The sequence below is a fragment of the Pithys albifrons genome, chromosome 2 (assembly GCF_047495875.1).
Source record: "Pithys albifrons albifrons isolate INPA30051 chromosome 2, PitAlb_v1, whole genome shotgun sequence".
NCBI classification, from domain to species: Eukaryota; Metazoa; Chordata; class Aves; order Passeriformes; family Thamnophilidae; genus Pithys; species Pithys albifrons.
The window spans coordinates 15,552,222-15,840,579 of record NC_092459.1 but is presented as its reverse complement, the minus strand read 5'-3'; positions in this window follow the sequence as shown (position 1 = coordinate 15,840,579).

Genomic DNA, 288,358 nt, shown 5'->3' with positions numbered 1-288,358 from the left:
ACTTCCTATGGGCAGAGAGGTGATCAGCAATCCCTAGGAAAGCGGGGCTTCATCACATGTATTGGTGACTTGAGAAGCCAAATAACATCACCCCAAATGTGTTCCACTTCCTTTTTCTTGCTCAGCTTTATATGCTGAGCACGATGCCATACAGTCTGGGATATCTCTTGGGTCATTGGGGTCAGCTATCTCGGCTGTGTCCCTTTCCAGTTTCTCGTGCATCCACAGCCTTCTTGCTGGTGGAGTGGGGTGAGGAGAAGAAAAGGCCTCAACTCTGTGTGAGCACTGCTCAGCAATAACAAAAAACATTCCTGAATTATCAACACTGTTTTTGCAAAGCATAGCCCAATACTAGCTATTAATGAAGAAAATTAACATTCATCTAGCCACAATCAGTCATGCTTCAACAGTATCACATTCAAAAGTTGCACCTCTATGCTGCACTTTGCTCACCAGCCCATGCAGCACTACAGGCTGTGGGAAGAGCAGCTGGAAAGTGGCCCAGAGAAAAAGGATGTGAGAGTGTTGGTCGACAACAGGTGAACATAAACCAGCACTGTGCCCAGGTGGCCAAGAAGGCCCATGGCATCCTGGCCTGTATCAGGAATAGTGTTGTCAGCAGGACTAGGGAGGTTATTGCCCCTCTGTATCCAACCTAATCCTCCCCTAACATAAATTCAGACCATTCCCTTGAGTTCTGTCACGGGTGACCCCAGAGAAGAGATCAAGGCCTACCCTTCCTCTTCCCCTCACAAGGAAGTTGTAGACTGCAGTGAGGTTTCCCCTCGCTCTCCTCTTCTTCTCCAGGCTGAACAGACCAAGTGCCCTCAGCCTCTTCTCATGTGGCTTTTCCTCATGGCCCTTCACCATCTTCACTGCCTGTGGCAGTTTTAGCTAAGCCTTAAATTAGCAGGCTCAGAGAATCTACATAGATTAGGAGAGACAGGTGTCACCTCACTTAAGCAACCAAAGAAATATTTCATACCAGATGACGCAAACCTGAGATAGATAGGTGAAATTTCTCAGTTGCCATCATGTCTGCAGTGGAGGCAGGTATTTTTGTTTTAGTTTCAGGGAAGTAGAAACATTTTATTGTTATGCTCTCTCTTTTTCCTTGCTGAGTGTCTTTTAGAGTATTTTATGAATCTAGAGTAATGAAATCTGGTTTTGGTGGGAAGTAAAAAATTGTTGTATCTAACTTGTGTGAGTGTTATATTGCAATTTTCTCTTAATTTTCTCTTTTCTGTATAAATATATATATAGTTAGTTTTAAGTTTAACGTGTTTTAAGGTTTTTTTCCTTTCTCCCTTTTCTCAAAGAGCGGGAGAGGCTCTGACTCTGTGTTGGGCAGTTGGCATTTTGCCAGCTCAAACCAAGACACTGACCTCCTTTGGATGCTCTCTATGAGCTTAATATCTTTGTTACATTGTGGTGCCCAAAACTGCACACAATATTCAAGATGAGGCCACCCCAGTGCAAAGCAGAATGGGACAGTCCCCCCCTTTGACTGGCTGGAGATGCTTTGCCTGATGCCCCCTAGGACAGTGTTGGCCCCCCTGGCTGCCAGGGCACTGCTGACTCATATTCAACTTGCCATTTACCAGGACCCACAGCTCCCTTTCCACAGCACTGCTTTCCACCATCTCATTCCCCAGTCTGTATGAACAGCCTGGGTTGCTGCATGCCAGGTGCAGAATCCAGCACTTCCCCTTGTTTCTTTATATTGAAACTAAACATGTGCAAATGCTAGCTGTACAAATGTGTAGCTCCAAAGTCCTGGAATGACAGCTGCTTTTGGCAAAAGATGTGAATGTTACAGTATAAAAAGCTTGAATTCCAAAACAGAATGCACACAGACTGAGTTTCTAATGAAAACATAGAGAGCATCAGGAGGACAGATTAGTTTAAATGTCTTTGTAGTTTTTACTTTTAAAAACTTTCAGAAGGTACATTCAGTTCACAGCAATTGCTACATTTTAAGAAAATCTTGATGCTTTAAGAAGACCTTGATGAAGGAAAGACGAGAGGTTACCAGTGCACTTTTTTATTTAAATATATGCATATAAATATATAAAATTGGAAGGGTTTTAATTTAAATGTGTTATCCACTGCAGAGCTAATTATAATTGAAACTACTGAACTCTTTGATGTGCATGAATAGAATATGTACTTGGTATTTCAGGCATTTTTGTTCTTTTTTCAGGCAGCTTGTCTGTTTTAAGTGCTAGCTAGAATATTGCTTTGACCAATATTATTAAGTAACAATTACAAAATATTTTATTTTAATTTTCACTAATAGTACCTTTTGTTTCCTTAGTTCTATGCCAACGTGATTTCTTTCCTATATTATCTCTTGATGTCTCACTATAGCCCTGATGCCTATAACTGAGTTTCCCAAATTCACTGAGGTTGTTCCTCAGTTTGAAGCAGAACTTTTTACACAAGTGGAGTTGTTTGCAGAACTGTGAAGCTGATGTGGGGAGTGGGAGCAGTAGGTTTCCATGGTGGTGGGAGCCCAGCAAGGTGACAACAATATTCAGGAATGCATGAACACACCACTGGCTGTTAGGTTAGGAAGAGTCCTTTGAAAAAAAAATTAAAAAAATTTCTGCTTCTCAACTTTAATTTAAGACCATAATCTTACACCTGACATACTTTTGGAGGAAAAATGCTCTATAGTGTTATGTTTAATACCCACATGGTCTGTCACAAATGTGGGCAGTAGTACAGCTGCCAGTAGGTTTCTTGGACTGAGGACTGAACGATTTTCTACATTAGCAGACACTGAGCATTCGCACAACATTTGCACATAGTATCAGGCAAAATTTCAAATAACTTTTTCAAACCAGCAACAAAGTAAGAGACCTTTGGGAGTACTTTACACTTCTTTCTTTCTTTCTTTCTTTCTTTTCTTTCTTTCTTTCTTTCTTTCTTTCTTTCTTTCTTTCTTTCTTTCTTTCTTTCTTTCTTTCTTTCTTTCTTTCTTTCTTTCTTTCTTTCTTTCTTTCTTTCTTTCTTTCTTTCTTTCTTTCTTTCTTTCTTTCTTTCTTTCTTTCTTTCTTTCTTTCTTTCTTTCTTTCTTTCTTTCTTTCTTTCTTTCTTTCTTTCTTTCTTTCTTTCTTTCTTTCTTTCTTTCTTTCTTTCTTTCTTTCTTTCTTTCTTTCTTTCTTTCTTTCTTTCTTTCTTTCTTTCTTTCTTTCTTTCTTTCTTTCTTTCTTTCTTTCTTTCTTTCTTTCTTTCTTTCTTTCTTTCTTTCTTTCTTTCCTTCTTTCTTTTCTTTCTTTCTTTCTTTTCTTTCTTTCTTTCTTTCTTTCTTTCTTTCTTTCTTTCTTTCTTTCTTTCTTTCTTTCTTTCTTTCTTTCTTTCTTTCTTTCTTTCTTTTCTTTCTTTCTTTCTTTCTTTCTTTCTTTCTTTCTTTCTTTCTTTCTTTCTTTCTTTCTTTCTTTCTTTCTTTCTTTCTTTCTTTCTTTCTTTCTTTCTTTCTTTCTTTCTTTCTTTTCTTTTTTCTTTCTTCTGTTACATGTGTGGCAACATGGTTATACCAAATCACTCAGTTTTCTTCTATGTTAGGACACAGAGGTGGACCTACTACCCTCTGGTTTCATTGAGTATATATTGGGTCTGGCTGGGATGGAATTAACTTCGTAGCAGTCCATATGGTGCTCTGATTTGGACTGGTGTCTAAGACAGTGCCATTAACTCATCAGTGCTTTGCCTGTTGCTAAATAATGCTTGAACAAAGTGCTTGTTTCCTCACTACCACCTTCTCCCTTTTTCATCTCAGGAAGGGGTAGGCAAAATGTTGGGAGAGGGCAGCTGATCCATACTGACCCAAACAGTTAGTACCATAAGATCTTGTGTGAAAGGAGAAGAAAGGGGGAAAGTCTGTGACTATGACATTTGTGTTGCCAAGCAATTTTTATGTGCACTGAGGCTCTGCTTTCCAGAAAGGGGCTAACAGGAAATAATGAATAAATTCCTTTTACTGCTTTACTTGTACACACAGTTTTGTTTTCACTATCAAATTGTCATTATCACAATCTACAGGTCTTTCTACCTTATTTCTTTTTTTACCCCATCCTGTGTGAGAGCGGCATGAGTGAATGGTTGTGTTGATGTTTGGAAGTTTACCAAGATTAGTCCCCCCCAAGCTATGTGCTCAGCTTTGGTAATACAGCTTCAATGTCTGTGTGTACATATTTGACCCTGAGGAGAAACACAAGCCTTAGAACTGCTCTGTTCAGTCTTTAGTGGCCCTTGACAGAGGTATAGTCCATTGAAATAATAGCTTCATGATTTAGTTTCCATAAGGATGTGGAACAATGTAGCCTTCACTAAAAGTGATTATATTGGGATTTCGTTCACCCCAAGTCTCTCTTGCATGGCTAGACATCATCTGCAAGACTCACCAAATCTCATTTTGTAATCTGAGGGCATCCATGGATGCGGGTCTTGTTGATATATGATTATCTTTGGCTGTTAAGGTAAGAGAAGGAAACCACAGTGTAGTGTAATATATTTTTGTGGGGTTTTTTGCTGTTTTTTAAATTTTTTTAATTTTTTTTTTTTTATTTCTTTCTTCTTTACCACTACTCACATAGTGGTTATGGAGCTCTTCTATAAAAATACACTTACCCTATTTCCTATGTGTTTGAATAAACACAGAATATCACACACAAATACATATTACCTATCCCACACATATCACCTCTCACCCTTCCTTTGCACACAAATTTCTACAAAATAAGAACAAACTGCAAGGGGCAGTGTAAAGTCACAAGCTACACATGCAGGTGCAAGGCTGCTAACACCAAAAGGGTGAAGCATGCACTTGGATGTAAGATAGACATGTCTTCTCTTTTTTCAGCTTGCTTATTACTTCTGAAAAACTGAGGCACCAATTTATACCTTCTTAGGGCAGGGTATGCATTGCCACTTTATTCTATGAAATTACAAGTAGGTCTGTTTAGGCTCATGAAATGTTTTAAGGTTGGAATCCTATGGTAACATAATTAGTATTGATATTGCTCTTGCTGTTCAGCCTTATTCCGGGTAGTCTAAGAGCTATTTCCAAGAAAGCACTATTCCATTTCCACATTGGAGATATTTTGTATTTGTAAGCTACTCAAATTAGTTTTCAAAACTCTGCAGAAACAATGGAAAGAGACCAACATTTGCACAGATCAGAAAAGAAAAAACTGTTATCCTTAAATTTTTAAGAAATGTTTGGTCATTTGAGTTTCTCTGCTGTCTTGACAGTTTCAGTTTCAGTGAAAACAATCCTGCACTTGAAACTAGACCTTAGAAAAATTATTTATGATTTTTTCTGCATTTCTGCCTGGTTTAATCATAAATAATGAAATTCATCTTTGTTTTGACAGCCAGTGAAGGTCTATGCCTCACTTAAGTCTTGCAAACAGGATTTAGGTGGGAACTAAAAGTATCCAGTCTGGTCTGCCAGTAGCGTATTTGATCCTGCTCAAGTAAATCGAGCAGAAATACAAATCAGAGAGTCTCTTGTCTCCTTGTTTCCCTGCTCCAGGCTCATGTAGACTTTCTTAGAAACTCTGACTATTTTGATGAAAAAGAAGACTATAGTTTTGTTTAGACCTGAGACTTTTGATTACATTTCAAATTACATGTGTTCCTCTTGAATCCTCAGACTAACAGGTTTTGTTTAGCTCTGTGTCCCAGGTACTACACAAGATGATGCTGTACTGGAAAACAAGGATTCTTATGCTGCTGTCCTTAATCAGGCAGTGTTTTCAGTGTGCTTCAATTTCAAGGACAGATTCTTTGGGTTCTGTTCAATAACCTGTACAGATTGCCTGAGCATGTGTTTAAATTGTTTGCATAAGTTTCCCCAATATTTTCCTCACAGTATTGAAAAAAGCGTTTCTTCATATGTTTAATGTTTAAAGATACAAGTGGAAGAACATGCATTAAGTATTTGGGGTTTGTTTTTAGGGTTTTTTGTTTGGTTTTTTTCTCTTTGTTTTTCTCTCTTCTATGTGCATTTTTTTCATTGCTTTTTGAAGAGCATTCTTTAGGTAGATTGGTTTTATTTGGAGGTAAGAACCTCACAGAAGTTCAGTTGAAACCCATCCTTCCTGCCAACATTTAATATGTAAAATAATCCTTATTTACTAAAGAGATTTCATAGGCTATGAGAGTATTGCAGTTTAACTGGAGGCAAGAAAAAAAATGACATATAAGCAAAAGTTCTTTAGCTGAATCATAACAAATGGTAAGAAATTGTCAGCTTATTAAAAGGAAAATTCATTCTGGGGAATAGCTAACTTTATTTTAATAAATAATGAAATCAAATTCAGACAATTTTTTATAATGTATGGAAATTTATTTCTCCTTTTAAAAAGGAACAAAAGAGAGAAATGTAAATATCTACTAATTTCTTCTAAATAGGCAAAATTTTCTGAAAGAAAATGGAAGGTGAATATACTTTCAGCACAATAAGCATATCCTGTTCACTTAATCTAAATATTTCCTTATCTCTTAATCTTTGACTAGATTCTACTTTTTAAGAAATACAACCCCCAATTTATTTAGAAGTAAAGTCCTTAAGTAAATTCATAAAGAACTGACCTATACCCTGCTCAAATGCAGGTACAAATAGAAAAAATGCTGTGCAATATTCAGATGTGTTGTTTGGAAGATGAGTTTATAGACCTAGTACTCCACTGATATAACCAGCAATTAAGTGTTATGCATGTACTGCTAACATCAACACCACCCCTATTTCCCCTCTGAAATGTCAACATTTGAAAAGTTGAAAACTTGTAAATTATTAATAATAAAAAATGAACTATACATGAATATTAGGAAAGTAAAACTGTCTCTGAAATGAGCTGCCCCTCTACTTAGCCCTAGTGAGACCACATCAGAAGTGCTGCATCCAGGTCTGGGCTCCTCTGTACAAGAGAGACATTGAACTCCTGGAGCGGGTCCAGCGGAGGGCCACAAAGGTGATTAAGGAACTGGAGCATCTCTCTTATGAGGAAAGGTTGATGCAATTGGGTCTGTTCAGCCTCCAGAAGAGACAACTGAGAGGGAAACTTCATCAAACCCTATAAGAATTTGAAGGGAGGGTGCCAAGAGGATGGAGCCAGACTCTTCTCAGTGGAACCAAGGAATAGGACAAGAGCAAATGGGCAGAAATTGACAGAGGAAGTTCCACCTGAATATGAGGAAGAACTTCCTTACTGTGCAAGTCACTGTGCACTGGAACAGATTGTCCAGAGAGGTTGTGGATTCTCCCTCACTGGAGATATTCAAGAACCATCTAGACGCAATCCTGTGCAATGTGTTCTAGGATGACTCTGCTTGAGCAGGGAGGTTGGACCAGATGAGCAGGGAGGTTGGTCCCTTTCAACCTGACCTGTTTTGTGAAACTGTTCTGTAAAATCTGCACAATCACTTGCCTAATGTTCAAGCATCAATTTAGAAAAGAATAAAACATATGTTCACTATTGTCTAGCAGATGTTTTGCATTTTAATACTCATTAAATCATAAGACTGTATCATAAAACTATATACTGGAATACCAGAATCATCCTTATGTGATCATTCTAACTTCTGTCATTACTAGTCAACAGTAATTGGTTCACTCTCTTTCACCTTTATACACCTGTTTCTTTTGTATCATGCTGATTGTTCATCTTTTTACTGTAAAACTTAGCAAAAAATTACGTTTATTTTTTCTCAGGCTATTCTATTGACCTTCTTATTGCTCTGTCATGGGAATTTTGTCTAATGAATTATACATTAAAAAAGACAAGTTAAATTAAACAGATTTTGCTGAACAATCTAAGAACCAGTCCCCAAAGAATAACACTATTCTTTCCTTCCAAGAGGTGAGCTTTGGATTAAGTGCTTGCTTCCTGCAAAGGCTCTCTACCTCCTGTCTGGATACCAGTTTAGGTCCTTTCCAGAACTCTGAGAAGAAAGGCAATAATGGAAAACAATGAAAGTTACCATGCTAGAATTGGGGCAAAAAGTTTCAGCTTTGGAGCTGATTCTTCAAGTTTCAACTTATCCAAAGCCCTAGGAATTCAATTTTTGTATCCCAGTGAGGAAAAAAACCTCAAAATCTGCCTGGACTCAGATGAGTTATTTTTTATGAATGTATAAAGAATCCTCTTTATCTAAGGCAGCTCACCTATAGAGTTCAATGAAGGAAATACATAAAAAGAGAATAATGTTTTCCATTTTTAGAAACAATTTTATCTGTCCTAATTTTCAACAAGTTCTTAGTAGTACTGCAGAATGATCACTCTCAAAAGTAAGACTTTTAATAAAAACTAACACCAAAGATAGATGAGGAATTCTTCAGAATAAAATTATATATAAGTATATATTGATTATTTCTATTATTTAGACCTCTTAGTAGTCTGCTTATGTTGAACTGAATTCTCTAATCCAATTTTATTTTACACTTTTTAGTAGCCACTTTTTCCTGCTACTATGTGGAAAGATAATTCACTTTTTGTCTAGACCCAACTGGTTGTAACAGATCTTTGTCTTCATGTGAACAGGTATGGTGGTTTTTGTTTGTTTTTTGTCTTTTTTACAGTGCATAAATATGATTAAAATTTGTATTCAGAAAAGCTAGAACTCTGTACTGATGCATATACTATACTGTCCCAATAAAAATAGAGCAAAAAACCCACTCCAAATGGTTTTCATTTTGAAAACATTAGCACTAATGAGACAGTATCACATGTTTTGGGTTATATTTCTTCATCTGCCATTAAATATATTGAGTAGATTCTGGTTAAATGCAGCATTCTCTATGGTTCTATGCATTGGTAGGTATTCTGTTAGCTTTCTGATGCAAGATGACTCTCCTCTAACTAGTGCAAAATGTACATACAAAAGTATAAAGGTACCTTTATAAAAATATAAACGATTATATAACATGTACCTTCTGCTCTTAAAATCAGATCTATTGTATAAATTTAGAGTGGAAGAACTACAACACAAGGGAAAAAAATACATTGTTGCTGTATAATCCCATTAAGCTACTGTAGTTACAGTCCATGCAGATCATGCTTATGCTTTCCAAACACTATAAATATAAAAGAGAGATTTTTCTTGATTTTTGTTTTTGTAAAACCACTGTGTTTTGTTCAAATGGCCTTGTTGGGAAAAAAAAAAGAGAGTTCTACATGTGTTATGGTTGAAATGACACAAAAAATATCTTAAAATTCTGGTTTCCACTTCAGTGTCTACTGATGGACTTTGGTCATATTGACTCGATTGAGAAATGAAAGACAGACTCACAAATAATTTTGTGGGATATTTTAGCCACAGCAGCATCTTAAACCTGCTCAAACAGTTTCCAATATTTTCTTTAAACTGATTTTCAATTTTCTTTTCTATCTGAGTACACCTGCGCACACAGACATAAAATTCTTATATTTTCCTTTTCTGAAAACTGAAGGAACATCCAGTTGAAAATGTATGTTTTTCAGCTCTTATCACCCATCAGGGATTACTTAGCAGTATCTGGAGTAAGAAGGAGGAGGAAGAGCTTTTATGTATGTGTATATATATATATATATATATATTTGTATGTGTATGTGTATATGTGTGTGTGTATATATATATATTTATATATACAGTGTTGAATCCTGCCTGTATTATATTACTGTAACTGTGGCAAATGACACAAAACAAAACCTTCTAACCATGGGTGCCTAACAATGTATTTATGTGTAAGAGATGTACATCCTTGTGACTTTTCTTTCTCTTAAAGACAAAATAAAATTTCTGTTCACACACCCAGGTGGATACGATGTACTTCCGTAAAGGAATGCAAGACAAGATGAAAATTTCATTTTCTTCCTCTACCGCTCCACCAGAAATCAGACGTTTTGAAAGGAAGTACTGGGCCAGGGATTAATTTTAGGCATTTCCTCACTGGCAAGGGTCATGGTTTTGGAGAGTATCTAAATATCACTTTCTTACCTCCTACTCTCATGGCCTGGAAACATGTTTTTACAGGTAAGGATGTCTTAACCTTCACAGTCAAAGTCAACACTATGATGCTGTATCAAGGTACATTTTACCTCAACAAATCCTCCAGAGTCTCTCAAAACTTCTCTGCTTGTTCTTAATTTCCTCACTAAAACACCTGTCTACGCTCTTGGGGGAAGGATGGTAGCAGGGAAAATAACCATTTCACCAAACCTCTCCCCAAAATAAAATGGGTAGCTTGTACAAAAATATGAACTGAGACTGGTTTGAAATCAGGAAATAGAAGTAGCTAAACTAACTCAGTTAGATCTGTACTATGGATACATCATTATGTATTATATATGTTTGAACAAGTTTCACAGTTTTTCTCTGTCACTCAAAAGCCAAGACAAGCAAGTCTGATGTTGGCACAAACAGCAGTTGAGCTCTCCGGTGGTGCCCAAGTGGGTTTTCTGAACAGGGGAACCTCAGAGAGGGGAGCTGAGAGCCCACAGTTTAAGAGACTGGCTGGAACATGGGCATGGGAAGGATCAGGACCAATGGTGGCCAAGTCCCCACATATGTATAAAGAAGTCCCTGGAGAGTGCCATGAGCAGGGCAAGCAAACAGAGCATGATGTGGCAGTTTTCACAGGGGGTGGGCTCGACCAGAGAGCAATGGTATCCACCTGGCAGAAGGCCATGACCTCTGTCACCTTGGCATCCACCATGGCGGAGCTCTAGTGGGAACACACTGCCATGCCAGTACCACACTGCAGGGTATGCCTGGCTCTTGTGTCAGTACCAGCCCACAGAAGTGAGGAGCCCTGTGGGAGGTATGCCTGAGGAGAGGAATCACTCTGCTTAGTGACAGAGTTCTGGGAGATAACTAGATTGAGGAATATCGGGGAGTGGGATAGAAAGATACATTACTGGAACTGCACCCTCCCTTCTTTGAGACAGGCCCAACAGGCAGACAGGACACATGGTACAGAGGATTGCTTGTCCTCTCTCTGTCTGGCTGAATGTGGTGACTTAAGTGACAAGGGGCAATGGCAACACATTCCTGCCTATCCCAGCAGGTGCATATTCTCTGTGACTACCCCACCTTTCCAGATGCCCTGGCATAACAGGTATGATGCTCTGGAAGTGGAACCAAACAAGGACAAAGACAGTTCAACTAGCTTGGAGATGTCACCAGTGTAAAGTCAGCCTATACCCTGCACAAAAATAATTTCCATAAAGAAAAAAAGATAGATCATAGTTGTAGGAGAATCATCTGAGAGGAACAGAAAGACCAATATGCAGTCCAGACTCACTTTGGTAAGTCTCCTGCCTTCCAGGGCCTGGGACTGGGGATGTAAAGAGAAAGCTTCCTACCCTGGTATAGCCCTTGGATTATTACCTCTTATTGATTTTTCAGGTGAGCAGAGATGATTACACAAGAAGTCAGAGGGCAATCATGAGAAACCTCAGGACCTTGCGGTGACTGACCAAAGGATCAGGAGTACAAGTAGTGTCCTCTATTCTTCCAATTCTATGGAATGATGAGGGGAAAACCAGGAAGAGACAGTAGATCAACACCTGGCTCTGAGCCTGGTGTCACCAGAAAGTTTGGGGTTTTTTGATCATGGGTCTGTCTACAAGACATCAGGCCTGCTGGCAACAGATGGGTTACACCTGTCTCAAAGAGGGAAAAAGATCTTAGCACAGTATTCAGTAGGACTCATAGAAAGAGAATTAAACTTGATTTGGAGGGGGAAATGGAGAAAAACAAGTTCGCTAGAGATTAATCTGGGGTCAGCAGGCAAATGTTTGAGGGATGATGTACTAGTGAGGTCTTTTCAATCTGCCATCTCAGCAGAGGTAAGGCATGGAAATCCATGTAGCAGCAACAACACAAGGGTTATTGAAGTGACAAAAATAATGGAATTGCTGAGAATCCTCATGGCCAGAGTTATAAGATAATGTAAAGACACTTCATTAGACAGCAGAACTGGCTTCTCTACACAGGCACATTCTGAACTACAATAGTTTAGAAGTTAACTGAAACCCTGCAACACATATGTTAGTACCAATTCTAAAATGCTCTTTGCAATTAAAATAATAATTCCTGGATTTCTGATGCCTATATACATGCCTTGTTACGTACTGAACACTGTATAATTACACTCCCTAAAGTTTTTCTGTTGTAAAGAATTCATATCATAGTTACTACTATAAGAAAAAGTGTTTTTCATTTATGTTATTGTTTTCTTTTCTTCCATCTGCACTGAATGTTCCCTATTTCCTGTATTCTGAGACAAGGAGAACATAATCTTCCCTTCTGCCTCCTGCTCATTACTTTCCATACTTTTATCATGTCCCCAGTTTTAGAGTTTTTTTCCAGCACAGCTATACCAGTGAAAGTCATGTAAAATTACTGGCCAACCTCAGACATGTTAGGTCAAGTTTACTGCAGGCATAGCACTAACATAACATTTATGTGCTAGGAATATTAAACATTTAGAAGGATACTTGAGCATAATAGGTGCTGAAATAATGTCAACATTTTAGAGTATCACATGGGACATTTAGCTATTGTATTCTGTTTTGCAAGGTTATACTTTTATATCTTGAACTACTAGGTAATAAAGGAAAGTTAAGGAAAAGTCAATAGTAATGAAGGTTTTGACTTTGCAACTGTATCTGAAATGCAAACTAGCATATCTCTGGCTTCTTCAACAATTGACTAAGATGAAAGAAATAACATATTATTAATACTCCAGAAAGTATGAATATCACTTCTCTTAGAAAAGTGACTCCATGAACCAGCTGGTGTTTATGTTTAAGAACAAGCCAGGCAGAAAGGGACCTTGGAGTACTAATTGACAGGAAGCTCAACATGAGCCAACAGTGTGCCCAGGTGGCCAAGAAGGCCAATGGGATCCTGGCCTGTATCAAAAATAGCGTGGCCAGCAGGACCAGGGAAGTGATCCTTCCCCCGGACTCTGCGTTGGTGAGGCCCCACCTTGAGTACTGTGTTCAGTTCTGGGCCCCTCAGTTCAGAAAGGATATTGAGGTGCTGGAGCGAGTCCAGAGAAGAGCAACAAGGCTGGTGAAGTGACTGGAGCACAAGCCCTATGGGGAGAGGCTGAGTGAGCTGGGGTTGTTTAGCCTGGAGAAGAGGAGGCTCAGAGGTGACCTCATCACTGTCTAGAACTACCTGAAGGGAAGTTCTAGCCAGGTGGGGGCTGGTCTCTTCTCCCAGGCACTCAGCAATAGGACAAGGGGGCACGGGCTTAAGCTCTGCCAGGGGAAATTTAAGTTGGATATCAGAAAAACTTCTTTACAGAGAGAGTAATCAGGCATTGGAATGGGTTGCCCAGAGAGGTGGTGGATTCACCATCCCTAGAGATTTTTAAATGCAGATTGGACGTGGCACTGAGTGCCATGATCTAGTAAATGGACTGGAGTTGGACCAAGGGTTGGACTTGATAATCTTGGAGGTCTTTTCCAACTCAATTGATTCTATGATTCTATGATTCTATTCTATGAATGTCCTTTGGCTGGAACTTTCAGTTGCTAAGATGATGAAGATGATATCTATGTGCCATAAAAAATGTAAAGGCAGAACTATTTGTATTATATTTCATGAATCTCTAGTAATTTTGTACTCCTGTAGTGGGATTATAGAGGGAGAATGTGCTTCTGGCCTAAAGGGGTGGTCAGCCAAGTCTGATTAGAACAGAATGGTCTCAGCAGACACACTACGACGTGACTAGCCTCCACCCAGCTCCTATTCTGTCACCAGCACTAGCTCAAAGAAGACCATTATGGAAAATTATAAAAATGTAGCAGGAGTTTCTCATTATTTCCCAGGTACACTGTCTCAGCCTTCAACATTCGTGTCTTTGGGATATTCCAGCCACCAGTGATATCCATAATGGACTCTTCATCCATGAATTGGGCTAATTTATATACTGTCATCACAATGAATCCGAGTTGGGATATAAATAAATCATCACAACGAATCAGAGTTGGGATATTAAGCACACAAAGTAATATCTATTTTTGTTTGGGGATTTTGTCCTTGTTAATTTTTCGATTGTTAGTTTGTTGAGGTATATCTCAGTTCTAATTCAAACACTTAGTGCTCATTCTCCTTCTCCATGCTGCTCAGACTACATTTCATATCCTTTCAAGTGATTTTTTCCCTCTACTTACTGGGTCTGTATAGTTTTGGGTCTGTACTATTCCAGATTAAGATATTGAGAGAAAATGGAGCTGTGGCAGAAAGGCACAGCAGGGAAACTACTTTTGGAAAAAGTGAAAGTAGAATATTTTTCAACACATCAAAGGTTATATTGTTATTCTGAAACTCATCAGCTGACAGGTTGACACTGTTATGGGTTCACCTAGGTGGGCCTAGATTTGGGCTCTGAAGTTTGGACTAGGCCGAAGCTGTCAGCTGACTTGAGCTGGGCTGAGCTAACAGCTGACCTCTTCTAGCCAGTAATTTTGTATTCCATACCACATTATGACATCATCTCCAGGGAAGGAGGAACCAGTGTGGGAGTGGTTAAGGCAGTCACTTCTCAGCCCTCCTCTTGGGAGGACGCACGATGCTGTCCCAGGGGGGATGGAGAGGACCAGGCCCACCACTGGCTCACAGGGTACCTCAGGAAAGTAAAATGTGTTGTTCTGGGTCTCTCCTTTCTGCCTGAGTTTGTCTTTTCTTAAGTAATGTGTAGTTAAGACAGTAAAGTTTGTGTGTTCGTTAAGAAGTTGAGGTGGGGAACTTGTTGTTGTAGACTTGTGTGAGTGTATATTTGTACTCTCTTCTAATTGTCTCTTTCTTTCTGTGAAAAATATATGTAGTTTTAGTATAAAAGTGGTTTGAAATGTTTTTTTTTTCTTTCCCCTCTCTTTTCCTCCCTTTCCCAGGTGTTAGGAGGGAGGCTTTTCTCTCTGTGCTTGGGGGGGTTGGCAGTTGCTTATCTCAAACCAAGACAAAGGCCCAAAAACCTTCTTCCATGTGAAATAAAGCAAAAGAGCACAGTTCATGTTATGGTAGACAAAGACCACATAGAAATCCTCAGTTAACTTCAGTTTTAAAGTAGAACTCAAATATATTGTATTGTGTGAATATAAATAACAATACACAAACCCCAGTCCATTTATTAAAAAATCAAATAATTTTTCTGTCCTTTGTGTATCTGCCTGTAATATTTTGGTGCAGTGTTGCCCCAATGTGAAGATTTATAATGAAGGAAATTTAAAGTTTTGACAATTAATGGCATATTCCCTTCAAAATGTTGGATATCCAAAATATGACCCATTTTCTTCTTTATTATTCTTCAAGTATGTTTTCCTGTGTCATTGCAATTGTATTTTTAATAGGGATTTCTCCAAGATGTGGACTATTGTTTTAATGACTAGTCGAATACCAAATCATTCATTAATACTTATGTTAAACAGATAATGCATATACTTTAAAAGATTATTCAAATAGATGTAAAAATATCTCATAAATATTGTGAATTCATTATTTGTGTCAGATCACTTTATTTTCTTGTGGTCTTGCTTTTTTTTTTTTGATACATGCTTTTTTTTTTTTTTTTTACACAGCAGCCTATACCTGATTTCAGGACAATTTTGTTGTTAGAATCTATTACATGTTGTTTGATATTTCAACCATAAATCAATTTTCAGTTCATTAAAATTAGTGTTATCTTTTTATGTATCAGCAAATGATTTAGATACTCCAACTCAAAATATTTCCTGGTTTCAGTTCCAAATAAGGGTGTTTGTGAGCAGTAGTTCCCAAATAGAATGAGGAAACTATAAACTTCAACAAAACGGGCCAGGGTAAATTAAAAAAAAAAAATCAAGAGAAATTCCCAGTTGTTGTCATCCTTTCTAGTACATAAAAGTTGAGCAAGGCAAATACCTAGAAGAAATTATTTTGGCTGAATTTCAGGGAGAAGGGCGGTAAAGGAAAAGAAAGGAAAGAGCTTCTATGGGCTAGAACAAGGAAAGAGTGAACATTTTTGGTTAAGAAAAGCATTAGGAAATTAACATTGTGTTGAAAAAATGGGAAGAGAACAGTCACCCTGCAGCAGGCAAAAAGGGGTTAAGGGGTCATTCACAAGTTCATATTCTCACAATCAGTGGAAAGTAACTTCTTTCCTCCACTGAGGAGTGAGAACTGGGATAAGGTCTGTGAAGCCTCACAGGGCAGCTCATCCATCTTGTTTCTCAAACCAGCACAGGTCAAAGGCTGTTTACTTTAAAAGGGTTTTTGATGCTTTGGGAATAATGTGCTTTTCTGTACAGTCAGAATTGAAATCCCGTCACTAATGGGAATGAGGGGAAGCTGAGATAATATTGGGTACCATTGCTCTATGAATATGATTTCAGGGGGCAGTTTTCATGCATATTGCTTGCTAGCTGCTGGATAACTCAGCTTTGCTGACATAAAATAGGCCAACATACAGATAACCCTGCACAGAAATGATAAACAAATCTGAAATAGTATTTTAAAAAGAAAAGTAGCATCAAGAGACTTCTACTTGTACAATATAAAGGGATATTTTTAAAGTATTTTCACAAAACTCTGAAATATGAAAGCCAGACAGTATATCTATTAAATCTGTTTTCAAAAATGCTGGTAGAGGCAGTTTAAGTTTCTAGACAGATTTGCAAAAATGCTAGCGATTAGGTGAAATAATAGTCTGAAATTTTAAACATTCTTTATGCTTATCATAACTTCTTACAGAAAATTACACTTTTGGAAACTTTTGCAACTTATTTTTTTTTAAATCTGATAAATATTGAAGTCCAATTCATGGTATTGTCATATATTGTTAATCCATATTTGAAGTATTTGAGTTCTTTTCTCTTGTGTTTTATTTCTGGAATCTACTGTGATAGGATGACATAGATATCTTTACACTAACTTTCCTCACAGAACAACACATTAGCAAAATGTAATCTGAAATCTAAACAGCTCTAGTTATCAAATAGGAACTGTTAACTTGGTTAGGACTTCTCAGTTTTGCACTCCACTTTTTGAATGAGATGTATAAATTGGAACCATCACTAACTTTATAGTGCTTTTTGAATTAGCAGGTAGGTATTGTACGTAATATATTTCACTATATTTCTCTCTCTACATGTCTCCACAGTTTCAGACTTGATGGGAAAGCCTCTATGAATAACAGAATACAGGCTAGAAAGGGTCACAGTGGTCAGTGCTCACTATCAAGTTTGTGAAGTATCCTTCAAACCTTGCTTTCAACGGGTTTTTATGTCACTGAAATTTTGTACAGCAATCTACCTATTCCTATAAGAGCTGAGCAACTTTTGGAGAAATTTATCTGGTTACATTCCTATTGGCACAGATACGATGGAAGTTTCATGGCTTTGTGATGGAAACTGTGAACTGGGATATGGAGTAAAAGAGCAGCCAAGTTCTGGAAAACGGATGAAGAACTGGTGAACCACACTGGGGGGGATTTCAGGCAGTATCTGTCTCTGTTCAGTCCAAGGTGAGCCATAGAAAGCATAGAAAGTTAAAATAAGCTTTTTTGTGTACTGTAGACAGTGCACTGCTAAACCTATGGGTTGCTGCTCTTGCATTAGCTGAAACCTTTTTATGTGTGTGGCTTTATTCTTATGTAAGAGCTCCTGTACCCGAGTATTTAAGTGATGAATTTGTGGGGTCAAAGGGACCCAGTCAAAGCATGATAGGATGAGAAATAGTCCGCTGACCAAGAGAAACTCTCAAAGCATCTTTTCACTATTTGCTATTGTTCTTGATTCAGGTAATTTGTATTTAGAAGGTAGGTTATTTCTCTAATAATAGTCAACTGGTTCTGGTCACTCAATCTGAGATAAGCGATCAGTTTTCATAGTCAGAAGTTAGAGGGCTGAGATCAAATGAGGGCTTCCTCAGTGTAATACATCTTCTTCAGAGCTCCTGGAGAGCAGACATACAATATGCAGCTAGTGACAATTCTTATGTGTAGAACTGAGATGTAATAAACATTTATTCTTCTAGTCTCCAGAATGCACATGAATTTTCCTAGAAACCACAAAAGCAATAGTAAAAGTATAACAAATTACAACAATGCATGAGAAAGATAAAATTTGGATTCAGTCTTTCCTCATATTTTCACCCAAAGTGGTTTGGAAATGGAATCATGGAATCATTGGGGTTGGAAAAGACCTCCAAGATCATCAACGCTCTGACCTGACACCACTGTGTTCACCACTAAGCCATATCCTCAAGTGTCACATCTGCACACCTTTTGAATACTTCCAGGGATGGTGACTCTACTTCCCTGGGCAGCCTCTTCCAATGCTTAAGCACACTTAAGAAATTCTTTCTGATGCCAATCTGAGCCTCCACTGGTCCAGCTTAATGCCATTTCCTCCTTTCCTGTTGCGAGTTGCCTGGGAGAAGAGGCCAAGACCCACTTGGCTATAAGCTCTTACCAGGTCTCGTACAGAGCAATAAGGTCTCCCTTGAGCCTCTTTTTCTCCAAGTTAAACAACCCCAGCTTTCCCAGCCCTTTCTCATATGGCTTACTCTCTATACTCCTCACCAGCTTCATTGCTTTTCTCTGGACACACTCCAGCAATGCCCAAGTTCCCACTCAAAGATGACGTCCAGTCTTCCAAAGACTTCTTTAAACAAAAGATTAAAGCATGCCCTAGAATTTTGTCATCATTCTTACCAAATCTGGCCATCATAGAGAAGAGATTATAAAAATGGAGGTGACACCCCCTCTCACATCTATGTTTAAACCTCTCTCTGTAATGAAGTGGTGGAGGAATTCTGGCCTCTAGCTCAGTTCGTAAAGATGTTGATGTGTCTTAGCAGTGGCTGTTAAAAAATGTACAAGAAGTTTCTGAGAGAAGAGGTCACAATCCAGCATCTTTTTCTCCATCTTGGAAAATGAACAATTTCCTTCAATGACCTTCAAAGTTATGTTCTAGCAGAAGATATCAACAGACTTTCACAGCATAGTACAGCTACCATTTCAATAAAAAAAACATTACAGGAACTATTGATTTAAAAAAGAGTGATACTTTATTCCCCTTCATATTAATAATCATGATGTTATTCACAATGTTAAAAATTATGTTAATTCAGATTTTGTTACATTCCTTTTTGCTTTTACATGAAAGCAGTTTGATGTTCTTTGTTTCATCAGAATTGAAGTATAGAACCTGAATTCCTTTCAAAACTCAATATGCATTATAACATTGCTTTAGGAGAAAATTTGGGCTTTTTAAATATTCACATGTAGATATAAACTGCTTATTTTTTTACCAAGTTTCACATGAAATCCAACTGCACAGGTTAGATTTCTAGAGAATTGTGTTTCCATCTTATGACCCAACTGTTCAACCTCTGTATTTCTTCAGCTGAATAAAAACCTAAGAACTCTATTGTTATAACTGTGTGGCTGAATATAAATTGAGTCTGTCATAAATTGAGAGTAGTAGGTAGTCTGTTACAAGTTTTCTGATTTAAGATAATTTGTTTGAAGTTGATGACAACAATATACAAAATACAGCAATTTGTAGTAGCAAATATGTGACTATCACCATAACTATATTTACATAATTTCTATCTGTAGAAAAAATATCTTCACAGAAAAGGTATTGCTAGAAGTTACTGAGCCCTCTGTAACAGTGTTCTCTTTCAGGATAGTTAAGAATTCTTTCCTAACTAATCAGAAGTACAATATGAAATAAACACATATATATGAAACTAGTTAAAAATATTATGGGATAGGTAGATTGAGCAGAAATAAAGAAATAAAGAAATGTGTTGTAAAACTGCAGTCATATATAAAAGGAAACTTTATTTCCTTGATCAAATCCGTACTATTCAAATTCCCTTTAGTTTCTGGGCTCCAGTTATCCCATAAATATGGTAATTAGAAAACTATTGACTATTTTAATACCTTCCAGTTCTCAGCTGATCCAGATCCTGCTTTAAGGACAAACGAATCTTCAGTTGTGATGTGTGTGTGTCTTACACAGCAAGCAGTTTTCTGGCATATTTTCCTTCCAAAGAAATGTGCATTTTAAAAATATATTAGGAATCAACACTGATCTTCATTTTGTTCAAGTCAGTGGACAAGAATCTGGTAAGAGGACTGGTATATCCTTCCTTTATATTCTGACTCCTTCATCTTGGGTTGTGATGTTCAATGTTTTAATTATATTTTTTCTAAGGAAAAATATCTCAGTAAATTTGAAATATCAAAATATCTGCTGTATAGGACAATATACTTTGACCAGTCCTGTGCTGATCATTGTTCCTGCCCAGTTTTTGTTCAGCCTGACACTTGAGTCTGCAAGCCTTCAGTGTATCTAGATGAGGCAGCTCAACTAAATTGATTATACAAACCACAGTGATCAGTGGTGGTCTGCCTATGTTTTCGTATGCCTCCTCTGCTTTGTATTGATCTTCAAGGTCCAGATTCTGATGCACTGCAGTAGAGGCACTCTGCCTTGGGACTCCCTATATAGACCTGCAAAGACACAGAAATTTGCAGAAAATATCCCAACACAGATTTAAAAACAAGGCAATGAGGCCCTGCCACCCACAAATGTCCATTCCTGGCCAGTGACTACAGCACATTTAGAAACAGAAAGCTGAGTTTTAGAAGTTAATTTAGAGGTAATAAATACCATTTTTCTTGAAAAAAAATGTAAGAAAGTCACGTAAACTATTTCTACAACCAAGATTATAGCAGTTTAGAAAGAAATATCAAGGGCTCTCTTTGCAAATTGTATCCCGCTGTGACTAGGTGGCTCCCAGCATGGGAGCTTGAAGCATAGAGATTAAGTGTTGACACCAAACTCTTTCCTGTGTTTCTTACAGTTACAATGTATTTCATTGTTATTTATGTCACTTATGGTCTTATCTTATAAATACTTACAATGCTGCTTTATTATAGACATCAAAAAAATCTCCCATCCCATAGAGACAGGCATGAGAATATTTCACATTTGTGTTACTTATTCAAGAAACTAGATAGCCTTAGAAACTGAAGAAAACTCTGGACAGAAATGATTGTTTGTGAAAGAAGATTCCAGCAACTCCCTGAAAGAGATGCTGTGGCTCCCATTGAACTTGGTTGGGCAATAGGAAGTAAAAAGAGCAAATAAGCTTCCATCACTGGACAAAATATGAGAAACACCAATTCATTTCTGGGGAACTCCTGGGAAACAGGAAAGCCATCAGAATACATATAGGTGACACATAGGATGTGGTTCATCTTAGAGTAGTTACTCAGCAATTCTATTCTCATTTGACTCACCCCATTGTGTCTAGAGGGAAGTTGAACGGCAGAATATTTCAGTAGTTAAGGCCTGAGACAGGAAATGTGACTGTCACTTCTGCTCAGCTATAGTCTCTCCTGTAGCTGGTGAAGTCAGGAAAAAAATCACTAATGTCTGGATTCCTCTCATTAAATTTAGGCACTAAAGGAAGATTAGATTGTCAGTGGAGAAAAAACCCATAGTTCTACAGGGCCAGGGAAATTTAGAATGGGCTAAACCACTGCCTATTTATGGGGTGTGAACACTATTTATTGGGTCTTAACTCAAATGCCTCAACGTAGGTGTGATGAGTTTGGGCTTTGGAGACTTTGGCTCCTGTGCCTAATAAGAATGCTGTGAGAATAAATACTTTTAAAAGTTTTTGGCCATGTCATTATATATGATAACTGTACAATGACATAATATATGGAGATACTCTACCTTATAGTGACCAGTATGAAGACTCTAATTTTATCTGGGTCACCAGGCAATGAATAGAAGCTTTCTAATATTTCTTTCCTTCACATTTACTAAACTTTGTCTGCCACACACAGAGACACTTTTATTTGACCTTACATTGGAGGCCAACCTGTCTCTGAATATTTTGTCCTGTGGAACAGCCAGCATCTGTAGTCAGGGCCTTGTATAACCTTTAAGACCATGAATGTTTTTAGCTGGATAGGACTCAAAGTTTTCTGTTGCCAGCTTTTAAGGTTTTCTGCCCAAACATCTACTTTGTTTATGCATCAGTATCATCAGTAAGACTGACATGGCCCCGGAAATATGGTACCTAACTAACACAGGAGAGCTACTGAGGAGAGATAAAATAGTCATTGTGTGCTTCTGCAGAGCCCAGCTATTAAGAGTCTGATTGTATTTCTGTTTGCAAAATTGCAGATTGGGAGCAATTCCACTAAAATTAACAGTTATATAGAATACAAGTGGTGTCAAGTGAGAGAAGAAACAGGCTGCCCCTCTGGCCTTTCATAGTCTCATTATGACTTTAACATAGAGATTTAGGCTTAAAGCCATGAGGCTGCTGTTAGACCTAAGTGTCTCCTGTTAAAATCACAAGTGGTAGAATGTGTTTTTTTAAAAAAATCTGTGTCAAGTAAGTCAGCAAGTGAGAGCTTATCCCATCCTTAATTTTTTTTTGTTCTTCTTCTTGTCCTTGGTTAGCTTTTACAGAAGATGAACTGGCAGCAAACTTAAGGAAATAAGCTGAAACTATGTCTAAAGTTTTTGTTTAAATATTTAAGAAAAGTCACCAAGCAATCTGTATCAACAAAAAAAGAGCCACCCTTTCATATGCTCTAGCACAGACTGAGATTTTAAATTAAGTGCATATCTAATGCATATCTAATCCAATAAGTAAATGAACATTACCCAATAAAATTTGTTATATTAATCAGGCTGTTGATACGTCCTATGAATTAACATTCCTCTTAAATCTGAATTTAAACAAATAGCTAACATTTTAAAATCTCTATTGGAAATAAATGCAAAGTGTTCAGTGGTAGTCCACCATTCTCAAAACAGCAGTTAGAGCATGTAAGTTAACCCTTTAAACACCAAAAATGTCAGGACTGTAAGCAAACGTGATGTTCTAATTCTCTAGCCCTGTATTTTCTGATGAGATCTGGGCAAGTCAGATATGAGCTGATGGGTATCTCTGATCTGTTCCTTATGAAAAATAATTCTGTTTGAAAAGCCCAAAAACAACAAAACCAGACCTGAGACTCTGACAAAAAATTCTATATGACACTTTTTATATGATGATGCAGGTGGTTTGGGATCTTCCAAAAGTGTAACTAAATCGTCTCTGTCATTCTGTGGTAGATTAATTTAAGTATTTGACTTCCATTCGTATGAGAGGACCTGGTTTTTGGAAGAAGAAGATGCAATCATCTAGCCTTGTACATCTTTAAATACCTTTATAAATGCCCAAATACATACATGAGTATCTTTAAAATCAATTTCAAACATTGTTAAAATTATCCTGGACTTTATCTTAAATATAATTGATTTTTACCACTGTTAGTTGGATCCTCAGTATCCATTACTTATATCCACATCCTTGTTTTCCTTTAATGAGAACAAATTAGAGAAAAAACAATCAGGGCAGTATTCAGTTATAGGCTCCTCTTTCCAGGCCTTAACACGGACAATAAGGTTGTTCTGCTCATGGATGTCAGGAGCCCTCTATGCAAAGCATTGAGCTCACTATATGTGTCTTTCTGCTGATGTCTTCTCCATGCATGTGACACCTTTGGAGAAACTCTGCTGCACTCCCTCCACTATGTATCTCCGTCTGTCACCATGAAGGTACCACAAAGAATAGGAGTCTCAAAAATAGGTACACAGGATGCTAAGTAGTCAACTCTTTCCAATTCTGCAAGTAAATTAAGGGCATATTCAAACAGATGATTTGCTCTTGAACATAATAACACAAATGTAAATGCTCACTGATCTGAGAAAAAAATGTGAGGACTAAGAAAATGCCTCATGCAAAAAAAACCCCAACAAAACAAACCAGCAAAAACAACCACACAAAAAATCCCCACAGAAATCCCCCAAACCCCCAACCCAAGTAATTTTTTATCTTTTATTTTTATCTTATGAATATATGAATAGGGACAATTGAACAATGCATGAATATTCACTGAATTCATGAAGATTTTAGTTAAATGCTTTATATTCATTTTCAATACATTTAAAAAATAATCCAAAAGTGAATTTTATTTTTATGAACATGATTGAAAACTTAGCCCCAAAATCAATTCAAAATTCTAGTTTGATAGAGCTTGAGTTCTGCATTTTTTGTGTTTAAATTGCTTGTATTCAAATGACTATATATTATTTAAAATTTAGGAGTTTTGTGCTGACTAAATTTTTTTCTTAGCAGATAAATGTTTTTTAATGCTACAAAAGCTAGTCTGCTCTATTCAACTAGTCATACATCTCAATCTAATTTAACAGAGAATATGAAGAAATAATGATTAAATTTACGATACTAGACTATAAAAGTACCTCTCACATTTTTTCAACTGTAATAGAGGTTTAATTCAACAGTTTTTCTGAACATAACATTCTTTATCTCTCTAACTAGTTAGACACTTAAAAAAGTTGGTTATTTTATGATGTCACAGACCAAGGTCTTTTGAGGTTGGATTAGGAAAAAAGCACTGGGCATTGAGTGAACTGCAGTGCAGTACTCTTCCACTCTGAAACAGACTTTTTTTTTTCCCTCAGAAAATACAGAGTATCTATTTTTCAGGAGGAGAGAAACAACTATGACATTAAATTTATAGTCTTTGTATAGGAAATTGAGAGGAAGACTTTGGAATTTTTATACCAAAATTCTCCTTGTAATAATGGTATGAGTGGTTTCATAGTAGTTACTCCAACTGTTAGTTACATAATATCAAACCTTGTTTATCATCTTCCTGAATGTGTAATGAAGTTGTTTGTGTAGCCCACTGTAATCGTAATGTTTAAGAACAATTCCTGACAAATCTTTTAATAAAAGTAGAAAGCATTGATACACATTTTCCATGCCTGTACCTGATAGTGTAGTTTTATGGTGCAAGAATATAAATTTTGAAAAATCTTGCTCTGAACTGTACTTTGTTTCCTTAATTACTTAGAAGGAGAATATTTAAAATACTCTTTCTTTCCAAGCAGGGAACTTTCCCCCACTTCTTCAACAGTAAATTTGATTTTCTGTTATTTTGCTTGGACCTTTCATTAACACTGAACCTTGTCTAAGTTCCTGTTATACTGGGGAGAGCAAACACAACTTTGTGAAGGACTTTGTTGCTAGATGTTTATAGAAATATCTATTCAATAATATTAGTAGAACTTATTTACTACCTCCCTCAAAGAAAGTAGCATGTCAAAGCAACATTTCCATGTGAATCAGTAACTTTGATTATGTTCTGGTGTTTTCCCTTCATAAATGCAATTTGCAATAGGACCTTACCTACATCAAAGATGGTAGCCCATTGACGAGAAATCAGGTTACTACATCTGGGTGACTTCTGATAGGACCTGATCAAAGGGCCAAAAGCTCTCAACTCAGACAGGCACCTGTTTTCCTTTTGTCTGAGTCTGGAAATGAAATAGCTGATAGCTGCCTTTTGGTCCTAATCCACACCACTCTGTTTGACAGGAGATGAAAGGTGCACCAATTACAGCCGGTAATAGCTGACTATATATGCATTCACCACTGTGGTTATTATTACAAATTACATGATACTCTTTACCTGAAACAGGGAAATATTTCACTAGAGCAAAATATCTGTTAGAATTACCTCTTAGTCTTTTTGTACACCAAGAAGAGCCTAAATTAGAAAAACTTCCAAAGAGAAATCCAGCATAATACAATGACATGAGAGAATCCAAAGACTGACACAATGTTAACAGCTGGAAATTTGTTATAGTACATATTATGAAGACTATTTAACACACCCCCTCCTCCCTCCTACTTATTAAAACCATGAATATATGCCTCACAAATACAGATCTGCATGCACAAAGACAGCAAGAAAATGGAAAGATAATATATCAGTAACCATGAATTATAAGACTATAATCATATCAAGTTGTTCTGGAGGCAGGAAATCAGAAGCTTTTTTATTTCTACCACATTTACATGAGATAAAAACTTTTTAATAGTAACATGAGTCCAGTAATGCATAATTAGAAATGGGAAAAATTGTGTAGAGAAAGACTGAGATTCATTGTAGTCTACTAAGACTATCATTACACTCACAACAAACAGCAAGTAAATAAAGGATGTTGTAATATATCAAGAAGCTGAAGTACTGAGAAGAGTTTGGAGGTATAGAAGGAGGAGGAAAAGAGGCCAGTGCTTCTGTAAATGCACAAGTAATATCAAGAGACACATGAGACAGTTTTGAAATGTATCACTTATCAGTGGCACGTGACACATTCAATAATTAAATATGCTTCTTTGGCTAGCAAAGTTCAAAGGCAAGGCAAATTCTGATGTCATAACTCAATCACACACATATATATATATATATATATTTATATATACACACACATGTGCTTATGCTTATGTGTCTACATGATGTGCTTTTCCTTCAACCATACCTTCAATGCATTCTGACACTGAGTTTTTCCATATTATCAGGGAGGAACTTATGTGTCATTAGTGAAGTCAACCCCTATATTCATTCTTATTCCTATAAGAACTCATGCTATTGCCTTCAGTAACAATGCTTGTTCTTGAGTTCTTTACCATACGATAGTAAAGGGTCTACAGTAGTTTTCTTCCTAAAAAGATGACATTATATTTATTTCCAGAAGTAGAAAATCCTGACATTTTTGAAAGGCATAAATTAAAATTTGGAATAAATTTCTTCTTATGAGGTTTGTTAATGAGGATCAGACAGGTCACTTTAATGAGGATCTGACTATGAAATCAGTTTTACCTGGAATAATCCTAGGGTGGTTATGGGAAATAATCTGAATTCATTTGGAACTGTTTGGTATATACACAGATGACAGGAATGAAAGAATGAAAGTTATCCACATAAACATAAGCTCCTTTTACTCTTGCACACAGACACAGAGTTTCATTCACTTCATTAAGGTCGAGCAGGAATCCCAGAAAAAAAACTCCTGAGTTTACTAAGACTTCTGAATTCATTAAGACTCATGAATACAGAGTTCCTGTTTGTGAGGTTTCTGATCTTAGATGTGGTTCATGAGAGAGAAAGTTTCTCTTCAGTGTTCACAGTACATTGTTCAATCAATAAATCACAAAATTTCTGTTCTGAACTACTAGTACCAACTGTTATACATGAAGGAATTCAGCTTGATGTCTCTTCTTCAACTTAATCATGGTGAAATATGTTAAAACAAAGAGATGTAATGGTATTATTTACAAGAATTTTTATAGAATATGAAACCTTTAGTGCAGAGAATATTCAAGAAAGGCCCTTATGGTAAGACATAACAAAGAAAAAGCCTTTGTCTCATGTTCAATAGTTGGGTTTGACTACCTGGGAGTCTTCATAAAGTCTTGCGTTTAGTGTTGGTTTCATTTCATAATACTTTTTTCTGGTTTGAATCCAGAGGTCAATAGATCCAATTTCCATCAGCTGCCAATGTGACTTCTTACAGATGAAAAGTTTGAGTTTCTGCACTGACTTAAAGGCCTGTGTGTATTTTGTGGGCATTATGAGGCTTACTAGTGAATAACTGAAGTTATGAAACCTTTAATGACTTCCCTTTTTAGTGTTAATGTCTGTGCTTCTCTACCAGGGTATTGCATTGTACTTTTCTTCTATTTTATTTTTTTAATGTGAATTATGGAGAGAGAAAGTGACAGATTTTTGTGGTCTTACCTTTTTGTTTTCCTTGAGATCACAGCCTTTCTATGTGTGTTTGTCCATATTTAAAAGAAAAAGCCTGCTTTAAGAGGAAAGGAAAAGAGAGAAAGAAAAAATAATTCCTAAGCACTACTAGGTAATCCTTCAACCTCTTCAAACTAACAGTTAATATGTTAGAATGATTTTATAAGTGTATAACTACCACATGGTTTTTATATCAAGAATTTTGCTGTATTTTTAGCAATTTCAAAGACTTACTACAGAAAGAAATGTCTTTTTTATTTACTCATTGAAATCAATAAGAGCTATAATACATTCCTCAATGGTGTAAAATCAATACTCTAATTACAGCAGCATCAAGGATACATACCATATTGAGAAAGAAACCTTGACATATGGATGTAGCAATTGCAAAACTAGTTATGAAGCATATGTGACAGTTAAATGACTTTTGACAGGAACCCTATTTAATTTTGCTGTTGTACACAGTATCAGCAATTTGCTTAACAGGGCAGTGACAGACAGCCTGAAGTACTAGTACAATACACATAATAAAAACTCACTAATAATTATCCAGGTCCAGGTTAGGAAATAGTACCAAAGTTGTCCTATTTTGGTGAACTACAAAACTATCACATTATTGCACTAAATCACCACAGAAAAGCAAAGACTCATTTTTTCCTGATCTTACTTTACATCAGATCTTTGAAATATCAAAGAATCACAGAATATTCTGAGATGGAAGGGATCCACAAGATCATCAAGTCCAACTCCTGACCTTGCACAGGGCCATTCCCAAGACTCATACCATGTGTCTGAGAGCATTGTCCAAACATTTCTTGGACTCTGTCAGCCTTGGTGCTGTGACCACTTCCCTGGGGAGCCAGCAAACAGTCACCCTCTGGGGGAAGAACCTTATCCCTATATCCAACCTAAACCTTCCCTGACACAACTTCAGGTTATTCCCTTGTGTTCTGTCACTGGTGACCGCAGAGAAGAGATCAGTGCCTGCCCCTCCTCTTCCCCTCAGGAGGAAGTTGCAACTGCAATGAGGTTTCCCCTCAGTCTCCTCTTCTCCAGGCTGAACAGAGCAAATGACCTCAGCTGCTCCTCATACAGCTTCCCCCCAAGGCCCTTCACTGCCTTGGTTGCCCCCTTTTAGACACTCTCTAAATGCTTAATATCTTTCTTATATTGCGGTGCCCAAAACTGCACACAATATTCAAGGTGAGGCCACCCCAGTTCAGAGCAGAGTGGGACAATCCCCTCTCTCGCCTGACTGGAAATGTGCCTGATGCCCCTCAGAACAGGGCTGGCCCTCCTGGCTCTGTCAATGAGCCCTGCTGGGTCCTGCTCTGGCGTTTTCTTCTTGGATATAGGTGCATCCTATCAGGCATCAGGGTAGACCAGGTGTTGAGTAGATCATCCCATGAACAAAACCCCCCATATTTTTCCAATTACACCAGTCTCACAGCCACTCATTGACTTGATGGACCTACCTATTCTTATCAATATTATTCCTCGTTACCAAGAGAATTGGGGAAATCACTACCTGTGCTCCTGATCCCTCTACCAACTGTTCTTGGTCTCTGAAGTCTCTTTTGATTGCCCTTGGGCTTCTCTTTTTTATTTTGTTGCTTCCATTTTGAAAAACCAATAGTGGATAGTAATCAGAAGGCATTAGTAGACTGGAGAGCTTTCCAGTAATGTCCCTTATCCAAGCTTGTGGGAGGTGGCAGACTTCCCTGTGAGCTGGGTCTGGTCTGCATGTCAGGCCCTCTGTTCCCCTTACAAGGAACTACCCTACCTTTTCTTCTTAACAGAGGAGGTCTTATGCAGTGGACAGGTGATGTTGTTTTAGGAGGCCTCACTACACAGAAGGACCTTTGTGCACCATATCACTTGTCTGGTTTTCTGGTTCCATGGCCTCATACCTGTTGCAGAAAGTGCCAGTCCTAGCTGTCAGATTCTGAGGATAAACATTCCTTTTGGTACGTGCAGTGACCTGTTTTCAGCCTTCTTCTTTTACAGCCCCTTGAGTAACAGTCCTTTGAGTAATTATTTTACAGAGTTCTGAGTCCACCCACTACAATGGAGGTTTGAAACTGAAAAATCTTGAGACTGTAGAGCCTCTGAAAATTTTCAGTCTCTCTCTTGCTCATTTAGTCAAATACCACAAAGCCCGTTCACTTCTTCCTGTAGCTCCTTCACCTTGTGACACAGCTCTTCAACCATGACCACCTTCTGCAAAATAATTGTTTGTTGGCCCCAGCTTCACAAAGAGGCAACCTGTGACCTGGAGAGCTGTGTCTGCTATCAGCAGGTCTGGCTGGCTGGAGTCCTCTGACATTGCTGGCTCAGTGACTCCTGAAGCTCTAAGGAATCAAGCTCTACAGTGCATCAGGACCATAACTGAGGAAGCTTAAACTAATAACACTGCAGCTGAAAAGTATTTCTTTGTGCTTCCTTACCAGCTCCTGACTCTCTTAGCTGCCTCTGTTGGTTTCTCCTAGACAGCCAGAGAGGAGCCCTTCCTGCTCCCCCTGCCTGACTGAACTGCCCCAGGAACTGCCATGCAAGCTGCCCTGCCACATCCTCACTGCCCTGCCATGCCTTCACTGCCCCACCATGTCCTCACTGCCTTCCTACACCTTCACTGCAATGCCACACCCCTGTTCACTGTGCTCCATGTCTCTTGCACTCCCTGTAGCAGTTGAAAAGTCCCTTAGTCACTCCCAGCACTGCCTGCTCCTTGCCGAATGGCTGCCAAGGACTTCCAGGCCGTGGGGCTGCTACTTAAGACTCAGGAACCCCCTTGTACAGCCTGGTCTCACGTCCTGGACTTCCTCTCATTCAGGGCAGCTTGAGGCTTGGTGACGGTATACTATGTTTCTAGTGAAATGTATTAGTGTTATATATGATACAGTATTTCTAATTCTTCTTTCTTTCCATTACAGTAACTATGGTTTACATTTCTGATGACACTATAAATTCAATTATTTTTAAAAAAGAAGTTTGTATCTAGTTCCATGCAAAGTTTTACCTCAAATGCTAAACTCACTGTAATGAATTCTATTTCTGTCCACAGTCCTCATCATGTGGCTATTACACACACTAAGTGTGTCTGGCACTGTTCTCTTTGTGATTTGTGAAGAAGTTTTCTTGAAATGAGCTTTAGTCTGAGAAAAACAAACTTTGCTTTTACTGAATTTATAGTGACTACCTATTACATAAGAATTTAATGGTATTTTTTATGTATAAAGAATGGGATTTTCCAGAACAGGATTTTCCAGAAGCTGAAATATGGAGGATGGTGTACAGTCATCTTGATTTTTATTTGTTATTGGGCAGTCTGCTGATTTTTTTTTTCATTTCAGCGTTCTACTATATATTACTTTGGCATGGAACTCATAATTCCCTGTAGTCACAAAGATCTCAGATAAATGGTCGACTGACAACTTTTACTCATCCTGAAACTTTTTAATGTCCATCAGAATCATTAATTAATGAATTGTGGTCTAACAGTTTCTGAGAACACTACCAGTTATTATCATGTCAAATTTTTATTTTGCTAATTTTTACTCTTATAAGTTTTTTCCATTTTATATATGGAAATGTATGTGTACATACACAAACAAAACCATACATATGCATCTATATATATGGATATTATATATCCTAAAACTTTCACTGCTGGACAACTCCAGTTGTGTATTTATGAAGATGTTCTTGGGACTTGTGAGAAACTATTCTGATAAAGAAATCTGAAGCTGAGTAACTTTACCAGATAAGTGTAAATATAGATTGACTAATTCCATAAAAATTTAATCAGTTATGAACAAAAGATTGCATAAGGAATTAAAACCTACAAATAAGCATAAAGTAATTGTTATCAATAATATTTGCTCAGTAACAAGGTTTGCAAGCTACTGTGGTACTATCATCCTACACTCTGACGTGTATTTGAAGTACAGCATGAGACTTATTTTCCTTGTCAATAACGATTTATTCCTTGAGGCTATCTAGTGATGAATGCTGTTGTTTGTGCTGGCTCATTGACATTTTTACTTATGTAGATGCTTTCAAGCTACTGAAAGCTTCAGTCTCAGTGTCCCAAGTGGTTTTTTTTCTCTTTAAAATATGTGACACCTGCTCCATCAGGTTTAACTCAAACTACCCAAGCTGTCTATTCAGTCTTCATATACTCAGTAGGCAAAGGCTTCCACAAGGAATCAAAGTGACCTGAGAAACTGTATGAAGAAAAAGCCCCTATATAGAATAAGGAGTATAGAAAACATAAAAAGTGGAAGATATAGGTTTGAAATATTTCACCTTCCTCTGAGGACCTTCACCTATGAGCTTAAAAAGCTGCTCAACTTTACTTAAACTATTCAAGTTTACCTCTGTGACTCTTTTTTTTTTTTAATCAGAATACTGCTGAATATCATCAGAAGTAGTTGTAGGTGTTTTCCATTTTGAATCAGTTCTAAAAGCATTACTAAGGTAATATATACCAATTATAGGATCTGTCAGGGGAAATGTGATGCATAAAAGTAGGCAGCCTAGTTCATTTAGGTAGTTTGCTTGTTTGTTTTAAATCTATCTACTGTGTTGTGCTGTACTGGGTGAAAGGATTGTGTCATTACTCACGAGGTTCAAACTTGCAAAATGCTTATGCTGAACAAATGTGTCTTCTACCCTGGGCCATGAAGCCTTCAATCTCTTCTTAAAGGTTTTTCTTCACAGTGTGCAGTGTGTCACAGCTACGAGGAGAGGTTATAAAGGTGCCCCTAAAATCTGCTCAAGTGCTTCTTTCCATTTCAAAGTAGAAATTAAAATTAGCAGCTCTTCACATTTGAAATAGCCACTGGCTTCCTCTCTGTAAGTGTGAGGAAGCGCACCCACAGTCTGACATACCTTCTCAGCCAGCAGCAGAATTGACCAGAGCCTTCTACTCCACTCAGATCACTTGAGATGTCACAGAACAAAAACACTTGGAGGTGTTTTGTCTCTACTGGCTAGAGAAATCTATCTCACAAAAATAGAAGAGACAAATAAACACAGCTCTGTTGTTTGAGTTAATAAGGTGATGATGCTATTTCCAGCCAAGATCTGAGTTTGAGCGTAGATATGACAACAGTGAGTCAGTAGTTACCAGTAAAAGACTAGGGACAAATCGCAGCATAGCATGCCTTGTAAGCAAAGCCTTTGGCATTTGGAGTTGAAATTTATGAGGGCTAATCTGTATATTCTGTCCAGGTAGCTCTCAGTTAACATTCTGTCTAATATCTTGACAATATAGAGTGAATATTTCCAGTATGATTTGAAATACATTGCTGAGATGCAGTGTATTGTCTTCAGAGTTGCTAATATGGGTCTGTTTTTTGGATTTGGGATGGAAACTCTGTTAATATTATGCTGAGCAGTGTTTACACAGAGTCATGGGCTTTTCTGCTTCTCTCCCAGTCCCAGCAGTGAGGAGGCTGGGGTTCACAAAAACCTGGAAAATGGCAGGGCAGCTGACTCCAACTGACACCAGGGGTATACCACACCACTTGGTATCATGCTCAGCATAAAGAGCTGGTGGGGGAAAATTGGTGGGGGGACCCCTGCTCAGGGACTAATGGGGCATTGGTTGGTTGATGGTGGGCAGTGGTTTTCATTTGCATGATTTGCCTTTCTTGGGTTTCATTTTTCATTGCTATGTTCTATTTTCTTTTTAATTAAAATTTATTATAATTTTTTATTATTATGATCTTTATTATTACTTGAATTTTATTTCAATTATATTGTTTTTATTTCAACCCATAATTTTTTCACCTTTTGATTCTGATTCTTTCCCCCATCCCATCAGGTGGGGTGAATGAGGGCTGGGTGAAGTTTGTTTGCAGCTGGGGTTAAACCATGACACCAAACATGCTGAAGGATGCAAATACAAATAAATCCTTCCCATCCCAGATATTCCATCCTTGCTTCTTCCTCCACATTTTCTTCTATTTTCAGTTATTCCTTCTCATTAATAAGAAGAAATTCTCTCTCCTTGGTCAATTGCACTGAGTTTCCATGGGAAGGTTGTGATAAAAGGGTGGCTAAATGGGTGGTTTCTGTGAGAAGCTGCCAGAAGCTTCCCCCATGTCCAACAAAGACAATGCCGGCTGTCTCTAGGATGGACCTGCTGCTGGCCAAGTCAGAGCTCATCCACAGGGGTGGGTAGCACCTCTGGGATGACATAGTTAAAAATGGGAAAAAAAAATCCCTGCACAACAGCAACAGAGAGAAAAGTGAGAATGTGTAATAGAAAGAACCCTGCAGACACGAAGGTCAGTACAGAAGGAGGAAGTGCTTCAGATGCTGGAGCAGAGATTCCCCTGCAGCCCATGGTGCAGACCATGGTGAGGCAGCTGTGCCTCTGCAGCCCATGGAGGTCAATGGTGGAGCAGAGATCCACCTGCAGCCCACGAAGAACCCCATGTCAGAGCAGGTGGATGCCCACAGCAGGCTGTGACCCTGAGGGAAGTCCACACTGGAGCAGGTTTCTGGTAGGACCTGTGACCCTGTGGAGAGGGGAGCCCACACTGGAGCAGGTTTGTTGGCAGGACTTGTGACCCTGTGAGGGACCCTTGCTGGAGCAGTCTGTTCCTGAAAGACTACTCCCAGTGTGAAGGACCCACAATGAAGCAGGAAAAGAGTTTATGGTGTCCTCCTCCTGAGGAGGAAGGAGTGGTAGAGACATTGTGTAATGAACTGCCTATAAGATCCCTTTCCTCTCTCCCTGTGCTGCTGATGGTGAAGGGGGAAAAGGCAGAGAAAACAGGGAGTGAAGTTGAGCTGGAAAATAAGACAGGGGTAGGGCAAAGGTGTTTTAAGATTTTTTTTTTTTATTTCTCATTATCTTACTCTGATTTGGCTGAAAATTAGTTAAACTAACTTCCCCAATTGAAGTTTGTTTTGCCCATGATGGTAATTGGTGAGTGATCTCTCCCTGCCCTTATTTCAACCCACAAACCTCTTCCCTGCCCAGCTCAGGAGAGGAGTGACAGAGTGGTTTTGGTGGGCAGCTGGCATCCAGACAGGGTCTACCAACCGCAGAAGTGCACACAGAGAAAGTACTGGCTAAAATCACCAAAAGCTTGTCAGTGAATTTTGTGTCCAGTCTTGCTAAAGTACTCAGATTAAAATCACACATTTTCCATACATGCATCATTTCAGTAGCATTTTTGTCACACTTATCTGTGTGTTTATGCCAGCAGCTTTTGTGTTTGGTTGTAGATTGAAGTTAAATTCAGGAAAGAAGGTAGAAGCCTTAAATGAAGTAAATTCCAGCATTGGTGGGAAAGGTGGCCTGTAGAGTACAAGAAACAGGGCTTGAATTCATTTTTTATTGGTTATCAGAGAATCCACATGTGAGATTACTCTGAAATCCAAACTGTAATGAACAAATTAATTACACTGGTCACAGAACAATTTATATATAACCTGCTGCTAAGTAACCTACAAGGTTTTTAGAGAGAAATAAAATATCTTATTAGGCTAGCTGATACAGTTGTAAAAAGTGTACATGTCTCAGGCACATAAATAATCTTTTGTGTAGACATTCTAATCTTTTGTGTAGACATTCTTAAAGCAGATGGAGAAGGGGTGTATGTTTATTTAGCTTTGGCTGTTTTGACTGCTGTGATTTAAATAAACTGGCCTAAAAATTATTTAATGTGGTATTAGCTTAGATATGGAGAAGGCTTGAACAAAAGAAGTTAGCTATAGCTCTATGTAACTAAAGCCACTTCCATTTAAAATCCCCTAAGACCATCTGCAATCATAGCAGCACTCTTACAGAACTTTAAGAGATCTTGTAATTCCATCTTGTTTCTGACCGTCATGCTATCTTGAAATCAAATTATGATTTCTATAGGGTCTTACCAAACAAAATTGGAGAAGAACCAGATAAGGCTCTGGGGAAACCTCATTGCAGCCTTTCAGTACTTAAGTGGAGATTATAAAAAAGATGGAGAGTGACTTTTACACAGGCAATAAGTGATAGGACAAGTGGGAACAGTTTTAAACTAAAAGAGCGGAAATTTGTATTAGAGGAAGAAATTCTTTACTCAGAGGGTGCTAAGGCTCTGTAACAGGCTACTCAGAAAAGTTGTGGATGCCCCATCCCTGGAAGTGTTCAAGGACAGGTTGGATGGGGCCCTGAGCAACCTGGTCTAGTGGAAGGTGTCCCTGCCTATGGCAGGGGAGTGGAATGAGATAAGCTTTAGAGTCCCATCCAACCCAAACCATTCAGTGATTCCATGAGTCTGTGAGCCTATAACTACATTTGTTGCTATGTGTGGTGAGGCTTCCGGTTACAATAAGGGCACTGATGCACCAACTCACAAGAATATCTCATCCTTTTGCCATGCCCTGCAACACTGTGCTCTGTAATACTGCACTCTGCACTACCATAATCACCAAACTGCAGAATAATTTAGTTGGAGGGGTCCACTGTGTCTCGGTTTGAGATAAGCAACTGCCAACCCCCCCAAGCACAGAGAGAAAAGCCCCCCTCCCAACACCAGGGAAAGGGAGGAAAAGAGAGGGGAAAGGAAAAAAAAAACACTTCAATCTGCATTTATACTAAATCTACATATATTTTTCACAGAAAGAAAGAGACAATTAGAAGAGAGTACAAATATACACTCACACGAGTCTGCAACAACAAGTTCCCCACCTCAACCTCTCAACGAACACACAAATTCTACTGTCCTAACTACACATTACTTAAGAAGAAGCCCACTCCCCAGGGAGACAAACCCAAGCAGAAAGGAGAGACCCAGAACAACACATTTTACTTTCCTGAGGTACCCTGTGATCCAGTGGTGGGCCTGGTCCTCTCCATCCCCCCTGGGACAGCATCGTGTGTCCTTCCAAGAGGAGGGCTGAGAAGCGACTGACTTAACCACTCCCACACTGGTTCCTCCTTCCCTGGAGATGATGTCATAATGTGGTATGGAATACAAAATTACTGGCTAGAAGAGGTCAGCTGTTGGCTCAGCCCAGCTCAAGTCAGCTGACAGCTTCGGCCTAGTCCACACTTCAGAGCCCAAATCTAGGCCCACCTAGGTGAACCCATAACATTCTCCACCCCTTATTCCATACCATATTATGTCACTCATATCTTAGGTTCTCATGCTTAAACACTTATTTTTTTCAGGGCTGATTTCCACCCCTCCATAATGTGGCTAAGAGTCCATTAGGATGGGGTAGATATTTCAGATGGCAACAAAGCAGGTCAACTCAGGTTATCTTATCTGATGGTTCATGTCTTTCAGTAGGGTTACCATCCTCTCTTCAGGAGTCTCTAGTTTCCCACTGGGGTTAAAATAGTGTTCACAGTCAGATCCACCCCTTGGCCTCATCCACCTACAGGTGGTCTGAGGCATCATAGGCCCACTGAGCCAGGAACAACCCTCCCCCAGCCAGTCCAGGGTGTGATGTTCTTCACTGGCTCGGCTCTTGGGCACATCAACACTCACACGACGGGTTTTCAATGATTCAACTCAAACCGCAGTGTCCCACCACACACCAACAGCTTACGCAGGCTTCTCTTCATGTCTTTCTCCTCGGTCACACAGAAGTACTACAGTTCACCATGTGACCCATCCCCCTTAGCAGCAGTCCTAACAGCTTTGGCAGCCTCGGAAGCAGCCCCGACAGCAGCACAAGCAAGCAGCAGAGGCAGAAGCAGCCCCGGCGGCTCGCCAGCCCTGGCTCGCTCGCAGCCCTGGCTCGGCTCGCAGCCTCTCATGGCTCGCGGCCTCTCATGGCTCGCAGCCTCTCAGGGCTCACAGCCTCTCACAGCTCACAGCCTCTCACGGCTCACAGCCTCTCACGGCTCACAGCCTCTCACGGCTCGCAGCCTCCCCCGGCTCGCTCGCAGCCCTGGCGGCAGCCCCGCCAGCGACAGCTCTGGCTCCTGCGGGTCGCTCAGCACTGCGGGCGCTGGTTCCGGGCGCCGCATCTGTTGGGTTCTCTGCAGGGGGTTCCGCAGCTCCTCTTTTCCTCGTTCACTGGGGTCTCACAATGGCAAGCACGCTTCACAGCTGTGGATAACCTTAAGAATAGTGTTCACGGTTATATCCACCCCTCGACTTTATCCACCTACAGGTGGCCTGAGGCACCATGGGCCCATCGAGCCAGGAACACCTCCTCCCCATGCCAGTCCAGGTGAGATGCTCCTCATCAGCTCCTGGGCACATCAGCATTCACATGATGAGTCCTCAGGGGTTCAACTCAAACAGCCATGTCTTGCCACACACGAACAGCTTACATGGGCCTCTCTTTTCTGCAGTGGCTACAGTCACAGCAGGCACCAGTCGAGCTGTTTGAACTCACAAAGACAGTGAAACAGTGAAAACGAGCATTCAACAGCAAGGGAGAGTTGTTTACATTTTCTGTTCTGGATGTACTTAAACAAGGCACTTATCAATCTATGTTTCTACAACAATCCTCCCGGGAAGCCTGCCAAGATTCTGGGACACCCGCCAAGGTCCTCCGACGCTCCCGGGTTTCGGCACCATTAACTGTCTCGGTTTGAGATAAGCAACTGCCAACCCCCCCAAGCACAGAGAGAAAAGCCCCCCTCCCAACACCAGGGAAAGGGAGGAAAAGAGAGGGGAAAGGAAAAAAAAAACACTTCAATCTGCATTTATACTAAATCTACATATATTTTTCACAGAAAGAAAGAGACAATTAGAAGAGAGTACAAATATACACTCACACGAGTCTGCAACAACAAGTTCCCCACCTCAACCTCTCAACGAACACACAAATTCTACTGTCCTAACTACACATTACTTAAGAAGAAGCCCACTCCCCAGGGAGACAAACCCAAGCAGAAAGGATAGACCCAGAACAACACATTTTACTTTCCTGAGGTACCCTGTGATCTAGTGGTGGGCCTGGTCCTCTCCATCCCCCCTGGGACAGCATCGTGTGTCCTTCCAAGAGGAGGGCTGAGAAGCGACTGACTTAACCACTCCCACACTGGTTCCTCCTTCCCTGGAGATGATGTCATAATGTGGTATGGAATACAAAATTACTGGCTAGAAGAGGTCAGCTGTTGGCTCAGCCCAGCTCAAGTCAGCTGACAGCTTCGGCCTAGTCCACACTTCAGGGCCCAAATCTAGGCCCACCTAGGTGAACCCATAACACACTGGAGACCATGTAGTCCAAAGGTTTTCTTGTGTTTCTTGTGAATTTCTAATTTTTTACCCATTGCCTCTTGTCCTGTCACTGGGAGTCTGACTGTTCTTCATTCCCTTCCATCAGACATTGCTACACATTAGTAATATTGCCCCTGATCTTTATCTTCTCCTGACTGAAAAGCCCTAGCTCCTCTCACAAGATGCTCCAGTCACTTACTCCTTTGTGACCAACCCTGGACTCACTTCCAGATGTCCATACATTTCTTGGACTGCGAAGTCCAGAACTGGTTGCAGTTCTCCAGACATGACCTATTGAGTGAGAAGAAGGGATCATCTCCTTTGACCTACTGGCTAAAATTTTCATAATGTAACTCAGGATTGTGTTGGACTTGTTTGCTACAAGAACATATTGCTGGATCATGGTTGGCTTTCTGTCCACCAGGATCCTATGCAGAGCTGCTTACCAGAGAGTTGACCACTGGCATGTACAGGTTCCTGGGATTGCTCCTTCCCAGGTGCAGGACTTTGCATTTCTCCTTGATGAACTATGTGAGATTTCTCTTGGCCCAATTCTCCAGTCTGTCAGTCCCTCTGAATGGTGTCACAACCATGTGGTATATCAGTCACTCCTCTCAGTTCTGTATCATCTGTGAACATTCTCATGGTGTGCTCATGGTGTGCTCATGAGGTCCAGATTCTTAATGAAGATACTGAACAGCACTACCTGCAGCATCAGTGTCTGGAGTACACCATTACTGACTGGCCTTCAACTTCACTTTGTGATTCTGTGTTGTGTTTCAAGAGTGAAGACAGTAGATTTTCATATTTCTTCCAAATTATAGAAGAAAATTTAGTGCTTAATTGAAGTCTTCATATTTTAAATAAATTACATAATTAATCTTCCCTCCTTATTGTGTCCATCTTATCTGCCATACAAATCACTGCCAAGAAATTACAGTGATTATTTGTGATACATTGTTTAGGTAATTCACAATGTATAGGCCAGATTTGTTTTAAAAAAATTTTGCTCTCTATACCTGTTACAGATTTATGAAACTAATCCAATTCCTGATGAAATTCCATGACCAAAAATCCATGATGAAGAACAAAAGGCTTTTTCTTCATTTATTACTACTTTTACCCTTAGTTTTCAGCTGTGCATCTCTCCAGATTCAATGCAAAAAAACCCCACCAAAACCCAGCCTTTTGTTACCTTGGGAATACTTGCTGGTCTTTTCAAATTACAGAAAATAGCTGTGGCTAAGTTTTTTTGTCCTTGAACTAGAGGAGGTAACAGCTATTGCCAGGCAACTGTGACAGAACATTCATATCTATCCAGCTAAACTGTGCTTAGATACTGGAGGGTTTTTCTCCTTCAATTTTTTCTTTGTATTAAGGCCCGTAAATGTTGCTATCCAAGTGAGAATTTGATGTATTACTTTAAAATCTTTTATAGAGTGGAGTTATTTTGTAGTATGTGTCATTGTAATTATAATACTACATTTATGAAGTAAGTGGAAGGGAGACCTATAACTTTATTAACCAGCAATGATAAAAACATATTCCTATTTGTCCAGCTCTTGCCTTTACAACTGTTGTAAGGAATTGATTGTTGTATTCAGATGATGTTTAAATATAACTGGAAATAATACTAATATATGTCTGTAAGAAGGTTAGAACTTGATAAAATAAGGGGTTTTTATGACAGAAAGAGTAAGGACACACAATATTATTTGAATAAATAAATGATAGACACATTATGCTACTTCTTTTGCAGAGCAATTTATGCAAATACTATGTTTCTGAACTATTCTGGGGACACCCCCTTGTCACAGAGGAGAAGCTTGCGTGCCCTCATGAGGTTGAGAGCTATGCTGGAGGTGGTTTGTGCCGCCGGTAGGGTCTCCTGTGCCAGACAGGTCTCAGCTGAAGGGTCAGACAAAGTGTGTCCACGGGCAGGATGGGCTCACTAGCCGTTTGGCAACCATCCTAGGAGAAGGACAACTCCAACCGCAAACCCAGGCAGATGGAGCTTGCCTAGCCCGTAAGATTGACAAAGAGATAGACAAAAGGCTAGCAAAGGCATACAGAGCCTTTGGAAAACTCCATAAAAGAGTCTGGTCCAATTAAAACCTGAAGAAAAGTACAAAGATCAGTGTCTACAGAGACATTGTATGTCTACTCTTTTATATGGGTCTGAATCCTGGGTCATCTACCGCCACCACCTGCGGCTTCTCGAACGCTTCCATCAGCGCTGCCTCCGTTCAATCCTAAACATCCACTGGTCTGATTACATGACCAATGTGTCTGTTCTTGAACAGGCAGGGGTCACCAGTATCGAGGCCATGCTGATGAGAACGCAGCTGCCCTGGGCAGGGCACGTCTCCAGGATGGAGGATCACCACCTTCCGAAGATTGTGCTCTATGGTGAACTCGCCACCGGCTGCCGCAAGAGAGGAGCCCCGATGAAGAGATACAAGAACTCCCTGAAACAACACCTCAGCCTTGGCCATATTGACTGCCACCAATGATCCACTCTGGCCTCCAGTTGGGATTCATGGACACACCATTCATGACACTGCTGCTTCCTTTGAGAACACACGCAGAGTCAGTCTCGAGGAAAAAAGACAATGCAGAAAGAACCGTTCCTCACCTATATCACCTAAAGAGAAGTTCCGCTGTGCCTTTTGTGACTGGACCTGCCTATCCCGTATCAGCCTTTTTAGCCACCAGCACGCTTGCAGCAAGTGTGGGTAGTGCCCTTCCCAAATCTTCGTTCTCGAAGCCTAGCCACAATGATGATGATGATGATGATGATGATGATGATGATGATGATGATGATGATGATGATGATGTTTCTGAACAATTGATATTTTAATGCAACTTATCTTCTTGATAATTCCATGATGAAATAAAAATATCACAACAGCTTTTGTTCCTTGGAAAGTTTCTTTGGATGGTAGTATTTTAACTGCAATATGTGTAGGAGCCACTGATCTGAGATTAAAGATAGTAAGCAGTGTATCTACTATTCATTCTCAGAAACCAAGGATGGAATCCTGCCCTTACTTATCTCAATGCCAAAGTAACACCAAAGTAGATTGAGAAGTTAAAGGGTTAGTTTATGGTTTTCACAGATATTTTTTCACAGACTATTCTGAGTTGGAAGGGACCCACAAGGATCATCGAGTCCAACTCTTAAGTCAATGGCCCATACAGGGGATTGAACCCATGACCTTGGAATTATTACAGCCAAGTTTTAACCAACTGAGCTAATAAGTTGGTCTGCCTCAAATATGAGGATAGCATTCATCTTCTTTGCAAGTTTGAATTGGAAAATCTTTGCGTCAAAGGCATAATGAGGAGTCCAATTGCTTTCTTTCTTATAATCTCTCCACCTTTGTCAAAGTAGAGATATTTCAATTTCTTCTGTACTTACCATATTTTTGCCCTCAAAAATAAGTTGAAATGCATCTGATTGTAAATAATGACAACAACATCACATTGTCTTCCCACATTGACATAGGTCTGCCTAGAACATTAAAAATAGGTGGGTTTTTCCTCCATGTGTTGGCTCTCATTCTCATTCTGTGTTTCTTATCCTCTTTGCTACTAAACATAACAACAAACTATACCTTATACCACCTGTAAGCAAGCAATGGAAATCAGGCTGAAGCTAATCCTTACATCAAGACCCTGATTTTCTTGTTAGCTCCGTTAAGCATGGGTGTGACACAGAGTTTCGTCTTGTCTAGTGCTTCATTTCAGACAAAAAATGCTTTGGAACTTGTTATTTATAATTAGACCAGAAACATCAAAAAGTCCCCTAAATTATGTCTTCCTAGGCTCATTTTCATCTCCAAATGTAAGCTAGGAAAGATAGGAATAAAAGCTCTTTAACTGCATTCCTAACTCTGTACTACTTTATGCAGTGCCATGTAGAGACAGCTAAAAACTAGACAGGACACAGCAGGAGGCTCCTTCCAGTTCTATAGGAAGTGGACTTATAGCAAGCACTGGTACCTGCACAAAGATGCACCACAGCATGTAAACTCCCTCAGACTCAGTTCACTTTTCTAGTAAAAATAGCTCAACAACTAGTCAGAAATCTAGCAAATGTGAGCTTTCTCTGTTTCACAAGTTACAGTCTTTTAATGGAGATTTACATCCAAGAATGCTAGTAAGACTGAAAAAGTTTTTTGTTGAACCAAATCCAATTGAAAGCCTACATACTTTATTAACCATATGTACTCTATTGACCCTCCCCCCCAAAACCTCAATCACATTTATCTTGAGAGCAATTTTTATGCTTTGAAGATCACTGTCTATGTAGAAATCTCATTGTGCACTGTCTAGAAATGGTTATGACAAGTCTCTTTCATGTTCAAAGTTAGCAATATGTGAAAGAATTATGTCTTCAGCAAACATTCATGCCATTAAGCAATTAAGGTCTGTAATATATCTGACCTCAGTGTCTCAAAAGCAACAGAAATATGCAGGAGGCCAGTTCTGTGGCTAGTAAAGGACACTGAGAAAAAGAGATATCTCTTGGACATTTTCTCAGATGGAAATGTAATTCAGAATTTCCAGCATCTACTTCCTTACTGTTTTAGAAATTTTAATCCTATTGTGGCAATATTTCATATCTTAATTAAATTCTTTTATCAGAATTAGAGCACATACATATATTGTTTGAAAATAGAACTAGAGCTAATTCTCAGTCTAAGACCGAGGAAAAGACTGGAAACACAGCTATCCTGTATCCAGTATAAGCAGGTTTCACAGAGAAAGGAAGAAAATAAAGCAGCTGGAATCATACTCTTTAGAAAGAAATTCAGTAAGTACTAGGATGACAGTAAAATGTAGCAAATCGTGTTCTGAAAATTAAAACCAATGGGACATTTACCGAAACTAAAGAAGTAGGAAATTTAAGCTAATAAATGAAGGGGTTTTTTTGTTTTTTCTCTCTCTCTCTCTCTCTTTTTTTTTTTTTTGGTATAAGACATGTAATTAAATGGTGATTTCCCTGTTATAGAGAGTTTATTAGCAAGGATTTCAGATCTCCCCAAATTTGTCATGAGTCTGATCAACATTTGGTATGAATTATTAAATTTTTTGGGGGCTGTGGGTGTGTGTTTCAGCCTCTTGATTAATATCTAAGTCCAGAGAAACTGGAAATACATAATTTTGGAGTCTTTCTGTATCTCCCAAGTAGTACTTCTCTGGAGTATCCAGATTTGAACAGTGGAATAAGGATGCTGCACTTGTGACTGTGCTTCACCAGGTTTGCCCACACATACAAATGTCCTGGGTGGGGCTGGCAAAACGCCAACTGTCCAGGACAGAGTGAAGAGGGTTCCTCCTCCCCCCCAACCAGCCAAGGGAAAAAGAAGAGGGAGAGAGGGAGAAAACCACTCCAAACCAGGTTTATGCTGAAACTAGCTACATGTATTTAAACATGTAGCTAAACCACTACAACAAAGTAAAGAAGATTCACACAACTAGAAAAGAGATCAGAGAATGGGAGGAATTATAATTGCATTTGTCTACTACAGAGCAAACCCTTGAAGACAGAGGAATTCTCCTTTTAGTTCAGACATTAGGTTAAACCTTGAATAAACCTGAAATACATGTCAGCAACCCTGAAAAGTAATGAGCTTGAAGAAAAGACCTATTAAGTTCAACTCAAATTTGAAAAAAAAAAAAAAAGCTGTATTTGCAGTAGGTCAAATAATTTTTTTCCTGCCTTCAGTATATTTGCAACTACCCTTTAGATTTCTATAATTTTTCTGGTTCTATCAGAAGATATTTTAAGAATCATAACTATCTGTAAGACTTCATGGATGTCCTCTTATGATCCAAATACAAAGCTTTAACAGTCCTGCCGAAGACTGAAACTCTTCCTGACACAAAATAACATTGGCACCATCATTTTTTTTGCACAAAATTTGTACAGTTAGGATCTGACTTGTAAAGGTCCAAAAATCCCAGCTGCTAACGATTATTTGATACTAAATCAGTATCAAATAATTTCAATATCTTACAGACATCATCATCATGGCTAGGCTTTGCAAACAAAGGTTTGGGAAGGGTTCTACCCACGTGGGTGTGTCCTTCGAGCCTGCACAGTGGATTTTTAAGGTGAGGCGCAGTGTGTGCAGAACTGGCCCCACTGTTTTACTCCTGAGGTTCATCTGCCAAGGCCAAGCGAGTTGGGACGGTGACAGTGAAGTCCTCAGGAGCAGAACTTACAGCCCCCGGTATTCCCAGGAGATCCCCCATCCAAGTACTAACCAGGCCTGACCCTGCTTAGCTTCCAAGATCTGACGGGATTGAATGTCAGGGAGGCATTTAACTGCCTCCTTACTGACAACATTCACGAGGATACTTCTCACAGTGGTTCACAAATAGTGTCACTACTGTAACTACTGGCAAGAGGTCTTTTTCAATTGGTTTACATTTGGAGGCACAGGGCTTCACGTCTTTTCCTATATTTTTAATTTCTTTAGTTATAGTTCTGTATGATCATTAAGTGTGACAAATTCCTTTTCACTTCTGTTAAACTCTTAGATCCGATGAATTGCATGGTGTAATAATACCACGGACCAATCACATAGAGAGAAAGCTTTGCATTTTGTCACTTTTTTGTCTGTTCCATTCTGTATTTCTTATCAAATCCCTTTTCTATTTCTTCTATCTTGAGTCTGGGAAAAATTCTGGACCTACTCAAGCATTTTTAATAAGACAATATTAGTACATGACTGGACTTTTTGACTTCTTTCCTCTCTTTTCATGGAAATGTAGGAAGTTAAAGCCATTGGAGAATATGATTTTTATAATCTGCAGATTCAGTAAGAAAAAAATTATTTGCTGTTTTAGTTTCAATCATTCAAGACAGAGAAAACTACTGTGGCCTGGAATTATATATACTATGTACATATTTGGCATAAACATATTAGGTTTCAATACTGAATATTATGAAGATTTTAAATTATTTCATAAATTATTAAATATTTCATGTCACAGTATATGTTTTATATGTTGCTATATATTCAAAGAACTTTTAGAAGCATTATCTATTTATTTCAGTGGCTAGTAAAAATAATAATGCATAAAGATGTTTCTTGTCAACTTCCTTGCAATGATTTCACATTCAGCCAATATTGATAGAAGTATATGATAATAACAGTGGCATAAATGATATAAGAAAAATATTTTAAAATATATTTTCTTTAAAAACTTATTGTTATGGATGATTGTTCTTATTTAACTACATTTTTCACTGCAAGATATAATTTGAGATTTAACAACAGCCAGTGGTGCCAGGTTTGAGCTTTCACATGTGGTTGGCTTAGAATGGAGCACCATTCACAGTCATGCATTTCGGCCTTCTTAATGTTTATCAGTGTTATGCAGCTGTTACTTTTCCTCAAGAAAGTGCCAGCAAAACATAATGAGGTTACAGCAAACTGCATAAAGCAAAAAACTTTCAAAGCAAAATCACAGAGCATTACTGCTGAAACCTCAATCAGTTTATTGCTTATTTAAATAATATTACCCTAAAAGCTTTGTCTTAGGATTTTATTTTGAAACTTCTCCTCTCTGGGAGGCTTCACGATACTGTCTCTCTGTCTCCCGAATTCACACCACCCTGATAAGTCTTAAGAAAGCCAAAATATGGGCCTATAGATGCTATTTTTACCCTGGGCATAGCAATAAAGACAGCCTTGACTGGCAAGGATGTTCCTCCTTTCTTAGATAAGTAAGATATATTTTCTGGGTTATTACTTCTGCATTGAATGCATTGTTTAGCAGGTCTCTAACAACACTGAACCTGTTTTATTGAGGTTGGATCCTTACTTCTGAAAGAAATGATTTTTCAACAGCTAGTGTATACTGTTTGAATGAGGAGCAGTTGAGCTTGTTTATCTCTGGCTTCATGTTACCATACATTTGCAAATGGCTTGACTCTGCGTTTTTCACCTCAGGTACTGATCTCATGAGCATTTATGTACCTCATTGCTAGGAGTCGTGAAAGTTTGAAATCAGCAAGGATATGTCTCCAGCAGAATTCATGTCTGCATCTTATCTGAAGCAGCAGAAAATTCAGTGTTCCATTTTGCATAGCCATATCTGAATTGTTCAAGATAAAAATTATTTTTTTTATTCTAGGGGACTCCACCTGGATCCTGACAATGAGTCCAGAACAGTATAGAGGTTCCAACTCTTTTATCAATCACTTTTAATCATGCCTCTGTGTGTATATGTGTGTGTGTGTGTGTGTATTCCTGTACACAAATTTTTTGAATCTTCAAGATGGATGGCTGGAGTAAGGTAGAGATTTACTCTTGGATAGATTTAATCTTATTCTGACTCTAGTCTGTTTATACCACTGTAAAAAGAAATGTATTGTGTTATCCGACTTACAGTTCATTGTAAGGACATGAAATATTTAAGCAATAAAGACTGTGGTAAATACTCCTCCCTCTACTCAGATGCTTTTGATTGCATTTTTTCTCAGAAAGTATGTGTATTCCAGAACAGGGAGCATTTATCATGTATGATGCTGGAAATCAATGAATTACCTGCACTTTCATGCAATTCAGTCTCCGTCAGGAAACAGTTTCAATTTTATTTTTCTAGTTTATCTATCCTCATGTGCTCAGTTTGCCTTTCACTATCTTTTAAATACATCACTTTGCATAGCAAGACAGTAATTTTACTGGTTACCTTCATATTTTTTCCACTTAAACATGAGTATAACAGTCAGGTGTTTCGGTTTTGGTTGGGTTTTTTATTTTGCTTTGTTTTGTATTTTGCTATAAAATTTGCTTAATATCTTTTCCTGTAGAGGAGAGATTGCAGAAATGACATTTGGGAAAAGGGAACTGAGAAACTTTCTCAGACAAATTATTCTTTTATCCTTATCCAGTATTTCCTTGTTTGCATATATGTGCTGTAATCTCTAGTTTAGCTTTTATACTTCTCTGCATTGATGTTCAACTACTTTTTCATTAAATGTAGTTCACTTTTTAGTCTCTCTCACCTTTTTTGGGTTCCAGTAGAAAAAACAATTTTTCTACCATTTAATTTCCACCATCGCAATCCATCAAGAATAGGAATTCCAATAGCAATGAAAATATCACAATTCTTCTGTGTACTTCCAAATAAGAAACCATTAATGATCATTAGATGTAACTTTTCAGAATTTCTTAAATTAATTAATGCCCTTGTGATACCAAGGTCACCAGCAAAACAAACAAACAAAAATATTATGACTTGGTTTGTTAAATTCATATATCTTGAAAATGAAACTTGTTTCAAAAAAATAAAACATTTGACACTGGTATTTGACAGATACAATTCCTTATACTTCTTTTCATGTACTGTTACTGACACAGACATTAAAATAGAGTTCCCAAGAATAAGAAATGAGACAAAAGTTTGATTTTATTTCAATTCAACACAGTTTAAAACTATATTTCAATAATAACATAGTCCTCTAAAGCACAAAAGGACAAAGAATTTCTAATCTATATTTGTAATATATCATTCTATCAACCTGACTCTTTTGGGTTTCCTTAGAAAGAAAGGCCTTACGATTTAACAGTTATTTAACAGCTACTAACAGCAAACAGCTATTGGAGACCTGAACTAAACAGACTGAAAATTGATGCCTCAATTTATTTCTTACGGGACAGGGTAAAATTTCTGTTCCCACCGAAAACAGGACTTTGTTATCATATTTTCATTTTCAGATTTGGGTTTTTTTCAGTATTCAATATTCAGTGACACAAATAATCTGTTGTTCTGATTTAGTTTTTACTTCCAAGGTCATGTTGTTAATTTCTTTTTCCAATTCTCCTCCCTATTAACCATGTTGATTTTGTCATCCTTGCCTTCCTAAAACCTAAATTCAAATATCCATTTAGCTTCTGGTCTATATTTATTAAGTCTTAAATCTCAAATACATTTGCACTGCTTAATTGCTCTTTTTTAAAAATTTATGTTGCTAAATAAACTTTTATTACTTGTTTTCATTCTTTTTGTGAGGTCTAACTGAGCTTGACTTTGAAAATTCTCACTTTACCCATTCACTTTCTGGCCTCCCAAGATGTAGCTTTCTTTGCTAGTTACCTCCTTATCATTTCTCTTAGAATTTCCCCCTATTCTAAAAATATACTGGGAGTAGAAATTGCTTCATGTAGATCTGGATCTCTTCAGCAAAACTTTAATCATCACAGAAACTATGATTTTGGGATCATTTGCACACTGGGTTATGAGAGATATGTCTCCTTCCATTATCTTTATCTGTCTTCACTAACAAAATTCCTAGCTTCTTACTGATGTTCCAATAAATTTCCCCCTTCACACTGTGAAACTTTTTGTAGAACTAATTGTATTTATGCTACAATTGAAAGAATTGAATAATTTTATGATCCATTTGTCTAAAGACATTTACCTATTTGCTTTCTCCATTTGCGCTCAAAATAGAATCCACTCTTCTTGCTTTAAAAATCTTAGGTGCGGAAAGGCAGGAAAAGTTAGATGGGATTTTTTTCTAACTGGGCCAGATTTTGTGAGCTAATAACCAGTCTAAGCATCTTATTTTCCATTAATTGTATTTAAAAGGTAGAATTATTGAGAAAGTCTGATTCTTCCTACAATGAAATTCTGTTTTTCATGGCTTATAATTTCTCTGTTCAAACTGGAATGTGTACTTGAATTTTCCATACCAGGTGTCTGCCTCAGGCTAATCTTCCTCATAGTTATTAGCACTAGCAACAAATCCACATAAAAGAGTTAGGCAGCTTCCTATGGAGTGAAGTCTTGCCCATTTTGATTACAGAAATTTCCCTATGGCATAGGGACTGGATCTTTGGTGTTCCCTTGCAGAAAACTGGAGGTCAGAATTTTGAGAAATTTGGAAAAGGACCTGAAATTCCCAAGCCTCCTTCTCTTTGTCCACCAAATGCCCATTAAATCAACAGAAAAACTACGAGAGCCCTTTCATGATGATTTCTCTAGTATAGCCAGGTTAACAGGTCATTTAATTTCAGAAATTTACTGCTGCAGACTTTAATTTTTTCCAGCTTCTTGGTGATCACCCTGAGTGTCAGCAAGGTGCTGCATGCCATATTCTGCTGGTACTTTACATTGCAATAACCTTGTGTTTTATGTATACAGTTGTAAAGGGCAATCCACTCTATTCCTGATTTTTTGAGAGAATGCTACTTGCTATTATGTAGGTAATTGATTTAATAATTTTACATTTGGCATAAAACACAGGAAGAAGAGGTCACAAGCCAGCATTGCAGTAAAACCAAATATAAAATGTGTGCTTGTTAAGTGAGAATCCCCAGTCCAGTCTGCTGTTAGAGGCAATGATCCTTTGAGTAAAGTAATCTCTTGGTATATAATTCATGATTTGTATAAAAGGGGACTGAACTGAATTTGCACCAAATGTTTCTAATTTCCTGGTGTTTTTTTCTGTTTGATTTGTACCCTGAAGAACAGTATTAGCCAAGGGTTTTATTTTGTGTTTTTATTACTCCTGTTACTCTTTTTTTTTTTTTTAAATTCAGTTCCGTTTTCTTTACAAGCTGGAGAAGTAAATCCTTTTAGCTATTACTAATTGGATCCGGGTTTAGACTGCAAGTTTTAGGCATGAATGAACATTGTTTTACATATGTCTACTACTGGCAGGGTTACTGACCTGAAGGCACTCTTAAATTTGCACAGGTCACTGAAGTCACTAATTTGTAGGGTGAAGTCTTGCCTGTGAAGACTAGTGAAATAAATAGATTTTGCCTGTTACAAAAGTGGGGTTTGACTCATTATTCCCTGCAGCATTCCTTGCAATCTCATACAAATGGTGAAAATGCAAATCTTATCTACACTTGCATAAAAAGCACCTTACCAGTCAGAGGTACTCAATTTTTCTTGGAGGCCTGGGTGTGTATTGTATATGTCAAGAGAACAGCATCATTTTAGATGGTATCTCTGCACACCAATGTGAGGGAACAGTCTGCATCTTGGTAAGAAGAAGAAAACTAAGATTTTTAGATAAGGGAAAAGTAGTAGTTTTAGGTAAGTTGTGAATTTCATAGGGTTTTAGGTGATATTCATCTATTCATCCAGAATTCATGCAGGTTAAATTCATCTGTTTTCTTTGGCAGTGCATTCCAAGACTTTTAGAGCAAAGTTCAGAGAATCCTGAATGGGTGAGTTTCTGTCTGACTTAATCTGTGATTGACTTCTGTGTAAAGATGAATTGCAGTCATGATAGATGTGACTCATGGAGTTGATACTGATCTAGGACAAAAATTTTCTGAAAGGTTGCATTTACCTATTTGAGATGTTTTCTTTTCCCTTCATAGTGACCAGTGGCATTTGGGGCAACAGCAGCTTAGTCCAGATTAGGAGAATTATAAGAAATGTAGAGTTTATTCCCACACTGATCTTCCTGAAATCTATAGACCACCCTGAACTGAGGCATTTTATATCACAGAAATCTGAAAAAAACATGAAATATGTTAAACCACACACAAATGCTTTAAAAATATGTTTAAAAAATATTATTAGGTGTTACTCCATTGGAAGGTTTCAGCATTAACTTTATATATACTGGCTTTGTCTGATCTTGGTTATACTTTTTTAATAGGTTTTGACAGTTTAATTTCCTTTTTTCTTGTCAGATGCTAAGATTTTTTTTAATTTGGCTAAATGTAGGTGTTTTACTGTTTCCTAAAAATTTGTGCAGTTATAAGCGAGCTACAGGCCTGTTCTGTGCATTAGTGGGAATTTCTTGATGGACTCAAGACAAAGAATACACTTTAATCAGGCTTCAGAAACTGCTTGCTGTCTGTACAATGGAGCTGTTAAATTGCTGTCTCATTGGGAGTGCAGTGTCACTTCTACATCTACGGCACTTCATAAATTTTAAAACACAGCATTACCTAATGTGTAAATAAGCAGTTCTTAGCTATATGTATTAACACACTTTTGTCTGAAATGTAGGCAAGGTTTTCTGAATGGTCATTATTAACCTCCAGTTGCAGAGGTCAGTAGTTGACTAATTGTCTGAAAAAAAATCACAAATAAGTACTGAAAAGGGAACAAACTTAGACTCTGGGCAGCATCTGAAATGGTTAAAGAAATCCAAGAAATACGGAGGTGAAGAGATATCCAGCAGTCATTCTGTCTCAGAGCATGGGAATCAGCATTTTTTTTTTATTGTCCTTGATATGCATATCTTTTTAATTCCTCCAATGATTTGATCAATACCTTCAAATGTAACTTGTTCTGTTGCATAAAAGTTATTACAGAATTTTTTATACCTGAAGTTCAAATTTTCCTTGCTTGGAAATTATGTCTTGTCTCAGATTCAATATATATGAATAAGAGTGATTATTTGCCATTTTAATACTACATTCTGCCTCCAGTTCTTTCTTTTATGGACCCCTTTTTTTCAATCATTCTTCATAAGTCTTAGAATATCTTTGGACATTTTTTGTCTATGTCTGGAGTTCTCTTCTGCATCCTGATCTGTTGAATCCATCTTATACTAAGTTCACCAATACTAGATGTAGACTCCCTTTCAGCGTGCCATAACAGAATACAGTGACACTCAAGCCTTACAAGTCCCTATATATCATTAATGTTCATAGAAGTAACATCTTCCCCTTTTTTACACATCTCATCTTTCTGAAATATCTTTGCCCAAATAATTTTTTACCCTTTCCTTGTGCATTTGATTTCTCCTTTTCATATTTAGTCCTATGTGAGTTTCTGTATTCAGATCTATCTTTGTAACTTTTCCACTTTTGCAAGATCACCTTGCATTACATTTCTGCCGTTTGACACTAAATCCCTCACAAGTTGTTGTCATTCATGAACTTTCTACATACACATACATTATTGGCTAAAATATTGAAAAGTATCAGGTCAGTCTTGTGAAGGGCATTATGTAATATGTCCTCTCCATTCTCCAATAAGCTATTAACAAGTTTTCTGGACAAGATTTTACAGCAGCTTTACTCAGACCATATTTTCCTAGTTGGTTTATGACTGTCATGTGAATCTGACATCTATTACTTTCTCAGATCTTGTTATCCTGTCAAAGAAATTGAATTACATTGACATGAGTTATTCTTGACAAATTCATGTTGGTTGCGTTTTGTCTTTAGGTGAATACAAATTGATTGTTTAATAATTTGCTTGAGTTATCTTTCTATCAAAGAAAAGCTGACTCTTCTGTAGTTTCCTGTGTCCCTTTTAACCTCCTATGCTTGTTCTCTGACTTTCTAGAAGTGGATCACCTTCCAAAGAACTTTCTAATTTCTCCTGCACCTCCAATGAAAGGCACCAGATTGCTTTGACTAACTCTGTAAGTACTTTGGGTTGATGCTCGTCAGGTCCTAATGGCTTGAATATATTTAGCTTATTTAATTGATTGTTAAATTCTCAGGCTGGTGTTCTTAAATCCTCATTAAGAATAATTAAGTTAAGCATCTGGACACAGCCTTTCTGTGAAGACTGAACCAGAGAAAGCTTTAAACATTTCTCATGTTCTTTAGCAGTTTATTAGCTGATCAGTTTTCTCATTATATTTACTTCTATTTTTCACTTATACGTAATGTTTTTATAGAAGATTTTCCATGTATTTTATTGTTGTAATACATATGCCATGTTTTATTTTTTTATTTGTTCTCATATACTTTTCCTATTCATTAGTCTTTAGTTTTAGTAAAGTTTTTCATAATGTTTTTAATTTAGTAAGATTTTCCCTGGTTGTAATTGTTCTATGATTTGTATTTCATTATGTCATTATTAAAAACTTCTGATGCAGGCATATAAGTAGTTATTTACATTTCCTTCTGAGATATAAAAATTTTTCATTGAACCTTTCACACTGTCTCTTTCACAGAGACATATGACTCATAAAATCGGTGTTGAGAGATTCACATAGGAATCTTTTATTGCAGTGATGCTAGTCCAACTCTTCCTTTTGGTACCTGAAGAACAAACACGAGATGCTACTTTTGCTACAGGTCAAGCCTGTCTGCCCTCCTGCTGAGAATACCAGCTCCATGGAAGAGGCCAGAAGCTTTCCTAAAAGAATATGGCAGCAGAAGATGCAAAGTTTTTTCTGGTCTTAATGAAATTAGAAAAAAAATCTAATTGAACTTTGAAAGGAGTACTGGCCTGTGTGATTTGTAATATACTGCTGCTGGATAAAGAAAGATATCGTCAATTATAATCCCTGTTTTCCTTGCTTCAGCTGGCATCAAGGTCTTTCCTTCATGCTTTCAATTTGGCTCCTTAACTGTTGAATTCCTAACTGATGAGTATCCCTAAAATCAACCTTATCATTTTAGAAAATATTTCAAAGCACAATTTTGTTTTCATTGAGGAAGTTCTAGAACCACCCATACAGCAAACATTAAAGAGGGGGCAGTTTTGGAATTAGATATTTGATGATAATTACCTTTTCTGTTCTTTATATGGTTCAAGCTTTGTGGTACTGCCTGGAAATAGATATGATGGCTGTCAGTTATGGGTTTATTACTTACTACCAGTGATCTGTAGAAGTTCTATGTTTCACTTACATGTAGCATTGTTATTTTTATATTGCTTAGGCACGTTTGGTTTGTCCTGAGACTAATGAATTTGGTGCACAAATCGCTTAACTAGTTGTGCATTATTCCAGTCATTCCTAGTGAGAAGGTATTATTGAGGCTCTGTAGAGTCTGAAAAAAAATATAGATACGTATAAAAGTAACGAGCAACCTATCCGTGTGCACTTGTGAGTATCTTTTCCAAAGACTAAGGACTCTTCTTCAAAGGTAATCAGAAAATAAAGGTCTTCTACTTTTAATAAATGAATTATGTTCTATTCCTTTTTATGTTTTGTACAAGACTATTGGTTAGGTTGGAGTTACTGAAGATATAAATTTTTGGAAGTATAAGAATGTTTCAGTCTTTTCTCCTATCTTTCTCTAACATTTTAAAGCATTATCACTGTCCATATATTAACTGGTGGAGATTAACATGCCAGCATTTCTCCAAAACTTACAGTCTGCTTGTAGCACAAAGATTAATACTATCAGATTGTCTCAATTTGTTACTTATTATTTGCATTCCTGTCATCAGACTCACATGAGCAGTGGCACTATTTTAATTAAAACATTATGGTGTTTTTATTTTTACAGAAAAGAGCAGCATTTGTACTTGTTCAAAGCATAACTTTCAAGAGTTAAAAAATAAAAATAAACCCAAACCACTCAAAAGCCTAATATGAATAGTTTCCCTGGCTCTCAAAGTATCAGCCCATTTCCTTTTGCTTCCTTTCATATGAACAAGGTAGGTAAAATCTGAAAAAAATTACATTTTTAAACATTGCCTTTCCAAATAGCTGCTAGTCCAAATTTTCCACGGCTGCCCTTCTAATACTCACTGGGCCATTAGCCCACCTTTCTCCAGGCTAACTGCCAGCCTAGCCCACCTGGCTGTTTTTCAGCAGAACCACAAGTATTTGATTAACTGAAAGAACCCAACAGAAAAGAAAGGTAATGGTAGGGCACAAAAATTTTCTTTGCTCCTTAGGTAACATTACTTGTCAAATCATCTTGTTACACTGACAGGATTACTTTTAGAGGCTATGAACACAATATATACACTATATTTATATGTACTTGACTAAGTACATCAATAAAAGCCAAATAGAGCCTCTGTTTCAAAGTCTGCACTTTTTTTTCTTTTCGGTTAAAAATGTTTCCATGTTCCTTTCCCATGGAACATCCTGCAGCACTAACTTCTGGCACTGATGAGGCACTTGGTTGTTCAGTATTTGAAAAGGAATTTGGCACCAATATCCTGGCTAATATCTCAGCCTGGTAACCCCATTTTGTTCTGAGTATCCATAATGTGATATTTCTTTGATCAGAGTAATTTTGCCAAAAAGTTGTGTTTATAAGTCAAGCTCTGTATTTGGTCAGCACAGGCATAGAAATGCAAATTTATTTCTGAATAGCATATTTGGTCCAGGAACTTGACTGGTAAGAGTGTAAGGGGTGCCAGGCAGTCAGTGTACTGGGAATCACAGGCCACCCAAAGTGCTGTTGAAGAGATGCTTTCTTCCTGTAAAGGTAGAAGCCAATGGGTCTGAATCTGTTTACAGACAGAGAAGGGGTGATGGAAAATGTGGTGGTTCGAGGCTGTCTTGGGCATATTGACCATGAAATTACAGGGGTTTCAAATCTTTGTGGAAGAAGGTCAACAAAACCTCTAGCTTGGACTTCCTGAGGTCTGAATTTGGCCTATTCAGGACACTGGTTCAGAGAGTACCTGTGAAATAATCCTTAATAACAAAGGGGTCCAGGAAGGAGCAGGCAATCCCTATGTGTCAAAACATAAGTTTTTGGGGAACTAGACTGTCCTTGCTGAGCATGGAGCTTCTGCTAGAACTCAGGTAAAAGAAGATAGTTTATGACCTCTGGAACAAGGGGCAGGCAATAGTACAAGTATATTACAAGGGTTATGTAGAGAGAAAATTAGAAAGATGAAAACTCAGGTAGAATTCAATCTGGCCACTGCTGTGAAAGACAAAAGTCTTTTTGTAAAGACATCACCAACAAAAGAAAAGCTCAGGAACATCTCTGTCCTTTATTGGATGCATGAGAGAACACTGCAACAAAAGATGAGGAAAAGGCTGAGGTACTTAGTGGCTTCATTTCTTCAGTCTTTAACAGAAAAAATGATGATTCTCTGGGAAATCAGCTCTCTCATATGGTAGACTAGGAGGGGGAACAGAACAGACCCCCTGCAATCCAGGAGAAATTAGTTAATGACACCTGTTGAGCCATTTAGACACCCACAATGCTAAGGGGATTGCATGGGATTCACCCAAGGGTACAGAGTATCCTGGTGGAGAAGCTCGTCAGACCCCTGGCCATCATTTTTCACCAGTCCTGATTAAATGGGGAGGTCCCAGAGGACTGGAGGTGAGCCAGTGTGGCACCCATCTATGAAAAGTGTCAGAAGTAGGATCTGGGGAGCTATAGGCCTGTCAGCCTGACCTCTGTGCTGGGGAAGGTTATGGAACAGATCATCTTGAGTGTGATCACCAGTATGTACAGGGAAACAAGAGAATCAGGCATGGGTTCAGGAAAGACAAGTCCTGCTTGACCAACTTGATGGCTTTTTATGGCAGGGCGATCCCCCTGGTGGATGAAGGAAAAGCTGTGGATGTTGTCTTCCTGGACTTCAGTAAAGCCTGTGATATTGCCTCCTGCAGAGTTCTCCTGAAGAAGCTGGCAGCCCATGTCTTGGACAGGTGCACTGTTGTCTGAGTTAAAAACTGTCTCAATGGCTGGGCCCAGAGAGTGGTGGTGAGTGGTGCCACATCCAGCCGGCAGATGATTACAAGTGGTGTTCCTCAGGGCTCAGTATTGGGCCCAGTCCTGCTTAGTATTTTTATTGATGATCTGGACAAGGGGATCAAGTGCACTGTCAATCAATTTGCAGATGAGATCAAGTTTGGCAGGAATGTTGATCTCATTGAGGATAGGAAGTCTCTGCAGAGGGATCTGAACAGGATGGATCAATGGGTCAATGGCAACAATCATACTATTTCTTATTCAGTCATGCTTTTTGGTAAAATAATTGTATATTTTGGGTGGGAAATACTGCAAATATTTAGTATTTTAAATATTGGAATACTGTGTTTTTTAAAACAATACCACAACAGATTGACCGCTGTTTTAAATCCAGACTTTTCTTCTGCTTTTATGTATAATATTTAAATAAAGCATACTAATATTAAAATGATACTTTCAAACTTCAGTAAATACATATACATGTGATTTCCCAGTGTTATTAAAGACTGAATTCTCAGTTTCTGTATAATGACCATTACACATAATATCCTCCACCCCGGCCCTCCATTACTGACAAAGAACAGCACCGTTTTTTCCTCTCAGGAAAAAGCCTGGGGATCACTCCAGCATGTTGTACTTCAGCCTCTCACTTAACTGTTGACTGACCTGTTGAGGCACAAAAATACTTGAATGCACAGTTCCTGCTTGCAATCCTGAAGACTACAGTTCCTGTGTGTTGTCTAACCCCCAGCTTTGCCTGTCTCCTTTCCAGAGATAACGGAGCTAGGCTGTCTCCCAGTAAAGCTGCTGTGTGCAGTTTCACAAGGTAGTTAAGTTTTCTATCCAGTAATCATTATCTCTATCTTCTGAATGCAACTTGCTTTCTCAGCAGGGTGCCTAAAATCCTCATTTCCTTCCAGCTGTTCCTCACCACCTCTTCCCATTCTTTGGCTTTAACAAAGCCAAATGCTTCAGCATGAAGCAGGTGTGCTACACATGTGCCGTTGAACATCTGGCTAAGCCTCTATGGGGGCCAGAGAACTGTGCAAATCCTAGAATGGGCAACTCTCCAGGACAGCATAGGAATCACTTGCTCTCTAAGCAGACTATTTCTGGTCTCTGTTGAGATCCAGGCTTATGGTTCTCTCATTCTTCATTGACCCACGAATTAGGGGTTTGAACAGCCTAAGTTTACAGGCAGAGTATGCATAATATGATTTATTTTATATATGTTCTAGAAGAATATTAATTTATACATATGTTTTCACACCTTGAAACAATTATCGTCCCAAGAGCGGTGGGGTTGGTTATAAAGAAAATGAGTAAGAGGAAAAATGTCATTTTGGGTCTCAAATACCACTAAAAATTAATGATTTCCTTGAAAATGCAGCATATGTGCATTTGAATGGGTAGACTACTCTTTTGATCACACATATACTTGAAATACCAGTAACTGTTGCTTTCCATCATCATGCTTTCTGCTGCTTTCATCAAATCATATTTTTACAGACTACTATATGAATCATATCTTTACATTTTCATCCTGCTAGTCCCTTGAGGATTTCTTCCAGATCAGATATAAAACCAGAAGAATGTGCTTTCTGAATCTAATAATGCTGCAGCTCACGTTGGTGAAAGGTTCATCTGGAGAGCCGATCTCAAATGTCATGACGATAGAAATCAAATGGAGTTAATGCCATGGCATTTAAAATATTTTTGGCCAAACTCTCCCATAAGCAAGTGATGAGATTTTGATATCATCAAACTAGAACTTTTGCTCTGATTTGATCTTTAATCAAGAATGTCTAGTCTCAAAGTAACTTCCATTTAAATAGTATTTTTCTGACATATATGAATCATTTTGAAGATGTGGCCAGAAACTTAAAAAGAAGGTTGTGTTCCAAACAGAACTTTGATTTCACTCCATGCTCTTTCTAAATTTCTTAATGCATAAAGTGCATAAAATGTAATGAACAGTGTAAAAGTCAGCTTTTGTGGTTAAAGTCTGACTGAGATTCTACCTCAGAATGAAGAATTTCTGAGCAATTCTCTCCTTTGCTTGGACCCAGGGTAAGACTTAGTAAATATTGTCAAATCCTCAGAGAGGTAAACAAAGTATTTTTTATTTCTGGAAAATGCAGAGCACTTGGGAAACCTATTACATTTATACATCAATACAAATTTCTTCAAAATTACTAATGACAGCATTAAAAAATTCATCACATTAAATATGTATAGATATGTTCTTTAATTTTTAGTTATTTTTTCTTTCACAGATGAATTGTAAGATAAAATATTTTTAGTAGATTTTTAAAATGTAAATATAATCTTAAAATCTTAATTTTTAAATAAAATTTTTAATGGAGTTACAGAGATTGAAGCCTAATGTTTTCAGTAATTTATTACTTTTTCTTTCTTTTTATGAACTTGTGGTACTTGCAACAGACTGCAGAAAACTTTTTCCAACTTGATGCAACAAATCCAATGAAGACCTGCAAAACTGAGTTAGCAGATTTATGTGATATGTTTCACTGCCTCTTTCATAGGGGAATAGGCTAACAAGAATAGCAAAGATTGCATCATTATCTAAAAGAGTTATTTCTGCAACAAAGTTTGATGATGGCTTAATGGCTATACAAGTCTTGTATGGGAAAATCTTTGGGGCTTAAACCCAGTGGCCCAAATTCATCCTTTAATTAGTAAACTTGATGTGATGAATGTATTAACAGCAGAATGTCTGCCATTGGAGCCCATATATATATTATAGAGTATGTACTGAATACTTCAGAAGATGTTCAATTTTCCACCAGATTCTGTTCTTCAATCTTGGAATGGTAACTTTCACTATTGCACACCTCATCTCCATTTCTGATGTCCACCAGCAACAGGCAGCCCTTATCTCTTGCCTAGGCACCAGCATTTCACAGAATCTCTGCTTATGATGGACACAGATTTTCTTTTACTCAACTTTGCTACTTTGCATCCTGCTCCTGATGCTCCAGCCTCCTCTTGCCACCACCACTATTCTTCAGTGCCTTTCTTAAATTGTGGGGCTGAGCAAGGAATTACCCAGCAGACGGATAACTGTGGTGGCACAAACAGTTGTGGGCTTGTTGTCTAGGGAGATCACTCAAAGAACCAACTCCAGCTGCTGAATTCTTTGTAGTAAAAGACAAACCATTTTGAAAAGGTGAATTTGGGGGCAAATATGGCACAGCTGCAGTACTACAAACCTCTTTTCATGTGGCTTAGTGATATAGTGTCAGAGCAACACCAAAAGAACACTACATTACTTTTTAACACAATAACCTGCAGAGTGATAGACAGAATGTAAAAGATTTACTATAGAAAAAAAATATAGAGACTTTTCAGCAGGAACAAGCAGGAGATTGCTTGAGGATCACTGTTTCAATTGCTTGGATTTTCTTTGATCCATTTGCAGGATCTTGGAGACCTCTTAAAGATGTCTTTAATTCCCTTGAGAGGAATGTAAAGCATTATTACCAGGAACAGTATGTTTTATCAATTTTAGGGTTGTAAATACAAAAGGTGAAAAAAAAGCCTAGGCTACCATTCAGAAATGGAAAAACAGATGTCTGGAGGAAAACTATGCTCTTAAACCTAAAAGGATTTTAATGCCTTTTAAAGTAAAAAAAGGAAATTATGCAAATCTTAAATCAGGTTTCCTTGGGACGTATTACAGTTGATGAATTGTTAACTCAGACTCATTTGTTTCATACTGAAAGTGTTTTTATATTTATAACTATGATTAACAAATCAATAATGAGTTTGTATTAAGTAAACTATGAGGAGTTTGCTTCATGATGAAATCTTCAGTAAATATGTTAATATGTACATAGAGATATAATAAAAACAAAGAAAACCTTTGAAGAAAAAAATAAAAATATTTGTTAAAAATCCTTCAAATGGTCCTGTAGAGAAAGCTATTCCTGCTGAGCTTAATAGAAAGTTCTTTTCCTTTGCTAAAATAAATATAGAATCGTAGAATCGTAGAATCATAGACTCAATTGGGTTGGAAAAGACCTCTGAGATCATCGAGTCCAACCCTTGGTTGAACTCCAGTCCATTTACTAGATCATGGCACTCAGTGCCACGGCCAATCTCAGTTTAAAAATCTCCAGGGATGGTGAATCCGCCACCTCTCTGGGCAGCCCATTCCAATGCCTGATTACTCTCTCTGGAAAGAATTTTTTTCTGATATCCAACTTAAATTTCCCCTGGCAGAGCTTGAGTCCGTGCCCCCTTGTCCTATTGCTGAGTGCCTGGGAGAAGAGACCAACCCCCACCTGGCTAGAATTTCCCTTCAGGTAGTTCTAGACAGTGATGAGGTCACCTCTGAGCCTCCTCTTCTCCAGGCTAAACACCCCCACCTCCCTCAGCCTCTCCCCATAGGACTTGTGCTCCAGTCCCTTCACCAGCCTTGTTGCTCTTCTCTGGACTCGCTCCAGCACCTCAATATCCTTTTTGAACTGAGGGGCCCAGAACTGAACACAGTACTCAAGGTGTGGCCTCACCAATGCAGAGTACAGGGGAAGGATCACTTCCCTGGTCCTGCTGGCCACGCTATTTTTGATACAGGACAGGATCCCATTGGCCTTCTTGGCCACCTGGGCACACTGTTGGCTCATGTTGAGCTTCCTGTCAATTAGTACCCCAAGGTCCCTTTCTGCCTGGCTGCTCTCCAGCCACTCTGTGCCCAGCCTGTAGTGCTGCAGGGGGTTGTTGTGGCCAAAGTGCAGGACCTGGCACTCGGCCTTGTTGAACTTCATCCCATTGGAATCAGCCCATCTCTCAAGTCTATCCAGATCCCTCTGCAGAGCCCTCCTGCCTTCCAGCAGGTCGACACTTCCTCCCAACTTGGTGTCATCTGCAAATTTGCTGATGATGGACTCAATCCCCTCATATAAATCATCAATGAAGATGTTAAACAGGACTGGACCCAATACAGACCCCTGGGGAACACCACTAGTGACTGGCTGCCAGGTGGATGCAGCTCCATTCACCAGCACTCTCTGGGCCCAACCCTCCAGCCAGCTCTTAATCCAGGAGAGGGTACACTTGTCCAAGCCATGGGCTACAAGTTTTTCCAGGAGTATAGTATGGGAGACAGTGTCAAAGGCCTTGCTGAAGTCCAGATAGACCACATCCACAGCCTTCCCCTCATCCACCAGGTGGGTCACCTGATCGTAAAAAGAGATCAGGTTGGTCAGACAGGATCTGCCCCTCCTAAACCCATGCTGGCTGGGTCTAATCCCTTGTCCACCCTGAAGGGGCTGTGTGATTGCACTCAGGATGAACTGCTCCATAACCCTGCCAGGCACAGAGGTCAGGCTGACAGGCCTGGAGTTGCCAGGGTCCTGCTTGCAGCCCTTTTTGTGGATTGGGGTGACATTGGCCAACCTCCAATCATCTGGGACCTCCCCAGAGAGTCAGGACTGTTGGAAGATGATGGAGAGCGGTTTGGCAAGCTCTTCTGCCAGCTCCCTCATCACCCTGGGATGGATCCCGTCTGGTCCCATATATGCTAAAATAAAGCTTTTTTAATGTTGTCATGAAGTAGAACAACTACAAGGATATTTAATTCATGTGAAAACAAAATATATTTCTCATAGAATGATGTTAATTCTAACCTATTTTTTAAAAAAAATACCTCTGACCAAAAACTGTTATTACAATTTTTACATTTCAGTGTTCAGGGCAATTGGTGCGCCTTGTAAGATTGTGCTCTATACAAATCAATTCTGCTGTGCATGGGTTCTGTTAAAAACAAAACAAAATAAGCTTATTTTACCGGAATGACACCTCTAGAAATAGGGTTCTTTTTATTAGTAAGTTGCGATATGCTTTCAAAGAAAGGGAAAACTGTTTGCTTGGATAGATTTGTAAGATTACTTACTACCTTTTTTTTTTCTTTAATAAAAAGGAACTAATAGATTTTGAAAACAGATATGGACAACTCTGAACTCATATTAATTCTGTTTCATCTCACAGCATTTATTTGAGTCAAACAAATGAATTTTGCAATATTTAAACTTGAGAGCATATTGTTTTGCCAACTGAGTGCAATGAAATGAAGTCTGATAAATAAATGCAAAAAACCTCATTATAGTTTTCTGAAAAAAAATCCCAACCCCCCAAAAAACTCTGAAAACTAAAACCAGGGTGCATAAGGTTTTCAAGATGTTTTGAATGCATATTCTATTACAGTTTTCATAAACATACAATTATTTTTTGTCCCCCATTCTTCAATATCATTAAGTGGCATCTGCTAAGATCTCACAACTTTTGATCTCAGATGAAAAGCAGCATAGAAAAGATAAGAGAAGACATTAAGATGCATTTAAGGTATGTGAATTTTGCATATATTATACAATCAACCAGATTAAAAGAATATTACTGGGGTCAGTAAGTCAGATGCTTGAAATTTAAGAGATGACAGATTCATAGCCACACCAACCCTCCAAATTTCTACCCCTTTAGCAATACACTGAGAAAAAAATATTTTTAGTAATTTTGGATAGTCATCTCACAGTTTTGCATGCTCCAGGATGTTCATAGGAAAAAGTTAGAAGTGTTAGTAATATTGTTGCTACTGTATCAACATGTTGGCAATATTCACACCCTTGAATGACAGTTTAGTGAGTTTCTATGACAAGGTTTTGGTAGAAGATGGGGCAACAGGACTACAGCAGTGGCTTCTGGGAGAAACTGCCAGAAGCTTCCCCCATGTTCAACAGAGGCCATGTCAGATGGCTCCAGGACAAAAAGCCATGTCCAACAGAGCAAGTTTATGTTAGGGAAGAAATTTTTTATTCACAGGGTGTTGAGGCACTGGAACATGTTGCCCAAAGAAGTTATGGTTGACCCATCCCTGGAAGTGCTCAAGGATGATTTGGAAGGGGCTCTGAGCAAACTGGTCTAGTAGAAATTGTCCTTGCCTATGACAGTGGGGTCAGAACTAGGTGATCTTTAAGGTCCCTTCCAACCAAACCATTCTAAGACTCTATGATTCTTTAAACCAAGGAATCTTGAGGCATAGCCTCCTAGTGTGCTTTAAAGTTAACAGTGACTTTAGTTTATATTTTGCACAGACATAGTGGCTCAGGTCCCAACCTCCTCAATGGTTTTAAGCATTTATGCTTTGTCTGATCTTCTGCATAGTTCCAGATAACACACAGAAAAAAATACAATCAAAAAGAAACACCAAAAAGCAGTGTGGTCCCTGGATTGGGTGAGGTCAAACAGTCACATGTGAGATGGTTTCTTATTCTCATCTGCTCTCACCAGCCAAGAAACTGCCTTGCCATCTAGGAAGGTAAGCACAAGTAAAGGGAGGTGAAGTGCAGTGGTTCTGGGAGTTATGCTGTGACTGCTGACTACCCAAGCAATGTAGGTTGAAAGTCTTCTTTGGCAGAAACCATGCATTTAATATTTCCTTCTGCTGCAGGGTAAACACAGGATTAATTTGGGGGAAAGCTATACTTTGATTAAAGAAGATAATTCAGAAATTGCTCAGGTTGCTTAAAAAACAAATTAATTACACATGCATTTGATAAAAAGGGTTTGGTTGTCTGGGAACAGAGATATGGAGTAGAAAAACAAGGTGTGTTTGTAACTATATCATGGAGAAAAAACAGAATTGTAAAATCTGATAATGAAGGACAGTCAATAAAGAATGAAGAGATGGAGAAAGAATCACAGAGAAAGAAATTAAGCATGAGAATTAGTTGAATACCTGGATTATACGTATGGACTTAGGAAGCCTGTTCTTATCATTTTTTAATTTTTTTCCTCTTATATCTCTGTCAAAATGCAAGTGAAGAAGGTGTTCTATTTTACCTGCTTATCACATGTTATAGCTGAAATGTCAGAAAGAGCCCTGATTTCAGGCCATCCTTGACATTTCCTTCTTAGCTCTAACCTGGGTAAACCTATCCTTTTCAGTGAGGATCTGTAAACAGGAATGAAGAAAACATTCACCAAAACTATCCTTACCAACAGAATTCAGCTAAACTTTGACATGCTTGTCTTGCGCAGTTGAAGTCATAAACCCAGCTACATGTTTGCAGTCCCTGAGCAATGGATAGGATAGTAAGGTGCCAAGGAATTCAAATTGCAACAGCCAGCATTGAATGGGATATAACATTGAAACCAGGAACTGGTGAATTTTGAAGTGTTTCTGCAATCCATTTTTCTCCTGAGTTTTTTGCTCTTCACTGTGCCTGTAAAGCTGAAATTCACAGCCTAAATTTTTCACATAATTTAGGATCCCAAGCCATCTTATGGGGTAACTAATGCACTCTAAAATATAATGGTAGTAGTAGTGTCCAATGGTTGTAAACTTAGCAGTTTTTAATAGTCTTTTGGTTTGAATGCTTACCTGTGAAATGTACCCTGCAGAAGGAGATCAATTGCTCACTTCCAAGAAAAATGCCCTAGCTATGAGACAGAAGCAAGATTTGTGGCAGTCCTTGGTCCAGAGCACAGAATAAAAAACTCCCACGTCCAACATCTCTTCTGAGGGCTCTTAGGAGTATGCTTCTTGTATGAATTAGTAAATCACCAACCCCCCCCCCATAATTTTTATGTTCTTTTTGCAAGTGTCTAGCATGAATAGGAATGCTTGAGTATGTCCTCGTAGCTTGTTGTTTGTTTAGGTTATGTTCCTGGGCACTGGAAATGTTTGTTTGGGACTCTTTCTTTGGCCTCTCCTCACAATTTTAAATTATCTATGTACCTTTAAGATTTTCTAGACAGTTTGAAAGGAATTTTATCAAAACGCTTTTGCTTTATATTTTTATTAAGATACTCTTCACGTGAAGAGGTCATGTCAAGATTCAGAGTAATTACTTCTTCCCCCTCCAAAAATAAACCCTTTTAAGTTGATGTGCTTTGCGTTTCTATTTATCAAGAAGGCATTGCTTTCAGTTGTCATACAGCATCTGAAAACTGGTGCACTGTTATTCCTAAGAAATCATGTCTATTTAGATATAGGAGTGCCCTAAAAAGTATGTTTTTATTTCAGTTTTCTTAAATTCCTCTGTGCGTTAATGGAACTTAATAAGATGTATTAAATATGCCACATTAGGATTAAATGACCAAAGAGGCTCTCAGAATTAAAACTACAGACGTTCCAGGAAATTGTGGGACACAAATAGTTATTTAGAAAACAACTAGAGGGTTTTATTATAGCTTTTATCACAGAATCATACAATGCTTTGAATTGAAAGTGATCTTAAAGATCACCTAGTTCTGATCCTCCTACCGTGAGCATGGACACCTTGCACAAGACCACGTTGTTCAGGGCTCCATCTAACCTTGCCCTGAACACTTTCAGGAATGGGGTATTCACAAATTCTCTAAGCAATTGGTTTCAGCACCTCAACACTGTCTGAGTGTCTTAATTTAAATCCCTCCACTTTGAGTTTAAAACCATTTCCCCCTTGTCTTATCACTATCTATCCATGTCAAAAGTCATTCTCCATCTTTCTTCATTTAAGAAGATGCAATGAGTTCTCTCTGGAGCCTTCTCTTCTCCAGGCCGAACAATCCAAACTCTCTCAGCATGTCGTCACAGGAGAGGTGTTGGAACGCATCTGACCACCTCTCTGGCCTTCTCTGGACCCCCTTCAACAGGTTTTTCCTGTGCTGAGGACTTCAAATCTCAGCACTCCAGGTGGGGTATCATTAGGGCAGAGCAGAGAAAAGGAATCACCTCCCTCAGCCTGGTGGTCACATCTCTTTTGATGCTGTCCAGGGTGCAGTTGGCTTTCTGGACTGTGAGAGCACATGGTCGGCTCATCTCAAGTTTTTTGTCCACCAGAAACCAAGTCCTTCTCCGCAGGATTGCTCCCAGTGAGTTCTTTTCCCAGTCTGTACTCATGTTTGGAATTGTCCCAAGCCAGCTTGCACTTGGAGTTGTTGTACTTCATAGTATTCTCGTGGGCTCACTTCTCAAGTTTGTCCAGGTCCCTCTGGATGACATCCCATCTATTGGGTGTGTGACCTGCTCGGCTTCATGTAATTTGCAAACTCAGTCCCACTGTTTATGTCATTGATGAAGATCTTTAAGAGCTTCAGTCCCAAGATCTGAGGGATATTACTCTTCACTGGCTTCCACCTGGACATAGAGCCATTGACTCCAACTCTCTGGCTGCATCCATCCATTCAATTCCTTATCTATCAAACTTTCCACCCTTAAAATGCATATGTCTCCAATTTAGAGATAAGGGTGTTGTATGGGACTGTGTTGAAGTCCTTACAGAAGTCTAGGTATTGATTGACATTGGTCAGTCTTGTCTTAAGGTCAATGGCTCCACTTATCCACATAATAAATTGTAATTGCTTAACAGAGGATTTAGCTTCCTTTTTCAGACCTTTTCAAAAGTAAAGAAATGTAAATATAAAGGCATCTAGCTCTGAGGAGCTTAAGAGTGTCTGGTAGTACCTAATTTATCACTGAAGTATTAAGGAGTCTTTCTTGGTATATGTGTACCCTGGAAAATTGCACTAACACATAAGAAAAATACAAAGGTATTAGAGTGTCCAAAATATGGCAACAAATATGGTGAAGGTCCTTGAGGGGAAGCCGTGTGAGGAGCATCTGAGGGCACTTGGTCTATTCAACCTGGAGAAGAGGAAACTGAGGGGAGACCTCACTGCAGTTGCAACTTCCTTGTGAGAGGAAGAGAAGTGGGCACTGATCTCTTCTTTGTGGTGACCCGTGACAGTACCCAAGGGAATGTCCTGAAGTTGTGGCAGAGGAGGTTTAGGCTGGATATTGGAAAGAGGTTTTTCACCCAAAGAGTGGCTGGATACTGGAACAGGCTCCCCAGGGAAGTGGTCACAGCACCAAGCCTGACAGAGTTCAAGAAGCATTTGGACAATGCTCTCAGGTACACGGTGTGACTCCTGCTGATGGTCCTAAGCAGGGCTATGGGTTGGACTTGATAATCCTTGTGGGTCCCTTCCAACACAGCATGTTCTGTGATTCTGAGATTCTGTGAGCATATAGCTTAATAATTTGTTTCCTGCCTCTCAGATATAACCATAACTTCTTGACCTTCCAGAAAGGCATAAGACATTTCAAAGCAACCTTAACGAAGTAAATTGGGAAAAGCTGTACCATAACAGTGTATTTTAATATAACGGTTCACCTTTGGTCTCACAGCGTTTCTGTGGCACCAGTCCAACATAGGATTTAAATGTATGCAAATGATAAGCATGATCTACTGTTCAGAGGCATCCCTGGAAACCTTTCCAAAGGACTTTTAGATCAGGGCAGTCTAACAGGCCCTGCTGTTTTGTCTGTCAAGCCTTGAAGATCCCACTTTGAAAATATTCTCCTGAACCATATTTCAATAATCTTCAGTTTTCCCTGCAGCTATTTAATTCCTACTCATTTCTGTAGATTTTCTTCTTTGGTTGTTCTAAATATTCACATTATGCATGAGCCTGACCACAAAAGTTCTGCCAGCACAAATGTTAGATTTTTTTCTCCTTAAATGTTACTGAATGTTATTTTTACTCTTGTTGCTTATTTATAGAACAGTCCACTTTTACCTTAGTGGTAGCATTTTCCTTCTGCAGAATCCTTAATCCACCTGAATTTACTGGACCCTCACAGGATTGCCTTAACTTTTGGGTGATTCACCGCAGACTGTTTTGATATTGGCATACTTCCTCTCTTGCTGAGACAGATAAATGAAATCAGAATGAAATGTACCCACTGTGAACTCAAGATGTGTGTTGGGCAGAAGGGGAATGGGTATTCAAATTGGTAAGCTGTAGCAGAGCTGCTCATCATGTTGTTGTGATTAATTTGCACAGAGAGCATGAACTAGACAGTTTTTGCATCATGAAGAGGTAAACAAATAAGCAGTTGCAGTATTGGACAGAATATACTGGTGAACAGTTTTCCTGCAGATATGCAGACAGGCATAGCTTTTCTCAGTAGTCTACAGTGAACACATTATTCTGCTTCAAATATTCTTCAGACCTGTTTTGCATATGACTATCATTCCCACACATTACTAAGTCATGAAAAATACTAATTAAACAATCTCTATTTTTTTTTTAAGCAGAGCACAGCTACTTTAACTGGTTTGATTTCAAATCCAGAAACCACAATAAAGGCTGCTTTCCTTACATCAGATGTGGTGATTAATATGTGGTAGACTTGGGCTCCAGATTTTTACAGCTCTGTTAATTGATCATGAGCCAGAGCCTGGGGCTGCATAATTACGTTAGCTGGGAAATTAATGCAGGAAATGGCTTCTAGATTTGATTGGTTTAAAAATCTATGAATACACTTATTTAATCCTTTTGAATTAAACTTGGTGCCAAAAAAATTATGTTAACTATGTCTGCAATTTCTTAACTTCAGGGCAGTGTTCTTTTTCTGCCTTTGAAATCACTGGTGTTTGTACAAAATAGAGTCATCTTAGACAATCCACTAAAAGGTCTCTCTGTCACTGGTTAGAGATGCTGGATTTTCTATGCCTTTGGTCTGACACATGTAGGCATAGATATTAGACAAACTGGAATCTAGCGGCTGAATATCCTTACTTGCAGCTCAACAGTGGCTTTCTGTGCCTGTGCAAAAGCCCTCTGAGGTAAATCAAGCTTCATGTTGGTGCCTCTGACACCTGAAGATTGCAGGACAACAGGAACAGTGATTCTGTTCTGTTCATCTGAATCTTATATATTGTACCTTTAGTATGAGGAAGTATGTTTTCTCCCTTGTTTTCTGACATGCAATGAGGTTTCCAAACTGGATTAGAAATGCTGTATCAAAAACATTCTTGAAAAGAGGGTAAGAAGTGAATAAATGCTCTCTAGTTCTGAGCTCATGCACTGCCTTCCCATAACTTAGGAAAAAACACGGTTAGCAACTGTACTGAATTCATCGTAATTAAACTCAGTGCAGTTAGTCAGGGTTATACTGGAGATGAGCAGTCAAGTTTAGACTTAGTGAATAGGTGAAGATACCAAGTGTTTTGAAAAAAAAATGTTCTGTTTTTGTTTAAATCTGCAATTACCTATTGTGCATTAGTTGAAGTCCTATGCTATATCCATCTTATTCTGTCTTGGGTTGAGTTTGTCATTTGATGCCACATAAAATGACTGTTGCTCAGCCAGCTACAATAGATCTTCATAAGATTACTTTAGCACTGCTTTTCCTCATAGAAGTGAGGGAAAGGGGGAAGGGACATTATAAAACCAAGGGAGAAGAAAAACTGAATAAATAAAAGTGAAACAAGAAACAGCTCTCTCAGGATTTTGTTGCACTATAACTGTAGACTTATCATAGGAAAGAACCTTAATCAATGATTCTGTATGTGGGGTATTAAATATTTTCTTAGGAAAAAGGCAAGGCAAAATAAAAAGCCCAGTACCAAAAGTGCATCAGACATCAGTAATAAATAAACCCATACTGAACGTAATTGGGGTGAAAGGTTATGGTTGTATAATTAAAGTTGTTATCCTAAAGTGATGTCCTAACATTACTAGCACTGCCACAAGGCAAATCTCTTTTCAAACTTCTAAAAACAAGCTACTGTGAATGGAAATTCTTTCACTGCTTTATTTAATTTATTTGGGAGCTACCGAAACACTAGACCAGAACTGAGTTGTTTTACCTTCCTCAAATTTTTTTTTAATTTTATGGTGGAGCAAAATGAGACTTCAATATGTATATACGTGCATATCATCTTAAGCTGCAGATGATAGTCAAATTAGTAAAGGGAAATACTGTTGCTCTGGGAATGTTAACAGTTTTAATGCTGTCACTGAACATGAACTAAAAGCTTCCCCAATCTACAATTCCTAACTGGCATTTTAAGAGTGAGGCATGGTAAAAGAAACTTAATTAACTTTTTAAACAGAATAAACTGTTTCAAAAAGAGACCTTTTGTAATATTTTTTACAGCCTTGGTTTTGACTGCATGAGTTATCAATTCAAACCCTATTTTAGAGGTTCAACCAACAAAATCATTCCCAATTTTGAACTCCTATATTTGCATATTTAAAATAAATATAAGACTTATTCCAGATATACTTTTTCTGTAGTCAACAGGTTTAAAGAAAGAATCTTTAGAAAATAGAGGAATCTAGCCAGCATTTCAGAAATGACATTCAAAAGTTTTAAAGATGAATAATACTTAGGGAGGAGGTAGGAAGTTTTTAGAACAAAGCACTAGCAGAGTTTATTTTACTATCTTCTCATCTATTTTAGTCTCTTGCAAGTTCTGCTTTTGACTGATATTACTTTCTTTCTAGGAGGAAGTCAAGGTTTTGCTGTTTGGCATCACAAACACTGTTAATAATGAGCTAAACAATGGTAAGGATAAGGGTTTATTTTATTCCATTGGCATTGACTGAAAAAAAATCGTAACTAGGACAGTTACTTTTCCTTCCTATTTGACATGTTGTCATTTACACCTTTATGAAAAGCACAACTAGTGTCATTATGTTTAGTTAACATTTACCATGTACTTGGCTTTGTTGCTTTTTCTGTGAAATGTACTGCTCGTGAGAATCTGTACCAGAGCCTTATCCATAGGTGTATGATTTTAAGAGAATTAGCACTGTGAACACACTAGGACTTACACACAAAGGAACCCATACTATGGTTTTTATTCAGCCATAATTTCTATCCAGCTTGAAAATGCCTGTGTTAGCTCCAAAAATTCTACTTTCCATTTTGTGGCTGTGTTAGAAATGTCAACACTGGGGGCTTTGGATCAGCTCTTATTGTGTCCCACACAATTGCACATTATGTTGTCTATAGAGTAATTTTGGAGCTGCCTTTCTTCACAGTTGGAAATAAAATTGTATGTAAAATTCTGACGGGCAAATAAAAGTGAAATCTAAACTGTGATACTGATATTTATTAAGAGCATCATCCATTTAGATTTTCCCGAACATATCTCCTTTGTCTGTTCGAAACTTTTTTTTGGGCAAAAATTGAAAGATACAGATATTTCCGTGGGCAATGCAGTCTGGATCTAACACCTCTGCTGTGCCTGAGCTCACAGGTGTCCAGTGCATATATAGGAAATATCATATGCAAATGCAACACTCTGCACTGCACAGGGTTATATATTTCTGTGCAAAAAGTCCTGGCCAGAATATTTCCAGGACTTCTTGGCAGAAGTAGGGCAACAGCCTAAATGTTATCTGAATTTTGTGTTTTCTGTGTCTTTCGTAGGAGTACAGGGCTGTAGTTAAATTTGTATCTTATTCACCAAGTTGAATATTCAAAAAAACAATGATGGGATATATATCTACATAAATCTATAAATTTTCTAAGGTTACAGGGAAAAAACATTCTATGAATTACTAAGTATAGAGCAATAAAATGTAGGGGGTGGAGACTTTTTGCCTTTTCCACCAAACTGCACCCTTGGTAGGACAGATGCGTAGTTCTAAACCTCTGAGGTTACAGCTAATGACATTTCCGGACCCTTGGAGGCATTACTTTGGGTCCAGTGGGAGTGACTGTAACATTGCTCCATATCATATGAAGAAATCTCTGCAGGCAGGTGAAAGACAATGCAACAGCCAGTTTCCAGCTCCTCATTTGTACATGACACAGGGCAGAATTCAGAAGACGTTGTTTCTTGATAGTTTTGAAGGGGGATGAGAATGATGACAGTGAAATTCATCACCTATTAAAGGCAGAAGTGAAATTTGTCTACATTAGTGAGGATGAGTATCATAAAGGAGGTATAGTGTTGTTGGGCTGGCAATGCTAGAATTGAATAAAGGCAGTTAATAAAGTTGTAAGAAATATTTTGAGTAACTGATGGCGAGTATTTAATTGCAGTGCTGAACAGGAAAAACCCAAGACATTCCTGTAGGTGAGGTGAAAGATTGCCCTTCTGCTGTCTATCCTAACGTGTTTGTAATAACAACTCTAACGAGGTCTCTTCTACAACTTTTATACTCTGGAGAGTTAACAGAAATATTAATAACATGGATATCAAAGACTCATCCTACTGCCTCTGGTTCTGGTCACTGTTTCTTACAGAAATATTAATGACAGCACCACTTAAAAGCATAGAGCCCCAGTGATAAAGTTCCTGTTCAATTTGATGCATGAGAATTGTACTTTCTGCATTACTGCAGACAACGGAATCATTAACTCACTATCAATCATGCAGCTCATAGCACAGCCTGCACTCTAACAAGAAGCCATGGGGCATAAGTTATAAATAGCAGACATAAGTCAACCCCATTGACCAGTCATAATTGTGAAAGAGGGATTGTAACCTGTATTTGGGCTTCTGCCCTGACTTTCCAAAGCACACCAGTGTGTATATGGAAATACAGTCAGGGATGTTCTGTTTTGTTAGAAGGCTCTGTGGGATAGATCTAGAACCGGGTGCCTTCTTCTTTCCCAAGTAAACATTTCAGATGTCTTAAATATCTCTGGGCAGTTCAAGCCAGCTTTTTTCTTTTGTAACAAGACAGATTAAGTTATTTTGGCTTTTTGAAGTATCAGGAAGTCTGATTCCCTCGGCTCTTCCATTGTCTATGCTGGGAGCGCACCATGGAGAGTGAGTGTGTGTGGGTAGGGAATACTATACCAAGAACTGAGATGATAGGGCAGAAAATAAATTTACATTGTTGTAGATCCCAAGAGTATTAAAACTGGATAGGCCTTCACACATAGGGCTTTTAATTATTAGGGGTTTTTATTTCTACATTTGCAGTTCAGTTCCACAAGAGCTGTTAAATAGGTAAATTCATATAGTACTCTACTCACTTTACTGATTCTCTTCCATGGAAAGCAAATTAAAGCTAATTGCCTTTCTTAGAGGGAATGAGATCACAAACAAGCCGCAATCTCCTTTTATAGTTCTCTTTGTTACCTGGCATGAAGGGCTAATATAAGCTTTTAAAAGTAGGCTTTTCTGGCATAGAAGTGGGGTGGTCAAGGTCTGTGATTCTTCAATGACTTCCACTGACAGCTTTATCAAAATTAGATTGCCCACTCTTCTTTTCTATAGTAGAAATCCTGAGAGAAGACAGCAGTGAAATAGCTTACTGTTTTCAGCTGAAATGTACTCCATCCCTTATGCAAAGGGATTTGCTGTAGCAAAGGAGTGTAATTTACACTTTTTTTGTGACAGCCTTTGTGACTTTGACATGAAAAGTAGAAAAGAACCCAAGCATACTTACTGAAGGTTGCTATAAATAGATTTAAATGCAGAGGCTTATCTTAAGCTTAACAATAAGTTGTCTTTAAAGTGCTAACAAACTGGACCACACAGCTTTGTTTTGATTTTTACCTGAAGTATAGACCTGTGTGGTCTAGATGGATGATATCAATTGCATTTGAAAGCCTGATAAAATGGAATGCAGATGATTTATCTAGCTAATACCAACCTCCCGATAAAAGCCAGAGTCATTAGTAAACCTTGGCATACATATATCATTCTTATTCTTCTGAATTCATTGTAAATGTCTTCTGTAAATGCATGCATCTTCCTGACTTTCAGGAGATTTTCCCCAGTGGGTAAGAGCAGTGGATTATGGTGATTTTTCTGCAGTTTACTGAGACATTGTAACTGAAGCATGCTCTGCAGAAAGTGATGCATTAATCAGTGTTGCGTACTCACACACACACTCATACACACTTCTACATTCTGCTTCTGTCAATGGCTGAAAAATTCATTAGCTGAGAAAGTATTGTATTAAAATAAATGAAAAATATTTCTAAAATCTCTAGTGCCTTGAAAAAAGTACCTTCGAAGGTCTAAAACAACCCCAGAATTTCAGGTAATCATGCACTGCTTCTGCTGTTGTAAGACCATGCTACTATAAGTGAATAATTTAACACTTAAGATGCTACAGTAGATGACTTCTTTAAAATTGCTGTTCCCTAGATATATATTTTACAAGTATTATATTTTATGCGAAGAGTAGGCAGTATATGAAAATTCTTATCACTGAGTATGGTTTCTGCATGCTGCAGAAAACTATTTGAAACTGGCTGGAAAGGAAAGTTGAAGAATGAGAGTAGTGAGGGAAGTCCTAGGGACATTAATAGGCCTATGTTTAGTGAGAAATATTCTCTTAAAGTCCCCTGGTTGGCAACACGCACATGGACATATTCATAGGTATTTCTGAATAACAGACACAATGAAAAGTTTTCCAGCATTTTCCAAAGAAATACAGAATTCTGATGAAGGAAAAAACTGATAGAGAAAAAAAAAGTTGTTTATTTGTCCTAGGTGCCAGTTTGTGACAAACTGTGTTTTCCAAATATGTAATTGTGATGTTAAAATGTGGAATTACTCAATCTGACACTTTTGAACTTTCATGTAACACCTGTGATTTATTTATTTTGGCCCAAGTCAGAGCGGGAAGGGCAAGGAAAAGAAATTGTAATTTTGTAAGATATAGAAATTTAATTTTCTTGTGAGGTGTGTTGGTCAACCATTGTGAGAGGCAAGAAACATAAATTTCAGGAAAGAAACTTGGAAAAGGTTTCTGTCATTTATTGACAAGGAAATTTATTGTGTATAGGAGTAATTTTCAGCTGACATTGCTTAGCATTTCTGGTGCATCAGGCTGAAATTCCAAGTAAGTGTAGAACAGTAATATAATCATTTCAGAAAATCAAATATTAGAAGAAAAGTTGTTATAATTCATCTTTGCATTTAGTCTTGGGAACGTGAGCCTTAGTGTAGGTCAGAGTTTAAAGGTTTAAAAACACCATTGCATGAGATGCAAAAGCTCATCATAGCTATATATGAACTTTTAGTACATGTATCACTTGAATGTGTTAAAACCAGGTCACAGGGTAGTGAATTCATTACTGCTATATGTTGATTCTCTCATGACAAACTGAGAATACCGTGGAAGCATAACTTAAGCTTTGCTTGCTGAGATGATGTGATTCAAGGCATTGGCAGGAACAGAAGTAGATCTCATTCCTTAACTGCATGTGTTTCACAAGTTTTACAGAGTATAGCCACATCTTGCTATTATAGAAAGTCAGCAAGCATTATTTTGCTTATATTGCAATTAGATTGTTGATATTTCCAGTAGAGCAAGGGTCAAATTCTGTGTAATGTTTTGTGTGGTCAGAATAGGAAGATGACTAAACACTTTTAAAGTTTTCAGTTTCTGGACTTACTCAAAGGTCACTGTGACTTTTCTAACTGATAACATCCTCTTCTTCTGCTTACAGCAGTTTCCTCTCCACCGATTTCCTCTTCTGAGAATAAACTGCTTCTTTTAGGGTCTCTCCATTACAAAAGGGAGCTATTAAAAATAGAAGAACTATTCTCTTGTCTTTGGTCTATTACTGCATAATACAGATCAGAGTTTCTCTAGCTAACTGTAATTTTACTCTTGAGATTTATGCCCAGGATGAGCTCAAGACCAGACAAGTTGTGCTGTGGTTTGTCTAATACAAACAGCTGGAGAAGACCCAATAGAAAACAAAGGACTCCTTATATCTGAGCATGTCCAGTATCTGCACAGGCAATGGCAACAGCTCACACCAGTTTTTCACATTCAGACTTCAGGATCTCTGAGGGAAACTACATGAGATGAAGGCTGTCATAGTTTAGGAATGGTATTCCCCAATTTAATACTCCCACTAAAAAAGAAAAATTGGGAGCCACTCCCCTTCCCAAGTCTCCCCGCTGAGAGAGAAAAAAGGCAGAGGTTGTGGGTTGCGATAAGAACAATTTACCAGAAACAGCAACAAGATAAGAAAAAGGACAGTAACAGCAAAAATACTAATAACAACAGTGTTGAAAAGAGAGGGTGTTTTACATGAAAAATGCTCACCAAGCCTGGGACCATGGAAAACAATGGCAGGCAGACCTGCCACCCATGCTTTCCCCTGACTGCAAACCACGCCCACCTTCTTCTTGGAAACAAGAATCCCCTACTTGTACCCACATGGATTCAGGCTCCTCCCACTCATGGCTACTGTGAAAAAATTAACTCTGTCCAGGACAAGGCACACTGTATTTTGTGCCCATGACTGCTTTCTAAAACTGATGCAGATGTCTCTCTTCTTGTGGATGCATTATGTTAATGTCTTTTATCCTCATGACCACAGATTAATGATTTTACAAGGACATTAGTGGTTGTGCAAGCAGAAAATTATATGAGAGGTTGAAATATATCTCCTCTCCTAAGTAAGACACTTGCCTTACAATCAGGAAAGGTTTTTTACCCTGTTGAATTCCCACACTATTTTAAGGAAGAGTGAGCTGATAACTGTCTTTCAGTATTCTGCAATATTACATTGTTTAACTCTGGACATGCACTGTTCTTTTATAATGAAGTTCTTATAGCTCTTACTGTAGGCTGTTTATATTAGGCTCTGCAAAACCAAAGAGAAATACTGAGCCTGTGGTTTCAAATGATCTCCTGATATATTCCCTTCACCAAAGTGTCTAACACAAAGCCAGAGTGAAATCAAGAGTTAAGTAAAAAAACCCAAAGCAACAAAAAAAATGGCAGCGAACATATAATTTTCTTCTGCATATTGTTCTTGTGTAATTAGTAGATGAATGACCTTCAAGTGCCAAGACTTCCTGTCTACCACAGACTCAACTTGTTATATGAACATGGGTTATTCCTTTAATTTGAGCAGTAGATTTTATTAGATTGCTAGCAATGCTCAATGCAGTGATCAACAAGACTCAGCCAGCAGAGCTGCTGAGGTATCATTCTTTCCTTCCAGGTAGTAGGAGGAATTAAGCATCTTAAATTGACTTCTATACTATTTTAACATAGGAATAGGAATGAATATCGCCCACTGCTATCAGCCTAGGTGGAAAACCGAGAGGGAGACAAAACGAGTTTTAAGACAAATGTGTTTGCATGTGTTGATAAGGTCAAGACCTATTTTTGCCTGAGGGAAAACTAAAAGAAAGTCTGTTTTCTGAACCAGTATCTCTCAAATTCTGCTGAATGAGAAGCAGCTACACTGAAGTGGCTTTGACAAAACATAAGCTTGTTCTTTGCCAAAAGTATCTTGTTATGTAGGCCCTGATGATTTCCAGAATCTAGAGTTTTCATACACTTAGCACAAAGCGAGAATGAAAACAGCCCAATAATTGATTTTACTCAGTCATTAGGGAGATTTTTAAATAGCTCAATAATGTAAGGTGGATGCACTAAAGATTGCTTTTATAAAAGGCTTAAAAGTATAATCAAATTTTATTAGTACACCTGAGATCTTATTTAGGCTATCATGAATCATCCGTACAATGCAATTTTTATGTTTCAAAACTGAGACTAAAGTAAAAGATGAATTTTCTATCTTATTTTTGAAAAGGAATATTTTATATTGAAATTGCTTAAGAACCCCTTATGATTTAGTTGAGTTTAAGGGTCATGTAGATGACCTGGTTGTGATTGCATAAAAACATAACAATACATAGTAATACATACAGACATTTTAAACTTTTCAAGTCTTCAATAAAATAACGAAATGCATTTAGTAAAATTGTTGCATGATTTGAGTTCAAATTCAAATAAAAATATTGATTTTTGTCATAAATAAATTTGTTTATAACACAATATTGTGTCTGTGCATTTGAAATATGTACATTGTAGACAAGTATATCATCTAAGTGCATATATATGCACATATATAAATATAAACCACTTTCTGAATAGTAATAATATGCCACTTTTAGCATTATTAAATGTAGAAAAAATTCATTACTGGAAAGAACACAATTCAAAATACTTCTTTCATAGAGGCTGCTAAGAGATTGTAATCTTGTTCTTGAGCCTTGGGCACTCTAAGACATAATAAAATCCAAATAGAAATACAGTATTGTCTACTAATGCACAAATTCAGAGAGATAAAAAGAAAACAAGTTCCATCTGTTTTAGAAGCACCAAACATTTTGACAAGTAATGACAGTTAATTGTCATTTAATTAACTTTGACAAGTTGTTAAGCAAACTCCTAATTCACACTGGATAGGTGGACTCCTTTGTTCTTCAACTTAGATTCCTATATATTAACATCTCCTGAATCCTCTTATAACTGTCTTTTGTACTAAAACAGCTATGATTGATCTGGTTTCCAGGGAAGCCATGTAAAAGAAAAATTAGAATTTAAGATTTGTTTGGGAATTCTATGCACATATTTTGGATGCCATGAATGCAGCAATAAGTAAATAAACATGAAATAACATATTATTAAATTTTATAGAAATGAGTGGGCTGCTGAGTAGCAATAGAACAAAAGATTGTGAAAAGCAAAACAGAATAACATCAGTCTACTAAAGTTAATATCTTACAATGCCAGGTCATTATTTTTAGAGCAGAGTGACAGCTTATCCTGATGAAAATGAAATAAATTTGACTGTGGACATATGTTTATTTCAGTGACATTTTCTTTTGGGAAAAAGAACTAAAATGAACAATGGAATACTATGAAAATATTATTTTTGTTTGTTTGTGGTTTATTTATTCTTTTAAAAAGTGTCTCCAAATCCACTTTGGGATGTATCTTCTGTGAAGAAAACTATACTTGATTCATATTGCATCAGGATGCAAACAAAGTTGGAAACCACTCTATGTCCCATGAATTCTACTTGTAGCCCAAATCTATCAATTTTCATGTAAGTTGGAACTTCATCTTCAGGCAAACTCGAACATAGGAAGCACTCTCAGACACCCTACCTTCTCTCTGGATATTTTAAAACAGAAAAAAGTGTTTTGCCTGGTATTATATTGTGGCTTAGATGTGAAGCAGTAAAACATTTATCAGGTGGTCTATCTGAATGGCTTTCCTGGCTGTGTCTGTTTTGGAGTAAGTAAGCATTGTCAGTGCTGCTTTTATACTGGAAAGCCACATTATCCATTTCCTGTGGTGGAATAACTTTTTATATAAACAGCAGTGGATACTACGGAAACCCTAGAGGTTATTGCTTGGACTATAATTACTGCCTGGTCATTATTAATTATTTTATGAGATATTGCAGAGCATGTTCTTTGAGCTCAAGAAATAAAAATCAAAAAACCCACAAAACAACAGTGCCCAGCAACTGCAATAGTCTGCATCTTTTACTTTGGATTATTTGGTTGTCAACATATTGACCCCAAAGGTCTGACTCATCAAGCCCACTTCCTATTTAATTAATATATTAATATATATAATAGAACAACATATATAATATGACTAGAGATTTTTCCAAGGTTCCAATTTCTAACTTTGATTGCCCAGATTTCTTGCAATTAAAAAAATGTTTCCATTAGCAAAACCTCACTAAAACTCTTTTTTACATGAATATTATGACAATTTGCACTGTATATATGAAAGAAAATGTCTTTCTGCCTTGTCCTCCATGCATGTGATCTATTTGAAGCATCTGTTTTTCAAATAATTAGTGAATGTTAAAAATCATTATATTAAATTTATATAAATCCGTATTACTAATAAGGAAATGGGTTTGGCAAAACAATGAAAAAGGAATAAACTCTAACTTCCATGATTTTGGGGGTTATTTTAATCTAATCTCTCTGTGAAGTTACAAATGGTGAGTTCACCCAATTTCTTTTGTGAAGGTCATTGCAATCAACAGCTATCTTTCCACTGACTTAGATTCAGATTGATTCTGTGCCGTTCTGTATCCCTGGGATGCAGCCAAATAATTATAGGAAAGCCAAATGAAGCCATGAGATACAAAGTGCTGACTTCATATTGTTTTTGCATGCTTCATGTGTGTGGTACTGCAATAATATATAATTGGGATGATGTGCAAATATTACTCTTCAGAAAACCTCAAAGTGGATGCTATCAGCTATATGATACAATTGCATCTGTATGGGTTGTATGTGGCAAGGTTTTGGGGAGCATTTTGCAGGGATGGCTTCTGTGAGAGGAGACCAGAAATTTGCCCTATGTGGGATAGAGTCAGAGTCAGTGCCAGCTGGTTTCCAGATGGACTTGCCCTGGGTGCGTCTGGCCAAAGCTGAGCCAGTCAGAAACAGTGGGAGTGCCTCTGGCTAATACATTTGAGATAAGGTAAAATCCACTGCACAGCAGCAGCTGGGAGAGGAAGGGAGAATATGTGAGAGAAATAGCTCCACAGACACCAAGGCCAGTGACAGAGGGAGAGGAGGCACAGGAGCAGAGGTCCATGGAGGAGAAGAGACACACCTGCAGTCTGCATTTGTGAAAATACTCTTTGAAGTTCAAATTCATATTGAAAGCCTTCATGACTGCATGAATGGCAGGCATTGTAATTGTGTGGTTTTCCTTCTGAGGAGAATCTCCTTCTGAGCACCAGGGCCTCCATGTGGCCCTTAACTGGAGAGGAAATTCAGGAATGATCAATGTTGGAAGAATTTTGTCCTTTGAGGAGAAGAGGAAAGAACAAAAAGCTGTTGAAGAAAAATTGAGCCAGCAAGGACATGTGATCAAAGACATCCAGCCTGTGGTTATAGCCAGGTTAACTGAATGAAGAAAAATCATAAATTAGTAGAAATAGGATGTTGTGTTAAGTTGGCTTTTTAGGTTGTTGTTTTTTTCTTTTTTTAAATTATTATTATTCTTTTTTTGTTTTGTTTTAAGAAGACTTTTACATCTTTTTTGCACTTTTTCATCCTCCTAACCTTGACCTACTCTCCTGGGTTTAATTAAGCCTAAATTAAGGCTTTAGTTTTTAGAGCAGGCCTTGGATTATCAGCTGACTCGAGCTGAGTCAGGCCAGCTGACACTGAATTCTGCTGTCCAATGGTATGCCATACAATATTCTAACATCATCTCAAGTATAAAAAGAATGGGGAGGAGGAGCTTCTCTCTCTCCTGATCGTGGCTGGAGTAGAGACAGGACACTGCTGCTGCTCTGCTAGTTAGACCCCAGCACTGCCACTTGCCGCTATGGTATCTTAGGAAACTAAAATGTTTATTCTTAGTTTTCTCTCTGCTTGGGTCTGTCCCTCAGGAGGTTAAGTTCTCTTGGGTGATTATGAAGCCAAAATAGTGAGATTTTGTGTTCGGAAAGGTTCAGTTTTCTGTTGGGTGAGGAGGTGAAGAAATTACTTCTTATGTCTAACTAGTATGAGTGTGTGTTATATTGTAGTTTACTCATAATTTTCCCTTTTTTGGTGTAAATATATAATCCAGTTTTCTGTCTCAAGTTTTAAGTTTTAGTTTTTTTTTTTTCTTTCTTCCTTTTTCCTTTGAGGGTGATAGAGGGGGAAAACTATGACTCTGTGTTTGGGTACTTGGCCTTTTGCCAGTTCAACCAAACACACCTACTAAAGAAGCTATGAAGGAATATTTTTTAAGAGTGGGATTGGCTTCATTAAATAAATAAATAAATAGTCTTTTTTTTTTCCAATTCCAGATTAGATTCCTGTTTTGTCTACATGGTCTTTTAAAACTACTTGGAAATTTCACTTTTTGCATGCCATCTGTTTAAGTGTGGGAAGCTGTCCATGTTGCCTGTCATTTCATGTCTAGTCACTGTTATAAGGGACTGGGTTTTACTCTACTAATTACTCTGTTAAAAAAATTCAGATTATTTCTTCCTCTGTCAGTGAAATAGAGATACAATTTCAGTTCAGCAGAAAATCTTGATCTTTTCTCCCTCAAATGAGTTTTAAAGAAAGAAGACTGACTGTTCACGTGGCACAGTGGAAGAATTTAGTTATAGAAAAGTCTGGGGGAGTTATCTGTTTTAGGGTTAGATTTCTGGCTAGTGTAAGTCAAGACAGTTTTATTTAAGTTTATTTTTTTATTAAGATTCAAGGCACCTAATAACTGTTCATAAATCACTAGTGTGATTTTCTCTTCTGACTTTCTAATTAAAAAGCATTTATTTGGTCAGAAGATGGGACATGCAAACACAAATGGACTAAATCGCATAAATCACAGAATCACAGGATATGCTGAGTTGCCACATAAAAGACTAGCCAGTCCTAAACAAACCTAATAGGCTTTTGGGAATGAAGAAAGAGTGTATAATTTTGATGTTATACTAGCCATTTCATATTTCAGTATGAGCATGGCAAGACTTTAAATTGTTGTTCTTCCAAGAAAGACAATTTTAGGATACCACATAGTTATGCAATACATCCTCTATAATATTTGTATGTCAGTTGTATGGTTGTCTACATATCTGACTTATAAAACTATTATGCCAAATAATAGTTTTTGTATTATTTTATATATATTACTTTATTTTACTCCCTTTTCTTAGAATCTGCAGAACTTCCGTTAGCTTATGCTATTTGCTACCACTATTAGGCACCCTTTCTTTGGAATAATGGATTCGCCACTTTCAGGTCTGAGAAGTTTAGGTCTCTTCTGTAATGTGTCAACAAATAGTAAAGGTGTAATGCAGTGAGAGTTAACTAAAAAAATGTTCTTAGGCTTGAACAGAGTTATCTTGAGCTCCTGTAAAATGAAGGACAGATTCTGCAGGTATTGGTACCCATGGAGTAGCTTATTTTGATGCAGGACAGCTTTCTTACCTTGTGGACTTAGATATCCAAGAGCCATAGGAAGAGTCAAAATACAGGTTGTGTTGGGAATTAAAACTGTTGATATTTTGGTCTGTTTTTTTGCCAATGCCACCTGTGAAAAGATTTATCATTTTCCTGCCAAGTTCTAGGGAACAAATGCTGATAGAGTGAAGACTTCATCCTTGAAGACAGACTTTGCATAAACTAAAGTTACTTGAGCCTCTTCTATTGGTTGACAGTCTTTGGAGGAGAGATGAGGTGGGGAGAGCAAGAAGGAAGAGAGAGAGAGAGAGCAGCAGGGTCTGCAACCTCTTCCTGGGGGGTGATGGCCTCACCTCCCCAGGTAGATGTCTCCAGCAGGCTGAAAAAAATGTGAGAGGGCTCATGCTCTTTGCATTGGTGGTTCTTTCCCCCCCCCCCAAAGAAAGCAGGGATGACTGCTATCTGCCAGTGCTTAGAAGGTGTAGCCCCTGCCTTTGGGGGAGTGTTCTGAGTCAGTAAGACAACCTTATGTGAGTAACTCTTTGGTGGCTGGGGTGCTTAGACATTTGGGCTTAGTGCCTTAGTTTCCCTCCTTCTCTCTCTCCCTTCTCTTTGGGTTTCTGCTATTTGGTCACTCCTTTAATCAAGACACTATTTTCAGAACTCTCTACGGTTCTCAGCCTCACTTTTCCAGCAACTATAGAACCCACCCTGTTACAGAGGTTCAAAGGGTGAAAAGACGAAAGAATAAGTATTTGTGTTTAAAATTCTTATTGACTTGGAAATACAGTAAAAATAAAATTCGCAAATTAATTATGATAATTTATAGATGATCAAATGAATTCCCCAGAGAAGAATAATGAGAAGTGACTGCAGATGTTTAGTTAGCAGACCTAACTGCTTTTAAATGTCTACACAACTGAATTCCTTGAGGAAAGAGAGTGAGCTTTTTAGTCTACCACTAATGGTTGCAGTCATTTTTTTGTTTTCTCTTTCTGAAAAAAACCCAGAAACTGTTGGGTGTTTCTGTTCCTTGATCAGTGATTGCATGCAAGGAAGGAGAAATTTACAGGAAGTTCAAAAGGAGATAGAACTTCCATGTTTTGAAAAGTACTGATGTAAAATAACCTTATCTGTGCAAGTAAAAGTCATAGAACCTGTTTTTGTGGAAACATGCATACATGCTTCTGACCACATGCACAAATATGTGTGCATCATAGTAAACAGAGAGCTACAATACTTTCTGTATTTTATTAGAATTTCTTTGCAATGATGAGAAATAAGAGAATATCCAGAGTATAATAACCTCAGCAATATTAATTTCACTTTACTGACACTTTGATGTAATGTCTAGTCTTTTCTTAAATAATCATGTGTTATGCTTTCTTTCCTTCACAGGATGTCCACATTTCAGAACTTTTACCTATTATCTTTTATTCTTCCCCCCTTTAGGGAAAGTCCAAGGCTTTTGAGTTTCTTCAAAGGCTCCAGTCTGTTTCCTCGGTCCTCAGTTGAACATATATATGTTTCTTGCTATGGTAACCAATCCAAAACATAATAAAACATCTTGTGTTTTCACCTTAATGCTGGAAACTTCGGTACAAATTCATCCGTGAGTTTATGTTGGCATCCTGTGTGTTATAAATCAAGGCATAAAGTTTCAGTATTAGTGTGTGGTTAATGGCATGTATAGAATAAAGGTAGGACTCAGACGAATTTAAGAAATATAAATTACTGAATCAGAATTAGGATTCTGGTGGTCATTTTTACTTAGCATTACATGCAGTGAGGGTCCAGCCAGGACTTTCTCAATTTTTCAAATACCACTAGCCTTGTGTCCTAGGCAGATATGGTGAATATTCACAGAATGCAAATGGGACTGAAATCCTGCTTATTTTCTGTTTACCATAAACTGAGATTTAACACAGCTTCCTGTGTCTGATGCCTCCTCAAAATGTAAGGAGAAAACATGAGCAACCTCTCTATTTCTAGTAACACAATACCCTTCTAGCTGCCTATTTTCCTCTTACAAGCTTAAATTTCTTAATATTAATTGAGAACTGTCATGAAACAGCATAATTGAGGCAGTGTGGATAAAAAGGGTACATTTCAAACATTTTTATTGTCTTTTAAAATAACAGCACTTCAAAGAGATAAATTAAAATATATACATAATATTAAGACAGAACCAGTGACAGGCGGCCATAACTTGTCATTGTGTACTATTGTTGTAGTCAGTCCAAACAACCTCAAATTCAAATGTAGTGACAAGTTTGAAATCTCCAACTGTGAGACTAATATAGAAAAAGGACTTAGGCATGGAAATAATTCAAAACACTGAAGGAAAGAGTGTTTTCTTCCATGAAGCTAAATATAGTTTTGTTGCCTAATTAATTAATTTAGCTATAGACCAATGAGTAGGAGTACATCAAATCTTCCAACCAAACCCCTTTTTTATAGAAATTTAAATAAAAATTGATTTTTCCCCTAAATTTTACTAGCTGAGTTTTATTTGTGTTGTGAGCTGTGGAACAGAGCAGGATTATTATTCTTTTGTTCTTATATTCTAGAAGTTCTTATATTGCTAATCTCTGAGAATGACCCCATAGTGTTTAACATTGTCTACTTCTGTAAAAGACTGTTTTGGCTGTCTGTGACCAGAAGAGATACTGGACACATTTTCCTTCCACTCAGGATGCTTGACAAGGTTCTCCAGATCTGCTGCTGGTCGTAGGAAGGACTGATGCCTATTGATCAGCCTTGCTCCTTGAGGCCTCATTTGGTGGTGCCTTCTTTTGGAATAGTCTATGACTGGTCAACCCCAAGCCACCCACATCTATCACAGTTTTGAAACCTTCTGTTATAGCCTACTTAAAACTGTTTCTTATGCAAGGGGAAGAACCCTAAACTTACCCAACAGTTCCTTTCAGAGAAGCCATTCCTTGTGCTTGATCATCAGAGACAGCTAAACAGTCACAGATGATGCTATGCCATAGAAATTCAGTTGGAGGATGCAAGGTGGAAAAAGGCTTCAAGATTAAAAATATATATATATATTTCTTGATGGCAAGAAAATCATGCTAATACACAGTTATTTGGAGGAAGAGAATTAAGAAAACATAAATTATGACAAGGGAGCAGAAACAGTGTGAGAGAGGGCAGAAGACCAGCTCACAGGATTTGGTACAAAGTGAAATTGAGGTTAGAAGGCAGTGAAAGAAGAGGTGGAGAAAACAAGCAATAAGAGGTGGAGAAAACAAGCAATCAAGACAGAAGTCTTTCAAGAAACCCTGTGTTGAATATTCAAATGTTCCTGTTTTGATCACACTTGTGGCTACTCCTGTCCTTTGGAATAACTGTTTATTCATTACTGCATCTCTTTTCTCAGAATGACTATTCTTTTAAGACCACAATTATGTGCACTATGGTGTATTAAACCATAAAGGACACTGTGCACTCTAAGTTGAAAGAGATTTTCAAATGAAAAAGCAAAATCTCGAGTTTTATATTAGCACCCTTCTGTACACAAATTCAGTCAGACTCTGGAATTCTTTGTTTTTCTTTCTGCTCTAGTTATCAGGCATCTATTTGGTATTATTATTTATTCAGAGGAAATTGGCTGGTTAATATAATTATGGTCAAGTAGTAAAGATTTTTTTGAAGGAGAAGTCTTGCAGCTTTTCTTCAAGACATTCATATTCTATTCTAACTTGATCCCTAAAATCTCATTCCACTCCCTGTGAGGCCACCTTGCTACATTTGTGGTCACAGCACAAGAGATCTTCTATTGTAGGACCTGACCATATTTTTGTTAGTGAAAATGTTTTTCAAAATGTGATAAGCTGGGTAAAATATGAGGACTGTGATAAGTGTTAAAGAAGTCATGCTTTGGACCTGACAGTTTAAAAAGTCTGTAGAGTGTAGAGACAACAAATGCTACCACTATCTTGAAGCTAAATGGAGGGTCTAGAAATTCATCATTATGCAGATTATGTAAATTTTGGTTTCAACATACCAGAATGAGACAACATACAGATTGTTCAATACTGAACTGTCACACAATAGAGAAGTCAGAGAATATGTGAATACATTTAGAGAAGGTTTATTTGGTTTGTATAATAGGGAGTGTAAAACAGTAAGAGTTCAGTTGCCTAGCTGTCACCTGCCTCCAGGGTACAATCAAACACTGCCAGTGAATCAATAGCCTGGAAGATTTTTTTTATATAGCTAGAGTTTAACATGAATCTCTAAGTACCTCAGGTGGCAGAGTCATTTGTTCATTAGTGACTTTTCACAATAAACAATTGTAGTTCCATGACAGGACAACAGTAACTTACCAGGGTCCAATAAGAAAAGCAAAGACCCAAATCCACAACTCTGAAGAAGACCTCTGAGAAAGTTTTATAAATCCTAAGAAATTCCAGTTAGGAGTATAGCAACAGAAGCAATAGTGCAGTATAACCTATTATGTTATTCAGTTGCAGCCTAGCTGATCTACTTTATAAAGAATTTCCTCGGATTGCTTTTCATTAAAAACAGTCTTGTATCAATGCTCACATCACCCTGTGTGCTTCAGGCAGAGATTTAACTTTTACATTGTCTCTTTGTACTCCTTTTTTCCCTTCTCTTAATGCTAAGCCTATAGATGATCTGAAGGATAGATTCCAATGGGTACTGTGTTGCTAATTTATGAAATCTGTGCCTTTTAGAGATTACTTTGTTGAAATTAGTGTAAGCACTGGTGATGCAAGATAAGAAGAAAGAGCATTAAACTGCTTATGCATTTCTTCTGAAGTTTGAAAATCCCATTTAGAGGCCAACTTTAACACGATTTAAGACTTCCAGCAGTGTTCCTGGAAGCATAAATAAGCAAAGCTTGAAGTTGTCCGATTGGGTGCATCTCAGCTTCCTATTTCTTTTGGGGAGTGTGGAACGTAAGAAAGGAATTCAGATTTGACTGAATATAAGGCTCTGCTGATTGGCATTTACTGTCTGAGTGCCAGTAGCATGACCAAACTTTAAAAAGACAAACTAATAGAGAGGGAAGAAGAATCATTCAAACTGTGTTTGTTGTGGAGTTGAGATTGCCTCTTTAATAACCAATACATAATCATCCTCAGTTTTGCTGTTAAAATAAATATTTGTGTTATTTTTGTTATTTTTTTGGTAAAAATCACCAAACATCAGTGAAGCATTTTCTAAATTCTTTTATGTTCATCTAATGCAAATTATTCATTCTGCACAGCTTGCTCTGCCTGGTACCAACCCCCAGATAACTCTGAACAGAACTTTATGGACCAGGTACATTATACAAGTAGTAAGCAAATAGTAACTAGTGCTAAAAGGCTGGATACTAAATACTGATGTATAAGAAGCTTGACCTGCTCTTCTTTGATAATTCTGTTACTTGGGAAGGGTGAGAAAGAAAGCTGTTTTTCCTGCCTATCCAGCAGGTACCTTTTAGAAAAATCCATTTAAGAAATATTGAGAAAACCTGGCTGTTGAATGACTTACCAAAGTTTCATCATAAGTTAAATTTCAGAGTTTAGCCTGTGGCAAAATGCACATAATCACTGTACAAGTGTGTCCTATGTTCTGTTGTGTCTGTTCTTAGATTGTTCATTACAATGGTTTGTCTACCAATGGAAGTGGTTGAAGTTTAAATTGGACACACTTCAGGAAGATTTGAAGTGAATTTCCACTGAAATTTAAAATGCTCTATTCACTAAAACTTCAACTAGAAGAAGTGTCGGGGCATGTACAATGATGGTATTTTTGACCAGTTTAACCTTTCAGGAATTTCAGCAAGATTTTATCAGTTTCAGTTACAATGGAATTTCAGAAACAGGGAAGACTTTCATTTGTCACAGAACATAAAGCAATCCTTAGGCTAATGCATTTATCTTGAGGCATCACCACTTTAATGGGTATTATTGGTTGTTTGGAGCAAATAGCACTTCCTCTTTCAGCTAGGTATGTACTTAGAAAAGTCCTCAGTCTAATACAGAATATATCTTCAAATTCCCAAATTTCAGGGGTGTAGCAAGAGTATCTTGTTGAATTCTATTTGTGACATATAAGAGAAAATTAATAAAATGATCATTTGGTTTCCTAAAATTATGAATACAAGAATACAAGAAAAGATGCTTAGGTTCAGAGCAGACCATTTAGCCAGTATTCTGTCTTGAAGAGCAGGCATGTCCTTCAATGACAGTGGCAGGTACAGGACGTGGGACAAACATCCATAATTCATCCCTAATGATTTTCTGTTCTCCATGCATTTTCATCTCGAGGGATTTTTCTGAGCTTGTTGTTCAATTTTTAATAACTTCCATTACATATATTTTAATAGATTTGAAGAGTTAAAATTTTCACCTCTGTCTTGGGTTTAGTTGATAAAGTTTTAGTACCAGAGGAACTTCATGGATGGCTTCTGTGAGAGGAGATCAGGAACTGTTACCCATGTCACAGAAAGCCAGCTGGCTCCGAAACAGATCCACTGCTGCACAAATCTGAGCCCATCAGAGATGCTGATGGTGCCTCTGTCATTAACATATATATTTATAAAATTTGTTATGTTATTACTATTTAACATTTTAGACAGGGTAAAATCTGCTGTGCAGCAGTTGCAAGAGAGAGGATGATAATGGTTTTATCTGGGATAAAGTTAATTTCCTTTACAGTAGCTTGTATGGGTCTGGGCTTTGGCTTTGTGATGAAAGCAGTGTTAATAATATAGGGATGATTTTGTTCTTGCTGAGCCGGGCTTACACAACATCAAAGCCTTTTCTGCTCCTCACCCCACACAAGAAGTTGGAAAGGGACACAGCCAGGACAGTTGACACCAATTAATCCCGGAAATATCCCACACCATATGGTGTCGTGCTCAGCATATAAAGTTGAGAGAAGGAAAAGGAAGAGAGGGAATGTTTGGAGTGGTGGTGTTTTTCTTTCTAAGTTTGTCTTCCCATGTGCTCTCCTGGGGCATGCCTGCACATGGGAAATAATGAATGAATTCCTTGTTTTGCTTTGCTTGCATGACCAGGTTCTCTGCCCCATTGGAGGGGAAGGGTGTGCAAGCAGCTATGTGAGGCTGAACTGCTGCCTGGGGTTAAACCACAACAGAAAATAAGTGAGAAAAGTGGAGGAAAACAGCCTTTTAGACACCACAGTCCGTGGAGAAGGAGTGGGAAGAGGTACTCTAGACAATAAAATGGAGATTCCACATGGAAAAAGACCTCTGTTCCCTTGCAGCCCATGATAATCACGGCAGAACCGATATCTGCTCTGTCGTTTGTGGAGGACCACATGCTGCAGTGGAAGGATATGTCCTGAAGAACTGCAGCTTGTGAAAACAGTCCATGTCAGACTGACCCTACTCTTGAGCAGGAATAAAGTGTGATAAAGAAGGGGCAGAGAAAATGTATTATGTATTGACTGTAACTCACATTCCTTGTGCTCCCTGTGCTCGTTGGGAAAGAGAGGAAATAGGAGAGATGAAAGTGAGGGAGTGAAACTGGGTCTGGGAACAAGGGGAAGTGGGCGTCTTTACTACTGATTTGTTTCTCACTAATCTCTTCTATTTTTAATTGACAATAAATTAAATTTATCTTCCCCAAGTTTAGTCTATTTTGTCCCTGATGGCAATTGGTAAGTGATTTGCCTGTCCTTGTCTTGACCCAAGAACTTTTGGTTCCACTGTTCTGCTGAGAAAGTGGAATGAGGGAGCAGCTGGGTGGGCACTTGGTGGCCAGACAAGGTTGAGCCCCAACAATCTCACTCCTCTTTTCCTAGATTAAATAAGCTTACACCCATCATTATTTTATTGTGGGTTGTTATCAATGTTTTCTGACCTTTTCCTCTTTTTTGACTCCACACTAACTGATTCACAGTTTTCCTGAAGTGTCTTAACACAGCCTTTAACTCCAATTGAGTTTTCCTGTGCTAATGAACTTCTGGGGTTTCCACATTTATATTACTGATGCATCTGAGTATTAGATTTGCTCTATTCAGCACATTCTTACTTTTTATTTGTAGATTAACAGTAAAACTTCAGGTTCTTCTTTTCCCAGACAGTTGATATGTACCAGCTTAAGGTGTAGGGGTAAAAACACGATCTAAACCCTGAGAAATCTAGGTTGAATCTCAGTTTTACTACAAATCTTTGCTGTCTGAACTGGACAAGTGTTCTCATCTGGCTGACCTTTTGTGCTGGTTTGAAGGTGAACCAGCAAGGGAAAATGAACTCACCACGAGAGAGATTATAAGTCAGAACTAAAATTTAATAATAATATTACAATAACAACACTGATACACAAGGGAAATTGCTTTCAACTCACAATACCCCAGCAGTATAACCCAGTGTCCTGGGGCACAAACCCAAGGGGGGTTTGTTTGCCCTTGTGCTGAGACCCCTGTGGCTCCCCCAAGTCCAGAGCAAAAGGAAAAGAAAAACCTGTTGGTGCAGGCGAGGGCTGTGGTCTGGGCGAGAGTGGTGATCTCCTGCTGTCGAGGTCCTGCTGCTGCTCTGGATCCCACGAGAAGGTTCCCGAGGTCTTCTTACCCCCCACTCATGTACCCTCAGGGAGCACTCAGTCCCTCCTCCTGGGCGGGGACTCACACAATGGGTGATTAACTCTGGGAGCCAGGGGTTGTTGAGCTGTTGATGGCCCATTAGCAGCTCCGCCCCCCTCAGGCTGGGTGTGAAGGTGATAATGGCTCCCTGGGCAGCTGCTGCTAATGGCCCATTGTCCTTGGGGAATGAATAGAGGGGGTGGAATACACAGGTTTGATCACCACCACACAGGGTTAGCTGGTCCCTCCAGCTGAACTAGGACACCTTTCTGCCTCAGTTCCACTCCTACATCTCTCAATTTATTATGTTCAACTAGATTGCAAGCTTTTCAGGTTGGTACTGATTGCGTATATGCAATGTCTAGTACAGGGCTGTGATTTAAGTTGAGTTCAATACTACTAATAAAAATAAATCATGTCATATTTACTTTCTTGGTATTCAATGAAAAAGCTGGTGTTTCTGTGGTTGATGGCTAAGAATGGCAAATAAAGGGACATACAGCTATGAAATAATACCTTTTCACCATGCAAAAGTATAAAAATATTTTGCACTGTACTTGGGATGTGTATCTCTAGAACAAGAGCTAAAAAAAAAAGGGTAGCATAATGTTTTATATAGTTTAGTTAAGCCAGGGAGTAAATTAGAGATGATAGAGATAAATTGGGCTGGACAGGATGCTTCACATCTTCAAAGTGCTATGCCAGCTATAACTAATTAAACCTCTCAGTAGGCAAAATATTTTTTCTTGGAAGCAAACCAAAAGTATTTAGATATGAATTAGATAATAAGAAAAACAAATCACGATTCAGATAGTTCTAACAAATATCTCATTTTCTTCATCCAGTTTGGCTGTTTGACAAAAGCATTTCTTTTATAATGAATGAAAAAATATTTGTGTCTTTTTAACACTTTCTGAATCAAAATTGATTGAAAAGTCCTATTTTTCTCATGGCTAAAATAAACCCTGCAAAAACTCTATCCCATACATTCAAATTTTAAAAATAAAAAACACAATAGCGGGTGTCTTAACAGAGGTCTAAAGATTCATTATGCAAATGGTTCTTTTGGTAGCTAAGTCCATATCATGTTAGCTTGGTCAGTATGGACCTGAAAACCAAGTTCACATTGACTTTGTAAGAACTTAAGCAACAGCAAAATGAAAGATCTCACTTGCATTAGGAAAATGTGTAACTTTATTCATAGATTAGGGAAAAAGTAATTTCAGATTTAGATTTCATAAGAGCAAGAAAAGGACCAGAGGCAGCTGCACATTTAATAGACAGAGTTAGATTAGCACTGAACCTTTTGAAGATAATTTATGCTACTCTTTTAATCCATTACCTTAATGTCGAGCAACAACATGTTCTGGACAGTGCCAAGTTTTCAGGTGTATCTTATTTTCCTCGTATGACTATTCAAGGAAGTATAGAATTTTGGACAGTTTTTGCTAGAGTGACTTTGCAGTAAAAGTCATGCTAGGTCTAACTAAACAGAAAGGTTTGAGTCCTGAATATTTAAGTTCAATTTTTAAAAGTGTATTAAATATATTCCTCTTAACCTTTATTTCTTAATTTCTTGTGTAGAAAGATTTTATGCTATAGCCTATGAAGTTTTATTCTTGTGCAGCTTCCATTAGTCTCACTATTCTTTAAGGTATGAATCATTCATGTGTCTCACTACCTTACAAAAGAGGCCAGGATAGAGAAACATGAAAGAATAGTGTTTCATAATTGTGAATTGTTGTAGTTATGAATCTTATGAGAATGAAAAAAATGTGAGTATTCAAATCAACAAGATGAATTTTTGAAAATATTGATGTAATTTAAATTTTAAATATGGTGTAATCCACAACTGTAAAATTCTAATGACCCATTAGAATGGGTTGAAATTTATTTAAGATGGCCATTTATGGTAAAAATTAACATTTCTGAATCATCTTGTCATCTGAGAGATTTCATTGCTAATCAGAAACTTTTATTTGAATTTAAACACATCCCGAGTAACAGATCAACTTCCTGTGATTTATTCGGAGGCTTGAGACATTTCCTTGCTTGACAGAATTAATTTATGTCTCACTTAAACTGCGCTAATCTGATCAGGAATGTACAGTGACCCTTTCCTCCTATTTCCTAGTTATTCCTATTATGTTTCCAAATCTTGGGAGTTATTCTTTGTGAAAAGGAATATAAGACACATTGTCTGAATCAAAAGTTGTATTCTCCCCCAGCTTAGCATGAGTGTATATAGAATAAGCAGCACTGCATTCCAGCTTTTTCCTAGTTTTGAATATACTTCAAGCATCCAGGTGCTTGCTAATAGACTTAAAATATGTATAATGGTTCTCGTAACACTTAGAGATGCCTTTTTTTAATTCTAGAAACAAATTGAGTAGCATGCTTTTAAGTGTAACATTTTCAAATTATTTATTGATAGTTGTAAAAATTTAATAATAGAAGAAACTCAAACTGCCTTATATTATTTAGAGTATTCTGTAAAGTACAACCTGGCATATATTTTATTTTGCATTTTGAGGGTCCTTTGGATCATTAGGAGAAATGGTTATCTGCCTGTCTTTCGAGGGTTTCCCCTTGTGAATAGCTCATCAAAATGCAGCCTTTAGCTCAAGACCCCTTATTTTCAACCCCAAATAATTAGTTTCCATGACAAATAATTCTTTACTAATGTTGTCTTACATTCAACATTTCCCCAGCATTTCAAATGTCAGAGATATACTAGAAAACCAGAGTAGTTCTCCCATTGTGAAATACAGACAGTGACAACAGAGAATGCAGGATTCTCCTAAATAGGTAATTTTCAAAAAATAGTATTCTTTAAAAAGATCTTTCTTTACAGGAACTTGTCCAGAATGTTTCACTGGTGTGTTTTTTTTCTGTTTCATGAAGTACAGTAACCATATCTTAGAGATAAGAAATCTACTTGGCACAAATTTTAAAATATATTCTGAACAATCTATATAAGAAATGCAATAACAGATAGCTATGGACAGAAAAGGAAGGACATAAGATCAATCAGCTTAACAGGTTACATGTTCTCCACAACTCATGAAAAAGAGGAGATGGAAAGAAGATTTTTTTCAAAAGAGGGTAATGCGATATTGTAGATATTTATGGAGATTTCTCAATCACAAGGAGCAGAAACAGAAAAGATAGGAAAGTACTTGTTCAGACACTGAAAAAGAATCATATTATGCAGTCTAACACCTTTGGTTGCTAGCCACAAGACTCAAAATTTTGACACTGGACACAAAGGTAGAGTGATGGGATATTCATTCTGAAAAAAAATATTTTCCTGTATGTTTTTGCCTTTTTCCTTTTTTTTTTCTTTTTTTTTTCTTTTTGGGATATTAAAAAATAATATAAAGTTCATTTATGAAGCAACTTTCAGATATTCTATATGGCACATTTTCATTTCTGTGGAAAGTTAGCAGTGAAACACCTTCTGTGATATCTTTGGGTAATATTTATTGGATGGTACAAGAAAAAGAAGCAGCCTTGGAATGCAGGGAGGCTTACAACAAAATACTGAAATAAGCAGCTGCAAAGCAGTTCCAAGAAATTAAATTCTAAGACCTCTTAATTTTGCCAGCTGTGGGTAAATTAAATAAATAAATGAAAAGGATGTTGTATGTCTTAGAGAAGAAAAATGGTATGGAGCTCCTTACTCCTGAAATATTTCATGATATTTCCGCTATCCTCATATTTTTTGTGTTTAAAAATTCAGTAATTTCACATTTTCAAGTGGCATGGGAATAAATTCTTCCTGATGTAATTTGCCTGATTTGAGGTAAGTCTTTTTGTGACTCAATAGTTTCTTTTTAGCTTTTTTACTATATCTGAAGAGGAGGTGAAAATGAGGCCTGAAAGACTTTTTACTCTTTCTTAGAGTTTAATTTTTGGAAATTTCTCTAATATTTAGAGGATTCTCAGTCCAAGCAAATTTAGCTTTATCCTTTAGCAGTGATACCTCAATTTATTTGAATATAGAATACTTAAAAAAAATATAAGGTGGAGAAACTGATAAAACACTAATTTGAATATCCTAATTTCCTTACACTGAAATGCAAGGATCAGGCCTCTGCTATAATTTTACATTTCTGTATCTTGATTGGAACAAAAGATGAACTGCATTAATGCAGTCCAGTTTGACTGTTCCTATCTGTTAACACCCAAACTATTTCCATGCCACTTTAGGAACCTGTAGATTAATACTACATGTTTTATTGCATTGCAGGGCTAGTCAGTGCAGGTGAATTTATGCAAACTTATGTATAGGTATTCATCTTAGCTGAAGACAGTACTTTTGCAATGCAATCTATAATGGAATCAAATTTATAAGTACCATGAAATTAATCAGACCAGTGTAGATGGTGAAGCCATTTCTCCCAATAGCATAAGCTCCAAGGAAGTGAGAATGAAGAAAGCAATTTAAAACCTCAACTATCTAAAGATATGCTTGTTGTCTTGAACGGCTTCAATAGCCTTTTCTTCTCCTTGGCTTCCTCTTGAAACCCCTAGTCCAGTTCAAGTGAGTCAAATTAATGTAGCCTGATTATTATACACACCCCCAACATTTTGATTCATGTGACACTGTTCAAGTACTTTTCTCTACGTTACTGAAAAGCAATCTGTATCATATAATAAAATAATACAAGTAATTTTTCCGTTGACAGCAACTAATAAGTCTTTCATAATTTTTATTACTAGATCTTTAATGGAAAAAATAAGTTCTGAGCACTTAAGCACAATTTTACCTTATATTTTAATATTTGTTTTTTTAAGAAAATATAATGGTCCTTTCTAACATTTTTGTTGAGCTCATGGGAAGAGCTTCTGCCTGCCACCTCCTGAAAACCGACAAGTCTTTATTATAGGTTGAAAGTTGGAAAGGTAAGAGGGTATTTAACTGTAGCATTTTCAATTATTTTTGTTGTAGTTTGGGATTATTATGTAAATTCTCTCCCCTGCCACTTAACTGCCCAGGCCAGCGGTTGACAAAAGAAGTAGTTAACTGTGATCGCTGGGGTGGGGGCAGGTTTGTCTCTTTTGGTTTTTTTTGGATATTCTCCTCAGTCTTGGCTCGGCGGAACGGGGGAGTGGGGGCTCCAAGGAGGCAGGCTGCCCTGCTGGTTACTGCTGGGGTTTTCCCTGGCTGTCTTGCCGCTGCCTACTTCGGATTACTTTTTCCTGCCGTGCTGCTACCTGCCTTGGATTTGCTGCTGGGTGCTCGTACCTGTCTGCTTCTTGGACGGGGAACACAGGGGAAAGAGACTGAGTCCATCTGAAAGCCCACTGCTCGTCTGTTTCGCTGGAGAGGGACTGAAACTCACTCTGCAGCCAGCGGGCTGTGACAAGGACACTTAAGTATAACCTTTTCTCCCGGAGGAAAACCTGCTGGGTTTTGTTGTTGTTGTTTTTTTTTTCCTCTTATGGTGTTGGGGAAGTGGGTTGCACTAGTCTGTTTACATATATATATATATATATATATATATAGCAGTTATCCTTCTTGTATTAAAATTCCTTTTCTTAAATTTGATAAAGAGTGGTGTGATTATTGAGGAGGAGGCCCCTCCCCTGCTTGTGGGTAAAACATTTTGGTTTTTCCCCTCAAACCGAGACAATTTTCCACTGGAAGCTACTGAAATAAAGTATGCTTGTCCATGAAGAGAAGAAAATCATGTATTTTTGTCTTCCTTCACAAAAAAAAGACCCAGCAACATGAGTTCAACTTCAGTTACAAGGAGCAAAATGGTTAACACAGTAACAAATTCCAAATACAGGCTGAAGAAGTAGGTCACCAGGAATCCCATGAAGCTCCATAAGTGCAAAGTTCTGTACTTCTGGGGAAGAACAATTCTATACATTAATATATGCTGGGAGACAATATATGTTGGAAAGCAAGATTGGCTGAAAAGGACTTGGAGGCCCTGATGGACAACAAGTAGACTGTGAGCCAGGGATGTGCCCTTGCTGCAAAGGCCAATGGTATCCTGGGCTGCATTAGACAAAGTATTGCCAGCAGGTCGAGGAAGTGATCCTGCCCCTTTATTCTGCATTGGTGAGACTACACTTGTAGTACTGTATCCAGTGCTGGGCTCCTCAGTACAAGAGAGACATGGACGTACAGCGTGAAAGAAGGTGTCCAACAAAGGGACACAAGGATGCTTAAGGAACAGGAGCACCTCATAGGTCATGGAAGGCTGAGAGAGCTGGGACCATTCATCCTAGATAAGAGAAGGTTCAAGAGGGATCTTGTCAACATATATAAATATCTGAAGGAAGGATGCAAAGAACAGAGCCAGGATCTTCTCAGGGGTGCCCATTGAAAGGATCAATAGTCACAAACTGAAATGAAGGAGATGCTGTCTGAACATCAGGAAACACCTTTTTACTTTAAACATAATAGAATACTGGGGACAGTTTGCCAAGGCAGGTGTGGAGTTTTCATCCCTAGAGATATGAAAGATCTGGGCACCTGGCTTTAGGTGGTCCTGCTTGACTAGGAAGATTGGACCAAATGACCTTCAGAGAACATTTCCAATGTCAAACATTATGAGATTCTGCAATTTTGTATACACACACTACAATTTTTATCATGGTTATATGGCTCAGGATCACAGTTCCTATTAACTTATGCTTCAACTCCTAGAGATGCTTTGAAAAATCTCTCCCATCAGCATGTTAGATCAACACTGTTAGATCAACAGCTGTCTCCTTTAAACTGGCTCTGGAGCACGTACATACCACCCGTCACCCTCCTCGCAAGCTACACACTACCCAACTACCTAATACAAAATCAAGCTAAAGATGAGGTAAGTTGTAACAAGGTACAAATTATGCACCTAGGATTCTACAATTTCTTCTTTTTTCCATATGTCCTCTGCTTTTTGAATGTATTTGTTAATTTGTGGCACTATTCTATCATAAAATCACGTGTGAGTGTTTTCTTTTGTCCCAAGCCTCATCATTGCTGACATGAGAGCTCTACATGGATCCCAAATGATCCAAGAACAAAAGTAAACTCTTGCAAATGCTGTGATCTTTAGAGGCAGATTAGAGTCCTATTGATTTAGTGACAAGAATCTAATAGTAATAATGGCAATATAAAATCAATGACTAAGTAAGCATTCCTCTAATGATGTTAGGTACAACTAGATTAAGGATCAAGGATCTTTTGACTGTTACAACAGAAGAATTAGTTTGTAGAAATTTTTGAAGTGCCTTGAAGCAACAACAAAAAATCATTCTGCTTTGAATCATCCATCATATATTCTTACATTTTATTTATTTTTGGCAATGTTTATGCAGTGATTATGAAATACTGGTCCAGAAATATGTTTTGGTGAGATATGATGTGTCATGTCATGTGAGACTGACTTTTTCTTTTCAAATTAAATGATGACTCTTCCCATTGCTCTCTACATCTTCCTGAGGAAGGGAAGGAGAGAGGAAGGCACTGAGCTCTTCTGCCTGGTATCCAGTGACAGGACAGGTGGGACTGTTTCAAAGCTGTGCCAGTGAAGTTTAGATTAGAGTGCGTTTCTTTACAGCAAGAGTTGTCAAACACTGGAATAGACTTCCTAGAGAGGTAACCAATGCCCCAAACCTGTCAGGGTTTAAGAGGCATTTAGATAATGCCTCTAAAGGCATCTTTAACTATTGGTCAGCCCTGAAGTGGTTGGGCAGTTGGACAAGATGATTGTTGTAGCTTCCTTCTAACTGAAATATTCTATTCTATCCTACTCCAATTTTCTTTATTATTGTCTCACCTAATTCTACTACTTCTTTAGAAAAGTAGTTCCTAAAATAGCCAGTAAGATTGTTAAATAAAATAAAATGTAAATTGTGTGGTCATAATAGGGACAGAATACAGGTCTTCATACAATTCCTTTTGAGATGTATGGCAGTTTATGAAAAATTTCTTGGGAAATGATCCTGGCAATAATATTATGTTTTTATTGCATGATATAAAATATTGTTCAAGAGCTGGCTATATTTCATATGTTCCAGAAATAATCTTTATGTGTGCATAGGTCTTTATGTATCACAATTTTTAAGATCTTTCTAATACAAGGTAGATTCTTTACATGTATTTCACTACTGTTTTATCAGGTAGCAAATAAAAAGAGACACATCAGAAAAGAAAAATGTCATTTGGCTGAAACAGTCACCTGGGATTTGACACTTTGCTTGATTCCCTAAATTGCTGTGGTTTTTTTGCACAGGCTTGAGTAAGCCTGAGAGTATGAGGTTCTCTACTTAATTTAAGATATATACAATATAAATGCATTGTTCAAGCTCCTGAAAGTAATTTCATTCAAAGACAAATACTTCTGGATGTGCTTGTCTTTATTAACTATATTAAGAACAAATAAAATTAGCTTAGACTAGATATCTATTTTTTGAAAGGCAAACAATAGATGAAAGAAAGTGTACTACAGTTTCCCTGACTGGTAACAGCTTTAGCCATGGACACCAGAGAGCTAGATGTGAGCTAAAAATATTATATTATCCTTAACAGTCACTCTGATAGTGCAACTTTATTGAGCTGATTTTGATGTTTACCTCTGGGTGAGATGAACTATACTCATGATGTAAGTGACTAGATTTGTCATTTTACTATGAAGGAATTAGATAACATGTTACATGCATTGGTCTAAATGAGAGATAACTTGCTGAAATTGATTTCTCAGTTCTCCTATCTCTAAAATAATATTGAGAATATAATCTTTCTTATTGTCTTTATTATTTTATATTAGCTTTTTAGAAATTATCTGTTTTTCAGAGGGAGTCTTTTATTATGGCTTATTATGTTTTATTATCATTCACCTAAGAGGAATAATTTCATGTAATCACACAATCCAAGAATGAATATAATAAACTGTTTAAGTCTTCTACTTTAACAACTCCAGCTTCAAAATTTAAGAATTGAATTGGTAATAATTACTAAGAATATAACAATTAATTAAAAAAATTAAGAATTGTTGTTTAGTAATGAGCTATTTCAAGGTTATTTTGTTATACATCTGAGCCATGTTTCTCAGGCTTTATGAAGGTGATCTTGAGTTCTGCAGAAAAGATTCTTAGATTGAGAGAGCAAACCATAAACAAGCTCTGCAGTATTTCTTCATTTCCATTTTCCCTGTACACTGCATTCTACAAAGTAACATAAATGTGCAGACCCTACGTGCCAATATAAACTCACACTGATCGCTTTGCAGGCTTACAGCCAACATTTGTGTTATCAACAGTTAGTATCATGGAGAGGCTGTGTGCAGTCATACTTCAAATTAGATTAAGAAATTAATACTTAATATGTCATGATTTATAATAGTGTATTTTCTTGACAACAGTGTTAGGCTAATTGTTTCAATTAGGTTGGAATTCATTGCTTGTTACTGGGAATTCATATTGATTAAGAGATTAGATACCAGAAAGCATGCAACAATTTTATTGCTTCCCAGCAGTAAAATAGATGTGCCAATTTAAAGACTTTTCCAGTGCAATTCAGTATTTACAACACCTTTTCACAAAATCTTGCATGCTCAGGAATTTTATTTGTCTGTGCTTGTGGACTCTGACTAAACAATATATTATGTGGGATTCATAAAATATTAAGTTTGAAGATAGGGATTATAAAATCATATAATTAAGGACAACTTAATATAAAGTGTTTTGCTACTTTTAACTATGTCTCTCAAGGGTTTGTAAAAGATTTTTTATCCCTTAACCCAGTTACTAATTAATTTAAAGTATCATATAAAAAGCCAGCATATATAAGACCTTAGACAAACAGTTTCTTGAAGTGCTTTTTAATATCTCTTCCTCTGAGCATCTAACTAAGGCTATTTTGGTCTATCCTGCCTGTTGGAGGTATGCCTGTGACTCTAATGCTATTTCTGCTGGAGTCTAAGGAGTAAAGAATGGGCATTGTTTTTTTTGAATTTTTGATAATTTTGTAGTTGTTGCTGGGGATTTTGATTTGTAAGTGAAGAAAACCAGCTTGATTTAAGTTAGGTGCCATGATGGAGACTGGAAGTGCAAAATTTATCTTGTCTACTTGTGGGTTCTATTGCTGAAAAATGTTCTTTGAAATTTTGCTTTTTGAAACCAAAGCCAAAAACCTTCACTGCAGCAGAATGACTTAGAGCATCCCAGTCTCTGAGAAAAATATGCAAGTCTCTAATACCAGGGGAAATGTCATCTTCGTACTTTATAAAATGTCAAGTCACCACTTGACCTATTTCTCTTGGTACATATAAAATTCCCAATACTGTAGGGCAGCACACCTTGGGGATCCACATTTTGTGCACCATTTCCCTCTGGAAGGAGACATTCATACGACAGTTTTGGTGAGCCTTCTGCCAACTTGGAAGCACAGGTGTTCTGAGAGAAGACTGCCTTTGAAGGGCAAGTGTAACACTGTCCCCTTGGGAGAGGTAGAGCAAGAACCTGAACCAACTGTGAATTGTTGAATAACAGATTGGATCCTGTGAGAGGGCTTGTTTCAGCTTCTCCACTGCAATTACAAGAGCTTTTGGGGCAAAACCAATCAAAGCCTGTGTCTTGGCCTATGCCCTCTTAGAAGTTACAATACCTCCTAGGTGGTTGATTGGTGCCATGGCATTTCCTTCTCAGAGAAGGCATTCCCTGGACATTCCCTGGACACTACTGATGTCGGAGAATTCCTTGTAAGATGTCCAGAAACAGGAGAAGTGCAGCCACAGATGTTGCATAAGGAATGGGTCATAGTCTGGGAAATCATGTGAGGAGCTTCTTGAGCTGAATGAAAAGTATAAGATTTGACTGACCTGATTAAACCATTACCTTGTATCTTATAATAGGAGGATGAGAGCAGAATTTGTTCTTTCAATGAGGCATTTTTTATTCAAGGTTGAGGACAAGATGAAGAAACACTTATCTTTACACAATTTTTGTTAAACATATTATTATTTGTTCTTTAAAAATCAAATCAAAGTGAATACTGTTATAAACAGCTAGTGAGAGAAAATAGGAAATTCAGTTCAAACTATGTTTTTCCTCAGAGGATGCAGTGCTTGAAATGGTTACAGCTATGGACTCTTGATGACTTCCATGGGATATTGATTCAAATTGCCTTAAACATAGCAGGCAAAAAGTGATTACATTAAAGAAAATTAAATTTAAACACCATGACTCTTACTGCCAATGGGTGGAAGCTCTTATACAACAAAACAGAAAGTACATCATCCTCAGTTTCCAAATTTGTCAAGTGTAAAATTGACATTTGTGGCAGGTCTTGCATGCAGTGGCACAGTTCCTTGCAATAGTTTGCTGGATGTACTATAGTAAATCATGAAATTACACTTTGTAGAAGGTTTAATATCTTTGTTAGTGGGTAGCTGTTTACTACATAATTCAAATGTATGGTAAACATTGAAGGATTATAATGTCTTTCATTGAAATAGAACTCCACAATCTAAACAGGTGTTTTGCTTGCCTTTCCAGACTGGACAATTGGTGTTGCATAATTAATGCTCAACAGCTGGTGTTTCCTTTAATTCTGAGGAAATAATTTAAAGTGTGTGGGGTTTTTTAATAGGGGAATAAGCATTTTGGTGCTCTATTAAAAATTCTGAAAATTTTCACAGAATATAATGTCTTTCCACAGAATATGACTCTTATCTAAGAAGTTTTGGCTCCTATTTTAGAACCTGTCAATACATTAAGGTCAAACTGCGCTTAAATCACCAGAGGGAGACTTTTGTGTGATGCATGAGTTCCTCTATAAAGCTGCAGAAGCCAAAGCTGCCAGACACTGAGACTTCCCAGGAAAAAAAAATATATATGGAAGAGTTAAAGTGTTAGATAAATAAAAATGTTCAATGAAGAAAAGTCTTCAGAGAGAAGTTGGTCTCTAACTCATCAGAATGACTGGAAATATGTAAACTAACTTTGAACAACCTACATGCAATCTGCACGATAAACCTGACCTTGCTCTGTAGGTTGAGTCTATATGAAATGAATGCCTTGAAGATCAGTGTCTCCCTTCACATCAGTGCCTCCCAGCTATATTTTCCTTGTGGAAAAAAAGGAAAGAAAAAGGCTAAAGTCAGACTACATCATGACTAAAGGTTTTAGAAATACCCCAAGGATGCTTATACACTCAGTGAGATCCTTAGTGACTGGAGAGGTTCATAAAGGGTGTCTTTACCCAAGCTGTGGTTCATCCAGGTGAATCAGCGGTTCCAATGGATAGTGGTTAAGGTTAAAGACCTACCATATTTCTTAATAAAAACACAGAAGATACTGAAGATAAATTATAATATGGATAGACATAAAGAAATTTTCTCTCATCAGTGACTTCTGTCTGTTTTGAAATGTAGAAGCTAGCTTTTTTTTAGCTGACATCTTTTTGGAATCAACTTAATTTGACTTCAGCACTAAGTTATGCTTTGTTACCATACTTGTTTGGCTAACAAAGAACTGATTCACTTTTCAAGGTCAATGGATTGCTATCGAAGTGCCAGATGCCATGGCCACAAGGAAGTCCAGGAACAGGAAGAACTTTTCACCAGAGAGCTGCAATGTCTAGGTTGTCAGTTGATATCCTCGGTTTGGCAGAGGACTCACTCATGACAAACATTGACTACCATCTCTCTAGTAAGCCAAAGGAAATGAGAGGAAACAAGACTGGAAATTCCCTTTTGAACACTCTTAAAAGTTGTTTACCACCTCATAAAGAGCTATCATGAAGAGAGTGGATTGGCCAGTGACTGAAGGGTGTTTCACAGAGTCTACATAGATATTAGTAAAATTTAACTCAAGAATTTTTGCTATTTGATTGCTTGAAGGGTCTCAAGCTTGGTCCTGGCCCAGGATGACCAGGACAGTCTCAAACTAAAGCTGGGCACAGAACAGGACCTAGCACAGTCAGGGACAATCTCCAACAGACAGTTTTTCTGTTGATACCTGAAGGTTTGCATCTTTTTTCCCTTGGTTAATATTATCTTCCCTTCTTTAAATTGTTATCATGTTTCAAATGAGTATAGCAGCACAGTTTTTTTAGAGATTGTGTTTTTGAGCTTCTCTGGAAATATGGACCCTGAGCTAGGAGACCATATTTGCACCTAGAATAATTTTATGTATGAATATAAGACCATGGGTTAGATATTTCAGTGTCTAATACAGACAGTACACTGATCTCAACAAATTATTTCTGAAATTTGGCTAAGGGCTCCAGTCACGCAAGCAAACATAGGAGTTAATTTTTAATTTGGTATATTCTGTGGTAGTGTGAAAAAGACAGTCTGATTGAACACCCAGAGAAAGACACTAAAAAAATTTTAGATACTTTTGCAAACTAATTGAGTAACAAGATCCTCTCATACAGAACATATCACAAACATGAATGACTTCTAACTGTATTCAACTTCCTTCTTATGTTATTTAAAAATAATTATCTTTGCCCAGAGAACTCCGAGGACAGAAACAAGTGGAAATGTATGTTCTTTTAAAACTCTTATGTTGGCAGATACATTTATTTTAACTGCAACTACTTTGAGCCCTTATCAGCAGGTTTATATATTAAAGAAACAAACACAATTTTTCTGTGATCATAGTGCAAGCTCTTTCTTAACTCAGTGGGTGAGTACAAACTCGTTGGAAAGCTAAAAATGTTGCTCTAATTAATCCCTTAGAGAATAATTAGTAGAGCTGAAGACATAAAATTTAAACCTCCCAGGTGGGTTTTTGTATAGCAGTCTTGTAGAGCACTAATAAAAGTACTACACTTTTCCTAAGAGCTAATGCACTTGTAAAACGACCAGAGCATAAAATATTTGTGTAATAATCAGAAGAATGAAGCAAGAAGACTGTTTAAATAAATGCCACTTGTCAAGGAGGATAGATTCTTAGAATGGTTCTCTCCCTTTCTCCTCTGTTAACATTTCTAGTTGTTATGCTTTATGACTCTGCTTTACAAGGCATGATCATTCTTTATTGTTTGCTTGTTTGGTTTGGTTTTCATAGACAGAGAATTAAATTTGCATTTGGACAGATGTGTGTTCTGGATTTTAGTGAAGCTACTAACATGCTCAAAGTTAATCTGAGTGGTTTCAAAACTGAGGTCAAAAACGTTTAACTGACAAATTTAAAAAAAGTTTTTATTTGGTTGGTATTTTCAAAAAAGCTTTTTATTACATGGAAATTTCCAATAGAAAATACAAGATTAAAAAACCCCAACAAACCAAAACAACAAAAATCCCATCCACAACTATCAGTGATACTTCCCTTTGGATTTTGGAAACATCAGAAAAAAAAGAAAAATTATGAAAAAAAAATAAAAGCTCTTTTAGCTCTATTTGACTCAAAAATTTGCAAAGGCAACAAAAACATGCCTTTGCCATGGCCGAGCGAGCTTGGACAGTGATAGGGAAGTCCTCGGAACTGTCTACAGCACCCGGTACTAACCAGGGCTGACCCTGCTGAGCATCTGAGATCTGACGGGATGGGATGGCAGGGAGGCTTTAACTGCCAGGGGACAGTCCCCTACTGAGACTCGAACTCACGACCTTGGGATTCCGAGTCCAGAGTGCTCTCCATTACACCATGGGACTGCCCTACATAGATATACTTACCTGTTGAACTAAGAAAAAGATGTGTGAAACTTAAGTCTGGTGATGAAGATGAACATAAAAAGGGATGCTAATTTGCCTCTTGTGGCATTTTCTTGTCCCTCTGTTTAGCCAATGTAAGACTTCCTTCTCCCAGACTCATCCTGGCTGTTGGCCATCTTCCGCTGTGATGCTCTGCAGAATTCAAGTGCTTCTTAGACAGTGGCCACAGCCTCACAGGAGTTTCCATCACTCTGGGAGAATGTAAATACTCATTGACCTTCAGCTCTTTTTCCAGTCTTTCAAGTAGAATGCAGTGTAACCCAACATAAGTGACTGACAGGCTTTGGAAAATACATTCAACAACCTTATAACTTTCTTTTAGAGTATTCAAATAATTAATTGTTAAATGTTATCTGTTGAATGGCTCTCAGCTCTGACAGTATCTTCAAACGCCTCTTTTACTCTAGCATTCAGAAGGTCTCTTTTCTTAAACACCAAGAACAGACATTTGAAGACATCAGATGCTGTTGCTGTATATACCAGGCTGAGAAATGACCACAGAGTCCAGAAGCATCTTTGGAAATAAGTAAAGAAGGAAGAAGGCAATCTTAAACAGTACAGGAATTTAGAAGTTGGGATGTGCTATATACTTTCTTTCAGTCTCACAGACAGGTAACAGGTCATAAGTTGGCAGAAGTGGATGTGTGTGTGTTTTCACCCTCAAAACATCCAGTTGTGAAATTTATTTTATCCTAAATATCAGAGAAGCAGTGGTTCTTGTATTGCATGATATAATTAAAATTTGATGCTCCAAATTACCTTTGAAGAATAAAAGCTGACATTTTTACTAATTTATTTTCCATATTTTCAGTAAAGGATGGGCTATTCATACCAAGTTAGAGAATGGAATTTAAAGTATAAAATTGATGTTTATCAAAGAAACTCACACTAGACAGAAACTGCATACCATGAATAATGCTGTATGAACAGTTATAATATTAAATGATTCTGCAGCTTTGAATGGAAGCTATCTTGCATATTTTGTGAGCTGCACATTTGAGATTTAATTGGATATATGATTTGAGGAGGCTGGACTCAACATTTTCCTTCCTTCCTTCCTTCCTTCCTTCCTTCCTTCCTTCCTTCCTTCCTTCCTTCCTTCCTTCCTTCCTTCCTTCCTTCCTTCCTTCCTTCCTTCCTTCCTTCCTTCCTTCCTTCCTTCCTTCCTTCCTTCCTTCCTTCCTTCCTTCCTTCCTTCCTTCCTTCCTTCCTTCCTTCCTTCCTTCCTTCCTTCCTTCCTTCCTTCCCTCCTTCCTTCCCTCCTTCCTTCCCTCCTTCCTTCCCTCCTTCCTTCCCTCCTTCCTTCCCTCCTTCCTTCCCTCCTTCCTTCCCTCCTTCCTTCCCTCCTTCCTTCCCTCCTTCCTTCCCTCCTTCCTTCCCTCCTTCCTTCCTTCCTTCCTTCCTTCCTCTGAATCTGAAAACCAAATTCCTTATAATGATGAAAAATCATGTGGATAAATGTTGATTACATTTTTAATTGATTTAAGTGGATTGATAGCAGATATTAATTTCATAATATTATATCAAGAAAGTGTATTTCATAAATAAAAGGCGCTTCTTTCAAGTGAGATTGGAAATGTTATTAAAACTTACAAGTGCCTCCGAGATACTGTGTTTTCAAAAGGAAGCAGTTAAGACAGCATTTGCAAATAGTGTGGATATTCAACTTCTTCTATGGAACACTTAGTACTTGTTTAAGCCTTTACAAAAGGCATGTCTAAAACTGCCAGGGTGTCTCAGTAAGCTTTTATTAAGTTCTGGGAGATTTCATATACCTGCTTTGAAACAAATCATATGTTTTGGACTTTTGGTTTCTGAATATGTCTGCTCAGCTCTAAGTGTTGTCACTGGTAACCGTGCGTGCAGAAATAGCAGGCAGAACAGAGGCTCTAAAGAACTCCACCCTGGGGTTATTCCTGCAAATGTAAAATATTCCTGTGCTGTATTAGGCTGCATCAGCAGTTTCTGCAGACAAGACAATCTAAGCAGTGACATAAAAACTGGTAATTATGGGCAACTGAGTCATGTCCTTCCAATGTAAACTGACCTTAAGCTTCCTCTGACTGAAGTTCATGCACTAAAACATGAGGTGGCACAACGTGAGGTCATGCAGTATGTGATTCCATTCCCTTATGCATTATCTCTGCATAGACTGTGAAATAATGTTTCATGAGGAATATTTGTAATGATTGTGTGTGATGAGTGTGGGTTTGAGATTGCAGGAGTGATTACTGCATGGTACACAATTTTCAGAAGGTGTGGTGAACTTGCAAAAAGTGTACATTAGTTAAAATATACTGCAATAGTTCTGGGTAGTGAAATTTTTAATACTTCTTCCTATGGATTTTTTTGCTCAGGGAAAACAAACAAAAATGTTTAATACATGTTATATACTTTTCTTGAGAGATACTCTTCCAGAAGCATAGTGATGGCTCTACTGCACTGTTCTGTAATATTTAGATGCTTTGACAGCTGTTACAGGTCAAGGATTTGTCTATTATCTGAGAAAGATGGATGTAGATTACACAAATAGAAGTTTTTTAAGTTGCCTGTTGTTCTCCTTCATAAATGATTATTGCTACCTTGTCATTTAAGGTCTTATAGGTGCAGGGTTTTGCTGAAAAAAAAATCCCTTTAAGCATAAGGAGGAAAGGTGTGATTTTTTAATGCCATGAATCTCTAATGAGATGCTGCAGAGTTTTATATCATCATTCCTTTAGTTAGCATTCCTTGGCATGCTTTGGCAATGGCAGTAATAATGGCTAAACATAGGAACATCCAAAGGCTGGGGTCATATTTCTGCCACAGAAGCAGTGGAGGCAGCAACAGCAGGCTATTAAAAGTTTCCAAGATTTGCTGAGAGACTGCAGAGAAGAGCAAACACCTCTGCTTCCTTCCCAGTCACATTTTGACTAAATCTGTCCAAAGTAATAATAAAACAAGCCAGTGTGCAGTAAGATTGACCCTTGTTTGTGGTTCCATGTTTATAACAGGGATGTTGCCTCTCAAGGTTCTGCCTTGTGACAATCATCCTCACAGACCAAGCTTAGACATGGGTTTTGGTGAGAGTACCCACTAAGATTTCTTCTCAATAGGCAGTGGGAAGAAGACAGATTAGCTGTGGAGATACAAGCTATGCTGTAACAGGGCATTAAAATAGAATATGACCCACTTCATATCTGGTACAAATGAAGCTTCATAAGGTACTAGATGGCATAGGGATCATTTGGCTATTCCATGTACTGCCAATTTCTTCTGTCCATTAAGCTTTGCAATAAAGGCTTATTCTGCTTTTCTAGTTAAGGCAAAATAAAGGGCTGAAGTTCCTTCAGAGGTGAGGAAAGGAAAGAAGAGAAAGCCACTACTTTTATGCTTTTTTTTACCTCCTTTTTTGGAGATCCATGGACATCTCCAGCCTGTGTAATGACTCTTCTGCTCTGCATGGCAATAGAAATAGCCTTAACTGTACAGAGCAACAAGAGAAGAGGACAGCGAACTCATCAAGCTGGGCTCTCACTTAAATAGCAATCTACTTTGTGTGGCAGTGTACTAGAATAAGACTTTTGTCATAGTTGTCTTGCAGTGATGAAAGTTTAGGATAGAAGAATACTAATAATGTATGACTGGGATGAGGTTTAAGATAGTTAATGTTTCTCTCACTACTGAAGAAAAAGGGAAATTCATGTATAATTACAAAAATGCACTATTTCCTCATGTTCCATAGTCAAACATGTGAAGATTAGGATAGCTTTTGTAGAACTTGGATACATCAAATTTCTCTGTGTGCTTATATACCATCTTTCCCATAGGCTCCCTCTCTTCTACCCATGTGTGAAGGAGTCTTGGTTAGTTTAAATGGCATGCTGAGGAGATATAGAAAGATGGAAATTAAATAACCAAGCTCTTTTATGTTACACCTTATTTCAGCTTGTAAGCATGTAAATTATGATGAGACTACCTTTCACATCAGTAAAGTGTCTGTAATCAGATGTGACTGGAAACAAGTCTGAGTCACAGTTCCTTATACATTGTGTCTTAATTTGGCACACTTTCAAATTTATCTTATCATCACATCTAAGCTTCCTATCATTACATCTGGACATTGCACTGAAACTACAAAAGAAGCCTGAACCCTACATGGAGCTTTCAACAGTGTTTGCCCTTAGCTGTTGAGAAACAACTTCTCCCCTTCAGAGAGGTACAGATTAGCTAGGGATGTGGCCTTGGTAATAGGGTCCAAATAATAGTTAGTGACCATATTTTCACAGTAAAATAAATTAATTGTGAGGTATAAAACCACAAGAAATTAGTTTGTGTTGAAAAAGAAGAATGTATTCTGCATATTCTGATCCAATTTTGAAAAACTGCTGATCTAAGACACCTGAAGTAAATGAGTGCTAGTTTATCAAGAAATAAATTTTCAGCATAGACACTAAAGGTGTTTTCCTCCTAATAATATATTTCAAAGGAAGGAGAGAAAAACACAATTAAAGTAGCATGAATTTGTACTTAATAGAAAGAACTGTTTTACTAAAGTCTGGTTCACTTAATAATGCTCTCTCTTGCTTACATGTCATCAGGAACATATTTTTCATAAACTGATTGTATTACAAATATTTATTTGATATTTTCTGAACTGTTATGAGAAAGTCTACTGCTGGCTTTTGCTATGCTGATGTAGCTACTAGTATACTTTCCTAGAAACAGCCTCAGTGGATAATGTAGGCTCCAAAAGAGCTCCCCAAAGTGTTTGTGTTTTATTTGGGTCATTTCATTCTTCTGGTTATAGTGCATTCCCACAAACAAGTGCACTGAGATGAGCAGATGTCACAATGGAGCAAGGAAAATGATTAAACTAGTTTTATTGCTAAGTTAAAAAAAATGCAGAGCAATGAAGTTTTATTCTCCAGAATTTTGCTCTATGGTCAAAGATTTGCAAACTCAGTTCATTAGCTGATGTCCATATGATGCCTCTTTCTTTTTACTCAATTCTTGTTTCTGCAATGTTGACTTTGCTAATAGAATGTCTGATTATTCCATATTAAAAGGGGAGAAGAGGGACAGCTGTGCATATCTGGCAGCCCAAATGACCTTATTTGTCTACAGAAATGTTGGTGTCTCTCAGGACCTAACACATTTGAAATTTTATTTAGTGACCTAACTCATCCTTTTGCATCTCAGTCCAAGTTCTTGGTTCAGTGTTTGAAAATACAACAGTGTATACACTGACTAAGCATAGTACTGAATCTGAAACTCAATTTCAAGCAGACACAGAAATCCTTTCCAAACTGGAAAGGTTCTGATCAACTTAAGTCTGGTTTACATTCATTCTTGAGTGTGCTACTGTCTCAAATGCAGAAAAAAATATTTCTCCAACCAAACTTTGTTGAAAGGGTAAATATGTATTTTGAAAAAAACCCCAAATACAAGATCTTCAAAGTCCACCAAGACTTCTTTAAGTGTTAATATTTATTAAAGGCTGAATCCTTTTGGACTAATACTATGTTTAAAAACCACAATTTATCGTAATTCTTTTACAAATGTTGAATAGTTTCTCAGTGATAGCAATGTGTTCACACGTCTGTGTTGAAGCAATTGACTGAATTTCCTAGGTTCAGGCATTCATATTCTCTTTTAAGACAGAATCTGTTGTTTATTGGTTTAAAAAGGGCATTTAGATAGTTTACTGGCTCAGTTATAAGACAGATCATCATTTTATGATAGTGCTCATCATTTTATTATCTTGAATCTCTCAAATTAGTTGTTGTTTTTTCTCTTTTGACTCTGATAAGAGGTTTCTGTAAACTTATTGACTACATGCTACTTGCTTTGCAACACATATAACAACTTCCTTGAAGTGTAATGTGAGGAACACAAGTATGTAGAGGGCATCATGTGACAAAGGGATTCAGTTTTGCAGCTGCCTTTTAAGTGCATGAGGGAGAGGAGAGAAACTCTGAATTCAGCAGGCCCAGAGGTCTATAAAACTCTTAGAAAAAAATGGTGCAAATTAAAATTAACTACACTCCTTGCCAAGTGGTGAGGCATATGACTGCACATTAGTTAGGAAATTGGTGACTGTATACATTAAAGATTTCCCTTGAATTTCCCTCTCTGTAGGCTGGTTTCACACTGGAGTTACTCTGTTGTCTTGAGTGCAATTACATGTGATTTTCACTCATCCATCTAACGTGGGTGAGTATCACAAATAACATCTAAATAGTCCAGTCCTCTGGCAACAAAAATGAGAACCCTCTTTGTGACAGTACAGCTGCACTACTGTACAACAACACTTCAAAGTTATGACATTTATTTGCTTATGAAACCCTTGTCATTATCCTGAAAAGCAGGGCATTTTCTGTACTGCTTTCCTTTTTAGTTTGCTACAACACAGGACCACTTCTGGAAACAATACAGTCTCTGGAAACTGAGATCTAAGCAGCATAGGTTTTAAGAGAAATAAATAGTTCCACTTTTCTTATATCTTTGCAAACACATGTCCTAAGAAGAGAGTAAGAGGAAGGCAAAGAGATGATGTCTTCCAGATGACACCTTTCTGGATGGAATCTGAAGTCGAACGCACGAGAAAATTTTCATTAACATTCAGATTGCATGTCATTTTGATTCACACTCCCTAAGCGAGCTAATTTGGGCTGCAGCCAACCTTCATACCGTGTGATGACAACACAACAAGCTTCACTGCCTTTCTCTCATTGCTAATGATTCCTTGAGTGACAGTTGTGGTCTCTGAGCTCGGCACGACACTTTACCCTGCAGCGACCTGCAGTGTCAGAGCTGCCTCTGCCCTTGGCCCCTGCTGGGCATTCTGCAGCAAGGACATTCTACTATGTCAGAACAATGGAAAAATAAGGAGAAGGTCTGCTCAGGATTGTGCTTGGAGAATGGTATGCTTTCTGTGTGTGTTGCTGTATTATAAAAACCACAGTGAATCATTTGATCTGCTCCCAGTGCCTCCACCCTTTCACACTTAACAGAAGGGTAGAAAGCAAAAAAATCTTCACCTCAGCTCTGGCTTCTTTGTGAAAATTGTATCTATGATGTGCTTCCCTCTCAAATGTTTTCAATAATCTATGGTCTTAAATTCTATCAAAGGTTTTGGTTAAATAGTCTTGATGGTACTATGGAAGCTTAATATTGACCAAATACTGCAAATTGCTAATTGTCACTTCAAGTTTTGTTAGCATGGGAAATATTTTACCCACTTTCTCTTGTGAATAGCTGCTATAATGTCTGATCTATTTCAATACCTTGCCTCTATGGGAGCAGTTTAATGAGGCCTGTACAACTGTCTGTCAAAGGCTGGGTGTTCCAATAATTCTCAAACTGATATTTTTATAAATACTAAACAGTTTATTTCCCCTGTTGAGAAAAACTGGGCATCATCTTATCAGGGTTTGGGAAATCTAAATTTGTGTGTAGGTTATAAAGAACTCTGTAAAATTATCCCTCAAGGGACTAAGTCTAACTGGAGGGCTGCTGCAATACCCTAAAGTTAATGAAAATGTATGGGCTGTTAATGATCTTTGGATTGATTATATGTATACAATGTCTCTCCAAATTCCATTAATTTCATGGAATAGTACTGTAAATACAAAAAAATGAAGTCCCTAGAGCTGTATATATCCATTGCTATGGGGGATAGATGCCTGCTTGAGCATTTTTCAACAGTGTTGAAAGTTTTGGTGACCTGAATAGAGAGACTTGACTAGAGCTCCAGCAAAGGAGTGATGGAATAGGGAAAATGTTCACACTCATAACATCTGTAAAAATTAAAAACACTTGTTTTGGAGTCTTCTCCTTGAAGTTCCTGTTGGCTGGGCTCCCGTTGAAGCCCAAATATAACTTGTCTAGAAGTAAACCAAATGGTCCTTGGATTTATTCTTTAGCCCCAATAATAATTGCCTTATTAAGATAGTCCATCCTATTTTACCTGACTCATCTTCATATCCTTGTTAAGCATGGTCCTTGAGTCATATTTACCTCATCATATTTGCCAAAGAACAGAGAGGGTGAAACAGTCTAAAAAACTGTGAAGAGACAGTCTAACAAAATTGGATTCAAGTACTCTTATGGAATTTGCTTTTGTATATATGTGTGTGTTTGTGTATACATATTGTAGAGATGTGTATCAGTAAAAAGGTGAAAACAATAAGGAAAATGAGAAAGGAACTCAGTCAAGCTGAGGACACAGTGCATGCTTTGGTTGAATATGATGTCTGAGGGATCTCTTACTTGTTAGAGAGTGTGGAGAGGAAGGTGTCTGAGAATGGAAGATTTGGCAAAGAGAAGAGAGTTGTTATTTAGACTTGTCTTTGTGCAATAGATCGCAGCTGGAAAGGACAGAGAAGAGGTCAGTGTGGGAAGATTCCATTTATGAGGTTTATTCTCTGCCTGTCCTCAGGAGCAGAATTCCTGGGTAGAGATAACACCTCTTCACAGAGGTGCTGTGAGGACCTTCCCAGGAGAGCATAGCTTTGGCATTATGTGCATGCAAAAGTTGTTGATATAAAAGCATCCAGGTTATAGGCAGCACTGCCCTATTTCCACTTGTTCTGATTTTTGCAGTGTAGTTTAGGGTTTTGGGTTTTGGAAAAAACTTTTCCTTAATACCTTAGCCATGGTTTGGCCCTCTGGTTACCTGCATGCATATCAATTCATACAGGGAGTATCAGCCCTCCTGGGCCTGTGGAAGCATCACAGACTTCTGATGTGCTGTCAATAATAGGCAGACAAGATGACCATTTTTTCCTCCAGTTTCTGCTACTATGCATTTCTCCAACAATATCACTGGTTTTACAGGTTATAGGCATCTTTAGAAACAGTGTCTGTTTGCTTTTAAAAGCAAGGGATTAAATATTATGTGGAATACCCACAGGAACTACCTGGGAGGTCCAGTGAAAGAGCCGAGGGCTTGTATTTAAGTATAAAAATACCTTTAGCATTGACTTTGTGAATGTGGACAAGTGAAAGAACAGTGGAGACTCATCAGATATTATTTTTGCCATGTGGAGCACAATCGTGTTTCAAAACCTTTGCTTTTCCAAGAAAGTGTGTGCTGTCATCCTTTTACCTCCTTTGCATCTTTTATTTCTGACATTAACAGCAGAATGTTTTGGCTTCATATCTGGCATAAGAAGCAAAGGTGGAACAGATCCAGTGTCAACACCCAGAGGCAGATTCAGCTCAGAGAACTGGTACAATTTATGGTCCTTTCCAGCACAAAGCAAGATCTGTGGAGCAGCTGATTATACATTATATTTCAGACAGACATAAAATACTACCCATAATACTGAATGAAAGGTATTGTTGTACATGAAATAAGAAATCTTTTTTTTTTTTTTTTTTTTACAGTTGAGGACGGAAGGCCAGTAAGGAATAAGTTGGACATTTCCACTGTTCCTAGGCAACATCATGATTTTTCTACATACCTGCTAGGTAAAAGTGACTGTTCTTACTACATCTGGCCCTGCTTCAAGCTTCACTGTGCAGATTTCTTATTTATAATTGAGAATTTAATTTTGAAGCTTCTTTAATTTCCTTTTTTGATGCAAATATGCATAAGCCATTTCTGTGCGCACAAGAATTTTACCATGATAAAAGCACTAGGGTGAAGCTCTAGTTACTGAACAGAGTACAGATTTCATCCATTTCACATCAGGATTTGAAGTGTAAATTACTTAAAAATGCATTTATTAAGTCTGACCTACTTTTTAATCTTCAATATTTTGGTTTCCTTACAATATGGGGAGCTCCAAGATTTGTTTGCTCCTGCCTGCTCATACTCAGATTACTCTAATCAGTGTAGGGAAACAACATTCATTTACAGTACGCAATATCCCTCAACAGACTACCCATGGGCCTGGGAATGTGCAATTCCTCAATTCAAGCTTTGTCTGTAACGCTGTCTTAGAAGGGTTGTTCAGCTTTTCTTTTTCTTTTTGTAAGTGTTGGGTTTCATATGCTTATATTTGCAGCTGTGCTACAAAATTGGGTGATGCTTGTCATGCTTACCCTCTTCTCAAACCAAAAATGTGCAGAAACTGATTTACTGTTATCCCAAAATAGTAGCAGCTTTCATGAGTCTTACAGAAAATAATTACAGTATGAATGAGACAAGTACTAGAATTATTGAGAGATGAAAATAATATTGGCAGTCCTTTACCTTCTTATTGAAACTGAAACAAAAGTAATAACCAAAATTTATAACGTGTGACTAGGAAAAGAAAAAACAGTAACCAAGGTTAAAGAAAAGACAGTGATAAGTATTTACGGTGATGAAATACCAAAATATAAGAAAGAAAGATAAGAGAGAAAAGATTGCTAGTTACTACTAAATGTGATGGGAAAGCAAAAATGAACAAGATAGTGTGCAAGTCTGAGAGGTGTCTTACACATTTGAGTAACAGGAAGATAGCACCTCTTAAACCAAATCTAGACCTGTAAATTTTTAAGCATTATGAATTATATCCCTTTTGTCTAAAGACTAAATCATAGAATCATAGAATCGATTGGGTTGGAAAATACCTCCGAGGTCATCGAGTCCAACCCTTGGTCCAACTCCAGTCCATTTACTAGATCATGGCACTCAGTGCCACGGCCAATCTGCGTTTAAAAATCTCCAGGGACTGTTACTGGCATTCCTGAATCCCACAGGGCCAGTAGCTGATGCAATGTTATTTCTCCTCTGCTGGAGAATCATGACAGGATGGTAGTCATTACTAATAATGAACAGATGGAGAAAACATTTTTGGAAATTAGTTTGAGATTTTGAAAAAAATATATCCATAATGCCTCTATTATGAGACCTGAGGTTTACAAGTATAGAAACTCAAGAGAAGCAAATTTCAAATTCATACACACAAACATTTGTGGAAATCATATCCTAAAGTCTCAGAGAATCCCAGATTACCATATATGTGCTTAGTATGATCATATATTTATTTAAGATATAACTCCATTACTATCCTTGAAATCAGAGCTGATGTTAGAGAGGGGAAAAGAGAGCTTTAACTACACTACAGATATTTGTCACCAGCACACGTTTCTGTGTCTTACATATACACACTCGTGCTTCCAAATATCTGATTTCTGGGAAAAAACAAATGCTCAGAAGCTTCCTGAGGATGTGCCTACTGTCAGAACAAATTGGATTTGAAAGAAACCTGAATTCAGGTAATTCAATTTGACCTTAAGGTCAATAAGGGCCAGTAGAGTCAGATCTGAGGAACATGCTGAACCTCAATTCTCTTCCCGGAATATTTTACTTAGGGAAAGGTCAGTTGTGGGGCAGTGGTTTACTTTTATGCCTTGGCATTAGCGTTGTGTAAATAACTACTCTCTTTGAAAAAAAAACGAAACAAAAAACCAAACAAAAACCAAAAAGCTCTCAAACGCCCACAATATTAAGCTTCAAGAATGTTTACCAAATACCCTTAAAGAGAGTGAATTCATAACAAAGAAACATAGCAACAATACAGACAAATATTTTCAAATAGATATCTTATATATGTAAATACCTGTGGATATTCTCAAAAAATAATTGAGTACCAGTTATGCTGTGCATACTGAAGACATTCTTCCCTCAACACTGCTGTTTAATTGCTCAGGAATTTTGGAAATATCATACCCCTGAAAAATTATTAACAATACTTAGTATGCAAAATGGTATGCAAAAAAGAATTGAGAAGTCTTTGTTATCTGGTTTTGTTTTATTTTGTTCTCCCTGTTTCCAACATTTATTAGCTCTGTGGTCTGCAGTGCCTGGGATTTTAGATGGTGATAGTTGAGAATAGTTTGTTCTTAGCCTTGCATTTCATGGCTGTCAATATTGTTGACTATGTGAGAGCCCTATCTGCCTTATTTCCACCATTCTGTTGGTGAGCGTTCAATGGCTTGTGGATCACAAACAGTGATGTCAGCGGTTCACTACGTCTATTTTTGTAGCTGTTGCTCCTTGTTCCTAGACTTTATTTGAATCTCTGCTTGTCAGGAACAAGTAAAAAATTAAGTTAAATCTTTGTGCTGCCTCAAAATAAAACGATGCTTCCTTTAGATATAGGGATAGCTCTTGCCCTCATAGGCACATTTGCTTCTATAGAAGAACATCTGCAGTGAAAAAATACAAGGTTTAACTGTCATGTTGAGATATAAAGCCTAGCACAGGACATACACAGAACAAGAAAGAAGTTGTACTGGAGCACATACATTTAAATAAACTGAGAGTTCATTCTTGTGAAACTGCTGTTCATTGGGACTGCACGATAACAACATATGCAACCATCAAAGCACTTCTCAGCTTGCTCATTCTGACACAGGGTATGTGGCAAAGATGCAATCTGGTCCATAGTAAAAGTCAATGTATTTGCTAGGATGCAGACATAGCAGTTTGGTTATGACTGCATGCTTCATTGTTCACAGAAGAAACGTGTCAAGTGTGATTGCATTCTTCATGCCTACTGTGATGCTTTCAATACCTGAAATAAATTCACTTCTTTTTTACACTCTTATAGCAGCATGCTTTTTTTTTTCTAATTTAAGTATAGAATGTGAAAATGTTGCTTTTGGTATCATTATTTCATGGCTACTATTGAATTTTGAAACAGACAGTGGTGTGTTTATTACAACAGGGGAACAGATCATCCTAAGCATTTACAGGGCATGATGCTGCAGTTGAATGGTAATTAGCAACCAAAATTCTTCATTCTGATGACTAGAAATCTATTTCACAATGATCCTGATGAGGTGCCACAGTTCCTGGAAAAGTAACTTTCTTGGTGTCTGATACATTATCTATGTCAGTAAAACAGTATTTGGTTTTAAACCCTTTTTTTAGAATTGTTCCTGAACCAGTAATTTTACAGTTTACTCTCTACATTTATGACTGAGATGAATAAAAGTCATGGGCTGTATATAAACAAGTGGAAAAGATGAGTTTGACCAGGCTGTATTAGAGAGAACACCAGGGAGTATATATTTGCTAAATTAATGGAAGCAAATTGCTCTCAAACTTAAAAACAATGTACCTTTAAGGGCAGAATTAGGAACCTGATTTCATGGACATGCTTTGCTGTGGCTTTAATAATTCCTTCAGTGTTTATGTCAGGACTTGAGATTGATTAATAGTTTATTTTCTTTCTCTCATGCCAATAAATTTATGGTAATAGTAATTTTGATGTATTGAAAGCCCATTTTTTTCTGGAGGTGCAGCTTCTTGAGAGTTTAGAACCTTGGAATTCTGTGAATATGAATCAGGAACTGAATGGCCTAATTTTATAGTTTCTTTTACAAAAGCATATAGGATACATTACCTCAATTTTGTATATTTTATCTCTTTATTCATTCTCTATAAGACCTATATGATCTTTACTTTAAAGGAATAACCTCTATTTTGCACAGATGACGCTTTTGTGATTTTTTTTTCACATATACTGAGTAATTCTGAGTACTTGGGAGTTAGTGACTTTGATTCTAGCTCCCTAGACTGTTACAATACAACAGCAGAAGCCAGGCTAGTGGGGAAAGTCCTCTCTATATGCCTTTCTGAAAATGTCATAACTCTTAAAAAGAGCTCTGACACAAGTTGTGTGTACATGTCCACATCTCTTTGAGAAACTTCCCTTTCACTGAGTAGATCCAAAGTTTAAATTATTCTAATCCTGTCTCACCCCCTGAAAATCAACCATGAATGAAATGCCTTTTTAAAAGTACTTTCCCTATGCATTGACTTTGGTTGGGAATTTATTGGATTTAAAAAGAGTAAAGATAGACAGAAATCAATATAGACATTCTGTCAGGCATCCAGATATTCTGTACTACTAATGAAATTTGGCTTAAAAAATGCCTGGCATGCTCATTAAAGCTACAGTCTGCCCTGATCATGCTTAGAGGGAACCTGTATGAAACATGCTAAACTAGAGACTACCACTTTCCAACATAAACAATTTAATGATTCTGTGCTTCTATGATTTTCAATCAGCCTCATCATACATGACCATGTGGAATTTGATGGTAACTGATTCGGGATTTTTCAGGTGGGTAAAAATCTTCATATCAAACAGTTACAAGATAATTTGATCTTTTTATCACAAATTAAAAAGTACAAAATAAATCAGAAAAAATTATACTTTTGTTAGGATTTTTTAGAAACATTAATGTTTTTCATTTGGACTTTTACAACATGGGACACTCAATTGGCATAATAAATCTCTAATGCCTCCTTAAATACTGTTGAATCCTTGGCCTTTGCATTATCCTGTGGCAACGAGTCAAATGGAAGCTCAGATCAACAAGCTTAGGACTAGTGGGAGCTGAAAGAAAAAGGCAGAGAAAGAAAGAAAGGAAAAGTCACATCATGTAACTTCTTCATTAGTTCACATCTATTTCTTTATCAAACAAATCAGTAAAATGTTACAGTAACAAAATTGCCATGATCACTTGTTCTGTTGTTTATTAAGTCTGACAGGTAATAATTATTTACAAAATCATTCAAATATCTTTACAAGTTCCATAGCTTATGCTAGTCCAATGAGCTTCTTATAGAAGAAGAATCCATGTTCTAATTTAGTCATTAAAAATATTTCATGGTCTGATAGACTTTCTATACTTCTGAGGCAAATCTTCAAGCCTTACTATAGTCAGAGGAGCTTTTTAAAGTTATATGAATTATGGATACAGTGTTTGCACATAATATAACCTTGGTAATAAATAAACTTTTCAAAATTCAATAAAAGGAAAATGAATAAAACTAAAATAGAACAGGTGAAATCCAGAAGCAGTTACAGCAGTTTAAAGAAGCCTTTCTTATATTTTCAAAATTTTGTGATGACTTTAAAAAGAACTATAGATTCTCCCAGAATAACTCCAAAGCATCTGTCTACATGCGTACTGATTATTTTAAGCCATTACATGTTTTTTAAATTGCTTCTAGTATATATATGCAAAGTAGTGTTGGACATAGTGTTAGAGAGTAAAGACAAATAGACTGACATACAGCCAAACACTAAAATAAGACTTTGCTTCCAAGGAAAATGTGTAACTTTTGATGCTTACTCAAATCTTTTATGTTCTCATACTAGTGAAAAAAATTAGTTACCAGACATTTTCTTATCTTAGACATACAATGCTGGTCTAAAATACTTGAAATACAAGCAGGAAAATGGGACGTGCTGTGTACTACAAAAAGCTTTCTACTTTGTAGCAAAACCTGGTGGAATTAGCCAGAAGGCTGAAACAAAGACCAAAAAAGCAGAATGCAAAATAAAATAATTGGTTTTTCCTCACTTGTCATCCTGTGTATGGAATTACTATTTTATTATTACAAAATTCAGACTTGTGGTCCTAATTCCCAACTTTCACATCAGCTGCAATTTAAATGCAAGTGGTGTTATGCTGTCAGGAATGAATGCCAGCAAAATGCTGGGCTGTGTCAGCGAGAGTACGAGTGGACAGATTGAGGGTAGGACTTGCCCTTCCTTTACTTGCCACTTGTTATACTACACTGAGGAACTGGTTTGGGCCCCAGTTCAAGAAGGTCACTGAAAAACTGCAGTTTAACAGAAGACAGCAAGATATTTTGGAGGCTAGAGCATTTATCCTGGGAGGAGAAACTGAAAGAGCTCAGTTTGCACAGCCAAGAGCAGAGAGGGCTTCAGGGGGACCTGACAGGAGCTACCCAGTGCTAGTGGGAAAGGTATCAAGGAGGCAAGTATTTAGTGAAATGTGTAGCGGCAAAATAAGTCAGTCATAAATTGAAATAAGGAGAGTTTGCGAATGTAAGTACAGAAAAAGGTTCACTATGAGGATGGTCACATACGGGAATAGGTAACCCAAGGAGCTCAAGGACCTCTGCTCTCAGAGGTCTCCAGAACACACCTTACTTAACAAAGCTCTAGACAGCATGGTCTGAATTTGGTGCTTGAGGAAACACTTGAACTAGTTGACTTCCCAGTGTATCTCCCAATTTGAATTGTCTTCTGCCTGTCTGCTTCTAGGATCTGCTGCTTCTTTCAAGATTGCTGAAAAGTATGTTGATGTGTTTTGCATAATACTTCCCTAATGCCTTAAGTCCCTGGAGTAAGGAACATAATTCAGGTTTCCTCCAGTCCCTTGAAGTTACTCTGTACCCTTGAGGCAATTGGACAGTTGTCCCTAAAGACATATTATGATAATTGTGTAATTTAAGTCAGTGACTTAATGCAGATTTTCACATTGACTTGCATAAGAAATCATGGTTCTTCTTTACTTCCCCCTGTGTTGTTTTAATATTGTTATTTAATATCACCTTCTCGTATTCAGTTTCTATGTTGTTGAAGTAGAGAAGCCTAAGACCAGATATTTTAGAATCCACTGAGGGAATTGCGATTTTGCAAGAGGCCATCAGCTTCCTAGTATAGCCCTTTGTCACTATAGCCAATTAAAAGGATTGTTTTGGTGACAGCCACAGTAGTGACACAGGTTTTACCATTGGGTTTTGCAGGGCTTCACTGAGAGCAGAGAAACAATGACACTTGGAACAACAGCAGACCTCACACTTGCCAAATGTTAAATCCATATGTCAGAAAAGTGGCAGCATTAGTTTAATGAGGATATGATTTTCACAGCCTAACAGGGGTTTAAACACTGAATTTTTCTAACTTCTAGTTTGGAAATAATGGAATTATTTTTGTTGAAAGTTTTCAGTAGCACTGCTTTTGAGACTCCATGGGATATCTTTGAATACTTGAAGTGCAAAAAGTAAGAAACAAATCCCCAGATTTTACAATGAGAAGTTGTAGACAGTATAAGCAATACTGACTCCACCTTCAACTTAAATGGTTAAACAGATGATATGCCAGAAGATGGCATTCAATTACATGCAATACTGTTTCAGAGTCTTGCACAAGTTAAATATGTGTATGAACACTGTAGGAGACACCTCCACTCTGGGTTTTACATCTGCTCCTGACAATTTCAATTGTTAAAATAAATTGCAATTTTTCTTTTCACTGACAATCTAAGTCTATAATGGATTAGGACTGTGTTATGATAGGTTTTACAGTTTTACATTTTCCAAATAATGCTTTAGGTGAAAGAAAGTGAGAATTAGGGGGAGTGGAGCAGGAAGGGATAACAAGAGAACATGAACATTTTTTTTGGTGACTGTCTCAGTGGAGAGACATACAGTCTCAGTAGATGAATTTTAGCCCTAATTAGGGCATTGTCAGTGGAATAGTTACTGTCCTATTTAGGAACTGTGGTAGACAAGTGGTTTGTTAGACAGCTTGTAAAAGATACACATGCATAATAAAGTCACTAGAGACCAGACAATGTATTGATGATGATCCCAGGGCTATTTCCAATTTTGCCCTTTGCATTGATTTTTGGGGCATATTCCTCTGATAAATGTGCTCCTAACTGTTTAACTGTGACCTTTGAGTGCCTATGTCAACATACAGCATGCAGTGCTGCTGGCTGGGTGAGGAGTGGCTGGAAAGTTGTTTGGCAGAAAGGGACTTGGAAGTGTTGGTTGACATCTGGCTGAATACGAGACAGCAGTGTGCCCAGATGACCAGGAAGGACAATGGCATCTTGACCTGCATCAAGAATAGGGTAGCCAGCAGAACTAAGGAAGTCCATCTCTACTTGGCATTGGAGAAGGCACAGCTCGAGTACTACATTCAGTTTTGGGCCTCTCACTTTAAAGAGTACAACAGAGGTGCTGGAGCATGTCCAGAGGAGAGCAACAAGGCTCATGAAAGGATTAGAGAACAGGTGTTATAAGGAAAGGCTGAAGGAGCTGACTTTGTTTAGTGTTGAGAGAAGGGAGCTCAGGGGGAAATGTATCACTCTCCAAAACTACCTGAAAGGAGGTTGTAGTGAGGTTGAGGCTCATCTCTTCTGCCAAGCCTGCAATGAGAGGACAAGAGAAAATGGCCTTAAGCTGAGACAGGGATGATTCATATTACGTATTAGAAATGTTTTTTCACTGTTAGGATGGTTAGACACTGGAAAAGGTTGTTCAGCGAGGTGGTGGAGTCACCATCCCTGGAGATTTTCAAAAGGTGTCTGGAGCTGGCACTGGATGATATGGTTTGGTGGTTTAAGGTTTACAGTGGTAGTGCTTGGTTGAGCATTGGGCTTCATGATCTTAAAGGTCTCTTCCAACTTTAACAATTCTATTATTCATATTATTCTGTATTTCAGCAAGTGCAGTGGTGAGAAAACTCAACTAGCAGTATGTGCCAAGGAGAGTGGATGCATGCCCTTTTTCATCTGAGTATAATTATTCTACAGCTAACACTGTTCTGAATAGTACTTGCACAACTTAGTCACAGCTAACATTGGTGATGGACAATTCTTTGTTATTTCTTGTGAAATTGTGGAATTACTGATACAAATTGCATAAGATTTATTCTGCATGACTCTGACAGAATAAACAAGATAAAATGCAGATTCTTAGGCTACTGGTGCAAAGTTGAGGAGACCTGGATTCACAGGGATGCTTTTATTCAAACTTTACACAATGTTCCTGACTCAGAAAATTATCTAAGTTTAAAAAATTCCTAGGAAATACTATTTGTTTGTATTTTTTTCCAGTCTTCTTTCTCAGTGAATTTGGTTTCTTCTTGCTTTATGTACCTTTTCTTACCTTTTCTTTTTGCTTCCTTTGTTGATGTCAGACCATCATTTTTATAGGTTTAGGAGCTCTTAATCTAACAATAGATATTGCTATCTCAGCTGACATTGAGAATATTACTAATTCATTCCTAACTTTGCTACTGCAGGACAATTATTTGCTACTCATGTTTAGTTTTCTTCTCTCTGTCTAATTCATACTATGCTGGATTAAGAAGCAGCATAGGTAGGGTAGACTCAGGAGAATGGGTCTGTTTTATCCTGATGGTTTTGCCATGAATGTTCCACACCTACCCCATCTTACATATATGGGATGAATACTTTTTAGGATGGCAGAATTTAATTCAGGAAGTTTGTGGCCTTGAAAGCACATGGCTTGCAGAGATTAGACTCTCAAATCCCATTTTATGACCTGCAACTCATCAGATGAAAACATTTCAGGGGTTTAGACATTTATTTTAGAGTGACAATACACTTGTCAAATTATTTCAGATAGGATCATTGATCATAATTGGGAATATGGTCACACGGAATGTCATCATTCTCTGAAAAAGAATGAGTGAATTGAGGTGGACTTCTTCAAACCATGAAAATCCAAGAACATTGAGCAACTTTGCCTTGCTTTATTTCTGGAATTATTTTATGTCTTCCTTGTTTCATTAGGTGCTTCCTCTGCCCACTTTGTTTTCTCAGTGTTGCATTAATAAAACTGATGCTTGACCTTCTGTCTTGATGCTGAGACCTTTGGGAAATCAGCAAATTGCTTAGAATGACAGCAGACCACCCACTAACACAGAGGAAACCCCAAGTGAAATAAATTCAGCATACCTAGCTTCTGATACCTGACCTAGCCCAAATCCATCACAGATGATGTGTAGAGAGTGTGGTCTTGAAGACAGATGCATACGAGCTTGTGGAATTATTTTAGGAACAATTCTTCTGAGATAAATGACACCAAGGACTGAATGACAAACCATATGTTGTTGGGATTATGGAAGGCAGAAAATGAACTGGGAGCCACTTTTCTATACTGTGATGCTTGTACCACTAGCAGTTTGGAGATAAAAAACATGAGATGGAAGTAGGTAGATCTTCTTACTGAGACTGAAATGATCAAAAACAGTGTGGATGTGTCTAGAAGTCATGGTCTAAATCCAGCATTCACACAAGAAAAAATGTTCAGATAGATTTTGACACTGAGATAGATTCAGAAAAAGCTACAAGGACTACCTGGCATCCAAAAAACTTATCTTTATTGTGAGAGACTGAGAAAATTCAGTTTATTTAATTAATCCTCCTAGGGTTTGAAATGCAACTTATTAAGAGTATACAAGCCTTTTCTCTACTATTGTAAATCTTTCTCCTTGCTATTGAAGTATTGCACCTAGGAAATCAAAAGTGTTTGTGTCAAAGAAGATGAAACATTTCTGATCTAGGACATTTTTAAAACAGGAAAATATTAATGCCAAATCTGACATTTGGTACTAGAAACAATTCAAACTGAAATAACTTCATGCTTGTCAACACTGGTAATGTTTTTCAATCAAAGTTGGCTCAGTCAGTTTCTAAGGATTGTGTTCTAAGTCAAGCAGAAGCAATTCAGGATCAGTAGGCCAACTCTTGGATGGTTAAAGGATGACACTTTAATCTCTTTACAAACACATAATTGATCAATCTGTTTATTTCAACTTACTAGCTGAAAGTACTAGAAGCAGTTATCTGTCAACAGATCATTACCTGCCCCTGCCTGTGAATCACCCACAGGTGGTCCCATGAAGTTCTCTCCATTAATGGCTCATTAGGTATTAATAAAAGTAGTGTATAGTGACAGTGAAGGAAAATAAAATTAAGTCCTGTGTTATCTCCAGAGTTAGTGGTCAGATGGACCTTATCACAGAAGGTGACAGCCTCACCCACCCTGACTGACAGAGAGTTGCTATCTGTGTACAGCTCATTTCTGTCTGGTGAAAAAGCTGACGTGTTGGTGAAGGTCTTCTTGGGGCTCAGTCACTAAAGATGTAGGAAGATTTGCTTTGATGCAAATAATAAACAGCTGTTTACACAGCATGTTTGCACAGCATGTTTGCACGTGCTTTAATAGCATCACTTTCCTTATCTGGGTTTTTTCCCTACTAGTTGCACAGTGTTAACATCTGTTAAACAACAATTAGCAATACCTGAAATTAATTAATATTAATGAAGATGCTATTTTCATCATGGCAAAGACATGAAAGTACATCTCATAAATCCCTTTGTATTTTGATATCTTTTCACATTTGAGGAAGTTTACATATTCCTTGTGTGATTTTATCACCTATAACTATTTATGAGTGATTTTATCCCTCAGCTCAAAAGCAGACTTGAAAATGGTTTCATGATTTCTTAAGTCTTGAGGACAAAGGTTATGATTGTGCTGTCATATCAGGCATAATACAAGAAACACAATTTCATTAGTATGTCTTCTGAGTGATCTAAAGCATATCTTTTGAGAAAGGTACAACCAATCTGGTATGAAAGGTCTCAAGTGAGAAAGAGAATACTGTATCCTATGGGATGTTGCAGGGAAGCGATGGGTCCAGCCAATCCTCCGTAACAGGGAGCGCTGAGAGAGAGATCTTTTCACTGTGGGGGACGAATGGCAAAAATGTGCTTATTCCAAAATCACAAGGCTTTTATAGGGAACCGAGGGGAAGGTACTGGATCTGGGAAAGGACTGGATAAGGGCTCAGGTGGGAGGGAGCTGCTTAGGTGCTCAGCTAGCAAATGGAGAAACGAGAGGATAAAAACCAATAGAAAACCAGGGATTGAAGATAGACAGGTGTGATAACCAATAGGGTTATGACAGTGCGGAAGCTGGCAGGAGTGGCACCCATGCTGCCGCATGTTGCACTGGGAACACGAGGCGAGGGCATCCTGGCACGCAGCCGCCCCTGCTTGGACCAGCAGGGGTAGCCCTGGCTCATCCTGGGTCGACGGGGGAATGCCCTGGGCAAGTTCTGTCTGCTGCCATCGTGGCAGTGCAGGGGAGGGCAGGGGCCCCACACTCCCTGGGCGGGACCGTCCCAGCCTGGGGAGAGACAATGCCCGCACCTAATGGGTGTGGTGAGTCATCGGAAACAATGCCTCAGGGGACAGGGGAAGGGGTGATAACAATGCAGGGAGGAGGGGATACAGAAACATTCTGAACTAAAACCCTGTACAGAGAAACTGCATAACTTTAAAACTCCAACAACTCTCTCATGTATGCAGCTGGTCAGGTCTGCTCTGCTTTCCAGCGCCATCCTCCTCTGGGGTGCATTTTAGTGTTTTCCCACAGTATCCATAACAAATTGTTTCTGCACTTAATCACAATTGAGATTTAAAAATGTGCATCTTAACTGTAGCTTGAATTTAACTCTGCATTCAGTCACTGATGCTTTTTAATACCTTGATCTCAGGATAATAAGAGTATGTGGTATCTGGCAATACACTTAGAGGTACATCATAGCATTTCTATGAATGCTTTCTGGCATTCTGGAATTCTTTATCAGGTTATAGAATATTGTGGTAGTTTTGACTTTAGTTTCAGTTAGGCCTCAATTCAGAAGGCCCAGAGGATGTGACATAATTAGAAGGGACAATCATCACCTGACTTAAGCAACCAAAGAGGTATTTCATATCATCTGACATCATCAAGAAGTATAAAAAGAGGGGGAGGTGGAGCTTCTGCCTCTTTCTGCTCTTCACCTTAGACCCATGAGGACGCACTGCCTGCCTCTACCGAGATTAGGCCTTGCTGCCATCCCCACTGTGTTGTCTAGGGAGGTGAACATTTTCTTGTTCATTTTTCTCCTCTCTTGCTGGGAGTTTTCTCTAGAAGAGCTTTTGGGAGGCTTTGTGGGGTTCAGTGGTTGGAATCTGTGTTATCTGGTTGGGGGACTTGGTAAAATTGTTATTTCTTTTCACATTTGTATATATATGTGTTGTATCATATTCTGTTGTTAATTTTTTTTCTTCTGTGTAAATATAAAAACCTTGCCATTTAAAGTTCCACTTCCAGGGGGTTTTTTTCCTCCCTCTTTTTCCCTTGGTGGGGGTGGCTCTGACAAGCAATTGGGCAGTTGGCATTTTGCCAAACTAAACCAAAACATAAACTTTAATAATAAGAGCTCTCAATTGCAGATTTTCTTGGAGTCCTAGTACATCTATACATACGCTGTGGACAGTAGGTCACTAAAATATTTTCTGGATGTCTTATCCGAATGCTTCACCTTCACCGTTTTGGCAGTGTTATTTCTCATGGACTCTGTGGCTATCAGCCTCTGGCCAATATTTATTTGTTGTATGTCAAGTAGAAATGTGCACTGATTGCATTAGCTCTTGTCCATTTGCAGCTTTACATGAGTAGTTTAACAATACTCCTGCTTCAATGACTCTGATATAAAAGCCTGAATCTCTGCTGATAATGGATATGGAAACCAACAATTCAGGTGTTCTCTTGAAGATACCTATCAGTAGTAATTTAATATTGTATACTGTATACAATAAAATTATAAATTAAAATTATCTTACTGTTTTGTAACATTTGTAATTTTCTAAAGCTGGCAGACCTAAAGTAAGTATATGAAAGCTCCAGTTTTTATTTCTGTAGCCTCTATACATTTTTATTTTTAAAGCAACAAAATCTGTTTGCAGCTACCACTTTCTTCCCATAACTCTACTAAACTGAAAATTATGAATGATAACTAAAAAGAAGAGAATTTTTTTTAAAAGGAAACATTTTGATTGTAATATAAAGGGTTTTCTTTAATTAAAAACAATGTATACATACATACATTATGCATATATATGCACACCAATCTAGAAATGGATAAAAAACGTAATTTTTTCTCAATCTTTCCTCTTTCCCCAGCGCCATTATTAAGTTTTCTGATAAAGATCCCTGGAATTATTAGCATTTTCCCCAGCATATCCCTTAATTATACACTTATTAACTCTGAAATAAGCATTTCTGGTCACTTTGGCCTTATTCATTCCAAGACATCTAGACTGGTGATCCTTCCCAGCTGGTTATTTCCAGCTGCCAGACTTTTTGGCATCTCAACAATTTCCCAAAGTTAAGTGTATCTTCCATTTCAATAGATTTATTATAAATATATGAAATTATTTTTCAGGGTTTTTTTATATCCATGTTCCAACATGAGGAGTCCCATACATTGCTGCAGGTCATTTTACATACTACTATAAAACAATTCATAAGTATGGTGAAAAATTTATTAGGCAGGAGTAGAGTCTTGTCTACACTTTAAAGTTAGTTTGAATTAATTCTTGGATTAGGGTTAGGTGTGAATTGTAAGTGTGATAACTATTTCTGTCCATGTGCTGACAAGTGAGGGTATGAGGAGGCTGGATATGTGGCCTCAGTATTTCCTTCAAAAGGTTTTATACTAACACTAAGATGGAGTATAAAGAACTTGTTAAAAATGGCTACCCCTTCAGTCAGTACTAAGATATTATTATCTGTTTTATTTTTAAAAGTATCTTATTGCTAAAATGATGGGATATAAACATCAAGTTATTGCAAGATGGATATATGTTTCAACAGTATATTTAGCTGATGCTTGTGTCCTGTAACAAATACAGTGTACAATTGCAATTATCTAGATCTTATAGTTATTATTCTGGGATAAACCATAGATCGTCATAGAAATGACATATAAAGGAAAGGAAGATTTTTTAATTTTTTTTTAAATTTTGTATCAAAAGATGACATGTCAAAGAGACATATTTTGCTGGACACTCAAATTTAATATTTTTTACATTAATAATATATTATGATGGTGCAGCTTTACCCTACTTCTCAGCTTTGGATTTAGGCTTGTGAAATTAAAAACTTCATGTTTCTAGGCTCAGTATAAATGGTCAGGTAACATGCAGCAGACTCACATCAGAAGTAAGACTTTTAACAGTTTGATTGCTGTTGGGTTTTACAGTTTCCTTTATTAGCTGGTTTCTGGAAGGATAACATTTCATGCCTTTTATCTTGTCCTCTGACTTGTTTGGATGTCTCATAACTTTAAAGAACACATTATGATTACAAGAATCTTGAATAATCTGCTGTCTTTAAATAGCAATGCAAACGGGGCTAATCAGGGGGAAATAAATGTCTTTCAGGAAGATCTTCAATGAGCACCATATTGTGTTCAAAGTAGGGATCAGATTCTAGCCTCAGTGGAGTTTGGCAGGAGCTGGGAGCATCTCAGAGCTGCCCTGCAGGTTTGAGTTATCAGCTCTAGCAAGTCCACTACCAACTCCAGATCACATCTGTATCCCCTCCTTGCTGAATTTGCCCGGCATGATGGGTCCTGCTGCATAAAAGAGAACATCATCTGCAAGGAGAGAGGGTGGCTGCTGAGGAGAGCAGAGCACTCCTGTGTTCTGCTGGGCATGGTAGCTCCAATATCCAAATGCAATTTTTTTCCTCCATTATGCTGTGTGTCTTTGGGTTTCCAGTGAGCTCAAGGTCTCTTGGGATGCGAAATTGGAAGCCTGGCATGGTAGACAGCCAAGACACTGCTGGCTGCAGACAAATCCTGCATTTTTGGAGAACAGCACCCATGGAGATAACAACTTCATTGCACAGTAGGAATAACAGTAAAAGTGACCTAATATGTTTTCTCTGAGTTTGTCTGGCTCTCAGCTTCAGGCATTTGCCTCAGGTATAATGCAGTCTGTTTTTATACAGCAGTAGTAGTCGCTTAAATAAAGACCCTATCAGGAATCACTGCACACTTTCAAAACTTACAGCAGAAACTATCAGACTGTTTTGCAGAGTGCTGCTTCCACATGTCTTGATGTTAGTCTTACCTGTTAGTGAAAATTTTGCAAAAACATATATAGGCAATAGCCTCTGAGTCTTGGCTGTAGTTAGGCTGTGCATTTGAAGCTGGCATTGCATTTAGAGTTTTGAGGTGTCTTCATTAAAGGTATATTTGGATACTGCATTTATGAAATGACCCTTTCAGAAAATGTGATGACTGGATAAATTGCAAAATACTGGCTGTGTCTACTCAATCTGCTGTGAGCAAGAGTAATCTAGGGAGAAAATTGTCTTTCCTAGTTTCCTAGAAGCTAAGGAATAATCCACTGGCATGATTTTCTCATTGATTTCAGTGAAGAGGAAAGATGAAATCAGTAAAGACAGCCTACCTGATTCTTTCATGATACCATTTAAAGTGATTGAAGACTGCATCTATTTACTTTCTTTTACTGGGGTAAGATTAGGCAGGTACTTGGCAGAGAACCTACTGCTTTTCTTTACTTACCCTGGTGCTAAGATGAATGTTACAAGTTGAAACCTATTTTCTTACTTGAGACATAACTTTGTAATAAGGAAAGAAATAATGTATATCTAAAATAATATACAAAGAACTTACACTGGTTAAATATCTTTATTTGGTATTATGTGTCAGTTTTCATTGTGTTTCTCTTCTCTTTGCCTAAATTAACTGAACTTACTTTTACACATGTTGTACAACAAATTTCAAAATAATCACATTTTGCTACAGCATTTATTTCCAAGTACTCTTCTACACAGTGTAGCCTCTGTTTTGTAAAAGCTATATCCCTAGCCACTTGGCAGCTCATTCTCAATTCATGTGCATTTAGTTACAGCTGGCATAAAAAGCAGAGTTTTCCAAGGACAGTCTGCAAACTTGCCCAGTGGAAATTTTAACCTCTATAAAATTGTTTTGTGATCAAATTTTTTCTCTCAGTCCTGTTTGGTCGGATCATGGCCTTGGGTAGAAGTACTGGAGCCACTGAGCTGCCAGGGTGATATGCATAACTAGAATTACACTGAAGGTAAAAAAAGCAGCTCTTAAACTGCACAGACATTTCCTTCTGTTGAATCCATTGCACAGTCAATGTCTAGGACACTCAGAGATTCTTACAGAGGCACACTGGTTTTAGATTTCTAAACAAAGAGTTATTGTGGTTTGTTGGTATTTTGAAGTTTGTTGGGTTTGGTGTTGGTTTTTTTTTTGTTTATTTGTTTGGGTTTTTTCCCAATTGCAGAAGTTTTAATGATAATTAAGATTTATCTGAGCAGAAGATGCAGAGACTTCAACCCTTGAGAGTGTGCCAGAATGTTAGGAAAGGTGTTGAACCAGTACGGAATATCTATCTCTAAAATAGCATATATGTGGTTAAAAATAATGACAATTTCTTTAAAAAGAATTTAAAATCCCCTTATAGCCACAGAATCTGTTCTTGTCACATTTAGTAATGTTTTTCTTTAGGCCTGTAATTGCAGTAATTCTGTCAGGCTGCCAGAAGAGTGAAACCGTTGCACAGGAGGGTGAAATGATTTGTACAGATCAGTCTGGGACAACAGTGGAATCAGGAGGAACAGAATAGAGGCCTTCAGAGCTCCAGGTAAGTGTCCCACCATTTCAGTGACAGAGATTTTCCACAGTCCTTCAGACTCTCACAGGAGCACTCAGGAGATAAGATCCTGTGCAGTGCAGAAAACAACAGGTTCATATCTCATTAATTACCTGAAAGTATCAACAAATATGTATCATGTTCTGCTACATGTGCCTTCTTACAATATTCAGACTTAAATCAATTTATATTTTAAAGTTTAGATTACTTGGACTATTTTGTATGTTAAAAGATATAATTTGAGATGGAAACCTTGTGGGTATGCAGTTGGGTGATATGGATATATGATTTTCCAATCAGAAAGTTCTCAAACTTGTACAAATTGGTCCAGCTGCTGGGTCTAAGGTGTTGTTTTGTTCATGCTGGTATTCTGAGATTCTTAAATGAACACCTAAAGTAGAACTTGAACTCACATTAATGACTTACAGTCAGTGGGGAGTGTAAGTTTGTGTTGCTCACTTGCAAGACAGTATGAGTAAAAGTAGCACAAAGATTAGAGACTGTGAAGGAATCTGCATTTACAAAGAGAGAGATGCAAGGAAGTTCTTAGTGTTTCATAAGTCAGAGAATAGAACCAAATCAAATTAATTGAATCAGAAAGCAGTCCCACTTCTGCAGGTTTCTTTGCTCATACTACAGTATTCTACTACTCATGACAGAAGTTTATGGAACTGAAAATTAGAGTGAAAACCTGCAATTAATGCATTTGCAAAAAAAAAAAAAAAAAAGCCTGAAGTTTGAAAACATAAAGGTAAGATTTCCTGCATATTCCTTATAAGGCATTCTTCTGACACTTCCCCCATGCGGGATGTACTCTAAAAATCCCATTATGTGATTATGTGATTTGTTGTGTTCCAGTAAAATAAGCCTCAAATTAACAAACCCCCAAATGAGCAAACAATGATCATTCCAAGCAATATTTCAAATGGAAAGCGGAATACCTTTTCAGCTGGGTGTTGGATTTTTTTCATTTGAAATGACAAATTTCATTAATATATTGTATTGCTAAATCTTGTCTCAATACTGCATATGAACACTTGATGTGACTTGTTTACACCCAGTATATTTAGATATTATTTCCAAAACTGTCTCTCTATCAATTTCTCTACTTGTCTGCATAGATGTAAACCACAAATAATACAGCTGAAATTAACAAGGCCCCAGTTCTGTAAAGTCAGCATAGAAGAGAGAAGAATTAAATTATGGAGCCTATTTCTCCTCCATTTTATAATATAGTAAAACCATTGCAAAGCTATTGGATCAACTGGAAATCCATGTAATTTACATGAATTTGAATAGAGAGTAGACAATTTGTTTTTTATTTTCCTGATTACCGTGGGCTTATGTCTTACTATGTAAAACACATGCTCTCTGTAACTCCTGCCCATACAAAACTGGCATACATAAATTGCAGATTACAGCTCCAGTAGAAGTGAATCTCTATTTTGCAGGTTACTACTACAGACCCAGGGTATGATTTGCAGTCAGATCCTTAAATTTAAGTACTGACATGTACACTGGATGCTTAGGTTCTCATTGCAGTTATTGGGAAAATGGTCAGCAGGATCAATGGAACCTAAAGAATTATTCCACTGACCAGCCACCAGCTATTTATTTTACAATGAACAAAGCTGCTTTTCTAGTCTGTGCTAGATCTGTTCTGAGAAATTTAGTTATGTGCTTGTCAGTATAACAGGACATTTTACTACTATGAAAGTGAAATATTACAGAGGCATGAGGCAGCACTGCCTCCGCCTGATCTAGCCAACACTAGTCCCTATGGAAAAGCCCATTTAAAAAAATTAGCTAGAGCTTGGAGCTCACCTACTTTTTTCCCTTGCCTTACACAGATTATTAAATTTCTTATCAGTTCATCCTCACCCTGCCCAGTTGCCTTAAACAGAATGAATCAGAGAATCCAGAGAAAGCACAAGAAAGGGGGAAGAGGCTTTCAAAAACTCTCTCAGAAAGCAAGTCTAGCTAATGTTGTTTCACATATTCTTTACTATCTCCTATGAAAGACAGAGACTGTCCCCATACCAGGAGTGTTGAGAAATGATTCTCTTTCATGTGATAGTAAATATTGATGAAAGGGAATTGAAGGCACCCTGGATATGACATTAGAAATCACTTTGGAGTAAACAGCCTGAATATTTAGGTATACTTCATACATAATACTAATAATGTATAGCAATATGAACAATATTACAAAATCTGCATGGAATTGCAAGAAATATATGAAATTACAGGATATTTTTATAGTCTACAAAGTAAATTTGAATGCTTAAGAAATTCAAAGACTATAATGTGAGAAAAACTTCAATGTGTTTACCCAAACCACCTATCCCACAAACCTTCAAATTGAAGTTTTTAATTATCAGTTCATTTATTTTTAATATGATTAGTTATTCTTTGTCAGGTTTCCTCATCCATCATTTCATGTGCTGATACTGAATTTTTTTTCTTCCAACAGCATGTACAAAAATTGCTGTATATGAAGTGACAGTTCTTTCTTCTTTTTTATGTTTTTCCCCCCAGCTCTAAGGAAAAAAGCTTTGATTCATGATTTACTGATGTAGTAATTTATTCATTATTTCAGGCTTCGTGTGTTCATTCCAGTTTCCATAACATTTTCTATAGATACTATCAATGAGTTTTCAGTGTTCTTCAAAATTATTTGCTGTTTATCTGTTTCATAAGAAAGTCTCTCAAGACTGTGATGCTCAAGTCACACTATCAATAGAGAAAATTTACTTTTACCTTTTCATTCTTTATAACAATCCTGACACTGCTAAATGTAAGTGTTTAGGTTTATTCTTGTCTGAAAGGCTGTTAACTAACTTAATCCATTAGATTCCTCTGCTTTTCTCCAAGATACAACTTGGCAAGCAGGGCAAGCAACACTCTGCTCTCTGCTCAGACTTCAGAGTTCAGCAAGGAAACGGTACAGCAATCAGTGCAATTGCTTTCTGTAGCTGCATTTCAAAGGATGAGAGAACATGTTGGAAACCTTAGATGTTGTCTTATTCTGCTATCAGCAGCATGCAGACCACAGGCACAGCATAGCTTTATTGGACATGGCTTTTTGAGAAAGCCTAATTTCACTCTATGATTTTAGATGTGTACTTGTGTGGTGCTTTGTCCTTCCCTGATTGCTGAGATGGATGCCACACTATACTCAAGAATTATGATTTTTTTTCAGGTTTCTCAAGAGTCAATAGTTATAGTTCCTACCTAAAGGTGATTCTACATGCCGGGGCTTTCTGTTAGGTATCACCTTCTGACACTAAGATGCAGTTTACCAGAAAAGTGGAAAATAAGACCTTTTGCACTCTGTGAACATCTTTAAAGCCAGTGGATACTTTACATTGCACTGACAATGTTTACATTTCACATTTACAGCATATCCTTTGCAAGGATCATCTCAGCAGGCGCTTTAAAAAGAAATCACTGTGTAGACTCCATTCAGTCCATCTTGTTTGGGTTTCGTCCTGACTATGTCAACTCTTAAGTTTCAATTGATCCAGGACTACATCTTGTTGTTTTTTTTTTCTTCTGATGTGAAAGTACATGAAAAATCTCACCTGTGTCTCTCTGTCACAATTAAGATACAAATTTTGGAAGAGGTAGAAATTTGTCTAAATATTATGCAAATACTTCCCCCTGTTTTCAACACTGCCACTGTGCCAGTGGGGTTTTTTTGTTTGCCTTAAGATTAGTTTTACTTTATAAATAATAATCAAACAGTTGCTTTGTGTGTAAAAGAAATTGATTTTCTGTACCAATGTAATGTGGTCCTAATTGTATTAGGCTACAAAGTTGCAGATGAAAGCATGGCTGCATTGTTCAGGTTTGAGATTAAAGTTTTTTTCCTTTTCTTTTGATAAATCAAATGACATGGATATTTTGCAAATATATTTGCCCTCAGCAATTTCCTTTTCTAAATTCATAAATACAGTGCACTGCTTAAGAAAAAAAAATAAAACCAAAAAACCAAAAACCCCACTTGGCCCTGTGCCATATAATACATATATAGTACACAGGATCCTGTGGAGGTCATTTGAAGTACATGACCCATTTTGAATTCCTTCAGTTTGTGTGATTTTGTCAGACTTAAACTGATGATTCTGACAATATTTTTCAGCATTCTGTGCTGAACATTTGAATCTGGCTTCCTACCACTTTTCATACTAATGCTAGCTTTCAACTTCATGAAATGCAGTTAAAATTAAACAAAAAATATCCCACACATAATTATAAAATAACACTCAGTCTATCATTTAAGCCTGCAGGCATTTTTAGATGCTTATTTTTATTTGTGTTATGTGGCTTTTCTATAATACTAATAACTATTTTTCCTGTACATCTTTAATTCCTCTCAGATGATGTCAGTTTATGAGACTAGTTTAACTCTCTTAGATGTCTTTCCAGGACTCAGTGACCTCACTCTGCAGGAGTGGACATTCGGAATGTGCAAGTGTGCAGTAAACTTCCTGCCTCTTTGTATGAACTATCCCGAGGTGTTTTCTGCATGTCCAAATCTGTGAGGGAAGAAACTGCAATGATGCCAGAAAGCTGCTCTGAAGTTCCTGATGATTCTCAGAAGCTATTTTGCTTGTGGGGTGATTCAGTTATGGCCGAAATTAGTTCAGTTGTTAATTTTGGTTTGTAAGAATAAGAACAGAAAATATTTTGGAATTAAGGGCTGTATTCAAGCTGTAATTTGAATACGTTGAAGAATCGTTCTAACTGTGGGGTCTGGGGGCTGTTCCATTTTTATGTAAATGCTGAGACTGCAGACTTGTGTTGAGACCTCCCTGCTGAAACTTCAAAGGCATTCCTTCCGGGCAGAGAGTTTATTCTAGAAGAGTGGAAGCTCCTTCCTGAGGTTCAAAGGGTCATTGCTAGAACGCTCATTATCTGTAGGGAGTGGTGACTTGAGTAAAAATCTAAAAAATAGTATTAATATTGCTCATGCTCACAAGGTGACAGGATGTGGGAATTAGTCAACAATGGAATAACATGACTAGAATTTTTTTTTCGGGGGAACGGAGGGGATGGGATAGGCTATGTAAATGTGCTTACAGTATAAAGAAAGAGACTTTTCAAGTATGACAAAATTTTTTTTATTCAAAGCATCTAAACTTGATTTCAAAGTCAAACCAAGGCTGGTGTCAAAACTGCTTCAAAGAGCTATCACATAATGAGGGAAGATTTCATGTTATTGGGAAAAAAATACAGAAGTGATGTAAAATCAACCAAGAATATATTTGTTAAACTTTTTGTTTTTCTGTACTTTTTACAAGGGACAGATGGGACATCAGGAGGTAAGATGTAGGATGTGACAAAACTGGAATAGAGCTGAGGTTAAATCTTTCTACACCATATAGACTTTCTGTACCAGCAATACTCCTGTTTCACCAGAAAATAATTATTTTGTCCACAGTATCACTGTCTGCTTCAATATTTACAGTCATCAATTGCTTGCTTTTTGCATTCAACATGCTCCTCTATTCAGAAGTGTAGATGCCAAAATATTAATTAAAGTTACAGGGTGATTAACTGTGGCTTTTGGGTACCACCACATACAGTTCCAGAATATAAAACAGTGAGAGCATAATTTTCTTCTGAAAAACAGAAAACTTTCTCAGTTGGTGATGCCAACCAAGAACAAGGCACAGAACAGTTCCTACTGACCCAGCAATCTGACCTTTCTTCTTGTGTATATTATATCATTAATACATTTCAGTAAATGAATAAGTACATAAAAGTTAAAAAAAAATAAAAAATTCTCAAAATCATATCCCACCAATCTACTTCTCACAGACAAGGATAAGAAAGTAAACATTTGACAGGCATCAATCACAGTGCCTGTCACCCAGTAGAAGTGAAATCTGTGAGAATCTCTGGAGGTTAGGACCTATATATACTGAATGCCCTTGCCATATCTGTTCTCATAGAGCTACCTATCAGAGAAAACATAGTCCCCATTATACTGACAGGCAGTCAGAATTTTTAACCAGTTCATATGAATACAACGAGACAAAAACCTAGAGAAAAACTATTTATGTATATATTAGTAAGTTAAGCATTTCCAGGTGCTCATGTCAGTACTACAAAATTTCTGGAATGACTGCTGGCACACTTTTGGCCTGAGTAAACAGGCAGTCTCCCCAGAATTTTGTTAACAAAATTTAGGGTTGACATAGGGAAGGAACCATTCCTAAAAATTAGACCAGATGTTCTGTAGAGTGAGCAGGGACAGTTTTGTCCCATTTAGTCTTGAGAGGACAGAATAGGTGCTACCACTGTGTCAGTTAACCAGTAGAATGAGGTGTATTGTGAGTATCCTGAGCCATTGGCCCACTGTTGAATCAAAGGAAAAGTATCAACCATTGTATTTCTTGCCACCTTCCACATGAAAATGTGTATTTTCTGCACACTTGTTTTCCTTAAAATCTCAAAATTATTGAAATGGTATTTTTCCTAATATTTTCATTTCATTTGAATATTGTTCATTCCATAATTAAATCTCTGTGTGTGCATATTTCACAATAAGTGAAAGTAAAGGTGTAACTAAAACTCTCTTTTCTAGACTTTTGCTGTTAATGTAAAATGAAAGCTAAAAGTTCATATTGCAAAACAATGAATATTAGGATTACTCATCTTACTGTTATACCAGTAAATAGTAACTGGTGCACCAGTAACAAAAAATGGATTATATCGTCTGGCTTGCAGATTTATGTCAGACTCTCATGCTGATAGTATCACAATTTATAAAACAAGACATTGGATTGAAAGTGTGAGTCTGACTGAAATGAATTTAGATATAATTATTATTATTCATGTGAAATTACAAGGGCTTCTTACCATTTATATTGATGGAATCACTTTTGTTCCACTCAAGGTTTTTTACTTTCCCTCTACGTGAATGTAATGGCGATCCTTCCACCTCTACATTTTGGTTCCCCAACTGCAGCCATAAGTTTGATGAAATTTTAATAATATTTGTGCTATGTAATGGCTTGTAATAGGCTACAGAATGATTTTACACTAGAAAATGTGCTTCCCCAAAGGATTCAACAGGAAAGTGTAACTATGAGCTACATGGAAAGTAGCTGCCATGGATTGTGAAGCTTTTAAAGGTAATGCTGCACTCCTAAAATACTGGAGTATCGCATTTTATGACATCAAAAGCCTTTATCTATAGCACTTTAATACTGGAATATTTTTTAGCTAAATGATAATGGCTGATGGTTGTCATTGTTGCCTGATTGAATGTTTTACAATGTTATCCCATTTTTATTACTTTCTATAACTTTATATTTCTCCTTCACCTACTAAATAGTAAAAAGAAGTGTAACTGAAAATCAGCAAGTTAAAATAACTGTGCCATAATCCAACTGAAATACTTTGGATTTTTAAAACTTGAACATTTCCCAAGAGATATGGAAAGTTGCTTGAAAAATATAACTACAACTGTCCTGGATATAATATATATATATATATATATATATATATATATATATATATATATATATATATATTAGCCACATCTCTTTATTTTATTGAAATAGAAAATTAAATTTTGCTATGTATTGTCATTATCAAACCAAAATTGTTCATGTTCTCAATTTGTATTTTATCTACCAAAACTTAATTCTCAAAACAAAGATCCTTCAAATTTAAAGTCAATTGCATCTATACCTAGATCTGGATTTAAATGTTAGATGTGGCATCTCAAGATTAATCTTGTTATGTCTTCATAGATACTCATGTCCGTATTTGGGACTTGCAGGTTTGATATACATACAGCATCATGGTGGCCTGATCTTGGCTGGCTGTCGGACTTCCACCCACATGCTCTCTCACTCCCTCTCCTTAACAGGATTGCAGGGGGAGGCAGGCTGAAAAAAAAAGATGAAAAAGCTCATGGGTAGATATAAAGACAGAGACATCACTTAGCGAAACAGGCAAAACTATCACAGGCAAACAGACTCAACTTGGGGACAATTAATTTAATTTATTGTCAAGTAAAACAGATTTAGACAAAGAGGAAAAAAGCTAAAATAACATCTCCCACCTTTTTCTTTACCCTGTAAGGCTCAACTTTGCTCCATTGCCGAGTTCTCTACCTCCCCTTTCCCACCAGGTGCAAGGGCACAAGGAATGGGGGTTCTGGTCAGACCATAAAAACTCTGCTCTACAATTTCTTCCCTCTCACACTTTTTACATGTGGACCCTTCCCCAGGCTGCAGGGAAACATTTTCTTCACAATGGTCTCTTCATGGGTGATCTCTGCTTCAGCACCTGGACTATCTTCTCCAATTCCTTCTTCTACCACCTTAGTGTTCCCAAGGTTGTTTCCCACATTCTTTTCCCCTACTACTCTCTCCATCTTCTGGTGGTTTTGCTCTTTCTTAAATATTTTCCCCAGGGCCGCCCCCTCTTTCCCTGGGGGGCTCAGCTATGCCCTGTGGTGGGTGGGCTGGAGCCAGCTGAAAAATCTGGCTCAGGGCAGCACCAGTGCTTCCTCACAGAGCTCCCCTGCAGCCCCCAGTGCTGGTGCCTGGGCACCAGCAACCCATATAAATGTCCTCTTTTTTTAAATAAAGAAGTTTAAATATTCACAGGGTTTTGTTTCTTAAAAAATATCCAGGTACACTTGAAAGTTATTTTGCATTGTTGTAAAAGGATTAAATATCTGTGTTCAGATTGTTTTCATCTGGTAACTCTCTTCTTTCTTCTCCATTCTTAGAAGTTCATAAATTGTCTCAGAAAAGAGACATTATTTTTTCCCTAATTCAGCTAGGAGATTCCAAATGATCAGAGGATCCAGAAATGAATTATGTATACCAGAAAATGGTGTAGTGTCTAAAAACCCGAAGTCTATGACTGCATATCAGTCTATACCAGCACATCAGTCATGATATTTCTAAAACTTTCCACCCTGAGAACTCCTGAGTTTGAAATCCATAGGCACAGCCAGTGATATCAACATAGCTGAAAATTTTATTGTAAAGGGTATAATTATGAAGACAGATTTATGGGGCATCCTCTGGTTGAAGTCTCAAAGAACTGAAAGGAGTAATTCCATCCAGGTACATGGCTGAAAACTACAATCACATGACTTGTTTCTATCTTTGATCAGTAATTAAAGGGTTTTGTTTCTTTTCATTCAGCACTAGTTTCCTTCTTAATGGCCTGCAGTCATTCAGGTTAATCAATGATTTCATCGTGTTATCCTTCCATCACTTTAGGCTCAAATTCTTTTGTGGGATCTTTTGCAACTTAATAGAGCTTATTTTCAGCTTAGAAAGGTCTGAAGAGATCAAGATTAAGATCTAACAAGACCCCACATAGCCATCCACTATTGATTTGCAGTCTTGAATGTAAAATCTCTGAGATCTTTCTGTTTTCATGGAGACCTTCCCTTGAAAGTCTATCTGAGGATCTTGTCTAGGGAGACCATTTTTCACTGACTTTATTTCTTATTTTCCATGACAATCTTCAGTGTAGTAACAGTTGGATAAAATCTCTAATGACATTTAGAAATTATAAATTAAGTCTTGAGGTTTACCATTTATTGAAGGCTCAAAATTTTCATTTATGTGTATGTTACCAAAGGGTCTCTATAATGTCCTATCCAACTGGAGCAAGATGTAAGACTTTCAATTCACACTTATTTTTTGCCATCAGTCCTACAAACATTCACCCTTAACAATAGATGACACAAGGAATGAGAAGTTATTACACTGATGAAGTTATTTTAAATAGAATGAAATCATTCTGAAATCATTTATGTGAGGCTAAACATTTTGACTGTAAGAGGTATTACTGGGTAAATCACTGCACAACTCTTGCCTACCTTAGGATCAGATCTTGCATTTCCTAGTATTGAAGAAAGCCACATGGAGTTTAAAATCAATTTCATGTTTTTCTATATCCTTTTAATCTTGTATTTTACGAGTGAGACAGGATTAAAAGTATTATACTTAACAAGCAAGATGTAGTTGTGCCAGAGATTTAAACAGTAAAAATGATGATATTTTCTTTTTTTCCCTCTCTGATTTCTGATAATCCCTATTATTCTTTCTTTTTTATTTGGTTTTTGTTAGTTGGTTTGTTGTTTTTTTTTCCAATTGCAAAGGAAGTTTAAGGTTTTGGTTTCATAGAACTACATTTTATAATCTCATTCTTGAATGAGAGCAGTAAGAGTAGAGCCCGTCATCATTTATACATATGTCAAAGTTTGCTTTCCTCCTTCTGCATTACTTTACATTTATCACCATCCAGTGATTATTGCCCAGTCACTCAATCATATAAGAAATTCCTGGGGAACTCCACTTATGACTTTAAGTTTTATCACCCTGAATAATATATAACTAAACTTTGTCACCTCACTATTTGTTCCTTGTCAACCTCATAGTAATCAAAACCAGATCCAGGTGCACATCTCACTGGGATCTAACTGGATTCTCTATTAAAGAAAACTGCCATTGATGCCTACCTTTTGCTTTATCCTTCTACCAAAAATTAGTTCAACTAGAATTTTGAAAATACTATTAATAGAATAATCTTTCAATATTTCAGAGGTTGCTGTTGCTTATTGGATTATTTATTTCTTAAGAACTCTAACACACCTGCAAAAAGTGATTCTTCATTACAGAATCCAAGTTATTTCATATCATATCATCATATCATAGTTATCTAACATCTACTAATTTTATTAATGACTATCATTTCAACCAACTTACTGTTTCATTGGGGTTTTGGCATTACTTTACAATTTAATGTTACTTTTGTTACGCTTCAATGCCCACATAGTGATGCTGGTTGAAGTGTTAATGTGCTCTGAAGAATTTAGTGCTTTGATGGTTTCTTCTTCAAGTTTTTGGTGGACTCTTTATTTGTTCTATTCTTAATTTTTATTTAAACAAATAAAAATATTTCTGTTCTTTTTCTGGCTAGCTACCTCTAGAGAATTATTCCAGTATGGGAATCCTCCTCTATGCCAAGGAATTAATTTAGATTTTATAGTACAATCTGTATTTTCATTTATTTTCAATTTACTACATAGCTTGGTGTGCAATATATTTCAATTATGTAGAGATCACAGACTGCTTATGTGTTAAACTGAAGCTCCAACAGCTGAAATAAATTGCCTAGATGTATGCAAACATTTGGAAGAGTCAGTAAAAAGTTATAAATACTTGTGACAGGAAGTTTCCTTTAAACTTAAAATCCAGAACATAGTGATTAAGGAAAATAGATGTCAATAAGTCTAAGTTATATATGAACTTCAATCGTGAAAAAAACCCAAACTAACCCAAACCCTAAGCCTTTCAGCCTACGGATGTCAATTTCTCTTTAAGGACTTCAAGAGACTTTTGAGGCACCACTTAACAAAATACTTCCCACAGGTATTTTACAGAACTCTGGGTTTCTCAGGCTGTGGTGTCTGCATTTCAGCTTTGCTCTGACTCCCTTAGGCTAAAAGCTCATGAATCATTATGTTACCTGCCTGCTGAGAAAGGCAAGAGGCACTAACTCAGTAGCAGAGGGCTGATTCATCCTCTCCTTATTTACTTTCTATAAATAGGCCCAACAGTATTGTTTACTCTAATTTCTTCTCATGTTCTGCCCTGTAATCCTACAGATTTGCTTTTGGTGGGGAGGAAATTAAAAGGGACAAGGGGTTGACTTGTTCTGGAGGTTTCTTTAAGAAAAAATAGAGGGGGCCTGTATACGGTAGACTGGGTAGAAGAGGAGAAAAGCAAATAATGAATAACAGGAAATTTGAACCATGTGAATAGAGGCAGAGATAGCTGGTGTCTACAAGTGGTTTCTATGCAAAGTTTGGGTGCTCCAGACAGCACAAGAGGGCCAGAAGAAAAAGGCCGTGAGGGAGGAGTGGGTGGGAAAGAGAGGCTTACTTAAAAATAATTGAGAAAAATCCATTTACAGTTTCAGTGAATGTTTTTCAATATTTTCAGACAAAAAAAGCCCAATCCTTTGCAGCATCCATTTTAGTGTCTTCATTTCACTTGGTTTCATCAATTTTTAAAACCGTATTTGGTTTTCTCTTCCTCAGTTCAGACACAGGGAGGGAGCTAATGCTAAAGACACTTGTGAAAGCTTTTACTGTCCATTAGAAAAAATATGGACAGTTTGAAACAACACCTATTGGTTGCCACAGTCTTTTTCTTATTTTTTGCTGTGCATAGCTTGATTTCCTGTCTTCATCTTCCTTACCACACACCAAAATCCCTCTTTTTGTCTTGATATATATTTTTAAATAAATCTGTTATGTTTAACAAAAATTAATATTCAAAGCCATATATTGTTTCTTTCTGTCCAGTTTAGACAAAGATTTCACAATTAACAGATGAATACAGATATGTAACATTAATCTTATTTCCTTTCAGAGCAAGAAGGCAAAATTCACTGAATTTTACAGTTGTTAGTTTTGAAGGCATTGCTCTGGAGTGACACTAAAGTCTCACATATGCTCTACCCTGCATCTTGGTGTCAGATCAGATTACCTTAGGTTTTCATACAAATGGCACAGTTGAGTAAGGTGAGAGTAGTCCTATTTTTGTATATCATTTAAAAACCATTAGGTGGATTCTGATATGTTTGAAGAAGACTTTTTTATCCTTAAACACATCAATAATCTCATAGAATTGTGGAAAACTAGTCCCATATATAAGAAAGCCTCACACTGGTTTTCTTCCTTTCCAAGTTTTGTTTTTATGATGCTGAAGAACACCTAAAAACAATGAGGAATGCAAATCTGTGCATCTTTTCCCTCATCTAATTAATTAAGAACAACTATTTCACTTGAGAGACAACTGTTAGCACTGATAAATAAATAGTGCTCTAGATTTTTCTAGTATATCTCATTTTTGTGTACTTTTAAAGTTATATACATAAATTTAATTTTTCAAATGCTAATTTCAATCATTAGGTTTTAAAGTCCTATGAAGATAGCTGTTAACCAATGTATTTGTAGCAAGACCATCCCATGTTCCTTTCTGTTTTCAAGGAAAATGTAACCTATGCTTTTTTGTTTCTAAAAGGTTTTATTCCATAACCATAGATTTTTTTATTCCACAGGAATTATTTTTAAAAAGCAAAAATGCCTTGAAGGTTTTGTGTGCACCATAAAACATACTGGAACTTTGTCACACCTATTACCCGAACTTGGGACCTTACTATTACAGTAATCTTTTCTGGTTTTAGTGCCTCTTGAACATTTCTGGTAAATGACGTCATTAAAACCATCTGAGAATATTAATGATGAAAGCTCTTTGAAACAGTGACACTCTTGTCCTCTTCCTATCAGTCTCCTGGCAAATGCTGTTGACAAAATGTCCAAGTTATTTCCTATGCTCATTTTTCTGGAATATTCAGTTTTCCAAAAAGAAATGTCATATTCTAACCTTCTATTTTTAACATTAAGAACAAAGTTCATCTTGAAGTCACTATCTGTAATCATATTTTACACTTTAACAACTGTAACTGAAATGGTTAGAAGAAGTTGGTTTTGGTTTAGCATATGTTGGGGGTAAAGGAGAACAACAAGTACTTGGAAATTTCTATTTAAATTATCCTAAGCATGATGTGTGATAGATATCAATGAAGAAAATGGGCTTGCTATTTGCATGGATGCAGATAGGATGTACGTAAGAAAAAATATACACAAGGATTCTTGGAACTTCTAAGGCTAAGGAAGATTATAATTTCAGACTATGTACAAGGTGGCTTCCCAATGGGAAAAATATCTATTGCCTTGTAAAGATTTTTAATAGATGAGCTGTCCACCTTTGCTCCTTTGCAAAGTTGTTGATTTTAGAATCCCTCACTTTGATACAAGTCAATTCTAGGTCCACTGAGTTAGTAGAAATAGTCTCCATTTCAAGGCTGCCAGTGAGTTGAGAGGCAGAAATATGTTTTGTTTGCATTAGTTGCATTTTCTGCAGGATGAAGGTGTCTCACCTATGGGTAATACACATGAAGAATCTTTAGTATTATTCTCAATATTGAGGAAGGGCTACAGCACTGGGAGAGCTGAGGACCATCCCAAGAAAGCTGCTCTCAAATTAAAAGAGTGTGCCAAGGATGGAGAAGAGAGAACAAATAGAGTATTTGGAGAATGGGTGGTGTTGATCAATTCAACCTGCCTGATATTGGCCACTTATACAAGAAAATAGTCCCTTCACAGTCAATGTATCAAAGTGCTTATTCAGCACTTACATGGTGTGTGCGATTAGAAGTCCCTCCTGCGATATTTCCTAATGGTCTCTTTTTCTTTCCCATGGAAGTGAAAGACACCCATATGTAAATAACCATTCTGTGAGAGAGAATTGTATAAGGATTAAATTGCAGGTTATAGAGTAGGCTGGAAAAGTTGTCCAAGATCATTCAAGTCCAACCTTTGACTGAACACCACCATGTCAATTAAACCATAACACTGAGTGCCATATTTAGTCATTTCTGGAACACTTCCAGGGATGGTGACTCCACAGGTTATTTTTCTTTGGGTTGTTCCTTTTATCCTCTCCAAGATTCTCTTTCCAGTAAACCGTTCTTAGACCTGTCTGCCTTCTTAAGTCTCTTTTCTTTCTGTCTGAGAGGACTGTAAATCAGACAAGACCTTGCCAGGGTATTGTGTATCACAATTCACACAATGAGGTAACTCCTCTTATCCAGAAAGGCTCTCTAAGAAAAGGATTAATCATGGCTTCCAGCTCCTAAACCTTCCCAGAAACAGTGTAAGGCAATTTGCCTCACAGGGCACAGAGCCAGATTTTTTGTTGACATGGCTGAGTTCATGACTAAGAAGCAAGATGCAGAGATAAATAACCAGTGTATCCTGGCAGCCAATAGGGCAAAACGCATCCTGGGACACATCAAACACCTTAACATGGCAAACTTTAAAACTTATTTCAAGAATAAGAAGAAAGAAGAACAAGAAGGAGGAAGAAGAAGAGGAAGAGAGAAAGAAAAAGAAAGTTAGATAGTCACCACCCTAGGATCCAGCACATTTTAAATACAGGGTAGTGGAGCACAGTATGCAATGCACATGTCACCATCCTTTTGTCTGTTCTGGTCCACTGGGGCCCTCTCCAAGGTGAGTTTATGCTAAATTCAGCACTAAAGTCTCAAACCCGCACTTCACACAGAGCCAGAATATTCCTGGTGGTCCCATGCAGTCAACCATCTGCATTCAGTGCAGACTAGCGGTGGACTTTTCAAATATGCCTGCTCTATGTAGTGCAGTGTGAGAAGGCTTGAGGGCAGGGGACTAATGCACCATCCCTATGTAGAATTTGCCCTGTTTCCCCACCACTTCCAACCTGCTTGTTTTGAGTCAATCAATCATTCCTCCAGTCTCCCGCATCCCACCATTTAAGAAGAATGTGAATGTCCTTGAATACATCTGGAGGACAAGAGAACTGGTGGAAAGGCTGGAAGACATGTCTGGTAAAAAGTGACTGGGGACACTGGGCTTGTCCAGTTTAGAGAAAAGGAGTCTGAGGGGCAACTTTGTTGCTCTCTACAGCATCCCGAGGAGGGGAAGTGAAGAGGAAGGAGATGGGCTCTTCTCCTTGGCACCCAGTGACAGGATGTGGGATTGTTTCAAAGCTGCCCAGTGGCTGTTCAGGCTTGCCATTATGAAGAATCAATGCCCCAAGCCTTTTAGTGTTTAAAGGGCCTTTGGACAATGCCTTTTACAACATAATTGGTCAGCCCTGAAGTGGTCAGGCAGTTGGACTGATGATCACTGTGAATACCTTCAAACTGAAATAGTCTACTCTTTTTATTCTATTCTGTGGGGAGCAGATAAATCCTGGGCAGAAGCCATATATCTGCAAGTTATGATGAGTAAAGCCTTGACTGAATACTCCTGGAAAAAACAAAACACTGTACTTCAACTGTGAGTGGTTGTTACCAATGTCAAGCATACAGGGTCAATTATATATACATTTTATTCTGTTTCCTATGTTTTGATGAGGAGCTTTTTTCCTAGCCAGCAGAGACTGAATGCTGGAAGACCTGTTGTGACCAGCAGGGGTGAGAAATCGACGTCTGATTCTACAACCTGTCTTTTTTTCTGGGGAATGCCTACTTACTTTGGCCACAAATACCTTCCTGATCTTTTGATACTACTCACTGAACCCTCAAAAACTAATGAAAAATTTCCCTAAATTCTGTCTCTTTATCTTCTCTTTCTGGTAGAAGCCAACAACCATTACACCATGGTGGGTGAAGGAGCTGTGCTTTCATCTAGATTTTTAAAGACAATTCAGAGCTGTACCTAAAGATGTGGAAAACAGTGCATGTTGAAGCCTGCTGCTTCTTTTGGCATTTGGCATGCATCAAGGTTCATATTTGCTTTACTGTCACCTGTACACATGCTAGAGCACTTCTGAGTCCTTGCAGTTAGTCTGTCTTGCTTTCAGACACTGGAGAATCAACCATGAAAAAACACTCATTAAACTCATTACAATGCTAGATTTCTAAATGTAAAAAAAATAAGTAGCGGGATACACTTTGGAGGACATAAAATGCAGCCTCCTGCCCAAAGTGGGTCTATATCACAGGCTCAATTGCTCAGATAGTTTTCCAACTAAGTATACAAAGATCCAAGTATGGAGGTTCTGAAACTTCTCTTGGTATCAAGTGCTTAACCACTCTCATGTAAATATTTTTCTTACATCTAACTGAAATTTCCACTATTGTGACTTGTGACTTGTAACTGTTTTTACTTCTTAGGAGTTCCAAGTCCTCTACAGGTGATGCTTGACCACCTTGTGATGGAATAGGCTCTGCTATTTGGCTAAAGTGAAGTTCAGGGAGTTAAATAACTTCTTCAAGACCAATCATCCACTAAGTGTCAGAACCCAAGGTCACATTATGTAATTATCTAGTAGACAAACTGACATTTCTCAATCTGTTGTAAAAGAAGGAAATGAAAATAATAAAGAAACCGCTACACAAATTACTTTTGTTTTTCTTAAGACATCTGTGATTACTTATGGTAAGAGTTGCTCTAAGTGTAATTGTCAAACCAAAAAAAGTTTGAAATTTCAGCTTCTTTTCTTTTTTTTTTTTTTAAATCTGGAATAATTTCCAACCCATTTCCATACGCTGAGAATATATTTGCTATTTGTAAGTATTTGCTAAGTCTTTTAGACTTTTCAGACTTAGCAATTTGGCCAGACTGCAATTTGTTTCTGAACTGTTCACCTCAGCTTTTTACTTCTGTGAATGTCTGATTGTTTTTCCTGTCTGATGGCTGTCAAACTTTGCAGACAGTAAGATAAGGCTGGCAAACAAACTACAGTGAATAGAAAGGCAATGACATCCATTGCAAATTCCTCAAAGTGAATGTTAAGCTGTTATCTGAACATCTACTAATATTCCATAAATACACTAAACAGAAATCAGTCTGGTTTTCATGGTCAGTATCAATACTGTCACCAGCAGAGCACTCACTTGAGGTGCTGGCTGATCTCAGACTTCCCCTGAATTCAGCTTAGCCCAACTAGGATGAGAAAAGGGCTCAAAACTTTCTCCAGGAAGATAAGGCAAATGTGGATTAATAACTTGCTCAAAAATATCCAGGAAGCATTTACCAAATATGGAAACTTAATTCCATTGATCCCAGTCCAGAGCTTTACAAGCTATTTCAGATGCAGTTTGTGTTCTTCCTAATTTTTAGTAACTTTCTGCACAACTGTAGACCAGTTCTATTTACAAATATAAACACAATCAATGCATTTACTGTGGATTGTATTTAGCTTGCTGAATTTGTCAGACAATCCGTTAGACTTCACAGTACAAGTTTGCAATTTCCAGTCATTTACCTTTCAGAAGTAGTATTGGTTTTGTTGTTGTTGGGTTGTGGTTTATTTGTTGGGGAGGGAGGGTGGTGTGTTTGGTTTTTTGTTTGTTTTTTTTGTTTATTTGTTTTACCAGGGAATGGGAAGGAAGCATTAAAGCTGCACTTGCTGGGATAGAAGCACAGAAATCAGCAGTGAAACTGTGCTGCCAGACAGAATACTTAAAGCTAAACAAAGGCGCTTTTCAGTCTGTTGAATTGGAATCCAGTGTCATGTCTCAGAAGTCCCCCAGGGTGGAGCAGACATACTGCTGCAGAATCGCGTTCTGGCTGAGCACCATATACCAGAGAGGTATTCAAAAAAGGTCACAAGATTATTCTTAGCCAGGTCACCTTCAGGTCCCGCTTTTGTCACATCTGTTGCAAGACAGGGCCTAGAAGTTTACCTTTTACTATATCTGGATTAATTAAAATTCTGTGATGAATGTCAGCTGTAGTTAACTATATTAACATCTCATTCAGAATTTTTTTTCTGTTTTGCTCCTTCAAAAGTCATGAACACAAACAACAAATTGCAATTGGTTTAATTTGTTTCATATTGGAGAGTTAAATCCAAAATCAAACCAGAAAGCCACATGAATTCAGGTTTTGTCCGCATAAAAATACTAAATTATGAGTTGCAAAAGATAAAAATTTAATTTCATATTCATATAAATAATGTAGACTTGTAATGTAGTTTTGTGGTGTGAATACTATTTTTCTGGCTCTCACAATCTGATATTCTGCAAAGTCACATCTCAGAGAAGAGATACTTGCTGTCTAGGTCACAAATATTTCCAGGCAGTATCAGAATCCTGATCCCTCAGTTGTACAAAAGCTACAAAAGCAAGAGAGAGATAAAGGATATTCTAAATGAACAATAGCAGTTATAGGTAACTTAACAGCTTCTGTTGGCAAGATGAAAGAGGTCTGAGTCACATAGACATACATACAGAAGCACAAGTGTCACGTCACCATAACCTCTTTATATGGTAAGGCTGGAATGAAGGACAAATGTGTCCATATTGCATCTTTTTTTTTCTTGAGAAAATCACAAAAGGACCAGGGATACTGTTAAGTGAGAAATTATTTCCACTGCTAGGTAGATTTGACTTTACACTCTGTATTTCCTTAATATCAGATTAGTCCTATCACTATGATAAATAATTCTTCTTTCTTGATGGCTTTTACACCTCTCAAATATTTGTAAATTTATTTCCCTTCTCAGCAGTTTGCAAGCGAACCTATACATACTTACACACTGTAATCATTCCTGTATAGAAACATGAGAAATGAGACACATCCAGCTGCCCTAGGTAAGGCTTCTAACAGAGTACTGATGTATGGTGACCCACACAGAGAAGGTCATCTTATGCACAACACCTGCACATTTCTGCTTATCATCACAAACTGAAATGCCTGTGATTTTTCACCTCTTCTACACCCTATCTTTAGCTCTGTGTTGCTCTATTGGGCTCAAAATACACTTATTGGTATTTTGAGCCCAGGTTTTCTTTGTTTGTAATGGATATTTCCACCTCCAAACACCAATGTTACTCAGGGTATGCTGTGCTGTGTCTCCTGTTCTCTCACTGATGAGGAGGTGCTTTCAGCGAAGATGAAGCTTTGGAGGGGATAACTTGCCAGAACAATACTCCTGAAGATGGTACTCACTATCTGGTGAATAAAGGGGAGAAAAGGAATAAATTACTAGCAAGGGAAAGGCAAAGCATCTCAGCCGCTTGTCTCTAGCTGCCTGGCTACCATAGCAGGGAGAAAGCTTAAAAAGAATAAGAAAATCATATAAAATTAAGCAGGATACATTGGGAAGTGAGGGAGTGGATGGCACAGGTAAAAGCCTGAACATATTGCTGTTAGTCAAAGGTTAGGCATGTTGACACCTGCTGCAGATCAGCTTGTGAAAAAGAAAACCTATCACTCTACAGTTTAAGGAAATATAACAGCCAAGATCATGATGTCTCGTGCCCTGGTTTTGATGAACTTCCATGTCACTTGTGAGGAAGCATGCTGTTATCAATTTGTAACACTGTGCTGCTATTTGTACCTCTTGCTTGGGGGTGTTTTGTAGTTGAGTAACAAGCTCTGGGGCCATCATCTTGTTCCTGTATATTTGTGTATTTTCTGTACAGCATCTGAAAGTTTTTCAAGTGCAGCAAAGTTATGCAAAATCATTAACCTGGAGACAGTAGTAAACTCATTTGTAAGAAAGGGTAAAACTGAAGAACGAGATAGAATCTCACTTTAGAACAATTCCACTGGTGGTGCCAGGTACAATGTTCTTATTCCTTAGCCTTGGCTCCTGTCACAAGCATTGATGATGTTTCATGGCATGCTACAGTTGAGTAAGGCCTGCGGAACTAAAAGAAGTATATCTAATAGAAATCAGAAATATTTTCTTATAATATTCTTACAATAAATGACTGTTCCAAACAAAATCTTTATTCATGAATTCTCTATGGCAAAGTCATCATCCACAGGTAATTGATTCCCACATCTGGATTTCAGTTGCAGCTGAGCCGTAAAAATAACCTAAGCCTCCTCATATTACTTTGAAATCTGTATTCCATGGTACCATGCATTCCTTTATTGTTTGGTTACTGGCAAAATGGTAATTTTTACTTTTTTTTTTTGTTTGGTTGGGTTTTTTTTTTTAATCTCTTACATACACATTCAATTTTATATCCAGGATATTTTTCCTTGTGTTCAAGTTCTGTCATTTGATCATCATCCAAGCAATTAAAACAGCTAGTGACTTTTGCAGTATCCATAGCTTACCCTGATTTTTTTCTCTCAGCTTGATGCAAATCAGCTAGTATTTTCTTTCAGTAGAGTTATATGAGCTTAAAAGGGGTGCACTGTCTAGAATTGTTGCACTGATAGCTCCATAGGAGAAATTTGTAATTTTCTTTCTGGATCTATTACATGTTCATTTAGATATGCTTTTCACAGTGTAATTGCTGTTTCAATCAGCTTAAAGTAGTGATGAATATATGTGGATTGCCTAACATTGAGCTGGGCTTATTTCTGGAAAAAATTCCTACCAAAAATATTTGCTCATCTTTACTTGGAATATTTTATGTCATGTTGCCTTTAAATATACATCTATGTAAGATATAATGTTAATAAATACATGTTCCACATACAAAAAATTAGCGAAGGAATTGATGGGTAGCAGAGAAGCATCCTCAGAGGAGAAAAAACCTAAAAACTGGAGCAGAGAAAGAAGGTGAGCATATAGGAAAAACAATTAAAAAATAACAATTCTGAGGGTTTGGACACACAAACAAACTTTTGTATGTCAGAAGGTTTGTCCACATGTGTGACTCAAGCTCCAGCAAATGCAAATACAGTTTCAGTAAAAGAAGACTAAACCAGCTTGAATTAACTAGGAGCTTGAGATCATACACATGGTTGGTCAGCAAAACTTAGCTGATGTACTGGATTTTTTTATCCTCCTTTTACATATTTACTTATTAGGGGTTTTCCTCATCCTAAAAGGTAACTGAGCAGCTCAAAAAATGATGCAGTTAGTGAGCTGTCGTGTGCTTAGTAAGATCAGCACTGGTTTACTTCAGGTTGTTCCTGCTTATTATTTGGAGCTTAAGTGTCTATGTGGGTGCTGTGTGAGGAGATGGCTAAGCTTATCTAATATCTTTTTCCTGGTAAAAGGGTTGTTTTTCTTGTTTCCAGCAATGTACTTCTACCACTCCATTCTGCTCTGTCACTGCCTGACCCTTTGACAAGCCAATTCAGGCCACTGGTCTGGCAGAAAACAAATCAAGCAATAAAAATGGAATATTTTTCTGTTGGCTTAATGAACAAAATTTAATCAGCAAAGAATATGCTGAGTAGAACTAGAGCCAGTGCATCTGAAAAAAAGAGCAGGATCAGTAACCAGGAGAAGGGCAGAGGAGAGAAGGCAACTCTTTTTAAGTGATAAATCCTGTCTTGTTGAACTGCATGGTGAGCTGTCAAGAAACATGACAAAAGAAAGGGGAAAACCTGCTCTCTTTTTTCTGTTAGTTGTGGATACTAAAAGTGGAAAGCTTGAAAACTGAGTCTTAGCAGATACTTGTCAGAATTTGATCAGGAGCAATGCACAGGCTATGTTTGATTTAACAGAATTGCAGCAAAATACCAGTTCAAGTCTCCATCACCAGACTATTTTGCCTGGTAATCAATGAAGTAATTTTCTCCCACAGAACAATATAAACCATATGGCTTAACAGGTGATTGCTTTACTATAAGTAATAGAAACCCTGAAGATGCATTTTAGGAAGTATTTATTGTTGCCTTGTTGAACTACTATAAAGGTCTGTTTCTTGGAGAGAAAACCAAAAGGCTGAACAAATTATTTTCCTCTTCCTGGCCTAATCTTCCTACATTTCCTGAGTTTATTACAATTTCCTCAGTAGCAAGGTCTGATTCATCCTGAGCTATTTTTACACTAACTTCCTGCTAGGAACATAGTACAGTATCTCCTATGCCGGTCACACCAAGCAATTTTGCCTCCTGCCATTCTTTACTTCTAACCACATTAGCAAAGCCTTGTAGCAATAATTTTATTTCAGCCTTTGGAAACGTACAGACAGCACTGAAACTAGGCACCTCATTAAATGATGTTCATAGGTAGTTTCTCCTCCTGCTTCTCCAGTTACAGAATTCCCATAAAGAAATGTTTCTTAGATTTTTCAAGAGACCTTTGGCACAAATCTCTGATCCTTTTTTTTGCCATTATTTTCTAGGTGCTAATTTTTGCACCTTACTCTTCATCTTAAATTACACTTCTCCTTTACCTCAATCACATTTAGGCAGTTGGTTGATCATGTCTGTGCACTGTTTTAACTACAAAGTTTGCAATGATTCCTTAACAGATATGCCTCTCACACAATAGCTCATCATATCTAAATCAAGCTTGCTTCAGGTTTGGTGATTGATACCTTCTATTTGTCTCTTCTTCTCTCAACCAGATGTCAACAGAGTATCCACTCTTGTTTCAACTTCCCTCCCCTCTGCTTTTCCTGGAAAGATTTGCTTTCACATTTGGCTTTAGCTATCACACTTCCACTTTCCCCCTGAAAACACCTTGGCAAAAGAAATCTTACATTACCTTGGGATTCTTCTTCTACAAATGAGATATTTTATTAACTGGATTGTTGTTTCCAGTTTTGTTTGTTTAATAATTGGATAGCTAAATTGTCTAAGAATTCTTTGAGAAGAAAGCAGTGCAGATATGAGTGGAGAGAAGTAATTACACATTTGTAGCAAAAGAGCCAATTTTGAGTAGGGTTAGTGCACTTAACTACTTTTCTTCCCTGAAAGACTAAAATCGGCCTGAAAAGGGTATTTCAGTGCTCTGAGCAGAAAAAGTTGGAGCTTCAAGTTACAGCAAATGCAAAATTAAAATCACCCAGCTTTTTGAATCTGACAGGTACTCTCCAAATTGGACAAATTTGTATTGAAGTAATCTACAGATTTTTAAACACACAGTGGTTCAGTGGTATTTTTGGATGACAGAATTTGCCTGTATTTTACATATGCCTCTCCTTTCCAACTTTTCATTAGGAGATGTCTTTCTTTTGACTTGCCTGAATATAAATTACTCGTGTTATGGTGAGAGAAAATTTGTGGTACTTTTGGTTATATTAACAGATATTCACATGTGTTTAGATGATATTCATGTGGGAATGAAAATCACACCTATGTAAACTGATTTAGCTTTTGAACTAATAATTTTGTTGACCTAGAAAACTCCTTTGGAGCTCAGCATTTAACTGGCTATATATATATCCAAGATTCAGAAGTAACAGGATTAAAGAGAAATATGCTTGGATACTGTGCAAAAGCTAAAACATGTAGCACTATCTCCAGAAGAACTTCCTACTATGGTGTCTTATGATGGCATCTTAGAAGTCAGTATCTCAGACTCCTTAAATAGAAATTTACCTAAATTAGGAAATATCCAGTTGTCATTTCTTTTCTTAGCTGAAGGGGAGGTTTGGCCTCAGCCCCTGAAATGCACGGCCCACGTTAGGAGCTGACAGGCTGGCAAGGTCAGGGTGACCTTGGGGCAGCCTGAAGAAGAAGTAAACAACTCCAAACTCCAGGTAAGCAACACCAGGCTGATGCCTGTAAGGGGCTGCTTCGTGCGTGATTGGGTCATGATCACTGGCTTCCAGTCAATGGGAGCAGCCCATCGGTGCATGACTGGAGACCCTCAGCCTATCCCAAGTTGTTATTGTCCTCGTGTACCCCTCAAAACCCTATAAAAGTTGTTTAACCCCCCCCCCCCCAATAAAGCTGTCTGAACGTTCTTGCTTTTAACCATCGGAGTCTAGCCTCTGTCTCTGTGAGAAAACAGCTTGGTATCCAGCACTGAACCTGGGGTTTCGTGTGGGGTGAGCAGATGGGGACACAGAAAAACCTTTCGCAATTACGCATTCAGCTTTTTCCCCCAACACTTAGTCCTTCAAGGACAAATTATTAATTTCCAATAATTTATGAATTTTGAGTGTTGTGTAACTCAGGACTTCACAGGTGCCATCAAAATTATTCTGAGCTAGCTCCTAAGGTGCTATAAATTGTCATAATTTCACTGAGGAAAGAAGATATATATGGCCAATACTGATTGATTACCTTCTCTTTTAACACACAGGTGATTATCGCCATATATATGTGATTAAGGGAATAAATTTGCTCCTTATTGATTTCACATTTCACCTGAACACCCTTATCTAATGCAATAACCAATATAACCCAGTCCAGGACTAGATCCAACAGTGCTTGTTGGACTAATGGTTGAAATCTCATCAGCTCTAATGAACTTGGAAATAGGCCCATGAAAATTAATAGCTGATTTCTTATATCATTACCATTTTACTAAATTGGTACTTTTTACCCATTGTGCATTTATCTCATGTAATTTGTATCAGACATATCTGATTATTATAATTTTGCAGTGCATAAGGATTCCCTTAGAAAAAAATGTCTGCCTTTTTCACCACTGTTTTCACTCTTTTGCTTAATATAGTCAGAGGGTCGAGGCTGATGCAAATGTCTCCCATCTTTTTTTCTCTCAGTATTTGTTATATATTTCTCAATCCTCTTTATTATTCCTCTTAACAGTGCTGGAAGCATCCGTCTCTTTTTTCTGTTCCACCTCTTTTACTAATGATACCGTGAATCTGAAGGGGAAGGCTAACTCCTACTCCTGGCAAATGTTGACCCCAGGGCTAAGCATTTGAATTTGCAGCACTGAGTGTTAGAATGAGTGTGAGACCAACCTTCACACTTCAGAAACTTGCCAGTTGGCAGGTTATACTGCCTGTCTGTTTCTCATTCTGTTGTGCCCTCTGCAGTCTGCCACCCTACATCCCACAGTCTTTTTTGTCAACAATTTGTCAACCTAATGGTTTGTACCTGAGAAATTGCCTTATGACCCATCAACAAGTATCAAAATCCACAGAACTGTTCTTCTAGTGAAATAAAAGTTTTCAGTTTGGCCAATGAAACATAATTGGAAATATTTGTTGTAGGTTAGCAGAAACTTATGAAAAAAGGAGTGTATAGGCACGGATTTTCTCCATGTAGTTCTGCGCTTTTGCTGTGAGTTATTTTATAAAGCTTATGACAATACATTGAGTATAATTCTTTTAGTATCAAACCAGAAGAATTTACTGGATTGTTTCAGGTGCTTCCAGCAACATATTGAACTTCCATTTCTTGTTGCCATCTTTTTTACAATATATTTCTAGAATCACAAACAGAAAAGATCCTGTAGAGGTCTTTAAATGTTGCTGTGAATCGAACAGCTGGACAGGTATGTTAGATTTTTTAGAGAAAATTTAAGACCATACATGTATTAAGCTCTGTTGGAGCTTGGAGAGTGAATCAGTTCACCTTGAATCAGAAAGTGAATCTGAAGATAGTGTTTAACTGTTCAGCTGATTCACTCTTAAGGTTCTTTTGACTGTACCTTCAACAGCACTGCTGGAATCTTTTGTAGCTGGGGTGACTGAACACTAGAGCAGGCTGTCAAGAGAGGTTGCAGTCTCCATCCTTGGAGATATTCAAAACCTGATGGGACATGGTCCTAGGCAGACTTCTTTGGCAGCTTCTACTCTGAATAGTGGGAACTAGGGTAGATGATCTCCACAGTTGCCTTCCAACCTAAATAGTACTGTGATTTTGTGAATCTAATCTACTTTGTAATTTCCCTGGCTCCCACCAAGAAATGTTGAGATGAGACTTAGTACAATTGGTTTGATACACACAAAGCAAATCTAGGGGAGGCTTTTTAAGGATTTTTTCCAGGGTGAAGAATGACAGTGTCACTGGAAATTCAGACCATCATCTGGAAGCAGTTCAGCTCAGCATTTCTGTCTGCTTGGCTGAGAAGAGTCTTCACAAATTAACCACAGTGTTCAGTGCTTTCTGTAATTATCTTTCATCTTTACTCATAGTACCAGAGTTCATTTGCCACCACATTAAGACTTTTTTTTCCAAATTTCTTTTCATATTTTGTTTCATTCTTTGGTTTTTGTTTTTCTCCAGAGAATACCCTGTAAAGAAAGATCAGAACAGCTCTGCCTGTTCTGGTCTGAGGGAATAGCTCTTGCTGTTTCTCTGACAGATGTGATTCCTGAAGGTTTTAACGGGCAGCTGTTATTTCTCAGCTTTTTTAGCGTTTGTGTCAGTAACTGAAGAACTGCAACAGAAGTGAGGGCTCTCATAGATAAATCGTTTTTGAGGAGTCCTTCCAACTGCACCAAATGTAGGAAAACTGCATCTGCAAATGCCAAAACTAGAAAAAGAGGTGAGTCACCATAGTTTTCAATAAGGATTTTTGCTCAGGGTTTTCCAGTTTTAGGCAGAACTTTCATGGCTTGCAGAAGTGGCTTGCATCAACTCTGTTTCTCTGTCCCTGATCATCTTCCCTTTTAGAAAAAGACCAGGGAGAAAAAAAACCCTCTGTGATTGCATTCAAAGCAGGTGATACACCAGATCCAGCCAGTTACAGAAAATAAAAACAATCCTTTTGTAATAAAAGTCTATGGTCTGAACCTTTTTAATTCTGAAAATATCTTAACAAGTGAAATCAAAAGACAAAGAAAGGTAATTGCTCAGTCTCGAGTATTAAGCTTTACAGCCATAGCCCTTGTAACAGTGAAGTGTGCTGCATGTGATGGATGTACAGCTTTACTCAGGGAAGTTGGCTGAAGATATTTAAGCATTTTGCATGGGCAGATGGAATATGTAGCCATTTTTAAAACAGGAACAAATGTATGAATTTAATTACAAAGTGATTTGACAAGTACTTGTTCACTCATTGCATAATTTCTAAAGAAACTTGGAACAATTAATTGTTTCAGAGGTGATGTTAAGTAGATTTAATAAATGTCTTTTTGTTATCATATCAGAACTCTTATTAAAAATTTCATGTAAGATGTTTTGGGTTTGTTCTGCTATTGTATGCTGATTACTTTGGCAGCCAACAAACATGCACGCATATTTAAAAACAAACAGGAAAAACAGCAAGCCTAAAAGCAATTTAATGTACATTTTACTCTCTATATGGTGTGCTCACCAGTATACAAACAATCCAGACAAACATGAAATTCCTTGCCTTGACTGGAAATTGATGCATCTGTGAGAAATGTGTTAAAGTTACAAATTGAAGTGTATGTAGTCAAAATCAGATTGTTTGAAGCCATTCATGTAGGCACACAAGCAAAATGGCTACACTATTAAATTCACCATCCATTAACACCTCTTAACCCCTAGAAATGTCTGAAACTACTCAATCCTACACTGAGTACTAAATAATTAGAGATGCTGTTCAAACATTTCCTCTCATTGAAATTGGTGGTTCTGGGTACTTTTTTCTTCTCTGATTTTAAAAAAAGAAACTCAAAATGTAATCTGTAGTACACTTGCACTTTTGAAAGTGAAAAGGAACTCCTGTTTATACCTTGCAAATAACAGGGCAATGACTCTATTATTTGTCACTAAGACTCTGTGAGAGTTTGTGTGTTACTTTCCTATATGTAATAATCAACTTCAGTATCTTTACCTTCTTATTCCTTCTAAATTAGCTGTTACAAAGCTGGTTGGAAAATACATTAGAAACTACTTTAACAATATCTGCTCTGTTATACTGACATTTGTTTTAATCTTTCTTTCTAATTGTGTATTATCAAGAGAAAAAAAGGAATCTCCATAAACTTTTTCATATTCTGTCAACATTTTGTCATTGTCCTTGGTGATGAAGAAGCAATTTTGATCTCATACTTACTCAGTAATCTCATTAGTGAATTAAGATTTCCCTTTAACCATATATCAAAGACAACAATGTGTTTTACCACAGTCATGTTTTGGCCCAAATATTCCTGAACTGACTTTTCACCAAACCTATTTATTGGCAGATTATCTCAGCCTTGATCTAGGTATCAGAACAGCTTTTCAAAACCTTCACAAGGAAAGCTGAAATGATGTATACTTCAATTACTTGGTAGGAAAAGGAACAGAAGAAAAAGGAAAAGGAAAAGAAGAAGGAGAAGAGAAGGAAAGGGAAAGGGAAAAGGAAAGGGAAAGGGAAAGGGAAGGGGAAGGGGAAACGGAAGGGGAAGGGGAAGGGGAAGGGGAAGGGGAAGGGGAAGGGGAAGGGAAAGGGAAAGGGAAGGGGAAAGGGAAGGGGAAGGGGAAGGGGAAGGGGAAGGGGAAGGGGAAGGGGAAGGGGAAGGGGAAGGGGAAGGGGAAGGGGAAGGGGAAGGGGAAGGGGAAGGGGAAGGGGAAGGGGAAGGGGAAAGGCAAGGAAAGGGCAGGGCAAGGCAAGAAGGCAAGGCAAGAAGGCAAGGCAAGAAGGCGAGGCAAAGCAAAGCAGAAAGGGAAAGGGAAAGAAGGAAAAGGAAAAAGAAGAGGAAAAAAGGAAAAGAAAAAGGAAAATGGAGAAAAGGAAAAGGCAAAAAGAAAAAAGGAAAAAGGAAAAGGAAAAAGAAAATTCAGGCTACATTTGTCAAACGGTATAAAATACGTAATGAACCTTTACATTCAAACCTGGAACCAATCTCATGTTAAATAAGGCACAACTTGTAACATAACAAATTCTTCAGCACAAAACTAATTCAGCTCCTCATTGCCTTCTCTATTTTTGGCAATTTTAATACAAAGTTGAAAGTGTTGGGACCTTGAAAGCACCAACTGACCTTCACTGCCTTATGCAGCCCCAAATGGGATACATGCACAAGCACAAATTATGAATTCCCCTAAGAGGATGGGCAGGCTTGCCAATGTGCCATGCTGAGGACAGAGGCATTTTTAGGGCCAGGGCTCGCTTCTTCCCACTGGCTCACAGAGCAGGCAGAATAAATGCTGGATTGCACCGTACAATGCCAAATACTCGTTATGCAAGTTTACAAGTGGAACTAATCTGATATTTTAAATGAAATTCAGCAAAGAAGCTATTTTCTAAATGTCCCATTAGCAAAGATTGTCTTTTAAATGATGACTGTCTTTATTTTAAAAAAAGGGGGGTTAATAAAAATTATTTTTAAGTGAGCTAAAAACCAACTACATGTTTTCTAATTTTATGGCTGAATACTCAGAGAAACCTAATGATTTGAAGAGGCACTTCTTTGATTCTTATTTAAGAAAAATGTTATCTAATAATAAGTTGTGGCAAAAGTTTTTTATTTAATTGTGGTAGATTCTGTGATAATTTTTTTCAACAAATAAAAAGGAAAAAAGGTTTTTTTCTTTTTTTAAGGAAATGATGAACTTTTATTTTAAGCAAGATAATGGCTTTTAATTCCAGAAGAGTTTTGTATCTGACAACCTGGATATAGTATTCCTTCGTGGGTGGTCATATGCATCATTATCAAAGGGCTATTATTTCGGGAAACGTAGGGTCTTGACCTTCAAAGGTATTTAATTTGACATATTATATAATGCAGGGCACATATTTCCCCCATATTAATTTCTGTATGAACAAAGACATCTCTCCTTAAAAAGAAACAGTGTGTATTTTATTTAAAATAAGATCCAGGACAACCTTTCCAGTAATGGAGAACTCATGGAAATGAACACTGTATATTTTTAATTCTTTTTAAACTCAGTGCAAGGCAACTTCTTTTATTTTTGGAATGGGTATAAGTTTAAAGTGACTCACAATTTTTACCTGACTCCTTTGAACTCTCACTAATTTACTATTTGGATAAATCACTCCAATGTCATGTTTTGGGAGTAGTGACAAATGTAGAGGTAGTGGTACATTTTTCTATTTTCTGTTCTGTTTACTCAGTGGATGATCATTCTAGCTCTCTTGGGTCCAGCATTTTGTATAAGGATCTCAAGTTCTGCATGTAATCCACAAATATCCTTAAAAGTCTTGTCATCTCACCTCAGGATAGGGTCCCTGCACACTTTGAGTGACCTCTCTTTTTTGTTTGTAGATGGATAACTTTACACTTTGTAGTAAATATGTCAAATGATAGCTAATCCATCACATCTTTAGGTAAACTGTTCTAATGATTGATTACTACTGATACTGAATTGTTTGGTTTATTTCCAATCTGATTTGAACTGGCCCTAGATTCCACCAGCCTTTATGGATTGTTAGATCACAACTCAAAAGTGCTGTTAAATCACACCTTTTTCACTCATGAGCAACTTGTAAAGCAGTTGAAAGCCATCTTTTCACCTCCTCTTCATTTAAAAGAATGTTTAATGAGGGAATTTTTATCACAATATTTTTTCTCCCCCTCATTTCTGCAGACTGTTCTGTTTGTCATAGCCTTTTCAAGTAGCTGATATTAGAGCTAAATACTGCATACCAGTAATGGTCTTCTGTATACAAAGGTGTCATATCTGTCTAATCCTGTATAGAATTTCTTACTCACACTGAGAGATTGCAGTTGATTTTCTGTCTGAACCACACCATTGCAGGTTCATGTTAAGTTTATTCTCCAACATTACTCTTAGATATTTTTGAATCATTGCTTTCCAAAAGGGGAGTAAAATGTAATCCTTATTCCTACATGTGGCAGGTGACTGTATTAGACCTTATGAAGAAGTTGAATGAGGGATAGTCTTTGAAACTGTTATAAAATACTAATAGGATTAGGCCTTTCTACATGCAATTGCTTTTTGAAAATACATCAGTGAAATTCAACTCACTCCATACTTGTAGATTGATTTTTTTCCTACTATGAGTTACTAATTTTTAAAAGTCTGTGTTTATTAATAAAATTCTAGACTTCATTAAAAGTTTCCTATTTCCTGGCTAAAACCTAATTAAAAATTAAAATAATTCACCATTTAAATCTATTCTGTGTTCAGCTTGGAACCTGATCATTTTAGCTTGCAAGTTACAAGTGCATCAAGCACCTTTAAAGCCATTTAATGGTATCACCCTCTTGGTGTCTCATTGTCTGGAAATTCATGTGTTTTCAGTTTTCTGAAAGTCACTTTAACAGCATGGAGACCACTTTTTCCTAGTTCTTCCTGAACTCTTGAAACTCATTACTAAGATATTTTGATTTTGAATTGAACCACTTTTGCCTTTGTTGCAGAATCCATTTTTTGACTGATTCTTAAAGCTTCAGATCTCTCCTGGCTTGGAGATCTGCCTGCTTACAGTAAGATATGGCAACATAAGAGAGCTCTTTCTGACCTTCTAATTCAGTATTAGCCTAGTCCCTGTGTCAATTAAGATAGGCTAGAGGGTCATTTATTTCATCCTAATAGCATGATTTCTCTCCTATCTGCCATGCATTTGGACTCCTTCCAGTGTATTTGCTCCTTACTGCATATTAGAGCAGAATTGAGGACTAGAAGTTGAAGTCATTCCCTGAGCAGGCAATAAATCTCTATACAGTTTCTTTGTTTTCTGTTTAAGGCCAGAGATTTGTTCTTTCAAATATCCTGACTATATTGGAAAAATTGTCTGCTTATATTGCATTTGAAGATTTACAATTTGACAAGCCTTGTTGAATCTGAACTTGAATGATATTGGACCTTGAAACTCATGTACACAAAATATGCTCATCTCATATTCTTCCAACAAGTATGTGGATCACTCTGATTAGGAAAACAGAAGTTTAAAACAAGTAGTCAAAAACAAAGAAGAAGCACATTTTATTCACAAACTGAATGATAGATGCATGATAGTGTTAAATGTGCAGATTTGATATGACAATAAAATGAAACTTCTGGTAGTGTTCATTCTCTCAGAATTAATCTGCAGTGTGAAATTAAAGTTAGCTGTCTGCAACCTGTCTCTTCTGTTGATTTTTTTTAATTGCCTATTGTCAATTAAAAGGACATGTGGAAACAAAATTCAGTAGTCAGGTGAGTAGCTTCTTTTCTGTGATTTAGATGACACAGTGGAATGAGTGATGATAAGTGACAGTGAAGTGGCATTTTAACAATTTTTTTTAATGTTAAAATGTCCCCAAGAAGGCTGGATTTATACATACTCATGGCTGTTCAATGCCTCTTTTGTAGAAAAAAATTATGGTATGACTTAAATTGTGAGAAAGTTGAGTTTAGTGTTGTCTGGCAACACTGTTGCATTGCAGTGTGATTGAAATATGGTAGTGAATTTGGCCCTGAGAATGCATATTTGTTACAGACAGTTTAAGTCAAATGAAATAGTCTTCCAAGAAAGATTTTTGTGCATCCTGAACTTGACTGACATCAGGTGCATTTATCTACTCCAAAAATTTCACTAACAATCACAATTGACCAACATGGACTTCCCTCTTTAGTGCTTACAGTTGTTTTATGCTCTTGGTTTATGCAAGTGTGACTACTTTAGTTGTAAACCACTCCTACACATTTTTTTAATTATTAATGAAAAAATTCAGAGCTTGAGCGTGGTGTTTGGAAAGGGGTCAAAAGAAGGTGAGCATGAATTTGTCACAGTGGTGGTAGAAATTGATTGTGCCCCTTTCTAAATGCCAGTGAAGTCTCATCAAATTGAGAAGGTTAACTCCTTGTACTTACAAAGATCTTGTTATTGCACTACTTCAGCTCTTACCGTTGCAGACCACCAGGAAGGCAGCTCTGATTCAATGTCCATTGGGCCCTTTGACCTCACTTCTGATTACAGGTGAGTCTGTTCTTTCTGCATAGAATCATAGACTCCTAGAATATGTTGAGTTGGAAAGGACCCATCAAGGTCATTGAGTTCAACTCCTGTCCCTGCACAGGACACCCCAAGAATCACACCATGTGCTTGCAAGTGTTGTCCAAGGGCTTCTTGAACTCACAGGTTGTGTTGTAAGGCCACACTGATCCCTCTTTCTGCTTGCACTTCACCTTGAAAAATATTTGTCTATAATAAGACAAAGGAGTAAAGAGTGGGCTTCTTCTATAATGTCTTTAGCCCAGCAATCACCACACAACACCTGGGCAGGTTGTATGTGTGCATATGTCTTCTAATAAATACAAATGCTCTAGGAAGTAAATGGAGACTATGACATTCTGTCAATTTTAGGAATCACTGAGATGAGAGATATGAGAAAAATTATCTAGATTAATTTCACACTGTGTAAAGCTTGATTTACAAAAATAAATCTGTGTTCAAAAAGCACTTTGATTTCTGTTTGAAGATTATTTTACACTAATTCCACAATCAGTCATTATATTGTAACTGGAAATAGTAAAAATAATTTTGAGACAAAAGGGGTCAGAATGACAGACTAGAATTTCCTCTGCTTATAAGTCACATTGCCATCTTGTTTCCAGCATTTTTTGCTTTATGCATTACCTATGTAAAACTACCCTCAATATATGGCAGCACAGTAGGAAATTAATTCTGGAATAAATGAAAAATAATTAATATCTGCAGTGACGACAGTAATGCAATGCTATTGTTGTTGAGCAGAGAATCAGGCAGAAAACATCTTCTACAAAAAGGTGTAATATTTTAGCTTGCATATTTATGGTACAAGTAAGATTATTCATATGCAATTGTTTTTAATCTTTTAGTCATGTTAATCTGAACGAAATTTATTGTTTGTGTAGTGAGGATAGTGAGAGTAAACATATTAGATTCATTGTGAAATTAGTTAGCATCACTGAAATCACTAATAACAGACTGCATAAAGGAAAAGGGACATAGAAATTGAGTCAGGGAGAGATTTTAAGGATTATGTATTGTTCATATTTCTTTGCTGAATATACTATCTTCTCAATTTCATTAACTTTACAAAACTGTATTAGATGTTATTTCTATGCATACAACACAGCATTTGAGGTGAAATTTAGTGTCCCTGCACCTAGAATTTTCAGTAAACATATTTTCAGTCCATAGCCAACAAGTGCTATAGTATTTACTTGATGTGACCTTCCAGACTTTGTCAGGTGATTACATGAAGCTTAGGTACTTATTTCAGGAGACTTTTGACAGATACCTAAGATGTTGGTAGCTACTAGATCTAAGACAGAGTGGCATGCTAATATTTACTGAAAACTGGGTAGAATAGTCCTAGCATAGAATACTATACAAGTCAAATATTTAAGTGTGAATAGAGTACATGTCCATTTGGTTATTGTGGCCTTATGCTACTGTGTTTGCACTTGCATACTGTGTAAAAGTAAACCAGCAGGAGAAATGAACCCAGCTCAGAGGAGATTATAAATCAGAGTTACAATTTAATAAAAATATTACAATAAATACAATGACACAAAGAATAATTGGTTTTCAACACACAAAACCCAGTAGTATAACCCAGCACCCTGGGCCATGAACAGAATAGTGTTTGTTAGCGCCTGTGCTGAGATTTATGTGGTTCCTCTGAGTCCAAAGTAAAAGGAAGGGAAAAACCTGTTGGTACAGATGATGGCCACAGTCCTGTTGAGGTTCTGGTCCTCCTCTGGATCCGACAAATGGTCCCAGAAGTCCCCAAACCCCAGGAATATATACCCTCAGGTTCAGGTGGGAATGCCCAGTATCTCCCCCAGGGCAAGGAGTTCCACAACGGGTGATCTAACTCTGTGAGTCATGGGGTCTTTTGGAATTGTTGCTGGCCCATTAGCAGACACACCCCCTCAGGCTGGGTGTGGAGGTGCTAATGACTTCCTGGAGGGGAGTTCTCACAGCTCGTATCTCACAGGCTTCTTTAACACCCAGCTTACAGCCTAAGGGGTCGGGTGTGCCCTGGGCAACTGCTGCAAATGGTCCATTGTTAATAGTACATGGGAAATGAATAGAGGTGTAGAATACATAGCTTTGGTCACACCCACACAGTGACAAACTCGTCCCACCTGCTGAACTAGGACACATACATGAACATTTATATGACTACCTGGAATGCTAAGTTATCTGTTTATGTGTTCTTTTGCCTAGTAGTGTAGCAATGAATGTGGTTTTCTACCTATTTACAAAACAGGTAAGTAGATTTTGCTGACACTGTACTTTTGTACCAGAAGCTTGCAGGTGGATGCTAAGCATTTTTACATTTTAAAAAGCACTTTTGAAATGTTTGGAAATTCACCCAGGAAAGAAAAGATTTTATCAGTGTAGCTGGATGTTTATGAGAACTTAATGCTACATTCAAATTGAAAGGTACTATGTTATCTTGGCTCTGGAAAAGAGAAGTTCTTGTACATGTAACCCAGCATGAAGGCCTCCAGCACTGACAGCAAAGCCCTCTGGCATTCAGAGCACAGAGCTCTCCATTGTCTGACACCCTGGAAGCAGCCTGCTGAGGATGGAGACTCAAGCACACTTTAGTTTCACAAACTTTCTTTTCCCTTTTGCTGCTTCCTGCAGATACTTTTCTGACTTCCACCCTTGAAAGTCCTCTAATTAGTCATGGAATTGACAACTGAAAATCAGAATATAGTCAACAACACTTTATTCATACACCTTGAAATATTCCTATCATGTTTCATGTTGTTTGCTTCCTCCACAAATCAATTGATTTTGGTGGCAATTTTATCCAATTAAGGACTAAGACATCCTGAATAAGGATCTCAATATCTTGTCTTAATTGCTTCTTTGCAAAAAATGTTTTGGCTTAAGGACTTCTCACTTCTGTCAGTACAGATGTGTTTATTATTAAGACCCTTTCCTTCTCTACCATTGTGCATGCAGTATTGATTGAAAGATGAGTGGGCATTGTACTATCACCAGAGATTTTTGTGAGTGGTCAATTGCTTATTCATAAAAAAAGTTCTGTTAGAAAGTAGAAGAGCTAATAATGGGGGGAAGGCTTAACCATGAAAGATGCAAGCAAAACAAATTATGTTATTTCTTTGCTCCTCACTATTTTTTTCAGAACTATTGTCATGACAATTGGTAAGCCTTACAGTTGTCTAAAGTCAATTCCTCACATGGATTAGAGTGACAGTCCGAAAGAAGCAGCACCATCAGAAGAAACTGCAAAGAATAGTAATTATTAATGTACTCAACAGTGAAAAAAATGTCTTCTCCCTTGTCTTGTTCTATGCATATTCCTTTCTTATGAAAGAAAATTGCTTGGCACTGCAGCCAAGGGATACTGTGTATTTTGTTTTCTGCAGCTAAAGGATAATTTTCATGATGTATGTCTTCACTTGGAAATCCTATGAAAGTACCAGGTATCTGATGAAGGTTGGGGATTTGAACAGAAGTAAACCTGGCAAAACTGCTAAGACTTTTCCAGTGAAGACGGAGCTTTTAAGGTTTAGTTGTAACTTACTTTCCATACATACAGTCTCTGCAGATCCTCTGCAGATCAGTATTTGATTATAACACTCACAGATTTATGAGGATTCATGCTGTATGCTGCTCCAGCCAGCTTACAGAAGATCTATGCTGCAGTTATAGTAAAGCCTCTACTAACTTTTAAGACCAGACTTTTAAAGCATAGTAGGATTTTGAAATGTTCTTCCTTTAGATTGCTCACTTCCCTTGAGATACACAGAGGCTGTCACCACAAAGGGTTTCAAATACTGATGCTTATCATGATACTCAGATTCCCAAAACAGCCTGAAAATCTGATACTTTATTACTCAGGAATATTATACACAGCTGTGGCTGGCTTTGTCACTTTGTGTGTTCTCAACCTGTATCAGTAATATGGTAGCTCATTGTTTGCCTTCTTTAGGAATAAAGGCTCCTTGTGTCTAATTTATTGTATAAATAAAGAATGGTGCTATCTCTTCTAGATACCTAGAAAAATTGAAGATTTCTTATTAGTAAATAGCTGTAGCTGGACCTGTAATATAACAAATATATTTTTATAGGCTTTGGTGTTTTGTTATGTGTTTTTTCTTTTCTTTTCTTTTCTTTTCTTTTCTTTTCTTTTCTTTTCTTTTCTTTTCTTTTCTTTTCTTTTCTTTTCTTTTCTTTTCCTTTTCTTTTTTTCCTTTATTTTGGTTAAAAAATATCAGGAAATAAGTTTCGTCAATCTCTTCCTCTTTTAAAGCAATTAGACATGAAAATGCATGAAGAGTAGTTGAGACTATAGGGGGATTGAACTATAACTGCATAAATGTGTACATGTGAGCAACTGGGAAATACAAAAAGGTCAGCACCATTTGCAGTGTGGTGAAATAGGTTAATCTGGGGATATATCAAAACAATGGATGCAAAGAAGAGAGAGGGGAAAGCAAAAAAACCTACTGGAAACTTTCAAAATATTGAAAAAAACCTGGAAAACTGTTCATGAATGTTTTCTGTTCACTCTGTTGTGTATCTCTTTAAGGGATGGTATTTAATGGACAGATGGGACTGTTGACCAAGGCCAAAATACTTATGATTTTCTTTCCAGTCAATAAAGTCCTTCCTCTTTAGGCTTGTTTTTTATTCCAGTTATAATGAGGCTTCCCTTCAGGGATGCCAAGAAGTGCCTGATTTGCATGTGCAAATTTAAGATTAATATGAATGAACTTTGTTAGATTTATTAATTTGTTGTTGCCTATGTAACATGTATTGCCTTTTTTCCTTCTAGAATTTTTTTGCTATATGCTTGGATGATTTAAGTACACAGGCTTTTTTTGTCAGCTGTGGTTATGTGATTTTGCAGGATTTTAAATCAAGTGTTAAAATTAATTTTTTAAAGAGAGTTTATAAACTTTGATGTTTTCCCTTCTTTTTTTTTTCTTTTTTTTTATCCTTCTGGGCTTAAAAGAAAGCAATGCTTGTTTATGTTCATTGAATGCACAGTATTTTGAGACTGTCTCTCAAAATAGCTATTCAAATTGGAATCCTGTAGAATCTCATAATTGCTCTGGACCTCTGAGTCATCTGCAGAAATATTTTTAATGATCAATCGACCATAAAACTCATAACTTTTATTTGAGGTCCCTCAAGAACAAATTGAATCTGTGTTTCCATATGATTAAGGAAAATATCCTTCTAGTTAGGGATTTGCTTTAAAAGGTAAAGAAATGGGGAAACAAAGAGTGATTCCTATTTGGAAGGGTCAAACATCCTACACTAATAGTGCAGAAAGATTATTAAAAGTGTGAGTATTTGATTAATTTTAAGTGCACTCCTCATACATATGATCATGGCTTCCACCTTAGAAAGTGAAAGGCAAAGCAGTTTTTTCCCTTGCTGGCAATTCCCTCTTAGCACACAATTAAAGGCTTATACAAAGAGGCAGGAGAAAATTCATTAACTTGGCAACCCCACAGTTTTGCCAAATGCTACTGATGTTGAAGCTAGAATATATGCATGTGTAACTTAGAAACAAATTTCACATTTTAGCGTCAGTGGCAGGTGAGTTGCACTGGTAATTCCATCCACTGCAGCCTGTCTAAAATAACCATATGCAGGTATTCATGCATGTAATGCAGCTACCTGATTCATGAACATTTAAGTGGTACGTTAGGCAATGACCCTAAATTAGATGCCTTGCAGATCTCTGGCAAAAGTACGTTTAACAGCCAGTGATACACTAAAGCCTCATCAAGAAAAAATTACGTACATGCTATGCAGTAACAAATATGCATGTTCTATGTTATTCCAGTGTTCCTTTTCCAAGAGAGCATCTACTATCACTGATTATATGGAAGGAGGGCAAACGGACTACAGGTAAATGGTAGTGGGACTACCTGTATCTAGAAATGGCCAATTATGTAGGGACTAATTCAGAATACTTTTAAAGCAATGAAAATGTTCCTATGGGTGGAAGCTAAAGGACTGCATGACCTCACCTGAAGGGGGTCCCAGTCCCCTGAATCATGTTTTTAGCATCATCACATTTCCATGACACAAAACGGTGGTTTGAGGAAGGAGATGGGAATACCTGTTTTACCCCCCAGGGGTTGATGTCCTCATTTCTTAACAGCCAGTATAAGCTGTTTACAATGCTGCATTATGGCACTGGTGGGTAGATGTTACACAAAAGCCATTTGTCTGTGAATCTTTCTCCCTGCTGCCACAGGTCCTTCATGACTGTGTCTCTACCACTGTGTAGTGCTTCACGCTTGGAACTCATCTTGGTCAGGACTGTTCACATCACCTTCATCTTCCCTGGTAAGTATGTTCACTTCTGGCTATGAACCCTAAGCACCAGGCTGAAGTGTATGCAACTGGGCTTGTATATATTACATAATCGTGCATCAATGCTGCATACCCTGGGATTTGTCCTGTGGCACAAAAGCATGTGAAGGAATTTAAAGACACAAAAGTCTGGTGAGACATTGATTAAAATAAGGCAAAGGGAGTCAGACCTGGTCTTGATATTGTGTACTGTAAAAGACCTTCGGACCAGCTACACTGAAAACCATACTGAAGTGCTTTTTGAACCAGAACTGGCTTAATTCAATTCCTTTCAATCATGGATGATGACCAGCTTGGACCACAAGCTAATTCATATCTTGATTCATGAAAAGAGTAATGTGAAGATTTTCACATTTATATGGCCACTGGGCTTTAATCACTTGATATAATAACTAAAGACAACACTAGTTTGTGAAGAAGAATTTCAGAGAAACAGGATATTTTGTCATTCCTGTGTAATATTTTTTGGTAGTTTACAACCGAAAAGAGAAACACTGTACCTATGTCCTCAGGTGCTACTATGGTTTCACTTCTGGAAACTGCTTCCATGTGTTTTCAGTGTCTTGGTTTGAGGAAAAAAAAACCAAAATGTTTATGAAAAAGCAGAGGAGAGGATTCCTCCACAATAATCATGTCAGTCTTTATTAAATTTAAGAAAAGTAACTTTAACTAGAAAACGGACATAAGAAGGATAACTGTTCTTAACTACTATCTATCTATATATATGTAGATATAGATATAACTGCAAACAGACCAGAGCAAACAACTCCCCCAGCACCCAAAAGTAAAAAAGAAGAGAACCCCCAAAACAGTAGGTTCCTCCTGGAACAGTTATATTTATGGACAGAGTCAGTGTCACACCTTGGCTTGCTGCGAGGTGAATCCTCAGTCTTTTCCCAGCAAGGCAGAGACAAACGGTGTTCTCTTTGTCCTTGGTCTCAAACCAAGAAGAAAAAGCTGAGAGTGAAGGGATGATGATAGTTCCCAGGAAAGCAGATGTGACTGCTCTCTCTCTCTTTTGGGTCCTTGCTGTGGTGGGCCGGGCAGCTGCGACACTGCGGGCAACAGTGAAACCAGGGTGGTGACGGGGGTCCCAAATGCCGAACCAGGAGCAACAGCAGTGGCAGGAAAAAAACTAGCTTACTCCACAGTAGCAGCAAGGAGCAGGAGAAACAGCTTTCTTCCACAGCAGCACACACAGCCAGAGCTGTGTGATGTTCCCAAGAACAAAGAAAAAAAACCAGTGCAAACCTGTTTACCACCACACCTTCCCCCAGTCTGTCCCCACTGAAAACGATCAAAAAGGAATTGGTAGCAGTTAACTACTTCTTTTGTTAACTAATGGCATGGAGGGTTAGTGGGAGGGAGAGAGTTTTTCCTTTAACATCCCCAAAACTACAACATTCAGAAACATGGCAACCGAAATGTTATTTTTTTGTTACCAGTCCTTCATTTGAATATATTTTGGCCAAGTGGTGCACTGTTATCCCAAAACAAGAATTTACCTATTTTTTCCCACCAAAATTACCTTGTGAACTACTGATAGGTCTGGTGTCTGGTTTGTTGTTTCTGTAACACTGGAAGATTCCCACATAATCTCTTGGTTGTGTGGGTCAAGCTGAAACTCTCTTTTCTGAATGACTGAATTAACTTTGACTCTGGAGTTGGTTTTGATGATAGTCATGCAATGCACTCCCATCTTGTGATGGCCAGGCAGCAGATAAGTTATGGTCTAAATAAGCCAAGATCTAAGGGGCCTTTCAAGACAACACTTTTTAACTATTAAAAGATCAAGCCTGAAAAATTGTGTTAAAAACCCAAGTGACAGCTTAATGCTCTGTTCCAATGCCATTAACAGTTCAATGTGTTGCCGATTGTGAGGACTGACAGATTTTTTTCACAGGCCACATGCAAGGCACTTTTTTGAGTCAGGAAAGGCAGAACTGATAGAAATATGACTTCTTCACAACACCCAACTGTTTCATCTAACTGATTTTGCTAATACCCAGAACAACCTTTCTTGACAAACTCTTTGGTAAAGTGTGGCTCTGTAGACTGGAGCTTGGTTCAAATACATATTGTAACACACATTAGGAGTTTACTACTGTCTTTAAAACAGAAATGGCAACTAGACTATGGAGAAGTCCTCACTGTGTATTTTATAAACTCTTAGATGCTATAGATGTTTTAGACTTGCTAAATTAAGAATTTTTCCACAGTGCTTTAATTCTTTACTACTACCATAAACTTTTATAGTTCTGCTTTACTGAACTTGAGATGTTTCAAAATATAAGAAATTCAATAACTTTTTTCATTACTCTAATGTTACTGGACATCTCTATTCTGTTGTACAGTAAAACTGTATACTGTTTTAGCAACAACTATAACATTGGGGGGGAGGTAGGAAATACAATGAAGAAACAAAAATATGTTTGCAATAACTGTGACTTCTTTTTCTTTTTGCTTCCTGTCTATTGTAATCACAGTATTAATTACTCTGCATGAGTAGTTCATTCCTAAATGAACATAAACTATTTTGATTGGTTAAATCAGCAACAAGGAAGTGTTTTTTTGATTTCTGAGTATTTTGTATTCATTAGAGAGTAGCCTATACAAAAATAATTTGGTACTTCTGTAGATGCAATGAACATGTGGACGCTATCTCCTCAATTTAAACTTCATCTCCTTTCAGACATCTGATACAGTTCAGTGAATTCTAGATTAATCATTACATTTTGGTTTTGACTGTCAGTGAATACAACCCTTAAAAAGGTGAAATATTAGAAAATCTCTTTGAGATCATATTGCCAGATTTTGTTAGATTAATTTACTATTAAATTTCAATCCTTCCTCTGTCATCACACACATGAACTCTGGGATTTACAAAAGTAGTATTTTAATAGACACTGAATTGCCGTGGAATAGAGATGTCCATATGCAAATATCTTTTATTTTCGATCTGTTTTGTATAGTATTTTTAATTCTCTGCAGGATAATTGAATTTTTTTAGTGTTCATCTAACTGCTGATAGTTTTAGTACTGTTCCCATAAACAGTGCTTTCCTTGTAATGTTTTCAAATCTCTGAAATTAAACACATTTATTGCAAGAATATTTCTGCCTAGGCACAAGCTAACTTATTTCTGGTGAAATAAGTGGAATTTTCCAAAAATGTATCAAACAAAATGCTTCATAATTTGCATTCTATAATGCTAATACAGACCCCTTTGTCATGAAATATTATCCAGCTTATAAAATTATTGGTCGTACATAATGAAAAACAAACATATTTTTCAGTTTATCCTTTGCTGTGGGAAGAGGAAAGCATAGAGAGTTTATTTATTACTGAGTGTTCTTGTTAACTCTTAACATATTACATTTGTTGCATATATAATCATTATGTACAGAAATATGTCATCTTGCCCCTAGTCTCCCATAAGTAAAAATATTATTAAAGCTATTGAAAAATAAAAATCATGTGAGAATAGACTGGATGTCCATTGGATCTGAAGCTTAGTCTATGGGAATGCTTGGCTTTTTGCATCACGCAGCCTAAATTCCTAGTTCTTGGAGAATTTCCTTTTAGTTTCTTTATGATGTTGACCCAGAAGGTCTGTCTCTGTCTATCATAGATTGTTCTGATTTTCTTGCATTTACCACTTGAGAGTTACTGTGAGTTCACTAGAGAGGTGCAGGCCAGACTTTAAGCTGAGTCATGGCAGCATGATCCTCAAAGCATTGTTGCATGCAGGGTTTTCTGAGCTCACTGTGTTTATAGAAACTGTATGTCTTAATAGCTGTGAACACATCTTGTGCCCTGCAAGTATGCACCATGTCAGCTACTAGTCATGGGAAAGGAGCAGTCCTTCTACACCTCTCTTTCCTATCTTTCATGTGAAACAGAATCTGGAAATTTTCAGTCCTTGTTCATTTAACCCTAGGTTATGGGCAGTACAAAAAGACATAGTAGTGCCCTATGACTAACATCAGGACTCTGCAGTGGAAGGTGAACAGCAATAAGTAGCAAGTCTGTGCAAATAGGTGTATATGTTTTAAAAAGGAGTCAGAATAAGGGATAGCAACAGGACAATAGTGAACTGATTTGACTATTTAGCACGAGGAGCTTGATACTCCTTGTTGTAGTTTGGGATTATTATGTAAATTCTCTCCCCTGCCACTTAACTGCCCAGGCCAGCGGTTAACAAAAGAAGCAGTTAACTGTGATGCTGGGGTGGGGGCAGGTTTGTCTCTTTTGGTTTTTTTTTTTGGATATTCTCCTCAGTCTTGGCTCGGCGGAAGGGGGGAGTGGGGACTCCAAGGAGGCAGGCTGCCCTGCTGGTTACTGCTGGGGTTTTTTCCCTGGCTGTCTTGCCGCTGCCTACTTCGGACCACCTTTTCCTGCCGTGCTGCTGCCTGCCTTGGATTTGCTGCTGGTTGCTCGTACCTTTCTGCTTCTTGGACGGGGAACACAGGGGGAAGAGACTGAGTCCATCTGAAAGCCCACTGCTCGTCTGTTTCGCTGGAGAGGGACTGAAACTCACTCTGCAGCCAGCGGGCTGTGACAAGGACACTTAAGTATAACCTTTTCTCCCGGAGGAAAACCTGCTGGGTTTTGTTGTTGTTTTTTTTTCTCTTATGGTGTTGGGGAAGTGGGTTGCACTAGTCTGTTTACATATATATATATATATAGCAGTTATCCTTCTTGTATTAAAATTCCTTTTCTTAAATTTGATAAAGAGTGGTGTGATTATTGTGGAGGAGGCCCCTCCCCTGCTTGTGGGTAAAACATTTTGGTTTTTCCCCTCAAACCGAGACATTTCTTGGCGCCCAACGTGTGGGGCTTGTAAACAAAGAAGGATAACTGCTATTTTGTGGCACCATGTGGGTCTTGAGCTTAGAGTTCATCAGGACCATCCTGTATAATATATTGGCTTTTTGTTGGTACAAATTCATGCCAAAAGGAGCGGCAGGTTTAAGTCTTATCAACAAATCAATGAGCAAAACTCAAATAGCCGCAATTATTATTGAGTTCTTACTCTGGATTTATGGTGCCATGAATTCGATGCCTTTGGATGTCATGTGGGTGGTGCTCTCCAGGCTGTTTTCCTGCCGCAACCTAAGCTGCTACCTCTGGGGATTCAGTGATAATAGTACGGACCCTTGGGAAGGAACAAAGGGGAATCTCTTCTCCCAACCCTTTGTCCATTCCCCATTCAAGTCTGCTACAACAGCTTTTGAGATGTTTAAATTCTCCCTGGATGCCAGAGATATCTTGCTCTTTATGGTTTTTCTGCAGGGTTGTATCCCTGCAGCTTACAGAATGTTTGAAGGTAGGGCCAGGGTTTTTCCAGAATGCATTCAGAAACCTAGCCCAGTGAAGGGGGAAAAGCGAGAGAATAAAACCCCTGATGCCACAGTGAAGGGAGAAAAGGATGAGGCTAAACCAGGAGGACAGGCCAAGCCTATGGAAGTTGCCCCTATTCAGAAAAGGAAATATAAGACCAAATTAGACCATCCAGCAGACGATGAGGGGGCTGCTGCACCTCCACAGCAAGCAGACCCAGAGCCTGAGATCATCACTGAGTCATTGTCATTTGATAATCTCCGTAGTTTGCGGAAAGACATTGCTCGACACCCGGGTGAGCCCATCCTGACTTGGTTGATCCGAGTTTGGGACCTTATGGGTGAAACCTTACAACTGGATGGTGCTGAAGCCAGGTTTTTGGGGGCTCTGGCCCAGGACGTGGCTATTGAACAGGTGTTCGTGAGGGAATCAAAGCCCCTTTCACTCTGGGCACGACTTCTAACGAGTGTAAGAGAGAAGTTTGTTTATAGAGAAATCCTGCAGGAACATCATATTAGGAAGACTTGGAAGACGATGGAAGAAGGAATTTTACGTCTGAGGGAGATGGCAATGATGGACGTGCTTTTTGGAAGAGGTGGGCAAGCCAATAATGACCCTGACAAGGTCAGATGCACACCACATATGTGGTGGGACCTTTCACGCTCGGGGCCAGCTGAATACACCGATTTCCTGGCATCCATGTATAGGGAAGAGAACCATGAAACAGTGGGCGCAGTAGCAAATAAGCTCCGGATATATGAAAGCATGACCCACAGCCCAATGCAGGCCCGTATTTCTGCTGTAGAGACATTGGTTGAGAGTCTCAAGACGCTGCCTGCAGAGGTAAAAGCGATCAGAGAGGAAATTAGGGAAAGTCTCCAAGTGGCACCAGTGCGAATGAGAACCTCTGAAGTCAGAGCCAGACGCCCCCCAGCCAGAGGAAGTGGACAGACCTCACGAACTGAGATGTGGTACTTCCTGGCCAAACATGGAGAAGACATGGGACGGTGGGATGGGAAACCCACCCGTGCCCTTGCAGCCCGAGTACAAGAACTGAAGGAGAATGGAAGAAGGTCAGTGAGAGTAAGTGCAGTCCCAGTTTCCCACGGGCAAGAATCTGACCCACAGGAGGGCACCTCCCAGGTGTACTCATCGAGAAAAGGTTCTGACCGCTATGACCAGGATCAGTGTTAGAGGGGCCCTGCCTCTAGCCAGGTAGAGGCACGGGACAACCGTGTCTATTGGACTGTGTGGATTCGATGGCCTGGTACATCAGACCCACAAAAGTATAAGGCTTTGGTTGATACTGGCGCTCAATGCACATTAATGCCATCAGGACATGTGGGCTCAGAAACTATTTCTATTTCTGGGGTGACAGGGGGATCTCAAGAGTTGACTGTGCTAGAAGCTGAAGTGAGCTTGACAGGGAGAGATTGGCAGAAACACCCCATTGTGACTGGTCCAGCCGCCCCATGTATCCTGGGCATTGACTACCTCAGGAATGGATATTTCAAGGACCCAAAGGGGCATAGATGGGCTTTTGGAATAGCCACTGTACAGACAGAAGGGATTGAACAATTGAACTCATTGCCAGGTCTCTCAGAAAGTCCTTCTGCTGTTGGACTGTTGAAAGTTGAGGAACAGCAAGTGCCAATTGCCACCACGACAGTGCACCGTCGGCAATACCGAACGAACCGTGATGCTGTGATCCCCATCCATAAGATGATCCGTGAACTGGAGAGCCAAGGGGTGGTCAGCAAAACCCACTCACCCTTCAACAGCCCCATCTGGCCTGTGCATAAGTCTGATGGAGAATGGAGATTGACTGTGGACTATCGTGGCTTGAATGAAGTTACCCCACCGCTGAGTGCCGCTGTGCCGGACATGCTGGAGCTCCAGTATGAACTGGAGTCCAGGGCAGCAAAGTGGTATGCCACTATTGACATTGCTAATGCGTTCTTCTCCATTCCTCTGGCACCAGAGTGCAGGCCACAGTTTGCTTTTACGTGGAGGGGCGTGCAGTACACCTGGAACCGACTACCCCAGGGGTGGAAACACAGTCCCACCATCTGTCATGGACTGATCCAGACTGCACTGGAGAAGGGTGAGGCTCCAGAACACCTGCAATACATTGATGACATCATTGTGTGGGGGGACACAGCAGAAGAGGTTTTTCAGAAAGGAGAGAAAATCATCCAGATCCTTTTGGGAGCTGGCTTTGCCATCAAACGGAGTAAGGTTAAGGGACCAGCCCAAGAGATCCAGTTCCTGGGAGTGAAGTGGCAGGATGGACGCCGTCAGATTCCAACAGAAGTCATCAATAAGATCACAGCAATGTCTCCACCCACCAGCAAAAAGGAAACACAAGCCTTCCTGGGTGCCATAGGGTTCTGGAGGATGCATATCCCAGCATACAGTCAGATCGTAAGCCCTCTCTACTTGGTAACCCGTAAGAAGAATGATTTCCACTGGGGCCCTGAGCAGCAACAAGCCTTTGACCAGATTAAGCATGAGATTGCTCAGGCTGTAGCCCTTGGACCAGTCAGGACAGGACCAGACATACAGAACATGCTCTACTCCGCCGCCGGGAATAATGGCCTGTCTTGGAGCCTTTGGCAGAAGGTGCCTGGTGAGACTCGAGGCCGACCACTTGGATTCTGGAGCCGAGGCTACAGAGGATCTGAAGCCAACTATACCCCCACAGAGAAAGAGATCCTAGCCGCCTATGAAGGAGTTCAAGCCGCCTCAGAGGTGATTGGCACAGAAGCACAGCTGTTTCTGGCACCTCGACTACCAGTGCTGAAGTGGATGTTGTCAGGACAGGCTGCCTCTACACATCACGCCACTGATGCTACCTGGAGCAAGTGGATTGCCCTGATTACGCAGCGCGCCCGTATAGGAAAATCAAATCGCCCTGGGATCCTGGAAATCATCACAAACTGGCCTGAAGGTGAAAATTTTGGTCTAGCAGATGAAGAGGAAGAGCAGGTGACACGTGCGGAAGAAGCTCCACCATACAATCAATTGCCAAAAGAGGAAATACGCTACGCCCTCTTCACCGATGGCTCCTGTCGCATTGTAGGGACTAATCGCAAATGGAAAGCAGCTGTATGGAGTCCCACACGACAAGTTGCAGAAGCTACTGAAGGAGAAGGTGGGTCGAGTCAGTTTGCAGAGCTTAAAGCCGTGCAGTTGGCCCTGGACATTGCTGAACGAGAGAAATGGCCAAAGCTTTACCTCTACACCGACTCATGGATGGTGGCCAATGCTCTCTGGGGATGGTTAGACCGATGGAAGAAAACCAATTGGAAACGCAGAGGGAAACCCATCTGGGCTGCCGATATATGGCAAGATATTGCCACCCGAGTAGAGAAGCTGATTGTGAGAGTCCGCCACGTAGACGCACACGTGCCCAAAAATCGGGCCAATGAGGAACATCTCAACAACCAACAGGCAGACCGAGCTGCGCAAGTGAAAGTATCACAGACAGATCTGGACTGGCAGCACAAGGGAGAGCTGTTCTTGGCTCGATGGGCCCATGATGCCTCGGGCCATCAGGGCAGAGATGCCACTTATAAATGGGCACGAGACCGAGGGGTGGATTTAACCATGGACATTATCTCTCAGGTTATCCACGACTGCGAGACATGTGCTGCCATTAAGCAGGCTAAGAGAGTGAAGCCCCTGTGGTATGGTGGGCGCTGGGATAAGTATAAGTACGGGGAGGCCTGGCAGGTTGACTACATCACACTGCCACAGACCCGCCAAGGCAAGCGCTATGTGCTCACCATGGTGGAAGCAACCACAGGGTGGCTGGAGACACACCCAGTGCCTCACGCCACTGCTCGGAACACCATCCTAGGCCTGGAAAAACAAGTGCTGTGGCGACATGGCACCCCAGAACGAATTGAGTCAGATAATGGAACTCATTTCAAAAACAGCTTAGTTGCTACCTGGGCGAGAGAACATGGCATTGAGTGGGTGTATCATATCCCCTACCATGCACCAGCTGCCGGGAAAGTTGAGCGGTGTAATGGACTGTTGAAAACCACTTTGAAGGCGTTGGGTGGAGGGACTTTCAAACACTGGGATCAACACTTAGCAAAGGCTACATGGCTAGTCAACACTAGAGGCTCTGTCAATCGAGCCGGCCCTGCCCAATCAGAACCCCTTCACACTGTAGATGGAGACAAAGTCCCTGTAATACACCTGAGAGGTATGCTAGGGAAAACAGTCTGGATCAACCCTGCCTCAGGCAAAGGCAAACCCATTCGTGGGGTTGTCTTTGCTCAAGGATCTGGTTCCACCTGGTGGGTGATGCAGGAAGATGGAGAGACACGATGTATACCTCAAGGGGAACTTATCTCTGGGTAAACGACTCATATTACTGTATTTGTAAACACTTAATTATTTGAAAGAAAATTTAAGTTTAATGTAGAGTATCGGCATGGAAGAGAATTTAGGGGTGGATAATGTTGTAGTTTGGGATTATTATGTAAATTCTCTCCCCTGCCACTTAACTGCCCAGGCCAGCGGTTAACAAAAGAAGCAGTTAACTGTGATCGCTGGGGTGGGGGCAGGTTTGTCTCTTTTGGTTTTTTTTTTTGGATATTCTCCTCAGTCTTGGCTCGGCGGAACGGGGGAGTGGGGACTCCAAGGAGGCAGGCTGCCCTGCTGGTTACTGCTGGGGTTTTTTCCCTGGCTGTCTTGCCGCTGCCTACTTCGGACCACCTTTTCCTGCCGTGCTGCTGCCTGCCTTGGATTTGCTGCTGGTTGCTCGTACCTTTCTGCTTCTTGGACGGGGAACACAGGGGGAAGAGACTGAGTCCATCTGAAAGCCCACTGCTCGTCTGTTTCGCTGGAGAGGGACTGAAACTCACTCTGCAGCCAGCCGAGCTGTGACAAGGACACTTAAGTATAACCTTTTCTCCCGGAGGAAAACCTGCTGGGTTTTGTTGTTGTTTTTTTTTTCTCTTATGGTGTTGGGGAAGTGGGTTGCACTAGTCTGTTTACATATATATATATATATATATAGCAGTTATCCTTCTTGTATTAAAATTCCTTTTCCTAAATTTGATAAAGAGTGGTGTGATTATTGTGGAGGAGGCCCCTCCCCTGCTTGTGGGTAAAACATTTTGTTTTTTCCCCTCAAACCGAGACACTCCTCATCCAATGTAGTTGAGTGTTTCAATAGTTTATGTTTGGATAGACTGAAAGTTAAAGTTTGTTTAGAAACTATCACATCCTAACTTCTTGCTCACTGAGACATTGGGACTATATTGAAGTTTCTGTCTAATTCAGTCCTGATTTACATTTCAGTCCACATTCAACTGTGATGGCTTAGCTCTCTCTAGAACTCTTGGAGTTTTTAAGTAGTCTCCTGACTAGTCTGAAACAAGCTGTATGGATTTTCAGTTGTTGTGTTCTTAAATATCACGCTATATTTCTAGTTCCATATTTTTAAATTATGTTTTAATCAAAAGTTACTTGTCAGGTTGTTTTAGTCTTAAAGCAAAAGTATTTTTTCTCCACAAACAAACAAACAAATAAATAAATAATGGATTCATGCTTATATCTGTGAACACAATATCTCAATTAGCAAATGAAGATGTAGTCAGCTCACACACTGAAATTAGGAAAGTTGCTGGCTTTTCATTCCCCCTTCCCCTTTTTTAGCTTCAGATCTTTTTCAAAGCTACAATAAATGGTTTTGCACAATAGCTGAATCTTAATTTATTCCCTTTGAATTATTTAACATTCATTTATACAATATTGGAACATTTTATTTCGGGATATAACATTTATCATAGAGGGTTTTTTTTAAGAAGAAGCATATACGTCTCAAGTCAATGTTATTTGTTGCACAGTTTTTTCCAGATTTAACTTGATAAATCAAGCATTATTGGTTGTTATAGTAATACAGGCTGCAGGGGCCCTACAATATTAGATAACTTTGAATTCTGTCAAAGTTCATGCTGTGCAGAGGAATCCTACAAAGGGTAAAAAAATAAGGTCAGTGTGCTAGCTATATTTGGCATTCACTACAGGAGAGCCCATGTAGCATTCAACAAATGCTCTAAGCAAGAAGGTAAGTTTTCTTTTTGCTTTTAGACATTTCTTGAGACATGGGAATTTATTGAAATACATGTTATTTCAAATGACTAGGAAGGAAGACTGGATGTTATGGTGAAAACAAGACAAATACTGAAGAAGATAAAAAGGGGGCAGGAATATCTTTAGGAGAAAAAGTCATTATTTACAACAAAAAGGATGGAAACCAGTAATAGAACCTGACTGCTGTATCCACATAGCTCAAGGGAGCTGAGGAAAGATGAGACTGAATTTGTCCCACACTGGTGAGCAAATCAAATCCTGGTACATTTTTGTCAACTGTCAGAAAGAGACGGATATTTCTTTGAGGCCAGGCAGGAAATTAGGCTATTAAGTTACAGCTTTTTCACAAAGCTCTTCTCACTCTCTTCTCCTATTCTACAGATGTTCTATCAAAGCAAGTCATTGTAACCATTTATCTTTCCAAACTTAAAATACTTTTTTCAGAGCTAATTTTTTCTCTCAGTACTTGAGGTCTTTGTACTCTGTGTCTTGCTTCCCTGATCTTGTATGGATCTAAGATTAATTTGCACTAGCAAGGAGTTCAACAACAAAATCAATTTCAATTGGGTCAGGTGAGGTCATCCCCAGCTCACTAGTGTGAGAAGAAAAATAGATTATTATCATTCTGGGAACACTACTACTTCAGCATGGAGGGAAAAAAAAATGTCCATTAAAGATCTTTACAATACTTTTCATAACATTGGAAAAGATTAAATTTTTTCTACAACTTTAGTATAGTCATCTATATGTGAATAATTTGTGCTACAAAGTGCTTTTGTATACCCTAAGAAAAATGGAATAGAATTTGTTAGCTGACTGGTAGCATTTCACCAAAAATGTGGCATTGTCAAACTGATACAGAAATACCTTTGATAGATATTTTTATATCCTTGGCACGTAGCAGGTGTAAATTAAACAACATTCTTTCTGTGAGGTATTCCATGCACCATATCACAAATGGGCAGTTATAATGGGAATTGAATTTACAGCTTTAAAGAGAAAATTTTAGACTAGAAAAATGTTTAAACGCTTAAAATTTAATTTACAAGGAAAGAAACCCAATTCTGTTTACAAAATCTGTTCTTTAACGCCTTTTATCTCATAGCTTTGGGGGGAAAAAAAAGAATCAGCATCAGTTTAAAATGGTTAAAAAACCATTAGTATTTAATATACTCTGAATCTTATTTCTTCCCTCAGATACAGAATACTAGTTAAGAAAATGCACAGGTATGTGCCTGTTCATTCATACAGCCTCAGATTTTCAGGTGATTTAGAGCTGTATGTTTCCTTTAGTTTCCGGAGAGCTGTGAAAACTGGTGTTAATTAAAGACCTGGTCCACACAGGCTAAGAAGGAAAAGCTGCTTAACTGAAATTGCTGGGCCATGTCCTCGTTTCTGATTTGTGCATCTTAGACTTTTGTGTAATCTGAGTTGAAGAGGGACATATATGATCTTAGTATTTTTAAATTAAAATTTTTATTCTTGTGTCAGTGAAATAACATTTTTTGAAGTCAAAGGTTTGGTATATTTATGTTGAATACAAAACAGGAAATGTAAGTATGTTAAAAATATTGCTTTATGGAAATACAATTGTTTTAAAAAAATAAAAGTAAACTATTGGAATAACTGTGCTATAGCAGCCCTGATTTCTGATCTTGGTCTTAATCAGTTTAATTATATGAAAAAAGATTCAGATTTTCTGTGTCAAATCCTCCCCAAGTGTATTTACCCTGCCATCTGTGGAGTAACACCAGCAAAGGATCTGGCCTACTGATCTCAAATTTCTTCAATTTCCTCTTTGTACAATAAAAACATGCAAAATGAAATAATCCTACTAATATTTTTTTAGAGAAAAAGATACTAGATAAATGTTTCTTTATTCTAAGAGTTTGAGTTAAATCCTCTGCCTATATATATATATAATTTTGCTCTTTGTGCAAGTATAGGTTTAGGTGGTTAACTACATGAACATCATGGGAAAAAAGAAAACAATCTGAAAAATCCATAGCCAAAGTTCATTTTATTGAAAAAAAAAATTTGTTTTTAACAACTCTTAAATAAGCTCTTGAATAACTGTGTACTGGTAATAGACAAGGTTCCTTACGATCACATTTGTTTTCATTGCAAATGCATTCCATGTTTAACCAGAAACTTCCCTTTTTAGATACTGTGGTATTTGGCAGCAACACATTTCAGGCTTTACACTTATATAAGACTTTTAAATTTTCAAAGGGCTGAGTGAAGGCTCCCTGATCATTTTCTCATCCCTTTGTGAACTAACTAGTTCAGGATTAATGTCTCAATATTACAAAGGAAAAAATGAATGCAAAGTGTGTCAAGCCTGGATCTGAACACATAATTGCCAAATTGCTCTTTCAGTCCAAACCTTTTATTCCAATGCTTCATAATAAAATGTATTCCTAAGTTTCAACTGTAAAATGACATAGGTCTTTAGAGTAAAAGCCTTGCATCTACTTTTGTCAGTGTGAATGTCTTGTAAATATATAAAATTAAGACAAATGTACGTCACTACTCTTAGGGCGGTCCTGTGGTGTAATGGAGAGCACTCCAGAGTCCGAATCCCAAGGCTGTGAGTGCAAGTCTCAGTGGGGACTGTACCCTGGCAGTTCAATGCCTCCCTGCCATCCGATCCCATCAGATCTTGGACGCCAACCAGGGTCAACCCCGGTTAGTACCGGGTGCTGGGACAGTCCCGAGCACTTCGCTGTCGCTGTCCAAGCTCACTCAGCCGTGGCAGATGGACCTCAGGACTGAAACGGTGGGGCCAGATCTGCACACGCTGTGCCTCACCAAAAAATCCACTCCGCAGGCTGGAAGGGCACACCCACGTGGGGAGAGCCCTTCCCAAATTTTTGTTCGTGAAGTTTGGCCATACACATATACATATCACTACTTCCAGAGAACACTTCTCCACTCTATAGCTATCTGTTACCTAAGGGCTTCCTGAGAAAGCTTTAAATAGCCGTTATAAAATTTATGTGTTTTATATTAATTTTATATTTACTTTATAATTTCTAAAGTATAATAGTTTGAAATTTATATAACATGGAAAATGTAATTGCAATTTTAGGCTGCATTGGACATTGAACACTGGCATTTGCATTAAATCTAGATTAACTGATATCTTGAATTGTGCTATTTTTCCTTAGGGGTTTAATCCAAAGGTCATTTAAAGTTAGTTAGCTTTGGCTTCGATGCAGGAGAGATCATTGCATCTCCCATTATAGTGCACAAAAAGGATACTCAGATTTTATTAGCTGTTTGATATCTACAAAGAAGTAAGTCATGCAACAAGCTTCTAGGGTAGGACACTGATGGTAGAAGCACTACAGATTTTTTGTGAGTTAAAAAAAAGCTTTTGGGGGACCACTTAGTGCTGAAAGCTAGTGATTAGTCTAGGTTCATATTAATCATCTGAAAATAATCAGTCTGTTAAGCACAAACACTGGAATGTAAAATGAATTTTTCTGAATAGGTGAGGAGGCTGTTATGACAATCTCAACTGAGTGATGAGTACAATAGTGGACCTGCTTTTTCACAGCAGAGACCTGTGTTAGAGACAGAAGTTCAGTGATATCTTTGGGCCTTACTTGGCTTTACACTGCTGGAATGCAACTGGGTTAAATGAAGCTATTCTTTATTTACAGTAGCGATCACAGCTCGAGTGGGCCTTGTATTTTCCAGAGAGTCATGAAACTGTAGACTTGATTATCTGTGAGCAAAGTACTACTTGGATGAATAAGCATGCTTACTAATGGCCTGGCTAAAATGGCTAAATACAGATGAGATAAATTCCATCCTGCTCGCTTAATTTGTGCTGTTTCAATTAGATGTGTTGTTTTTCTCGCTCTGTCTCAGCCCATTCTATTACTTTTTCTATTTGTATCACACTGCATCACTGAGCAGCCTACACAGCTATCAGTTTCTCTGCTTCAGATGAGAATGCTGCAAAAGATGATGGAGGTGATTTAATATCAAGTTGATAAAGTGTATAAAGCTCTTCTGCATGAAATGGACTGTAGTGCTGCTAATAACATCTGTAAATTTTTCAAGATATCTGGTCTACTAAAAATGTTGAATAAACGAATCTCTATTAACTCTACATAATATTCATGAATTAACATGTTTCCATAATGTGAAGAAATTTATGTTTCCACAATGTGAAGAAATTTATGTTTCCATTGGAATTCACTGGGAATATGACATCTATTTCTTTGGGAGTAAATTGCTTAACCTAATCCACCAATTATCATTTGCAGAAGAAAGTAAAAAAAGATTTCTGCTCCCTCGCAGACATTTGTATTGCCAGAATATTACTTTATCTTCAGAGTATGGTTTTATTAACTGGTGACAAAACCCCACAGAAGGATAATAGAAAGGGATGTTCAGGGGAATGAATGATATGGTAAAAGGGAACACATCTTGGGGGAAATACACTTAGGGATAGTCTTACTAAAATTTGACTCCAGGCACAGCAATAATACAGACAGATTCATCTGCATACAAGTAATCAAATCCATCCAGAGTAGTATATATTTTAGAAGAATTAAAAATCCATGGATGTTTCTGATGATGGGAATGATACCTATTCAGTAGTTAGATTTGAATTCATAGCTTGTTTTTTCAGGATTAATGTTTTATGGTTATTTAATATGTACTATTTATAGTATTTCTTGCTTTACCTTTTTCCCTTTATGTTTCATTTTGATTTTCACTTTAATTTCATAATGTTTCACTTTTTATTGATGCCATATTTTTACCCACTCAAGCTACTTTTACTTTAACATCACTGAAATCTAAGATTATGGAGTAAAACAATTAATGTCATAGATTCCTTCTTGCTATTGCTCTAGGCCTTGGTTTCATCTCATCTAACTTCAGTAATCTTTAGTAATCTTATAAAGACACCAAAGTTAGAATTTCTATTAGCTATATGAAAATCCATAAAAAGAGATAGATGCATTCTAAGGAATGTGAAACTCATTAATTTGAGTGGTCTGAGTGGAATTTATGCATTTATACAAATACAATGAAAAGAGAAAAAGTGCCATGAATGATGCAAACTAAGAAGCTGGAGAGAAAGTAGGTACAGAGCTTATCTGAACAAAAATTATAAATATTAGTTTCAAAGATATAGGCAGAATATATACATTTTTCAATTAAATGTATTAATACTTTAAATCAAGGTGCTTTCAAAACTTTGCTTTCTGGAGAAACCATGTAACACCTTGCCATAATTTAATGTTTTGGTTACTACCACTTTTGTCTGAAATATGAGCTTCATTGCATATATAGTTTATAATGAACCCTTTTCCATACATGTGACAATTACTACAATGAAATCATTACAAAATTACTAGAGCGCATGCAAAAATAATTATTTCTGGGAAATAGAGTGATGAATTGCAATTAGGTTTTTAACATACTTTCTCATCTTTTATCATATTGCAACTGTGTATGAAGAACACTAGGGATGAGAAGAGTAATGTTAAAACAAATACAGTTTCATATATTTTATGTAATATGGGCACAAAATATTAATATTAATTGAATTTTAGATGCAGAAATCATTTGACTTTAACAAAATTAGAGACACTTTTTTTTACTTTCCATGTACTTTAAATAGCCAATTTTGAAGGCAAATTTCGGGCTGTGTACACAGGGGTGTTTCTATCCCTTCAGCCATTGTGCTTTCTCAAGTTGAACTCAGAAAACTGACTTGTGTTGATGCAAATGTCAATTCTTATCAATGATATTTAGTAGCATTTCCTTTGCTGAGCTCTGACTCCAATGTCCTGATTGTGAATTCACCTCCTATTCTTCTTTTTCATGTCACACCAATGGACTTTGAATGACCTTCTTAGTATTCTTATCCTTACAAAGCGCTTGGTAGCCATCTCCAATGCTAATTTCCATCAATTTCCATTTCTATTTTTTTTTATCAGCTTTAATAAGCATTCTTTTCAGCTGATCCATGAAATCTCAGTGTAGCCAATGACACTTGATATATTATAGAGTATTAGAGACAACCCCAGAGATCAAATCATTGTGATAGGCTAAATAAGGCATTTCAAAAATAAAAATTGTTTAGCTGGAACCTTATTGGTAAGATCCACTCAAAGAGAGTGAAGACTTTCTCAAATGGGGATATTGCTTATAGTTTAACTAATTTAAATTTGTTATTTTTCTGTTCAAGTTGCTAATGTTGAGATTTTGATTGTGCACTGCTATCTTATTTTGATGTTAAAGACATTAGATCTTTTCATCCTTGCATGTTGCTAATGGACAATAGTTTTCTTGTAGATATAAAATGAATGCAAAAGGACAAAGCAAAATTTATTTTGTCTTATGCTGGACTGTGTTCTAGAATAATTTTCTTTCATTTATGGAACATATAGAGATGGAGCATATTAACTTGTCAAATCTTTTTACCCTTTAAGACTACTTAAATGAGTAATTTAAAACATAATTATTATTATTGAAATTTTATAATCATGTTTCTCATTCACAGTTCCTCTGGTTTGGCAAATGAAGATAAACAGGCTATTTCACTTATGTATGTTTTGGATATTTGTGTTTTCTGCTTTCCTTTTCTAAATATTTCCAAAAAAGCAATTTCTTATAACTTTAATCTGAGGTCAGAATGAACTTTTCATTGACTCTTGAACCTTGAATGGTGAACTATATTTAGAAAAAAAAATCCAAATGTAATTCTGGGTCCAGTTTGCTCCAGTGGTATCTTAAGCTTAATGTCTGGTTTAAGGCAAATCTGATATTCATACAGTTTAGTTGACTTTCCCAGCTAGCTTGTCAGCTCCTGCCAAAGATATGCCTCTTCACTCTTCCTGTTGCTGGACACCATGTGGGTGTACTCAGTTTTCTCCTCTCCTCATTTGATGAAAAACTTCAGGTCAGGGCCAGTTCTCAACAAAAATGCAGGTAATTTTGAAATATATACAAGCAAAGTAAGAATTTACACATACCATCACGCCCTTCTTAACTCTATCTCACATAAAAGAGATGATAGGATAAAAATACAGTGCTCTTGAATGTTTGAAAAATGCAAATCTTCCTAGAATTTCAAAGGACTGTTTTGTGATTGAGCTCTGAAAAACAGAGTAAAGCCTGATTACTGCAAAGGGAGGCCAGAATATTTTATGTTATAGGCTTTTGACTAAGGCCTCATTTCTAGTGCTGTGGAGGTATTTGCTTGTCAAAATATGTGTCCAGAATTTATTAACAGTAAACCAGTATTTTTACTTCCTCTTAAACATTCAAAGCCTTATACAGCCAAGGTCAGCTGTGTATATGAATTCAGCATTTTCATAAACAGGAAGCTTTCATACTAAAATGTTAATCTGCAACAAAAAGACTGGAGCTTGTTCAATGTTACAGAGTTCAACTGAAGGCCAATAATCCAATATATGTGTGTTGGGGAAGTGAGAGTGGAGGATAAGGAGGTAGAAACCTATCTTTCCCTGGAAAAGAAATAAAAATAGCAGCAAATGTTATCATTTTCAGATTGTTAGTAGCAGCAGTGAGACGTGATCCAAATAACAAGTGAGTGACTGCATACACTAGTGCAAGATAAAGACCATAGATAGGAATTTGATTAAGTATTATTATCAGTCACTGCACAGAGAATGGCAGGCAGCCAGCAGAGCATTCACTTTTCTGTCCATCTCTGCCTCTGTAAGACTGCTTATACAGGTTGTCATAAAGGCAACCTGGAGATAGGACTGTGTGGCAGACAGTAGTCAACACTTTTTCCATACAGGCTCTTTTTAAACATTAATCTCCTTGTTGCAGACACAAAATTTGGCTAGAAGCTTGAACTGTTATGCTTTTCTGTTTTGTTTTGTTTTGTTTTGTTTTGTTTTGCAGGGTTTTTTTTATATTCTTTGATTTTGATTATTACTATTTTTCCTCCTAAAGGGTGAGACTGCGTAAACTTAATCATATCTACCCTGTGACATTTCAGCCACTAAAAGGAAAAGTCTTCATGCTGGAGTGAGAAAATATAGATAATTCTTTTCCACTATTCCTTGTACTTTTTATTTGACTTTTAATCTAAATTTGTATTTTTAACAGCAATTTGAATTATGAATAGAATTTTAAGTTACGTTGCGTCCTTTCTCTGATGGAGGTGAAATGAGAAGGGATAAAAAGTGCTGTTGAACACAAGAATCCATGTTTTCTCCACTTTCCAATGCATATATCTGTATATATGTAAAGGAGAAACAAATAGAGATAGGAAGGACAGAAGCAAATTGCATTTATCCTGGAGAAAGTGGATAGAGTACCCGAGGCTTTGTTTTTGGAATATTAATGCTACTTAGGTCTTGTATGTCACTTGGTTTGATCCTACCATCATAATATTTACAGGACATTTACAGCAATGTCTGTAACCAAACTTAGCATTAATTCCTATGATTTTGACATATGAAAACTGGAAATAGTGAGAACAAACTGGAACAGGGAAAACAAGCATTGTGCACACATTTACTCAGAATATGGCCAGGTTCACGATTTTTTGTCTACTCCCCATCAGTTACAAAACATCCTATAAACAACTGTTGGACAGTGATGCAAATAAATGTTCTAAACTGATGTAATATCATTGCTAACCTAACAATGATGATTCACCTTTGACAGAGATGCTTACACTTACCTACTTAATAGAAATCAAATGGGATGTAGGCATTTCCCCAAACTTGTGGCTGTACAGACATGTATGTGTTGTGCTACCCTCAGTTCTTCTTGCTTGAGCAATTCAAATGAAAATGGCTTTCTTAATTTAGGCATGAGCAAATAGAGAGCCAGTTTCAATACATTTCCTAGCCTAATTCTGAGTCTTTCAATTGCACCTTTTTTCATAGTAGATGGAAATGTGAAAACCAAAACAATTATTTGATTATTTTTGTTGGATGCAGTTTCATTGCAGAGACTCTCGGTTTTGACTGTATTTGACTATTGCCTGTTCCTTTCGCAGAACCACAGAATGGGTCAGGTTGGAAGGGACCACAGTGGGTCATCTTGTCCAACCTTCCTGCTCAAGCAGGGTCATCCTGGAAACCCATTGCACAGGATTGTGTCCAGATGGTTCTTGAATATCTCCAGTGAAGGAGACTCCATAACCTTTTTAGGCAATCTGTTCCTGTGATCACTGCACAGTAAAGAAGTTCTTCCTTATATTCAGGTGGAACTTCCTATGCATCAGTTTCTGCACACTGCCTCTTATCCTATTGCTTGACACCCCTGAGAAGGTCCATCCTCTTGGCACCCTCCCTTCAGATACTTATAGAGATTGATGAGGTCTCCTCTCAGTCATTTCTTGAGGCTGAGCAGACTCAGCATTTCCTCATAAAGAGATGCTTCAGTCCCTTAATCATCTTTGTTGCCCTCCGCTGGACCCACCCCAGGAGCTCTGTGTGTCTCCTGTACTGAGGAAGTCAGAACTGGAGATAGTATTCCAGATGTGGCCTCAATAGGGCTGAGTAGTGGCAGTGTCATGTCCCTCAGCCTGCTGGCAATGCTCTTCCTGATGCATCTTAGGATTCTGTTGGCCTTCTTGACTACAAGGGCACACAGCCACCTCATGGACAGTTTGTTGCCCACAAGGACCCCAGGTCCTTCTTCACAGAGCTTCTTTTCAGCAGTTCAGCCCTCAGCCTGTACCAGTGCTCAGGGCTATTCCTCCCTAGGTGCAGGACCCTGCATTTGCCCTTGTTGAATTTCAGAATGTTCTTTTCTGCCCATTTCTCCAACCTGTCTAAGTCCCTCTGAGGGCACAACCCTCTGAGGTCACAACACTCTGAGGTATCAGTCACTCCTTCCAGTACTGTATCATTAGCAAACTTGCTGAGGAGATACTCTATCCCCTCACCCAAGTCAGTGATGAACAAGCAAAGCAATACTGGGCCCAGTATAGAACCCCAGGGATACCACTAGTGATAGGCCTTCAACTAGACTCTGTTCTACTGATCATGAGACACTGGGATCTGGCACTCACCCAGTTCTTAATTTCACCTCCTGTTGTTCTCTGCTCTGCTGTGATCTTTGTCTCTGCTTTTCCTGCTCTGTTTTCTCCAATAGTTGATGACAAGAATCTTTTAAAATAAAATTAAATGTTTTTATGGTAATTCCACACATAGTAACATGATGCCTACCAAAAATGCTTCAAAACTTCCAATTCCAAAACTGAGTAAGTCTTCAGAATGCTTTGCAGATGTGCTCAGAGGAACAAGTGCTGAGCTTTACTATGCATAAAAACTGTCATTTTCTAATACATAAAGAGGAACAACATCTCAAGAAAGTGCCTCAGCAAGAGATGAGATTCTGAAAACACTCTGCCACCCAAACAAATGCTTCATGACTCTCAAAGAAGTTGGCATAAAGCTAATGACTGATAATAAGAAAAACTGATCTCAGTTAAATAAGCCAAGTAAGGTTTAATGCTATATTCTGTCACTTACAATAGCAAAAGACTGGATTTCAATTTGAGGCAAAATCTCTTGTTTAAGCTGTGGTTGCCTATTTTACATCTTGAGCCATTTTGCAAACCAGACATTAGCTTACGAGTTGTTACCTCAGCAAGAAAAAAGTTAGTTGCTCAAACTATAACAGTACAGCGTTAAATTACAGATTTATCCATTACATATGGGATATTTATCTGCTCTTTGGGACACAGCTGATGAACTAATATCTAAATTTTTTTTCTGAATATATTCATTTAAATATGACCAATAAAACAGATGGAAAATTGAAAAATAATAACATTTTCCAATAAAATTAACTACATTCAACATACTTACGTAAATATATGGATTAAAATGCTTTTATAGCTTTCATAACACCTTAGGACTGACCTGGTGAAGCACTAAGCATTACAGTCTTTCCATCAATCCCTGGCAAACACCTAGTTCTCTTGGAAGAATACCTGTATTACCATTCTAGTCCTAAAAGTGTATTTTGGCACTTAATATCTGGTGCTCAGATTTATATGATTTTTCCTGAAAAGTGCATCTGAGATAGACAGCCATGGGAAAATGTAGTCTGGAACAGGATCTTCTCAGGAGATCCCTGAGCTAGCCCTCTTTGATCAAAGCTGTGTAACTAGAAAGTCACATCAGGTCAAAAATCTGCCAATAGAATTGAAAAGAAAAAGTAATTATCATAGCTCTATGGAGTCTACTAGAATAACCCAAATCAGAACTACAAATACTGTTTTAAATTCAGATTGTATAGAAATCAGAATTTAATTTAGACTATGAACTACAGCCCCCTTCCAGATGCCCCTGTTCATGCCAATTAACACCTGTGCTAGGTTGAGCTGGCAAAATGCCAACTGCCCAACGCAGAGAGAAAGGGTTCCCCCCCCTCTCTGGGGGAAATAAAAAACCAAAACCCCGAAGTAGCAAGCTTCTTATATTATACAAAAGAAAGACAATTCAAAACAAAATATAATACATATATATATAAATGTAAGAAAAAACAAACTAACAACAATAACTACCGAGTCACCCAACCAAATAATACTGATTCCAACCATCCAAACTTCACAAAACCTCCCAAAAACTCTTCCAGAGAAAACCCCCAGCAAGAGAGGAGAAAAATTAACAAGAAAGTGTTCATGTCCCTAGATGAGGTGAACACAGCAGGGATGGCGGCAAGGCCTAATCTTGGCAGCATGTCCTCACAGGTCTAAGGCGAAGACCAAAAAGAGGCAGACTCTCCACCTTTCTCTCTTTTTATACATCTTGATGATGTCAGATGATATGAAATATCTCTTTGGTTGCTTAAGTCAGGTGATGCTTGTCCTTTCGAATCTATGTCACATCTTCTGGGCCTCCTGAATTGAGGCCTAGCTAAGGCCTAGCTGAAACTAAAGCCAAAACTACCACAGCACCTTATATAGAAATGCCTTGTTTCAAGCTCTAAGGGAAGTTTCTGAGTAAGATACTGCTTATTTTCATAAAAAAATTCTGCATTGGCTACACACTAGGTGTTGTTATATTTGATGCAATTCTGATACATTCACAGATATCAGCGTGGATTTCAACACTGAAAAAGCCCAATGGATGGCAATTAAGAAGTTGGTGAGTCATCAAATGAATGCAGCTCAATAGGTTTTGGTTTTATTTTCTTTCAGCCTACTGGGAACAAATTTTATTTAAGGGAATTCATCGCTTCTGTCACAACATTTGTGATAGCTGTAGTATTCTTGGAGAAACTGCTTTCATGTAGCTGTTGAAATCTGTTCTTTTCCCTAACATGAGACCTAACCACCAGCTTCTGGCACATAAGTTCTTCTTTAAACACTCTTTGTAGTATCTCAGAATGTTGCCCAGAGCTTCTTTAAAAGAGTCTTCAGCAGTTGGTTTAATTAGTAGTATTCATGAACGTCAAAAGATGTCCAGAGTGTGTCATTCTGCATTGAGTAGCTAATCAGGGTTAAGTTGCTTCAGAAGATGGGAGGCAAGTATCACTACAGGTTTCCTTTTTTTTTTTTCTTAACATGTTATAAACCTTGATTAAAAAAAGAAAAAAATAGCTGTAGTGTTTTTACTAAATATTAAGCTTGGTAAATGTATTACACCTTTCTAGAATCCTGCTTTTAGAATTGAAATTTACCAGCATTCCCTGCATTGCTCCACAGATTTGTATTATACTGCTTTGAATAACTTAATCATCCTTTCATTTCAACCCCAATGACTAAATTCCAGTATTAAAAGGGAAAATATGCAAAATTCTCTCTCTCTCCCCCTTTTCTTGTATGTGTATTTCTGTGTATAAATAGATAGTAATTTTTAATATTGAGAAAATTATTAAGTCATTATTATTTTGTTCAAGGAAAGAAATAAAATTGATGGAACCCTGAAGAAGATCAACATGAAGAAAAGGCAGAAGCTTACTGAAACAGCAAGATTATTTGTGGTGGTTTCTTATAGCAGAGACCACAAAGGAGCTTCATAACACTTTCACTGCAAATTGACCTAATTCTTTGTCATAATCTACTTAGGCTGACAAGGTTTCTACCTATCTTCAGGCATAAATGTAGTCTTTGCTTCCTAGTTGAAAATCAGCATGTTTATTACTAATTCTGATTGCTTGAAGATAGTATTTTCAGAAATAGTCCTACACTACTAATGTCATCAGTGATTCTGGAATAGCAAAAGAATAACTTCTGCCTTTTTTATGGGAGCTATTTAACAAATCTAAAAATGTTAATCATGTTCAGGGCATTGTCACTTCCAAGGAACAGCGATTACTTTCAGTGACATGCCCAGAAGCAATCTATTTAGTTTTCTTTTCATATAAAATTGGGAAATAATGAAGGTTTTATTAAATGAAACTTAATTCACCACAATAGGGACTTCAGATGTACCTGTTCGCACTACCAAGGGATGAAGTATAATTTAATAACAGTCTCTTTAGATATATTTGCATGTCACATTATTAACCAACTCCATGTCATAGAGTGTAGATTTCAGAGCTTGCTTTTCAGCCTTTTTTTTTGTGTGTGTGTGTTTTGGTTTTGTCTGGTTTTTTTTTAATCCTGTATTGATGGTTTAAAAACAATATTACTACAGTCACAAACCTGTAGGATAAGAACACCTAAAAGTGGTGATCTAAGCTTTTTGGCTGTGGTCCAAAGCACTAAGACTTAGTAGATAGCTAAAGCTGTCTGGCAATAGTGTGTTTTCCTGTCACAATGACAGCTGCTGAGAGATTTTCTGTTATTATCTGCTATTTTTTAAGCATTAAAGTGTAATGGTTTACTAGCCTATAATGTGGTAGTAATGTGTGTATTACTGTGGCTGCATTTGTATGCTCATCAACATCTGTTTTACAGGTGCTAATATATGGATTTTGCTAATTAATACCTAGTGCCACAGTTTCTGAGTGAGGGTACAAAGATGGAAATCGAGAAAAGGCCTTATCTATACAATGCAATTTCAGGTTAATGGGAAATAAAAAGCAGGAAACATATACTTGGATTATTTTTTATTGTTTTTACTGGCTACTTCTTGGTTTGTTTTATTTTAACATCTCCATAAAATCTCCTAGTATCTAGCCAGAAGACATATGCTGAGGAGAGTTGTAAAGAACTAGTTTAAATAAAGCAGTTTAGTCGTACATATCAGCAAAGATGTGTGGTTTTTAATAAAAATTTCAGTTTATGATCTCAAACATAATGATAAATGACCACTTACCAGCTGAGTCCCTTTCTGGGTCCACATGCATGGTCTCATTTTGTGCAGTATGCAGGATTTGGTGAGCCATCTAAACTTGCAGGTTAAAGCTGAGAACGAGAACCATTACAAGTCCATCTCCTGTGTTGCAATCCAGACATGCTGTATATTTTTCATAGTCTGGTCTCTTCATGAGCAAGCTCTCTGCCCAGGCCTTTTCTCATTTTGAAACTCTAATTCTTTTGGTAAACAATGTTTAAGCAGTTTTAAAAAGAGGACTCATTGCAGTTATAGAAAGGGATGAGGGAACTGAACATAGAAAATGGACCAAGAAAGAAACACGGTCTTAAATCCTCCCCTTGTGATTAAATTTCTTCATTCCTCCATATTCTTGAAGAAAATATATTAAAGTCTTCCTTCCTTTCTTCCTTTATTTCTTCCTTTCTTCCTTCCGTCCTTCTTTCCTTTCTGCCTTTCTTTCTGCTTTTTTGCCTTCCTTCCTTCCTTCCTTCCTTCCTTCCTTCCTTCCTTCCTTCCTTCCTTCCTTCCTTCCTTCCTTCCTTCCTTCCTTCCTTCCTTCCTTCCTTCCTTCCTTCCTTCCTTCCTTCCTTCCTTCCTTCCTTCCTTCCTTCCTTCCTTCCTTCCTTCCTTCCTTCCTTCCTTCCTTCCTTCCTTCCTTCCTTCCTTCCTTCCTTCCTTCCTTCCTTCCTTCCTTCCTTCCTTCCTTCCTTCCTTCCTTCCCTTGCTTTCTTTTCTTTCTTGCCTTTCTTGCTTTCTTTTCTTTCTTGCCTTTCTTGCATTCTTTCCTTTCTTTCTTTCCTTTCCTTTTTTCCCCCTATGCCTGTAGAACTTAATGGAGGAGCAGATTCCTATGGTACACCTTGTAGAATTATTTAGAAAAGCCATGCAGCTCTATGCTAAAAAAAAAAAAATCTATGCCTTTTAAGTACACTCCATTTAGTTGTATAGGTTTAGTCTATATTCAATTCTGTGAAAAAAATATCCTTCAGTTCACTATTTCTGAAACTATGAACAGTGATTTTACACCATACACAGTATTTCTAGAATTTATAGATGGAAAGGTCTAAAACGGGAAAGTCATCATCCAGAGAAACCCATATTTTCTGGCTTCCAGAAGATTAGCCTGTCTGCAACACACTGGATCAAGAAACTCAGTTGAAAAAGTCAAATTGATTTCTTTACATTAAGAACATGGATCACAGGCTCACAAGACAGTTCGGAAGGGGTCCCATGGGATCTTAGAATCATAGAACGGTTTGGGTTGGAAAGGACCTTAAAGGTCATCTAGTCCAACCCCTCTGCAATGACCAGGGACAATTTAACTACATCAGGTTGCCCAGAGCCCTATCCAACCTGACCTTGAATGTCTCCATGATGTGGCATCTACCCCCTTTCTGGGCAACGTGTTCCAGTGTTTTACCCCTTATTGTAAAAAACTTATTCCTAATGTCTAATCTAAATAGACCATCCTTTAGTTTAAGCTTTCATGCCTTTTCCTGTCACAACAGGCACTACAAAAATTACTGTCCACATCTTTCTCATAGACCTCTTTTAGGTACTGGAAGGCTGCAACCATGTCACCACAAAGTCGTCTTTTATCCAGGTTGAACAATCCCAATTCTCTTAACCTTTCCTCACAGGAGATGATCTCTGTGGCCCACCTCTGGACCCACTTCAACAGGTCAAGAGCAAAGGGTCTGAATCACCTTCCTTGAATTGCTGGGATTTCCAGTACCCTCTCAAAGGAAGTCTAATTTAAGGTCAGGTTCCCTATGGCACTGTCCAGGTGAGTTTTGACTCACTTTAAGGATGGAGAGATGAAGCAACATGGACAACCTGTTCCAATGTTTGATCATCTGTGAAGAATTTTTTCCCTAGGCTCTGCACAATAATAGAGGTAAAAGAAATATTTATTCTGGAAAAAATCCCCATAATTTATTATAAACAGTCAGCATTTAAGAAAAGGAAATGAAACTTATTTCCAGAACTTGAAATCAAATAATTCTGTCAAGTGCCATTTTACAATGGCAAAGTATTAAACAAATTGACCAATTAGTGGGAGTAAGAAATACCTGATCTTAGTCCAACTTAGTGAGTTCTTCATACAAAACAATGAGGTTTAATAAATAAGCTTTCTATGTGGAATTATGGTAAGTAAATTGGGAAGGGTCCAAATACTGTAACTCTTTCCCTTGAGAAATTAAAACATAAGGGGGAAAAAACACAACAGATTAGCTACCTTTTCAGTTGGTGGGACTAAACTGAGTGAGTTTTTTAATACTCAAGATAAGTAAAAGCTTTTCATTATAAAAAAAAATGATGCAATTGCTAGTTAGCAAATAAAGCAGAAAGAATAATGAAACACAGGGACTAACATCAGATCTTAGTTTCAACCATGAGAAGTGAGGGATCAAATTCATCCTCATTTCCTTTGTGAGCCAGGAAAAAACAATGAAAAAAACATTTCTTATTCTACAGTATTCTTTCTTTCTGCCTTATTTCCTTAGCTTGTCAATTATTTCACTCTAATTTCTTTTTTCTTAACTCATTTCTACTCTACAGAATCATGACCTAGCACCTTTCATACTTAAGTTTATTCATCTAGAATCACAGAGTCATTTATGTTGGAAAAGACTTCTAAGATCGTCAAGTCCACCTAATATTGTTAACCTAACTTTGCCAAGTCCACCACTAAACCATGTCCTTAAGGGCCACATCTATATGTCTTTTAAATACTGCCAGGGTTGGTAACTCCACCACTTTCCTGGGCAGCCTGTTCCAGTGCTTGACAACCTTTGTGTTGAGGAAGTTTTTCCTAGTATCCCATCAAAACCTGGCCTGGCACACCTGGAGGCCATTTATTCTTCTCCTGTTTCTAGTTACCTGAGAGAAGAGCCATCTGTCTATAACGTCCTTTCAAGTAGTTGTAGAGAGTAAAAGTGTCTCCTCTGAGCCTCTTCCAGGCTAATCAACCCCAGCTCCCTCAGCTGCTCCTCTGAGGATTTGTACTCCAGACATTTCACCAGCTTCATTGCCCTTCTCTGGAGTTGTTCCAGCACCTCAATGTTTTTACTGTAGTGAGAGGCCCAAAACTGATCACAGGTTTTGAGGTGCAGCCTCACCAATGCCGTGTACAGGGGACTGATCACCACCTTGTGCTACTGGCCAAACTGTTGCTGATACAGGCCAGGACACCATTGGTCTTCTTGGCACACTGCTGCCTCATGTTCAGCTGCTGTCAACCAGCACTCCCAGATTCTTTTTACTGTACAGTTTTCCAGCCAGTCTTTCCCTAGCCTGTAGTGCTGCATGGGGTTGTTGTGACCCAAGTTCAGGACCTGGTATCTAGCCTTGTTGAACCTCATACAATTGGCATCTGCCCATCAATCCATCATGTCGAAATCCCTCTGCAGAGCATTCCTACCCTCCAAGAGTTCAACACCCCTGCCCAACTTGATATCCTCAGCAAACTGACTGTGGGTGCACTGATCCCCTCATCCAGATAACTGATGAAGATGTTAAACAGGACTGGCCCCAGTACTGAGCCTTGGGGAACACCATTTGTGACCATCCACCCCGTGGATGTAACTCCATTCACCATCTCTTTCTGGGCCTCGCCTTCCAGCCAATTTTTTTACCCAGTGAATAGTGCACCTGTCCAAGCCATGAGTAGCCAGTTTCTCCAGGAGAACGCTCTGGGAGACAGTTTCAAATGCTTTACTAAAGTCCAGGTAAACAATATTCACAGCTAGTCATGTCCATCTAAAAAATTAATTTTCTAGAAGATGAACAAACTGCTTTGAATCAAGTAAAGATTTACCTTTTTCAAACAAGTACTTTTGCCTTTACTGATGTCTCCAGATGTCCCCTCTTCCTATGCAGTCCTTTCCTAGGGCCTCAGCCTTTCTAAACCAGCCTTTTCATTCAGTGTACATCCCATCTATTTCCTTTTCAAGTTACAGAATGATAGAATCATAGAATGGTTCGGGTTGAATAAGACTTTGGCAGCAATAGTAGAAAGCGTCCATTATCAGTTAGGCATATGATTCAAGTGCAGTTTGAGAGAGTATTTCATAACACTTTTAAGAAATAAAAATGAATATGTTTGAAGTTATTAATCCAATCTTCATTTTGAATCAATGGCAGTGAAGAGCCTTAATGTTTAAAACAAAAAAAAATTCCTACTGTTCTGACTTTATTGAGAGGTTTTCAGAAAGTGCAAAAGGGAGTTACATTTCTTTTCATTTTATGTCTGCTGTCATAGATTTAAAAGGAGGGAGTGGTAAACAGGAAGTGAGGAAACAACTTGTTTTTTAGTGTGCTTGCTTTGAAATCAGAAACACTAAATCCCAGAACAACAGACAATATGTGAGCTATAATATACAGAGGCTGAAATACCTTATGACTGGTAAGGAAGAGTAGAAGGAAACTTAGTGATCTCCACAGTTGACAAGTGAAAATGATAGTTATGAAATGGAATGTAAATAAGAGAGCTACTAACAGTAAACATGCAGAACTGACATTTCTTCCAATGTAACTTACAAAGAACACACAAGAGAACTGAACAACAAAAGAAATTCTTGTTATACATTTTTCGTATTTTCTTCCAGGCTTGTACCTTTTCCTAACTGGCAGAAAACCAAAGCAAAGGCAACCTTGCAAAATAAGAACTTTCAGGAGAGTTTGCTCAATTTGTTAAAATGAGTCAAGAGACAGGGGATGAAAGGGAATGGAAAATGGACTGATTTACACTTCCCAACTTATCCTTGATAGTTGAGATAATACTTAATTTAAACATTTCCTTTTAAGTCACTAATGAAACAGGACTTGTTCATTAGAAAGGTCTTCAGGTTGAATTCTTTAGTAACCTCTATTATTACAATATCTTAGTGCCCCATAATTTGTAAAGAGAAGACAAAACTTTTATCTTCTGTTTTGTTCCCTAAATCTCACACAACTTCTGTTTTTAGTAAGAATACAAGTGTCTTTGGGTAGCTGATCTGACACAATTTAGCTGGTATCAAACCTGATGCTTGTAGTTAAACTGCCAAGACTAAGGGATCCTTAAAGGGATCATTGACCATAAGGATCTCTGTAACCAGAAGTTCATTTGAAGATGGTGATCCAGACACAGATATTGTAGAGCTGTGAATGTTACAGTCAGCCTCCACCACAGCTGCTGAAGCTGGCCCAAGTCTTTCTAGGAATGGGAATTTTATCATTCCAGGAGGTCAGGCAAAATTCACCAAAAACAACAAAGAAATTACTTGATTGTGACAGAAAGAGGCATGAGGAATATTTGCTCCAGAGGTTATGTATGTATATTATAGTAAAGGAGAATATGGCAGAGAGATGGTGCAAAAGCAGCAGGAACAGAGACAAGAACCCAGGGCTATGGGAAGAGAACTAATACAAACTTGTAGTTTGTTTTCCTGTTACTGTCCTGACTATGCAATCCTTCATGCTGTGGAGATGCAAAAAGTCTAATTCTAGTTTAAATGCCTCAATGAGGATTATAAATTTCACTTTAACAGGTAAGGCTGAGATTTTGGCTTATGCTATATGCAGCACATGTCTGCTTGTTTGTGAATCTGGGGCTTGCTGATTTTGACTAAATTCAGCTCATTCTAACAGTGTTAAGTCCATTATCCTTTTTTTCCCTCATTTTTCTTTTTTTTTACCATTAATATTTTATGGAACAACATCTGGCAATAAACTTCATATCTGTTATTGCAATCACTTTAAAATGCCAGAAAGGGCCTGAAGCAAAGTATGGACAATCTATGTTCTACAACACAGCAGAATGTATGTTCATTCTATTTACATATACAATATATAATTTAGGTGATTATATCAGATACTAATTGTTTTCTCTCTTCTGAACACATTAAATCTTACCCCAAATTAAGTTTTACTAAACAGCAGATATGTTAGTGTTTCAGAGCCATACATACACTCACCACACACAGATATCCTGCCCCAGCTGTTTGTCACTATTCTTGGGAGGTATCTTTTGTAAAAGAAGGCTCAGCTCAGAACCTCTGATGCAGATAGAGCCACATAACCATGAGGCTATCTGGAAAGCAATATAGGATGAAGTTGATGAAGATAGCACAACATTTTGGGCCTATGCAGGGAAAAGCTCCAAAGGCGTAAGGCAAGGGGGAAAGACAGGGGTTTTTAGCACTGAAGTACTGCCTGTGTTATCAATCTTTTTTTTAAGATTTTATATTTTAAAAGGCCTTAAGGGAGGAATTTTAAAAATTTGCTTCCTGGATAGCAAAAAAGGATTAAGGATGAAGGAACTTGTGATGTGAGAAACATAAGTGATAACTAACTCAGTGCCATGAGTAAGAAGGTTTATTAAGTTATTCATGTCAGTCAATCACACCATAATCATTAAATTCTATTTGAAGTAATGGTTTAGATTAATTCCTCAGAAAACTTTGTCAGCCCGAAATTACTAATAACTCACCTACATTTAATTTACGTGGATCTTTTGCAGACAAATTTTAATCATATGGTTCTATGGAGGAGGCATAAAACTAACAATTACCTGTGTTGCTGTTGACAGCAAAATTAATCGCTTATTTTTTCTGAATGGAGTTAATCTGGTTTTTGAACAGGATGAAAGAATGCTACTGAAAATGAAGTGAGCACTACTAGGACAGAGAAGTCTTATCAAGAAGTTATCATCAAGCCTTCTAGAGGTTACTTCAGAGGGAAGATTTGAACAAACTATATGTTGATCATCTTACAGTTACTAGTCTTGAGACTTCTGTACTAAACACATCACTTTGTTCTCTACTTTTATTAAACTGGTAAGGCTCTTTGCCATACAAACTGTGTTTTAGAGGAGAGGAGGGGGGAAGCCTTCCATGCCTGTGCTTTGGGGCTTTTTGTAATTGAGCATATTGAATGGAAGCAAAAGATAACACCTACTTCAGAGTACAGCAGGCTGCAGAAAATCTTGCTGCACTATTTTGAAGAGTAAATTACTGTAAAAACCTTTATGATGAACCAACAGCAGGGAATCCAACATTAACTTGAAAAGCAGAGACACTGGGTGTTTTACACTGAGAAGCATCTAATCTGACTTGAGATATCTATTATGTAAAAGTCCATCCTTGAGCTCCCCTTAATGTCCATAGAGACCTAACATACAGAATTTTCTAGACAGCAGTTCATCTAAATCCCACTTTGCATGCCCCTGGTTTGTATCACAAGTTGCAACAAATGTAATCAGTTTTAGTATAGATATGTAAGTTGCAGTCTTCTCAGCCTGTGTGGATATCAATCGCTGTAGTTGTAGGATCATGTTGAGAAAATGGTAGCTTATACAGTATCTGACTTATTAGCAGAGAAAAGCACATTAAAAATATTTAAATATCTATGATAACACTATATGTACCTAAAGCAAATTTGTAAAAGGTTCCATAGACTGCTCAGGGCTTGTTAAGCCAGAAATCTGACATGATATTTTAAAAGAAAAACCTGTCCACCTATGTCTCTGTCATCATTTTACTCTAGTCTGAATCCAATTTTGCTTGTACAACAGTCTGAAACAAAAGCTAAAGGTGTACTTGAGGCATCCTGGACAAAGCAGTATTTTAATGCAATGTGAAAATCAGTTTTCATTCTCTGGGTATGAAGGTAATACAATGAGTATCTAAACTTAATAGTCTCCTTTTTTTTCCCCCTTTTTTTTTTTTCTGAAAACCTAAGTGAAACTGAGGATAGGCAACAGAGAGACGCTGCAAAGATCTGCAAAGATGTCAGTGTAATGAACAATTCCACAAAGCAAACTCAATTCAAGGCAATAATAGATTGAACTGTTAGGTGACCTGGCTTATAAAGAAAACAGACATGCTGTCAGGTACTTATAAAATGAGCAGAAATATGTAGTTCATTCAAAATGGAAAAGGAAAGTATTTCTATCTGCAGCTCCCAGGTAGTTGTCATCACCGGTAATCTCTCTCCTTTAATTTTCTGCAGTCTATTGCGGAGAACTGAAAAAGCGAAGTGACACATTGAGCATTAGAAGAGATGATAATACTTTCAAAGATTAACTAATGTAGAGAAACTTCCATAGCAAGAAAGATAGCAGAAGTCAACTAAATGAACTCAATAATGATCTAGAAAACCTAAATTAATGTGATTTTAGTCATGAAATCAGACAAGATTGGAATGAAGGATAGTGGAGAAGAAAAAAATTTTGAATGCATTTTCAGATTCGAGAAATCAAAGATGTCTACAGATTTTCCTTGACTAAAATAAGAGAAAGAGAAGAGACCTCACTTCTCACACATTAAATCTCACGTGGAAGAGGACAGACCATTTGTAAAGTATTTGTAGTGCTAAGAGCTAATCCCTGCCAAGATTAAAAGACTGAAACGGAGAAGTCAGTAATGTTTTGTAGCTCTCAAAATACATGATCAGAATCTCATTTTAAAGCCTATTTAAATCTAGGTGGATGAAAGGAAGAAATATTTTGCTGCACTAATGATCACATAGATCTTTCCCACCTCTGGTTGTATGATTAGATGATTTATCACAATGAAGTAATGATAAATGAGAAAGAAAAGTAGGAAATATAGTAGTTTAAGTGTCAGCTGCATAGAATGAGCCCAGCAGTGCACTATGCTAATATGAAATTATTTTCATGAGAATGTTGGCTGATGCCATTCAATAGGTGCCATAAGAAAAGAAAACTTTGTTGAGAGTTTGACACCAGTGACCAATTCTTTTCTAAGAATCAGTCATAAAATAAGCACTTCTTTACTCCAGGAGGTAGGAGCACATGTGGACACTGGATTGCACAGTATTGCTACCAAAACACTGCATTGGAGACTGTTCTTCAGCAGTCAGCTTTGTTGGATGCAAAACCACATCAGAGTAGTACAGTCCTGACTGCTATAGGAAATAGAAAAAAACAAAAAAGAATGCAAGAATCATGAGCAGAAAGACTTTGAGCTAGGTCTGAACCACCATGAGCATTGTGGTTCCCTGGATAAGCATGTTTTCTTATGATTATACATGTTTATAGATATGTCTATGTAACCATACAGACCTACTCTGAGATTTGGCAACATTTTGCAAGTCAATAAAGACTTCAGATTTTTTACCTTAATGAAACAGTGTACAAGTTGATATATAGCTAAATTACCTGAATATAATTAATTTTATATGTAAATGGGTAAATGTTGTCACAGCATCTATTCTCTTCCTAGTACTTGTGCTATACATATTGATCAAGAAATCCTAAAAATGGGCAAGTTTTCAATTCGATTTTTTCTTTCTTAACATCTTGCTTTTGACTACACAATTGTAGCCCTATTCTTGTACTTTTGAAGACTAAGATAATAGCATGCCTTGTAGAACATAGTTGTGCTTATGTTGCCTTTAAAGTCTTTAAAGTTAAACCTTTGTTTATCATGTTTTCAACACATTTTAAATGCTGGCTTTAAATGCTGTTCCACCTCACATGTAAAATAAAGAAATTATAGAATTAATAGTTAAATGTGATGACTGTGCCAAATTTTCTATGACCAGTCTTAGGAAAATTCACAGTGACTTGTAGAAAACCACCATCTAATAGGACACATACTCTTGTTACTTTCAATTTCAGAATGATGTTTGTGGACTATATATATCTATCGTGGACTACGATATATCTTTAGTATCACACAGAGTACAGTTACATCTGCATTTCTCAGCCCAGCTTCACTTATTTTCTTCCCCAGATTTGTAAAAAGGTAGGAAAAAATAGTTCTAGAAACTTTTTTTGTTTGGTTTTTTTCCCAGTCATTCCTGCAGCTTACTTAATATCAGAAGTTGAATTGAATTATTCCTGGTGCTTTAACCATCTAAGTATAGAATTTAATAGCAGCAAGCTCTTACAAAAGACAGAGCATAATCTCCATCTTAAGGTATTTGAGTTTTGATGTCACTTAAATCAAGATTCACTTTCTGGAAAATGGAGAGTCCATTCAAGAATTCAGTTTACTTACCAGTTCCATATAAAGTATAGTATTTTAGCTGCTGAACAGTTATTTTTGTGGGGGGGACATAGAGAACACAATATTTTGTAGTAGATAATAATTAAAATGAACTCCTAGGGTAGCCTTTTCCAATGCCTTGTGCTATGATTCATTGAAAAAATGACTGAATTTGGATAAATAGACAAAGGATCTCACTCTCTGAAATCAGATGAAGGATTTAAATTGAATCAGTGTCTTCAATAATTTTGAGCACTGCCTGAAACAAGTGTCCTGTGTGATATTTACAGGAACTGGTAATACTATGAGAGACACTGAACTGTGAGGTTCTTATTTTTATTTTTGTGAGAACTGAACAGAGATGTTCAAATCAATTAAGTCCTGCCAGTGGAAGTAAGGACCAGTGGATGAATACAAGAACAGACAATGTGCTTCTGAAATACTTTTGGGTGCAGAATATTATGTCAATCACAAAACAGAAATGAAAGTCACAAGCACCAAACACATTATCAATCATGGCTAACTAGGGAAGTCTCAGGTGCCTGGAAGTAGCCAATGTGATGCCCATCCATAAAAAGGGCAAGGAGGAGGATCCAGAATAATACAGCTGTCAGCCCGACCTTGGTGCCCAGAAAGGTTATGGAATAGATCATCTTGAGTGTGATCACACAGCACCTCCAGGATGGCTGGGGGATCAGACCCAGCCCCCATGGATTCAGGAGGGGCAGGTCCTGCCTGACCAAACTTATCTCCTTTTGCAACCAGGTGACCCACCTGGTGGATGAAGGGAAAGCTATGGATGTATCTACGTGGCCTTTAGCAAAGCCTTTGACACCATCTCCCATAGCATCCTCCTGGAAAAGCTACAGCCCATGGCTTGGACAGGCGCACTTTCTGCTGGCTTAAGAGCTGGCTGGATGGCTGGGCCCAGAGAGTGCTGGTGAATGGTGCTGTGTCCAGCAGGCAGTCAGTCACCAGTCGTGTTCCCCAGGGATCAGTCTTGGGCCTAGTCCTTCTTAATATCTTTACTGATGATCTACCATTAAGCAAATTTGCAGATGACACCAAGTGGGGTGAGGAGTGTCGATCTGTTGGAGAGTAGAAAGACTCTGTAGAGGGATCAGGACAGGCTGGATAGATGGGCTGCATGCACCAGTATGAAGTTCAATAGGATCAAGAGGTTCTGCACATGAAGCCACAGCAATCCCATGCAGCACTATAGGCTCATCAGAGAGTGGCTGGAGAGCAGCCAGGCAGAAAGGGACCTGGGGGTACTGATTAACAGGACATGAGCCAGCAGTGTGTCCAGGTGGCCAAGAAGGCCAATGGCATCCTGGTCTGTATCAGGAATAGTGTGGCCAGAGTGATCAGGAAAGTAATTCTTCCGTTGTACTTGGCACTGGTGAGGCCACATCTTGAGTACAGTCCAGTTCTGTCCCTCTCAGTTTACGAAGGATATCAAGGTACTGGAGCATGTCCAAAGAAGGGCAATGAGGTTGGTGAAGGGTCTGGAGCAGAAGTCCTTTGAGGAGTGGCTAAGGGGGCTGTGGTTGTTTAGCCTGGAGAAGAGGAGGCTCAAGGGAGACCTTATCACTCTCTACAACTACCTGAAAGTAGGTCTTAGTGAGGAAAGTATCAGTCTCTTTTCCCAGGCAACAAACAGTAGAAGAAGAGGACAGTCAAGCTGTGTCAGAGAAGGTTTAGGTTAGAGACATCAGGAAGAAGTTTTTCATAGAAAGAGTGATTAGGTATTGGAATGGGCTGCCCAAGGAGGTGGTGGGGTCACCGTCCCTGGAGGTGTTTAAGAAAAGTTTGGATATGGCACTTAGTGTCATGGGCTAGTTGACAATGTAGTGTTAGGTCATAGGTTGGCCTTGATGATCTCGGAGGTGTTTTCCAACCTAGCTCATTCTGTGATTCTGTGAACACAAAAAGAAAAACAACAACAACAACAACAACAAAAAATATCAAAAAATGAACCAGAAACCCCATCCTTTTGTCACTGATCCAGCAATTAACTATTAATTTTTAAACTTTGAAAATTCTGCAAATTTATTGCAACGCTTTCCATTCAAAGGAGGTTTTGGCTTCTTTATCATATCCTATGACACAGCAACATGAATATGAGCCAGCACAATTAATTGCCCTTGAAGACTAATCTCTAGTAACAGAAATTATTCCTATCCTCAGATACTTTTGCCTTGACTTCATTTGGGCTAATGCACATATGACAAAATCCCAGTATGCCACTCCCTTGAATTTCCTTAACATCTGACCTCACACAGCTGTTTATTATTAAGAGACATTTGCCACTGCTGTACATGTTGCCATGCAATGTCTCTATAGTAAGGATATTTTTATCCCAAATACTTGAATTTACAAATAAGCTAGAAATTAATGCCTTGCATCAGCTTTAATTTTATAATGCACTGACCCATTCTACCACTGTGTAATAACAGGTCCCACTGTGACAATTAAAACAAATCATCCTACAGAGTATGCCATTAGATACATTCATGCCTCATCAGTAACTGAATTGTCTTTTATGATATATTTCAAGGAAAGGTATATAACTTTAGCCTGGTTTCTCCACAGAACAAAATGATTTATAACAAATCTCCCATCTACTTGATTTACTATGAAAATGAAATATGAGCGAAATGAAATAAAAACTTTAATTAAGAATAAAGGGACTGTTGGCTACTAAATAAAACACGTGTGTAGGTAATTTTGAAGCAATAACAATTGATATAATATGAAGCTAAGTTCCCAGACATCACTTCAGCTGTTATATCTTAGCTCTTCTATTTGAAGAAATTAGAACTATGAAAAAGTAGACAGAAAAAATAATTTTTCTAGCTCATATTACATGCTAATCATTTTACCTAATGCAAAAACCTCTTTTACAATGTATTAAATCTAAACCCATCAGGTGATGTTACCGTGAAAGGCAAATAGTTTTCCCCAAGCCTAATCCCGTCTCCATGAGTAGTGCTGTACCTGTAGCAACAGTGCTACAGGAGTAGTAAGAGTACTGTCAGCCTGTCAGTGCGCTTTAAGAGTGGGTAGACTATTTCTCTATCTGATCTTTACATTCTTATTTCTGAAAGCACTTGGAATTAGTGTTGTAAGTGAACAACGTTTTTATTTGTATATTTTAGTAAGATGTTTCCAAACACTTTTTCTGCTTCTGATTGTATAGGACACTTATGGCTGAGATTCATCTCATAAACTTTAGACATCTTCTTTGTAGACAAGTACATCTGAAGTAGTCATTTGAGACTTCCTTTGTACTCAACAGAGAGACATAAACACTTTTAAGAGGGGATTCAGCTGACCTATTTGAGTCACTTGGAAGCAGGGCACCCATTAAAATAACCAGTTTGCTATTAGATAAGTACAGTTAGTTGACTATGAATGAATCCCATGCAGACTTCAAGCCATATATCTAGGTGCTTATGTAAATTGTTCAGTAGGGAGAGGAAATGATGTTTTGTTCCCCTGCATCCTGAACTTGCAAAACTCAAGTTGTGCACTGTATCTTTTGGATTTGTTTGTTTGCCTGAAAGCCATACCATGCCAGCAAGTAATGACATATTTGCTCATTAGAATCATTCCTGGAGTAAGCCACAGATAAGTTTGCCTGTTGCCTTCACAGGGCAATATTGAAGCCTGACGGCATTTTCTTGGCATGTCTCTTACTGTTCTATGAGATGTTTCCTGGGAGCTGTTCCATTTACAGACAAGTAAGTACAGGCTCAAGTCACACCCATATTTCCTTATGATCTGGATGCTTTTAACTCAAACACATAACATAGAACCATAAAATCATAGAATGGCTTGGGATGGAAGTGACCTTAGAGTTCATTGGCTGCCTTGCCATGGGTAGACACCTTCCAGTAGACCAGGTTGCTCAAAGCCCCATCCAACCCAGTCTTGAACATTTCCTGGGATGGGGCACCCACAACTTCTCTGAGTAATTTGTTCCAATGCCTTACCACCCTCACAGTGAAGAATTTCTTCCTAATATCTGTCTAAACCTTTGCTTTTTCACTTTAAAGCCATTTCCCCCTCTCCTATCACTACATGGCCTTACAAAAAGTCCCTCTCCAGCTTTCTGTAGCCCTTCTACAGGTACTGGCAGCCTGGTATAAGGCCACCTCAGAGCCTTCTCTTCTGTGTACTGAACTCCAGCCCTCTCAGCTTGTTCTCACAGGAGACGTGTTTCAGCCCTGCCCTGATCATATTGGTGGCCTACTCTGGTCTCGCTCCAGGAGGTCCACATCCTTCTCATGTTGGGATCCCCAGCATAGGAAGGATGCAGTACTCCAGGTACAATCTCACAAAAACAGAGTAGAGAGAATCACCTCCCCTAACCTGTTGGTTATGCCTTTTCTGATGCAGCCCAGGACATGTTTGACTTTCTGGGCTACAAGTGCACATTGCTGAGGCAAGTCCAGTGTCTCATTCACCAGCACCCCCAAGTCTTTCTCAGCAGGGCTGCTCTAAATCTGTTCTTTGCTCAGCCTGTATTTCTGCTTGTCTTGGTTTGAGATAAGCAACTGCCAACCCCCCCTCCCCCCCCCCCCAAGCACAGAGAAAAGCCTCCCTCCTAACACCAGGGAAAGGGAGGAAAAGAGAGGGGAAAGAAAAAAACACTTCAAACCGCATTTATACTAAAACTACATATATTTTTAACAGAAAGAAAGAGACAATTAGAAGAGAGTACAAATATACACTCACACAAGTCTGCAACAACAAATTCCCCACTTCAACTTCTTAACGAACACACAGATTCTACTGTCTTAACTACACATTACTTAAGAAAAGACTTATTCCCCAGGGAGACAAACTCAAGCAGAAAGGAGAGACCCAGAACAACACAGTTTACTTTCCTGAGATACCCTGTGAGCCAGTGGTGGGCCTGGTCCTCTCCATCCCCCCTGGGACAGCATCGTGCGTCCTCCCAAGAGGAGGGCTGAGAAGTGACTGCCTTAACGACTCCCACACGCGTTCCTACTTCCCTGGAGATGATGTAATAATGTGGTATAGAATACAAACTTACTGGCTAGAAGAGGTCAGCTGTTACCTCAGCCCAGCTCAAGTCAGCTGACAGCTTCGGCCTAGTCCAAACTTCAGAGCCCAGATCTAGGCCCACCTAGGTGAACCCATAACACTGCTGTCTAAGCAAACCATGAACTCCCAGAGCATATCGCTCCCAGTTCTCGACCCTGTCTCATTTGTCTCATACAGAGTTCTTGTCCCTACTTTCCTATATAAAAGACCTACCTGGCTCTCACCACTGCTTTCCAATGACTTTTATTGCAGGAAAAGGGGAGGAGAAGGACAGAACCAAGAGAAATATGTCAGCTCTTAATTGGAGTTATTGAATAATATAATCCACAACCAATGACACTACCTGTCTCCCCTATAACAGCTCTAATGAATGGCAGACCTCCTAAAAGTACCCCTCCCACTGAAGTAAAACTACAGTCTTTGTCTTTAATTAGGCTTTCCCCATGAGACTGGATTTCCTTGCCTTTCTGAGTGCAAAGTACCACAGGCCATGTTGCAAAGACTAGAAGTAAGTCAAAACTGTGACACTTTTCCCCTTTCACATCTGTGCACCTCTTACTCTTCCTAAAAAAAGCAAACTAATGGGTAGTCTAATGCTGTCAAATGGCCTAATAACTGGATTTACATTTCTGTACCTTTGCATGGATTAATTTAATTCTTTTTTAAAACTCTGATTCTTACAGCAGATAAGCCATCAGTGTGTTTAACAGGATATTAAAAGTAGAAAGCAAATGTAAAATAGCAGGTTCATTAGACAACACTTTTTCCAAATGTGGAAGCTGAACACCAGATGCCGTTTTGCATAATAAAAGCACTCAATGATTAGCCCTCAGAGGTCTGTGATCCCTGAATAATAACCCACTTTTCAACCTTGTCTGTTATTTTTCTCTCTTACCCTAAATTTTCAGCTTTAGGTAGTCCACTTTGCTAATCACAGAAACCAAATGTGACTTGTAATACCTAATGCTGTTTTAAAATTGTGATTTGCCAGAATTTATTCAAAAGGGGAAAAAATATGAAACCAAAAAGTCATTTATAGGAGTAATGAAAACTTGGAACACACAGAGAAAAAATCAAAAGTAGGAATAAAATTGCTAAGTGAAAGGAAAATGCTTGGATGTTAGGCCATCTCAGGTGGTATAAATCCAGAGGGAGTTAGAATACACAATCAGTGTCAGGCTGTCCTGACACAATCCCTGTCTTTAAGCCACAGTGAACAAAAATGGAGAATCCAGTTCTTTATCTCCATCCATAAAATCTACAATTGTTATCCTCCCTGAGCTCAAAAGTGGGAGTCCAGAGGTATGGTCCACTGACTTCTTGGAAGAATGGTAGCTTTCTACTCTCTTTCATCAGCTTTGGGGTTGGGACTAGGGAATAGCAGGACTGGAGTCATCAAACTTGGATGATTTGACTCAGCACTTTTGTCAGCTGATGAACCTCTCCAGGTTCACCTGCCATTTGTGGATGTTTATTCCACAGTAGATCTCAATTAGACTCTCCTGTGTTAGGATAAAAGTGAAACTTCCCACCATAGGTGGGAAAATGGTGCCTGTCTTCAAAAAGAGCAAAGCAGTAAGTGGGTGCACAGGGAAATTGTAACAGAAGTTAAGCAAAAGCCCAGCCTTCAGGACATGGAAGTTGCTGGAATACTTCTCTGGAGAACTTATATTTTAAAGTCAATTTGTCATGCTTGCCATTTCTAATGAGCACTGCTCAGTTCAGACTGATGCCATGCAAGACAAACATTGTACAAACAAAGACAGCAGAGCACAAACTCAGGGCCCAGAAAACCCTTATTATGATATCCTTTCAAGCTTCTGCAATTACAAGAACTAAAGGTTCAGTGAAATTATGGACAAACATACTGCAGCAACAGATTTGGTACAATCATTTGAAAGCCAATAAGTATTTGCATTTCAGTGACAGTTATCTGTAGTCTGTTGTGTCTGCAAGCTGGTGGCAAGACACTAGAACAAACTTACCAGCCCATCTGGTGCCTAAAATGAAGTATTTCTGTGTTTCATATTACAGTGAAGGTGAAAATAAGAAAATCTCCTGTGGTTCAGATGATGCTTCCATGTGAAGTCAAGGGGGTTGTTGAGTTAATAGTTTTAATAACTTTTTAATGCCTGATGATTATTTTTTGCATATATTTTGTGTGTGTGTATGTGTATCTTTGTATATAAGATAAACATATAAGTAAAAAGTAAATCCAGGGTGAATGACTGGAGAAGGTAATTGCCTTTGATAGAGGAAATTTAGCAAAAGATGGTTTATAAAGAAATATTTTTATTATGCCACGTTATTCAGCTATTCCCTGTCTTGGAGTGACTTATTCTGAAGGTACTACAGTATGACAGTTTGCTAAAGTCCTACTTTTCAGCTGACACTAAACTTTATCTGGACTTGTTCACAATGTGCTTTCTCTCTGAAACACTTTGTCAGTGCCATTGTTTCAGTAACACACAAACTTTTACATAGTTTTGAACAGGTGGCTACATATTAAGGCCTACAATGAAGATATTTCAGATACTAGCAATAAGCCAAAACATGATTTTTTAGTTTATAGCACTGTCTATAATTTACAAAATTTTTATAATTTATACATTTTTGGAGATTTTAATGTATGCTTTCAGGACAAAATACTAGCAATTCTCTTCCAGAATAAATTACAATTAAACACAGTCTCAGTGTGAATCATAATGAAAACAAAATGGAAAAGACAGCTGTAGTGGAGTACAAGGGCTGAAACACCATATTAGCATATATTTAATGTCATCAAATAGTTTGATTCCTATTGTTTCTTTGGCAGGATTTTTTAATTCCATGTTAAAGCTTTTGTTTTGGCAGGTAGCACCAGGTGGCACTGTTACATAATCATCTACCTTTGTTGGGTTTTTTTGGGTTTTTTTTAGCAAAACAAGGTTCCAGTGTTGGGAAGATGTGCTTCAACCAGACAGGCAGCACTAGGCTTTATGGAGGGAGAAGCTGAGGCAGGCAGCAAAGAATTTTGCTTTGTAACCATGCTTTCCTTCCCTTTCCATTTTTATAATCAGTTAATATATTGTGTAGATTAAACCACAGGCAATAACAGCAAAGGGAGATTCCCCATTGCAAAGAGCAGTTTGCTGTTTGTAAGTAACCCTGTTCAAGGAATTGTGTGTGGCTAAATAAAATAAGATTTATCTACTGTTTACTAAGTAACTTCATCACAGCATTCTACATTAACATCAGTTTTTCCAAGGCCCCAGTTATTAGATAGTGCTTGATAGAAAGATGAGAAATGGAATAGAGGTATACAAGGAACCAGTCACAATGGGATTATGGGATTAAATCTGTTACTTGAAGACATATGAGTGAGTATCACAGTGTTTTGTGGTACTGGGTACTGTAATAGTGAGTATTTTCATTTCCCCATTTTTAAGGATTGTCACAACTGTGTTGTGACACTTTTGCCACCTACACTTACTTTTAACTCAGATTTTATTCAGAAAAAATAAGTAAAAGTTCCTTTAAAAATGTTCAATGTAAACAATATGTTTCTTAATGTTAAAAAAATAAGGCATAAAGTAATAGGTGTGTACTAACATTTACCTCTCCCACAAGTATAGAAAGAAAAACTTCTCCACCTTTTAGATATCTGTTTCATAAATCCTTCAAGTGCTCTTCTAGGGACCAAATTCTTATACAAATTTTCCTCTTAGAGAGAATCCGAGTTTGGGAAAGTGGTCTTACCTTTACATCCTGTCCCCTCCCTTCCTTCCTTCCTTCCTTCTTTCTTTCTTTCTTTCTTTCTTTCTTTCTTTCTTTCTTTCTTTCTTTCTTTCTTTCTTTCTTTCTTTCTTTCTTTCTTTCTTTCTTTCTTTCTTTCTTTCTTTCTTTCTTTCTTTCTTTCTTTCTTTCTTTCTTTCCTTTCTTTCCTTTCTTTCCTTTCTTTCCTTTCTTTCCTTTCTTTCTCTTTCCTTTTTCGTTCCTTTTATTTTCCCCAGGCAGTTTAATTTCTATCTTGTCTTTATAGATATTAGTTTCATAAATATTGTCTGCAACCAACCTTAGACTCCTGACTGTCTATCTCTATCAGCAAGTTATCAAGGTTGAATATTCTTTTAACCTTATGCAAAGCATTTCAAAACCTGTGGTGTCTCCTCACATGCAGAACTTTGCTTTTCATTCAACACCTACACCTTGGAACAAGTTATGCAGCTGTGGAATTTACGTACCCTTTACTGGCTTCTGCTTGAGTCATACATTGCAATATTTATTGTTTTGACTTGGTAATGACTTTGGGGTGCAAAGACTGTCTCTTTTGTTAGACTATGACAAGGATTCTATGACTCAAATGTAAAAAAGGTACATCATATACTCACACACTCTACTCTGTATATGCTTTATAAAGCCCTGTAAATTTTCAGAATATCTACTTTTTAATTCACATTTTTTTCATTAATTATTAGAATGAGTGTAGGAAGTAAAATAATACAACATAAGTAATTGAAATAACATGACATGTTGCTTCAGTCAATTGTTTAACCAAAATTACAGCTCAGAAAAGGAAAGAATGGAGGTATCTTATCTAACTGCCAAGGTGTTTCTGAGACATTGGTAGGTAAAGGGTAATGATTAAATTAACAATATGTAGGAATGGAGAAGAAGCATGAAACTAGTTTGGTAAAGTTTGTCCCACTTCCTGAATTATGTGAGATTCATCAGCTTTAAGGAAATGGTGTAAAAATGCAAGGACTTCTCAAGCCAGAGAAAATACAGTCAGCCAGTGGATCAGGGTGACTTTTCATTTCCTTCCGTAGAACTGGGGTTTGGCTTCACTCCACTCTAGATTTACAAAGACACTGTTAAAACCAAGAAGCTGGACTAGTGAGCCATGTCCGAGTAAAGATAATAGTTGCAAGAAAAAAATATGATGTTTAAAATACCTCCTAGTTGTTTATAACAGCGTCTCTGACTGAGTTTATTGATCTGAAGGCAAAGCTGCTGGAAAAAAAAACCCTCATGTGAGCATTTCTCAGATGCCTCATAATCCACTGGCAAAACCTAAACCTCATGTTAAGGTTAAATGGAAACCCAAAGTAGGAATCATGACAGTCTTGCAATTAATTTGTTGCATTTCTCAGATAATACTGTATTTCTGAAAGAATCTAGGACCTGATAAAATGTATGGCAGACAAAAATAAAGATAGAGGGAAGTTGGGGAACACACGAAAAAAAGAGAAGGTGAGTGGAAAGAAAAATCACAGATAATGACTCTACAAAGAGTCCCAGTCCAAGAAACTGCATACCTCATATTCCTCCCTGGCTTCAGACTAAGGTTTCTGAGAACTTGTCTGCTTGTCAGACATAATCATCACCTTAAAATATAAACAGGCACCATCACTGTTTGCCACATTGGAAAAACACTGATATTATTAAAAGTACCTTTTCTTTTAATATCTATTGTAGCAATGCAAAAAAAAATTGAACTAATACCGTAGCTATTCAATTTTCCTCCCCTTTGCCCAAAGCTGGAGTTCATTTTATGAAGAGATTTGTCACTTTTGTCAATATTCTGATTCATTCGATCATAGTGCCTGAAGTCTATATTGGTACGAGAATTTATTACAAGTTATACCAAATTAAAGAATGGATTGCTATGAGAATCTTCTCTTTACAGAGTGGGTATATTATGCAGTTGTGCCACATGCAGGAACGAGTTGAGCAAGTGCATGATAGGACCCATGGGTGTCTGTCATTGATCACCCTGTTGTTTGTCCTTTCCTGATATACATCCAATCATGCAGATTGAGCAAAGCTGTGAAAGAAGCTGATATTTTTTTGATTTTATGTCTGCTGGCCTGTCTCCTGGATCATAGTACAAAAGTTATTATATATCTTTTCACTGTAATACCATTGAGAGTATTAAGTCACTGGGAGGGAAAGCTGCATGGGAATTGTGTTGCACTGGCAAGTGTCACTAGTCAAGAGGCAGAATAACCGTTTCCTGCAGTACCTGTTATTCCTTAGAGCTCTCTCAACCATGCTTAGCACATAAAATCTAACAAGATTAGAACCTCAGGTGGTATGGCTTCAGGCAAAGGAGAAATTCAGTTACCTGTCAGTAGCAATAATAAAGAGATGAGTGAAACCACCACAAGACTGTCTCTGTCTTTCCCCTGGATTACCCTTGTTTTAAGATGCCCTTAATAAGCAGTTATTCCCTGATGAAATAATAATTTAATGCTATGCAAAGAAAAAGCAAGCCTTAAATCTACTTTATGGGTTAACTATGTTTCTTTGAATATTTTTATGACATTTTTACTTTTCTGTTTGCTCATTCTTAACTAGAGCTATAAAAAACTAACAGCTTTCAATGTCATTAACATACTCAAGTGCATTCCATACTTTCCTTTTGAGAAGCATCCATTTTAAAAGGTAAATTAAAGATTTCAGCTGAACCACAGAAATGGCCTTTTTCAGCTACCACTGAAATCAGGCTCTTTATCATCAGGTATTCCAACATCAACAGCTATTTCCTTTTAACAGAGAGTGTGGTCTACTGTTTCATTACAGCTGTGCTGAAAGGCTACAGCTAAGTCCTATTACTTAGTTACCTACACTATCATTTTCCAAGAAAACACAAATAGTGAAGGAAATCGAGATATATATTTTAGACCTATATTAATAGTATTCATTTTAAACACCTTTTGCACTGTGTTTTCAGATTAAGTTGTTTTGGTTTTTCCCGATTAATTCCTCTATGAATGTTTTGATTTTTATGCAGTTGCCTGCATAAAATGCCTGCATTTTTTCCCATCAAAAGGATTGGGACTTTCCTCTGAAGTAAGACCAATGGAAAACAAAGTTTCTCTTGAAGATCGCTTGATTATCCTAAAAAGGAAAAACCCCAGAATTCCCAATCCTTTAGGATGGCAGCATTTTCATGTTATAGAGTTGTGGGATTTGTTTTGGTTTTTTTGGTATGCCCTTAATGCATCAGTGACTGACTGACAGGCAGGGAACTGAAAATGCAACAGCAATATGACTGCTACAATACATTTGCAACCCTTTGAAATCAAAGTTGTTTTGCAAAAACCAGAGAGAAAGATTCAAAGCCAGAGATCCATTTAACATGTCTCTACAGGAGGAGAAAGGATTCCTCCAAGTGGAATTTGACAGATATCCAGTGAAGTTTTTAAATGGTAAGTCTGGTCACTTGCACAGTAAGTGCAGAAGGATAAATTGGGCACATCCTTGATGTAGGCCTTAACAAAAAAAAAAAAAAAAAAAAAAAATAGACAGATTGTGGGCCACTTAACCAGATGCCACAGGGTCTACACAGGGCCTCTGTAATCTTGTTTTTGTAACTGCTGCATCTATTAAAAACGAACAGAGGCCAGCATGCTTGTAAATGAGAACATATCTTCTCAACACAGCCTCCCTTTTGGAAGCTTTCCATTTGCTTTTTAGTAATATCTGACCGATATCCCTCAGTCAGCAGCACATTAACATTTTATCAAGGACTTTTTCAATTTCAGTTTAAAAGCTTATTTTTTTTGTTTTTTTCATTGAATCCCTGCTAGATATTTATATTATTTCTTGTTGTATTTATATTACTTCTTCTTGCTGAAGTACGTAGTGAACTCTTTGATTCTGTGACTTTAAGAGTCAGGAGTGAAAATATGAGTCCTTTGTGCAGCAGTTTGGTGGTAGAACTTCTCTTCTAATAGTATCAGATGAACATAGGTGAGAAATCCTGTCAAGATTCAGACTAACATTACAACAAATAGTGCTGTGCAAGGCCTTGAGTACACTGCTTCAAATATATTGGACAGTGGCAAAACAGTTTTGAAACTGTGTTAAAGGGTTTTATAGAAGTTAGAAGAATTTTAAAATACCCCTGGTTTTGCCTGTATGCCATGTGGGTCAAAGCTTCCATTCCTGCTAGGGATGAGCAATAACCTCACTCACAGTGGGTACTGATGAACTGCAACGTGATTCAGTATCAATAGGAGTACCAGAGTTTTGTGCATAAATGTTTGCAAATATCAGTTGTAAAGACCATGATTTTACGTATATCTCTGAATAAGAAGAACAGAATAAGCTATTTTGGGATCACATGCATTTTGCTTCTGGGCTTTCCTAAACTTCAGAGTGCTTCAAGCCCTGTTCTCAGAGCTCAGCAAGATGACACATTATTCGTTCAACTGTTTTCAGGTCTTACCTACTATCAGTGTAAAACATATAGGACAAGAAGTGCTTTATATATATTCCTGCACACAATTTCTTAATTCTGTACCCTGGGATGCAGTCTAAGGTATAACCTCTACCCAGAGATACTTCCACGTAAGCTGCTATTTTTTAAAATATACAAAACATTTGCCTGCTGTGACAGGTTAACCTTGGCTGGCTGCCAGATGGCCACCCAGAAGCTTTCTCACTTTCCCTCCTCAACAGGACAGGGGAGAAAATAAGGTGGAAAATCTCACAGGTCAGGATAAAAACAGAGATCACTAAACAATTACCATCATGGGCAAAACAATCAGCATGGAGAAATTATTTTAATTTATTGCCAATTAAAACATATTATGTAGTGAGAGATAAATACAAATTAAACCACCATCTTCCTTCCATTTTTTTTTTCTCAAGGCTCAACTTTACTTCTTTATTCCTGGCTCCTCTAATGCTGCCTGGAGCAGTGTAGGCAGATAACAGGGACCTGGATCCGTATGTAACTCTGCTTCTACTCCCCTCTCACCCATTTCCCCTGCTCCAGTACTGGCTTCCTGTGGGTCACAGTTTCTTCAGGGCATATCGGATCCACCCAATCTGTAATGGTCTTCTCCATGGGCTGCTGTAAAATATTGCAATATTTTTTCAATTCATACTTAGAAAATGCGATTAGGTAATTTCCTCAAGGAAATCACAGTCTAACTTTCCCTCTCTATAGCCATCAGGGGTGCCAAAACCAACCAACCAAATAAATAAATGAATGGATATTGTCACATAAATATATATTTATATATTTACTACAGAAGAAATGTTTTTCAATAGGATTCATGCTAGTAATCATAGATTGCTGAAATAGTCTTCCTTGCTCAACTGATGCAGTACGATCTTGTCAAGGCTTCTTCTGTCATTATTCATCAGACACAACAGTAGATTGCATCATTCAGAGTGGATTTTTTTTCTCTAAACAGGTCTTAAGCTATAACATCTATAAGTTTTATCATTTATTTTTCACCATGGGAATTGGAGGGACTTTTCCACCTCCAAAATTGCATGAAAGATTGACACACTGCACCATTTATGTATGAAGGCTGCTTTCTCAAAAGAACTTTCATGAAACTTTCATTGCTAAGTTAAGCTCATGATTCATGCTTTGTGGAAGCCCAGTCATCAACCAAGGACCCCAAATGATGCTTCAAATTTATTTTGCTAAACCTTACTGGTATATAGGGTAAATTCATATGTTCACTTGATGGGATCTTTGAATATGAAGTGAAGCTAAAAGTATTGCAAATTTAGACTGTGGCTAAATATACGGATTTTTTGTTTTAATAATTGATGTTTGATAATATTTTAAGAAAGAAAGTGGAAATTTAAAAAGCCAGTGGCAGAAGCAGTAACCACTAAGAATCTGGCATAATTCACAGTTCCTTGGACAATTAAAGAAATCATGTAGTTATGAAGATGAGGAGAATAATCGGTTGCATATAAATCAAAGCTGATGCTCCAGGAGACACCAAGACCAGGACTCAGTAATTGACATAAGAGTAAAAACAGTATAGAAATTTCAACAGACATAAGATAATCACATTGACTTCCTTAAAAATCTCTAAATAATTGAAGATGTGTATGAATGTGATTCACAGAAGTCAGCAAGCACAGCAGGAATCACCTGAGCTGAGCAGTAAGAAGCACTGAAAGCAGGTATCCATGTTAGGGATAGAACATTTATATCAGAAACTGAGCTGCAGACAGCTTAAAGATGAAATAATGCTTGAGTTGGGATGCAGAAGTCCTAAATTTGTATCTAAAGAAACCAAAACTGGACTTCGTTCAAACAGCTTGCATGGGGAATCACACCTGACAACCACAGAAGCAGATGATTAGGATGTCATGTATGTTACTATTTTGAAGTCTATTAACAGCTTAAACTTGAAGCAAATCCCCCAATAGGGTTTACTTAGTGCATGTGTGTTTGGTATGCATAACTCAATTCTTTTCAGAGGAAACTAAATTGGAAACTGCTTGAAGTGCATACCAAACACGTGAATCCTTATTAAGCATCCACGTTTTGGTCCTCTGGATAGTTTCAAACCACATGTGTGATGGAGTTGTTAGTTTCAAGTCGCTACACCAAACCTCTTCTAGGTAAACGAAGAAAGATGACTCACAAAGACTCTTTTGGTCTAGTGGTATAGTCCTGTTGCTCAAAACACACCTCTTGTTGCAAACTTAACACCCCATGGCTCTCTTGAGCCATTTTGCCATAGTAGGGTAAAAATGAAACTTCTCAGACTTTGTGGATGGTCTAACTGCATTCTCTTAAGCCCTATTTTTGAATCTCATCTGTAGTAATTGTTATTTGGGAGGATGTTTCTCACGTATACTGTAAACTGCAGTGATATTGAGGACCTTATCTGATAAGGTGAATGGTAAAAAGAAGGCAAATACTTTTGGTGTGTTTCTACTGAAAAAGGAGAAGAAAATATCAGAAACCAACCACTACACAGTATAAATCCACCTCTTTTTTCTTCTTAAATGTCAGGTTTAATTTATTTGCTGTAAGCATTTCACTAATGACTTCATAGGTAATAAAAGATATGTGTCTTTTTCTAAATTATTTGATGGATAAAGTGCTCTCTTAATCAAATGAAAAAATAATAGGATGTCTCATTTTCAGATACCTTCTAACAAAACCCAAAGAAAACAAACAAAAAGACACTGAGGGGAAAGCTTCTATCTAACATATCCAGCCCTTAGTTTTACTTATGTGTAAGAATAAGAATAAGTCACCCAAACTTTAGCTGAAAGACTCCTAAGTGTTATCTAGGTAGACAGAAGTTATTCAAGTATTCTCCATATACAGTGTTCTGTGTTGCCAAGAATGAAATAACAACTAGGGCTAAAGGACACGCTATTTTTTCTGACCACTTGGCAGTTTGGAACACAAATTAGTGCTAATTTTTAACAGTAGTTCTTGTAATATGCACATTTGTTTAATTGGTCTGAACTAAGTGTAGTAAGTTTGTGCAGAATCTTGAAATATTATTTGTACTGTAGCATCTTCAAGGCACTTCATATCCAAACTTTATTCAAGCCAGTGTTGTATAAGCAACCACTTCAGTTCTTCTTGTTTTCTATTTGTGTTAGAAAGATAGTAAGTCTCTTTACACTTTTAAAAGCTCTAAAAAGGTCTTGAGGTGTTCATATATATATTATATATTATCATCCCTTTATATATTATTTTTATTGTTTGCTACTTTCAGGCTGTCTTCTCAACCACAGCAAAAGAAAAAAAATAAACCCTGGAGTGATATGCTTTGAACAGCTTCTACAGTAAATGAGGCACAGAAATCAGCAGGGATGGTACTACAGGTGTAAGAATAGTTGCAACTTTCTCTTTGAATTCTGTTAATGCTGAATTTCTCCCTAGGCTTGTATTTGACGGTTTTCATTGTCAGCTTGACTACATTTTTATAGAATCATAGAATTGTCTTGTTTGGAAAAGGCCTCTAAGGTCATCAAGTCCAACCATTAACCCAGCACTGCCAAGTCCACCACTAAACCATGTCCCTAAAGGCCACATCTACTGGTGGGACATTTGTATTTTAAATACCTCCAGGCATGGTGAGTCCACCACTTCCCTGGGCAGCCTATTAACCGTTCCTGAAAACCCTTTCAGGTTAGATTTTTTTTTTCTAATATCTTGTCTAAACCTTCAGTGGCATACCTTGAGGACCTTTCTTCTTGTCCTCCTGTTTGGTACTTGGAAGAAGAGATCAATCCCCACCTTGATACAACCTCCTTTCAGGTAGTTGTAGAGAATAATAAGGTCCCACCTGAGCCTCCTCCAGACAATACAACCCCAGCTCCCTCAGCTGCTCCACTCAGGATTTGTGCTCCAGACCCTTTGCCAGCTACATTGCCCTTTTCTGGACATGCTCCAGCATCTCGATGTCTTTCTTGTAGTGAGAGAGCCAAAAGTGAGCACAGGATTTGAGGTGCAGCCTCACCAATGCTGAGTACAGGCAAATGATCACTGCCCCAGTCCTCCTGGCCACACTATTGCTGATACAGACCAGGATGCCATTGGCCTTCTTGGCCACCTGGGCACACTGCTGGCTTATGTTCAGATGCTGTCAAAAATGCTCCTGGATGCTTTTCTGTTGGGCAAATTTCCAGCCACTCTTCCCCTATCCTGTAGCACTGCATAGGTTTGTTGTGACTCAATTGCATGGCCTGGCATTTTACCTCATAATGCATCTGCTGCTTGGTTTGGAGTAAAAGGTTTCTGCATAACTTCATCTAACAAAGCCTGGATAGTCCAAGCACTTTTGTCATCCTAGTCACAGGGAGGTGCTTTGTGCTTGTATCCATTACCAATGCATTCTGCATTTCTCCTTTTTTTTTTTTTCTGTAAACAGGTATAGGAAAGACCATTGTAGTAAATCATAAGGGAAACCCAGCCTGGCAGGATTGCTTTCAGTTCTGGAAACATGGATTTTACCTACCAGCTCAAATCTAGGTTTTTGTTTTCTGACAATACTGATAATGTTTCTTTTCCATTTTAACTCAGCAGTCCCTGATCAGTTTCATCATCTTTCTTCCCAGAAGCTTATTCAGTGTCCAAGCCCAGTCTCTTTTAATGATCTACTGTGGAAATACACTTCCAAAAAAATAAAAATCAGGTTTAATTTACTTTCCCATAATCCCATAGCATTCACATGCTATTCATACCAGTTGCATAAAGGGCTTTACTTTCACCTTTACTTACCCTAAGTTTGAGCATTGCCTTGGCTTCACTCCTTTGCCATTTGGGTCTGTAGGCAGTTAGTTGTCTCTCTCAATGCCTCTTGCAGCCCAGCTGTCTTCTGCTCTTTGGAGTGCACATGCTCTACCTCTCCTCCCCAAAGCTTCCATGGGCTGCTTTGCCCTGGGCAGTGTACCTCTTTCAATTGACCAAGCTGCTTGGGGAGTCGTGTCAGAGTTTCAAAAAGCTTCCCACAGCTTTCTCAGAGCGACGCTACTGCTTGGCTTGGCTTTCTCCAACCGACTGCTTCACAGCTCCATTTCTGCAGCTGTCTGTGCCCTACTGAGGCACAGCTTGCAGCCTTCTCTTCCTCTAGGTCATCTGTTTTGTGATACTGCTCCCAGCTGTGTTTTTCTTCTTCTGACAGCTGAGGTCATCGGAAAAAGCATTCTTTTTAGATGTAGTTATATTTTTTAATGCTTCCAACTGAATACACAGCCTCTCTGAAAATACAGTATGAGAGTAATTGAAATTGAATTCAAAATTCTTTGGAATAATTGTGCAAAAGTTCAGTTACAATGCAGATCTTTTACTGTTCCAGGGAGAAAACACTCTGAACAAAACTCTGGCATAAGGAATGAAGTCTGACAGCTGGCAGTGATCCCAGTATAGAATCGAAAAAACGAGGCTTTCTTTTGCTGTTGCATTAAAGCACTATTGAGATAGTAAGATTTATGTTAAAATAAGATTTTTAATTTTCCGTTGTTTCTACTAAATGCTTCAAGGTAATTCCACATTAATTTTCAGTTTCACTCCTTAGCAGATTAAATTTAATCACTTAAATACTCACTCATCAGTAGCAAAGCATTTGTGTTTAAAATCAGCATATTTGTTATCAAATGTTTGTCATAGGTGAATGAATGTGACTTTGTAGCATGGAATTCTTAATTTGTTCTTGACCTGGACATAGCTGGACTATGGCCCAGTTAATTTTGAGTATGGCTAGACTAAATTTTTGGTTTATTAAAACAAACACAACCCAGAATAAAATATTTTAACTATTTCTACTGACATCTCTTCCTCTCTCTATAATGTTCCACATCACAGATGTGCAGTAGTATTACAAATTCACATACCACTATATACATTATAGTGTGTCCTTATGACTAACATGGCATATTACTTTCAATTTCAAATCAAGGATTAGATTTATGATGTTTCCTGGGTTATTGCAAAATAAAAACAGAGCTAGGATGTGCTTTTTATAACAACAAATGATAGTCCTCACTGTTCATTTGTTTTCTTCGCTGGCATGGCTTTTGCCTCTGCCAACCAGCAAGCACTCTTGCAGGAGATGCAAGGTGTGATTCAAGGTAGGCAGTCTGGACAAAGACAAGCCGTGCACAGCTTTCAAAGCAATTCAGATCCTTTAAAAAAACAAAAACAAAAACAAAACAAAACAAAAAAAAACACGAAGAAGCAACAACCCAACCAAACAAAACCAAAGCCAGAAAGAATGTTCTCTTCCCTTACATTCACAAATTTGCTGTAAGATACTTATTCACTGTAGATGAGAGTTTGTGACTCAAATGTATGATATTGTCATGAACAAGTTCTTATAGCAACAGAATATTTTCAAGAAATAAATTTAAAAGAAAAAAAATACTAATTTTACCTGTGTTTATCCATTTCAAGGATATTTAAGCACAGTCAATTACCTGTTAAAAATACTGTAATTAACATAAGTAAATGCCACATAAAAAAGGAGTTTATGCACAAGTAAGGTGGCAACTGAGGGGTGAAAACTTACGCAAGTCACAGTAATCCCTCTTGCCTTGCAGATGGAAATCTGCCCAAGGAGGTTGTGAACAAGGAGATGCTTGTGCTATATGTAATGCATATTGTTTTGATACTTGGTATTATTTAATCTGTCTACAAATCACTTAGTAAATGTTTGGGATTTATTTATTACTACTGTCCATTTATCTCCAATTATTACTGTAACAGTCTGAGATCATCACCGTCCTTAAACCTTTTTGGCAAGACCAGAAACCACCAGTTATTGTTGGGTTAAGTTCAGAGACTACAGTGGGCATCCTACTTGGCTGTGTAAACAAAGTTCACACTCTCCATATCTTCATAACTCATCACTTTGTACCATCATTTACATCAGTATAAAGTTATAGAAAAGTATCAGAAGTTCTTCTATATATTTTGTTGTGACTGAATTACTGATCTGAGGTGGACAAAAACAGCATTTGCTCCATAGAGGGAAAGCTTATTGTAGATTATAATTAGTGTGTTCTATTTTAGGACTCAAAACCAAACACTCAAAAGCAAAGAAAGCAAAGCTAAATTAAATACCTAGCCAAAACACTATTATGTTGATTTCAAAGATGGATAATTATAGCAGTAATATATTTAGAAGGTTCTTTTTGATATTTTTTTTCCATCCACATTTTCAGGCACTGCACAAATCACAGTTCTATATAGCACTTTTTTGTTATCATTTTTACCAGCTAGGAAATTCCACAGAGTGGTGAAAAGAACTTGCTTTTGTTAGAGTCACAGCCTCTGAGTTACAGTTGTCATCTGCCTCTCCCAGATCTACTTCAACAGAACTGCTGTTTGCTCTACTGTTCCGTGTCTTGTGCAGGTATTCTTGCAGAAGTACAAAATTTTCATTTGTACGTGTGAAACTTCATCTTGACTTTTTTTTCCTTTTTACAGCACATCAGGGGAGATGAACTTCTTACCTCGTAGCCCTTCCCATTATGACTTCTCATTTTTCACTTAATGTAATATTTGTAGACTCTAGTCAATCATCTAATGAAAATAATGAATAAAGCCAGATCAAATTTGGACCTCATTTGCCACATCTAGTGGATTGCACCACTGACAACTACTCTTCAAGTATTATTCTCCCAACAATTGTACTTTCACTTTATGGTAGATTCTTTTCTAAACTACATTTTGTCTGTTCTTACAAGTGTATTGTCTGCAAGACTGTAAAACCTGAGACAGTAATGTATGGCATCTGCTGGTTTTCTCCTGTCCGTGGGAGTTGCTACCCTGTGTTAAAGGTAAATCAGTTTGTTCTGACATGTTACATTTTTGACAAGACTACCCTGGATGATATTTACCTCCTTATGGTCTTTTAGTAACTATTTTTTTTTCTCTGATGGAAAGTTGCATATGTTTTCCAGGAACTGCAGTTAAGATAACTGGTTACAACTTCCTGGCCTACCAAACTCTGGAATTTCATCTGTCTTCCACAATTTATCAGAAAAAAATTTTATTGATAGCTCTGATATTAATTCAGCCAGTCCTCTAAGAGTGCTAGAATGAATAACCCCAGGTGAACCCATTATGGAATGATTCAGTTCTTCTGAGACTTCAACTTGATTTCTTGCTTTGCCCTGAATTGTCACCATACTTTAGCTTGATATAAAACATTAGAGGAACAATGTGAATGAAAGAACAGACTTCTGAAGGCTAGATTCCACCAACTTTAAATATGTTTAGTTTTTCAGCCATGGAACATTGTTCCTTAATACAGTGTGACTTCTTTCAAAGTAAGGGAAACACCTCTGAAAGAGATGGAGGGACAAGGACAGTGGCACAGATGCTACATGCAGAGGTGTACCAAGCCAAACACATCTATAGAGGATTTGTCATTTGTACAAAAGGATATAGAGATACACACTTGAAATAGTGAAGGAGAAAAAGTGATTATATACAAAAGAACAAAAAACACAGATGGAAGGACAGAGCAATGTGTGTAAGTCTACCCATCTATAGATTACTTTGTGCTGTCAGGTTTGTTCGTATCACTATTTGCAAAACTTCTAATAATGACACAATTTCTTTGAAGCACACCCTCAGGAAGACAGAAGTTTAATCTTATCTGAAGTTAGGCATTTTTCAACGCAAATGCTTCAAAAGTCAGAATTATTTTCTTCCACTATGACTTTTCCCACACTTTCAGGTGTTCCTTATTTCATTTTACATGGATTAAATATCCTTGATGTTTTACTGGGAATTTCCAGTTTTAAACATGGACTTAGGCTTAGTCAAATCCCTCACAAAATGGAAATGATAAACAATCACAATTGTGTTATTTGGCAGGATATCTCCTTCATTCATCACTCCTCTCAGTTTCTTAATATTCAAGAAAAAATTGGACTAGATTAATCTTACAATATCATATGTTTTGATCAAAATTTCTACTGTTAACAAAAACTAAATCTAGCAAAATATTGCTAGTGTCTTTTCTCTTATAGGTCTTTCATGTAGCTCATCTAACATTGTATGACTTTGACATTGATGAAATTTGCCTCTTGCTTCAAGTAAGTTTAAAAATATTAACAAATGTACTTGTTGCTCACATCATTAAACACACTCTGTAAGTTCTATGAAAACAGTCAAAGGAAGATACCCCAAAATCAAATAATACCTGCTCTTCAAATTTACTAACTAGTAACAGAATTGCAGAGCTCCTCTTGCTTCAGTCTTAGTGTAATAGGAAACATCCCTTTAAAATGTATTCTTGACACCAAAAAAATCTGCTTCATATCAGCACACTTTTAATAACATTAAGTGAAACCTTATCCATGTTCAACTTCAAGAGTAATGCCACTTTTAATTAAACTAGGTATTGCAAAGGATCTGTGCCCTCTTACATTTATCCTTATAATCTTATTTCATATTTTCCCACTGAAGTATGTTTATTAATAGTGCTATAGAGATTTTGGCAGCAGGGCTTCTTAGATCTTCTAATAACCTTTAGAGCCTAAGATTGCTTCCTTTCATAGTCAAGCAAATCCTCTACCTTTAAGGAATGTTTCACTTTATTCAAAGCCTTTCTTTTTTCTTTGACTACCCTTTAATAATTCTTCTGCTAAGAAGTACTGATGAATTGCTTTACTCCACATGCAATCTAGAAATAGACGAAACAGGCCACAGACATACCTAGAAAAAAAGCTTCTTTGTATAGTCAGTGACAGTTTCCATAAATTCTTTAAAACAGAGAATAAAAGGAGATCCAGACAACCTTTTGAACTCTATCTTTTCTCTACTGCTGTATCAATTTAGAAAGCAGTTGTAGATGAATAAACATTGGAAAATGGTCACTCCATCTCCAGTAAAATCGATTTTATACTGTAAAGCCGACCTCTACTATTTACTTTCCACTTTCTGCAAGTTTATGTGATGCTTGAGTGCTTAGCAGTAAAACTGTTAAAACTACCCCCTACTCACCATTTCAAGTGGATCATATTATAACCATCCACAGGTTTTTTCCTCAAAATCTTTTTTCTATTGATATTTTTGCTTACAGACAAAACTTTGTGTCTAAACTTCTCATCATAGCTACCCACTGTGAATTGCATTTATACATTTAGGGCTAAGTTTATCCTGAATGTAAATTAATTTGTTTGGTAAGGATTTGCCCTGTTAATAGACAGATTCCCAATTTATGTTTGCTTCAATGTTGTCACATGAGAATCTCCATAATTTTTAATCTTCCATAACGTACAATCAAATCATGAACTACATTTGTAACAACTATTGAATGTATTGACTTATCAGTATAAATTTATTTATTTATATGCATTTATTAAAGTATGAAAATATTGTTATAAACTAGTCACTCCCTTTCCACTATAAAAATTTTAGCTTTAGATTCTATACCCAGACTGTCCACTTCCATTTCCATTGCCTGAACCAGGCAAGACCAGTAATGCTCTTCACTCCCCTGCAGTTTTGATGAGTACCGGACAGGTTCTGTCTCAGCACTTCCCTAGACCATGTAATAATCCTGCCTCTGCCTGTCTACATGAAGAAACAATGACAACAGCGTAGTCCAGTATGACGCCTACCTTCCAGAGGTGTGCTCTGTCCCTCCTCCAGGCAATTTATGACAGGAGGAAATATTTTCTTGCATTTTGTAACTGCTAGCCTTCACACAGGAAAATAGAGACTGAAGATAAAACTAACCAATTCTGTGCTTCAGAAAATCCATGATGCTACAATTACAGGAAAGAAGGGACAGATGGAAGGAAGGACGAGGCAGGCAGGCAGGCAAACGAAAAATTGATTCATGACTATAATTCCTAAGTAATAATAAATTCTGGAATGAGTTGAAGATTTCTTCCCTTTTCTATTTGCAGAGGGAATCCTTGCATAAATGAGAGCCAGAACAACTATATGACATCACCCTGTTACCATCATTCCCTGTAATAAGGAGCTCATGTGATGTGTTTCCTGGGCAAGTGGAAGGGCCTCCTCTGGGTATCTTAGACTGCAAAGTAATAAATTTTCAGGTAACCAAAATTTATGAACCACCTAAAACATGCTACTATCTTCCCCTATGACCTTGCTGTAGACCACAACGACTACAACATTCAAAATTTAAAAGCTTTTAAGATCACCACCTCAGAACCTGTTAAGAGAGTAAATGTGGTTCTCTGTATTCTTGAAAGCAGTACAGAGAAGGAATACTTTGTACAGAAGGCAAATTTACCATCTGTTAAGCATTATAATCTCAAAATGAAATAAAAAACTCAACAAAGTCATGAGCATCCTCATCTTATTTCAAGGCCATCCCTGCTTTAAGCACTGGTTTGGACTACAAGACCCCTTTCAACATAAATTGTTCTGTCCTTCCATGATTCTATAACTTAGATATTTATATACTAGCATGCATAAATATCTTTACTAACTATAGCATAGGAGCATGGTCCCTGGATTTTGTATCCTTACATTTCTATTAAGAAATGGCTCACTCAGCTACTTTCTGTTTCACAGTGGCATCATAATTCATTTTTCCTCTTCTTTCAAATCCAACCATGTCCTGAATCCTCGAAGAACAAGAAAAAGAAATAAAACTTATTTCAAAAGAAGAAAAGTGCAACAGTGTTGCATGAACTGAAAAACTCTATATTCTCTCTTTCTGGTGTTTAGAAATATCACTCTGCTCTGCCCACATAGAAAAACTGAGGAAATTTTTCATTCTCACAAAGTAATTTCTGGGCTCACGTGGCATATCATTCTGCTGTGTATCCTGATGGGCTTTCTCATAAGACATAACATTGAGGTCTTGACTTTAGCTAAAATGAGAGGGACAGTTACTCAGCTTCCAAACAAGTGAGTAATTACCCTCTGAAGGAATGCCTCCAGAATAACTTCAGTATGAACCAACCTGTTCAACATGTTGCATGTGTTTCTGGGCTCAGCAGATAGGAAGATTCCTGTTTCTGTAATTGATCTCTTAAGTAAATGCAGATAGCTTGGCCATTTTGTTTTTAAGTTTTGTAACAAGACATATTAAATAAACAGGACTTCAGAATACAGCTAATTTTAGGCCATTGAAATGTCCATTTGTTTTTATGCCAGTAATACAGTCATATCTTTTACAGGAAATTGGATTCCTGTTCCCTTGAAGTTTCTTTACCATTTACTTATTACTTGAAATCCTGATTCACACAGTAAGCTGTAATACAATAGAATCTAGAAAGCAACTGATACACACACAGGATTTTTAGCTATTGTTACTGTGGAGTAAAACAGGGTAAGGAAAAACATCCTGCAGTATGTTTTAAATATGAAAAGGTTTTCAAAGATAAAAATGTAGAGTGCAGAAGTCACAAAAATATTATGCCTGCCACCAGCTGCTCAGATGTCTTAAAACTTTTGGAGCTCTTGGCTTCAGTACTTCAAAAAGCCAGCCCAGTCTCCAAGGTACTTCTGCTAAATACAGAAAGACAATATTACCCCACCTCAGGACACAAAGAGTCAGGGATCAGCTCCTGTCTGAGGAACTGATCTGTTGTGTCACTTTCCAGCTTTTTGTGTCTCTATTAACCTTTCAAACCTTTGTCCTTTTTTACTGTGAGATTTTTAGTATCAAGATGGTATCCTGCTGTTGTTGCCCCAGTGCCTGGCATAGTAAGGGACTGATTTCACCAGGGATTTCTAGATACCACTGCAGTAAAAATAGCAACATTGCTTTGTGAATATGTTCCAGGTGTAGAAATGTCCCTATACACCTCTTTTACTCTACTGCTCCAGTATCAATTGAATAAGGCCTGAGCATACAGCAGAGGATAATAGGGGAGAAAAAAATAACTCAGGAAACAAGCATGTGCATAAAATATACCCTAACAGTCACATAGCACGCTGGTTTAGGAAGGGAGAATGAAGGGCTTAAGTTCAATTCAGGAGATGATTAAAGAACTAGTAGAGGCAATGTGAGAGTGAGCAGATGCAAAAGTAAAATCCTGAAAGATAAGCAACTCTTTTCAGCAAAGAAGAATGATGACTTGCCCTTCACATATCATTGACAAATGCCAAGGCCATTTGTTATGAAAAGTAACATTTACTGTGAAACAAATTTTTTTTTAGTCTGGATAGTCATAATGTGTAAGTAAGAAATACTAGAAGAGCTTTTGATACAGGGAGAAATCTCTAGGAAGGGAAAGAAATCTGGGTGTATTTCCATATTCCTTCTCATCTTGTGTGTTTTATATTCCATGTGAAACAATGAACATGCAAATTTGATTATTCAGATGACAGTCAAATGGATTTAACAGTAACATGACATTAACATTAGAGTCTTAAAACCTTTAATGATAGAATTCACAGTATAGTAAGCCTGTGAATTAATGAGTCACTCTTAATTTCTGCAGTGCAGGTAGCTGAGAACAACTTCTATAAATTACTGATGTCTTGTCAGTCTGTCAGGACTTGTCTACATGGGAAATTAGTTCTCAGGAAGTCCAGGTGATAATTTACTGGAAACCAGCTACACTGAGCTAATCCCTGTACTTGTGCTTGGGTACTCATGCAGTGTGGAATATGTACAGTATCTGTGCTTTCAAAAAAGGATAAAACAATTCACATCATACTATGCTAGTTTAGAAGATGGAAATGAAAAGGTACACTAAACCAGGCAGAAAGAGCGAGATACAGCCTTGAAAATATATGCAATTGTTTTAAAGATAAGGGCATCCACCTACTAGAAAAGTTTTTTAGCTTGGCCATAACCTTCACTGTCGTGTCTGTTTAACATATTTGTTTCTTCTTTAGTTTTTTGTTTCAACTATGAGAAAACCAGTTAAAGACATCTACGGATTAAAATTTTTTGTGTATAAATTCATAATGTAGCCTTAGGATCAAAATCATGTTTTAACTGAGTGAAAACACTATAGTTTTGATGTTCTGTTGCCTTTGGTACTTGGGAACTGAGATTCAGAAGTGAAGGAATGGAGACATCTTCACTGTTTGAAAAAAAAAAGGCAGAAACTGCAAATTGAGAATAATACAAAAGGAATTAGAAGAATCTAAATGACAAATGCAAAGATGAAAATGAAAACATAAGATCTACTCAGCTCTTCTATAAAATTCTGTATAGAAGAGGCATTATTTTATGCATAGTTTTATACTGAATATGTATTCAAGCCTCTAAGCAGATAGTAAAACTGTATACTTCAGTGCATATCCTACCTGGATACATGCAGAAAAAAAAATAGACTTGAAACTGAGACATGTAGCTACATCAGGCAGAAAGACAAAGTAAATTTTGTTCTATAAAGAAACCAAAAGTAATTTTTTACTAAATATTATTTCAAAAATTGGGATGGGAGAGCAATTGAAATTTTTATTTAATTTAAAATATTTATAGTGTCTTTTCAAGTAGAATTGCAAGCTATAATTGGAGGCTTTTATTTCAACAGTTGAAATAAAAATTTGTTATTTAATAAAATAAAAAAATCTGAAAGTACTTTTAAGTTCACCATCCATTAAATATGTTTATTTGGCATTTTCATGCTTAATGACATGTATTTTCATAGATTGCTAGACAGTGGGTGTATGTTTGCACACAGAAAGAAAAGAAAACCTGTTAAATAAACTTATAAATGTTGCACAACATGCTATTATTAGTACAAATACAGGACTTCAGGTAATTCATCTCCTATACATTATTCCTAAATAATTCTAAATTATGGCTGAAAGGACATCCTGGACATTTGAGATCAAAGTATAAGAAGCTTTCAGAAACTAGAGTTGCTTTTAAGTCAGACATACCTGCCACAGCTGGTGTACTTTTAGGTGGTACTTAGATCAGGCTGGCTATGCCTCCAGTATCAGATCATAGAATCATAGAATCGATTGGGTTGGAAAAGACCTCCAAGAGTCCAACCCTTGGTCCAACTCTAGTCCGTTTACTAGATCATGGCACTCAGCGCCACGTCCAATCTGTGTTTAAAAATCTCCAGGGATGGTGAATCCACCACCTCTCTGGGCAGCCCATTCCAATGCCTGATTACTCTCTCTGGAAAGAATTTTTTTCTGATATCCAACTTAAATTTCCCCTGGCAGAGCTTGAGCCCCTGCCCCCTTGTCCTATTGCTGAGTGCCTGGGAGAAGAGACCAACCCCCACCTGGATAGAACTTCCCTTCAGGTAGTTCTAGACAGTGATGAGGTCACCTCTGAGCCTCCTCTTCTCCAGGCTAAACAACCCCAGCTCCCTCAGCCTCTCCCCATAGGACTTGTGCTTCAGTCCCTTCACCAGCCTTGTTGCTCTTCTCTGGACTCGCTCCAGGCACCTCAATATCCTTTCTGAACTGAGGGGCCCAGAACTGAACACAGTACTCAAGGTGTGGTCTCACCAATGCAGAGTACAGGGGAAGGATCACTGCCCTCGTCCTGCTGGCCACGCTATTTTTGATACAGGACAGGATCCCATTGGCCTTCTTGGCCACCTGGGCACACTGTTGGCTCATTGAAACAAATGTGTGAGGTTCACGTGATAAGAAACAGTAAGTTATATGGAAAAAATAGTTATTTTATAGCCTTATTTTTCTTTTGCCAGTAGTTTAGCAAACACAGAAATCACACTAAGAGAACAACAAAAAACTGCTTTTCTAAAAATGTGGACCAGTGGAATAAATAACTACTCTTGATTGTTTTTGTTTTATTTAGTTATTCAAAGTTGCATAACAAAATTTAAGATAGCACCATATTACAATTCCTATTGTATAGAAATTTTTATATTATAGAAATATTATATACAATTGTTCCTAAATTGTAGAGAATAGCTTTTCTGTTGTAGTCTGCATTAGTCCTGTAGGCACTGGAAAAGAAAATAGTTTAGTCTACATTATCAGTTATGTTCCTTTAGAGGCCATTTGTCTGTGTTTGCAATGTCTTATTTACTTGGAAATTGTTCTAAAGCACATAGTGAAATAAGTACTTTAAGAGGGAAACAGTGAAAATTATTATCTATATATATGTATGCGTAAATTTGTGTGTACACGGTGTATCTAAAATTTCAGTAAATAGTATATTTGTGACCAGAATTTGGATTTTGGGTACTGGTGTGTATTCAAACCGTACTAGATAGATTAACTTTTGCCTAAGTGTAGAATGTTTCTCTTTTTCAGCTCTCTGAAGTTTTCTAGCCCACCTACTTTTAGGCTGATTTTTGCTCTGAAGCCCTGAGGTCTATAACTCATCTAAAAATCATTTGACTCTCTCTAGTGCAATCATGAATGTTCTCATTATCTATGTAAATACTGAATGCAGTTCAAAGCCTGTAATGCTTCTGGCCACCATGATTTAAACTATAAGACAATTAACGAGAAATTTACTCACTTTGTTTGAAATCACTGATCAGCTGGATATTCTTTGAGTGTAGTTATGTAGACAAAATAATTTCTTTTTTTTTGTTTGTTTGTTTTAACTCAGATGGCAATATTTTGCTGGTAATTATATTCTGTGTGGTTTGTTACTGCATTTCTTTACTTACTTTTGATATAATTTTACTCCAGAGTACTTTTATCTGTTCAGATTTTTTCATTATTTATTGTTATATAGTAGCATTGTTAAAATTAAATTAATTAAATTCTATGATTCTTATAATAAATTCAAAGTTTTATAATAGAAAGAGGAAACACATAGCAGCAAAATATACCACTAGACCAGGAGAGTTAAAATCAAACTGAAAGTACATTGTTCCTTAGTGTCTAATCTTCTAAACCTTTGTTTTTTCCCATGCAGCTTGGTTAAAACTTCATCTTTTAAACAGAAGTGTAGTTCATAAACTTAAAATTAGGCAGACTAATAATGGTATTATACTTATTAAGTTTATTTTTTTGCTTTTGCTGTGTTTCATTTATGTCTAGAATAGAATCTAAGATAAGAATGCAAAGATCAATAATTGATAAATTTACAATTTTCAACAATAATTGATTGGAAAAGAGGAACACAAATAGACCTATGCTGTTGTTAAATACTACCACAATGTTAGTAAAATCGATCACAACTTTACAGCTCCCAGTTTCATTCTATACTTAAACATTTTGAGACATGCTCACTCTTTGTCTCAGTGAGCACAAGGAAAAAAAAAAGAAAAAAAAACAGAGGAAGGAAAAAAGTATCTTGTTTTGATTTCTTAGCTAAATGACTGCTTCATTCAGTGTAAGAACGTGTAGTTTCAAGACCAGCTGAAGAGATGCCACATTGGAACTCTAAAGCTTCCAATCCTCAGAGACCCTGCTGCAGTAAGTTATATCACAAGGGTTTCTCCCCATTACACTTGGTTCAGCATTTGTGGTTCTGGTGCCTGTAGATGCGTAAAAGCTTGTGATCTCCGGAACAGAACAGCAGTGTCTAAGTGGCTTTAGCAGCATGAAATCAGGTTTATGCCTTCTCCTACAAACCAGAGTAACTCATGCAGTTACTGAGTCAAGCAGCAGCAGTGTGGCTTTGCTACTATGATGCTGTGCCTGAGTGGGTAAACCCTACCTGTAAACCCTACCAGCTGCCAGAGCTGTACTGGGTTCATGTTTAAATTTTCTGGCCAGTATAGCCAGAATAAATTTGTGTCTCCCTAATAATGACCTGATAGAGTTATCTTTAATCTTACTGCAAGTTTTTGGGCTGTACGAGCTCTGGAGATTAAAACATTTAAAAAAACCTAAGGTGTATGCTTCTGTACTAGCTGAGTATAGTGTAAGAGACTTGTGACATTGTTGGTAGTACTTGAGTTCAAATCCAGTTATATGATGGTATATGTTATTTTTAATGGCTGTGTCTGATTTAGTTTGAGACTTGACTGTGTAAGCTCATTTTAGAAGCCTCAATTGGCTAGTTTATAGTAAAAACAATCTTCTTCTCTCCTGAGTTTTGACTACAAGGCGTGATGTTCCAATGAGCAATGCATGCCTACATTTTTTGAAATCAAAAATTCTTGTACAGATTATAACTAGTATATTTTAGTTAGTATTGTAATAAGTACAAGTAGTATCTGTATTCAAGAAGGGATAATGTGTCTTTTAAATTAATACTGAGCTAAACATGGAAACTAGATGTTTGATATCAAAAATATGCTTCAAACTTTAAATAATAGGGATATATTGATAAATGTTGCAGATGTGAACTCTGTAAGAACAAACAGTACAAGGTTTTGGAAAAAAAAGACAATTTCACTGAGTTGAGAAGACTTCAGTGGTTGTCTATATACAGAATCACAGAATATGCTGAGTTGGAAGGGACTCACAAGGATCGTCAAATCCAACCATTAGCCTTGCACAGGACCATCCCCAAGATTCACACCATGTGCTTGTGAGTATCATCCAAATGCTTCTTGAGCTCTGTGAGGTTTGGTGCTTTGACCACTTCCCTGGGGAACATACTGCAGTGCCCAACCACCCGCTGGGGGAAGAACTTTTTCCTAATATCCAACCTAAACCTTCCCTGACACAACTTCAGGCCATTCCTTCGGGTCCTGTGACTGGTCACTACAGAGAAGAGATCAGTGCCTGCTCTTTATCTTCCAATCATGAGGAAGCTGTAACTGCAATGTCTCACATCAGTCTCCTCTTCTTCAGGGTGAATGGATCAAGTGACCTCAGCTGTACACATGTATATATAACGTGAAATGAAATTGTGATAGACACAACAAAGTAGGCCTGCCCACAGTACCCAGGGTTTGCTCATGTTAGGATGACTCTTCGCTATAAGATGTCCAGCAGTCCTCTCATGTAATTCAGCAGTCTCACTTGTGGTCACCCTCTTTGCATGACAAAGTAAAATAGGTTTATCCAGTGTCTAGACCAAGATGCCTTTTAATTAGAGTCATACACATATTTGATTAAAAATGTCTTTTCTGCAATTATAGAAGACAATAATGGTGACAGATGATTACAACCTCTGAATTTGATGTGGTCTGAGAGCTCTTCTGTGTTCCTAAGAAGGCTTCTATTATGGCACATAATCTGATTCAGAAAGTTACTATGATTTTGTACAATAATCTACTTAGATCCCATAGGATACAGTAAATAAAAAGAACTATGCTGTCAGTTTTTAACAGTCCTCTGATTTGGGTTCTTGAGGCTTCTTATAATTTTTAAATTTGAGTTCCTCTGTTGTTTTCAAATGCTGCAAAACACCTGTTCATTGCTCTGGAATTATCTGATATGTGGGTAATAAAACAAGAGACAAAAAGACCATCTGACTCAGTGCCCTTCCTTTGGTAACAGAACTACCTTTAAATTATACTAGGAAAATATGGATTCTAAAATCTGGGCTGGTGTTAAAGAATTCTGAAGACTTCTTTTTCTTGGCATGTATTTGCAATCAGGGTTTTTTTGTGCTTTATTATTTATTTTAAAGACAGGGAAAACTTTGATCTAAATTAAATATGTCAAGTATTTTCCTAAGTCTACTGTAGGAAGAAGTCTGAGTTACAATGAAGCATAACAATGAGGCATAAATAAAATCATAAAAGATTCAGGATTTTGAATTTGTGTAAAGAAGAAGCAGCCCTAGATGAGACCTGGTCTCAAAGTGCTGGAAGAGAGTAAGATAGTAAAACCTGCTCTCCAGAGATGAATTTTCAACACTTTTGACTCACAAATTACTGTTAAATTAGACTGCCAATCCCTGAGGCAAATGCAAATTACATTAGGAGTATTAAAGATGGCAAAATTATATCTTTAAAAAAAAAACTCTGTCCACACAGCCTTAGGTTATTGCCATGTGGTGCATGGACTTGATCTATAAATCTATGCCAAAAGAGCAAATTGGTTTCTGTGTATATTCAGAGAGCTGATGGGAAAGTTAATGCCATGTAATGTTATAATCAAGCTCTGTAAGCTTAAGTGAGGATAAATGCTAAAGATTGAACATCTTGCGAGAGTTTGACTCATTTCTTCACAAAGATGAGTAAACCAGACCATTGCCTTGAAGGTCTTCATCAGTCAAGACAGACTGCACTTGTTTCTAGAACTACTCAAATTCAGCAATTACCTCAGATTATTGCTAAGACATTCAGAAGAAACTTGGCTTTGTTTGCTGCTGTGAAAAGGAGAAATCCCTCACCAATTAACCATATTTGTAATTTGCATATTAAGAAAAACACTTCTAACATACTTCAAATATAATGTCCTACTTAAAACCATATTCTCTTTTTCAAGTTTATGGAGTGAATTCATATTATCGATTGGGGTAGGCATTTGGAGAGGAGAAAATGAAAAGAACACTCAGACCATTAAAAAAACCAAAAAAATCACAGTGGCCCATTGCCGCAAAGTGAGTGATCCTTAGTACTGTAATGACATTCAGGAGAATTAAGTGAATTATCTTCAGAGGTTACATTTAAAATATATATCTGAGGAAGAATTCAGGGATCATCATTTTGTATTTCATTTAACTCTTATATCACACAAAGGAAGTTCAAATTTAAGTCAGATGTAGCCGGTTTGACAGCTTCAGTGGTAAAAGCATTTAACTTGCAATCTCTAACCTGATAGGTTTATAAACAATAAAACAAGAGAAAATAACATCCTTCTTGTTCTAGTGCCTACTGGCTTCACAAGATAAGCCTCATCTTTATATAAACTTATTGAAGAAGTGACATATTGAGATAGGTACTGGAGAGATGGCTGAAGTTTCACCAACATAAGACAGACAGATAACCAAAAAATGCTATTATATTGTGCATCTTTTCTTTGGCAGTTGCAGCTATTGGTAGTAATGCCTTTTTCAGGAACAGGAGAGTATGCAGGTTGTGCTAGTTTTGGCTGGGTTAGGGATAATTTTCTTCACAGTGGCTAGTATGAGGCTGTATTTTGGATTTGTGCTGAACACAGGGTTGAGAATGTGGAGCTGGGAGTCTTAATTGCTGAGCAGGTCTTACACAGGGCTAAGGCCTTTTCTGCTTTTCATATTGCCATGCTGGCAAAGGAGGTTGGGGATGCAGGGGGGCTTGGAAGGAAACACAGCTGGGCAAGCTACACCAAACTGACCAAAGGGATAGTCCATACCATATGGTGTCGCTATCATGTCCAGGATATAAAGTGAGGGGAAGAAGAAGGAATGGGGGGAGGGGGGCATTTGGAGTGATGGGTTTTGTCTTCTCAAGTACCCTTTACACATAATGGGGCTCTGTTCTCCTGGAGATGGCTGAAGGCCAGCCTACCCATGAGAAGGAGTGAGTTAATTCCTTGTTTTGTTCTGCTTGTGTGTGCAGCTTTTGCTTCCCCTCTTGAACTGTCTTCATCTCAATCCACAAGTTTTCTACCTTTTACCCTTCCAATTCTCTCCCTGATCCTGCTTGTAGGGGAGTGAGCAAGTAGCTGCATGGGGCCTGGCTGCTGGCTGGGGTCAAATCATGACATGGGTATAGGGTCATCTGTGTCAAAAGTGACTCATGTTAAAAAGTCTAAGCAGTCATCAGAAGTATTTTGTACACATATATAAAAGAATGCTTATTTGTTGACTTGTCAGGATAGAATCTTTGACAAAAGAAATTGATCTTTTTGATATGAAGGACTAGCAACTCACTATGCTGTATATAGGTAGACAAATCTTGAAGAACATTCACAGTCATAAATTACCAATAATAGCTGGAATTTCTGGGTTCACAGTATCACAAAATCATTTAGTTTGGAAAAGACCTCTGAGATCATTGAGCCCAACCTGATCACCACCTTGTCAAGTAAATCATAGCCCTAAGTGCCACATTCAGTCATTCCTTGAACATGTCTAGGGATGGTGACTCCACCACCTCCCTGGTCAATCCATTCCAATGTTTAACAACCCCTTCTGTGAAGAAATCCCTCCTCATGTCCAGCCTGAACCTCTCCTGGTACATCTTGTGTCTACGACCTGTGATAAATTGTAGCACTTTAACAAAAAAAAAAAAAAAAAAAAAAACCAAAAAAAAAAAAAAAACCCAAAAATTCCAGGAGTTTTTTAGTTTGTTTGTTGCATGTTTTTTCTCTTAACATATGAGATACAATTTTTCATTTGATGAGATATAGAGTCAAAAGCAAAGCACTGAGGGAACTAGAAACCCAGATATGCATCTCCAGCTTTTAATCAGAAGTATATTTCTCCAGCCTTTGTTCATGCCTATTGAAGTGAAGAACATTGTTGAGGGCTAACTTATGGGTGCTCTGTCACAGCTAGATCTTGCAAAAAGCTACATTTCTTGACAGCAAGAACTTAGGGAATATTCATAGTTCTGGTTTGAGACAGCTGATTTGTTTCAGGTTGGCTGTGGGGACAGCTGAGCAAAAAGAATATGCAGATATATCTTTTTTTGGTGTTTCTTATTGGTCCCAGTCACCCCCTGGGTTTCTGTGTGAGAGTACTCACAAAGAGCTGATGCTGCTTTTGTTTCTGTCTCTTGTGGACAGGAGTCATCACCAAATTGCACAACAGCTTACAAAGGTATTACACCTTTTCTGTGCCCTTGCAGGGCAGGCAGAGAGTAATTTCATTTTCTTTGTCCTTCTCAATCTTAGGATCTTCCAGGACAAAGAAAAATAGTGTTCAAGGGTCAGAACTGAAAAGCAGTGGAAGAGGGCTAACACTGACTAATCATCCCTTTCACTTACAGAAAAAAAAATACTGCCTGTCTGATCGCAGAATGATTTTGAAATATTACAAACACTTTTATTTTAACTTTTGGTAGGAGAATGGGATTTATGTTAGACACAAAATTGCTATGATAATTTTTTATAGAAAAATACAGACCATTTAATTTTGTAAGTTACAAGTTGAGCTTCTGTGCTCTGTCTCTGTACTCCTAAACATGGTAGGGGAGATGTGCTAACATGATGGCTGATGGGATAACTACAACTTATGACAGGTCTTGCAAATTTAGAAATGTCTGTAAATGAACTAAAAACTGTACTACAGAATAATCCCACATGTAATGTACTGATAATTAAACCCTTTTGACAATTACATCATACATTATCAGGATTAGCCAGATCCATTACTCATCACTGATGCCTTGAACAAAACAAAGCCAGTACGCCAGGGACTGTCAGCTGAGCAGATGCTCCTATGGAAGAAAGAAGCCAAGCACTGTTTATGTAATATGAGCAGCAGCATGCTGGAGAAAGATATTGCTTTAGCTTGCACTGTATTCCTGGAATTTAGAAACCAGAAAAGGCAAAAATCTGAAAGCACCATATTGACTATACCCTATTTGAATACTAATTTATTTGCATATTCTGCTTCTCTGCTATAATTATGCTTTGATGAAACCCTTTTCATGTATATAAAGCACACAGCTTTGCTTTTCTTCTGTTTATAAAAATTAAAGACATTAACCCACAGAACACTGAAGGAAAAAAGAGCGTTAGTTATTATAAAGGAATACTATGTTAATTGTAGGAGTTTGTACTAAAGACTGGAGTTAAAAATAAAACATATAGAGACATTTTCACTAGGACATTAGTGTTGGAGTGGGGTTTTTTGGTGGTGATGAGGGGAGGGGTTGGGAGTTTTGCTGTTGGTTTTTTGGTCAGGGTTTTATTTTGTTGGTTTGTATGTATTTTGGGGGGTTTCTTTTGTTTTGATTTTTTTATTTGTTTTGTTTAATTTAATTTTGTTTTGTTTGGGGTTTTTTTAATTTAATTGGCAGGAAAAAATTGCAAAAAGGAGTTTTCTGAGGACAGAAGATTTTTTCCTCATCCGGATCCCATTACCAGTTTCTTGTCCATGTAAAGACGTGGAAGGCAAAAGTCTGTGTGTAATTAGAATGTTCTGTTTTCATAGTATTTAACACAGGTGGAAACTTCCCTAGTAGGCTTTCATTTTCTTAAACAAAATATTTTATCTGAATGCCTGGTGATGACTATGATGAAGCATGTATGTCATGGGGACCTGTTCCAACTAAGGAGTGCTCTTCAGGGGCTAAGAGCAATTAAGTATCAACATTTTAGAGATGATGTCTTATTCTTTCCCAGAATGACAAGACTGCAAGTCTCCTTGCAGAGTAATTAAGGGTTCCATATGAAGTGTGTGTGTGGTGGGGGTGTCCCCTTTTTGTTTTTTCCTGTAAGACAGTTTTCAGATAACCATTGTCCTCAAGGCTTCAGAAAAACTCCAGAAATTGCTAACTAGTAAGTACTGAAAAGCTGGAGTGAAGTCTTGCTGTATACTGAGTTGTGTCAGTTAGGAAGGTTAGGCAAGGTTAGGAAATTGGGATTTATCTATATAAACACTGGACACTGAGAGATTTAGGATACATTCCCTCTTAAAATCTGCAAGATGTCTCAATTGGTACCTTTTCAATAAAGGTTTGTGCAGCTCTATAATGTGTGAATCTTTTCATTCTGATGTATGTGTACCTTTTCAAAATTTATTCCTTTGTTTGCTATGGTATAGAGATTCCTGGTCACTGCCACTTATGTGTGCCCTAGGAGTCACACAAAAAATGAGTATGTCTGAGTAGTCTGGCATGTAGGCTTCAGTTGGTGAGCTGTGTCAGCTTAAAGCCTCTATATCCTGTTCCAGAATAGGGTTGTGAAAATCTCAAATGCTGCAGTTCTCAGTCAGGGGTCTTATTAACATTGGCCAAATAATATAAAAGAGAGAAATCAATTTTGTCACTCCATAATGAGTTGTTATCTGTTTGGTCTTTTTTTATTTTTTTTTTTTTTGTGGATATTCCAATTTTACTAATTTGGGCTGTGAAATATTCATAGTTCACAGAATTATAAATATTTATGATCTGAACAAGTATGAATGTTCATAGCCAGAGGTTTATAATTCATCTTTTCTTATGTAGCCTTCTTTTGCTTAGCTAAAGTCACCTGATGTTAATTCTTTTCACATAAGAGTTGTGCTCTATTTCCATTTTGGGTTCTGGATATATGCCTGGGAATCAGTTACATTAAATGTTGCAGATGATCCTTCTGTACACCAAGATTGCCCCTCTATTTTGTGCTCTTTCTCGTTTTCATGGTGAGAAAATGCAGAGGGATCATCTGTTGTGTGCTTAGGTATAACCTCAGATGATCAGTTGATGACCATAGACCTGAATGACAAAAGAGAACAGCACAAAAATGATCTTTGCTTTAAAGGTTGAACACACCAGTGAGACAAATAGCAGACTAATTTCATCTGTTTAAAGCAGGGCATGCTGTTCAAGTTCGATTTTACACTTCCAGTAGTCACTGGTGAAAGGAAAGCCTCTGCAGAGAATGATTTTGCTCTTCTAGAGTAGGTACCCCAAACAGCAAGAACAAGCCAGTGTTCTGTATGTGGCTCTGTCACTTTACTAGCTAGAGATAACTCTGGATTATGAACTTAAAGCAGGCAAATAGCATTCAAACAAATGTTGTTAGGTGAGGTGAATCCCATCTGCAAATTGTTGTGTGGTTACAGAAAGATAACACAAAAGAAATCAGGAACACTTCTGAATGGTTGCTGACAGACATGTTTGATGTGATTTCAGTTAAGGTATGATTTAAAAACTAAAACAATATCTAAAGCAGGAGAAAGTAGTTAGTATTGCATGGCTGGCTGCAAGTTTAGATGCTTGAGGATTGGCTATTTCTGCATCGAACAGAGATGAGGAGATGTAAGGCTATGATAGGCTACCATGGACCTTCAAGAATTTTATCTTTCAAATCCATTTTGTCTGCTGAATCCCATTTTACAGCTAAGGATACTGAGGCATGAAGTAATTCTGGCACTAAGGAATATTCTTTATGAGACTGCTCTTAAATTTGAAGACCACTCCTTTACAGAATTAAGAATGAATATTCACTGAATGCATAAAACCAATAAAAGCAGTAGTCTTTCTGCTGAGAAGCTGGCTGCCCTGAGTTCACTGGCTTGTTCTGGCAAGTGGCACATGACACTTTCCATGTGTCAAGGGCAGCCTTGGCATGCTGAGGGATGTCTAGAGAAGTAATACACTCTTCCCTTGTTTCCTCATCTTGTTCCATCTCTTCCTCTGTGATTTCCAGCTTGATAGAAAGCAGGTTTTATAAAAGGTAAACATAGTTCACATAGAAGTTAAATTTCCTAGGGCATCTTGCCATTCAAGCATGACTGCTGTGCTGTGTATTCACAGGCAGCATGAGTTTATAGTCTCATTACTCCACACAAGCTATGAAAAAACTAAGCTTACCCAATAGGTGCAGGAAGAAATGCAGTTTGAACTCTTGCTCATGCTATGGTGACATCTCCTGAGAAAAAAACAAACATGTTTCTGGGAAGAACAAAGACAGAAAACATTCCCCTGGCCGTTGGAGACAATCCCATGCCAATGTGTGGCAGCAAACAGCACCAGTGGCTGCAAAAAGGGGTCTCTGCACCAGCACGACTCTCCCAGAGACTCACTGTGCTCCACACCTCACCTCATGTCTGCCTTTGCTTACGAGACACAGTCAAACCCAATTAAAAACATGACTGGAGGGGGTTGCCAGAAAGAGTAGTTTAGTGCCTGCAATTAAACTGGCTGCTAATTATGTGGTAGGATTTCTCTTTTTTTTTTTTTCCGCTGGATAATTTGTTTGACAGAATGCAGTCTGTGTGCACGCTTATGAGTGCTTCTGTGTGTGCATAGGGAAAATACTGCTCTAATACTTTTTTCATTACCTATTTCATATCCCTCTTAGTTTATCATAATTCTCAAACTCTAAGAAATATTTGTTCAACATCTCTATCAGAACTCAAACTTACACCAACATTGCTCAGAAAATTTTTACTCTTGCACCAAGGCTGCTTTAGCCTCCTGGTGCTCATCTGTGGAGGTCACTGAGGGCCTCACAGTCATTTAGCTCTATGTTAATCTTGAATCCTTCAGCAGACTCTGGACTGTTATGGGTAATTTTCTTTTTATTGTTGTTCTTTAATTAAACAGAAAATGATAAATTGTTTATGTCTATTGTGCACCCTACAAGTACTCACTTCCTGGTTCATTACCATTATTATATGACATATGAAAAGAATGGAATGGGGTAGATTAATGGAGCTACACACTGATCACAGTTTTGCACAGAAAACTCAGATAGCTGCAATCTGACAGCTATTTAGAGAGTGCAATGCAGCCTGATCAGATGTCTTGGAGCTGTGACAAAAACCCAGTGGCTTATTTCTTTTAACAACACACTTTACAAAATTATGCATTAAAGTTATTGTTAATCATTGCTTTGCAGAATACAATAAATTAAAATACCTACTTAATTCTACTAATGTGAAAAGGATATTAAAATACAGGATAAGATCTTTACACAAAAGAAAAGCAACACTGCCTTCTACAAAGCACATTAAGCAGAACTATAGTCACCCCACAATATTCTGCTTTCTCTGATGTAGGAAGACTGTGGGGAGCAGTAGTGATTACTGGACATTTGGGACTCTTTGAAAGTGCTTTTCACTGTCAGAAAACTCAACCATGTCCACTTACCTGCCTCTTTAGTCTGCTTTTGACTTTTTCCTTTTACTCTCACCAAGCATCCACTAAGCCTTTTTTCTGTGAGTGGATGAACTCCTTTTGTTAGTTGGCTCTCATATGTGCTATTTAATTGAATACTAGGGATGTAAGTTTCCATCACAAAGGATGGATCCATCAGTGCAAAGAGAATATAAAGTGTTGCTGTATGACAAAAACTTGATCCTACTTGTTTCATGTTTGTATAAATAAAGTAGAAAAAAGAAGCCAAACAGTTGCAAAATCAGGATTTTTGACACAGATTAGCATATATGTGCAATGATTCATGTTTCCTAACATGGGCAGTGACCTGCTTTTCTTTCCTCCTTTCTGTGTTTTGGCAAAGTATTTCCATCATTAATGCGACCCTGTTTCAGGGCCTTACAGTGGCAAATCCAAATGGTCCATTAACTGCAAAGTCAGTTGTCAGTTCCCTCCTGCCACTAGTTTGGCATACTTCTGTGTGACTTGCTTCATTGATTCCATAGTGATTCTGTACTGCATAAAAACCTTGGGTCACATATCCTGAGATTAATTCAAACTACACAGTATTTTCTGTCAGAGAAGTTGACATATTTTTTCAATACAAGCAAGCTGGGAACATACACTCGAAGACGATTTGCTGCAATAGCACATGTCCAGATTCAAGTTTAAACTACAATGGGCAAAATAAAGGTCAGAATTATGCTGAAGGGAATATGCACTCAAATACATCTTTTTGACTTTAAAGGACCATGACGGATAGACATGTGATTTTGTTGTGCAGTTGGAAGACATAATATAGTGTATTTGATCATCTTTAGCAGTTACTTAATGTTTACGGGAATGATGAGAATAATTTTTTCTTCCCTTCTCTTGTAATCTCATACCATATCTACACAGTTCCACAGTGCTGCGTAGATTGTTTCTTATATTAAAGTAGCTCATTTGAGAGCATTGGCCCATTGTTACACCCCTGTCTAGAAGCTCCAAGCTTTACAGCATGTTCACTTTAACTTCAGGCCTCAAGAGATTTTGCCCACACGAACTTGTTTAAAGCCATTGGTTCTTTGATATCTTGAACTTATGTCAAGACAAGGACTACACAGTTTTCTTGAAGTGCTTTGTTTCAATTTGGTGAGAAAGCAGGTGTTTTGGCAAAAAGGATTTTACAGAAATAATATGCAACTTCACAAAAATGTTATAACAGATTACTGAGACTAGCAAGTATTGCTATAGTAGGGAACTTGTGTTACACCTAGCAAGAACAAAAACCATGCAACTTCAGTGAAATACTTGCAACTTATGTTAAATACAGAAAATAGCTTACAGAATTTATATTAAGAAATTAAGTCATCCACAAGAGGAAGAAAAGAATAAAGGAAGAGGGATTAATAGAAGAAAGAATAAAGAGAGAAAAAAAGAGAGGAAACTATAATTATCACTTAGGTCACATGTTGACAACTTCATGATAGCAGTCCAGGGCAAGTTGGAGATATCATGTGGTGCCTCTTTATCTACTGTGGCCACTGCCCCAGGTGAGACCTTTGGCTCACTGACCAATCACTCCCCCCTTGGCCAGAGTGACAGGTGCTGCAGCCAATCAGAGGCTCCAGAGGAGGTGTGGGTGGGTTCCCAGGCTCCTCCCTGTGGCCCTCACGCCATGCATGGCTGCTGCCCCCAGCCCATCCTGGCTGGCCATGTGGGCGCTGCTAAAGGCCTGGCCCCTTCCCTGGTGCGCACACACACACACAGATGCACCCCCACAAGGTGGTTCTGACCCAGTAATCACTGATCTGGTGTGTAATGCCCATGCTCTAGAGCTGGTAGAAAAAAAAAAAGTAGTATCTCCTTATCAGTAGGCTTCACAGTGACTTTTTTCCCTTGGATGATTGTTCCTTGAACTTCCAGGTTTTGTCCTGCTTTAAAACTTGTCTTTCCACATATTCTAAAAGTACATCTATATAGATAGGATGGATTTTTTTCTTTTTTTTTTTTTCAAAAAATGGTTTTTAAGGTTTTGGCTTTTTTTCCAAAAATGTTTTTTAAGGTTATTGCATACACTCTCCAATGCAGAAAGGAAGAGACTGAAATTTTTTCCCGTAAAAAAAATTTCCTATATACATTTTGATGCTGCAATTCAATATTTTAATGTCAGTTTGGCTTCACTCTAACCCACCGTTTTCTTGATTGCTTCAAGCTTGTAAACTACTCTGTTTCCAAGATCCACTATAAGAAAACAAAAAGATAACAGGGACAGAACTCAGCTATGGCACACGATGTAGGCAGCAAGATTTTCTCCCTGGTATGGCTAAGAGTGATCCTTTTCAGTAATTAGATCAGGATTTGGTATTACCTCGACCATCTGTAAATCAGTGTGTATAGACTAGTTTTATGAAAACATTTCAACTTTAAAATAAAATAATGAACTTTAAGTGGTTTGATCTTTTCTCAGCATGTGTGGGAAAACTTTGAAAAGCTGTATGATTTTTTATTTATAACTTTCAGGCTAAGTACTGCAGAGATAGGTATTGTGGGAAAAATATCCACATTAAACCAAACAAACTAGAATACTTTTCTCCTATCAGTTATTTTTACTTCACTTGCAAGTGCTAATGTAAAGATAAAGAAATAAACAATCTCTTTCACTTTTAATTAGAAATTTTAAATATTATTATTATATATTTTATATACAACAGCAGCAGTGGCAGCCTGTTTAGACTTTTGGGTTTTTACTCCCCATGTTCATCTCTTATTTGGAAAATGTGCTCTACTGTAGCTGAAAAAAATATCTCTTTTTCCACTGATGATAGCAAGATTTTGGAAACTGTCAGATAGTTAAGAAAAGAAAATTCACCCATTGCTCAAAATATTGTTTTAGTCCTGGCCCCTGGACTTTCCTGTTCCTCCTACTCTGACTTCCCACAGGATATTCCTGTCTCAAGGACTTCGTTTACAATAAATAAATAAGCACCATTGTTAGTCTTCATTTGAAAAAGAATTCATGGAATAGAAGAATGCATATTTATTTAGCAAGACTCAGCAGTGCACTTGAGGTATTTTGTTCTTGCATACAAACTTTGTCATTAGCAGGAACCTTAAGATCATGTGGGTGTGACTACACCGTGTTATGCACAATTGATTACATATATCTGCTGTTGAAAGGTAAGACAGTTCATCTAACTGTAAGCATTGCTCAGTGATGTACAGACAGAATCACTATAGTTTATAAAGAAAAAATCTAACTTCTAAAAAAGCAAATCATCTTGATGTGTCCTTTTGCAACAAATTTTTGTCTGCTTTAGAAAGGCTCTCATGACCCAAGATATTAATGGGTAACTGAGGCACAGGAGAATGTCTCACCCAAAGGTGCTGCTCCAAAGGGTCTCCTTAGGCACTATTCCATTTTCAAGTTAATTGTTATATAGTTAATCCAGAACGTAACTAACAATTGGTGAATGGTAGAGAGAGAATGCCAAACCTCTAGTCTTCAACTCAGGATTTACTTTAACTCAGCATAGTTAGAGGATGACATGCCTATTTCTTTAGATTCAATAATTGAAGACAGAGGAATATACGTAAGCTAAAAAAAAAATCCTTCCCCTAAAATCCTATTTAATATCATAGAATCATAGAATCAGCTGGGTTGGAAGACATCTTTGAGATCATCAAGTCCAACCCTTGATCCAACACCACTGTGATTACTAGATCATGGCACTAAGTGCCACATCTAGTCTCATCTTAAAAATCTCCTGGGACAGAGAATCCACCTTTCTCTGGGCAGGCCATTCTAACGCCTGACCACTCTCTCTGTAAAGAATTTCTTTCTGATATCTAACCTAAACCTCCCCTGGCAGAGCTTAAGCCTGTGCCCTTCTGTTCTACTTCTGGTTGCCTGAGAGGAGACTAACCCCCACCTGGCTACAACATCCTTTCAGGTAGTTGTAGAGACTGATAAGGTCTCCCCTGAGCCTCCTCCTCTTCTCCAGGCTAAACAACTCCAAGTCCCTCAGCCTTTCCTCGTAAGACTAATGCTCAAGCCCCTTCACCAGCCTTGTTGCTCTTCTCTGGATCTGCTCCAGCACCTCAATACTTTCCTGAACTGAAGGGCCCAGAACTGAACACAGTCCTCAAGGTGTGGCCTCACCAATGCAGAGTACAGGGGAAGGATCACTTCCCTCGTCCTGCTGGCCACACTATTCTCTCTCCCCAGCCTGCAGTGTTGCATGGGGTTGTTGTGGCCAAAGTGCAGGATCCAGCACTTGACCTTATTGAACTTCATCCCATTGGAATCAGTCCATCTCTCCAACCTATCCAGGTTTCTCTGCAGAGCCTTCCTGCCTTCCAGAAGGTCGACACTCCCTCTCAACTTGGTGCAAATTTGCTAAATGATGGACTCAATCCCCTCACCTAAATCGTTGATAAAAATGTTAAACAAAACTGCGCCCAACACTGATCCCTGGGGGACACCAGCAGTGACCAGCTGCCAGCTGGATGCAGCCCCATTCACCAGCACTCTCTGGGCCTAGTCCTCCAGCCAGCTCTTAACCCAGCACAGAGTGCCCCTGTCCAAGCCATGGGCTGCCAGTTTATCCAGCAGTATGCTGTGTAAGACAGTGTCCAATGCTTTCCTGAGGTCTAGACAGACCACATCCACAGCCTTCCCCTCATCCACCAGGCGGGTCACCTGATCATAAAAGGAGATCAGGTTGGTGAGACAGGACCTGCCCCTCCTAAACCCATGCTGGCTGGGTCTGAGCCCATGTCCATCCTGTAAGTGCTGTGTAATTGCACTCAGGATGAACTGCTCCATAACCCTGCCAGGCACAGAGGTCAGACTGACAGGTCTGTAGTTGCCTGGGACCTGCTTGCAGCCCTTTTTGTGGATTGGCGTGACATTTGCCAACTTCCAATCATCTGGGACCTCCCCAGAGAGTCAGAACTGTTGGTAGATGACAGAGAGTGGCTTGGCAAGCTCTTCAGCCAGCTCACCCATTACCCTGGGGTGGATCCCATCTGGTCCCATAGACTTGTGAGGATCCAACTGGCTCAATAAGTCACTAACTATCTCCTCCTGGAATTAACGGGGGCTATTCAGCTTCATCTCTCTGTCTACCAGCTCCAAAGGTCAGTTGTCCTGAGGGCCACCTGTCTGGCTGGTGAAAACTGAGGCAAAGTAGGTGTTAAGTACCTCAGCCTTCTCCTTGTCCTGATTAACTATGTTCTCCCTCAAGTCCAGCAAAGAATAGAGGTTTTCCTTGCCCCTCTTCTTGTTATTAATGTATTTATAGAAGTGTTTTTGTTATCCCTTACAGAAGTAGCCAAATTAACTTCAAGATGCAGTTTTGTCTCTCTAATTTTCTTCCTACATGATCTAAGTCCCTAAAGTCTTCATGAGTAACCAGCCCTTTCTTCATTCAGTCAGTAAGCTCTCCTTTTTTCCCTGATTTCCTTCAGAATCTCCCTGTTCAACCCAGCTGCTCATCTTCCCCGCTGGCTTGCCTTTCAGCACACTGGGACAGCCCATTCCTGTGCTCTTAAGACTTCCTTCTTGAAGCATGTCCATCCCTCCTGTACCCCCTTGTTTTCAAGTATTTTCTAGGGCATGCTCTGAACCAGTCTTCTGAGTAAGCTGAAATCTGCCCTACAGAAGACCAGTGCAGAAGTTTTATTGATGGCCCTCCTTGCATCCCTGAGTATTGAAAACAATGAATATAAATTTTCCTTTCTATGTGACTAAAAGAGTTATAAAGCACAGTCCCTGCTGAAGACAGAAGTATACCTGGAAAACAGTGGTCCTGTAGAGTATAAAGATGGGTTAATCATTTTTGTGAAGATGGATTTGCACCCTGTTGTACCCCATGGCCCCCTATTGATTCAACCTTACGTATCTTGCTCCTAGGGTCAGTATTCTCCTTCTGGGAATATACTGAAAATCTTACATGTAATGCCTTTTTTTTTTGACTTACACTTAAACAAACATTTTCTACAGAGTTTTGAAAAATCCTACTGTTTCTTTTTCTTCCCCCAAAAATTTGGTTATTTCACTCTGCTATTACTCTATGCTTAAGCTATTTCTCCTTTTTTAAAACTGATCCATAAACTTAGAAGGATACAATCTGAACCCTCTGTCAGGAATATATAAGTAAGAGACTAGTATATTTGTTATTCTTATGATAAAACAATCTTATCATATTTGGGTTTGATAATACAAAAACGTGTAGAATATAAGATAATCATAAATACATGTTGTGTGAAAGTTTTCCATATTCTAAATTTTCTGTTAAATAATATAATTGAATTTAGTTATAATTATATATACTCAGTAAAATGGTACTACCAATGAAGTCTGTGTCTTCATGAATTTTCAGAAAATGACATATATAAGAATTTATTCTTACCTGACAGCAGAAATCTGGTTTTGATACCTGGTTTATCTACTTACATAATTTATTTTGCATAAGTGTGTTTTTAGGTTATGGTAATATATGCAAAATTACTTCTAACTAGTTAGGTACAAAGATGTAGTGTTTGCATGTGATGACCATAGGGTCAGATTGTGATCTCCCTTATATTTGCTGACATATCTTAATGAGAATAACTAGGTGGGATTGAGGATAGAATTTGTCTTGTGCTTTTATAAAATTTTATTCTTTTCACCTCTCTTTCAAACACTGACTACGCAATCTGTTAAAATATAAGTAAGCTTATTAGTGTGAGACTATGTGCAGCGTATTGCAGATGAAGCATGGGGGGAGATGCAAAGGAATAAATGGCCATTTTTTTCAACACATGATCAGGTGAAAGGGTTTGTTTCAAACCTGATTAAAAGCTGTTTCATACACAGAGATTATTGTGTAGGTCCACTGTGATCATGTAAAATGACATCCTCTATAATCACAGAATCCCTTAATTATTTTGTTTTCATCTGAAGAATGTCTCTCAACAATTAGCCAAACATGTCTACCTTCAAATTTTGTTTATTGATCTCATTTTGAGTCAGTTTTATAGATTCAGGAGACTTTTGTAAACTTCTCCTTTACATGGACAACAGAAGTTTAACAAGGTATATAGAATGTGATCAGAATGTTGTTCAGAATGTTGTTCAGTTCTTTAAGTTGGACTGATTATCTTTTGACTTTTGCACTGAAACATTTTCATTTTATGTGTGCCCTTGAAATTCTCCTGTGAGGTCTTTGCAATCTATAACATCCCTGAAATGTGCTCAGACAAAAGGAGTTAGCATTCCAATGCTAACTGCTGCCAAATGCAGGTGCAATTTGACCTCCCTCTGCTGCTTCACCTTCTGTAATTATACACCCAAGGATCACCTTTTTGACCCTTCCATTGCAATTGCCTCTACCATCAGCAATTCCTCTTCAAGGGCTGCATCTAAGTTTAACTGCAAGAGAACACCAGAAGACACCTCAGATCCTGCTTCCTCCTTGGATAACAAGATCATGTGCTTAGATTTCACCTACATGGAGACAGGGATGTGGGAAATGGCTGGCACATATCTAGATAGCATGCTAATGGGAAGTCAGGATGTGGCAGTGGTCAGCACCTGTATCTGGGAATTCAGAAGCACTCCTGGACTTTAGATTCCAGAGATAATCAAAAAAGTTTCTTCCTGGTGTTGCCTCTTTCATTGTTTAGTTTTGTGTGTATTTCCTGAACTGCTTACTACTTGAACAAAGTCTGGAGTTTGTTCTCTGCATTACTTTTATGCTTGTGTTAGTTTTATCAACAGTGATTTTCTGGTTTAGTTCAGATAGCTTTTAGAGTTTTCCTGAAATGTAAATATATTAAAAGTATCCTCATATTTCATAGGAATTAAATAGCATGTTGAGAAATGGAACAGAATATAAGCTTTTAATCCTGTTTTACTTTGTTTCACCATGCCAATTTTATATATTTTTTAATTTAATCATAATATGCTGCATTACTAAGTCAGATGCCGGCAGAAGCATCACTACTTATGCATTTATTAACCAAACTTTTATTTTTTTGCACAAAAATAGCAAGTTAGTTAAAAAAAAGTTCCTTGTACAAACCTTTGTGGATTGGCTTTAATTGCACTCCATATTTTACTTTTGTTACTAATCTGGTCCCATATTATTGGGACATCCTGACTGTTTTAGTCTCACAGTCATATAGTAATGTAGGGAAGTAGTAATCTATAGTAATGTACCAAAGTAGTGGCACACTCTCTTTTCCAGGTTTTTCAGAGCTTTCACGATGTCCCAAGATGTAATAAAAAGGAGGATTGATGGTCTAGGGAACTCCTTTCTACAATACTTCTTCAGAAGTTCTTTTGCACAAGTTTTTCAAATCTGCTGACCCTACACATGTTTTTTTAACCTAGCATTCCATGTTTTGTTAATTATGACTGAAATAAAAATGGCCATCAATCTTTTCTTTAGGGTACAAGAGATTTATTTGTTGATAATTTCTGTCCTTCCTAAGGTCTTATTGTTATTAATAAGAATTCTACCAACTCTAATAATGAATTAATGCCACTATAGGAACTATTTATGTTTCTAAAATGTCCCCTCCATAGTCTTGTTCTCTCTGCTGATTATAGATTTTTCCAGGAATTATTTTGATTCTTTTACTTTTTTTTTCCCTACAAATGTAGTTTTCTGGTTTGTATTTGCTACTATTATTTTTCTTTTTTCCATTTTTTAAAATTTTAGAGCTACCGTTAATCCTCTTTAAAATAGACTGTGCTAGTATTGTTGTAATATTGTTTTAAGACTGTCTTATTTATTTTATCTAGAGCAGCAAATTTAAGTATTACTGATAAGGACTTTGGTATCTTCATGTGATTATGCCAGGGCCACTGTACTGAACATTAGTTTTGTGATCAGCTGTCATCTAAGTCGGGGCAGCTGAAAGAGTGTTATTCCATGGCTTTTCATGGAAGTCATCAACATTATCTGTGTTGTGTCTACAAACAACAGCTAAGTATAGGTTCAGTGTGTGCCATCCTAATGTGCTGTGTGCTCCAGGGATCTTACTCAGAACTGACACAGCACTCATGCTCAACATGCTAAATGTTAAGTATACCATATGGCTTAATTTCTATTAAAAAAATATGACTCAGCAGAAAAACCATTAAAATATTTTTCAGAAAATCATCTTTATTTTCTAGGATACCCTTATTCCTTTGTACAATACAGCAAAGATTTTGAGAAAGGCAATAGCTGGGTATTTGAGTAATATGCCACAAATTTAATGAAAACACATCTTTTAGAAAGATTTACTCAACAGTTACAGCCAGAATGCCCATAGGGTCAAGGACCAGCAGAAAGAGTCCATGATGCCTGTTGTTAGACAGCACAGTAAGTATCAATGTCAGATTCACAAATGATTCGTGTTTGGCGATGACATCATTTATAGTAATCACTAGGCAATTACTTGAGAGTTGTTGGGATGACACTTTAATATGCAGTTCTGTCACACAAATACTACCTTAGACATGCAAAGGTCACCACAAAGGCACCAGCAATGTGATGGAGGACTGGTCCGCCATAGGATCAGAAAACAGCTTTCATGAAAAGAGTTGTTTTCTTCAAAGAAGGGAAGAAATCCTATGCCTTGTACCTTGTAGACAAATATGTGTTTATCAATGAGTAAATTTTTGCCTTAAAATAATCCTTCTTCTTCTTTTTTTCTTTTTTTTTAATGCTGTGAATAAGTGCTCCATCCTTCTCAATATCTTGTCTTCAGCAAGTGATGGGGGATTTCCAGAAGAAAGTCTGGCAAAACTTCCAGAAGTTGCAAAGTTTCCATATGTAATCTGTCAGGTTACTGACTGAGGGAAGAAATACTGTTTTCTAGTACTGTTCTAAGACTTTTCTGTCAACACAGGTTCAGAAAGGTTTTTGAACCAAAATAAAGTATGACCTCTTCTTCCTACTCATCCCACAAAACCTCCAAACCTAATCACTGTTTAAATTCTAGTTTTCTTTTTAATCTGTGATGTAATTTAACTCTGATATATGGAGAGATTGACAGATAGCAAAGTTTGTTTAATATTAAGTTTAATATTAAGTTTAATATTAACTTGATGAACCACCATATGAAGCTAAGGAGAACTGAGCTTGAAACAAAGGGAGGAAGTGGATCCTCCTCTAATAGACAGCAGGTCTGGGTGTGAGGAGCTTGCATGGGATTGAAAAAATCCCCTGAGAGGAAAACAGACATTGGAAGAGTATTGGAGAGGTGGTGAATTAGCACATATGTTTGTTCTGATTTCATTCTTCTGTAGTTATTCAGTAATGCCACAAGGAAAGCAGACCTTTCATTGGTGAATCCTTAAGACAGTGCAGTTCTCTTAAATTATCTTAGATGTCATGAAGACAATATTTAGTATCTTTGTTTCATGTCATCACTACTCCCTGATCTCTCCTGTGACAACACGTGGTAAAAAAACTACTAAATTGATTTAACTTTGATCATATATATGCTTATTAAAAGAACACATTTTAAGTATTTGGGAGCACTTTTGAAAGTGCAAATGCTTTACACAGTGAACACAGAAGATGTGCTCTTCTCAATGTGCTCCATCCCCAAGGAGTGGTATTGTAATTCTGTGCTCCCAAAGGGAAAAAAGTCCCATTTCCATTTACCTTCCCATGAATGTGTCTGTTTGTGTGCACACAGGATGTGTATCAGAGTGGATATGGATGCACACAACACTTCTCCAAATAGGACATTTTTGCCCACATTTAAGATGTCTTCTGACGGTCTCTGCAATTTCACAGATTTCAAATGCACTACCTGAGGAATAAGGCTACTTAACATCATGAAGATTAGTAGACCTGAGCTGGATAACAAGCCCATATTAATGAGTAGGGAGCTGTCCATGAGCAGGACAAAAGTTTATCTTACAGTCTTCCTCTACTTTGCCCTCTTTGGACAGGTAAGAAATTTCACTATTGCTAACCAGAGAAGTAGCTTACCTGGAAGATTTTATTTTTGAAATTTCTGCCCTGCTGAAACTTGTTTTCTTTCTTTGTCAAGTGGTGCGTCTTAAATGAGATCCCCATCTCCTATAACAAAACCATGTGTTTCACTGGAAATAGATCTAGATACCACAGAAATTGAGACATTAGCAGTGACCCATTTGGCCAGATTAATCTGTCTGCTCCAAAACTGTCAAAGGCTGTGTAGTTGTTCAAAGAGGCGTCTCCAGGGAATAACTAACCTCTTTTTTCCCTTTTTTTTTAAATTTATTTATTTTTCCTGCAGTTGAACTCTCTTTCTTAAGTGTTGCTTAACTGATGTCAGCAGGGTCATAAAACTGTTATTAAAAGCTTTCCCTTCTTAAAAGGAGAACAAACAAAAGATATTCTCTTTGGAAATTACGGTAATTTAAATTAGTCCTTCTGAATTATCCAAAAAGTCTAAGTTAACTTAATCATTCTTAATGTTCAGTGCCTCTGACTAACACCTCAAGAGACACTAATTTTGGTGACTCTTTCCCAAAAATAATCACTTAATGTTTAAGCATAGCAAATTGGAGTATCTCTATATAGAAGGAAAATGAAAACATTCAAATAGCTTCCTGAATTCTTCTGCTCAGTACTGTTATATATAGATTGGAGATTTGATCATATGCTTGTGCACAAATAAAACCCACTCACACAAAATGGGCACATGCATGTGCATTTCTTTGTATGCATGAGTGTACATACATTTGCGTGCATACCTCAGGGGTTATTGCAAACTTCACAACTTTGCACTCTCCCTTTGAAAGTTCATATTGAACAGCAATGTACAGATCCAGAGCTAATGTGAAGGGATTAATATCTTTCCTGATTTTTGACAAGGAGAAGGAAAATCTATGTTCATAATAAGCTAAACCATACATTTTACTGGAAGTGACATATACAGAGTGATTTTATAAAAATGAATCTGCCATTCTTTTCTGATGAAGTTCACTATCATATGACATCAAATTTATCTTTTATAGATTTGTGTTTGTGCTGTTGACTTTCAATGATTTGTGGTTGTTTTCTTACACGGAAGTAAACTTCTGTGAAACAGAAATGATCATGTGTGTTACAACAACAGCATCAAAAATAAATTCTGGTGTTTGGGGCTGATAATCTCACCCTAGAGTGATTTTTTGGGGTGAATTAAACTGTGTTAGCAGCCATACCTTCACTGCCAAATATCTCCTGTCAGTTAGCATTGATTAAACTGGTGACATCTAAAGGAAGCCTGTCAATGTGACTTCAGAAACTCATATGCTCAACAGTAAATATCTCTGTAAGGAAGTAAAGAATTCTCTTAAGAACACATTGCCATTTCTGCATCCCCCTTTGAAAGTTTTATGGAATACTTGGAGCACTGTGAGGGATTATCTCTTGTTCCCTCAGAAAGACTTGAATAACACATCACCTCAGACTATTGACATTTTTTGCCTTTATATTTGGGTTTTAGGTCTAAATTTAGGTACTCCTGTTTGAGAGTTCCTATATTAATCTCTATTCTTGGCCCTTGCATAGGGCAGGTATGCCCTCACCCATGTGACAATTCTCACTGGGCTGGTGTCCTTGATAGGATGACAAGACTGGAAGTCAACCAGCTCCACAGTACCATCTGGAGATAGTAATATCAAGACTAGATGAGATAGTTTATAAAGAATGTTTAACTTTATCAATTAGAGTATTCTAATGAAGGGGTTTCAATTTTTTTACTAAATCCTCTCCCTTGTGCTTAGAGGGAGGCTGTTCCTTATGGAGGGAGGAATAGGAGGTAGAACAGCAGGGGCTTTAGGGGTCCTGCAGGTTTCAGGATGGCATTTGCACAAAGACAATCAAAATCCCTGTCTTCTGGCTTTGTGCAGGGCACAGATTGTTCCTTCCTACTTCCAAGACTAGCTGAGTTCAAAACATAGATGTCCTGATTTCGTCCAGGACAGGCTTAATTCTTTGTAATAGTCAGGAGAGGGTGTTGCAGGACCCTAATATTCCATAGCACCTCACATCATTGCCAGGGCAGAAGAAAAGGAGTGCCTCTCACTTCCAAGAAGGGTTGCCTTCTGGTGGAGAAAAATGTAGCAAGGGGATTTCCATTTGTCTTATAGCTCTTGTTTTTAATATGTTGCTGTTAACTGTTAATTTTCTTATCTCACTGCTGTTTCCAGTAAATTACCCCCATCCCTGATATTTGCCTTTTGTCCTTTTCATTGGAGAGGGGAATGGAGAGGCATATTGTCTTTTTAGTGAGAGTACTAAATTGGAGAATACTGTTCCTAAACCATGATAAAAGAACTGTGCAGCATTGAAGGGAAAGGAAAGGTCTCTGCTTTCCCTTTGTCCAAGGGGGTGCAGAGAAGGGAGACAAGACCAGGAGACCAGGAGTCCAGGCAAGAGAGAGAGTTTACTGGGACAATCCCCGAGGTTTTTTATAAGAAGATGCCAGATCTGGGACTGTGTTGGGTGAAAACTTAGGAAGGGGAAGGGTCTAAGGTCCATTAACCAATGGAACTGGGACAAGGGCAGGGCTGGCTGGAGCCCTGGCCCTGCTCCGTCCAGCCACGAGGAATAGGGGTCTTGCACAAGGGGCTTCCCACCTTGGAATAGCAGGGCAGAGAGGGGAGGGGGGTCTGGGGGCCCTCTAATCCCTGGGGCTCCTGAGTGGGGGTGGACACCGCCTGGCCCAGGATGAGGCAAACTAGCTTAATGCTGACTCATCAAGAGAACAAAAAAGCTCGAGGGATACAATAAACAGGGTGTGGTGGTTGTCAGCACAGCAGAGATGAGGTAACCAGGCAGGGGATTGCAACAAAAAAAGACCCTATTACAAGTAAAACTACACCTTTAAAACTTCAACTGCAAGTCGCGTAGTCGTTCAAGGTGTTTCTCCAGCGCTGTCCTCCTTGGGATCCATTTCAGCATTTTCCTATAGAGAACTATCTTATAATGAAACTGTATTAATAGTATAAGAGGTAGCACCTACCCCTAGAAAAGCTCAAAGCCTTTATTCCTGTTGAAGTGGGTGTATTCTTAGTTTGAAAACCTCTATTTTAAAGGAAGGAGAAGCTAATGGACTTGCTGTCAGGATGCTGTATTTAAGGTATAACTGAAATTCATGGTCTGACTGATATTTACAAAGATCAAGAGTGACTTTCTTAATACACTTTCTCCCCTAAACACCAGGGTTATAATTTTCCTGTCCAAACTGGTCTCACGGAGTTTTTTTACCATAATATTGCAGTCGAAGATCAAAAAGATTGAAAGGTTACAAATTTTTTTATCTCAAAAATGTTATCCTTTTAAATTAAGACCTAATACAAAATTTAAAATATTTTTGTAATACTTATTAGAATATCTATAAAAAATTCTTTACACAAGTATCTTGGGTTTCTGGATTAAAAACAAATATTAAGAAAGAAAAAGAAATAACAGGTTTATAATTTCCTGGAAAATTGTTATGGAGTTTTATCTTTTTAGTAGTGATTCAGACGATTTCTTTTAGCCCTTTCCAAAACTAATTATTAATGCATTTAGTAATCCTTTCCACAATACAGTAAGTTTGAAAACTAATAATCCAATCCAAAGAGTTTTGGAAATCTAATGTAAATTTCTCAAAGGACAGGATGACAGCATTAACCATATAAATCATGCTAGGACTCAATGGTGTCTTTATTCAGAAGAGACATCTTTGCATGTTATCCCAAACTATACTAACAAACAATATCCTCATCTGACATAATGTGTAGTATTATGATCTTTGTTATGTCTTATATGCACCATCCACCACCTCCTTCTTTTTTCTTATAATTTATCATTTCACTCTAGATTGCGATCCCACCTCATCAGTACTGACTTTTTCCTGACTTCGTGGGGGATTCCGTTGCACATGGTATCTTTGCCTACAGACAAAGTCATCCCTCTACAGAAAGTGTGTTAATCAGGCCTCAAAATTCATCAGCCACATTTGAGTTCAGACTGTACAGATGGGAAAGACATCCGAAGAAGACAATTCCTCCCAGACTTAGGGTCAAGTCCTTATCTTGCCATTCAGAAAATGTTATATCCATATTAATATCTAAATAAGGCCAGAAAAAGTACAGATTTGAGCCTGTTATCTGTGATAGTACATACTACTTGATTATCAATATGCTCATGGCAAAGTTTTGACTCATCCAGCAGCCATTTTCCTAGGTCATGACCAGACTTGACATAAGGTCACTACTCCTAGGAGGCAATATGGACAAGATCCCCATTCTCTGGAGGGCAAAGGAAAGGAGCATTTCCTGTGCCACTTTTTTTCTGGATTTTTGCCCTCCTCCCCTTTTTTACTAGCAGAGGTGTAATCTGCATCCAGGAAAAAGGTAATTTTTCTGCCCATCCCTCTATCCTACATTGTTCAACAAAGATAACAGAAGAAAAGGTAATTTTCTGCTAAGTTGAGAAGGAGAGGAAATAATTTGCTACTCATGCCATCAGCCTTCTCTGGAGCAAAAGTGTAGTGAGGTCATGCTTGAGGTCTCCTCCTGAGGTAGAATACATCACATTGATTGTACATAAAGCCATGCTACAACTATCTACCTACTTGCTTTATGTGAGTTTGTTTTATTTTTTCTTCTTTTGTTGTTTCATTTTGTATTGTTTTATCTAAGGTGAAATAATTGTGTTCAATTAACCCATTTATGCAACATGAAAGTTTTAAGTCAGATATTTAGGTACAAGCTGGGAAGTTTCTTAATTATTTTTCATATATTATACCCATGTGACAATTTTTGTTGCAAGGCCACTACATTTATATCATATTTTAATCAAAGGTCCCTTAGAAAGGTAGTTAACAAAATATCCATACATGCCTCCTCTTGGGATTACTCATTTTTATTATCTTAAGCACATCATAGAGGCAATTAATGAAAAAATCCAATGTTTGGCTTCTTTTTATTCCCTTTGCAATCCTGGTTTTGATATTCATTATTAAAGTACTTTTCAGTTTAATGGCTTTGCAGTAAAAAGTAACAATGCTGTTGAGAGAAAAAGATTTATTGGAACCACAATACAAATAAAAAAACTATTGTCAACTTTGGTGTTTTTTTCCAAAAGCTATGTCTATACTAGTAAACAAAATGGGCGAGAGACTATTCTCTCTCCCTGAGGACCAATGATACAGCACAACCCACATTTATACAACTAAATGCTCTTAATTCTGAAAACAAGGTAGCTGCATCCAAACTGCCTATTGGGAGCAATCCTTAGACTACACCACGCCCAAATCATGCTCCATGACTGTTTGAGATGGTGTTAATTGATTTACATCCAAAAGTCTGCCAGAAACTAAGCTAACAGGCTGGATGCTCATGTCCTTGCACAGACTCTGGTGCTTATTAGTATAGCCATGGCTGTATTTGTACAGAACACTGATCTCACAGTGCAGTCAGGGCTCAAGGGCTGTGGCAACATTCATAGCTCTTGTTTAAGTTTCAGCTCAACAAAAAAAAAATTGTTGGATTTGAATACTGTTGTTTAAATTAAAACACTTAAAGCATGCCTTTGGAGAAAGAAGTAAATTGATATAATGTAGCTGAAAGACGAGCTGCCCTCAAAAGATTGCTAAAAACAATGTATAAAGAGAAATTTAAACCCAGTGAGCTATAACCTTACTAAAGGAACCCCTAACTAAAACACCTTTATTTTTAATATTCTAAACACTCTTATGGTACTCTGTGAAATCTAAGTCAGGTTTCTAAATGCAGCTTGGCTTTCATTGCACTTTAACCCTTAAACGAGAGACAAATTAATCTTCTTGGAGCACATACTGAGGCTAATGGCCCTTGGTGCTTTTGTTGAGAGCTAGCTGAGTTGTTTCTGCACTATGGTAAGCTGTGAAGTACACATGCACACTGTGCAAGATGTAAATCCTTCCCTGCTCACCCATCACTTCAGGAAAGAAGCAAATTTCACATTGGTAGTATCAGCATTCATTCTGCCTGGCAGGCAGAGCCATGGCACACTGAAGTCAAGGAATGAAAGGCAGGCAATACTTTATCTCTCTCAATGCTCAGGTGAGTGGCATGCCAAGTGTCACATTCAAGAAAACAAGGCAAGTTACAGGGAAGACCTTTGCTCACAATTCAGGAAGGTCTTTGAACACATGTTCAACGTTCAGCAAGTTTGCATCTGGCTGTGTAAAACCCAATTCCAGTGGTTTATTGGGTTTTGAATGTGCAAAGAGAAAGAAAGATCTGAGAACAAGAGATAAAGTTACCAGGGCAATAGAAAGAAGACATTTGTGCCACCTTTTATTTTAAAACACTGAGCTATAAATGTGAACAAGAGGAAAATGAAAAAGCAGTTCAAAACACTGGAGGAGGCAGGCAGCCAAAATATTTGTCTGAAATTCAGCTTCCTTGGTACTCTTGGGCTAGAATGGCTTGTGTTTTTAGCTTCTTCTGAATATTGGTTGACTTGAACATGATTTTGCTTTTTCAATCAAAACCACCAAGGCCTAATGGGTGTAGTACATTTTTTAACTATCTTCTGTTAAACATTTCTTTACAACTGAGGAAGGACAAAATAGTCTGTCTCTACAATATTTCTGATGGACTATGTGACTTCTGTTTTTATTGTTTTGTTTTGTTGGGGTTTTTTTTCCTAGAAAACGTAAACTTATGGTCAGTAACTTTTTTTTTTTTAATTTACTATGGATCTATTCAGATATTTTCCAGAGAATTAATCCAACAGAAAATCTTCAGAGACTTTCCATAGATCTGGACAGACAGTCAGAGACTATGGGAGGAGTGACAGCCACAAAGCCTGAGATAGCTAAAACTATTCTGGCTCTGATGCTGGGATACAGCTCTATTTGCTACCTCTTATAGCTGCTGCTGAGTCCCCATTTCCTCAGTGATAAGTAAGTAATTTTACCCACAGAAATTCTTCACAGCTGGAAATGGACTCACATCTGAGGAGCAAACAAAAGGACATGGTCTTTGGTCATATGTTGAAATGAATGAAATTCCAACTTTATATATATAAGAAAAGGATGAGAATGATCACAGGAGCAGTACAATCTCCACCCTTTAAGATTATTTAAACTTGATGGGATAACATTAACTTCATTTAAATTTGAAGTTGGTGTGTTCCGGGCAGGCAAAGATCCCTTCAAACCTAAATTACACTATGATTCTAATTTTCATATTCTATAGAAAATTAGCAAAGCAATTTAAAAAACTAAATAATTAAAGTGAAATAATCTGTTCCTTTCTCAACTGCCTTATTCATGGCAAATACAATCTGCACTTCCTTTAAAAAATAAAAATCCTGGTCTTAATATTTCAGTGTCAACATAACTTCTGGAAGTAATCCAGATATAGACATATCTAGATGAAACAATCTTCAATTATCCTTTTATTGGCACCAGAATCTATTTAATATTTTATGTGGGAAGACTCCCAAAACAATGATTTTTAAATTACATATGTTAGGAGGAAAATTGCACCCAAAATGCTGGAAAATCATTCTGGACCTCAGAGAGTTCCAGTAGTTTTGATACCACACACTATGAAATTATTTTTCAGCTTTAAGCTCTGAGCTTCAGGTTTCAGCAAACTCCAAATTCAAAGGTAGATTAAGGAAAATTGCAATGTTTTCTCTGCTTCTTATTCAGGATCACTGATGAGGTTTTCATGTCTGCTGTTGTACAACAGCTGCTGCACTGAAAAATAGAATTTATTAAATCAATGAAAATGTTAGAGAACATGAAATAAAAGGCTTCTGCTTTAATAAATTTGCAATATAAGTATTAAGACGAAAGAGAACCACACACACAGAGGCAGAAAGCAGGCCAAGTGGGTATCACAGCAATGGACTTCTGAGCAGCTTCATTAGCACTTTATTTAAATGGCTTTCTCAGTCTCTAAAAGCAGCATGGTAAAAGATCTAGTTAAAAGGTGTCCCTAAAAGATGAAGAAAATTTCTCACAGTGAAAAATTAAAATGAAAGCAGGGTAATTTGTGCAGGCACTGATTTATCTGGTAAATGAGGGGATCTGAAAGTTCCCTGGCTGTCATTAGCATTGAAGAGCACTGGCCTCACACCATGGCATGACTCAGGCTTTGCAGGCAAATAACAGATTTTGGCTTGAGTTTTGTGAAGAAATCCAGTTTGTAATCATAAGGAGTCTTGACAGTTTCTGTAAGCAGAAAATTGTCTTTTCCAGTGCCATGTTAACATTTAATCCATCTCTGAAATGTAAATAAGCAAGTGAGTGTGTCTATGTGTGAAAAAGGTGCAGAAAAAGCACATTCAAAGGAAGGAGTGGATACAATTGGATTAAAGAGTTTTAAGTGACTAGGCAAGGATATGTATATCACCTTTAATTATTGCACAGTGACTATTTATAGCAACTGAAAATGCAGTTCTAGACTTCTAGTCCTGCTAATAATCTGGCCTTATTAATGTTTAACATTACAAATTAATTTCATAAGAATATTCTCTGCTCATTGTTACATTTCACTGATGACAAATACATGTATTTATTTCTTCTCCCACTTCTGTAGAGCAAGGTGATCTTTCTGTATGGTTCATAGCAAGTCATCATGGAAAGGCACTATCATCCATAATTTGGGTGTGTTTCCTCATTAGCTGTATCGATATTGCCGTTGACTTTATAGTTATCCTTGGAAATTTCACCTGGTTAGATTGGCCTGTCTGGTTCTATTCTCCTAAATTTCACCCTCATTTGTCTCCGCATGGAAATGAGAAATATTTACAGTACTGAAGCATATAAATATTTTACCTTTAAACATAATCTTTAAGCTCAGCAGATGCCACTATTTGTAACTAAGCATATTCACAGAAATTATGTTTCTTGCTCAGATGCTTTGGGGGTTGATATAAGCTGAGTGACACTCTGAACTGGCATCTTTTTGAGCAAATCCTCTGGTTTTGGCAGCATCAAGCTGTTTCAGAAAGGTTTGATGGTCTCCTCAAGTACTTTAGTATAAACAGAAAATAACTTAAAAAGTGTAAAATAATAACAGCATTTAGATTTTACAATTTTAAAGATATTATTATTATTATTGTTATTGTTATCATTATTGTTATTATTATATTGCTATTATTTTATTTAATATAATTCTATTTAGTTTCATTTTAATTTCCTTTTTAAAACTTAAATACCAAATTCAAGGACAAAAATGTTCAGATGAAGCAAAAGACTATTTTTAGGAATCTGGTTAATAGAAAACATTTTCAGCTATCTTATTTTAAATTAAACATTATTAGTATTAAGTTTACTTTTATTTTTCCTTAAATGAAATAAAAAGAAGCTGGCAGCATAGCTTTAGTCTTAACAGGATCTTTAGTAATGAGAGCAGCTGCTCACTAGATAAATGGCTTTCATTTATTCACTCATTTCATCTTGGACACCTAATGTGATTGACAAATGTGTCTATTCAGGTTTTTCACTTGTTCTGACATCCTAGTGCTGGCAGAACTTCATTGAATTACTTGAGAAAATCAGACTCTGTCGCCACAAATCAACAGGTGCAAACTTACAAATGTCTTTTACACTAAGCACTGTGGAAATAATCTTAAGAAAATAATTGTGTGAGGAGTGATGATGGGTCTTTGTAACAGAGAGCCAGAAGACAAATGTCGATAGTTTGCAATGGGTTGCTGAGATCTGACTGACTGTCCAAAGCCTGTGATGGAGCATAATAATTCTGTTGCAGTATCTGTGATACTCAGACTTGAATAGATCCTTTAATTTACTCACCGACTGAGCTGATTACGTGCCTTAATTCTCAAGCTTTGAGCACCTTGCTTACTGGTGCAATACTTCAGGGCAGTTTTGTTAGCCAGTTAGTCAGTCCTTCCTCCCTGACCCATTGCAATAGTCCTGATGATGTCCAAAACCTATGGATTGGTAATCCATGGAGTGAAAGTCTGGGTATCTAACTGTAAAACTCTAACCACAGAAATAAAGCTCTATTTTCACAAAAAATTTCTTCCTCCAAAGTAAGTTCAGCACATCAGTCATGCATTTTTTCTTTATCCAGGATTTTCAGGGGCCCCTTTACTCCCTATAGGATTATATTTCACAAGCCATCTGCTGAAAATCAAGGAAAACCCTTATGCTTCCTTCTTCCTAGCCTTCCTCTTGCAGGATAAAACAGGCATAAGTAACAGCTGAAAAATCCTGAAAAAACGATCCTGTTTTCTGCTACTCTCAAGCTATTGCTGAATTTTATGACCCAGACCTCTCCTGATACTTGATGATGTACTCATGGGCAGTAGCCATATTATGCAACGCAACTAGGTGACTAGTAAAGCAGCTGAAGTGAGACCCTTTTGACTTTTGTATAATAGGGTTTTCTTCTAGAGATTGTACTCTCACAGTATAAAAGCTGTAAGAATGAATTTGACAGAACATTTACACTAGGCTTATGAAAAATACAGAACTATCAGTAAAGGACCTATTACTGAACAGCATAACAAATGACAGAATTTTTTTGATTTTGTTACTACTAATTTTTTTCCCCATACTTGATCTAGAAATAGTAGAATAATTCAGGTTGGAAAATACCTCTAAAATCATCAAGTCCAACTGTTAGTCTTGCACTACTAAGTCCACCATTAAATCATGTCCCTAAGTCATTACACCACACTCCTAAGTGATCTGTATCACCTGCTCATTGCCTTCCTATATTGTATTTCTGCTTCCCCTGATTTTAACGAGAAGTCTCTCATCTGCTCACCAGACAGACCCGATGGCAGGAAACTTCTATCCTCACCACAGTGGGAACACTTAGACAAAGTCTATGAGCTCAAAAAACATAGCTATTACAAATGGTGTTATTAGTGATAGGCAGCGCCAGAGACAATAACAACATTTAAACCAGTAGAGAGGATGAAAGTGTGGGAGTCAGTGTTTATACAGCAGCATTAATTTCTTAGGAAGTAGATGAAGCAGAAAAAAAGAAACAAGAGACTTTAACAGGAGTACCAGACCCATCACTACACCTTGCTGAGGATAAGAGTAAATCCTTCATCTGTGCCCTTTGAGAATACATGTACACAGTGTGATGTAAATGGTTGTCTGCAGGAAAATAACCTAACAAGTTCCGAAGGTTTTTGTTGATTCCTGGAAGGAATGAGAAAAATTGTTTTGAGTAGCAGAGAACTTCCTGTACTGAGTAGCTAAGCAAGGAAACTACTTGCAAATGCAGGCATGGAAGAAGTCAATATACTGTTGCAAAGCTACAAGTCAGGTGTCTGTATAATTGCTTGCTTGAATTAAGTCTAGTGAGCTGTATTTCTTACAAGAGCAAGCCGAAAGTTAAATGAACAAAGCAAAATATGTTCTTAAAAATACTACTATCAATGTTAAGGTTTTGTGGGGCATATATATCTCTTATGTAAACAAGATAAAAAGGATTGTCGTTAGGATAAGTAGTTTCTATTATGCATATTAGACATTTTCTCCTTTTTCAGTTTGCTCTCAAAGACATTATTTAATTTTAAACCATAATGTTTAAGTAATTACTTATTCTAATTACTTTAGGCAATTAAATATATTCATACCTTTTTAACAGCAATTTCTTAATTTGCATATTTTCATTAATCAAAAAATGAATAATTTAGAAGCACAGTAACAGATGAGTTATGCTCAGAAAGAGTTTGTCTGTGAAGAACAGTTTACCCATTTTTCCCATATATAGTACTGGGCATAAGCCCAAGAGTTTTGGTGTCTGCACTATGGAAAACAAAAGGCTGCAATATCCTTCAGTTGGCTCCTTTTCTGTGGATCTGTTAATACAACAGCTTCTGCTGTTTTCAGATATCCCCAGTCAAGACTGATCAAGACCTGGTGCAAGTTAGAAAAGCCTCAAGGCTGCTCTAAATTATAAACATCATATGGTCCCTAAAGAAACCTGTTAAAAAAGGGTACTGTTTCGTTTGCAAGGAGACATTGCTCTCTGAGGCTGTGGGATGTTGCTTCTGTTTTTGTCCTCACTGAATATCCCACACAATGATGGCAGATACAGATCTATCCCAGGCAGCAAAACCCAAATTCTGAATATCACATTCTTTGAGATGGGTTTTGTTGCACTTGCTGCTTTGAAAATATGTAGGAACTTACGTTACTGAGGCTTTGACGCACATTCAAAGAATACCAACGAAGATGGTGAAGGGCCTAGAGCACAAGTCTTGTGAGGATTGCTGAGGGAGCTGGGCTTGTTTAGCCTGGAGAAAAGGAGTCTCTCTACAACTACCTGAAAGGAGGTTGTAGACAGGTGGGAGTTGGTCTGTTCTCCCAAGTAACAAATGATAAGACAAGGAGAAATGGCCTCCAGTTGTGACAGGGGAGGTTTAGGTTGGCTATTGGGAAAAAAATTGTTCACTGAAAAGGTTGGAAAGCACTGTAACAGGCTGTTCAGGGAAGAGGTTGAGTCCCCATCCCTGGGTGTATTTAAGAGGCTTGTAGATATGGAACTTAGTGACTAATTTATTTAGGGGTGGACTTAGCAGTGCTGGGTTAGTGGTTATGCTTGATAATCTTAGAAGTCTTTAGGGTGGAAAAGTCAAAGTAGAGGAAAATAGACTCTTTGTTTACCCTGTTTAAATGTGTTGAAGTAATCTGTGTGACTCTGTGGACTTCAGTGCATGATAAAGAGAAGATTTTGCAACAGATTTGGCCACTTGTGGAAAGTTTAGGAAATAAGTTCATAAATTATTAACTAGCTGTGTAAAATAGACCTTCCTCTTAGTTTTCAGGAGTTTCTAATGAAGCAGGGAACATGTGGATTCATGAATAGAACATCTCTAGGTGGTAGCATGCCCTGGTATAGAGTATGATGCGCATCTCTTTGCAGAATTTTTACCTTCATTACCTACCAAACATCTGTGCTGAGCAGTGCACTGGAGTTAATTTAGGGATTTCTATCCCATGCTCCACTGCATACTGGAAACCTCTTTTTGGAGTCTAAAGCAGTAGATAAATACTGTTTAGATCAAATGAATGACAGGATTCACCCTCGTAAATACATTCTGTTGTATAGTATACATTATCCTCAAATCTATTATCTCTACATCTTAGCTGTAAATCATAGTCCACTTCAAGAGAATGGATGCTACATGTGCTTAACATGATAGTTCCATAGGAGAGAATGAGACCGCTATGAACACACAGCAGGATCTGCTATAACTGATGCCAGACAGAAATCAATGCAGATTTATACCAACAGAGAAGCCAGCCTATAAATTTTTATGAAATAAAAAGTGAAGAAAATTGGAAACACAAAGGTTCGTGTTCTGCTCTCAATTATGCTATTGATATTCTTACACAATGCCATTGTTCTTGATTTGTCAGTTGTATAGTTTTAAATAACCAGGACAGATTACTGACCCAAAGTTACTCCATATTTACCCACATATTTTTGGAATTGTGACTGAAGTAAAATTAATGTTCATCTAGATTTACAAGGATCAAAGTGAAATACTCTGATTCATGAAAGAGTATTCTTTTCCCAATAAACTCAAGATAGAATATTTCATATGCTGAGATTGTCATCAAATCTGTACAGCTGCTTGCTCAGAAAGTGTTGCTTTTGTTAAAAGATCAACAGAAAAGAAATGGTGCAGTTGATAAAGGTTCATCACGTCCAGGACTGGTTTTACATAAACTTACAAAGCTTCTTGTTTGCTTAAGTTACATCCAAGCTGATAAAATCTTTTTACTGGGTCATTTACCTCAGAGAAGTTGCTTGGCAAGGCCTCAGTATTGGAGGCAAATCTTCCAAAGCTTTCTTTATATCACTGGTCAGTTGATCATTGTAAAGTATTATAAAGAGGAGGTGAAAAGAGTAAAATTTCTTCTCCTATTCTAGACACTCATCTGACTCCTGAAGCCTAAAAGCAGATACATGGAGGAAGAGACACACGTCATGTTTTCCTTTCAATGATGGTTTAAGACTAGCTAATAGGTAAAAGGGACTATATTTGGATTTAGTGGAAAAGTATGTTCCAGATGAAGAAAGAAGATGCAGTGATCTTCTTCTAACCAATGGAATTTCTAACCAAAAGTGTCAAATGTGATCCAAAAATTTCCAATGCCAAAAGTCTAAAGATTTCAAGTGAAGATCTTGAGCTGGTTCCATCACGGGGAAAAAAAAAACAATTTATGTAACATAAGGACAATACAAGTTTGGCAGAGTTCTTTAAAATCACATCTGTTCACCATGCATTATGTTTGGTGACAGAAAGAACAAACTGTAAAGGAGTGTATGATAAAAGAGTAGAAGCATGGCAAGATGGTTGACTAACATTGCACTGGTAATTATCAGAAATGGCTTGTTAGTTGTTGTCACATTCTCCTTAAGTCATATGGACCTGTGATGGGTAGAAGTTGAAATATCTTCATGTATCATTTTATATTACAATGTTATTTGTTTTCTGTTACTAAAACTGTGACTATTGTCACATGACTATACTGTAACAAAATATATCTGTGATTCTATTAACATTTACTAGAATTATAGAATAAAAATGATAAAATGGCCTGGCTTGGAATGGACCTTAAAGATCATCTAACTCCAATCCCCTTTACAAGAACAAGGACACGTTTCATCAGACCAGGATGATCAGAGCTACATCTAGCCTGGCCTTGAACACTTCCAGGGATGTATTCCATCCACAGCTTCTCAGAGCAACCTGTTCCAGTGCCTCACCATCCTCACAGTAAAGAATTTCTTCCTTATATCTAATCTTAACCTGGTCTTAGTTTGAAGCCATTACCTCTTGTCCTGTCACTACATGTCCTTGTAAAAAAATCTCTCTCCATCTTTCTTGCAGGGTCCCTTCAGATACTAGAAGATTGAAATTAGGTCACCCCAAAGCCTTTTCTTTTCCATACTGAAAAATACCAACTCTCTCAGCCTTTGCTTGTAAGAGAGGTGCTCCATCCCTCTAATCACCTCTGGATTTAGTCCTACAGGTCAGTGCCCTTTCTGTGCAGTTCTTGTCTTACACATTGATATGACGAAAGATTAACAAATAAGGAAGTGGTGAGGGAAATATTAAAAGAACTTTGAAATAAATAGGGATTCTTAACTAAATTATTCTTTCTTTGTGTGTTTTGTAAGGTTTTTACAGATGTTATGTGATTTCTCTTTGAGAGCACGTGTGGATGCCAGTTTTCCTGGCTGTTTCCAGGGTACATCCCTCTACACAACACATTACTCTTCTCCTTCTAAAGTGAGAAACACTCAGTAGTTCCACTCCCAGGGTGGCACCAACAATCTGTGGGTGTATGTCTTTCTCTCTCTCTGCACCCCACAGCAACATGGTTCAATATGGAGAGGGCCTTCCAGTTTCTTCCCGGCTGCATCTTCATCTTTCCTCTCCACTCTCTGGCCACATGGCTGAAGGGAGTGGTTCACTCTTAAAGAAACAGTATCCCGAAACAGTATCCCAAAACAGTGTTGGAAGAGTGATTAAGAAACAAAACCTGCTTTAACCATGACAGTCCCTACCTAGCTTAATGACTGACCACAGATAGATTATTGCTCTCTACATGTGGTAATTTTTCTGTATGAAAAGTGCTGTAAGCTGAAAGACAAACAGCTATCATTATATTTAAGTCTCTTTCAATCTATCATGACATTTACAATTCCAAAGTACCTTGGCTTGCAATAGGACCTCTCCAAACATGTGTCTCTTTGATGAACTCTGAAAAAACAAAAGCAAGCATGTAAACATGTTCCAAGCTTTCTGTCCAGATTTTTGCTGGAGGTAAGAAGATATTCTTGCTCAATTAGATAAGATGTATAAGTTAGCTGAAGCATTATAGCAAGTACAGGGTTAATCATGTTCTTTGTCCTTATTTAATGTAAACCAAGCCTTGGCATTGTAAAAAAGAGAAATGTGAGGGGAGACAAGTTACTCCACTGAAGTATAGAAAGAAACAAAACGTGAAAATCTCTGGGGATAAAAGAGCAGGGAATATTGTGGCACATAGAGAAAAAGACAGGGAAAGGAGTAAGCAGGTGGTGGGGGTTAGGTTTCATTTGAAGTGCAGGACAATTCAGTGACCTGTAAGAATGTTTTAGCACTTTTCATGAGCCTGAGAATTTTTGCAGTTTATATTTGGCATTCTTACATCTTATTGGCATGCATGGTGATCTCTGAATTGTGAGAATTTTCTGGGAGAAAACTTTGCGATGTATTTTAAGGTAAGGGAACATTTGTTTATATATTGCTTGTACAGTCTAGCCAGTCTGAATGGTTTGCGAAGGAATTAAAGCAAATGATACTATACATGTAGAAAATCCAAGAAAAAATTAAACTTTTTAAATGGGAACATTTTTCATTTACATATACTGCACCATAGTCTTACTACAAAAATTCTTGAACCCCTGTGTTTCAGAGGACCTAGAAAGGTGTCCAGCAGAAGTTTTGTATCTGCAATGAAAGGTGTGTATTTATATGTTCTGTATATACAACCTAGGTTTTCCAGGTTTAGAATTATTCTGATCTTCTTATTTGGCCATCAACTACTGTATTTATGTCTTCTTCCTAAGCATTTGCCATACTTCCTTTTAGTTCCATCCTTTGTACTTCCTGGGAGAATGAAGTTCTAATCATTAGCTAGCAAAGGAGCAGTTCATCATGACATTGGCACCAGCAGGAAATTTTCCCCAAGACACCATAGTTTAAAATTTAATGAATTTTTGAGAGCAGACATCAAGGCTGTGGAGTTTTCAGAGTATCTGTAGACAACTGACAGTGTAGGTAAAGTTCAAATGGCCTTAGCTGAAAAATTTAGCAATCTTTGCTGTTCATCTTCAACACATAATCTTTTGAGATATATGAATGAAACTAATTTTTTTAAAGATATTCATAACAGGCATCCAGACCATGAAGGAGTCATTTTACACAGGACTCAGTATGAAACCTCACTGATTGCAAAAGTAACTTCAAAATGCAAATCTTTGGTGCTTTATAATTTAGGTGGCATCAAAGAGCAATTCAATTTGTTTATGTTAAAAATTATCTCCAGATTGTTGAAATGGTTTCAGCTTATTTTAGATAATTTGATTTTTTTGCATAAAGTATTTTGTCGAAATGTGAACTGTGAAATAATGATGGGTGGGAAGTGAATTGCCAAATCTGGTCTCCCCTTAGCTTCCTTTTATCCTTGCCTTGCCTTACCTGGCCATCCCTTCCCTCCTCTTGTCTCCTCTTGTCTCTTTTTCTTTCTGTCATTGACTTCAACTAGTTAATGTTTTAAGCCAGGAACCATTGCTAACATGCCACTAATCCAAATACTTCATCCTTTTATTATTGTTTTTAAAGTATTCTCTAAAAATAAAGCTTTCTGTCTGAACAGATTTTTTTATTATTAGTTTAAAAATCACTTGGTTTTGTCAGAAAATTGACAAATGTGTAACTTTTTACTAATTTCTTTGATATACCAATTTAAACTGATTCATACATTTGTATTCAGGATAGAAGAATGGAAAATTTTCCTTGACATGGTGGAAAATACTTTATAAGCAACTTTATATTGTTCTGCATGTTTGGTTTTTGCTTACTTTGAGGCATTACCTGGTGAACCACAAAGTCAATCCATTTGGTGCAATTTCAAAGAGGCCATCACAGCTACCAGGGGTAGTTCTCCCCCAGAATGGGGGCAGGGCAATATTCTGTCATTTGTTAGTAGGTATTACTGTTGACATCATTCTGTGTGCTGCTGTGGCTCTTGTCTGTCATTTTCCTCTCACATGTGTACCTGCACTGTCTGAAAGCTGATGCCACTGTTCATGTATTCAATACTCAGGTAAAACCTAATGCAATAAGTCTAATACAAGGCTTATCAATTCATTGCAAAGTGAATTGCAACCTTTTAAATGCCTGGCTTTATTTTTTTTACGACTCTGATAAGTACTTAGTTCTGGTATTTGAAAATAGTTTCTTTTTAAGCTATGGATAAAAACCAACCAGGAGCTACTTGAAATGCAATCTTTTGTATTTAAGTGGTAAATTTACTCTCTGCTTTAAAACTTGCCAATTTGCCAGTCACCAACATGTGTTCTTACTATTTTGGCTCCATGTATGTTCTTTAGGATTTGTGAACATTTCTCTTCAGAGGTATGTTAATTTCTACATGCTTATTTTAAAATATTCAGGCTCTTACTGGGAAATATGATGGTGTCATGTTGTATCAGGTTGTACCAATCACACCTCTGCCTCCTTTTATGTGACCTAAAGTAACATCCTGTACTATACATTTATCACATCTATGTTAACTCCATGTGACCAGGTCTGAATATGGAAACCTGACTTGACAAGTCCTCTTACTTCTCCAATTAACAACCATTTGCAGGTAACACAGGAATGACATGAGGAGTCCCATTTCAGACATGTTTCAATGTGCATTTACAATCAGCATTGATGATGCCCAATGGGAAGGGCTGATATGACTTCTACAAGGCAGGTACAGCCTTTGATGGTAATTTTCTCTGATGGAGAGCAGAGGAAGGTTGAGGCAGACACCTTTCTGAGATTGCCCCCGGGAACACTTTTGTGCCACTCAACCATCCTCCTAATTTCTCCATGCCTCTTGCATTCAGTGTTAAGTGTGTCATGAGCATGATAAAATCTACCATTTCAAAATCATCCAAATTGCATTTTGTTTTACTCTTTGGGGTTCTTCTGGAAAACAAATTGTTCCACAAGCATCAGAACTGCAGGCACTTTGCCACATGACTCTTTCCCATATGGCTGTCTGGTCTCTGACGTCATGGCTTTTTCTTCATTGATCGCTCTAATTTTGGCTGTCTTTCATCTATCTGGTATCTACTTTTAAGAACTAAGCAGGAATTTAATACCCTTGAGCTTTTTCCTTTTCTATCACAGTTTGCTGAAATGAGCTAAGAATTCTGAAGAACTCTTAGAACTTGGGAGATAAACTAAGAGGTTAACTTGGAGAGATGTAATTACATACACATTTTTTTTTCTAAAAAAAAACGGGTTAAAATCAGCTTTTTATTTTGTTTGGAAACAGTTTTACAGACCGTTTTAAGTTAAGGTGGTGAGGAGATTCCTGAAAGTGCGATTGGATACAATTGAGGTATAAATGCAGCAGAAATTGAGTCAACATCAGTTATTCCTGATGATTTAAACATGCAAGTACCTTTGATCCAGTTTTTATCATCAGCAATAAAAAAATATATTTTTTATTACAAAAACATTAAAGGAATTATTTCTTCCATTTTGAATATATCATGAGGTGTTTACTGTAAAGAAAAAGATAAACAGTATTTTCAAAGAGGATGGTGAAACATAATATAGCACTGAAAAGGCCCTCCAAGCACAGACACTTGTCACCCTCAAGGAAAAAGGAAAAAGATTAATATATGCTATTGAAATTGTCACTGGTGCTTCATTTTTTTTGCTGGTGTATGGGGTTCATGATGAGATACCAACTTAAAGCTAAAATGCAGAAAAGGAGAAATAACCATTTGAAAACATTGGCTGGTCTAATATTTAAGTTTTGGAGAGTCAGAGCAGAAAGAATAAAGGAGGATTCAGATGTGAATTTCATGCACCACAATTTATGAGGGTGTTTTCATCCAGTTTATGGTTTCTTCAAATAAACAGATTTTTTTTTTCAAATTCAAGGACTTGATGGCGATGCAATTTTCACATTTAGGATTCTGGCTCTGACTGCACTCAGTTTTACATTGCTTGAAGTGGCAACTCATTCTATGTTTTTTGTGTGTCATGGGTGCAGTATTTTCTGTTCATCAGGTGGGGATAGATGCTCGAAGGGCAAAGGTTCCTTAGCACTACCAGTATAAATGCACCTATTTGGTTATACATTGTCATCACTTAAGTTTATTGACAATAGAATCATAGAATCATTTAGGTTGGAAAAGATCTTTACGATCATTGAGTCCAGCTGTAAACCAATGCTAAAGTATTATTTCATGTACCTGTGAATACTTTTAGCCAATGAATTGAGATATGCTGTGAGGATATTTTATTTTTGTTCCTACCTTTGTTACTTTCAAAGGCTAAAATTTATCTTGGCCAAGGGGTACAGACAGAAAAATTTTTAAAGTGTACAAACCACAGAGGTGAGTTGGGTAGAATGAGTGAACAGGAGCTCTCCTTCACAGCTGGGAAAGGCTGCAAGAGAGCAGGATGCATGTGTATGGGCAGGGGGACACTTAGGATTGATGCAGATCCTGTGGTTCCCACACTCCAGGCAGTTTGTAGAGAAGCTGCGGTTGCTCTGTGAGAACTGTGACCCTTCCCCCCCCCCCCCCCCACTCCCCACCCCACTTGAATAGCAAATTCAATTTGCTGTTACTATGTTTATGCCTGTGAGCAAGTTGGATTCCCACCTCACTCCATCTGCTTACAGGCACAAGCACAGCTACAGGGAATTCAGTTTTTCATTTAAATGAATACTGGTGGGAACTTCACTCTGGTAAAGGCCTGGAAGCTATTAAAAAATGGGGAAAAGTAGAAGACAGGGTCTGTCTCATTTGGATTACTCTTCAAGGAAACAGGAGCTACAAGAAGATTAAAACTGTGATGATAGGGTAGGAGCAGATGTTCACTCTTGAGGGCAGTGATGGAACAATAATTATAGCATATGCTGATGTCCTATAGACAAGAGAAGGCTTGTACTGGTAATTGTAACTTGATAGATCCAGACGAATATGACAGTACAGCTCATCTGTATGTTCTAATACGCTGGGAACAAAAGAGAAAAGTAGAGACATCTTCACTCATATACATGCAAAAACTCTGAAAAACAGTGACATGTATTTCAAGAAAGACAGGGATTTTATAATTATTTTTTTAGTGGAACAAAGAGGAGGAATTTGATAATTAGTGTTGGATGGAGGACAGAAGGGGAGGCTTTTGTGAAAGTATTACCTTTCAGTTACTTGGGAGAAGGGATCTGGGTGAATCAGAGAAGAGGTTGAATTGCAACTCAAATATATTGTGTTGCCTGTAACTAAAAAGCCTAGAACTAAAGAACCAAAGAAAAAATTGTATGGCAAGAGGAAAGAGTCTGGAGAAGGAAAGCTACACTGGTTAGCACGCAAAACCATCTTTAAAATACAAACCAAGCTTAGCAGCAGTTCTTAGGTTTCTTCTGATAATTTCAACTTCTCATTGTGATCCCCACTTGGATGAATTTGACCCTTATTTTCAGAACTACTGATGGAGTAGTGCATGATGTGCCTAATGCATAACATCAAGTACATGCAAGTGTTTCAGCTTGCAGTTTGTCATATTTGTTCTAAGATTTCAGCAGATGTTATTTATTTATTTATTTAATCAAAAGCAGATTTTATCTAACATTTGTGTGAAGCTTCCAAGTATGCATATATATACTCTCTGTAAAGAAACAGTGCTTTCACTGAGAAACTCTAGAAGACTATTCCTGCTAAAGGCATTTGTCTTGTTTAGCAAAAATTCATTTAGAAAGTTTCATAGGAAAAAAACAGTAAACAAGAAACGCTGGCCCTGGATTTATTTAGAATTTTGCCATTTATTTCAATGGAACTGAGATTCCACTCTGTTTCCTTAAAAAACATCTCTTACTGCACAAAAGAGAAGGCACTGCAAAGATTTCAAAAGGCTAAAAATTATAAAAGTATCACTTTGATTTTCTTTGTGTACCTTGATAGAAGCCTCTCATTTACTTTCTTTTTGTATCATTTTTGCATTTTAATCAATGTGGACCACTGTGGTAGAGCTCAGAATTTATCTTGAGTGTGAATGAGAATAATGAATGTGAAACATCTGACTTTATGTTGCAGGGAAATAATACTTTCGTTGCAGTCTTCTTGGCTGTTGGCCTGTAACTCTGGCATTAAACAGTTCAACAGTGAATAATGAGAGAGATCAGGAAGACTTGAGTTTGAATCAAAACACCATCAAGAATATTACAGGATGACGGGTTATTTTTAAAAGATCTATTTCCTTTGCTTTCTAAACATATTATTTCTTGTGCTTATGGAACCTATAAAGGGACAAAAAATTATAATGTATTTTTCTCTAATAGAAAAAGATCAAGCTTATTATTATAACACTATGAATAAAAAGGAAGGAAATGAACAGAAAGCCTTGAAGAAAAAAAACCAAAAACCTATCTATATGTTTTCATTGCAGTGTTTGAAATTTTATGAAAGTGTTTAAATGTATTCCTGCCTCTGATTCTTCATTTGCTCGCAGGTTTCATGTTATCAAAGACAGCTAGGATAACTGAATTACTGCAAGATTGATAAAGACCCGGGGTTTGCTTTAGCTATAGTGGAGACTGGATGATTTGAACTCCTAAATTTTTATTCTTAGATGATATTACAAAAGTTAATTTTCTTCTACTGATTTCTCCACTGCCTTCTCCTTCTTATTATTGTTTGTATCTCTACTCAGCATTTGTTCAGAACTTCCCCTGCATTCCTCGTCAAAAGTGAGACAGTTCCCTCACTGAAGTCCAGGAGAAATCTGCCATCCAACTGAGTGATGAGAGGATTTCCCATGCTGTCTTTATCTACACTTGGCACAGAGGTAAACAACAATAAAAAGATGGCTGAAACCTGTAAGTCCTGCTGCTTTCATGAAAATAAATGTTCCGTGGCTTAGTGGACAGGTAAGATGATCACACCTATTAACTAATATATCTTTTCCGGGGACACCCCCTTGTCGCGGGGGAGAAGCTTGCGTGCCCTCATGAGGTTGAGAGCTATGCTGGAGGTGGTTTGTGCCGCCGGTAGGGTCTCCCATGCCAGACAGGTCTCAGCTGAAGGGTCAGACAAAGTGTGTCCACGGGCAGGATGGGCTCGCTAGCTGTCTGGCAACCATCCTAGGAGAAGGACAACTCCAACCCCAAACCCGGGCAGATGGAGCTCGTTTAGCCCTGTAAGGCCATCCATCTAAGAGAAGGATACTCTAACCAAACCTACGTCCTGAGGTATTCGCTGTCGCAATCCAAGCTCGCTAGGCCGTGGCAGATGAACCTTAGGAGTAAAGGGTGGGGCCAGTTCTGCGCACACTGTGCCTCACCTAAAGAAATCCATTGCGCAGGCTTGAAGGGTTCACCCACATTGCAAAGCCCTGTAGCGACAGGTGAGGGTCAAAAACGGCAGGTGATAGGAAGTGCTGGAAGCCGCAGACCCAACCCTGCATGCAGGCGGTTCAGGATATGGGTCATTAGAGACTTGACCCCGGAGATGACAGTCTCTTGTGGCAGCATCCTGAATGACCAAGCAGCCTTGTCTAGGGACAGCACTGCTTGCTCCACATGGAGAGGGGCCTAGCAAAGGTGGCCTAAACAAAGGTCATCTCCGCACCCGGCTGGATAACCGCGGCCAACCTGCGTCTTCCATGCGGTCAAACAAAAACAAAGAGATTTCAAAGGCAGACACTTGCCTGCAAAGGTGTGCTCAAACTAACACTCGCATGTTGGAACATCAGAACCATGTTTGATACTGGGGATAGTGGACGTCCTGAGTGTCGTTCTGCTCTAATTGCCCATGAACTGTCACGGCTCAACATTGACATTGCTGCTCTCAGTGAAGTTCGTCTTCATGAGGAAGGCAGCCTTAAAGAACATGGTGCCAGCTACACACTCTACTGGTCAGGCAAACCCAAAACCGAAAGACACCTTTCAGGAGTTGGCTTCATGATTAAAAACTCCATTGCCTCCAAACTTGAAAATCTGCCGACAGGTCACTCCAATCGCATTATGTCCTTACGCCTCCCACTACACAATAAGGAACATGTATATAGCGTATATGCCCCAACTCTGCAAGCTGACTCAGCGGAAAAAGACAAATTCTACACAGACCTGCGCCGCCTCACCCAAAAGGTTCCTGCAGATGATAAGATCATAATCCTTGGTGACTTCAACGCCAGAGTAGGTAAGAATTCTGAAGCCTGGAAAGGAGTCCTGGGCAAGCATGGCGTTGGAAACTGCAAGGACAACGGACGCCTCCTGCTAGAGTTTTGCGCAGAACGGCAGCTCACCATGACCAACACTATCTTTCAACAGAAAGACAGCCTGAAGACAACCTGGATGCATCCTCGATCCAAGCACTGGCACTTCACTGACTATATCTTAGTACAACAGAGAAATGTGGGTGATGTCCGTCATACCCGAGTGATGCCGAGTGCAGAATGTCAAACAGACCACCGCCTTGTGCGCTGCAAACTTAACCTCCACTTCAAGCCCAAACCTAAGAGAGGCGGCATTCCAAGGAGGAGGCTCCAAGTCAGCAATCTTCAAACCGCCACAGTGAGAGACAGCTTTCAGGGAAACCTTCAAACTAGACTTAAAGATAATCCCATAGATCCCTCTCCTGAAGCGCTTTGGCAACATATTAAAAGTTGCATCCTGCAGTCCTCTAAAGAGTCCCTAGGGTTCTCCTCCAAGAAAAACAAAGACTGGTTTGATGAGAACAATCAAGAGATCCAGGAATTGCTGAAGAAGAAGAGAACTGCTCACCAAGCACTCCTTACTCACCCATCTTGTCATATAAAAAGAGCCAACTTTTGTCTTGCATGCAGTAAGCTTCAACAGAAACTTCAAGACATCCAGAACAAATGGTGGCTCGACCTAGCAGAAAAGACACAACTATGTGCCGATTTGGGTGACCAAAGAGGATTCTATGAGGCCCTGAAAGCAGTGTATGGACCCACACACCAGGTTCAAAGCCCCCTACTCAGTGCAGATGGTTAACTGCTTCTAACAGATAAAACCTCCATCCTGAACCAGTGGTCTGAGCACTTTCAGACTCTCTTCAGTGCCAACCGTGTAGTCCAAGGCTCAGCAATTCAGCACATTACACAACAACCGGTGAAACATGAATTGGATGCAGCCCCTACTGTGGGAGAGATACTCAAGGCCATACAACAGGTGAAAACTGACAAGGCAGCTGGGGTTGATGGAATTCCACCTGAAATCTGGAAGCATGGAGGTCAAGCACTCCATGCCAAATTCCACGAGCTTGTTGTGCATTGCTGGGAACAAGGGGAACTACCACCAGATCTCCGTGATGCAGTCATCATCACCCTGTACAAGAAGAAAGGAGAAAAATCAGACTGCTCAAATTACAGAGGTATTACTTTGCTCTCCATTGCTGGTAAAATTCTTGCAAGAATACTTCTGAACAGATTAGTACCCACTATTGCAGAAGATCTTCTACCTGAAAGCCAGTGTGGTTTCAGAGCCAATAGGAGCACCACAGACATGGTGTTTGTTCTCAGACAACTGCAAGAGAAGTGTAGGGAACAGAACAAAGGTCTCTATGTAACCTTCGTTGACCACACCAAAGCTTTCGACACTGTGAGCAGAAAAGACCTGTGGCAGATCCTGGAACGTTTAGGATGTCCCCCCAATTTCCTCAAAATGATCATCCTGCTAAATGAGGATCAGCGTGGACAAGACAGATATGGCGATGCACTCTCGGAGCCCTTTCCAATAACCAATGGTGTGAAACAAGGTTGTGTTCTTGCACCAACCCTATTCACAATCTTCTTCAGGATGATGCTCCAAAGAGCCACAGCAGACCTCGATGAAGAAAACGGCATCTACATCCGATATCGTACCAATGGAAGCCTATTCAACCTAAGGCGACTGAAGGCCCACACCAAGACCCTGAATCACCTTGTCCGCGAGCTGCTTTTTGCTGACAATGCCGCCCTCGTTGCTCACACAGAAGCAGCTCTACAGTGCTTAACATCCTGCTTTGCAGAGACTGCTGAGCTTTTGGGGCTGGAAGTCAGCCTGAAGAAGACAGAAGTTCTCTACCAACCTGCACCTCAAGAAGTCTTCCATCATCCTCACATCACCATAGGCAATTCAGAGCTTAAGTCAGTCCAGCAGTTCACCTATCTGGGAAGTATCATTTCCTCAGACGGTAAGATTGACAAAGAAATAGACAACAGACTAGCAAAGGCATACAGAGCCTTCGGAAAACTCCATAAAAGAGTCTGATCCAATAAACACCTGAAGAAAAGTACAAAGATTAGTGTCTACAGAACCATTGTACTGTCTACTCTTTTATATGGGTCTGAATCCTGGGTCATCTACCGCCACCACCTGCGGCTTCTCAAACGCTTCTATCAGCGCTGCCTCCGTTCAATCCTAAACATCCACTGGTCTGATTACGTGACCAATGTGTCTGTTCTTGAACAGGCAGGGGTCAGCAGTATTGAGGCCATGCTGATGAGAACGCAGCTGCACAGGGCAGGGCACGTCTCCAGGATGGAGGATCACCGCCGTCCGAAGATTGTGCTCTATGGTGAACTCGCCACTGGCTGCCGCAAGAGAGGAGCCCCGAAGAAGAGATACAAGGACTCCCTGAAACAATACCTCAGCCTTGGCCATATTGACTGCCACCAATGGTCCACTCTGGTCTCCAATCGGGATTTATGGAGACACACCATTCACGACGCTGCTGCTTCCTTTGAGAATGCACGGAGAGTCAGTCTCGAGGAGAAAAGACAACGCAGAAAGAACCGTTCCTTGCCAATGTCAGAGACGTTCTGCTGTGCCTTTTGTGACTGGACTTGCCTATCCCGTATCGGCCTTTTTAGCCACCAGCACGCTTGCAGCAAGCGTGGGTAGTGCCCTTCTCAAATCTTCGTTCGCGAAGCCGAGCCATGAGATATATATATATATATATATATATATATATATATATATATATATATATATACTAGTATGGTAAAAAACATTTTAAGTGTCTCTTTGGCTATGCGTTGAAGTATTACATAGAAGAGTTCAAGGCCACTGAGCTCTGATTACAGCAAAGACCTGACTTATTGTACCAAGAAGTTAGCACAATGATTTTATCTACCTGTTTGAGTAAAGATGTATTTCACTACCTCATGAAGTAGGACTTTGCTTACAGTGGTAGCTATATTATTTTAGATCTTCAGTTGATATAAACCATGTGTAATCAATCCCTGAACAGAAAATCAGAAATGAAGAAAATATAATAAATGTTTAGTTTGGTGATCATGGTGGGTTGTTTGGTGGAGTTTTTTGGGTTGGTTTTTCAGGGTTTTAGGGCATTTTTTTGTGTTTGGTTTATTTTCAGTGTTTGTTTGTTGAGGTTTGGGTTTGGTTTTTTTTGAGAAAGCATCAGAAAATCTCCAGTCAGTGTTAGTCTGTCTGGATGTACTAGCAGCAGTTCCGCTCCAGTTATGCCGACTCTGCTAGCTCTGATGGCTTTTGGCAGAAGAAACTGTCCCGCTAGAAATACTTTGGGGCTCACCAGTCACTCCATGACCCAGATAATCTGCATTATAATCTCACTGTAGGTAAGCTACAGAGGACTATAGTGTTATTTAATTTATGAAAATATAATGATATCTGAAAATATTCAGAAATATGGGGTTTCAACCCAGGTTTTAAATCGAGGGTGAAACCAGTCTTTGCTTCACCCACTTGCA